This window comes from Spermophilus citellus (assembly GCF_964194105.1).
Source record: "Spermophilus citellus genome assembly, chromosome: 1".
NCBI lineage: Eukaryota > Metazoa > Chordata > Mammalia > Rodentia > Sciuridae > Spermophilus > Spermophilus citellus.
Window position 1 is genome coordinate 195,471,564 of NC_138182.1, and position 288,358 is coordinate 195,759,921.

At 36.4% G+C, this 288,358-nt stretch overlaps 1 protein-coding gene across 2 annotated transcripts; it reads right to left on the minus strand.

Annotated features, from left to right (window-relative positions):
• Window positions 1–43,888: 43,888 nt before the first annotated feature.
• Window positions 43,889–219,804, minus strand: MAN2A1 (mannosidase alpha class 2A member 1). 2 transcript variants are annotated; one of them, XM_081291425.1, is made up of 23 exons: window positions 219,590–219,722; window positions 198,251–198,408; window positions 193,439–193,693; window positions 192,076–192,220; window positions 177,094–177,265; window positions 157,733–157,860; window positions 150,397–150,570; window positions 147,370–147,556; window positions 143,618–143,795; window positions 137,733–137,935; window positions 133,486–133,668; window positions 129,404–129,518; window positions 127,785–127,855; window positions 94,963–95,128; window positions 93,267–93,482; window positions 92,414–92,536; window positions 89,418–89,532; window positions 73,203–73,336; window positions 70,412–70,553; window positions 66,013–66,146; window positions 58,867–59,061; window positions 48,178–48,288; window positions 43,889–46,656 (listed from the first exon to the last, which is right to left on the minus strand). In XM_081291425.1, the coding sequence occupies exons 2-23, from the start codon at window positions 198,308–198,310 to the stop codon at window positions 46,504–46,506; spliced, it is 3,360 nt and encodes a 1,119-aa protein (XP_081147551.1). In that variant the 5' UTR covers window positions 198,311–198,408; window positions 219,590–219,722; the 3' UTR covers window positions 43,889–46,503. The 2 variants fall into 2 exon arrangements, with proteins under 2 accessions (XP_081147551.1, XP_081147550.1); XM_081291424.1 differs by lacking the exon at window positions 198,251–198,408 and having other exon boundaries at window positions 219,590–219,804.
• Window positions 219,805–288,358: the final 68,554 nt, after the last annotated feature.

Genomic DNA, 288,358 nt, shown 5'->3' on the forward strand with positions numbered 1-288,358 from the left:
CTGGATCACACTAATTTGCCCAAGCTGGTTTCAAACTTGCAATCCTCCTGTCTCAGACTCCTGAGCCATTGTGATTTTAGGCATATCATACTGTGCCAGGCTATAAAGAATCTTTAGAAAAGATGGATATATATCAGTAACCATAATCAAGGATAAAAAGTGTAAGTATCTTAAGAGATTTGTAGATAAAATGCTGTAAGAATTCTAAAGAGGAGGTTATTGATGACTTCTGATTCAGGGGTCCATTTGTCACTTGAGCTGTGCTGTAAATGGTGGATATAATTTGGACCTACCTGGAAGGCATTCTGGAGGCATTGAAATTTGCAAGCTTTCTATTTATTAAACAGATTCTAAAATAAAGAAATACTTTTTTTTTCAAATAAATATTTTCTGTGATAAGAATGACCTGCAACCAGCAAGTACTTCAGGCACCACATCAAATACTACAAAGAAGAGAGCATCCAATGGTGGGAAACACATGCTACATCGGTAAGTGGATTTACCTTTGTGTTTGCATCAGGTGAAACTTTTTGACTGCCTCAGTTATAAATAATAAAAACTGAAGTTTTTCGGTAAGTCTTCTGGAGGATCTAAGAGCATTGGAGATACATTGAACTCTCTGCTGCCAAACAGCAAGAGATCCAAAGCTCTGTCTGGGTGTCGGAGGGCTGAGTGGGGGTACTGCTATGCAGACTGTAAATACAGGTATAAGAAGCAGCATCTGGGTGTGGAGGTTGGATATACCACAGACTAGAGGTGACAATCTAAAGACAGAAGGCATGAGGCCACATAGAACCTCAGGCACAAGGTCAAGTCTGGCAGTTCCCTAAGGCACTGAGGCTGACTAGAGGGACTTGTTATGTTGTGCCCAATGGACAAGCCTGCAGGTGTGGAGAAGAACCTGTTAGATGTGAGAGTCGGTGTCGTTTCAGTCACCTTATATAATGATGGCCTCCTCAGCAAGCCTGCAAAATAAGAAAGAAGGGAGATGGTACAAGGAAGCGGTGTCCAGCTGGTTCAGGAACACTGTGATGATGCTCCAATGCCTGAGATAGTCATGTGTCACCAGAAGTCTGAAGCTGGTGTCCTGCCGCTCAGAGTAAATGCTTTAACAGCAAGGCCCACATTTGGCAGCATGATGGAAGGGGGTTGGCTATGTTGCCCAAAGAAGCATTATCAGGAGGTGAAGGACAAAGGTCTGAATCATCCTCTGAGGCCAGAAATCAGAACAAAGGACAGTGCTGCTGGCATCGTCAAAGACATTTTAAAGAATGGGAAGCAATGCAAGACACTGAAAAGTTCAGCACACCCTATCCCAAGCCTGGAACCATCTATAGATCATAGAACCTAAACTTTCTTGGTAACCTAGGGTAATAAGGTTAATCCATTAGATTACACTAAGAATACTTGGTAGAGGATGGCCACTAACTATTATGCAGGACATTGGTAGGAGTACTGTTGAAGTGAACAAGTTAATATTAAAATGTTTGGCTGCCCCATTTATAAAAAGAAAAATCCTGAGGATTCTGAGTAGAAATTTCAGCCAAAAGAAACAGGACTCCTTTGAGTGTAGCTGAGCTCCTTTTCAGCTGGCATCTCTAACCTGCAGATTGCACTGACAATTTCCCCCAAGTGTCACTGTTGCGTTAAATAGCCTCCGTGTCCCAGCCAACTCTGAACTCTGTCTCCCCCGTGGCCATAATGTCCAGATGCTGGGCTCCATCAGTGCAATCTGAAAACATAGGCATCCGTGCTATTCTTCCCCTGGTTCATAATGATATTTTGGGATACAATCTGCTATTTAAAACAGCTGCTGTTGATTTACTTGGGACACATGCTGGTTTCACGTCAAACAGAATGCCATGCAAACTTTTCCAAGGAGTTCGGGAGGGTGGGGTAGGAGGAAAAGAAGAGCATAGAAGATAAGAATGTCATTTATAAATACTTTCCTATGTTAGAAATCCCCCGTATAAAAATGTTTAAACACTCTGGGAAATAATGGGCCTATTTAACTGACTTCAGATTTTTTCTACTTTACCATCTTATGTGCTTGCACTGATGTGAGGCGAAGAAAAACAGGGGGAAAAAATCCCCCTACTGACAGTGAAGCCCTAGTTACACTGACGAAGACTTGGATAGTTACTGAAATAATAATTGGTTTAAGAAGAGATGACAATTCCTTATTTTCAAGGAGGCCCCTTGCCTCTTTAAGTCTTCTCCTGTCTGTTCCATCTTCCCTTTGTCCCCTAACCTCAGCCAGTTTCCATCACCTTTACCTTCCTGGAAGTTATGGGCACCCAGAGCCATTGAGGACCAATTTCTATATGGCTATTCTGACATCCCACTGGGTCACTATCATCTTTCACTGAGACTAGTGCAGAGGCTCCTGATGTGCTTTTGGGCTTCCACTCTAGACTTTCCCAAATCCAGACTCTGTACAAAACATACAATGATTTTAAAGCCTGAGTCAGTTACTGTCACTTCTTATTCAATATCTTCTAATCTGTCTCTGTCCCATCTATGACAAAATTCAAATTCTTAATCATGGACAAACAAGTACCCTTAGGGTCTAATATAATTTCCTATTTTTGTCCCCATTACACATCTTGTTCTAGTCATCTGGGCTTTCTTGGGTTTCTTGAATGTGCTGGTCTTATTTTCTACCCAGGTTCTTTGGAATTACTGCTCCCTTTGCCTAAAGTGTCTCTTTTGGATCTTTGAAAGAAGTCGCATGAAGAGCCTTACCTTTACCATCTTATTTGCAATAATTCTTGGTTTTTAATATCTTACTACAATCCTTCAACCTGATTTTTTTTTCACCAGAGCATTTATTAGTATCTGGAATTACGATATTTATTTATTTATTTATTTATTTATTTTTCTTGTTTTTCTCTATCTTTCCAAGCAAAAGTAATCTCCCTGAAGGAGGGAGGGACTTTTTAGGCTAGGGTGTTTTAAGATAACTATTATATTATCCGTACCTAAAATAAGCCTAGCAAATCGTAGGTGCTCCATAGTTATATTCCGTACCTTTTAAATTTGCCACACATCTAAATTTCTTTTTAAATTATTTTGTCATCTTTAGCTTTTGATACATAAGGAGAATGGGTCTTTCTTGAGTCAGAAGACACCTATGTGTTGACTCACTCCAGTGTACTGTAATTTATTTATAATTTCTTCATTGTGGTGTTTGACCCAACATTTAGATATACAATTGGAATTGACTTTTTGTAGAAATGATAGAAAACCTGGGTTCTTTTGACACTCCCTTTCTTAAAACACACTAGTGTCAGGGTGGAGACTGGATGGGCTAGGAATGGAGTTGGCAAAAAAAAGTAAGCCTGTTGGGGTTTGGCCTCAGTGCAATGAAAAAGCAGAACCAAAAGCCTGGTGCACAGAACAACACGTCAAGGCAGAGCAAAGAGGGCCCGTGGCTGGATTGTGGGGACTGCTGATGGCCAATGGCAAGGTGAGAGAGGTGATCACAGTGGCTGCAGGCAGGAGTAGATGGTCATCAGCAGGAAGGTGGGGAAAGGAGTTGGAGATACTCCACTGAAAGAGTCCTTAGGTAATTCCTTCTGTGGCACTGATCACAATCTTCATTCAATTAATTATTTATGAATTGATTAAACAAGCACATCTGCCAGGCTCTAGGCTAGGCACTAGAGTTAGGAAGATAAAGGAACTTGAGATCATTCTGCCTCATTCTCCCAAGTCACTGAGATTACAGTCCTGCGCTACTGTGCCTGGCGGGACTTGCCGAGTTAAGAAATTTATTAGACATTGGAGAGGCCAATGAGGCATGTTAATGTGAGTTTGAAGTTCAGAGAAGAGGTTGCAGTTGGAGATAATATTGAAAGACTTGAGAGTGGACGGAACCACGTAAAGATACAGAGAAGACAAAGATCTGAAAAGTGAGCCCCAGCTGATCCCAGAGTCGTGGTCAAAAAGAAAGGGAGGAAGCAGCAGAAAAGCCTGAGTCGTTGAGGGTAGAGAATGATTATCAGAAAGATGTGGTTTCCTAGGTGCCAAGTAAAGAGCACCTTCACATGTCAATGCTCCAAGAAAAAGAAGTGAAAATCTGTGTTGAATGGTACTAAGAGTTCACAAAAGATGAGGGCTATCAGGTGATTTGGCAATATGGAAGTAATTGGTGACTTTCCCCAGTGGCTTTCAAGGACAAGTGAGGACAGAGCCTGATGGGTTGAGTTAAAAAGAGATTTGAAGATGAGCAAGAGCAGAGACAACTTTATTGGAGTATGGGCATCACAAGAATTGGGATCAAGGAATTTTTTTGTCGTAGTTTTTGTTCTTTTGACCCATAATCTCACCATGTTGCCCGGGCTGTCCTTGAACTCCTGGGCTCCATGATCTTCCAGCCTCAGCTTCCTGATGTTTGTTTTGTGAAGGAAAATACCGTGAATATTTGTAGACCTATGGGAACAATCTGGTTAAAGGAGAAAATACCAATCAGAAAGGGAAGAATTGCTACAATTGAGTAAAAGGGGATGGACTCCTGTTCTTAAGTGGATAGAGGAGCTGGGATTTAATAGAGCAAATTTTTCTAATCTAAATATTTTTATTTAAGGTTGTAATATAACAATTCTTCCCTTTTTTTCTCCTTTTATGAGTACAATCCTTCGGGCTATATACAAAAGACAGGCATTATTGTTTTCACCCTTTCACATGTCAGGAAACGGAGACGATGTGGTTAACTGTTTTGTTAAAAGTCACACAACTAATATGAGTATCAGAGCCAGGACTTGAACCCTGACCTTTCCAACAGTCTATGCACAGTTCTTTCTGCTTTTCTACACAACACATGTGTCAGCTACAATTGACTAAAACAGCACTCCCAGGGGGTCAGTTCAAAGCCACTGGTTTAGTATCTTGTGCAAATTAAGTAAGGCAAACTTTGACAAGCTCAGTCAAAAAGAGTGTTTTCGACTTCAATCTGCACCTGTCTTTTCTTCAATTAGCCAAGCCTAGAGATTTAGGCTGACAGATGGCAGTTACGACTTACCAAGGGAGCATTTCTATCCCTTCTATTCTGCCAGTCCTTCCAGATGCATTTCTTCTCAAATGGCAGACTTATCAAGGATAGCGCTTATTCTGCTAGCAAATAGCCCGGGAACAGGTGAAAAACAGAGAGACAGCAAAGGAAGATGGTCTGGATATCCATTTGCAGGACCTAAGGCTCAGATGCCTAATAAACAATCGACAATTGTTCTGGTTGGGCACGATTTTTTTTCTTTTAAAAGATTTTTATTATTGGGCTGGGGATGTGGCTCAGCGGTAGCGCGCTCGCCTGGCATGCGTGCGACCCGGGTTCGATCCTCAGCACCACATACCAACAAAGATGTTGTGTCCGCCGAGAACTAAAAATAAATAAATAAATAAATAAATATTAAAAATTCTCTCTCTCTCTCTCTCTCTCTCTCTCCTCTCTCACTCTCTCTTTAAAAAAAAGATTTTTATTGATAAATTATAATTTTACATAATAGTCACATTCATTATGCCATATTTAACAGTTAGATCAAGGCATAGTCGACAAGTACTTAAATCTGGGCACTTACAGTTCTTCTGCCCTTAATATAAATTAGGAAGTGGAAAGCTTTCTCTTTTGAACAGATTTTCTTTCTTTCATTTCAACTTACCACCACCGAACTTGCCCTTTAAAAATATGTTCAGATTCTTCCAAGGATAAAACCAGAGTGAGAGACAAGAGGATATGATTCCAAAAGGTGGTTTCTGCTGTTTTGCCACATCTGCTCAAAATTCCACAGCTGGCACTGAAACCCAGAGATTACCAGAATGACTAATGAGTCACACAGCTCCTAGTCTTAAATGTGCTTGTAAAAATGTTCAGGGATTTGACCACAACTTTTCAACATCAAGAATGAGAGGTGTGAGAGCCCCCAGACATCAGCGTCCTCATCTCTTGCCAGGTCTGAATTTTCCCCTTCTGGGTAAGATTCTAGCAGATGCTTCAGCTAGTCTTATTTTAAATATCTTAAATGATGGTGCGCTCTCCATTTTCCATTGAAAGGCTATTTTACAGCCCAGTGGATCTTATCACCAGACTGTGTTTTCCAGAAAGTTGCCTGAAATTCATCTTCTGTTAATTTCTTAACATAACTCACTTTTACTCACTTTGGCAATTCACCTGCCTGTCTCCCTCACTGGCAATTAAGCAAGTAAGTCTAAAAATGAGAGATCATGAGCCAATTGCTTTCTTCTATTCCTTTTACTTGCAGGATCAACCCATCATGCCAAGAAGCTTGGGCACTGAACGTCCAGAGGTTTTCTGCTCTTCTTGTTATGTCTCTTCAATTATCACCTTATCACTCAGCCACTCCAGTGCACTGTTCCCATGGACCAGACCTGGCAGGAGACTCCGTCATCAGCACCATGTGTTTCTTCTCACTGATCCCTCTGCCCCTGGTCCTGAGCCCCCAAGTATTCTTTTTTTTTTTTTTTTAAGAGAGAGTGAGAGAGAGGGGGACAGAGAGAGAGAGAATTTTAACATTTATTTTATTTTTTCTTAGTTCTCCGCGGACACAACATCTTCGTTGGTATGTGGTGCTGAGGATCGAACCTCGGGCCGCACGCATGCCAGGCGAGCGCGCTACCGCTTGAGCCACATCCCCAGCCCCCCCCCCCCAAGTATTCTTAACCAAGTCTACCCTGTCGATGACTGCAAAGAAGGAGCAGTTATTAGCAGGTGTGCACTGAAACAAAGGTCAAGGTAGAAGACTCCACCCATCTCCAAGAGGCCCCACGTGTCCTGTCACATGCTATCTTGTCCATCCTTGACCATCAAACCCACAAATGCTTTTCTTTCAGCCCTTTCTTCTCAGCCCAGATACTACTTTTGGGCCCCTTCGATTTTCACTTCCAAATTTTCACTTCCATACCTTCTCTTCTTCTACCTCACAGCTCTCCTTGAGAACCTTGCTGCATATGTCCCCACCTGACATCATCTTTTCCTCCTCAGATAAAGATACCCTGTGGGGTATAGAAGTAAGACATATTAATTCCCTTACCATTTCACATACCAAGAAACCAAGTTAACAAGGTCAAGTGACTTGTCCAAGTCACACAGCCAGTATCAGTATCAGAACCAAGGCCCCTACCCTGACCTTCTGATGCCCCACCTCTGGTTCTTCCTGATTTTCTACACGACACATATGCAGCAATAGACAATGGAAATAGGCTTTGCTGGGGGCTCCTTTATTTGTCTAGGAAAGTGCTTCACACCAAAAGTATATTTATTTTACCTCCTTTAAAGAATCAACCTTCTAACTTTCCTTTTTTATAAAAATCGTATCTTGAGTGTTGTTTTCAATGATGAAAAACAAAGGAATGGTTCCATACAAAGTACGATTATCTCTTGTTTTACTTTGTATTCAGGCCACATGTGTTTTTTAAGCAGAAACACTGAAGTAAACTATATGATAACTGAAAAGTAGTGTAACAGAATTTACATTGTGGCTTTAAAAAAAAAATACATTAGGCTAAAGATGTATAAAAACAATTTTTCTTTTTCTTGACTCTTGCTTGAACTCAACACCCACCCAACAATAATCAAGCAAAAGCCTCTTTTGTCTCCATGCACCAATGTCACTTGAGTTGTTCTGCTTTAGAATCCACAGGACTACAGAGAAAAACACACATACCTGGAAAGTGAGCGACATCAGGGATTGTGACTGACGTACCTGCGTGCTGGCCATTAAAACTCTTTGAATTTCCCACACGATGTGAACTATGTCATGCTTCAATTTCCACCCTGTATTTTATGAGTTTTTGCTTCACTACTCTGGTTTAATTTCTAAAAAACACAGGGTTTCACAGTTAGGGCCAACTGCTTATCCCAGGCAAATTAAATTAAGCCCCTGGCATTCAACTAAAAGTTTGTTTCACCTAATTGAGCAGCTAATGAGTATGGATGAATTTGAGGTACAGATAAAAATATTGTTTTCAAAGAGTCTTTCTGATTAGCATGCTCTGAAATGGGCAAGGAAAAATATTTATTTTTTTCCCTTTTTTTATTGGTTGTTCACAACATTAGAAAGCTCTTGACATATCATATTTCATACATTAGAATCAAGTGGGTTATGAGCTCCCATTTTTACCCCAAATACAGATTGCAGAATCACATCGGTTACACATCACATTTTTACATACTGCCATATTAGTGACTGTTGTATTCTGCTACCTTTCCTATCCTCTACTATCCCCCCTCCCCTCCCCTCCCATCGTCTCTCTCTACCCTATCTACTGTAATTCATTTCCCTCCATGTTTATTATCCCATTCCCCTCATAACCTCTTATATGTAATTTTGTATAACAATGAGGGTCTCCCTCCATTTCCATGTGATTTCCCTTTTTTTCTCCCTTTCCCTCCCACCTCATGTCTCTGTTTAATGTTAATCTTTTCTTCCTGCTCTTCCTCCCTGCTCTGTTCATAGTTGCTCTCATTATATCAAAGAAGACATTTGGTATTTGTTTTTTAGGGATTGGCTAGCTTCACTAAGCATAATCTGCTCTAGTGCCATCCATTTCCCTGCAAATTCTGTGATTTTGTCATTTTTTAGTGCTGTGTAATACTCCATGGTATATAAATGCCACATTTTTTTTTTATCCATTCATCTATTGAAGGGCATCTGGGTTGATTCCACAGTCTAGCAATTGTGAATTGTGCTACTATGAACATCGATGTGGCAGTATCCCTTTAGTGTGCTCTTTTAAGGTCTTCAGGAAATAGTCCGAGAAGGGCAATAGCTGGGTCAAATGGTGGTTCCATTCCCATCTTTCCCAGGAATCTCCAAACTGCTTTCCAAATTGGCCGCACCAATTTGCAGTCCCACCAGCAATGTACAAGTGAACCCTTTTCTCCACATCCTCGCCAGCACTTGTTGTTGTTTGACTTCATAGTGGCTGCCAATCTTACTGGAGTGAGATGGTATCTTAGGGTGGTTTTGATTTGCATTTCTCTGACTGCTAGAGATGGTGAGCATTTTTTCATGTACTTGTTGATTGATTGTATGTCCTCCTCTGTGAAGTGTTTGTTCATGTCCTTGGCCCATTTGTTGATTGGGTTATTTGTTTTCTTATTGTCTAATTTTTTGAGTTCTTTGTATACTCTGGATATTAGGGCTCTATCTGAAGTGTGAGGAGTAAAAATTTGTTCCCATGATGTACGCTCCCTATTTACCTCTCTTATTGTTTCTCTTGCTGAGAAAAAACTTTTCAGTTTAAGAAAGTCCCATTTGTTGATTCTTGTTATTAACTCTTGTGCTATGGGTGTCCTATTAAGGAATTTGGAGCCCGACCCCACAATCTGTAGATCGGAGCCAACTTTTTCTTCTATTAGACGGAGAGTCTCTGATTTGATATCTAGCTCCTTGATCCACTTTGAGTTGACTTTTTTGCATGGCGAGAGGAGGAGATTCAGTTTCATTTTGTTGCATATGGATTTCCAGTTTTCCCAACACCATTTGTTGAAGATGCTATCCTTTCTCCATTGCATGTTTTTAGCTCCTTTATCAAATATAAGATAGTTGTAACTTTGTGGATTAGTCTCTGTGTCCTCTATTCTGTACCATTGGTCCACCCGCCTGTTCTGGTACCAGTACCATGCTGTTTTTGTCACTATTGCTCTGTAATATAGTTTGAAATCTGGTATCGCTATACCGCCTGATTCACTCTTTCTGCTTAGAATTGCTTTTGCTATTCTGGGTCTTTTATTTTTCCATATGAATTTCACGATTGCTTTATCTATTTCTACAAGAAATGCCATTGGGATTTTGATTGGCATTGCATTAAACCTTTAGAGAACTTTTGGTAATATTGCCATTTTGATGATGTTAGTTCTGCCTATCCATGAACAGGGTATATTTTTCCATCTTCTAAGATCCTCTTCTATTTCTCACTTTAGGGTTCTGTAGTTTTCATTGTATAGGTCTTTCACCTCTTTTGTTAGGTTGATTCCCAAGTATTTTATTTTATTTGAGGATATTGTGAATGGAGTGTTTTTCCTTATTTCCGTTTCAGAAGTTTTGTCGCTGATATACAGAAATGCCTTTGATTTATGTGTGTTGATTTTATATCCTGCCACTTTGCTGAATTCATTTATTAGTTCTAGTAGTTTTTTTGTAGACCCTTTTGGGTCTTCTAGGTATAGAATCATGTCATCCGCAAATAGTGATAATTTAAGTTCTTCTTTTCCTATTTTTATGCCTTTAATTTCTTTCGTCTAATTGCTCTGGCCAGTGTTTTGAGAACTATATTGAACAGAAGTGGTGATAGGGGGCATCCCTGGCTTGTTCCAGATTTTAGAGGGAATGCCTTCAATTTTTCTCCATTCAGAATGATGCTAGCCTGAGGCTTAGCATAGATAGCTTTTACAATGTCGAGGTAAGTTCTTGTTATCCCTAGTTTTTCTAATGTTTTGAACATAAAGGGATGCTGTACTTTGTCAAATGCTTTTTCTGCGTCTATCGAGATGATCATATGGTTCTTATCTTTAAGTCTATTGATGTGGTGAATAACATTTATTGATTTCCGTATATTGAACCATCCTTGCATCCCAGGGATGAATCCTACTTGATCATGGTGCACAATTTTTTTGATGTGCCTTTGTATCCGATTCGCCAGAATTTTATTGAGGGTTTTTGCATCTAGGTTCATCAGAGATATTGGTCTGTAGTTTTCTTTCTTTGAGGTGTCTTTGTCTGGTTTCGGAATCAGGGTGATGTTGGCCTCATAGAATGAATTTGGCAGAGCTCCCTCTTTTTCTATTTCCTGAAATAACTTGAAAAGTATTGGTATTAATTCTTCTTTAAAGGTTTTGTAAAACTCCGCTGTATACCCAGCCAGTCCTGGGCTTTTCTTGGTTGGAAGTCTTTTGATTGCTTCTTCTATTTCATCTATTGATATTGGTCTGTTTAAGTTGTGAGTATCCTCCTGACTCAGTCTGGGCAAATCATATGACTTAAAGAATTTATCAATGTCTTCACTATCTTCTATTTTATTGGAATATAGGTTTTCAAAATAATTTCTAATTGTCTTCTGTATTTTTGAAGCGTCTGTTGTAATATTGCCTTTTTCATCCCGTATGTTAGTAATTTGAGTTCTCTCTCTTCTTCTCTTCGTTAGTATGGCTAGGGGTCTGTCGATCTTATTTACTTTTTCAAAGAACCAACTTTTTGTTTTGTTAATTTTTTCAATAGTTTCTTTTGTTTCAATTTCATTGATTTCTGCTCTGATTTTAATTAATTCTTGCCTTCTGCTACATTTGCTGTTGTTTTGCTCTTCCTTTTCTAGGGCTTTGAGATGAAGTGTGAGCTCATTTATTTGTTGGTTTTTCCTTTTTTTGAGGAATAACCTCCAGGCGATGAATTTCCCTCTTAAAACTGCTTTCATTGTGTCTCATAGATTCCGATATGTTGTGTCTGTATTTTCATTTATCTCTAAGAATTTTTTGATTTCCTCCTTTATGTCTTCTGTAACCCATTGATCATTCAGTAACGTATTGTTTATTGTCCATGTGATGTAGGATTTTTCCTTCCTTCTTTTATCATTGATTTCCAGTTTCATTCCATTATGATCTGATAAAGTGCATGGTATTATCTCTACCCCTTTATATTTATTGAGGGTTGCCCTATGGCATAATATATGATCTATTTTTGAGAAGGATCCATGTGCTGCTGAGAAAAAAGTATATCCACTTGATGATGGTTGATATATTCTATATATGTCACTTAAGTCTAGGTTATTGATTGTGATATTGAGGTCAATAGTTTCTTTATTCAACTTTTGTTTGGAGGATCTCTCCAATGGTGAGAGAGGTGTGTTGAAGTCCCCCATGATTATTGTGTTGTGTTCTATTTGATTCTTGAACTTGAGGAGAGTTTGTTTTATGAATGCCGCAGCGCCATTATTTGGTGCATAAATATTGTTAATTGTTATGTCTTGTTGGTGAATCGTTCCTTTTAACAGTATATAATGTCCTTCCTTATCCCTTTTGATTAACTTAGTCTTGAAGTCGATTTTATTCCATATGAGAATGGCCACCCCTGCTTGCTTACGAGGACCGTGTGCGTGGTATATATTTTCCCAACCTTTTACCTTGAGCCTGTGTATGTCTTTTCCAATCAGATGTGTCTCCTGGAGGCAGCATATTGTTGGATTTGTTTTTTTAATCCATGTTACCAGCCTATGTCGCTTTATTGGAGAGTTTAAGCCATTAACGTTTAGAGTTACTATTGATATATGGTTTGTACTTCCTGCCATGTTTGATTATTTATCTCTTTTTTTTCTAATTTAGTTTGTTTCTCCATGATTAGCTTTCCCCCCGTCCTCTGTCTTTACCGAGGCACTTCCCGCTGATGGTTTTGGTTATTGTTTTTCATTTCTTCCTCGTGTAGAGTTTTGCTCAAAACGCTTTGCAATGCTTGTTTTCTGGCTACAAATTCTTTTAGCTTTTGTTTATCATGAAAGATTTTTATTTCGTTGTCGTATCTGAAGCTTAATTTTGCTGGATACAGAATTCTTGGTTGGCATCCATTGTCTTTCAGTGTTTGAAATATGTTGTTCCAGGATCTTCTCACTTTCAGCGTCTGTGATGAAAAATCCGGTGTTAACCTTATTGGTTTACCCCTAAATGTAATCTGCCTCTTTTCTCTTGTAGCTTTTAATATTTTCTCTTTGTTCTGTATATTGGATATCTTCATAACAATGTGTCTTGGCGTTGGTCTACTGTGATTTTGTGTGCTCGGTGTCCTGTATGCATCTACAATTCGTATATCTGTTTCCTTTTTTATTTCTGGAAAGTTTTCTGTAATTATTTCATTCAGGAAGTTACTCATTCCCTTGGCATGAATCTCTGTGCCTTCCTCTATCCCGATGACTCGTAAGTTTGGTTTTTTTAAGTTATCCCAAATCTCTTGGATGTTTTTCTCGTGATTTTTTTAGCAGCCTATCTGAGTTGGCTAGACTCTTTTCAAGATGATATATTTTGTCTTCATTATCTGACGTTCTGGCTTCTACTTGCTCCACTCTGTTAGTGATACTCTCGATTGAGTTTTTAATTTGGTTTATCGTTTCCTTCATTTCTAGAGTTATTGTTTGATTTTTTTTATAATCTCTATCTCCTGATAAAGATGCTTAACTACTTCTTTTATATATTTATGTAATTCATTTTCAGTGTGATCTTTAAGGTTCCTTTCCATCTGTCTAAGGTGTTCCTTGAGTTTTTTATATGGCCATTTTTCTGATATCTCCAGGTCCTCCTGAATATTTAGGCTGTCCTTCATTGTTTGTACTCCTCTTCTTCCTTGCTTTTTTATGCTCATGATACTTCTTGTTCTGTTTGACTGCTGAGTTACTGTTACTCTTATAAATTTATTTGATGCTTGGGAGGAGAGGTATTAGAAGGGAAGGGAAGAAGTCACTAAAGAGAGTGAGTGTAGTTAGGTAGAATTCAAGAAATGGGGAATAAGAAAATTGAAAAGAAATGAAAAGACAAAAGAAAAAAAGTGAAAAGAAAGAAAGAAAAACCGAAAAAATAAAAATTTAAAACCAAAAAAAAAATTATAATGATAATAAACAAATGGAAATTAAAGTTTAAAAGATAATAGTAATAATAATAGAATAAAAGGAATTAAAAAAAATGAAACCATTAATAAGAAAGTTGAAGAGCAACAACAACATCAACAACAAAAAGTGAAAATAAAATTTAAAAAAAATACCAATAATAATCATTAAAAAATAATAATAATAATAAATGCAGTCATAGAGCTCGATTAACTTCTCTTCCAGTAGGTGGAGCTATGCCCACTGGGCCAGGCTTCTCTTCTTGATGGGTGGGAACCAATAACTGTTCCTCAGCTCTTCTTCCCAGACTGTGCGGGTCTCCAATTCTGAGTGCCTAGGGCCTTCTCTTGTGTCTCCTCAAGCCAGGCGCCACTCACCTGTGAAGCTCGCCACAATACTGGCTACACGCCGGGTCTGCTGCTCCTGGGAGCCCTGTTTCCATGGATGCTGCTCCTGGGAGCCCTGTTTCCATGGATGCCTGGGCACACCCTTTCTGTTTGCCTCCCTCAGACCCTAAGTTTGTAGGGCTTGGGGCTGAGGACCCCCAGCAAATTTGTTTGCCCTCAGGTAGCAACTCCCCTGGTAGCTGGTGCAAGGGACCTCTGTTGTCAGCAGAGGGATACCCTGGGTCTGACTATCGTGCTCAGTTGGCTTTTACCTCTGTGAGTTCAGGTGGGCCGACTAGTTATTTCAGCGGGATCATTAGTGCTGAGTCACTAGAAGCAGGCGAACCAGAACTAGAATGCAGCCCAATCCGGGCTCGGTGTGTTCTGAGAGGGGCAGACTGTGCGCCCGGGATCCCCTTCAGCTCAACAGTGCCTAGCGGTCCTGAGCGAACAGTATTTTGACAGTTTACTTCTCCCTATGCTCGTGCAGCTGAAGAGGTTAGAGACTTGTTCTCTCCGCATCCGCCGCCATGTTGGATCACTTAGATTTTAAATAGTCACTCATCTTATCAGCTGTTCCATTTAACTCAGCAGCTCACTCGCGCGGTGAAGAGTCTGCTCTATGGTGCTCCGCAGGAAGCGGCGGTGGCGGCAGCGGCGGTGGCGGCGGCGCGGTGGCGGCCTAGCTGTGGCCTTCAGGACCCCCAGGGAGGGGGTGCAGGCTGGGGGAGGGGAGGCAGCGCCTCGGGGCCGCGCGGGCCAGGTACTGGACACGCTGGAGAGCGGGCGGGGTGGGGAAAGAAATTGAGATCTAGATTTAGGGACTGAGCGTGGGAGGAGAGACGGCACGGGAGAAGCAAAGCGGAATGGCGGAGAGGAGAAGGAGAAGGGGCCGAGGGAGCCGGGCAGCTCGGGCTGCAGCCTTACTGCTCGCGCTGAAGTCGTGATGGACTCTCTCCACCTTGGCTGGAGTCGTGGCGGATTCACTCCACCTAGGCCCCTTTCTTGAAACGGTGCTGAGTCTTTGTCGACAGATCTCCTTTAATGATCTTTACTTCATCTTTTAAGACGCGGCAACATATGCTGCGGGCGCGGCAGAGCACGGAGCGGCTTACTCACTTCCCGCCGCCATCTTCTCCTCCACCCCACAGGAAAAATATTTATGCAGCCATTTTATAAGCATGCTCAAATCCATTTTCAAAGCTTCAGGGAAGATTTTAGAGCATTCTGTCCTGTATTTACATGAGGTGATCTGCTCATTGCTAAAAAAAGGTTAAAGCCTTTCTCAGAGCCATTCTGTGCTACATCCACACCCAGTCATTCCCCATATGCCTGTGGCAAAATGACTTCCTCTGGTTATCAACATGTGTTTTCTCTCGATGACTGTGTGGGTCTCCACTCCAGTGAAACTCCATTGCTTCATATAACAAACTGCCTCAACTAACAAATGGCCCTGGTGCCTCTATGCCACCAAAGCAACTAGTAGTTGGATGGAGGAGAGAAATGACAAATAAATAGTTGGGGAGGATTCTCTGAAATCCTAATGTTCTAGAACTTGTTGCATTAGTTTCCTATCATTTTGCTGTGTTTGCCTTTATGGTATTGAATGTCAGGCAAGACAATCATTTCCCCCTTCCTCTTTTTTTTATTGTGTCCATCTAAAATAAGCTTTAATTAACAGCAAAGCAGATATGTATATTATTTTCCATAACTCGCAGTCATAAAAGAAACCAAAAAAGCACAATGTTTAGCCAATTCACGTGTCATATTAAAGTTAGTTAAACAAAACTTTAAAGACTGCTATTTTAAATGACAGCTATCATTGTGACAGGATTATCTCAAATGCCATCTGTTATCATCCTATATATGGGAACTTGTAAGGGTTTGTTGGCTTAAGTTTTGTTTTTCTTCTTAGGTCTCCTGCCCTTTTATAATGGAAGAATGAAGAGATCATGGATATAGATTGGAAAAAAAACAAGGACCACAGATGTTCCAAGAGCTACTCTTCCCCCAAAACCAAAGTCAGGCTATTATAGGAACAATGGATGCCTTGGTGGCCCTACGAGCATTATTTCTTTGGTCTGCAGGTGAACATACCAGGTCATATTTATAAGGACAAGGTTTATACCTTTGTGTTTCAGGTGCTTCAATAAGTTCCTATTAGATGTGTTCTGTCTCCAGGTAATCTCTTCTCCATACCTGTGTCAAGCAACTGACAGGAAAAAAAAAATGGTCATCTTAATGTAATTTGGCTCCTCATTTGCTGGGCTGAGGGTATGGTGTTTGATGGATGCTTTCAAGTTTCAGATACTAATTTATTCATCCATTTTCCAAGTTCTTTTAATAAATAGTGGAGAATGGCCTGGACAGGCTTCCAGATCTACCAATGGAAGCCTTTCACCTTGACTATAGAACAACTTTTTAAAAAGAAATTCTGACTTTTCTGATGTTACCCTTCAGTTGCCTTAGATTAAACACATTCCCATTCCTGGATTAAGAAGATTTCACTTTGTTTGCCCTTTAAGGCTGGAGGACTTTTCTTCCCACAAACGCACATTGGTTCAGCAAGTCAATTCTGTTCACATTGAGGTCAAGGTTCCAATTGCATTTTCTTGGGGGTGTAACATATATTAGTTGCATATAATTTCATTATTCACTTACTACATCAAAATGTATAGTAACAAGTACAAGCTTCCCTTCATATAACACACATGTATACACGAGCCGTATGCACACAAGTGTATTCACAAAATATTCACGCTTTTTCCCTTTCCAAAAATTCAAATTATGTCCCCTGACGTGGTCCATCCTGGAGATCAGGTGGTACAGCTCTCACCTGAAATGGAAGGGAAGAAAGGAGGGAACTTAACATGTTTTTAACACTTACCATGTTTATGAAAAGACATGTTTTATCTTATTCAGCCTGTACAAAAACCCTGCCAGATGTGTATTATTATTATTGTTGCAGATGAAACAAAATGAACTCATGGTAGTATTGGTCAGAATACTTTCCCAAAGTAATTCTGGAAGTCTTCATTGCAATCCTACCTAAGCACAGATATCCAGGTTTCCTTCTTGAATGGAGGAAACTTCCAAACAGTCCAGGAAAAGGAGCATTGTCCAGTTCCCAGGCCCACAGCACTTTCTCCTTAAAAGTTTCCATGGCAGGGCCATTAATTGGGGGCAGAAGCATTAGAGGAGCACTTGGAGGCGGAGGGACTTCCCGCTGGCTGTCAGCACTCTACTCACATGCCATCCATCTCCTAGACCCACAGAGTGTTTAATGAAGCCGATTTGGATCAGTGGAGATCCGGTGTTCAGGCTGTTCTCCAAGACCGCTAAAATGGCTGGGAAAGGTGCCCACTTTTGGCAAGGAGTTCAGTGCTTGTTGTGGTATTATTTTAAAATAAACCGCTTTAACAATTTTTTAGTTGTGATTCCTTTGAAAGCTGTTTCAATTATTCAAATCTAATCGATCAGAATTATTGAGCACCTATTTTGTGCCAGGCATGGCTAAAGAGTATGAAAATCTGTAAGATACTTTTCTAGGAACTTAAGGAAGTAGAAGGATACAATAAACCCACATATAATGCAAAGAGGCAGACTACAAGAGCTATAAAGGAGGTTCAGAGGAAGAGCCACAGGAATTCAGACAAGAGACATGGCTTTTGCCCTCTGGGAAATCAGAAGACACATCATGGATACAGTGCAAGCATTTGATTGAGATTCAAGAGGGACATAATCCCCCCTTTAAGGCATCTGCACTTTATCCATGAGTAAGGCAGTGAGGAAATAAGCAATTAGTTACATCTTGTACCAATACTAAGAAGTAAAGGACCAGGATGCACTGAGAGCATTTACTGGGTAGTATAGGTGGTGGGGTACCTATCTCAGAAAAGTGGTAAAGGAAGGTCCAGCTAGAGAAGTAATTTTTTAATGGAGACCTAAAGGATATAGAAGAACTAGTCCTTGAAAAGCAGGAATTAATTTTAAAAAAGAAAAAGAAAGAAAGAAAAAACAAATTTGGGGTTATCCAGAAAGACTCAAAAAGATCACTGTGGCCAGAAGATAGAAGCAATGAGACAAGGCTAGAGAAGTAGGTAGGGTTCCAGCTTTGCAAAGCATTTGGTCATGACAAGAGGTCTGGATTTTCTCCTAAGTGCAGCAGGACTTCTGAGAGGTTTTGAAAAGAAAAGTCAAATCAGAGAGCCAAGTAGATAGAGAATGGGCTGAAGCAGGGAGGTGAATTAAGAAACTATAGCAATGTTTCATTTTTGCCAACATATTTTACATAAGGGTGAAGTTGGAGAAATAAAAGGTTGATAAATTCAAGATACATTTTGGAGAAAGAAACAAGAATTTACTAGATTGACAGGACAAGACAACATAAACATAAGCTCAGAGGAAGCCAAAGGTGAGTCTATATGGATTTCAGTGACTAGACCAGTGTCAGTCTTTCTTGGAACAGAGCCCTGGGTCATGGAATGACATTATGCACCTTTGTGGGTGAAATGTGACTCTGTTTATTCTGTGCAGTTCTTGTTATGTGAGAATGCTTTTTTGAAAAAAAAAAAAAAGGTGTGTGTGGGAGTGGGGTGCCTTGAGGTCAAATAAGTTTTGAAAATGATTTTAATATCTCCTTCCTGGGGAGTTATAAAGTACATTGACAATAAAGACTCTAACATGTCCTGTAATAAAGAAATGTATTTGTTTAAAAGTTAACCCCTTTTAACTTTAACCTTAGTGTCCTTATTCTATAAAAGAACCCCATGGGTACTGTAGAATCAGTTACATAATATTCAGGGTCCAATGCAAAATGAAAATTTAGGACCTCGAGTCATTAAGAATCTTAAGTCAGTGACAGAAAAGCACTAACCCAGGTGTGAGGCTGTTTGAGTGTGGGGGCCTGTGGGACTGCGCATTGCCCACACAACATCAAGTCAGCATTATGGTTTCATGACTTCACATTACAGAGGAGGAAACAAAACCAGAGAACTGAAGTGACCTTGGTGATCCCCGACAAGGTCAGTGTTAGTGCCAGAGTTGCACTGAGGGCCTTCTGGTCATTTCTATTATGCTAGATAGATTTCTACAAAGTGAACCTGTCATTGGGGAGATGGGTCCTACCGCCATTAGTATGTAATTGATGTCATGCCCTAGTCAGGTGAAACAGCATATCTTTGGTCTTGGGTCTTGACCTTACTACACCAGACTCCAACTCTAAGGGGGCACCTCTGGTTCCACCCACCTCTTACTGGCTACTCAAGTTAATTTCACCTTTCTTTCCAGTCATCACTGTGGTATAGTCAGCCACAGGACTAAATTACTACCTTAACAGTCGTTCTGGGGACAAACTCTTAAGAAATATTATGTACTAGAATACTATGATTAGAGATCATATGGGAATACTGTGACTAGAGATGGATCAGAGAGCAAGGCTAGGGGAGGGGTGAATACCATAAGCATCTGACTGTCACCCAGTTTGACAGCCCAGTATATCCTATCTACAGGACATTCACATAGTGCTGCATACATAGTAAGTGCACAAAAAAAGAAAGTCTCTTTTCTCCCTCAAAGGTAGGAAAGCTGTGAAAAGCTATATAGAAGTAAAATGAGAACACTGAGGAGAAATTTTTGTGCCCTGAAAAATTACACTATATGTGATGTCCAGTTTTCCAAGAGTCAAATAAGGGTGGGCTTCAAACAAGAGGAAAAGAGTGAGCTCTGGAATTGGCTGTCCACAGGATAAGAGGAGGAGGCATGTAGGTAGAAAGCTGGTACTAAAAAGGATTAGAGAGGCACAGAGACAGGAAATGGAGAGTGCAGAGGCTTTCTATCATTTGGCATTCTGTATTAGTCAAGGTTCTGCAAAGATGGAGAACCAACAAGAGAGAGAGGCTGATCCTGAGGAACTAGTCCATGCAATTACAGAGACTGACAAGCCCCAAGACCTCAGAGTGAGTCACCAGGCTCAGAATCAGGAGAGTCTACTGTATGTACCATCATGAGAACTGGGAGAAACAATGGTGTCAATTCCATTTCTGATGCTGGCAGCCTCCAGACCCAGGAGGAGCCCATGTTTCAGTTTGAGTTCAAATGCAGAAAAGAGCTGATGTCCCAGCTCTAAAGCAGCCAGGCAGAAAGAATTCTCCCTTTTACAGATGAGGGTCACCTTTGGTTCTATTTGAGCCCTCAGCTGATTGGAAGGGTCCCCTCCATTTTATGGAGGGCCATCTGCTTTACTCAGTCTACCAATTTTAAATGTTAATTTCAGTTAAAAAAATACCCTCACAGAAATACCCAGAGTAATATTTGATCAAATATTTGTGCAAAGTTGACAAGTAACATTAACCATCATGTGTACAACACTCCTCCCTTCTTATTTTGGCTCCATGACTTGATTTTCCTTCAGAAAATTAACACCTGCCCATACAGTCTATATGATTGGAGCTGACCCCAACCCTGGACTTTCTAGAAATGAGACATGCCCTGGATAGATGATGCAGATATGAGCCTGAGTTCCGAGGACTTTGGCTGGAAATTGTTAAATAAAAGGAAAATAAAATGAAAAGAGGAACTTCTGTTGGGTTTACTTTGCTAGGAAGATGTAGGGCAGGAACTTCGGAGACCACTGTGTATATAGAGGACCTACTTAAGAATAGCCCTGACGTCCAGGGACACAGGTAAGAGACGAGTTGCAGAGGTGCTAATGACATGGTTTGGCTCGACTCAACATTGCCAGAAATTTTCAGCTGCATGGGTTCCACGAGTTAGTGATGGGTTTCATTTCATACATAAGCTGGCTTAGGAAAAGTCCTTGTCTTTGTAAGCCATGAGTCTTGACAGATGCTGTGAGCAGAAAATAAGCCAAGGGAACGGGCTTGCCTTATCTAAGGAGCACTGAGCCAGAGGCAGGCAGCTCTGCTTTCTGAGTGGTCCTTTCAAACTAAGTTACAGCATCGCTGAAGCCAGATGATTGAGCTGGACTCACTCCTGAGGCTGAAGCTAAATCTATCAACTACTAATGTCACATCATTAACCGGAAATGATTCTAGCCCTGAAATCCCATTACTTTGACAATAAAAAGTCAGGCTGTGCTACGAAATATGAGAACATATGTCAGGGCCAGGATTGGGATGGTGAGAAGAGAGTTTGAAATCCCATTCCTGTTGCTCTGAATTTGGGCTCCTGGACAGTTCCATGTTAGCCACAAAGGATGGGACGCTCAAGGCACTACACCTTAGTATTAACTTCAAACAAATCCATGTGGATCCTTCCATACCTTCCCTTCCCTCCTCTTCTGTCTCTATTACCTCCCCCTGCCCTGCCAATTATTGAGCCCTATCCTATTTCAAGCACTGGGCCAGACACAATGGCTGTCAAAATGGGCACTAAAAAAAAAAATGCATAGACTGGGCTGGGAAGGTTGTGGTGTGTGGGGCAGGGAGGGGATGAAGCATGTGTGGCTCTCATAGTGCAGTACAGAGAGTGCTGTGCAGTGGCAGAAAAACTTTGGGGCACTGAAGTTGCTTAAAGTTTTGTTCTTTCTACCATCAGTGTTACAGTGAATTGCCTTATACGTAGACTTTTGCCAAAGTTACATATAAATTAAAAAAATCAGGAAAAACTTACATGTACAACACTAAGGGGTTATTTAATTAAGTTTTGATAGTCCATGTAATAAAATACCATGCATCCTTTTAAAATCATTTTACACATGACCACTAAATGACAGAGACTGCAGAACATCCAGCCATTTAAACAATATCATCATATACATCATGCACACACACCATCAGAGAGGCGGGTGGAGAGAGAGAGGGAGAGGAAAATTAGACATTGCATACACAGACTCAATGGTGATTGACTCAGGGTAGCTGGATATTTATTGGTTTCTCTGGATGTCTGCTCTTTTTCCAATGAACTTATACTATTTTGTAATCAGAGGGAAGAGTGAATGTTAAAAACATGTTGCTCAATTGAATTATAAAGCAGAGCAGCAGAGCAGAGAGGTTGAGAGAAGCAGCCTGGGGAGTGACTGGGAGCAAGCCTGACACTGGGACCTATTACAAGTGTACTCTAAGGCCAGAGACTCATTCTCAGCCTCAAGTCTTCATCCATAGAATAGAAACAATAATTATTCTATTGGCTCTAATTTGTGTTGATGGAGATATGAAGTGTAAAATACTAAGCCCCATATCTAGCAATAGTTTAATGCTTAAAAATATGAACTATTACTTTCTTTAAAAGATACTATTTTTATTTTTCAGTTTGGAAAGATCTTTTTAAATCACTAGTGCTGGCAAGAATGAGATGAAACAGGTACTTTAATATACTGTGGTAGAAGTGGAAGTTGGCACTGTCTTTCTGAAAAGTAATGGTACAATATATTAATACTCTGGTCTCTGTGATCTCATTTTTTAGGATATTACCTCGGGAAATAGTTCATGGTGAGTCAGAGATTCATGTTATCAGGATTTGAATGGTGCATTATATATAATGGTGAGAAATTGGAAATGTCCTAAGTGTCCAGTGATAGAGGAATAATTATATTTCAAAGCTAATGTAATAAAATAAGGGTGAAACTCACAAAACTATTTCAAAAACTAAATTTATTTTATTTTTATTTCAAAAACTAACTTGAAAAACAGGTAACTTTAAAATTCTATAAAGCCTGATTCCATATATATATATATATATATATATATATATATATATATATATAATAACAGATATTGAAAATATAATTTTTAATGCAGTTTCTTTTTTGCTTCAATTATCTACTATGAGTATATGCTAATTTACAGGAAAAATTGAAAAATGTTTAAATGTAGAGGAATTTTTAGAAGGAAAAATTCACTTCTTTTCCTTTCCACTGATGTTTGGAGAGAAAATGATACAGGATAAAATATTCTTTGAAGAGTGCATTTCAGCTTCTAGTTCCCAAAGAAACCTCAGAAAAGATAACCCAGCAGACTTCTTCCTCTGATTCAGGAAAGCAGCCATTGAACAGGGTCTACTGAGAATAGCCAGGGGTTGAAGAGTTGGGGATGAGGGAGCTTCCCAAGGATGTCCACTTCCCTTTTCCAGCCAGGCAGCCTTACAGAATGGCAATGGGTTGGAGGTTATTTCTACTGGTTTAACAGCCCAAATGCTGAGCAGCCCAGTAACATGGGTCTGGCTAACAGAAATGCTGCACAGAGCAGGGAAGGAGTCTGTGGAATCTTACAAGACTGGCTTGCTTTCCAGGTTTCCCTTCCGGACTGTCTCCATCTGAATAATAACCCCAGCAAAATGATTCAACCTCCCTGAGCCTCAGATTCTGCAACAATAAAATAGAGATTATAATCTCCACATTACAGTGTTGTACCAGGGCTTCTTTCTGGGCAGCACCTGCTGGTCTTGCTATACTAATCACTGAAATATTGAAGTACTTCAGTCCAAGCAGGTGAAGAACCGATCCCCCACACCTGTCGAGTTCCCACAGTTCCCTCTCCTCTCCTCTCCATAATCCTCCAGCCATAGACACAGAGACACCTTCAGATCCCTGCTCCAGCACAGTAGCAGGGTGCCCTTTGAATCACCCATGAAGGAGCCCCATTAGCTGATCGATGTTTCAATTATCATTTCAGGTTGTGGGAATAAAACACAAATGAGGTAATTCACATGGCTGAGTTTATAGACTAGAGATTCGGAGCCTTTTTTCAGGAAGTATACACTTGCAGAACTTCTCATGGATATATATATTCCCCCTTGGAACCAAGGTAAGAAAGACTTGAGGAAAGAGTTAATGAGTGGTTGAGTAGTGTGACCCCAAGGCGGCTCTCTTAGCCTTTAAGTACAGCACCGTCCAAATTCAGAGGAATGGACAAGGCCAGCCATTCATTAAGCCTCATTATTAAGTCTCCACAAGTGGCCTTCCTTAGCCTCATACTTGCAAATGAAGAACAGAATTGGGTTTTTCACAATAAAAATCGTTTTTCAGGAGGAAAAAGGACATGGGTTTAGATTTTAACAGATCATCTGAGAGTTTTTGGCACTGATGAAGTTTAGGAACTGAACTTTCAGCCTATCTTGCTTCGGGGCCAGGCTGCCAACTCCTTAGAAAACGGAGGCTCTGAGAAACTTGTTAATTTATGATTTGGTCTTTTCTCAAGGATATTTTCTCCATTCCTTAGAAAAGACAGGGCTAGGACAATCTACTCAGAGACTTGTCATGGGAATGATCGCTAACCTTGGTAGACACTCCCATAATAGTCAACACTCTTACTTTTCACCTCCAAAATAATTTTTGAGGAGTCTTGTGTGATATAATATTAAGAAATCTTTTGGACACTATGAATCTCACACACTTTGTTAAGGAAAAGCATCAAGTCTGACATTTTGAGAAATTTGTACATTAATGATACCTCTGAAAACACAGCTTACACAAAAATAACTTCTTTCTTGTTCTTGATTAAATGTGCTACAAAGACTAGCTGATGACATTAAACTGGAGTGGCTTCCAGGAACATTGCTATTTGGTCAGAGTGAGGGTTCTAATAATCTGAGTACATTTAAATTGGAAAAAAATTAGGTACATTTTTAATGTGCTGAATTTCCTGTTAAAAATGTGACCATCCTAAGAGTTTTAAATGTTCTACTCATTTCTACTCCTTCTGAAGTCCTGGGGAGAAAGAAGGCAACAATCCAAAATCTTGTGCCTGTCTTTTTCTGGCTCTTAGTTTGCGTATCTGTTATTTCACTTTGGAAGTCTGTTACTCAAAAGGCTCTAGAACCCCTAAAACAATTTCATGCACTTTTGTTATTTGGGTGTTTTTTTTTTTCTTTTTTTCTCCTTCAGGCATCAGGAAACCTTTTGAACCCATAACCATATTTTGCATGAGGGCAACATGCACTTTTCACAGGTGTTCTGTCTGTGACAAAGGACAAAATAAGTCTCCAAAAAGACTCATCTGCTAGCTTTTTCTGATGACTTCTATTTCAAGGTCCTCTCTCTCTAATTAGCCTCCCCAAATGGACTGTTTAATGCATAACTAATCTTGAACTTGCTCTTTTCTCTGACAGAAGAGAAAATTGCACTTCATTTTGTTGAGCTGTGGTGCTTATGTTGCACATTTATCAACGAGTGATATTTTAGAATTCTAGATGGCAGCTGTTCAGAGTTTCCTCATTGGCAATATTAGATTGGGAATTACTAATGGTGAATATATAAACCCTCCTTAATATGCAGTCTAATCAAAATTGTTCTAAATATTTAGCTTCCTAAATTCAAATTATTTTCCAAAGTATATTACTCTAATGAAACATTTTTTTAGCATCTAGAGAAAAGTTGAAAGCATTTATAACATTCATCATATAGCCAAATGTTATTATTGATAACGGTATAATTCAATGTATTGATCTGAACATCTTCCTAGTTCTGCATCTACCTAATTTTAATTTATTTATATTATTTTCTTTCAAAAGTAAATAAAACATTTCAAAAACTTTTAGTCTGAAAAAAATGGTCATGTTTGTTCTGTGTTGTTTGTTCAAAGGCATTTTTAAAATTCACCTTTATCTGTTTTTCTACTGCAAGTAAACATGTGAAACAAAATAAATATGCAAGTTAAAATACAAGTGGCAAACAGAACTCAAAAAAAAATCCTTTTACTGATGGATACCATAATTTTACAGGCACAAGCACCAGGGTCTCCTCTGTCTGTACACACAGAGGGAAGGCTGAATGATGAAGTACCAAGGAACCAAGAACCCAGGGTATTGGAAAAATTTTCCCTAGTATCCCATGTAAGACTTTCAGCCCTTACCTTTTTATAGGAGTCTTGAATTGATCAGACAGCAGGAACAAAAGCTAAAAATCCTTGGGTTTGGGGATGGAAAGATATAAAGCAAAAAATATTAAATTGGAAAGCGCCACAAAATTAAAGAATAAGTAATGGTATGAAAAGGTGCTGTGGTGATGACTTCCCAGAAAGAGGAGGCACTTACCCAGCTGAAGAAGAGAAAGTCCTGGACAAGGAAATTACAAAGGTGAATAACAAGTTGGAGGTTAGGTGCACACCACCTCTTCACTCAGCTGTGCAGATCTGCCTCCTACTGAAGACCACAAGAGGACAAAGGGGCTTAGTCTCAGTTTAGGCTAAGGCCTCAAGACACCAGGTAGAAACTGCTACTACATTCCATGTGCACTTTGGGACTTGCAAGGATGTACAATGTAAATCCAGTTTTACAATCTTTATCCTAGCTCAAAAGAAGAACATAAAACAGTTGAAATTAAATGCCTAAAAATAGCTATTGGAGAAGAAGAATTTTTTAAATTTATTTTATCTTGTTCTAATTAGTTATATATGACAGAATGTATTTTGATACATTCTACATAAATAGAGTATACCTTCTCATTCTTCTGGTAAGAATTTTTTTCTTTAAAGCTATTTATTATGATAATTCTTTCTGCACCCTCCATCCAAAGTTTGGAAAGAGATTGATATTTCTTTCTCCTGAGGGGGTTTCAAGTAAACCACAAGGACAGTCTGTGACATGATCTCTGATACCAGACTGGTATATGATTCATGCCTGAGAAATCTAAAAGGTTTGTATGGCTGGGACTGGGTGCCTACCAGGTGGCTAAAAAAAAAAAAAAAAAAATTCAGACTTTCTTTTGAGAAGACATTGCATTCAAAGAGGAAGGTGGCATCACAGGATATCCAAGAGGCTGTGAAAAGAAGCCAAAGGGACTAGCAAAAGCTTGGGCTCACATCAAGGGAGATTCTCAGATATGGGCATCCCCAGAGAACCCAGGAAATTGCTCCAAGACAAAGTCAACTCAAAATGTCCATCATAGATAGATGACAACCAGTTAAGTCCTCCTTTTCCTCCCTTGCCTCTCCCCACTTCCTCTTGTCTTGTCGGGGGGTTGAGGAGAAGGGTAGACAAGAAGTGGCAGAGTAATGAAGCCAGTTACATCCTGCTCGGCTTCCTAACAGGCTCTGGCAGGCCAGTGCTGGAGGTGAGACACTTGAATTTTGAATGAAATTTGGAGTTTTTTGTTTATTTATTTTTTTTGGGGGGGGTGTTATAGGGGGTTGAACTAAGGATCACTTGACCTGAGCCACATCCACAGCCCCTCTTTTGTATTTTACTTAGAGACCAGGTCTCACTAAGTTGCTTAACGCCTCACTTTTGCTGAGGCTGCCTTTGAACTCTCAATCCTCCTGCCTCAGCCTCCTGAGCTGCTGGGGTTACAGGTGTGTGCCACTGAGCTAGGCTAACATTTAGAATTTTGATTGATTGAACATCCAGGTGACTAACTGACTACTGTGGGTTTGGGGATGGAAAGATATAAAGCAAAGTTAACTAAAGGATATTTAGGGCACTAAAGTTACCTAAAGGATATTTGACTTTTTAAGAATTACCAGGAGGGGCTGGGGATGTGGCTCAAGCGGTAGCGCGCTCGCCTGGCATGCATGCGGCCGGGGTTCGATCCTCAGCACCACATACCAACAAAGATGTTGTGTCCGCTGAGAACTAAAATAAATAAATAAATAAATTCTCTCTCTCTCTCTCTCTCTCTCTCTCTCTCTCTCTCTCTCTCTCTCTCTCTCTCTGTCTCTCCCCCACTCCTCTCTCTTAAAAAAAAAAAAAAAAGGATTACCAGGAAAGTCAATGGCACCTACCACCAATTTCATCTGAGACAGAGAAGAAACGCCCTTGGAGTGGATGTGCTTGCAGCAGTTATCAGAAAATAAAATTCAGTGACTCTACGATTGTCCCTTAAAAGTCCTGTTTGTTCAATGTTATGGTAACATAAAAATGAACATAAACATATAAACAGGTAGGTCAAATCAGGCCATAGAATGCCTCTAGAAATGAGAAAGCTTTCCACTGAGGAGAAGTGAAATTAGCAAATTTTGAAAATCTGCTAGAGATACAAAGGCAAGATTCTGCACTGCATTTAGGAAAATGGATGAGTGGAACTAAAGGGGCCTCTAGTAACACTGTCTTCTTCCAACTGTGTCTTTTAAAAGAAATTGCATCAAAATGAAAACCAACCGAACTCCTTTTTCTTGGGGAAAACAGAAGAAGCAATCAATATATAGGAGTAGGATAAGCATTCCTCAGTCAACTCATCAAATTAAAAAAGAGGGACATTTGTGGATGGTCTTGGTTCTGACACATATCTCACATCATCAAGAAGTTAGTGTTCAGTGGGAATTAGTCTGATGTATGAGTTTGTGTAACAATCGAGATCTTCCAGAATTTCATCCCTGACACCAAAATTCCTGTGTCACTGCACTGGACATGAAAATCCTCTGCTAAAAGTGTTTACCAACCTAGCCATGTCCATTTGAACAGTGACATTTGACAGTCGTGGAGTACGGAGTACAAGAGGGAAATGAGCAATGTGTGTCTAAATGACAAGGTCAGCCAGCCTGGTGTATCTCATACAATCATTGTCACCACCTCTCCACCCTCTTTCTCCATCCTGTGTTCAGAAATTGCCTCCTTCCATTAGCAAGCTACCAATGACCATTGTTAGATTTAACCTTGGCTTTCTTCCACTCACTAGTGAAGTTACCAAGACCAAGTTATTTGCTCATTTAGACTTTAGTTTTTGCATGCACTAAGGGAGGGGTTTGACTAGATCAGTAGTCCAGGTAGCATAAAATAAATCTGCTACTTAAAGGTACATCCCAAGTCCATCACCAGAGATATATAAAGGTCCCAGGAATCTCCATTCTAACACTTCTAAAGCAAAGGACTCAAATAATACATAGCAATTTTAATCCTCTCTTCTGTTCTTTTCCACCATACCTGTGGTACTTTACAAAATCTAGTGTGCTTAATTTAGTATATTTTTATTTGCAATCCATACTCACTGGGTGCTGGGATCAGGTAACCAGGACTCCAAGCCTCACGTCACATCCAGTCCTTCTGCTGACTGCACATAGTAGACCTGCTTTTTCACTGACATAGGTGAGCTGGATGATTGGATTAAAAAATCCTCACTAACCATGAGACAATGCAATTCCGCTTCTGTTACATCATCAGGTCTACCATTAGGAGTTAACAGATATTCTGTTATTTGGCAAAACATACCTTTACTCCCTGAAGAGGCATCTGAGAAGTTCTTTTTTGGGGGTGGGGAAGTACCAGGAATTAAACTCAGGGACACTCAACCACTAAGCCACATCCTCAGCCCTACTTTGTATTTTATGTAGAGACAGGATCTCACTGAGTTGCTTAGTGCCTCACTAAATTGCTGAAGCTGGCTTTGAACTTGCAATCCTCCTGCCTCAGCCTCTGGAGCTGCTGGGATTACAGGTGTACACCACCAGGCCCTGCTTAAGAAATTCTCTGTGTGATTAAGAATGCTGGCCTAGGGGGATCAAAAGTTATATACTCTAAGATAAAGCTTTATTTATCCTTTATGCCCTACAAAGATGTCTCTGTCTTAGATAGATCAAAGTTTATTCTCCTTCTATGTATTATTCTGCCCTCTTCCCATTATCTCATCCTTTCCCAGTTGGTACCTGAACATAAAGATAATCATATCTGTGACATATTCAATAAATGAATGTCCCTCTCGTCCTTGCTGGCCTCTGATATGTTGTAGCTTGTTCGTTCCAGTGCCTGGGAAATGGTGGTGGCACTCCCTGAGGTCTGTCTTCTTTCAAGGGCCATGTTGGCACCCTCTGCTGAAGTCCTGGCTCGAGAGGTAAGGCCACACTCCTATCTCTCCTTTCTAACCCTTGGCCTCTTCTGGTTCCATCCTGCTGCTCTTTCACTCCCCATCCCTGAGAAGGGTACAGCATATTGTAAGATGTGAAGAAATGGGATGATAGCTAACATCCAGTCCCCTAGATCTCCCTTAGCTATTTCTAAAACCCGGTCTGGCACCATGTTAGATGCAGTGTCATCCCAGCCGTGGGAGTGCTAGGACAAGCCTGCTGTTCTGGATCAGGCTTCCACTGCATCTTCCAACAACGTGCAAGCCCAGGGGGCCCAGAGAGCTGGAATATTAAGGCCTGCTGACTTGTCTTTCTTCTCCTTGCTCCTCCTAGCTGTCTCTTCTCAGAAATATGAAGGGCTTTCTCACCAGTGAAGTTGTTCTTTACAGCACGTGTCAGTCCTCTCTACACTATGCTTATCAAATTCATTGATCCAGATTCTCTATGCTTAACATTTGATTTGTAAAAGGGATTTTGGCAAATTTAAACACTTTTCCCCTCTCGACAAAGTCTGCATTCCAACACCATGGTCTCACTGTGATTCTTTTTTTTTTTTTTTTAATATGGTTTTCTACTGACAGCCAAGAAACGACTTCTCATTTCTAACTTCCCCCAAAATGATAAAGTCCATTGATTTAAAAAGTGCAGAGCCACACAGGGACATCATTTCCGCAAATGAAAAATGTCAGCTTAATGTTTGCAAAGATATTAATCCTGTAACATAATGATCTAGACTACTCTGCCTTTGGGAAATTGGAAGCTAGGAAAATAATTTATGCAAGTGAGTGTTGCATCTCGGGCTATGAATGGTCAATGGTTTAAGATCAAGTATGTTGAGTTTTGCTACCTTGGGGATCACAAAAATATGGGGAGTACAGGGCCTTAGAGATTATTACAGAGAAACTTGGTACAATGAGGGAAGACGATTTCTCTTAGAAAACAGAAGGGATTCGTACTAGAAAGTCTTTCACAGCCTGGCCTCAATCTAGCCCTCCAAGTTTCCCACTCCTCACTCTTCCAACGGAACAGCAACTCGGGGACCTTCAGATGCGCTGGTTGCATGGCTACAGCTATGTCTCACAGGCCCCTCAATGGAAACACCCCAGGAATTAGGGTACTAAAGAGTAATGAGCAAACTCACAGCTACTGAGTGTCAAAAATCTTGCCTCTTGCATTTATTCCACCACACAAGGAATATCATGTTGTTAGAAGTATGAAAGTACCATATTTAGTTAGGTTCCTTTTACAAGGGGAAAAAAAAAGTGGATCATAGTGGTATCTTACTTTGAAGGAAAAGAGATTATGTATAATTACCATTGGCTACAATTTGTCTCTTCTTAAAAAAAAAAAATTGAGTAGGAGCCACAAAGCTGAGTCTGGCTCTGAGGAAAGGGAGAAAATGGGAGAATAAACACTGAGCAGGAAGCAGAGAAACCACAGTTGTTACCATAGTGATGAACATTCAGTCCGGATGGTGCTGCTGCCGGCTTGTGCTAGTGAGTGGGAGAAAACCACTCTCCTTCTGGACTGTGTGACTGAGGACAAAAAAATCTGAGATGACCAATTTAACTCTTTCCTCGACAGCCTAAATTGTATCTCTGTAGGTAGAAGCAATTTTTTTAAAATTTATTGTTTTCAGATATGGGGATTGAACCCAGGGTTGCTTTACCACTGAGCTACATCTCCAGATCTTTTATTTTTTGATTGTGAGACAGGATGTCACTAAGTTGCTGAGGCTGGTCTCAAACTTGTAATCCTCCTGCCTCAGCCTCCCAAGTCACTGGGCATACAGGTGATGCTTATAAATGTGTACCACCACATCCAGCTGCAACTAACATTTATTAAACACCTGCTAAGTAGATGACAAAGTGCTGGATGCATCAGAAAATTAAAGACAAAATCTCCATTTTAAGTATTAAGATTTCAAGAAGGTAAATAATTTGTAATTTAATGACTAGCTAATAAAATGACAGAGCCAAGCTTTATACCCAGATCTTTATTTTAATACAGTCTAAATGTATTTTCAGTGCAAACCTATTTCTACCAGGCCACAACTATTCCTGTCAAATGACATGGCAAAAATTCATATCCCCTTGAATAATGCAAATGTAAGATATTTATGGTGGTCAAAATCCCAGGTTTTGATAGTTTATAATTTTCCCTGTCTTGCAAGTTTTCTGGAAAAATAATTGATTTTAAGCTTTCTCTTTTTCATTTATAAACTGAATAGGTTTTCTGATAACAGCTTAATTAAATGATTAGGAAATTATCCTAAATGACAGGTTTCAATGCATTTTGCATAAATGTGACAGTATCATGATTTACTGACTATAAATGCTGCCTTGGAGACAGGCAAGGGTTATGGAATTATCACTTACATTATATTTCTTCCAAAATGGAAATACCTTTGAATTTTTAACAACAATCACGTACTACAAGTAGACACAATAAATAATATTGAGAAATTCAAGGGCCCTATAATTCTATTCCCATTCCCTTTTCTACTCCCCAAAATAATAACTGTTGCCAATCATTCTTTGGAACTGCCCTAAAATAATAACTATTGGTGCTTGTCCTTTTTGAACATTTATGTAGATGATAGTGGTTAAAAGTGTGGATTCGTAATTCATCTTTGCCACTTACTGTGTAACTGGACAAATTAGCCTCTTAACCCTCAATTTCTTACATGTAAAATAAGGATAATAATATCATCTAACACAAATATTCAAATACTTAAAATGCTATATGGAATAAATTAGATAATAAGATAAAGTACCTTGCACAGTATGTCAATGTCTTGTAAGTGGTACCATACATGAGTCTGTATCTCTATTTATATACCTCATTTACATACATGAATCATGCTATAAATCTGCAGCTATAAATCTCATTTATCAAAATACCTTAACAAGTATTTCCATGCTGGGATTGTGGCTCAGTGGTAGAGTGCTTGTCCAGCACGTGTGGGGCCCTGGGTTTGATCCTCAGCACCACATAAAAATAAATAAATAAAATAAAGGTATTGTGTCCAACTACTTCTAAAATACACACACACACACACACACACACACACACACAGTATTTCCATGTATTTATTCTTTATGTTATAATTTACTTTATCAATTGCTGGAGAACATCCCAAATTATGGATACATAATAATTTAGTTAAATATAATTAATAAAATTGCTTGCAATTTTAATCTGTAGAGGTAGGGTTGGCAAATTTTCTATAAAGGACAAGGTAATAAATATATTTTAGTCTTTTCAGGCCATACCATCTCTGTTGCAACTTTTCAATTCTATTGTTGTAGCACTAAAACAGCTAGATATGATATATAAATAAGTATAACTAGGTTACAGTAATACTTTATTTTCAAAAATAGGCAATGGGTTGGATTTTTCCATAGCCTGTAACTTGCCAATCCCTGATGTAATATGCTAATTAGCATTGATACATTTACATCTTTTCTTACTTCTCCTAGTAATTGCTTTTAAATACAGGGTCCCTGGGGAATCTGAACAGTAACAGAACACCATAGACTGGTGGCTTAAACAACAGAAATGTATTTCTGCAGTTCTGAGAGCGAGAGATTTAAGATCAAGGAGCATGCTAATTAGTTTTTGGTGAGACTGATTTCTCCATGGTCCTTACAAGGTGGGGTTGGAGGCATGGGGACAGAGTGTCTTTGATGTCTGATTTTAAATGACCTATGTTGATATGTAACATCAAATTTTCTGCAACTTACACTCCTACCAAATTATGTGAGAGTGCCCAGTATTCTACATCTCATCATTGGTACTTTTTAATCATAACTTACTTTATCCTCTGATAATGTGATAAACCATTATATGCAGCTTTAATTTTCGTATCTGATTATTCATGAAAACATCTTTTCATATGCTTGTTGGCGAAATACATTTCTTCATTAGGGAATTTCCATCTTTCATCAACTTTTCTATGTTATTATTTTTCTCCTTTTTTATATGTTAGAGATATTGAAGTCTTGTTTACTCAGGACATCCAGGTTTGACCTTTATTATATTCAAAAGCACTTGTTCAATGTGGGTCCCTCACTTACTAGATCCATGAGTTCTACGAAGTCCCATATTTTGTTCCTATCCCTGAGTACAGTGTACTAGGTACTAGTACAGTGTACTAGCTCATAACTGGTGCTACAAAATTGTTTGTTGAATTAATTAATAAAGGATATATATATTGTAAATACCGTTATATATTGCTTTGGACTTCTTTTAACTTTATTTATGGCATCTTTGATAACACTATTTTTAATTTGTATAATCAAATTCATCTATTTTTCTTTAGAGCTGTCAAGTTCATACCATGCACAAAAGGGCCTTCTTCTCTCCCAAACAATGTCTTATACTTTTAGTATTGAATTTACAGTCTTATTTTTTGCAATTTGATCTTTAATGTACAAATTAATTTTCATCTGTTTGAAGAAGATATACAATTCTATCTTCCTCCTAATTAAGATTGTGTTTATTGAACAATCACCTCGTTACCACCAATGTGAAATGCAATTTTATCATATTCTATGAAGGATGTGAGTGAGTGTGTGTGTTTGTGTGTATACACACGCATAAGTGCATATATGAATATTTCAATAAGTGATAAAGCATATCTCTGTTTTTCTTCATTATTTTTTATATTTCATTTTTACTTTTTGCTGTTCTTATGTAAAGGCATTTTCCAGGTAAATATAGTTTCAATTTGTCAACACTCTGTTGATTCCAGTCAATCATTCCCTACAGAATAAGCCAATAAGAGGAGCACTGGATCAGGAAAAATTATCTTTCAATCTGACTTTCTTCATTAGCTGCTTGGCTTTAAGCTGCACAGCTTTAAAGACCCATAATCATACCTGTCTGACCTGCTTCACAGAGTTATTGTGAGACTAGGGAGTGAAAATTGATCTGCATATTTAAAGTGCTCTAAAAATTAAAAGTTCTGGACAAGTGAAAATTATTCATATTCCCTATTAGTGACAAGTATCCTGTGGTTTCATCTTGAGAAGACTTTACTCAAATTGACTGGAAATAGGCGAGTAGCATTCTGTGTAAGTAGAAGCAAATCACTGAGAACATCTTCCTCTTGTTATTACAAGTTGTGTTCCAAACCACTGTGCGTCAGTCCTCCCACAAAATAAATCAAGTACTGAAGGAGTTCTTGTCTGTTTTGTGCCTCTATCATCCTGGCACACTCCTGTCTGTGGAGAACCAGGGTAATCCCTCAGCCTCCAGTTCTCTATCAGGAGCACAGGGAGGCAGAGGAAAGCCCCGGTGTGCCTCTCCAGAGTGGCAGAGGGTGGATCAAGGGAATCTATTTTGTGTACTATATTAGTTTCCTGAGGCTATTGTAATGAATCATCCTACAGTGCACATCTTAAAACAACAGAAGTGTATTATCTCACACTTTAGGATACCAGAGGTCTGAAATCCTGCTGTCTGCAAAGCCACACTCCCTCTAGAGAATTTAGGGGAGAAACTTTCCTGGCCTCTTTCATTTCTGGTAGCTACAGGCATCCTTGACTTGTAGCCACATCACAGCAATCTAAGTCCCTGTGGTCTCATTGCCTCCTCTTCTCTGGTCTTCTCTGATTCTGTCCCTTTAAAGGATATTTGTCAGTGAATTTGGATCCTTGCACAGATAGATAATCCAGGATGACATCATCTCTAGGTCTTTGACTTCATTACATTTGCAAAGGCCCTTTTTCCAAATAGGGTAACATTCACAATTTTCAGAGATTAGAACATGGATCAGTCGTTTTGTGAGCCACCAATCATGTCAAGTGCCCCATACCACCGGAGGCAGTAAATGTAACCAGGACTCAGTTCACACAGTACTTTATCAACCTGAGCCCCAACTGGCCACAGCAGGCATCAGCCAAATGGGAGCTTGTGCTTAAATGATGGGCTTGAAGTTCTGATGCTTTGCTCTTCCTAAAATATACATATAGCTTTTCTCAGACTCAAACTTGACTGAGGTTAAATTCCAGAAAAGATAACATATTTAAGTACCTCCTTCCTGCTCCCACTCCAGATCCTCATGCTCCCATAGAAGAGTCAAGAGAGGATCACCAAACTAATATACGCCTCTTCTTCAAACCACTGTGATTCCTCGTGGAACAGGGTAATTTCCATAACCAGCCTAGCTACCAGGTCCACTGCTGTGTAAGGTACTGCTCAGCCACTCCTTCCAATGCGGCCTTTGTCTCCTCCCACCTCTTCTTAAAATTTTTTTCCTTTTTAGTTATATGTGACAGTATATTTTGACATACTTATACAAACATGGAGTACATCTTATTCTAATTAGGATCCCAATCTTGTGGTTGTACATGATGTGGAGATTCCCTATGGTAATCAGTCCTTTCCTTAGTTTTTCAGAGCGAAGCTATAAAAACTAAGGAATGATTTTTTTTTCCTTTTTTTTTTTTTTAGTTGTAGATGGACACAATGTTTATTTGTTTTTCTGTGGTGCTGAGGATGGAACCCAGTGCCTCACACATGATAGGCAAGTGCTCTACCACTGAGCCACAACCCTAGCCCTAAGGACTGATTTTTAACCACAGATAACATATTTAATGTATCTTAAGCTCTAACCTAATTTCTCATCTTGGTTGCTCAAAGAGAATTTTCTGTTTCGAAGGTCCCTGTGGCCATCCAGAACCTGTGGCATTCACAAGCTTCCAGTGCTGAGTCACAGGTTGAAACTCAGCTGTTTTCACATAGTCCTCTCAGGATTTTTCACATCACCCTTCAAATTTGGTCTTTCAACCTCCTCAGAGAAAGCTTCAAGTACATTTTTTTTCAGCCTTAGGTTGTTTCAGGGAAAGGAAACACTGGCATTTACAAAAATAAAGCAAAATATAATAAGTTTTTGCATTAAAGAGATCATTCTATTCTCATCTCCAAACACCCAAAGGTGCCACAACCAAAACACAGAGAAGTAGGACTTCAAAAGGTTATTTGGAAATAACTTAAGTGTTGCCATGGAGAATCAGTTAAAATACATTTTATTTCATCTGCTAAAGCAACTTTTTGCAAAGCAGAAAAAAGTGTTTAGGAAAACTTCTAATTTGGAATCTTGGCAGCATGGCTTTAATTAGTAGAAAAGAAAAAGATTTCTTAGGAGGTGTGGTGACTCGTCCAAGGTCCCATAGCAACTTTTGGCAGAATTAAGACGAGAAGCCAGATTGCCAGACGCCAATCTAGTGCTCTTTCCATTACTATTGCCACATTTCTCATTCTCTTTTATAATTAAAATATTCCTGGAAGTGACAGCTGCAGAGCTTCCACCTGAAGTTGGAGATTAGTGGTTTTTTTTTTTTTTTTTTTTTTGGAGATTAGTGTTAAAAGCTCTGATTTCTACAAATCAGATACAAGGTTAGCAAACTTTTTTCTGTAAAAGGCCATTAGGAAATATTTTTAGCTTTGCAAGCCATATAGTCTGTGTTAAAACTACTTCACTCTGCTATAGGGTAGCCATAGAAAATATGTAAACAAATGGTTTTACTGTGTTCTAAAATAAAACTTTATCAAAACAAGCAGTGGACTAACTTTGACCTGCTATAAACGATAGTGTATAGATTTCTGGATTAACCAAGGTGGGTATTCAGTTTCATCAAACTTTATTTTCATGTTCTGTAAAATGAGTATAACAATATTTTACACTTTACAGGGATATGAGAATTAAATGATAGAAAACATGTCATGTATTCACAGTGCCTGACACATGACACAAAAAATTTTGCCTGTTTATTATTATTATTGTTACTACCATTATTTTACTTCTGACCATTCCTTCTGGAAAAGGAGGAGAAACAAGGAAATCAACATTTAGTGACCTTTCTTTTTCCCTGACCCTAGGCAGACACATTCAACCATGGTCATGAGCTCTCTGCTGTTGTTCAAGCTTCATCAGATAGCTGACTATTACAATCTAAACAGAGGGCAACTCGGACTCTGCTCCCATACACAAGACAGAGTTTGCCTTCCCCTTGGATCCCAGGCAAATTCTAAATTCCTACAGCATCATGGTTCCTTGACACCAGGTAGTTTTCTTTTTAAATATTGAATAGCTCTCATTTTCATTGTTTATTTCTAGAGATTATAATGCAGCCAGGTGCAGCATTTCAAAGACCAAACATTTTTACCAGTGCCACCTTGCCTGTAGCCTTTCCTTGTAATTTGAAATTTTGTATTACAAAGAGCTTCACTTTCCCTGAACTTGTCAAAGCTACAGAGTGGGGGGCCTGTGTCTCTGGGTTACAGCTCTGTGGAAACCTCACACATTTCCATCATGTAAATGGGATGGGATTCAGGAGAAGGTGGCCCCGTCTTTCACCTCTTGTAGTTTTACTGAATTATGAAACCTCATCATTATTACACTTCAATGACACAGGTCCAAGAGATTGTTTTATGACAAGGTTTTGCTAAACTTTAAAATAATATAGAACCCTTTTAAAGCTAAAAGTGTTTTAATAATGTGTCTCATTAATTCTTTAACCTCTTATCTGTATGACAAATATTCCTGAGTTTATGGCTGACAAATTAAACCCCAGAGACAGCTCTGAAATAGATTGACTGTGGACTAATGAAAGAAGCTACTTTAATGCCCTGTAAAATTGTTCTGTCCAATCTTAGATTCTACTCTTTATTTCACTTATAAGGTTTCATCATATTACTGTAGAGCTTTGTAGTCAACAGTTTCATCTGTAAGAAATTTACATTTCACAATTGCCTGAATGAAATATAATATGGTTATAAAGGGAAAAAAATCACAAATTCAGATATACATGTCCTTTCCTTCACAATTATTAAATGATTGTGTGTAGTTCTATCAAGGTTTCCTAAAAACTACACACCTGTCATTTCTTGCCAAGAGGGAAGGCAAGGGTGTGGGAAGGTGTGAGCTGAGCCTGGAAGGGTAAGAAGAGTGGCTGGACACTAGCCACACAAAACCATGAAATCTCGCGTGTGGTAGAAGTTTGTGAAGGGCGATTGTTGGAAATTAGACTGAAAATGTTTTATCTAAACCTGGCACTCTAGAGAAAAGGAGGGTCTCTCTCTGTATTCCCAGACCAACTATCATTTGTGTAATTCACATGACCCTCTTGCCCTCTTATCTTAAGTCATCTGAACTCCACCAGGAGGACTTCTCTCCCTTCCTAGAGAAAGGGGTAGGATTAAGATCCTGCTCTCCTGAGCCCAGGAAAGGTAACTTGTCCCAGTGACAAACTGAGTTGATGTTTATTGATTGAAAGTGTGACACAAAATCTGAAACTGCTTTCAGTTTCTATTAATGGTGCCCCATTAATTTTAGATGAGGATGAATTTGTAGATTTTACTTAATAGATTTTTTCCATCATATATACTTAATTAGAACAAATAAATTTAAAAAATAGATTTTTAGCTTAAAAATAATCATATTAACTGCACTTGAAAATCCATTTAAGTGACAAAAAATAATAATAGTGAGTCAAATTATTTTTCTTGTAAAGTCACTTCCACACAGCCAGTCTGAAATGATTCCATCCTACCCGAAGCAAGGAAATCCGCCCCACAAAGAGCAAGTGCTGTGAGTCTCCTGCTGCCTGGGGGAGTTTCAGACCAAAACAAAGACCAAGTCTAACTTCAAACCATGCTATAAGGCTAGCTAACCAATGAGGACTCCCTTTGATTTAGTGAAAAGAGTTTCCAGCATCCAGACCCAAGAGACACATTGCTTAACATTGTCATGTAGACCTGGAACTCGAAAATGAGCTCCAAGGCTGTGAATTAAAAAAAAAAAAAATTGGAAAGCAATGTAGAGAAAATTGGAAGCCAAGAACACTAGACCACGTGTAAAGCCCTCAGAATTTTTCCTTTTAAGTAGCACTATTCCGATTTTCCTCCTTTATAGATTTGGAAATTCATGTAAGGTTCTTTCATGAAATAAATTTGTTCTGAAAATTTTCAAAATATTAAAAAGTTGCCATACTTCAAAGAAGCTAGCCATCACTGACTCCCATCTCCACCCCTGCCTCTTCCTTGGACATTCAGAAGATTCATCTTGCTTGACAGGAGCTAGCCTTGGCTCCATATTTGAATTAAAATAACTATCTGCCAAAGGAATTGTGCAATCTTCAGGCATTTTGCTAGTACTCACATCTTTGATGACTCTTGTTTTCAAAATCCTGTCTTCCCTCCCCATATTCAGAAAAAAAACCCCTCTTTGTAATGTAATGAATTAAGCAGTTTTAATAAAAACTTGAAGAAAAATGTGCAAGGTAGTAGGGATAAAGTGAAAGGGCATGTTTGGAGGGATTGACTTCACAACCAGGCATTAGTCACTGAGCACACCAGTCAGCAGAACCTATGTAAGAGCATCGTTTGGGGCAGTGGTGACACCCAACGGCATCAGTTTAAATGTCTCTAGATCTTTGTGACATAGTAGTAAACTCAAAATGGTAAAAAGTAAAATAGTTTATCATTTCTATAACAAGAAGGTTGGTGTGGGTTCATCTGGCAGCTCAACTCCATCAGAAACCTCTTCTCAGGTTTTACTGAGAGTTCATTCAATCGACTTTTGTGCTCAGGCTGGTTCTTGCAGAGGCACAAATGGCTGCAGCAGTTTCAGCATCAATATTGACCCAGCATTGGCTTAGAATATTGACACATGTGGGTAACTTGCTCTCCCCTCTTAAGGAGAGAGGAATGAGGCCTCTCCCAGTAACCCCCAACTAATTTCCCATAATGGCCTATTGGCCAGAATAGTATCTTATGTTAATTTTTAAACCAATCACCTAGGCAGGAAAAGGAAATTATTATGACCAATTTAAACCAACTATGACTCACTCCCTTCTGAGGCTCATGGCTACCTAGTACCTAAATTAAATCAGGGTTTTATTAGGAAGGTAGATGGTGGAGGACCTGTTGTTGGTTGGTAGGTGCAGTACCTACCTTATCTTCCATGAGGTCACATATCCTATGGGAGGATTAGCTTGAAACAGGTCTATGTTCACTTCTGAGGGTTTTGAGCAGGGAAATAATGAACAAATAAATATAATTAGGATGCAAAAATTTTGCAGCCTTTTATTCTGAAATCATAGTTTTTGTTTCTCAATATTTACATTATTAAACGTATTATCTTTTACTGAATCAATATCTACTGAACCCTGCTGTTCCACATGTAAGGATAGGAGCTGAGCAAGATGGCCAGGCTTCTTGTCTTCCAAGGAGCTTACATTCTACTGGGGAAATCCGACGTACAAAATTTCTGGTTTGGCTCTATTAATAAGGGAAAAAAACAGAGTAGGGTGGGGGGGGAGGGACTTTGGAAAGGCAGCAGAGGTGGAGGTATGCAAATTGGCTGGCCAAGGAGATTCTTGAGATGATACTTGAGCCATAACCAGAAGGAAAAGAGGGAACCTGCCATGGGGAAATGAAAGTGGAGACTCCAAAGCCGAGAAAGCAAGTGCAAAGCTCCCAAGAGGAGTAATGTTGGCATGTTCGAGCCATAAAAACCTGGACTACAGTAAGACTGGGCTGAAGACAAGGCTGGCCTGGGTCAGGAAAAAATTTCTTAAACAAACACACACACACACACACATACACACACACACACACACATACACACACACACACACTAAAATTCAGGCAGGGAAAGGACGGGGACCAGGTCAAGGAGGGCTTTTCAGCCATGACACAAGTTTATATGTCATTTCAAATGAAATGGGAAACAGATTTTCAGCAGGAAGAAGCCTTCTAAATTTCAGTTTTTAGAAGCTCTCTTAGGCTTGTGTGTCATAAAAGAGGCAGGACAGGAAGCAGGCAGCTGTTCCAAGGCAAAGGCAGCAGTTTAGGTATAATATGGTCCTCAGAGTTGGGTGATTTCACAGGATGCTTCCGGCAGTGGAGATTACAGGGTTTGGGACTTAATTGTCAAGGGTTTAGAAAAATTCAACAGCAAGACAGATTCTCTACTTGGAAAGTCTGCTAGGCCAGTGCTTCAGTGAGCACATGGATTCTCTGGGGAGCTTGTTAGATTGTAGATTGATTCAGTCTGTCTGGGCTAGGGTCTGAGAGTCTGCAGTTCTAACAAGTTTCCAGGTAATGCCAAAGCTTCTGGTCTGGCCACCACACTTGGAATAACAGGATGCTAGCAAAATATGACCTCAATTTGCATTTTCAGTTGTACTTTTTACTGTCTGTACATACCACATGCTCCAGACTGGTGCTCCAGTATGGCAATCTTGTGGTACTACTTGAATTGAACTAAAATGAGATAGTCAACTCCTCATTTGCACTAACTATGTTTCATGTTCATGAGCAACTTGTACCTAGTAGCTAACACACCAGACAGCACATATATAGAGAACTTTTTATCAAATAAGTTTTATTGTTCAGTGCTGCTTCAGAGGGAACTATTTCTAGTTTCCTAGGTTGTGCTAGACATGTTACCATGTTTTCCTCATCCTCATCTTTAATGGGGAACATTCCACTATCTTTCCTGAAACTCAAATGAGGTGTGTCCTCTACTTCCTTTAAATCTGCCAGCCACATTTGGTTTCCTTCTGTGATGTATATCAACTGCACTATCTTATCATCCACAGAATATTGGTACCTAAATCCCATTTCTCTAGCTGTAGAACACCGTTTTACTTGGATTGGGGGTAGGGCATTACTACTCACCTATTTGTCCATGTGATTCAGTTCAACCTAACTCTACAGGTTAGCATAATCATGAGCACATGAGCCAGCTGAGCGCCCAGGTCACAGAACATTAGATTAAACTATTAAATGCTTTCCCTACTAGGATCTCTAAGATGGCTGGATGTGAGTCTGGATCTTCTGGTAGCCATCCTGTCATCAAATGGACAGACCTCGCCAGAGGATGAGCACAACTTGGGAAAGCAAAACCAAGAAATAAAGACAGATCCTGGATAACATCATACACTTGGCTAGATAGGTGAATTTTGGGAACACTAGTTACTAGATACTGGGGACAAGTTCCTTTTCTTTTTTTTTTTTTTTTTTTTTTTTTTTTTGGTATCAGGGATTGCTTAGGGGTGCTAAGCCACTGAGCCACATTTGCAGCTTCCCAGCCTTTTTATTTTAAAACAGAGTCTCACTGAGTTACTTAGGGCCTTGCTAAGTTGCTGAGGCTGGCTTTCAACTTGTGATCCTCCTGCCTCAGCCTCTGCAGTTGCTGGGATTACAGGCATGCAACAAATTCCTGTTTTTTCTTTAGTTGTACCAATGAACTCTTGTCCATTCTACTTTGACATATAGTACTACCAACATGATACTTGATAACATACTCATCCAACCATTTACAATCACAATTGCCCTTGGTTGCTTTCATATCACAGGTCTGTATGATGCATTGTGAATGAACATAAGCCCATCTAAACTAAAACAATGTTCACCAATTTTAATATTATAATTATATTGATACTGAAATTTTTTGGAGCTAAACTTAGTTTTCATTGTTTCCCAATAAAATCTAGTTTTATTAATTTCTCTAGAATTTCTGTATATGCATATTTAAATTGATTAATCTCTACTGCCCAAGTCACCCAAGATAAGTCCAAACTTCCTAGGTAGCATGTATCATTTATCTGGTTAATCCACAGGATTATTTGCTATTTACCCTCACCTACCTCCTAGCTTTGAAGGAACCCCCTTATATAGCTGTGCTCTAGCCTGGGCCAGTGGGCTGGGGCTGGGGCTGGGGGTGCCTCCCAGATCTCACTCCTCCTGCCTGCTCTACACTCTGAATCAACCCACGCGGACCATTTTAGCTTTATCTTTGGCTCACAGACTCATCATCTTTGTCTTGCTCATACTGCATGTAGAATCTTGACCACAATCTCTCCACCTCCTAAGTGGCTCAAGAGTGGTCTATGGGCATAGCCGCTGGGACAGTTCCTAGACTCCAACCCAAAGATGCCCCCAAACCCGACACAAAACTCATCACCACCCATCTGTTCTCTATAACTGCCTTTTCTAACCAGAACTGGGCTGATGAAGGGGTAATTATTTCATGAAAGAACAAAGAATGGGCTTTCACTACCTTATCCCCTAATCCTGTCACATTTTAACATTTGATTAAACATTTTAATATATAGGTTTACAAACTAGGATTAAGAACCACTCTAGAGGACCATGCACAGGATAAGATTATCTTTTATTAGAGATCTTATATTACATATTCCCAAAAAGATATAAAATCTTTCAAGAGAAAATATCAAAACCTGTTGATTCCAAGGTGAACAAAATAATCAAAATGAAAGTAAACATTTTCTTCTGGACAGAGGAATGTGGAAACATTTCAGCACAAGTACAACAAAGACATGGGAAGAGAATTATGATGTTTTACAGCATTTTGTTTTAATCAGTATTTGTAGAAAAGAAAGATGCTGAGTTCTCCATCAGTGCAGTTATAACCCCAAATTAAACTTTCAAAGAAAGGGGAGGGTGGGGAGAAAGCAGTGAATACTTGGTCAACTGAACAACTGTGATAATGAATGTTAAAAAACCCAATCAAGCAAATATTCCACCAAGAACACAACTGAAGGGTATGGTTTGAAGTGTGTGCTGAAGACACTAAAATTATTCAGTCAGTTCTTGACCACAACCCAAAGCAAAAGCATCCTCTCATTTCCCTGATGATGTATTCTAAAAAGAACGTTAAAAAGCAGAAACTTGCTGGTTAGAGAGAATTTCTGCTTCACCTGTGAAGAGCTGGTGGCAACACACACTGAATAAAACCCCGACTAACATGGGACAGATCCCTCTCAACACCCAAAAGTGGCAATGCCACTGTTATTGCATCAGATTTTTTATTTCATCTGATCAGAAATTCCAGAGTGATAAAGCACACCCACTTAACCACAGAACACAGTGAACTCCCATAGGAAGATATACATTAAAGATGCAATAAAAATACTGATCTCTCCTGGGATGTGCTTCTGGCAATCCTGACGTCTATAGATGTCCACAAAACTAAGTGGTTTTTGTTGTTGTTTTCCAGTTGTTTGTTCCTCCCCCAAACTAGGAAGAAAACTTATAGTACATGTTTATTGCATGAAATTACCCTCTTGTAACATCTTAGTCAATATGGTATTGTAGGAGTTTATGAATGAACACAACAGGTATCTTAGAAGCTGCATCTTGAGTGAAAATCCAGAGAGTAATTTGTAAACTACATGGTGAAACAGAAATAGTTCTAATAAGATAAAGGTTTTTGGAATGACGAGAGGTAAATGGAAGTTTAAAGTCAGATAATACTAAGTTTATTACGTTAACACAAAGAGAGTTTTCAAAACTACATATTCAAGAATCTTTTCTGTGCTGAAAACGAATATTTGAAATGTTGCTAATGTGCCAGTTTATTTTTACATTAAGGAAACAATGCTCCTCAATGAATTTTATTAAAAGTACTGTAATGGCACATGGGCTTAGAACTATACGCTGAGGTTAGCACACACAAGTTTGGAATTGGCTGAACAAACACAGTCTTTAGTAAGATTCATTATGATGAGCTACATATAAGTGGATTTCAAAACAGGGTCTATTTTAAAGCATTCTCTTTTTCAGTATGGTTAACTACTGTGAATGGAAACAGTATTTGGATTTTGCATGTTGCAAAACCCTTGCTTCAAGTTGCAGTTTCCTTGGCAGCAGCATATTTTAATTAACAATATTTTTCTTCCTTGTTTTGTTTTCTGACATCTCAGTACATTCAAATAGTCAAAATGTTTAGAGTAACACCACCACAAATTTAATGAAACAGATCAGAATGTGGCCAGCATTGTCAGGCAAAAATTACACAATTTATGTGTCATAGAAAGGCCCCCCTCCAGCCTCCCAATACCTCCCCCCTTTCCCAGACAGGAATATGGACACCAAAAAATTTAACAAGACTTATAAAAAAATAAGGCACATTTATTTTGATATGGTAATTTAAAAATAGAAAACCCCATTCTCAGAACACCTGTATTCAAATGAGCTGTGTAAAAAGACACCTTGTGGTACCTAAAATAGGTTCATGGTACCTATGGAATTGCTTTTTCTATTTTAGTGACAATGGAATAAATTGCACCTATCCCACATTGTCAAGTAATGAAAATATGCCTCTTTTTCTACTGTTGAATGATTCCAAATCAAGTATTTAGGGAAATACAAAGGGTAGGAAAGGAAGAATCAAGAGATTCATTAGAAAAAGGTGTGACTATCAACTATGTTTATCATAAGGGTTGAGGGATTGCACTTTTCCACATATTTCAACACACAACATTTTTTCTAGCTTGTATGAATGATTGCAACCATTTTGGCCTTTAGCTATTATCCACAAACTTTTTATTCCATTTTGGTAAAATGGGCATTTTTATAAAATTAATGAAGAATCAGCAATGCAAATACTTTGAAGAATCTCTTCACAACCCCCAACACAAACATAATTAGTCAGCATTTAACCTGAGATACAATCTGTTGAGAGGTTTTCTTTAAACATTTCTTCATTTGTTGCATCAATTCACACTGATAGTGGCAGCTCATGGGAGGAACAATAAAAAAAAAATAAGAAAGAAAAAGAAAAACCTGGTTGACGGCATGGCTTTTCCCCCCTTTGCAGATCTGATTTAAAAAAGAAAAAAAAAAATCACAGAATTCATGTTCTCACAGTAGCCAGAAACTAAAATAATGTGCTTCCCTTATTGCACGTCAAACCAAAAAAGTTATAAAAGCCAATGCTTTCCACTCCAAATGTGAAAGTCGGATGTTCACCTCAACCGGATTCGGAATGTGCTGATTTCCATGGGACTCAAGTAGATCACACTTATATTTTGGGCAACTGGAGGTGTATGCATCAAGGATAATGATGAAGGAACGAAATCTTCAATAGTAAACATGTCAAAAAGTTTATATACTGATATCTAAAAAGTAAAGGGACAAAAAAATTAGCATATTTAGATCAACTCTTAAGATTAGTAGTATATCTATATATTCAGTAAAAACAACCTATGGAAGGGAGTAAAACAGTATGTTGGAAAAAAAAAACAGAGGGAGGGATTAAGTATATGTATACATGTATAAACATGCTTAAACCTATAGACCATTCCTGGAGGGAAATAGGAAGCTGTTATAATAGTCAGGGGCAATCTGCTCTGCATTCCTTTCTGTAGTTCTTGACAATTTTATCCCGCACAGGAGTTACTTTTTCAATAAGAGAAAGGACACCTATGAACCAAGTTTTAAAAATCCTTAGACTCTTTCTGACAATACTTACACCTTACAATGATGGTTCACAACCATTTTTTTCTGTTTCAACAGAACTGGAAAGGATGGAAAGGTCATTTGGAAAGTGCATTCTTCATACCTGCTAGGCTATTCTAACATCTCTCTGGATCATATAACCCCCTCAGGGACTCAATGTCTCAACGCTAGAATGCTTACAACCAAATATACTCAATCAAGTTGATTGCAAATATAATGAAAAAAAAAAGCCCCAAAACGCCAATGCTTTTTGGCACCAATTCCATGGAAGTTTTGGTAAAAATAATATAAAAGTAAGTCTATCCAAGCAGATACAGGACTTCTACCAGATTTCCTATTCTTTTCAGATCTTACACATGTGCTAGTGTGTAGAGTTGGAAATGAGCTGCCTGGGTCTGGTCTGTGGTATATTTATGGGGTTTAGGAGGAAAGCTGGTCAGCTGAGTTGCCTCATGAGGCAGACCTGCCTACGCGCTGGAACCAGCTCCATTTGCCTTCTCTTAGTCACAGCTCAGAGACAGAGAGGCAGGAGACTGGAGGCTCATTTCCTTCCTGATGAAACTGCCAGCAAGATCAATGAAGAGAAATAAAAAGTAGGTAGGTGCCCTTCAGTGCTCAGGCTGAAGATCTTTTGGCCTGCAGAGTGCTGACTCATATGCAAATCTGGATTAATCAGAAGACTTAGATGTACATTTACTTCCCAAAAGGAATCAACTGATTGGAAGACTGTACAGCTGCCACTGGGGTTGTGGTCAATTAATTCAATGTTCATGCTGATGCATCTTATTGCTATGCCGGTCAGCTTCAGTCATAAAACTTGCCTTGGCCTGTGTAGGACATGGGCTTAGCACAACTGAACTGGATGGTATGTGAGCATGTGCAGTCTAGGGGAGGAAATTAAAAGGGGGAGAAGATATTATGTCATCATCTAGAAATGGAAGCCAGAAGAAATGACATGAGACTAGCCTTCAAATGTGCACAGGTTCCAGTCATATTTGACAAAAATCAAATACTTTTTTAAGCTTTAAGCTAACTTGCAGGCTGAGGAAAAGAAGTCAGTGAGGAGGCAATGAAAGATTATCTTATTGTAAGGGCTATTTTCAGAAAGTGAGAATTTTTGTCAAGGCAAATTAGCTTGACCAGCAAAAAAAAAAAAAAAAAAAAAAAGCCTTTCAACTTACCTTTCCCTGAGTCGTAGAACAAAGCAGCCCCATGCCACTGGTAGAGAACTGGCAACCAAAGCCTTTCCTGTGGAGGATTAAGGCTGCATCACTGGAATACCCCTTGCCTTCCTGCAAATGAGCACAACACCAACACACCACAGAAATATTAAAGCAAGTATTTATAGCACTGTACATCATTATCTTGATGTCAGCACCCTCAAACTACATTTAGAAACTTAATTAGACATATTCATTTCTTCTCAGGCTCCACACTGACTGGGCCCATCCATCTGCTACACTCACCCCCATCCTCACTGAGCCAGGTGACAATATGCTGTAAGGTTACTGGTTAAGTAACTTCATGCCTTGGTTCCCCCACAGTCCTTGAGGACTCAGGCTTCCTTTGTACACAAATTATGCACTGTTTTATCAACAATTCTTCAAGTAAGGCTTTCTTTCTTTCTTTCTTTTTTTTTTTTTTTTGTACCAGGGATTGAACCCAGGGGCACTTCACCCTGAGCCACATCCCCAGTCCTTTTTATTTTGAGACAGGGCCTTGCTAAATTGCTTAGATCCTCAGTATATTGCTGAAGCTGGCTTTGAACTTGTGATATTTCTGCCTCAGCCTCCTAAGTCACTGGCACTGCAGGTTGTGCCATACCCAGCTTCTCTCTCTTTCTCTCTCTCTCTCTCTCTCTCTCTCTCTCTCTCTCTCTCTCTCACACACACACACACACACACACACACATTTTATATACAGTTCTATTGAACAAAATGTACATGAATGTAGTCCTTATCTAGTCACTGAATGATTTATATCCATCTTAAAACTGAAACATGAATTTCCTTATGAAATACTAATTTTTGCTAATTGTATTAACATTCTTAATCTTTAATGTATTGGTTCATTATTTTTATACAAGAGACATTTAAATTGAATTAGTTATGCTTATCACTTGCAAGGACAGCCAACATTTATTAGCTTGATGTATTATTTAAATTCACATAACACAAACCATTCTTTCTGGGCAGACAAACAGAAAAATACTAAGGATAAACCAGTCAGTTACAGGTATAAGCTCAAACTTTCTTGCAGCCAAATTTCTTGAGTTCATTTAAATAATTATGTCATGAATGGTTCAGGTTCTTTAATATTTTAAATTACAATTATCTTAATAAATGTTATATTTTCCCAAGTGGCAAGATGTTTATAATAAACAAACTGAATGAAAAATTCATGGAAATTTTAAGAAATGTACACTTATTCAAAGTAGACTCATATGCTGCTTGGCACTGACATAGTGAGGAAAATGATCTCTTTCTCTCTTCTCAGGCCATGGATGTGAACATGTCCAAGCTCTTGATCATCCTCTCTAGGGGACAAGAATAGTTAATGTGCTATAGAGACATCTTTTCTGAATAGCTGCCAGCATTTCCACCACGGACTTGATTTTAATGTGCCTGAACAGTTTAAAGCTGTCCTCACCTCAGATTCTTGGCTGGAATAACCTATGTTATGATGTTTCACACCATTATTTAAAGTGGTATTACTAAGATTTTCTTTGAAGCGAGAGAAAAGAGAGTCATTTAAGGAGTTGTGAGTCACCATAGAACCACATGATACACACAACAAGTGTAAATCATATGAAATTTCACCTCCCCACACACATAGCATAAAAATACTTCATTTATATACCTAAGATTTCCAGAAGAATGACAAAGGGAACTCGATCATGTGCCAATAGTGTAGCTGGGAGTTTTTACAAGTATCAGTTTCTTTGTCTGTAAAATGGAGCTAAAGCTTGTCTCTTCAAGCTTGAGGGAACTGCCTGAATTAATCTAATGAAAATACAATGTGCAGTGGCCTCACAAAGCCTGGTAGGACAGAGTGTGTGTGGAGAAGCTGTAGAGATGAGCAAGAGCCTGGGCTGGGAGTCAGAAACCTGCAATATGACTCCTGCTCTGCAATTTACTAGCTGCTGAGTTTAGCAACACCAGGTTTTCCTTTTCTGTAATAGGTAGATGAAATAAAATAAAATAGCATAAAAAAGACTTGTTCCAGTGTCTGGCACATAGGACGTCCTTTGGCTATTAGTATTTTTTATCAATGTAATCCATCAAATAAATATTGATGATAATTTTCGAAACCTTACAAATTAACCATACTCTCATTTAAACTCCCCCCTCCGTTTTTTGATATTGGGAATTGAACCCAGGGGCACTTTATCATTGAGCCACATCCCTAGCCATGCTTACTTTTTCTTTTGAGACAGGTTCTTACTTGGGCCTTGCTAAATTGCTGAGACTGGCTTTAAACTTGTGATCCTCCTGCCTCAGCCTCCCAAACTGTTGGGATTACAGGCATGCACCCTGCTCCTAGCTCATTTAAATTCTTATTCATGAATTTCCTTTATTGACATTATAACTTTATAGCTAGAAAAACAGAGAACCCTCAAATTATATGTCTACAGTTGTGTATCAAAATCATTACAAGTCCTTGTGTGGATTCACAGGTTAGATGGCCTTTTAATTAGACTCCTTTGGAAGCACTGTTAACCTAAAGCATTTGACCATTTTAACTCATTGCACCATCCTTAAAATCCACTTGATAGCAGAAATTGTTAAAATATCTGAAACACATTTGCTCTTAGAATGAAAAATTCCTAACTCTGTTACCAAAGGGGTCAAAAAAATGGAAAGGAAAATATAATATCTTTGAAATTCTATTTCTGAATTTCATAAGAGATTTAAAAAAACAATACAAAAGTAGAGATGAAGCCATAAAACTTACTTTTCATTGAGATAAAAAGTTCTACTTTCTCTAAAAACTAAAATTAAATCATTTTGTAAGGACTAACTGAAATAGTAATCATCTTGTCCAAGTTTTTAAAAAATCAAATATTCATGAAAGTATCAGTTTTCAAGCAAAAAATACCTGAGGCAAACCAGAAGTTTTTCAGTTTCAAAGTCTGTCTAGACATTTTATTTCCAAGAAAACTGTTTTTCAAAGTAGTGAAACTGTGAATTTAACTTGAATATGGATGCAGGAAAACAGATATCCCCCAGCAATCACACTGTATGCTTTAGGAGAGTAAATAGATATCGAAAGAACTCTTCTTATATACACTAAAACACTGTAATATCTGGACCCCAGAAAAGAGGAAGGTGTAGGGAAGAAAATTTGTGATCTTTGAAAATGCACATAGTACAGTTGGGTACCTGTCTTTGTAAAACAGGTTAGGTCACAATTGAGACTGAATCACTGAAGGCAGGCTGTGGTGTTCAAAAATCAGAGAGAAAATCCATCCCAAAACTCCTTTCTGGGGATCAAACCAACACCCAGCTCACAGGGCCTGCAAGGCTCTTCTTGTAATGTGGTAGAAGATAGCAGAAAATGACTGGGTTTGTAGAATGAAGCCATCAGATAAAGCTGGGCTTAGAGAAAGTGGGATCAGAGCAAGATTTAGTTTTACCATGAACCAAGCCATGTGACTCTGGTTCATGGTGAAATGTCTCAACCCCCAAAAGTAGCTGCAAGGCCTCCATGCCAAACAGGTACTTTACCTTTAGCTACATTCCCAGTTCTTTTTGATATTTTTTACTTTGAGGCAGGGTCTCACACTAAGTTGCTCAGACTGGCCTTGAACTTGCAATCTTCCTGCCTCAGCCTCCCAAGGAACTGAGATTATATGGTACACCTGGCTTGTTGCCATGCAAGAGGCAGCATAAGGCTATAAACAGGAACCCGGAGTCAGTTTTTTGAGGGTGCCTTGCAGCTACCTTGCCCTGCTGTGTGACCTGGAATGTTATTTGCCATCTCTCGGTCAGTTAGTTTGCTCTTCTGTAAGATGGGATAAAAATATCACCTACCTTCTTTGTAGTATGGGAACTTTAAGGAAGGTTCATGTAAAGAACCTAGCATGATGCCAGGTATATAGACAATTTAAAAAAAAAAACCCGAGGAATCATTAATTAAATATATCAGGAATACGTTAAAGTGACATCAAGATTTACTTTGGCAATAAATGTCAACTTTCTCCATTTTTTTTTAAAGGTGCCAACATGTATTTTTTGGGGGGGCAGAGGGTTCAGGAGATTGAACTCAGGGACATTTGACCACTGAGCCACATCCACAGCCCTATTTTGTATTTTATTAGAGACAGGGTCTCACTGAGTTGCTTAGGGCCTCACTAAATTTCTGAGGCTGGCTTCCGCTTCCCAAGCCACTGGGATTACTAGTGTGCGCCACTGCACCCAGCAAGCACCAACATTTTTACTTCATTGTTAATCATGACTGCTCATGCCCGAATGATCACAGCTGGAAACTTAAACTTGTCCAGCACTCAACAGGGCTCACCATGTGTACACTTGTTCAAAACACCTCAGACATTTCCTTTAAGCCTGACAACATTTCTGAGCTGGGTACTATTATCATCCCTGAGCTACCAATAAGGAAACTGAACTCAGAGTTAAGTGACTTGCTCTAAGTCACAGGTTAGCAAGAAGATGAGTCATGTTCAAAATTCAGGTGGTCTGACACCAAAGTCTGTGCTTTTAACAGCTTTCTTTTCCTGCTTTGCTCTAGTTCTGGATTGGTGCCCATAGCTACCTAGTCAGGAAGGGAAAGATAGGGATTCTGTTTGATGTAATGTCATAAAACACATAAACTAAAGGAGATAACCCTTCTAGTTTAAGACTGGAAAGAGGGAATATATTTGGTCAATGGTCCCAGTAGAGCTAAAAACATGACTTATCAAAACATAAATGAATTAAGAAAGCAAGGTTTGGAAATTATAATTTCTTACATATCTGCCACCTACCCACCTATCCACTCATCTCATTTCAAACAGGATTAAAGGCCATTCTGAAAATTATAACTGCTCATGAAGTCTCTCCTAAGGAAGGAAAGATAAAAATGAATATTCCTCTACTGAAGCAGATAAGAACTTAAGATGTGAGAATTGTGCTATTTATCTTTCACTCCAAAAGAAACTTGATTTGCCTATCAATTACCCAATGGTCACAAATCAGTTAACTTTTGGAAACTGTAATAAACATTAGAAATAGTGTAAACCCACTGTTTTTGGTGATGAGAATAGTCTTAACTCTGACCAGATATTCTAAGAGTAATGTGATCCATACCTTTTCATAAGATTTCCAAGGTGCACATAAATCAAGAAATAGCTAAACCCCAGGGAGAAATTTTCCCCAACACACTCAGATTCTTTGAAAATGCCTAACAACTCATCTGTAGTGCATTTTGGCAGCTAGACAGGTTAGAAAACTGCAAACTTTGCTGTAAATTCTGAGACAGGAAATAACCAGTAGAAATTCATTTTTCAGGGTACTCATTAAAATGTCTAATGATAGCTATTTTGTTTTGATCAACAAGATAAAATGACAGAAAGAAAAGGAAGGTGAGTGGTTGTTCTTAGATACGTACAACAAAGGAAAATTTCCCCCCACAATTTTCACCTTTCCAGAAGCTAGGGAGATCAATAGAGCACCAATCAATTCTTATAAAGAAACACAAAACAAAGTAAAAACCTTAAAATGCCTTTTATGAGAAAAGACAGGTGGTATAAACAAGTGCAAAGAGAAAATATTTGAAAAGCAATGGTGATGTTGAAATGACTGGTCCATGCCAACCATCAGTTAACTATAAATCAAAATCAATCTCAGAGAAAATAAAGAGTTAAAAGTATTATGTAGATATAAATTAAACAAAAACATCTGAACATAAAAGCAATCTGAAAAACCAACAACAAACAAAAAGCTGAACTAAATTTCACTTTTGAAAACATCAAGGTAGGGGCTGGGGATGTGGCTCAAGCGGTAGCGTGCTCGCCTGGCATGTGTGCGGCCCGGGTTGGATCCTCAGCACCACATACCAACAAAGATGTTGTGTCCGCCGAGAACTAAAAAATAAATATTAAAAATTCTCTCTCTCTCTCTCTCCTGTCTCACTCTCTCTTTTAAAAGAAAAAAAAAGAAAACATCAAGGTAGAATGGCACCATGAAACCTAGCTGAATTCTTTTTTTTTTTTTAGAGTGAAAGAGGAGAGAGAGAGAGAGAGAGAGAGAGAGAGAGAGAATTTTAATATTTTTTTTTTTTTTTAGTTCTCGGCGGACACAACATCTTTGTTGGTATGTGGTGCTGAGGATCGAACCCGGGTCGCACGCATGCCAGGCGAGCGCGCTACCGCTTGAGCCACATCCCCAGCCCCTAGCTGAATTCTTAATCAGGTTCCTCTCTGTCCTTCTGTTCCAGCCTGACCCTGCATGCAGTTCTATCCTTCAGAACCATGACTCATGTCTCTGTTCTCCCATGGGATTTTCCCAGCATCATCTCTGCCAAGATTCCCTTTATCCTCAAATAAACTGCCCTTTCCCGGTGACATGGCTTGCCTATTTAGGGTACTTGAGTGGTGCTCCTGTTCCCAGTTTTCAAACCTTCATAGAAGCTTCTTTGTAATATCTGAAGCTCTTAATAGTGGAGGGAAAGGAAGTGATCAAGAGAAGGATGACAAGCAGAAGGAGGAGGCGGCCAGCAGGGAAACTCCCAGACAGTGGCTGGAATGGGCTAAGCCACCACAGCACACTGTGTGCGGGCAGAGCTTCAGAGAGGTCTCTTCCCTTTGTTCATCTGAGTAAAAAAAATCATAATTTTCTAAAAATGGATATAAAGTACAAATCCCAAAGATACCTATATAAAAACAAATTCATCTACTAATATAGATAATTTTGGAACAACCAGACCTTTAGAAATAAATTTGGTTTCTTCAACAAGTCACACATTGCCCTTTGAGACTACATACAGCACTCGAATTCAGAAGTCCTGCTGGATGATTTTACTTTAATAATTTAATCTCTAGCCCTTATTCCCCAATTTAGGAAATGAAGATAACTTAGCAATTTCTAGAATTTTTTTAAAGGAGAGTTTTTTTTTAAAAAAAAAACTTACTAATTATTAGGCTAGCAATTTCTAGAATTTTTTTAAAGGAGAGATTTTTAAAAACTTACTAATTATTAGGCTCTCTTCTTCAGACTACAGAATTAGGATCTCAGAGTTAGGATGTGAAAGGCTCCATTTTAAAAAATCTCCCTGGTGAGATGTGCACCTAGTGAGTCTGAGGCTGATGCAGAACCACCTCAGTGGGTTATCGCACTTCCAGCCTGCACCCGACCTTTCTCACTGTTCTTTAAACCATAAAACCTTTATCCCTGGGGAGGAGCAAGGAAGACCAAGTAAGGTTTAGACACTTTAGGTTTAGAACCTTCAGACAGTAGCCTGGGGATGGGCAATCGGTGTCCTGATTGAGCTGCTGATGGAGGTCAGGCAGGAAGAGACCTCCCACTGCTTGTATCATGCCAAGGCAGTCCCCAGACACACTGGTCACGAAAATGTTGCAGTGGTTAGAAGAAGACCAACATAGACATGGGCCAATGAGACCTCTGGTCTTGTTTGGAACCCAGTCTATGTCAAAATTACTTCAGGGGGAAGTAATCACCAAATGAATACCTAATATTGTACCCTGAAAACTGCCAGCATACAAAAAACAGGAACACAATTTGGGTCTAGCTTCTAGATCTATGATTGAGTCATTTTTGCCTTTCTTTTAGTATAATCACAGGATTACAGTGGATATCTTTTAAATAACAGCTTTCTTTAAACCGATACTCACAATAGCTTCATTCAATGATTATTTTTCTTTTATCAAAGGTTACAAGACAGAGAAACTCTTCAAAGTAGTGGTCCTGAATGGCCCAATGATCCTCTAGGATTACCAATGGTTTTTTAAGTAATTGTTTCAAATATGTGCTGAGTCAAAGGCTAATCTAGGAATTGGCACTGATCGATATGATAATATACAACATCGATGAATATTTAGTTCTGATTATGTGCCAGCATGGTAGTGATTGATGGGCATTGACATTTCAGTCTTTATTCTGCCTGGTGAAATCTGTTATTAAACTGCTCTCTGTTTGCTCTGCTAAAACCTCAATTTGCACCCAAATTGGCATATACTTGCATTCAACTTGGCTCTAAGAAGATAACAACATTTATTTACAGTGTTTGTTTTCAAAGGGCTCTTGTAGCATCATTTAACCTGTTTCTCACAATAGGCGTAACACAGACATTTCTGATATGGCCCTGTTTTATAAAGGTTAAGGTCAACAGCCACTCTTCGGTCCATGGATGGTTCACTTGTCCACCTGTGCAAAGATGAGAAGAGTAATGCGAAGCAAGGTGGCAGCAGTGTCTACAGAGAACAGGAATGCTCGAGGGTGTCAACCAATTTGGTAGGCAATGGGATTTTCAATCTGGAAGGTGATTAGACTATGAAGTTAGCCAATAGCAGGAAAAATGTAAACAAGTTACCATTAAAAAGAAATGACCAGGAAAACAAATGTTAGTTTGGATTACTGAGGGTAAAATAATACCCAACTTTCACTGATTCTAGTCAGCTCAAGCTGTGCCCAGAAAAAAAAATTACATTTCCTCATGCTCTGAGGAAAAGACTACAGTAAACAAAGACGAATGGGGGGAGAGAAACGGAGAGAGAAGGGAAAGCACATGGAAATAGTAGGAGACCTTCAATGATACATATAAAATTATAAGAGGTTATGAGGGGCAAGGGGGAGGGAAAAAAAGAGAGAGAATTGAACAACAGCAGGGGAGGTAGAGAGGGAAGATGGGAGGGGAGGGGAGGGGAGGGGGGATAGTAGGGGATAGGAAAGGTAGCAGAATACAACAGTCACTAATATGGCATTATGTAAAAATGTGAATATGTAACAGATGTGATTCTGCAATCTGTATTTGGGGTGAAAATGGGAGTTCAAAACACAATTTGAGTCAAATGTATGAAAGATGATATATCATGAGCTATGTAATGCTTTAAATAATCAATAAAAAAAGAAAAAAAAAATTACATTTGAAACAATTACAGGGGAGGAGTCGTCTATAAGTGATGCTAAGGGACAGTGGTGCTATTATCCCCAGAAGCTCTTGGGAGATTCTGTTCATGTCTTTTACCATGGGTGCCTGGAGGTGGTAATCTGAGGCCCAGAGTCTCTGGTGCTCTCTACTTTGTTTGTTTATTCCAGTGTGGCTCATAAATTAATAACATGTTACATCAGGGAGTTATCTATCCTTCAGTTAGTTTTCTTTCCATGAGCCATCCTAGTCTCCATGGGCCAAAAAGTAGGCCTACAAGAGACCATAGGAAAATCCTAGAGAGAACATCACATTAATTAATTCATTCAACAATTACTGAGCTCTATTACTATGTATAGGCTCTATTATGGGCCGAAGGATATAGAGATGGATTAAAAAAAAAAAAAAAAAACCTCTCACAGAACTTACATTCTGACCACAATTGCACCTCAGGGCTTTCACACTTGCTCTGAACTCTGCCTGGAGCACTCCAGCCCAGAAATCTGCATAAGTCTCTTATTTCGTGATCTCTTTCGTATCTCTGTTGCATTATTACCTTCTCTGTGGGTTGCTCACTAACTACCCCAATCTGGTTTCACCTTTTTTGAATCTCAATTCCCTCCTCCTTCTCTCTGCGTAACACTTGAAATCATTTAACATATTATATGCTTCTCTTAGTTTTTTCTTCTCCCACTAAGAGCTAAGCTCAGAAGACAAGGTCTTTTGTCTCTTATATCATAACTGCATCCCTAATGCCTATGGTAGTAACTAGCAGGTAATAAGCATAATATACACCTTCCAAGTTTACTTACATGGCAAAAAAAAAAAAAAAAGAGGCATTTCAACATAGATATATAGAGGGTCACTCTAGCATTCACTGAACACATTATTACAAAACACACATGTTTTCTTGCATAGAAAAGCATACTTCCTTATTTTGGACACAAAGTTTGGAAATCCCTAAATGCCCAAAGTATAGCCATTTGTTCTTACTTTATTTAAGTTTCCTTTAGTTCACCCTTCTTAAACGTCTCTCTCCTCTTAGATTGAGCATCCTCTTCTTTTAATACTGAAGCCATTTCCCATAGAATCTTCTACCACTTACTATATCCAGCTAATTGCATGTCTATTCACAATATAAAAACAGCTCTAACACAAGAGGGATGTCAAATGTCTAATCCTTATTCTTTTTGAATGTAATAGTTTTGATGTTAAAAATGGACATATATGTAAGTCATATATGTAACTCAAAGTCTAACAATTAAATTTCATACCTAATGAAACCTTCCCATGTTCTTTCTCTAATATTTACCCTAAATAGTTGGTTTGCTAATACATAGGTTGTAGTTGCAATGCTTTTCAAGAAAAAAAATATGAAAAAACAAAGCCTGTGTTACAAAAATAATTAAGCACTATATTTTCTATTTTTCTAAGTCCTGAAAAACAATGGCTAACAAGGATAAAGGGTAGGAAAAATCCTGGAGTTGACCTGCCTGGTTCTCCCACCGAATTATGTGACCAGCTTCCTCATTGGTAGAAAGAAGTTGATATCTGTGATTTGCTTGGCATACAGATCTTTTCTGAGTCAAATAAATTAGTATTGGGATATGCTCTAAACTACAGATCAATCACTGAATGAAAGGGATAATGATTTTGGCTAAAGGAAAAATACTTGCTATTGTTTCTCAAACCACAGTGAAGTTAACAGTACTTTTCCCTCCACCTTAAACAAAAGAAGTAACTTTTTATAGTATATCTTGGGGATATACCTTTGCCTGTATTGTCCGCAGATTAACCAGATGAATGTCACAAGGCAAAGATGACACTAAGGGACTGAATTCACTCAGCAGTTCGGAGGAGAGCTTTACTTTTGCTGTCATTAGAAAGACTGGATGGTTCAGAAAAGAAGAAGTTATGTGGCTGAGGAGGGAAGGAAAACTGACTGGACTCTTCTTTTCTTCTTCCTATCAAGATAAAACAAAAATGCTTAATAATTAAATTTGCAGTTCCCATTATACTAATTAACAAAGTTTAAATTTTAAAAATATGTTAATATTTTGATTTTATTACATTTTATAAATATTATTAGAGCATACACACAATGGATTATAAAATTCATTGCAAGCAACATAACAAATAGTGTCCATTTAACTCATCTTCAAAAAGTTTCCTCCATTCATTTAATATTAAAAATAACAAAAACTTTTTCCATGAACATTTTTGGATAAGGTTCAACTTTTTATGAAAACTTCCAACCTACCACAAAATTCTGAAAGTATAAGAATTGTGATGTTCCTATACTTTGCACATCCCTTCTCTCTCAGGATTCACCCATTCTAGTTCATGGTTTCATTTATACATTTAAAAGACCAGAAGGCTTGTTTGAATCTAAAGCTATGTTGTGGTGAATCGTACCAAATTATAGGAGCTAACTGTTACTCAATGACAGGATTTTAAAAAATACAGAGCTTTCAACTCTGGATTTTAAATACAGGTAACAGAAGCAACATATCTAGATCATCTGTTTCTTTAAATTTGGTAAACCATTCATAGTTGTTTCACTATATTTTATCTGAAAAATATGAATTGTTATATATGTTACTGAATGATTATTCCACATGATAAAAAATACATTAGTCTTTGCTATGATATATGCTTATTAGGCAAGATTTCTGTATGTTCAAACATCAAATAAATCCACCAGGGTTAGAGGTATGATAGATGACATACAAAATTAATTAAATCAATGGTTAGTAGAACCTTAACTGACAATGCCTAAGGAGTAAAAACAGATGTAGGAAGAACTGAGAAGAGAAAATAATTTATGTAGAAAGGCCCTTTGATCATCAACTACATTTGAATTGAATTTAATTTTTTAAAAATGACTACTTTCACTGATACCTTCTGACTTTGCATCCTTTTTGTAATATAGGACTCAAAAGGCTTGGGCACTTATCTGTGTGAAAAGACAGAATTTATAAAGATATGGAGCTTAAAATTCAGAATGTCAGATTAGCATTGGACAGAAGGGTGCTAGCAGAAAGTGAGTAGCATTGTGCCAGGAGCTGAACGGTAGATGTCATTACAATTCAGACCATGGAGAGAGAAAAAAACTTAAAGGCAGCAAAGGGACATTGCAAAATTAAGATACTGACAAAAAAATTAGGTCTGAAAATTATGTGAAAATGTATCCATTCCACATTCTTTTTAAAAGAAAGATTAAGTAAAGCATATAAAATAATATTCTCCAACAATTCTGCCATTTAATGCAGCTTGTAGAATAACATGAATAGAAAAGGAACATTTCAACAAGACACTTAAATGTGCTGCCAGATCAAAAGGCTTCATAATCTAGGTCAGGATTGCTGACAAAATCACCTTCTGAGTAATAAAAGATAAAAGATTCAAAAAGAAAGGAAAACACCCGCCTTATCAGATTTGAGAGGCCTTACGTTCATTCCAGGTCATTCAGAAAAACCTCTCTGGCTTTTTTCTCTATTCCTGGAGGAATTGTTGGACACTTCATTAAGTAGACGAGATACTTCTTGGCAGAGTGTTTATACCTTAGAAGCAATCATAAGCACATATACTAATCCTCCAAACCATATCTCCTGACTCTTGGTATTTCCGTGAATTAACCACATGACAGAATAACTTGGGGAGCCTTACAAAACATAGATTCTTGGGTCCTATGGAATCAGAATCTCTAAGGGTGAGGGCTTGGGAATACAAAGCTTAAAAAGCCTCAGCAAAGTTCATGGAGCCAGCCACACACTGCTCTGTGAATCTGTACTGGAGCTGCCAGCCCAGACGATCTCCCTATCTACTAGAGGAAATAGAACTCTTTTGGAATAAAAATTATTAGCCTTGCCCTTTAGTAGTTTTGGGTTAAAGGAACAAGGTTCAGACTCAAAGACGTTTTGACAAAAGTTATTATAAAAGGAAACAAGGCTATGAATGCATATACTTTGGGAATTAAAGAACTATGTAGTTGATTACCCTTAAAAAGATAAGAAATGTTTAAAAGTTGTTGTAGTTTCCTATCAGAAACTACAATAAACAAATGAGACAGCTGGAGTCTGGCTGGGCCAGTGGGGCAAAGTCTCACCCAGGGGAGTGTTCCACCATCCACATGCTTTCTTAGATTCATAGCAATAATGAGCTCAATAAGATATCTAAGTGTCCAACTACCAATATCTGATTAACTTCCTAGAAAGTTCCCCCTAAAAGCTCAAGTGTTATCAAATGTAGCAATTTACAGAGTTGAAATAATTAGATTATGAGAGCTATAACCTAATCACTGGATTAATGGACTAACTGGGTGGTAACTAGGCAGATGGGGAGTATGGCTGAAGGAAGTAGTCTTTAGGGGCATGACTTGGGGACTATATATTTTGTCCCAGGATCCTCCTGGTCTCTCTGATTCCTGGCTGCCACTGAGGTGAGCAACATTGCTCCACCACACCCTTCCACATGATTTCTGCCTCATCTGGAGTCCACAGCAATGGAGTCAACCATCGACTGAACTGCTGAAAACATGAGCCCAAATAAATTTTCCTCCTCTGAGTTGTTCTTGTCAGGTATTTTGATTACAGTGACAAAAACCTGACTAAAACAAAAGGTAACCTCCTAACTCTTAGAATAAATCCAGAAAACATGTTTGCTATAGAAAATATACATGTTTGTTTTAAGCTATAAACGGATCCCCAGATTTGTAGTGATTGGTATTGCTACTATAACATTATTTGGTTTTGTTTTGGAAGGTGTTGGTCCATATAAATCTGGCATTCTCTCTGCAGCTTGCATTAAAATCTTTCACTACATTTTGATCCAAACCACTCAAAGACTATTCCTCACTGGGTTGCAACCTTATTTCAGAAGTCAGAACTTCTTACCAGGCTTTTGGCAGCTTTTATCAAGCTCACATAAAAAGCTAAACAGACTTGTTAAATTATGGAAGATTTTTTTTTAGTCATTTGTTTACTGTTTGCCCTAGTACATGGTGAGAGCTTTTTAAATGTCTGTTAAGGTAAATCTATTAATTTAACACAAATGCATGTAGTAGAAATACATGAGAATACTATGGAAGGGAAGGGTGGGACAAAAAGAAGATAAAGAGGGAGAGAGAAAATAAATGAACATATATTGACTATAATATTTAAAGACAAACACTGCCATCATGTTCCTGAGCCCTATAACCATTTGAGTTTCTAATATGAGTTCTCCCAATTTTCTCTCCTTACATGTGTAGAACTGGCATCTAGAGGTGAAAGGATATAATTCTAACACCTGAACACTTCTAGAGCTCCTAAATCCTCAACACCTCCCTTACTATACCAACAATCAGCAGGAAAGGGGTAGGGAGTAAAAATCAAAGAAATAAATCCCAAAGTGGACAATGTCAGAGACCCTTCCCACGTCCCATTTCTGTTGACTCTTGTTGGTTATTAGCATGGATGATGGTCAGCCTTATGCAGCCAGTCCTCCACTGGGCATATGCACATCTCAGTGATTATCACTCCAAGTCTTTGTTCTCACTGCCTCTTTGCAGAACATTCTGAGAACAAGACTCATTTGTGTTTAATCAGCCCAGGATTACACCCAGGATTACTTCCTTGAAGCTCTGGCAGGCTCAAGGCCTCCCATTAAAACCCCTACCTATATGGGTGTGATAAGGACTGGAGACGCTGAGGCAGGAGGGTTGCAAGATAGAGGCCAGTTTGAGCAACTTAGTGAGACCCTGTGTTAAATAAATACATAGGACTGGGGATGTAGCTCAATGGTAGAGTGCTGCTGGGTTCAATCCCAGCACCAAAATAACAACAACACCATCATCATCAACCACCACCACCAAAATCCCTACCTTTCTAGGGAGTATGTTCCCCATTTGTTTTCCACCATCAATATTTTAGATATTAATTGTGAGAGTTGAAATTAAAAATACTTTTTAGAAAATTGAAGTTACATGATATATAAAATTTCTTAATGGTCTTTTTAATCAATTTTCTAGTAACTAAAATGTATTTTCTCCTCTCTAGTTCATTTTTTACTTAAAATAAGCCATTGATTTAAGCCCCAGAATACATAGATGATTTAAAGAAAAATTTAACCAACATAGGATTATACAAATGTTGGAGCAAATTTAAATCAATTACTATCCAAGGAGTTTTGAATGGGAATCAACAAATTATTTTAGTTGTAAGTGAAGCTTTGTAGATCTGACATGAACATTTTTACTGCCATAGTTAACAGAAGTTTTGTAGATTAATGTCAATATATAGAGAAAAATGTAAAAGCCAGAAACATTTTCAGGGGGAGAAAAAGACAGTAGCTGCCAAAACTCAGACAATGAGTTTTCTATGCAGTTTTAGCTCTTAAAACTAAGCTATCTTTTCAGAAATTGATTTAAGCCAAAAGTCTCAAGAACTGGTGTAAACCTTGACATCTAAAATGGATATTATTTTTTTTCTAAAAGATTCTAAATACTGTAATAGTGGCTGGAAAATTAGTTATTTCCATTTTACTTAATCAATTAGTATTTTATAGAATGTTTATCACAGCTAAGGTGACCATGAAAATGAAGTGGACAAGTCTCTGGAATCTAGTAGAGATAAAGCAGGTGCTTCCTCTGATAGGAACAATCCTAGAAGAAAAAGTCATAGTCCCTACTCTCAACAGTTTATGGTCCAAAAGAGGAGAAAAGACAACGATCAAATAATCATACACACACATGAAGGTGAAATGCACAGTTTGGAGGGAGCATAAGAGAAGAAGTAAGATATGGTCAAGAGGCAGTTGATTAAGTGAGCTCTGATGTGAACTATTACTAAGAGCCCTGGGTAGAGAGGATAAAAGGACATACCATGGGAGAAGAGGGTGGGAAGAACTTGGAACTGAAAGAAAACCAGTGCATCTAAAGCAGAAAGAGTGAGAAGCACGCAAGATGCCTATGGAATGGCCAGGGCCCGCATCATGAGTAGCTCTTCAGGCCAGGATAAGAATTTTCCCTTTTATACAGACAACAATAAAACGGACTAAGCAGGGGGTAACAAAGCTGGATTTGGTTTAGAAGAAAATCAAAAACAAAAAAAATTACTCTATCTACTGGGTTAATGACAGCTCTATTAGAAAGAAGAAAGCAGGGTGGATACACCTAGGCCAGATCCAAGAAATACTTTGTGTCAGTTTAGATCAGGGTGGTGAAAGTAAAAAAGTTTACACATTGAAATACTCAGGGCATGAGACACTGTCCTGATGAGGGAGAAATAACCTTTGTGATTCACTCCTAGGTGTCTGGTTCAGCACTGGTGGATGGTGTGCTTGCCGCTGAGAGAGGTGGGTAGCAAGATCATGAGAGTGATGTTAGATATGCCAAGCTAAGGTGAGATCAAGCTAGGATAAGGTGATTTGTGGGTTCTATCTTTGTAGAGGTAGCAACTAAAACCCACAGAATAGAAGAGATTGTCAAAGAATGATGTCTAAATTGAGAAAAGGAGAAGGCCAGGGCCAAGCCTGGGGGGCTCCAGTATTTAATGATTGAGTAAAGAATTATCAGAGAGATTAAAAACTGCCAGAGAAGTAGGAGGAAAATCAAGTAAACATGACACTGTGGAAACCCTGGCCAGACAGCATTTTAAGACATGATAAAGGTCAGTGTCAAATGCTGCTGAAAGGTAGACTTAGTTAAACTCGCAAAAGTTCTGTGTACGATGGAGGCTAGAGCCAGACTGAAGTGCACTTTGAGAAGGGAATCATAAAATGATCTCAACGCATAACTCTGGCTCACTTGGGTAGGAAACAGTAGCACAGGGGAAATGAGAGTGTGAGTTTGAGTGAGGGCTATTTTCTATTATTTTTATCAGAAGAACAAAGATTGTTTGAAAGACAACAGAAAGAATCTCTGAGGTAAGTGCTGGCCTCTGAGGGGCAGGGGAGAGAGAAGGAAAGAAGATGGACAGTAAAAGGATCCCGAGGAGGGTGAGGGGGAAAGTACCAAGAATAACTGGAAAGGCTGCCTATGCAAAGGCTGGGAGGAGACTTGGTATCTAGAACAGGGAACTCTGTGTAGTGACTGATTTCCCTATAAAGTGGAAGGCGATGACACTGGCTGAAAAGATTGGAAAAGTATAGAAAAGAGAATGGAGTAAGAGGAAAAGGGTCATGTCCAGGGCCACCTGAGGGTGTGTACAGTAGTTTATGGAGAGCTCTGAGGCTCACTCTTGCTGTTGCCTGAGTAACTATTATATGGTCTCTAAGGTCCAGTACCACTTTTGCCAGACTTTTGTGGAAAGATAAAGAAGTGAATACATTTTCCATTGATGAATCAAATGCTAAAATAAGACCACTAAGGTTTCAAATAAATTTTATCACACAAACTTAGTCTCCTAAGTATGTGACTAAACTCTAGTCTTTAATTTTTATCTAGGTCAATTTATTTTTATTTTTTTGGATACTGGAGACTGAACCCAGAGGTGTTCTACCACTGAGCCACACCAACCAACCATTTTTTCAAAATTTAAGAGAGTGTCTTGCTAAGTTGCCCAGGCTGGCCTTGAACCTGAGATCCTCCTGACTCAGCCTCCTGAGTTGCTGTGATTATAGGCATGGACCATTATGGCTGGCTTAGCTCAAATTTTAAACTCTTATTTCTTTCAAAATAATTTAAGCCAAATTACTTACTTGATATTGTTTTTTAATCAATATAATAAGCAAAAAGAAAAAATAAAATTACCTAAATACAAATCTTACACAATGCTTATAACTAAAGATTTTCTGTGAATGTGGGCTGAATCTGTTACAGAGACATCTCAACACTGCAAATTGTGAAATGAATTTAAAAAATAGAAAGTCATTATTTCAAATTTTGGGTGACAAAGAACAACCAACATCATTACAGTCTAGTTATTTTTTCCTACCATATCTACACCACTTCTTTCTTCTAATAGTATTCGAAATAAATTAGCTGTAATCTTGTTATCAGTGACACCTTGCCCAAGGCCACGATTATCATCTTGCATCAATCTTCGATCCATGATGACTTCAATATCACCTAACAAACAAAGAAACTGACCAGGATTATTTAATACAGATATTTGTTAAAGATCATTTAAGTAGAAGGCATGATGTCTTGTTTTAAATTTCTGGGCCAATTCAGGAGGTGAATCTTGATAGCCCATATGCCATGGACTTTCTCTTGGTAACAGTTCAAAGCAGCTACAATAAATTCATAAAACAAGAGAGCATTTCTCGTTCTCTTCATTAATGTTTAGCAATACCTGATAAGAAATTTTAAAATAGGATAATCAGATCAAAACTTAAATGAAACATTTTTCAAAAAAAAAAAATAATTAACCTAAAAAATTGATTTTTAGTGCCAGCACTTGGAAAAAAATGTTTATGAGGTTTCTTATGAAATGTACTACAAACATGTAGTAATAAGATACATACCCATGCATGGGATCTAACAAAGATTCACAAGTAAAATTTAGGTAGCTTGATATGTGGTGATTCTCTGAAGAAGTCCTAGAATTTGAAGACATCCAACCATGTGCTCCCTTCTCTGATACTGTGTTAGCAGGATCACCATTGTCCTGCCAGTGCTCTGGCTTTAAAGGGGTCATATCTGATTCCTTTATTTGCCATGTGATAATTCCATATTTCCTCTAGTTTAAGTTATAAACTAATGATTAGGTTATGAAATTACAAAGTGAAAAAATTAAAATCAGAATCATAGGTATAAAATATTCAAGATTACACTCAAACAGGACTTTAAAAGCTAAAGTTATACTTAAAAAATACATGTATATTTTTTCATATCTATTACTACACTAAGTGATCATTTGGCTTTAAAGGGAAATAGCTAACCTAGAAAATTTTTAATAACTAATAACCTTTTTAGTTTCTTTCTTGGTAACAGTTCAAAGCAGCTACAATAAATTCATAAAACAAGAGAGCATTTTTCTTTCTCTTCATTAATGTTTAGCAAACTGATAAGAAATTTTAAAATAGGATAAGACAGATCAAAACTTAAATGAAACATTTTTCAAAAAAAATTAATTAACCTAAAAAATAGATTTTTAGTGCCAGCACTTGGAAAAAAATAGTTTAGATATCCAATACAAAAATTACAGTAGAATTATCACTGTTACTCTCTCCATGTTTTAGGAGACCTTTATCTAGGACTTACTTCCAGGAGTTAACTGTTCTCAAAATATATCCAGAGCCTATCACTTCACACCTAAGTCAGCAAATCAATTTCCTGGCAATTTCTAATTCTTCTCCTGCTTCCAAATCTTAGATCATGCAACATGTGACACTTAATGATTTTCTGGACTGTACTCAAATTGTTTTAATTCAAATACTGGGGCTATTTGACTGTTTCTAACAGAAGCAGAAGAGCTTGATTTTTCAGCCTGTCTTCACTGGGAAGTAAGAGAACACTCTCAATTTGTCACTGAGTCTAATGTCTAGTCCCCTATTTAGACCACATCTTTGAAAATTTAAGGCAGGGTTTAAAATGGGTGGCTCAAGAGTTACATGACACAAAAAGATGTTTTGTCTACACATTTTTATTTAAATTATGTTATTTATAGGTTCTATGACTTCAAGTAAAATCCCAGACTTGTGAATTCTTTCACAAAGACTGAAATATTTAGCAACCAAAGGGCCTTTATCCTTGTGGCAAACATCAAAGTGCACTAAGTAGTGGATGCCCCATTGTAAATGGGGAAAACACTCTCCAGTGTTTCTGTGCCCCCATCATTCCCCATTGGTCACTGACATGAAGTCATTATTTTTGTAATTGAAGTTATGTCTTCACAGCATAACTTCATGTGACTTTATCTAATGAGTGTCACGAGAAAAATGAAATGAGAAGTAGTAATTTATTTGTTTGTGGAAGCCCAGAATGCATGTAGATGCCTATGTAAAAGTTGGGTTTGTGTCAAAAGACACATCAGGTGTCTGTACTTAATTTATTACCTGTATGGCTCCTTCAGATATTTATTATTTGCAACTCTTGGTAGATTAAAAAAAAAGAGCAATTGATGATATATACAATAACTAATTTAAAATTATGCACTATAAGAGATAAAAGTCTTTCTATAGAAAGTTTTATAAAAACTTTTTTTTTTTAATTTTTTATTGATTATTTAAAGCATTACATAGCTCATGATATATCATCTTTCATACATTAGACTCAAATTGTGTTTTGAACTCCCATTTTCACCCCAAATATAGATTGCAGAATCACATCTGTTACATATTCACATTTTTACATAATGCCATATTAGTGTCTGTTGTATTCTGCTACCTTTCCTACCCCCTACTATCACCCCTCCCCTCCCCTCCCCTCCCATCTTCCCTCTCTATCTCCCCTGCTGTTGTTCAATTCTCTCCCTTTTTTTTCCCTCCCCCTTGCCCCTCATAGCCTCTTGTAATTTTATGTATCCTTGAAGGTCTCCTACCATTTCCATATGCTTTCCCTTCTCTCTCCGTTTCTCTCCCCCCATTCGTCTTTGTTATCTGTAGTCTTTTCCACATGCTCTTCCTTCCTGTTCTGTTCTTAGTTGTTCTCTTTATATCAAAGCAGACATTTGGCATTTGTTTTTTAGGGCTTGGCTAGCTTCACTTAGCATAATCTGCTCTAATGCCATCCATTTCCCTGCAAATTCTATGATTTTGTCATTTCTTAGTGCTGCATAATATTCCATTGTGTATAGATGCCACATTTTCTTTATCCATTCATCTATTGAAGGGCATCTAGGTTGGTTCCACAGTCTAGCTATTGTGAATTGTGCCGCTATAATCATTGATGCAGCCGTATCCCTATAGTGCGCTCTTTTAAGATCCTCAGGGAATAGTCCGAGAAGTGCAATAGCTGGGTCAAATGGTGGTTCCATTCCCAGCTTTCCCAGGAATCTCCATACTGCTTTCCAAATTGGCCTCACCATTTTGCAGCCCCACCAGCAGTGTACAAGTGTACCTTTTTCCCCACATCCCCGCCAACACTTGTTGTTGTTTGACTTCATAATGGCTGCCAATCTTACTGGAGTGAGATGGTATCTTAGGGTGGTTTTGATTTGCATTTCTCTGATTGCTAGAGATGGTGAGCATTTTTTCATGAACTTGTTGATTGATTGTATGTCCTCCTCTGAGAAGTGTCTGTTGAGGTCCTTGGCCCATTTGTTAATTGGGTTATTTGTTATCTTATTATTTAATTTTTTGAGTTCTTTGTACATTCTGGATATTAGGGCTCTATCAGAGGTGTGGGGGGTAAAGATTTGTTCCCAGGATGTAGGCTCTCTATTTACCTCTTTTATTGTTTCTCTTGCTGAGAAAAAACTTTTTAGTTTAAGTAAGTCCCATTTGTTTATTCTGGTTGTTAACTCTTGGGCTATGGGTGTCCTATTAAGGAATTTGGAGCCCGACCCCACAATTTGTAGATCGTAGCCAACTTTTTCTTCTATCAGACGCAGTGTCTCTGATTTGATATCTAGCTCCCTGATCCATTTTGAGTTAATTTTTGTGGATGGCGAGAGAAAGGGATTCAATTTCATTTTGTTGCATATGGATTTCCAATTTTCCCAGCACCATTTGTTGAAGATGCTATCCTTCCTCCATTGCATGCTTTTAGCCCCTTTATCAAATATAAGATAGTTGTAACTTTGTGGATTAGTCTCTGTGTCTTCTATTCTGTACCATTGGTCCACCCGCCTGTTTTGGTACCAGTACCATGCTGTTTTTGTTACTATTGCTTTGTAGTACAGTTTGACCTCTGGTATCGCTAAAAACTAATCAGTTTCTACTGCCTATTTCATCTTTCTTTTCATTGCTTTCTCTTCTTTGGAATCCATGAAGTTGTACTTCTTCATGCCCATAACTCCATCATCTACTCATCTTCTTTTGGAAGTTGTGGGGTAGAAAGACCAGGACCCAGAAAAAATCCTAACTTTGAACTAAACTTCACATCTTTGCAAACTTAGGTAAGTTTTCTAAACCTGTAGAGTCTGAGTTTCCACATCTAGCAAATCAAGGTGGTGACAGGGATCTCATCTATACAAAGAACAGACTATCAGAAGAAGTAAGTTATCTTAAAAAAAAATGGTGACATGTAGGCCCCTGTTCTTTACCTGATGATTGAGAAAATTCATCACTTTATTCTCTTCTTACAAAACCTAAAATTAATAGGCTGGTTTTTGAAAGAAAACAGGCTGGTTTTAATGGAACAGGATAATTTATACATTTGTACACAGAAAAATTGTACAATTAGAACTGAAACCTTTCAGAGCAAAAAAATAATTCAGCAACACATACCACTTTTCAAACTGGAAACCCCGGAAGACTGAGCAGAGAGCAATGTCAACCTATTCTTAGCATCCTGGATATATGCCATTGTAGTCATTGGGTAGACATTTGCTTGAAGAGGCAATTTGCTCAATGTCATTCTAGGTTGAATCTATAAAACCAAACAATTCTCTTTTAAAAATTGTGATATTTACATATATACTTTTACAAATCATTATTAAATATTGAGCTTTCTTCTAAAAAGACTTGAGTTTCCTTTCTTGTTTAAGCTAAGAAATAATCTAAAAATTAAAATATTTCTTAAAACATAATGAAGACAAATCACAAGGATCTTAGAAAACAATTTTTAAGTGGGAAAGGTAGAACTTGTCCTGATTTTAAAAGTAGGCATTTCTATTTAAATTCAGAATAAAAATGGCTAAAAAAATCTTCTAGCTATTCCATATTTGCATAAAACAAATTATAAAGGTATTAAGTATTCATTTCTCATCTAAATCTAACATACTGCTTTTGTAATGAATGTTAAGCATAATAGCTCTCTATCCCTTTCAAGACACATCTCCCATTATTCTTGAATCACTTTTAATAAATACCACAGATCTCCCCACCAAATCCTCTAACATATTAGATTATAATCAAATGCATATTTATATTTGAAAGCCATTCAACATTTACTCTTCTTGTTTAGCTTCAATGTAGATAGTTCTAAATTTTGGTTTCTCACAGACTAGATTTAAATGCATGAAATAGGAATTTATCTTTTGAGAGAGACTGTCAGAACTTAAAGCAGTCTGGGTAACAGTAACTAATTCTAACTTCAGAACCCTGTTACCAGTGAGTCGTACACCACTTAAAACTGTCATCTCCTCCTTTTAACTTAAGAAAGTTTGACCTGAAACTCAAGAAAATGAGAGATACAAAGTTAGCCTAACAGTTAACATGCACTGAGTGCCCATTAATGGAAGGATGGTCCTTAGTACTTCATAGATCTGATCTTTAATATTTCTACAACCCTAGGAATGTGTGTTCCTCAACTTACTGATTATATTGGGGTGAATAGTATCCCCTCAATGTTCATGTCTACCTATAAACTGTGAATGTGATTTTATTTTTAAATAGAGCTTTTGCAGAAATAGATGAGCCTAAACTAAAGAAGGGTGGATCTTAACCGAATGCCTGGTATCTTATAAACAGGAAAATGTGGACAGAGAGAGAGATAGAGGCACAGGGAGAACACCAGTTGTGAACAGGTGAGGAGACTAGAGCGATATATCCACAAACCCAGGAATGCCAGAGACTGTTGATAAGCACCTGAAAACAGGGAGAGGCAAATAAAGCTTTTTCCCTAGATCTTTTCAAGGGAATATATTCTGCCCACACCTTAATTTCAGATGTCTGACCTCCAGAATTGCGGAAGAACAAAGCTCTGTTGTTTTAAGCCACCCAGTTATTGGTAATCTGTATGGAAACTCTAGGAAATTAATATACTGATAAAGAAGTGACTGAATTGTTACAAAAAAGGAAAGCTAACTTGAAAGAATTCTCTTATTTCTTCTTTCCAATCCTGATCTTCTCATCCCAATTAACATGTACTCTTAAACTTATAAAAAGAAATGTTCAAAACTGCTCCTCCCATCTGGTACCTGCAGGTCTTAATTTCTAGTTTTATCCAGATACTATATTTCTAAAGCTAAAAGATAATTTATTTTTAAGAAATACTTAAATTGTAGACAAATATAATATTTTTCTTTTTACTCACAAGTTTAATCCCTGAAAAGAAAATTCCCATTTTTGGCTATTCATTTTTACTAAGTTTTCTCATTCATGTATACACCTATGCATATAAATAATTGCTTCTGTGAGATTTTAAGAAAAGACTCTTTTGTGTACAAAGAAAATGAATCACTATAAAGTCAGGGTTTCGTCTGAAAACTAAACAGCTATAGTTGAATTAATATGTTAATCGTAATGTATGTTGCAATTTCTGTGCTTTGGAAAGGTTTAAATTTAACTTTTGGAAGAAATCTTAGAAGAGAATATTATCACAACCCTTTCCATTTATCCCAGTTGAAAATCAAAGCAAAAAGCATATGTTGTGAAATTATTTCTATTTATAGTTGGAAATTTCTAAAATGCTAATGTTTCAAAAACATGTTCACATTTTAAATATTAGTATTTCAAAGATATGGTGTCACACTCATATATTCATATAGAGATTAAGGTAACAATCAAAAATTCTATTAAATTCTGTTAAAGAGAATTGACAATCTGAAAAAAAATACAATTTTTCTTACTACTATTTAAAACTATTTCATGGAAAGTTTTATTAATTATGTCCCTGCCCACATTTATAAACAGATATATATTTGTCTATGTATGAATGTAAACACACATTGATAAAGAGAGGGAATTTAAAAATACACAAGGAAAATGAAATATGAACAAACTAATTTCTGAGGAGGGTAAAAAAGCCATCAATTTTTAACTATAATTCCTTTCTAGCAAATAAATTCATATATATTTTAGCATCAAGGTATCTAAATGCATAATGGTCACCAATATCCCTTTAAAAAAATAAATCCTTGCAAACAGATGTTCTAGAAAAAAACTGGTCTCTCAAATATTTGTTCTAATTTTGGAAATCTGACTGAATATAGAACTTAAAATTGTTTGTTAAAATTCAGTTTTATTTGAGAAGTAAATATATATACGCATATTTTTCAAAGGATCCAAAATTAATAGCCCATTATGATACACAAACATTATATACTAATAGAACTTAGATTTTTAAGAAAATTACCTGATAGCCATTTAGGTCAGTATAAAATCTATTTTGGCTGTTTATTTCAGAAGAAATTCTCATTGCAATCTCACGGTTATATACATTTCGGATGTTCACAATATTAGAAATTTCCACAGAGCGCCCTTCTATTCCTATATTTAAAAGAAGAAAAAAAGGTACACATTAAAAAAAAGACAATTATTGCCCAGCTTTTCTTAAATATAGTGTAGAGAAAGCCTTCCAAAGTTACATACTGTTAGGGTTTGAATATAAGGTATCCCTGTCAAAGCTTTTGTGTTAATGAAGTAATGTTCAGAGGTAAAAGGATTAAATTATGAGAGCTGTGAACTAACTGGTGGATTAATCCACCTAATGGATTAATAATTTGAATAGACTGGGTGGTAACTGTAGGCAGGTGGGTTGTGGCTGGAGGAAGTAGGTCACTGGGGGTACACCTCTGAGGTTTATATTTCCCTGTCACCTAGCTGGTGCAAAGGTGTGAGCTCTGGCTCACTCACACTCTCTTTCTCTCTCAACCTCTCTCTTGCCCTCCCTCTTTCTTGTTCTCGCCCTCTTGAGCTCACTCTGCTTCCTTGCCTGACCCTTCTGCCATGTTTCACCTCACCTTGGACCCAGAGCAATGGAGCTGGTCAACAATGCCTGAACCTCTGAAACCGTGAGCCAAAACAAACTTTTCCTCTTCTAAGTTTCTCTTATCAGGTACTTTGGTTATAGTGATGAAAAGCTGACTAACACACATACAACTATCTGTTTTCTATTTCATATCTTTACATACTAAATGGTGTCACTATTTATTTTTTTTCTTCTTTAATGTTAGATTATAGATAGCATTTATTCAGGGGCACATGTAATTCAACAAAAGTATAAGGAAGTTGTAATAATATAAATGCAGATGACATATAACATATCACTGATACTCCAAGGAGTTCTGAGGGGAAGGAGGACACTAAATGAGAAAAGGTTGACCCTACTCCAGGCCAATCCACCTCTCACCTGTACCCCTATTTCCATGAGACACATTGTAGCTCATTTCTCCACCTTCCTCTACTTACACATGAGAAATATGACTTAGTGAAATTTACACTCTGGTTTGGTTCAAGAGACAGTGTATTTATTATTGCCTACAATCTGTTTCTAGGAAAAGAGACAGCAGATCCAATGAGCTGATTTATGAAACCAATATTAACATATTAGTATTTGTGGACTACAATCAGCAGAGCTCCCTAGAAGTCAAATCAATTTTAATTGAGTTTGATATCTCTTAGGACCCAATGTTATGGGGTGATCCATTCTACCTTTTGCCACAAAAAGCAGAGGACAGCTTGAAAAAGTCCCAAATAAATCAAACTTAACGTGTTTGCTAGTATCATTCTACGCAAACTGTGTTATGAGGTCCTCAGGGAAGCCTCAGGTCAATTTCAGTGATAGAGGAGTTGTAAGGAAATCTAACATGCTCAACACAGATGGTGAATACATCACAAGATCTTCTGAAGAGCAGTTAGGAAAGGGGTTGTAAGGAGAGAGACTGCCCTATCTTACTTCATAAAACTGAATTTTTGAAATTCTAAGAATCCTGGAAACTTACCCATAGCTTTACTTCTCCCTACTACTCCTCACACACTGTTACTCTGTGCTGATAAGCAGCAAACTTTTTAAACAAAGAAAGCTGTAAAAAGAAAAACAGGGAGAGGAAGAACAGCATAAGGAAGACTTCTTAAGAGCTAAGAATTCCCATCGCTTATAGAAAGTGACAGCAAACAATTAAGGAAAGTGAGCTTGACTCTATGGAATCTATGGAAACAAATGTAAATCTAGCTAATCCAAGTACTACAGGTGTCTGTGGAAAAATACACTGGAAATTCTAAAATATAAATAATAATATATGGTGATAAGTAGTGCTCAATGGGCTGAAGCCTCTATTTATTGAATCTGCAGAATGCTCACAGAATTGCTGTTCCAACTTAGCTACCTCACTGGGCCTAGCTTAGGTTTCCTATTACACATTCATAAAATTACTGGGAGCTAGGCACAGTGGTGCACATCTGTAATGACAGCAAATGGGAAGGCGGGGGCCCTAAGCAAATTATCAAGCCCCTGTCTCAAAACAAAATATAAAAATAAAAAAAAAGTTGGGGATGAAACTCAGAGGGAAAGTGCTTCCTGGGTTAAATCCCTAGTACCCCAAACAAAACTATTTTGAATGGAAAAAAAGGGATGCCCCCCCACACTTTAATGGCCACAGAACGAACCACTAATCTGCAAGTTAAATATATACATATATTTTCTTCTGAGAGTTATTAAAGGAACCTGTAAAGACAGATGATCCAAACATCTCCACCATTACTGGAAAGTTTAAAAAATCACATAATACAATAGAATTTTCTTTGAACTAGGAAATATTGCTCTAAATACAAACTTTGCTTTTATTATGTTTACATTAATTAGACCAATTTTAAAAGTTTAAATAAAATGTATATGGAATTTTAATAGATAAGTATTTACAAGGAGTCAGGTTGTAGCTCAATGGCAGAGATCATGCTTAGGCTGCACAAGGCCTTGGCACCAGAAATGATAGCACTCATGTATTACTAAAGACCATAGAAGATGACAAGAAGTTAACTTTAATCTAGCGGAAGCCATTTATAGGTTTTAGCATTGTGTTTTCTTTTCTCTAGAGAGAATATTCTCTCAGGGGTCAACAGAATACATGAAATGAAGGAAGTCTTAACAAGGGAGAACATCGTTAATTTAAATTCACATAACTCCAGAAAACATTTACAAAGAACGTGCTTCAAGGAAAAATTAATAATTTCACGTTACCTCTGGCAGTAACAAATTATTTCCATTGAGAAAGTCATCTTTCTCAAGCTCAATATTACACTCAGATCCTGCTATGGCAACAAATTCTTTAAGCTGTTTAAAAGGAGCTTTATGTCCATTCACAACTCGACAAGACATTAAATTCTGAGTCAGGACAGACTTTTAAAATAAGATCAAACTTAATATGCCTATTATGAACAAAACAAAACCTAAAATAGCAGTAAAAGCAAGAAGGTATCCCTGAGTTCTCAAAGAGAATTGATTATATTTTAAAAGACAGTATGTGTTTGAGAGACTTCCAATTTTTGCCTTTCTGTGTTCACATTCCCCTAAGGCGTGCCTTTGCTAAAGAAGCCTGTGGGATGGAAGGGAGAACTTCCCTGGGAGCAGGGATACACACCATGGGACCCAGTGGTCACTGGATCTCTGCAGCATGTGACAGCAAAAGTACTGAGTTATGGTTTAGATACAAGGTTTCCGCTCAAAACTCTAATATTCATGTAGGAATGTTCAGAAGTGAAATTATTAGATTATGGGAGCTGTAACCTAATTGGTGAATTAATTGATTTGATGGATTAATAATTTGAAAAAACTACTGTACTGGGTGAAAAGTTCAGGCAGGGGTGGGCATGGCTGAAGGAGGTACATCACAGGGGAGTGCCCTTGGAAACTGTATCTTGTCTCTGTTGCCTGCATGCCACAGTGGAGCAGCTTTCCTCTGCCACACTCTTCCACCATGATGCCCTACCTCAACTCCAACCCAAAGCAATGGAGTCAGCCCAAAGCAATAGAGTCAGCCCAGCATAGACTGAGCCCTTTGAAACTATGAGCCAAAATGAACTTCTCATTCTCTAAGTTGCTGGTTGTGTATTTTGATAATGGTGACAAAAAGCTGACTAACAGATGTTGCTTTTACCAAAATAGTTCACTCTGGGCCTGGGTACCCAGGACTGCCTACACCCTTCTGGATTTTCTGCAATCCTGGGAAAGGAAGTGACTCCTACTTTATAAGATTAGTCCACTGAGGGGAGAGAAGAATGAAGCCATTACATTGATTTATACATGAGAAGTAAGTGCCCTTCTTGCTGTTAATACCTTCCCTTCTGGAGAAGAGAGAATGAAGGTAGTTTATTCTTGCTAATATAGACAACAAAGGGCCAGAGACAGTCCACAGTTGGAAAGTTGCAAAAAAGAGGCCAAGAAAATACCATTCCACTAAATTCTTCTATATATGCTGTAGATTCTAGTCTCAACTCTGGAACTGGGGCTATTGTTTTTACTTCCTAGAGCCTGTTAAGTTCTCATACACAGAGACTTTCCTACACACCATCTTTACATTCTAGGTCTTAACATTCTGGCCACATGATAGGTGCTAAATCACCATTAAACACAAATAGCTAAGATGCAAGAGAGCCTGTCCTTCATCACATAGAAATTTGCTGACACGAAAGGAAAGCAAACTGCTATGAGTAAAGTTTAAGTAGCTGGGAAGATGAAGTAATAGAATTTTCATTGTGAGCAAATGCATGCAGATTAGAACACAAGCTCCTCAAACACAGGGATCATGTCTTATTTAGCTCCCAGCACACAGAAGGTATACAAGTGTCTGCGAAGCGAAGGGTGGCAGCTAAGATGCAATGAGAGTAGCTCTCCATTGCTGATGCTTACTATGTACCATATGCTAACCAGATGCTTTATATACTTAATCCTGGTCCTAAGCCTAGGAGGAAATCACTTGCCCAAGCTCATGAGGCCAGCAGCAGCAGCACCTAAATGTTTCAGGCATTATGCCTCACACTTTGAGACCAAGTACTGGGAAAGGCTTGCAGCAACTCTTGAGTAGAAAGATGTCCAAATTTAATGAGAGAGAAAGACAGAAAGGGTGTTGAACTGGAATCTTATATACTATATCAGCTGTTTAATTGAGTAAAATATAATTAAGGTGTTACATGGCTTGCCCAAACATCTCTGAAAGAGCCCCAAACTCTTATCAAAAATTAAGAACACATGCTCTATTACACAGCAGTTCCTCCTCACTGTTTCTGAGGTGAGCACAGTTGTGCACACAGGAAGCAAGTTACCAGCATGCTTGCTGTGTACTAGTGCTAAGAGGAAAAACTGGGAAAATATTCTAGATATCTATCAAGAAGGAAATGAAAAAATAAGATCAGGTATAACCATGCTATGGAATGCTGTGTAGCAAATGAAAACAAGGAGGTAGATGTCTGTTCTGGCAGAGAAAGAGATCTGATGAAAAAGTTAAATGTAGTACTTGTGTAGTATGATAAACTTTATGCTGAAAACAGACACAAACACAATGCTATACATTTCTAGAGGGGTAGGGGCGTTTGTTACAACCTCCCCTGAGGAGAGGAGAGGGACAGGCATAGATTCTAGAAGGGGTTATAAAATATGACTTTTGTCAAAAAGGGTATGCCTATATGGTATTTGTATTTAAAAACAATTATCAACATTCTGAAAGGAAAAACATTTTCTTAAGAGGCCAGAAGGAAATGAAACCAAGTAGGTCAGCAGACTGGGTCATGTCACAGCTTCAGGAGGAAAATGATGCTGGTCTCTTTAGAGCCTTTGCCCACAGGATGGATCAGTAAAGCAGGGACAGAAAAGAAAGAGCATTATCACCTTCTTGACAGTTGCTTAGCACCAACCTCAGAACCCCAAACAAGCACTCCTTGGATCAGAGAAAAAATTGGAGGGTATCCTCAACACCTCCCATGCGGGGAAGAAACAGGGAAGGTATAAAGACTTTAAGAAATGCCGATGGAAAGCCTGGGGTCTCATCTGTGAGCAGTAAAGATGATGATGGCCTGTGGCAAAATCTCAGCATCCATCCTTTCCTATGTACTAGCTGCATTCTCCCACTCAGATCTTTGTCATATGTATCTGGAACAGGCCAATTCAACTCTGAACTGCAGAATCTCATTTAGTCCAGCCCTCTCCACCTCTCCAAATCATCCCTTCTAGAAATTTTCAAATGCAAAGTATCCTTTTCCAAGGAATATACAGATAAATTAGATATTACTCTCGACAAACTCAATATGTTAAAGGAGTGATAGGCTACAGTTTTGGGAAAAGACCAAGAGAGCCTCACTCCACACCCAGATTCTAGTGTCTTATCAGTATACTTAACATGTGATTAAGACAAATCATTAGTTCAAGATGAGATAACAGCAATTGGTCCATGCCCATCTAGAAAAATAAAAAGTGACAGGTAGAACCTTAAGCAGCTGCCATGGAAAACAAAGAATTCTGATTTTGAATATTTTCCTCTCCACATTTGGGAGTATTTTGTATTTAAATCATCAAAAATATAAAATTTTTCCCATTACATACTCACTTTTCTGGCACTGTTTTTGTGAAATTAATCCAGCTACTCTTGGAGGTGACACACATGGCTACTGATTAGCACAATGTTTAGTTCAACATGTACATTGAAATGACAATTCTCATAACAATGAGGAACTAAAGTCAACGCGTAAATGTTGTTTGTAAAAAGCAAATACTGTCATGGCTATATATACTTTTAAATTGTCCTCATATCTGAATGTACCAAAATAAGAAATGGTAGTAATTCCCACAAGTGGACGACCTTTTCTCCATGTTGACTTTCTCAACTCATCATCCATTATAAGATCTAATTTATCCTCTGAGGCACTGCTGATTTCTGGGTCTGTAAATGTTCACATTGATTATTTCTCCAAAAGTGAAAATTTTAACATCTGCTTTCATGAATACAAATTCTAATAAATTTCCCTCCATGTTTCAAATTAAAGAAAATGAAGATACATCACATTGTTCTAGTTGTAAAACACTAAATTAATAACTATTACTATGTATTGATCACTTATGAGTTTGGCACTAGTCTGCATGCTTTTTTCTTTTCACTTCAATAATTCTCAAAACAATGTCAAAAAGTAAATGCATAATAGAAGTATAGCCTTTGATCATAGGATTTTAAACTATGGGTAAAGATTATACTGATTTAGTATGATATACCTGAAAAAGGCCTAAAAACTGAAAAATACACAATGAAACTGGAAAGCTGCCTTTTTAAAAAAAAAATCATTTTATGAAACAAGAGTTTTTTTGGGAAGCTTTGTTTTGGAGGGAACAAACACCTACACCAAGCAGTTCTAACCTCAAAATAGATAATGAACACAAGATAAGGTCTAACTAAAGTACTTCCCTAGGAGGTAAATAGAAGAGCTCACAACACCAGAGTTTTCTTGGTGCTTTCTTCATGATGCAGGCTTGGACTGGTCTAGGACAGGGGAGGGAAGAATGCTGAAATGATCAGGCTAGTTGGTCTTCACCCACTTGGCACTGACAGTTTCTCTGAACCAATCTACTTTCAGTTCTCCAAACAGCTCCTTCCCCAGGTGCCTTTTGATGGGAGCCTTGAATTCCAAATATCATTCCTCATACTGATCTGCCAGAAAACAGTCCTGCCCTGGAGGCATGTCTGCTGCTTCCTTTTCTACCACTCTTTCAGAATTTCTAAGCAGCAGGAGGAGGAGGCAGTGGCAGCAGAGCAGCATACCTCTCTTCAACCTTAACTCCAATGGGTGTTGAACAAAGAGAATTTAAAATACTGGTGTCTGATTGGACCTGGATGAATAACATATTTTTGCAAAATGTGGTATCCAATTGTTTGCTTTGAACAAAATTGAAGGGAGACCTAAAATAGTACCATCAAGGGGCTGGGGTTGTGGCTCAGCGGTAGAGTGCTCGCCTGGCACATGCAAGGCCCTAGGTTCAATCCTCAGCACCACATAATAAAGAAATAAAATAAAGGTATTGTGTCCAACCACAACCAAAAAATAAATATTTAAAAAAAAATAGTCCATCAAGCCAGGCAGGATGACACATGATTGTAATCCCAGCCACTTAGGAGGCTGAGGCAGGAGGGTCACAAGTTTGAAGCTAGCCTCAGAAACTTAGTAACCCTTTGATCATATGGATTGCAAGGTTGTAAACAATCTATTGAGATCCTGTCTCAAAATAAAAAATAAAAAGGGCTGGGAATGTGGCTCAGTGGTAAAGACCCCCTGGACTCAATCACTAGTACCAAAAAAAAAAAAAAAAGAGAGAGAGTTCATCAAAAATTGATGTTTGAGGGCTGGGGCTGTAGCTCAGTAGCAGAGTGCTTGCCTACACATTACACACGTAAGGCACTGGGCTCCATCCTCAGCACTGCATAAAAAATAAACAAATAAAATAAAGGCATTCTGTCCATCTACAACTATAATTTTTTTTTAAATTGATGTTTGATAGTTACTCTGATTTATGACATCTAATTCAGAAGGAGTTTAAAGTTTTGAATGGTAGTCCTATAACAAAAACTCCTTTGTTATCAATTATTTATATGATATTCCTTTGCATCAACACTTATAAAAACAAAAAAGGTGCAATTCATTAAATATTTCCATTGAAATTTATAAAATAAATTATCAAAAATAGTAACACGTTTATATTGTTTTGACCAACTGCATATTATTAGTAATTTTTATAACTCAATCTAGAAAATACTTGATACTTAGAAACCTTAGTATAAACTTTAATACACATAGATAAACACAAGTGATTTTTATTTCAGTGAAATAATGAAAGGTTGATCAATAACAAGACTCTTAAGCATAAAAATAGTAAGATAAAATTCTGAGTGGGAAGTAGAATGCAAATAAGAAGAAAATGTAAGTTCAAGAAGAGCTGGTGCAGGCTTTTTAAAAATGCATAACTTGGTATCAAACCTCTGCTCATGGATATGCTTATCTCTAAATGTCATTATTTACAATATCAAAAATAACATTCTTTGCAATTATTTAAATGTATAGATGTCAATTTAAGAATATATAAGGGACACAGATTTCTTAATATTCATACAGGAACCAGGGAGTTGGACCTAATCAACCCCATTTCAGGCCTTACGGTACTCTTCCTCTCCTCTGTCCATTTAAATAACATTTCTGCAAGATCTAGCCTCTCAACAACTTGCTTTTTTCATCAAATCTTCTCCAACTCCCTTGTCATTTGATGACCATTCTTTCTCTTCTGATAGTTACTAACTCATTGGGGCCACTTTCTTCTCAAGTAGATCCAATGCTTAATCATGGGCCAGGCATCAAGTATATTAATGTAGTTATTCCCAGCTCCTCTGTAAGGTAGGCTCTGTTACTGTACCCCTTTAAGATGATGAAATCAAGTCTAGTAACCTGCACAAGGCCAAGTAGTTGGTAAGCAGCAGAGATGGGGTGAGGGATGGGAACAGGATGCAGAGGCTGACTCTGGGCCATCATGCTTCCACTGTGTTTCCCATCCTGGAGCCCTCATCACAGTTCAGCACAACACACATTTGTAAGGATGATGTTTCTCTGAGAAGAAGCTTTGCCTTCAATACAGTAGCTGCTGTCACACAGCCCTCAAGATAACCTCTGAGTCTGAATTTCTATCACCAGAATGTACTTTCCAGAGCCTTAAAATAACCTCCTCTTCCTTGCCTGTAGGGAATAATCAGGTTCGACACATTGCTACTTATTTCAATTTTTTAAAGTTCCAATTAACAGAAAAAAAATTCTGAGCATATTATGATATCCCAAAAATGTTTTAATTACCTAAGTCTGCCTAGTCATACCTTACTTAATGCTTTTCACTCTTAAATCAAACTAACTATGGAATGCAGCCCTAGGGGGAAAATGAGGATTGATAGCAAACAATTTTAATATTCTCACGAATCTTTTTGTGGAAATAAAAACAACATCAGTGAAACTCTGGGATCTTATTTACAAGTGGGATAGACTCCAGGAATGGAAGTGCCAAATTCAAGCATCTGTAGAAGATGATTCAGAACCAAGAAGTCAAGCACAAGAGACTATATGATTCTAGGTTTTATGAAGACTCTCTGATAGTTACTCATAATGAAGCATCTACTTTTTTTAATAGATTAATTTCCTAGTTCCTAAGAAATGACAAACTCAAAAGGTGACTCTAGTTTGCTTACCCAGACACCAAGAATTCAGGTCTCTAATTCTCAATCTGATTACTTTATGTGATTAACTAGATGAGGCTCATTTTGACTCTAACAAGTCAAGAGTCATGCAATAAATCCAATTAGATTTATATTCAAACTGCTCAGGCAAAAACTAAGAAACTCTCTTTGATTGCTAACTATACCTATGAAAGAAAATTATTCAGTCATTTCAGTCAAAGGAAAATTTTTCCTTCCATACTTTTTGATAGCAATTCATTACATTTTACCTCCAGGCTACTTGCTTTCTTTTAGCAAGATTCACTACTTATAGGACTTTTATAATATGTTGGTAAATAATGGGCAAAAATATTATTGCATTCAAGATATTTCTCCTAAGAACTGAAACTTGGTTTACACACACATACTCAATCACATCACCTGCCTAGGAAAACACAGTCCTGTGGGCCAGGAGACCTTGAAGATATGTTTTGTAACAGATTTGGGACCTCAACCTTATGCCAGAGTAAATGTACATGACACAGTGGTAACCCATAGCAACCTAGTTTTTCAAAGTAGTTGTTGATGTCAGGGAACTAGGGCACTAAAGTATAATAAATAGAGCTCTGAAGAAAAATGAAGTCCCAGTTAGCAATGTTACTCACTGATCATTATGTTACTACAAGGTATATACACTCTTGGTGATGGTGGAATATCAAATGTATTACAAGAGAATACGAGGGCTTTTGCTTGTATTATATTCTATCTTTTAATCCAAGTTTAACAAAAAAGGAAAGTAGGCTATTTAGTGATGCTTGAAGCTTTAATTTAATAAAAGATGATTATACAAGAAAAAATAACTCCCACCTCCTCAATGTTCCTCCCCTCAGAAAATGTTATTTTTCTACAAACAATATTTTAGAAGTTATAAAATTATTCCAAAAGAGTATTTCACTAAATTGTGTGTGCTATAAAATGGATTTCTTATCTAACCTGACATAAGGCAAAGAATTCTATTCCATTAGAAATCTATGAAATTTCTCTGATCTTGTTGAGCTCTTAAAGCTAGTGAATACAAGATTTCCTCTAATTTAATATTTCTAGAAATCTTTTGAATGTGATGTTTGAACAATAATGAAATGAAACTTAGAGTGTTTTTTTAATAGTTTATATAATGCTAAGGAGGAGAGACTTTCAACTGTTCTTATAATCATTTTCCAAATCTGGAGAGAGTGCAAACAGATAAACTAAAGTTAAGTACCAAACCAATATCAAAAGTAGGGTTGAACTGAGGCCTCTCAACAGAGTTTGTTTCAAAATCAATAATGACCAAATAGTTTACGTAATTTAGGAAGTGTTTGTGTTCTTAATCTTGTTTTCTCCCAAAGCTTAATTTGAGAAAAATTCCTTTTTTTTTTAAGAGAGAGAGAGAGAGAGAGAGAGAGAGAGAGAGAGAGAGAATTTTTTAATATTTATTTTTTAGTTCTCGGCGGACACAACATCTTTGTTTGTATGTGGTGCTGAGGATCGAACCCAGGCCGCATGCATGCCAGGCGAGCGCACTACCGCTTGAGCCACATCCCCAGCCCGGGCAAAATTCCTTTAGGAGATAAAAAGGCCAAAGAGCAAGAAAAATAAGAGGCTGAGAACTATATGTATATTTAGTGAAGTTTTCATTACTTCAGTTTTATGAAAGAATATTTCAATAAACTAAATTTCAAAGGTTTAACATAGAGAACTCAATAAAGACAGATATCTATAATATTAACAACTCATTTTCATTGATGAGAAATAAAATCTTTTATATAATTAGCTGGTTTACTAACCTAATACAATTACATAAAATTACATAAAATATTAATTTCCTTTCACCAACTCCCATTTCTTCCTGGATCAGAAATTTGGTCTTAAAAAGAAGCAGGCTCTGTTCATTAATATTTATTTAATAACTATATCTGGCCAACTTAGGGGGACAAAATTAGCATATCTAAAAATAGGTTAAATTTGACAACCAACATTTTGGTTATTTTAAGAAATACTAGCTAAAAGTCTATCTACAAACCATGGAAGTTAACTGACATTTCCTTTGGATCTAAAATGAAAAGCCACCTTCTGTCTGCTTATTTTGGTCAGTCATGCAGACTCTTGGTTTACAGGAGGCTGGTTCAAGATGTTAAAGAGCTTTCAGGTGTTTCTTAATACAGAGGCCTTGGCACTGCCTACCAGCCCTGAAGAACATTCTTCTAGGAGATGGAATGGCTATGATGAAACATCCTGAAGACTTTACATCACTAAACAGTGATTTCATTAAAACTTCAATGAATCAGGCTGAATCCTCAGTCAATGGGGAAAGAGAAGGACAGACAGAGGTGAATCACCAAGACTACGGAGAAAAGGCAACACTGCCATAATGGGGATAATAAGGAAATCTTGGAAGAGCTCTGTCAGACACAAACACAGGAAGGGATACAGCTTGGAAGAAAACCTTCCAGGTGATTCTGGTATCTTATCTCCCACTACCTTCCATGTTGAAAAAAAAAAAAATACAGAGGGCTATAGAGGAAAAAAGATACAGATGTCACTTCAAGTTGATACATGCTGATTTCCAATTTAATCCAGGCAACTAGAGTAAAACTCTCCCAGAAAAGCACTCTAAGTTAACTTCTCATTACACTTATTTATCTGTCATTTCTCACAAACTTCTAAAGCTTTTTGCTTTCAAGCTATAAAAATCTAATATTAGAAGGAAAAAAAAAAAAAAGCTCCAGTCCAAGTTTATTGTGCCCACTAACAAATTCAGAAGCAACATGAAGACCACATTTATGTTTTCATTAGTGCTTTTTTTTTTTCTGAACTAATCAAATCTCATTTTTAAAATACCTCCATTACCGACAGGTCAGATTTATGGAAATTTTGAGACCTGGCATAAAATTATACTTCAACATTTGAAAATATTTTTCTAGCAACTAATGAATAGACCACAAGTACTGAGAAAAAGTGAAAATAGGTAAGAACCAAGACCTTAATAGATGTTCAAAGTATCAATACTGGTCAATTTGGTGATAAAATGAGGTACCTGCCAAACAGGCAATGCCCTTTTAAAAGCCTCTCTGCACCACACCACCAAGGAAGAGAGAGGAGAAAGGATCTAGAAAGGAAACACATGGAAAAGAAAAATGAAACAATAAAGCATAAAAAAAAAAAGGCAGAAGCCAAGCCAGCAAATAGTAATGAGCCAAACTGACAGCCCAAGAAGTGTTTAGAGTACTAAACAGACAGTAATTTGGAAGGGCCAGAGCCAGTCAAATCTCAGTGGCTCTTGCTCCTGCTGAGCAGCTGTTAGTCAGCCATTGACAGTTCACTACCCAGTGGGGGACAGGAAGAGAGGAAAGAAGACAACCATTCAGTTCTGATCAGCACAGTTTGTTGGAATAAGCAAGCAGGCACGTCAAACTCTATTAATTTCCAATCAGCCATTAAGGAAAAATGGAGGCTGAGCTAGAGACACCTGCAGAAGAAGGGGATTATGTACCTTATGCAAACTACCCCATGAGTTCCAGAATCCCACAAAAACCCAATGAAAACTCAAGGGATACAGTGACATTGATAGACACAATTAAATAAAAACAAAAGCAATTAAGCAAATACTTTTGATTAAGAGGTTGAAATTTTAGAATGAATTGCTTTGGCTTTTATTCTAGGACACAGCTGATCTCTAAATACAATTGATGAAAAATAAAGGTAAATCGATCTTGATGACATAGGCATGTGCTATGCTGCACTTGAGGAAGAACATCCTCATTAAACAAACTAGTTTTAAGTAAAATTAAAAATAGATGAACACATCTTCCATGTGATGTTATTCCCATAAAATGAAACATTCGGTGATAGCTGAAAATGTTAGGCTCTCAGGGGAGGCTTATGCAATCAGATGATCCAAAACATTGTTTCTGGCTTGCCAGAAGTTTGGGAAACTCAATAGGAGAGTATTTCAAAACTACAGGCTTACTATGAATTCAAACAACAACAAGTGCTGGCGAGGATGTGGAGAAAAGGGTACACTTGTACATTGCTGGTGGGACTGCAAATTGGTGCAGCCAATTTGGAAAGCAGTTTGGAGATTCCTGGGAAAGCTGGGAATGGAACCACCATTTGACCCTGCTATTGCCCTTCTCGGACTATTCCCTGAAGACCTTAAAAGAGCATGCTACAGGGACACTGCCACATCGATGTTCATAGCAGCACAATTCACAATAGCTAGACTGTGGAACCAACCCAGATGCCCTTCAATAGACGAATGGATAAAAAAAATGTGGCATCTATACACAATGGAGTACTATGCAGCAATAAAAAATGACAAAATCATAGAATTTTCAGGGAAATGGATGGCATTAGAGCAGATTATGCTTAGTGAAGCTAGCCAAACCCTAAAAAACAGATACCAAATGTCTTCTTTGATATAATGAGAGCAAGTATGAACAGAGCAGGGAGGAAGAGTAGGAAGAAAAGAGTAACATTAAACAGAGACTTGAGATGGGAGGGAAAGGGAGAGAAAAGGGAAATTGCATGGAAATGAAGGGAGACACTCATTGCTAAACATAATTACATATAAGAGGTTGTGAGGGGAATGGGAAAATAAACAAAGAGAGAAATGAATTACAGTAGATGGGGTAGAGAGAGAAGATGGGAGGGGAGGGGAGGGGGGATAGTAGGGGATAGGAAAGGTAGCAGAATACAACAGTCACTAATATGGCATTATGTAAAATTGTGGATGTGTAACTGACGTGATTCTGCAATCTGCATTTGGGGTAAAATTGGGAGTTCATAACCCATGTCAATCTAATGTATGAAATATAATATGTCAAGAGCTTTGTAATGTTGTGAACAACCAATAAAAAAAAAAAAAAAAAAAAAAAAACTACAGGCTTTCCTATATGTAGAAAGGAATTGCAGAGTAGTTACAATTATGACACAAAGTTAGTGCCCAGTACTACTTTTCCCACTTCCAGAAGACCTTTTAGTTCTTGATTCAACCTAGGAATCATGGATTATTTTTAAAATATATCCAATTATTATTTAAGAGGTTACTTGAGAAAAAGGTTTGTCTATACCTAATAGTCTATGGAAAGGCAAGGCATAAAAATTTCTATATACAATCCCTATATTGTCCATATAATTATTTATTGAAAAACAGTAATCATAGAAATTTTAAGTTAAAAACCCTAAATCAAAGCAAAAATAAATTTAGAGTTTGAAAATCAGAAAATTATATTTTTTGCTTCCCCATAAAGCCCAAAAAGGAATTAGTGCCTATTAACACAATTTATCATTAGTTTATGGGATTTTCATGTTCTTCCTATGTGAAAATTCAGGAAAATAATAGTTTCCAGTTGTAAATTTTTTTTCAGCTTAGCTAAGAGCAAAGATAAAAATGGCATTTTTATAAGTTTCACTTCTAAGAGCACTGATAACCCAGTAAATGGCCTGGCTATTAGAAGTACCCTATTCTAAAATCACTGAATTCAAAAATAGCCAATGTAGCTGAAAGTGTATTTGTAATCTAAAGCTCCACCTAGATCCCATGAACGATCAGTTGAATGCCCAGGGTTAAGTTCCAAAAAATGATCAAAAGCCTGTTTCTTATCATTTTAGCTAATAAAGATGCTGCTCAATACGTTTAAAAACTAAATGGGTGATGTCATACCCTACATTATAAAGAGCTATAAACAAACAGAACTACTTGGAAACATTTTTCTTTTAAAGTTATGTCTTTAATACATGTGAATGTAATACATTGTATATTTAAGAAGACAGATCTGTGTGTGTGTGTGTGTGTGTTCCATTAATTTAAAGTCATTTATGACAATTGAAACAAAAATATTATTGTTTTCAAGTCTTAACAATTAGGCTTCTAGTTAATAAACTCATGACTTAAGCAACAATTGCCAAATGAAGGAGAAGACCCAGAGGAGAAAAAACGTGTATGCGGAGGAATGAAATGTTTATCATTTTTTATTATCAAAAGGTAAATATTGCGAGGCCTGTTGGCGAATGCCTGTAATCCCAGCGGCTAGGAAGGCTGAGGTGGGAGGATCACAAGTTCAAAGCCAGCCTTAGCAAAAGCAAGGTTCTAATAAACAAATCAGTGAAAACTTGTCTCTAAATAAAATACAAAATAGGGCTGGGGATGTGGCTCGGTGGCCAAGTGTCCCTGAGTTCAATCCCTGGTACCAAAAAAAAAAAAAAAAAAAAAAAAGTAAATATTACATTTGGTACACCGAAGATATGAAGTTAATTTTAAGAAGATTAAATTCTCTCTAAATAAGCTGATTGCTAATTTATTTAAAATGACAAGAAAAGCAAAATTCCAAGAAACCGGTATACAAATTTCACAACTGTTTTCTTACCCCGTAGGTTGTACAGTCGAACTGTATGAGAAACATGTTCAAAGTAGCTAGTCACTTCGGAATAAATCTTTCCATGTACCACTCTGACAAAGGGTGCTTTTTTATAAACATAAGGCTGAGGAGGAAATGACACAAATTTTAGTAAACATATTTTGGTTTCTAAATCTTTCCAAGAAATGTTTATATAGTTTCCAAATAGGCAAACACATATCGCCTAATATTTGCAATTTTAAATGAAAACCAGACCTTAAATATATCAAAATATGCAACATCTTAAGAATTGAATATCACATTTTAGTTATTAAAAACTGCCAGATTCTATATTTACAAATGTTTACAATTTGATTGGCTCAGATGATCTACAAACATTTCTCCCAGGCATAAAAATTTCTATATACAATCCCTATACTGCCATATAGTTATTTATTGAAAAACAGTAATCATTCTACAGCCATGACATCTTCCCAGGCTAACATTTATTATAATAACTAGGCCCCCTATAATGTTTAGAGTGTGGGGCAGGTGATAAGGATGTCAACAGATTCATATAAGGTAATAGAAAGCAGGATCTAGAAACAGCTTAATCATAGTCAGGTTTACTAACTATAAAACATTTTGCCTGTTATGTGAAAGAACTATTTAAATATAAAGCAAATTCACAAACTTGAAAAAAATTATGTGGAAACTAGTGGTTTAGTTTTCATTATTTGAAATATAAGTTCAAGAAAATAAGAGAAAAAGCACTTAGGTGACCTGGAAACAAACTTAAAGCATTTATTAAGAATTATATTTTAAATATTATTTTAAAAATTATATATTCATATATTTTATAGCATATACTTTAAGAATTATATTTCAAGTATTAGAGACCTTAGCTTGATAATAGCATGACAAACTAGGCTTCCAGTGTGAACTACTTGAGCAACGTAAGATTCAAAGAATTGTGTAATTGTATTCCAAATCTATATCTCTGGCTAGAGAAAAAGTATTCAGAAGTTAATAAAATATTTAATAATCTACAACATCCTTATACCTGATTACTGCACAAAGTTGGTGGGAGATGAGAACCTGGGATGGTGATGTGTGGGCTCCTACTGTTTTCTGAGACATTCAGCTGACTCTCTCCCTGCTATTATTTTATTTTGCCTTTATAAAAAATATCCCAATTCTCTTTAACCTTCTATCTGACATTACACATAGTTAAAGAAAAAATAATGCAATTACTTTTATCTATGCTCAATATTTCATAGTACAACTATCTTTAAAATCTTAATAAAAGCCCCACACAGTGGGAGCAACTTTGGAGGCTGAGGCAAGATGACTCCAAGTTTGAGGCCAGCCTCAGCAATTTAGTGAGGCCCTTAGCAACTCAGTGAAACCCTGTCTCAACATAAAAACTAAAACAAAGGCTGGAGATGTCACTCGGTGCTAAAGCACCTCTCCCCTTGGTAAAATCTGAAGATCCACTGTCAATTCCAGAACACCTACTATAAGCTGTAATTTACCTTTAATTCTTCACTGACTTAAAAAAAAATACAAAAAGCTAAAGCCCTTAATGTGGCCTACACAATTCCTAAAAATCAAATATTTGATTTTGGTTAGTAGGTGTCCCAAAATTTCAGAACAAAAGTAACTTTCTCAGAAGATAAGTCCCGCAGTCAACGAAACATTAAGGAGGATAGCTAACTGATCTCTAGGTGGGGAAAAAACCTATAAAGTTTATAAGCAAAAAAGGGAACTCTAAAGAAAAAATACAGAAATAACTAAACAAACATTACAAACTATTATAAAAGAAAAATAATGAAAAAATTAAATGACATATTGAAAGAAAATTTTGCAACATAGGGAAAACATCAATTTTACCACATACAAAAAGAGTAATTAAAGATCTACAGGACCCAATTTGATTCAAATGTATGATATGTCAAGATCATCGTATTGTCATGTGCAACTAATAAAAAAAAAAGAAAGAAAAAAAAGATCTACAGGACACAACAATATACCATTTGATCTAAAAATGTACATAGGAAACTCACAGAACAAATATGAAAGATAAATGAATGGAGAAAAAGAGTTCCACCTGACTAGTAATCACAAAGTTTTAACAGGAAAATATATTTCAATTAACCTATTATCATGGGCAAACCTTTTAGTATGGCTAATTCTCAGTGCATAGAATAGTACATTTGAGAGTTCCTTAAAAAAAAAAAAACTGTTGGGAATGAACACTTAAAAATGCTTCATACATCAATGCAAAATTACTAAGTTATTGTCAGGAAAAAAAAAATCAGAGACGCATCGAAAGAATGGAACAAAGATTATTGCAATGTCCCGGCAGTGAAGAATTGGAACAAAGTACATGTGCAATATTAGGAAATTTGTACACATCCAGTGTATATTAAAATTGTGCCATCAGACTGTGAGTACTGCTACAAATGAGAAAATATGAAAGTCCCGTGAGACAAAACTGAGAATACTGGGAAGGGATATGCATAAAATAAAAGACAATAAAAAATAATACATCAAAGTGTTGGCAGTGGTTTTCACAGGATTCTGGTCTAGTTGGTAAATCTTATTGTTTTCTTTATTGTTTTATATATAGCAGGGAAAATTTGTTTTATTGAAGTGCTAAAAGTTAAGGAAAATATGGTCGATTGCATAGACTATTTGTCCCACAGAACTAGGTGTTTTGTGTCTGCATATATGCTGTGCTGCACACATGTTAAACACCACAACAGTATCCTAACCTTAAGTTAAATCTAGCTTCCTTTTATGCAAAAAATTCATTCACTATAGCATTCTAACTGAATTACACTTCTGAAACACTGTTTATCTAACTTTCAGCTGCAAATTGATAGGCATTAATAAGGGTAAACATAGTACTGGAGCCAAAAGTTTATCCATAATAGATGAACATATCAATGATAAACTGATGAAACACACCCCCTCCCAATACTTTCAATAAGTTTATTTCATTTGTCATCAGCGCCACTCACCTGGGCAAAACCATCAGGCAGGAAGAGGTAGGCGCCGCTTTTGTCTTTTTTACTTGTGGTTCCATACCAGGTAAATTGCACTTTTATTTCATGGATTTGCTTGTCTTCTCTTGTCATCATTGTCTAAAGGTAAAAATTTAAGCAACTCACTATTGAAATGTTTATCACATTGCATCTGATTCTGTGCACATGTCCATTAAAAAAATGGTTACAGAATAGATTGAAAAAGTGCTAATTTAAGCTTCTAATGTTCAAAATTCTTGGTTGAATACCAAAATTTTATACTTAGCCTCACAATTTAAAACCTTCACAATAGGAACAAAAAGTGAGAACACACTTCATCAAGATCAAAGAGCTATACGTATTAGGAATTCTAGACCACTGCTTCTCAAACTTTCTGTAGAAGGAGAACATCTATTATTTATTTCCAATATGCATGGGCCAAAATTTTTGAGAAGTACAATAAAAGCGAGTTGAAAACTGGAGCTGAATTTAAAAATTATTTTTAAAATGACATGCCATGAATATTCAATTTTTTACTATTAGTAATTTTACTCTATCAAATTGTTTTCAGAGTTTTGTAAACATTCCTAAACATTGACATTTTCAAAACTTATCTAATGAACTATTAACAGTCCATCGCATAGCACCACCTCACACTAACTAGTACCACCCACAGACCACAGCTGTGAATAATGAGGGCCACTGAAGGTATGTACAGCTGCTCATCCAAAAGAAACCCGGAGTATTTGGTACAGCTCTTAGAAAGACTTTATTCCCTTTGCAAAGTAATCTGCACATGTAATTAAAAGTGACAAGCCTTCTTTGAATTTCATAACTATTTAGAACTTACCTCCATAAGCCCAGTTTTATCAAATGAAAGAATAAGGTGGGGGTTCTCTAGAATTATAGGTTCGCTGTCACTCATCATAGTCTTTATGTTGAAAATTTCACTTGTTGCTTCACCATTATAGACAACATACTCAGCCAAATCTGAATCTGATTTTCCTGTTTCTAAAAGTGTATACACTTTCAGGCCCAAGGGTGGTGTTTGTGCTATAAAAGAAATCTTTAAAAGATATGGGAGGGAATTAATTACAGAAAATATAATCCACTGAAAAGCATACAATTTATATTTTCAGAAAAACAACAAACTACCATATTTTTTAAAAGAGAGGATATAATACTATTCTACAGATGATTTGATAACTTATGGGTATGGTATCTACATCTTGGTTAATCCAGGGAATCCAATGGCCTTAAGTTGGTAGGCCTATCAAAGCATCAATAATTTTACTCCATATATGAAATTATAAACCATCCTCAATTGTTTTACAGTGTTTTTATTGGATGTTCAAAGGAGGAACTTCTCCATAAAGGAGAGTAATGGTTTATTGTAAACAATACTTTTTCTAATTAATAGAAATCTTTTTGTAATATTGTAATATTTCAATATATTGAAATAGTAAATAAAATTATATGAATATTAAACATGACAGTTTAGTCAGCAGTAGCCCACAAAATTCCTGAGGCTTAGCACACACTTTACAAAGCATGGAGGATGCACACATCATAAGACTCCTGCCTTACAGAGGCAATTCCAATTCCTAGACAGGATGTTTTTTATAAAATCTGACTAAAACTTACATTATACTTTTGTTTTTCTTTAATTTTTTTTTTTTTTAGTTATAAATGGACACAATCTATTAATTCTATGCGGTACTGAGGATTGAATCCAGTGCCTCACACATACAAGGCCAAGCTCTCTACCACTGAGCTACAAAACTGCAGCCCATTTTTCTTTTTTATCTATAGTATTAGGCATATACAAAAGTGAAGCCAGCAATGGCTTTTGACAAGCAGAAGTAATTCCATTTAAAGAGTTCTTAGTTTATGTGTCTCTAAAAATACAGTTTGAATTATACTCCAGATTCCAAACATTTAACCTTTCTAGTGATGTGGGATTCAGTTTAATATTGCTTATTTTAAGAAATTTTCACACACACAAAAGCACACATACTTCAGTTATTTGAGCCCAAATTTTCTGTAATTACATCTTAGGGGAAAAAAAAAGCATCTTAATTATCTTAAAAAGTCTCTCTTCCATGATGTGTTATATCACCTTTGCAATGAAAAGTTGAAACTATTCAAAATTAAGAAGCATGGTATTTATTTCAATTTCAATATGCATAATTATCATTAAATTGAGCCAGACCAAAGAATTCAAAATTTTATGAGTAATAATTACTTCATTATTCAGAATCTAATTAATGACATTCATACTTAAAAAGATATGCAATGCACATACCATACTAACAACATGTTACTTACTAACAATGTACCATATACCTAACTAATAATGATGTTAACATTTGGGGAAACACAGGATCTATGTGTCATTTAACTGGCCAGTTATACTGTCTGGTATTTATGATTTTTGCCACTTCACAATGGGCCTAACATGAGGCTGTTATACAGATATAAACCATACACTGGCTATGCTTTTCTTTTCTAACAATGCCCCTTTAAATTCTATGGTCACAACATACCTTATAGACCTCTTGTGAAATAGTATCTTCTTTAATCCATACTGCACTGACTTGAATATCCAGAAGTCTTCCTGCATCCGTGAGCACTTGCACATAGGGGTTATTCACATAGGTTGTAACTACTGAGTCTCGGTGCTGTTCTAAAGGATTATAGATCACAAGGTACCTGCAAAAACATCTGTGTCACTATTGGGATCTCAAAATATTTTTTTACTTCTTTCACACTCTTCCTAAGACCCCAGTTTATATCCAGTCATAGAGTCCACACATGGAGAAGAGATTCAAAGGAACACTCTGGTAAAACTTTCAGAGAACAAGCAATTTCATCACAACAAATACCACATAGTACAAAGGATAATGAAATTACGATTCAAAAGCACTTTCTCAGAATAAAGTGTTTAACTAATGGAAGACATTAATAGACTTGTAATAAAGCATTTTTTTTACATCCCAGAAAATGACAGAAAAGTATGGGGTTAGTCATCTAAAATAATCAGCTCTATATAATAAATACCCTGATTCCTGCTCAAGTTCACTGAATAAAAATATCCATGACTTGTCTGTTTACAGCTTAGCCACAATTAATTCTCATAAAAAATATGACATTCATTTTAGACCACTAAAACACAGCCAATTATATGGCTATAAATGCAGAATCTCATAATTCACACATATATTTTATATATAGGGGGCCCTCATTGCTCAAGACAGGTTTGAAAAAAAAGATTACTTGAAGTGAACCCACTTGTAATAAGAACCAAAATTTTATAAATATTGGTAAAAAGAAATTTGATGGGAACTTAGAGAGGAAAAGGAAAAATCAAAACAATTAAAATAAGTTCAGCAATATCTGCCACTATGTGTAAATTCTTAGTAGGAACAACAACAATGATAAAAATAAATAAACTGAAATTTTTGGCAGAATTTTTCCAATATTCTATACTAGCACATTATGATGACATTTAATTTTTAAATGATTTTAAACATAACTATATTTGTAAAAAAATAAAGACTTTGTAACTTTTCCTATAGTCCTTTCTCAATTCTGATATTCAAATAATTCAGTGTTGAAGGATCCAACCACCTTAGGTTTTCACTGGCACGACTCTGCCAGTTCCTGGCTGTTTCATAATTTTGCCTGTGAATAAAGTCTATACCATCCTGTGAGAGATTTCATGTAATCTGAATCCTTGGCATGATTTATGATTTTACTTTATAGTCAATTTGAATTATATTATCTTCAAATAAATCAAGAGTATTCTGAAGAGGATATTTGAGTAATAATGTTACTCACTGCTTCACTAGAGAATATTTTCAAGATCTGAGATATTTTGTTTTCCTAGAAAAACCTGTAACTACAGAAACATAGACTGAACAGTTAGATAAAAACCACATTTCCAATATATAGTAGCTATAGCTAGGAGAAGCTAGCATCTGTTCGTTGTAATACATCAGAAAGTCTACAGTATTCTTTCATCCTGCATGTCTCCTTTTTTATTTTTTATTTATTTTTTGCTTTTGATTTCATTACAAACCTCTCATAAAGAAACAAAATTAATGTCTACAGTGACCATAGTAAAGAAAAGGACAAAGAGAAGAACAAAGGGAAAAAGCACAAGAATGCCTCTAATCCTATTAGGCTTCTAGACCTAGGCATCAGGACAAGACCTAACTTGTATCACCTGTCTTCACTGAAATTCCATATGTAAACAACAGATCAAGGAAGTCACCTGGCCATAAACATACTCACAAAAAGCACTGAAACCTTTACCACTAGATAAAACCCATTTTATCCACAAAAGCAATTCTCAAGGAGTGTGATGGTGGTGTCCCTTGAGAGGTGTGCTCTGAGGGACTTGTTAACCTATTTTGCACACTCTCACAGCCCCCTACCAAAGTTTACATTTCACCTGACTATTCTCCCATTATAAACACACCTGGAGAGTCTCCCATTATAAACACACCCTTGGTCACAAGTTCAGTGTTATCAACAGGACTGTCCCATATACCTAAGGTGCACTGGAAAAGAAAAACTTAGGTGATGGACGCTCACTCTTTGCACCAAAGATGTTTAAACCAGAGCTCTGAAAATGAGTGATTTACTACTGAAACTCATGTTCCCAGAGGCTTATGAAGCCAGTATGTGAGGAACTCTAGAAAACCATGGCTTGAAAACAAGTCAATCTTCTAATTCTTCAGAAGCCCAGAGGCAGACCCAGGCACTTGTAATACATGAAACCTAGAGTAACTGCTGAAATGTTTCTTGGATGCTCCATTACACAGTGCTGGTCATGAAGACAGTGATAAAATACAACATGTTCAAGTAATCAATTAGATCAGAAGTATCCAGAATACTAGTTGCCTTCCATGGAAAATTTAAATAATGACTCGCACTTAATGCAAATAATAGTTTCAAACATATATTTGGTTTTGTAACATATTAAATTGCTTTTAGGTTCTGTTTTGTTTCATTTGAGTAGCTAATTAGTATTTGACTATAATGATGTTTCTACTGTACTGAATGATTATGTAATTATCATTCCAAGTATCTATTTAAACACTAAGTATATACATAACGTGTATAATGCTGCAGTAAAAAAAATAATTTTTAACATAATTAAAGATTCACAGCATGTTCTTCAAGTGCATCACAGTACAAATTTATCTGACACACATTCAAAGTCCTATTTCTGTATAGAGAAAGTATAATTATAAATTATATCTCCTTTAGAAATAAGAACACCATCACAAATCAACTAAATTTTATGGTCATTATCATGTCTCCTAGTCGTCAAACATTTGTTATACTTATAATATCCAAACATGAGTTTTGCTAAAACCTTCAGTTTTAAATAAAACTCACAGGTTTCAATATAATTTCATAATCTCATTTATTTACTGAAAATTCACAATACTTGATCCACACTAAGAAAAAGAAAGGGTTAATAGCTCAGAATTTTCTTTTTGTTTGTTTTTATTTTTCTCCTATTTCCTCCACATTATCATTAGCTACTTAGATATCATCTGGCATCAAATTATGTCCAACCTCCTAGTTCTCCCAACAACTTGGTATATGGGAAACTATTGAAATTCTCTATATGCAAAGAACAACTGTCATCTCATGAAGAAAAATCACTCATGTATTAGTTGCCAACCAAATTAGTAGACAGAAGATGATGTGCTTTGGTTGGGAGAAAAAGGAACAGGAAAAAAAAAAAGGACATCTGTATGCTCACGTCAAACAAGTAATCACTTTATGGAAGAAATGGAATTCCAGTGTAAATGTGGCTCTATCTTTCAAAATTCTACTGAGGATAAGTATATTCAGAATTCCTTCCCTCCCTTTACAGCAGTAATTCACATCATGTTAAGAAAGAATGGAAATCCTTGAGTCCACTATTTTGGGCAAATCAAGTCAGTGCCCACCAAGATGTGAGCAATACAACAGACCATGCAGGTTTCCTTCTAGGACTGGATGAAGGATGGAATATGCCTCTTGGTCAGTGGAACCTTGAAATTACCATTCAGAATGCTTCTTGTATGTCTGAGGCAGCCCTGATGACTGTATTTGGGCAATCTACATGGCATCCTTTACATTCTTACTATAAGGAAATTTGAGGTTTGGTTTGTTGCCAAGGCCCACCCAGCTAAAAAGCAAAATGTGGCTTAGCATTCACTCTTCACCCCAGAGCCATCCTCTTAATCACCTAGAATATAAGAATCTTTGAGAGACGTGGTTTCCCCAGGAGATTCCCTTAGTTACAAATTCCTGTGAAGAACTTCCTCATCAGCTACACCAAAGATCCCCACAGAGCTTCTCTTCTGAGGAAACTCAGGATGAACAAAAAGCTATTTATATTTTAAGCATATTACATTTGTGCATTTGTGAAAGAAAACTTAAAATGGAGAACACCAGAACAGAAAAGATCCGCAATATATACTAAGGAGTTTGTCTTAGGACCTCACTGCATGTGGCAAGAAAACCAATATCTGATGAAATATTTTTAAAATACTATGTATTTTTTTAACTGTGTAAGAAGATAAAAATGAAAAATATTTTCAAGACTTCTGTAAGCCCAGTTTAAAATCAGTTAAGCAAACACTAGATTATATGAAAAATAATTTTAACTTTATTTGCCTACCATAGCATCTAGCACAGAATAATGTTCAAGAAATAGTTGCTGCATGAGTAATCCAGAAAAATCCCACTAAGATAATTTATCATTTATAAACACTACCTAATTGTGTGGAGCTTTATACTTTTATCAGGGTGTTTTCATTTTTATTATTTTGATTCCTCAAAAAATACAAAATAGGTAATTAGCCCCTTTGTAAAGATGTAGGAAATGACAGACTCAAGGTCACAGAGAATGTGAAGAACATAGCAAAGACTATAGTTCATTTTGTTTGATTTGTTTGATTCTTAATCAATGACAGCATTGATTTCAAATGAGAATATAGTCATCTTCTCTAAGTAACCTCATTATGGAACATAATCTAAAGAAGAGAGTTCAGGATTCTGAATCTGGAAATATATGGATTTACATATTAACAAACATGTCAATTTCTAGATTTGAGGTCCTTTCTATATTCTACCTCATTTTCTAAATTTAGAATATAATCTTTTTTTTCAGTTGTAGATGGATGCAATACCTTTATTTTATGTAATTATTTTTATGTGATGCTGAGGATCTAACCAATACTTTATACGTGCAAGGCACATGCTCCACACTGAGCTACAACCCTAGACCCTAGAATACAATCTTGACATATTAGTTAACAGGGAAAAAAATTACGATATTGAAAACAAAGGGTGTTGAGAGCCACACCCGAAGGGGCCCCAGCAAACTTCCAGCTGCCAGCTGATGATTGGCTCACAGCAGCCCCAGCAAACTTCTAGCTGCCAACTGATTGGCTCCTCTGAGGTGATGCTCATTGGGCTGTTTCCCTGCCCTTTCGGACCATGGAGCTGCTCATTGGGGGACTTTTTTTGGCTCTGCCCACACGACCCAGCCAATCAGCCTCAAGAGCAGGAGGAGGCGGGGAGGTGGAAAGGCTTGTGGGAAGCCGGTGGTGGCAGTTGGGCTCTGAGGGTTTTCCTGAGGAGCTGTGTGGTTTGGTGTGTGTGTTCTAAAAATAAAGTTCGTTTCTTTTGACAAGTGGCTCCTGAATTGTGCCCAGCCAGACTGCAGCAAAAGGGAATCTTTCTGAGATATTAGTTCTTTAAAAATTGCAGTTTGGGGCTGGGGTTGTAGCTAAGTAGTAGAGTGCTTGCCTTGCATGTGTGAGGCTCTGGGTTTGATCCCCAGCACCACATAAAAATAAACAAATAAAAATAAAGATATTATGGTCTATATACAGCTAAAAAAATACTTTAAAAATAGCAGTTTTGTAATTCCTGGACTTTGGACTTAAAGACATTCAAAATCAAATCCCCTATTATAATGCTTAGAATTTGAGAGGTTTTGGATAGGCCCAAAACCCAGCATCTGTATGTACAAAATCAGGAAATAAGATTAACGTTAAAGGTAAATGAGAAAATGCTTGGAAAACCACCTAACTTATACCAGGTACAAAGTAGAATCTCAATAATAATCCATTTCTATTTTTCCCTAATGAGATCCTCACAGAATTCCAACCAAGGACTCTGTATATTATCACACCAGATGGTCAAATCAATGAACCCAGTTAATGGCACAGCTCTAAATCCTAATTTTGTGTAAAGCATATATAAATCTAAATAAAATAAATTAACAAAATTGCATATAGGATAACACAAATAGCTAAACCAAGAATTCTGATAACATGATAGCGGCAGGTGTAAGGGAATACATACACCAAGGCAGAGAATATATATACACAGCAACCACATGGCTTATAAATAAATTAAGAAGAAAGGAGAGAACTCCTTCTGGTACATGTGGCTGTAAAATTAAGAATGTGCATACATACACTATACCAAATGGGGAAAGAAAGAAACAAATTGGTAAATCCAATATGATGGGATAGACAATAAGACAAAGGTATGACATGTGTGGGGCAGTTAGGACCATTAAGAATTAAAAAAAAGTTTGTCACATTAGATTGGGTAGAGAGAAGTAATGGGAGGGGAGGAGAGGGGTAGGGGGAATAGGAAGGGCAGAAGAATAAAATAGACATTATTGCTGTATGCATATAGGTGACTGTATGACCAATGTGATTCTGCAACCTGTACAATCAGAAAAATGAGAAATTATACCCCATTTGATTCAAATGTATGAATTGTCAAGATCATTGTACTGTCATGTGTAGCTTAAAAAAAGAATTAATCAGAAAACAAATTATTTTATAAATTAATTTTATGCCAAATGAGTCAAATGTACATACACAAAATGACAAAACTTGACAGAGAAACAAACAAACAAATAAATATATATAAATAAATACAGACAAAATGACCCAACTTGCCTCAAAACAAATATATAATTTACGGTAGAAAAGGTCTTTCTAACCATAACAGGAAAATACAATATTGTATAAGGCTGACAGATTTGTGTGTGTGGGGGGGAATACTAAAACTTTTTCTGTCTTAAAAATAAGATTAAAGAATAACAAATTTTTTAAAAGAGAAAAACTTCTATTTTTACAAATCAATAGATATCCAAACACTCAAATAGAAGAAAAAATATGAATATTTAAAAAATCAAACAGAAGTTGAAAAGTAAATGTTTCTACTTCCAGAAGAATTGGAGTAAGCTAGTGATAGACAAAAGTTCTCACTTCTGCTAGCCTACGACAAGAGCCAAAGAACAAACTAATCGTTTGCTTGAAAGCTAAAAAAAAGAAAAAAAAAAAGAACTGAGAAGAAGGAACCTTAGAGATATGAACTGCCTGTAGTCATCTTCACCTGACAATATGCCCATTCTCAGCAAGTCAGGGGATGAGAGCTCCTGTGCAGATTCCAGTGCAGAGCCTGGAGGAAATCGATGGTGCAAGGAAGCCACAAGAGCACTGGAGTGGGAGCTGGAGGGTTCATGTTAGAGAGATGATTTTCTCATCATGTTCTCACTACCAGGGCTTCACAGAGAGGGAAGCTTAAAATCTAAACAGAAAGCCTCTGAAAAGCAAAGCTGAGACATCTTATCATATTCTAGGGTCTACTTGGGAGTATAGCCTACAAAGCATATCAGGCTCTTAGCTTAAAACTTAATAGTATCTACATTAATAAGAGATTATGTGAACCAGTCTCAGTTCAGCATAGTCCTTGTTTAGAGTAATATCTTCTAGAAGATATTTTCTGGGCCTCTATAAATTTTATATACAATGCTTAGCACACACTACAAAATTATAAGGCATCATAAACATTCTGGTTTCAATATGAATTGTCCTCCAAAGACTTACATTTTGAAGGCCTGGTCCCCGTTGTAGCACTGTTCAGAGGTGGGGATTTTGGGAAGTGAATTGATTTTGAAAGCTCTGACGTTATTAGTGGATTAATCCATCGATAGCTTAACGGACTTCTGGGAGGTGGTGAAACTGTAGGCAGGTGAGGCATGGCTGGAAGAAGTAGGTCACTGTGGGTTCCCTTGGGGACTATTATCTTGTCCTTGGTCCTTTCTCTCCCTTATCCTTCTTTCTCTCTCTCCCCTGCCCTCCCAGTTGCCATGAACTGAGGAAATTCTGCTATGCCCTTCTCCATGATGTTTTGCAGCACCTAAGGCCCAAAGCAATAAAGCCAGCTGCTGTGGTCTAAAATCTTAAACCTTAAATCTCAGACTTAAAGTTTTCTCCTTTAAGTGGTTTGTGTCAGTTATCTTGGTCACGTTAATTATAAGCTGATTAACATACTAGAAGACACAGGCACATGACTACTAAGGAGAAGGGATGAGACTAGAACTACATGTGACCCAGATATTGAAGTTAGCTGTTAAGACCTTAAAACAGTATTTCTAGAGAAAGAGAAAAACATGAATGAAGTGATGAGGATAAATACTTGAAATTAGCAACTCTGCAAATTCTTTAACACTAGAATACAATCAGAAGAAGATCAATTAAAAATATCCAAGTTGAAGTAGAGACCAAAAAAACGGTCAACTCAGTGAAAAGATTCAATATGTGAAATAAGATGTGTATAGACGGAAGCAAGAAAGAAAGACAAATACTTGAACATCTAAGAATTTTCCAAAACTAATTAAAGTGATCAATCCACATATACAAAAACCATGAGCCCTGAACAAGGAAAAATACACTATAATATATCATGTTATATCCCTTCCTCAAATCCTCAAAAAAGGCAAAATCTTAGAAGCAACCAGTAAAAATAAGACACTAATGTGAAAGAACCAAAACAAATATAATCACAAGAAAGTGCAGGCGCCGGGGAGAGGGGGTTGTGGGGGGGGGGTGCCAATCTCAAAATCTATACTGAGCAAAAATCTCTTTAGAAAATGAAAAGATGGCTTTAGACAAATAAAAATGGAGCATACTGGTTCCCCGGAGACTTGTACTAAATAAAATATTAAGTCCCTAACACACAGGGAAAATCGCCAAGGGAAACATGGAACTGTAGGGAAAAAAAATGAAGAGCACACAAATAGTGGGAATATACGTGAATATTGACCATACAATATAACACAAAAGTAATAATGTGAATTATTAATAGCAATAATGTGAGTATACAAAATCATGCATGCTTCTCTATGGTAAGCACTCAAAAGTAAAATAACAGTAAAATCATCTGTAACCAACAAGTTAGGATAGAAAAAATGTAGTAGTAAAAATTTTGACATATAAGAGGGCAAGAAAAGAGAGTAAAAGGACTTGAAAGAAACTTACCAAAATACTATTAGCAATAGCTATTCTTAGGTGGCATTATAACTCAATATTTTTTATATTTTTCAAATTTGTTATATTTAATATTTGTAATTCTAAATTATAACTTAAAAATAGTCTCTGCTTTTAACCCAATAATTCCCACCTTTATTAATATAAGGACCTAAACAAATATAGATTAATAAACAAAAATATTCAAAATATTATATTTCATATCTAAACAATCTAAATATTTTTTAAAACTATATAAAACATTATATTCATTAGTTAATCAAAATAACAATTAAATTGAGGAAATGTCTTAATAAAGTAAAGGTTTACTATGGGTTAGAATGTTAATAGCCATAAATCTATGAAGAATTCTACAAAATACTAGAAAATATATTATTATATATAAAAGAATACTCTGGGTTATACGTAAAGAATGACCAGTAAAGTATAAAAATAAATAAAATTTTAAAAGAGAAAAATTATACCTTAGATTTTGGGATTACTAGGGAGTATTTTGCATTCTTTCATACTTCCATATGTAAAACATTCTATAAAACATACCTATTTTTAAAATAATGGGATAAATAATGAAAACAAACAACTTCATAAAAGAAGTGGAGGGGGGAAGTTGGGCAGGCAAAAGAAATCATAGATATTGGCTCCAGGTAGAGTGATTATAAGAATAAAGGCACAATATGTGAAAAAGGTTGTTGTTTTCAGGATAAAAGCCTCTAGAATCTACACAGTAAAGTGGACCTCTAAAATGCCAATCTACTACAAAAATAGAGAAATTCCAAGCCATAGTAAGTAAAGGGCTATCTTTAAATTTCTGCAAGGAGCTTAGATCTTATGTAGGTAATGGGAAGTGACTATAAAGTTTAACATGGTCAAATCTTCGTTTTAAATACATATTTCTGGTTGCTAGGTGGAGGATTTGAGAGGAAAAGACTCAGAGAAGAACAGCTTCAATAACACCTCAATAGCCCAGGTAGGAAAGGTGAATACTTAAGTTAGAGGAACAAATTAGAAACACATAACATGTCTTATCAGTATGATTATTTGGGGGATTTCTTCGACAAGATTAAATGCCAAAAGAGAAGGAATTGTCTCTTGTAACTCCTTGTTTACAGTTAGGATAAGGTAGCTATAGCAGTACCATCAACCATGATTGAACATTATGGTTGATAGGTGCTGGGAGGAAGTTTCAAGATGAAGATAATAAACCCAGGTTTAAATTTCTTGTAGTACAATATCAGTATGCCTGAGAATATCCAAAAAAATTCATCCCAATGCTCCTAAATTAATCTACTTTTCCATAGAAAATATAAAAATTAGGCTTCCATGTCTAATGGGCAGCATAATGGTCCTCAAGTAGAATCTGTTACCTGTTGTAGCAGAAGCAGCATTCTGTAGATACAGTTAAATTAAAGATTTGGGGATGCGGAGATTATCTTGGATTATCTAGAATTTTTTTTTAAGAGACTAAATTGTTGGTAATTTGTTAGAGCAGCAACAGGATATGAATATATCACATTACACTTTCCTATTAAAAATGGAGGCTGTTTCAGTTTCATACCTCAGACTAAAGCCTTTTTTTTTTCTTTTTTGCCACTGAGCACAAAAGGAAAATCTTGAGTCCTAAAATGGGGGTGGGTGTGGGTAAAAAGAGCAACAAGAGCTTGGGGTTCTTGGAACCAGACTCAAACAATGACTGAAATGAAATGTGTCTAGTCCTCTGACCCACAGGGGCCTCCCCTATTCTATTTCTGCATCCACTGGCTAACAGGCCTGATGTGCCCAAGATCCCACCATTCCAAAGCAGGTATCACAACTAACAATAAGGAGAAACAAATAAAAACCCAAACCTATACTTCCTAAAAAGCAAATGACTTACAGTCCCTTACACTGGTCTTTTAAAAATTCTATTAATTTTAACATTATGTATATATATATACATACATATATATGTATATATATATATATTTATTTATTTATTTTAACATTACATATATATATGCAATATTATACATATATAAATTACATATATATATATTACATAAATCTATTTCTTTTTTAAGAGGGGGGAAAAAGTGTGAGAGAGAGAGAGAGAGAGAGAGAGAGAGAGAGAGAGAGACAGAGAAAGAGAGAGAATTTTTTAATATTTATTTTATAGTTTTTGGCAGACACAACATCTTTGTTTGTATGTGGTGCTAAGGATCGAACCCAGGCTGTAGGCATGCCAGGCAAGCGTGCTACCGCTTGAGCCACATCCCCAGCCCCAATTTCTTTTTAATCTTTGAATATTTTATCTAGGACCCCATTCACTGGAGAGATGCATATATGCACAAAGTTTTTCACAATTCCAAGATCTTCAAGTTTAAAATTTTTCTATTCCTATAAAATATGCCTTCTTTAACAGGAAATGTTTGTTTCCCCCCCCCCCAAAAAAAAACCCTTCTAGAAACTATACATCAATAATCATACTTTTCTTCATTTGCTAGATATTAAAATTTATATGTTCAAGAGGAAAAACTAAAAATGATGGTTTCTGGAAGTCTCCAGTTGACACAGAAATAAATATGGCCTGATATAATAAGAATAAAGTTCAATCTTACAGTACAGAATACGTTTTTTATTAGGAGTGAAAACTAGGAATTTGCCTCATTTAGTGTATAAATGTTATGTGATCTTCCTAATACATGAAAGTTGATTTCATCATTTTTCTATATATTTAGGAGAAATAACTCCTAAAAGTTGATATTATGAATTTATCATCCTGTGGAGTCATGTCTAAGGATAAGATTCAAAAGGAAGGTAAATGAGCACACTGCATGTGTGACCCAATGCAAATATAAAGCTGCCCCTTCACAAGACAATAACATGATACCTTCTAAAACTACCATGCTGTCAACTAAATGATTCCTGCAAATACTTTGCTCTTCTCAAATCCATTAAATAGTACTAATAAAAGTTCCAGTTTAAGTAATGAATGAATAATATGAAATACTGAGTATTCCAGAAATCTCTATTTTAAAATATTACTTAGGTAAAGAATTCTGTTTATTCAGGATCTTACCTTGACATTGTAAAAGCTATCTATGCCAAGCCTCAGGCTAGCATCATTCTGAATGGACAAAAGTTGAAGGCATTCCCTCTAAAATCCGGAACAAGACAGGGATGCCCTCTATCTCCACTTCTATTCAATATAGTTCTCGAAACACTGGCCAGAGCAATTAGACAGACGAAAGAAATTAAAGGCATAAAAATAGGAAAAGAAGAACTTAAATTATCACTATTTGCAGATGACATGATTCTATACCTAGAAGACCCAAAAGGGTCTACAAAGAAACTACTAGAACTAATAAATGAATTCAGCAAAGTGGCAGGATATAAAATCAACACGCATAAATCAAAGGCATTTCTGTATATCAGCGACAAAACTTCTGAAATGGAAATGAGGAAAAACACTCCATTCACAATATCCTCAAAAAAAATAAAATACTTGGGAATCAACCTAACAAAAGAGGTGAAAGATCTATACAATGAAAACTACAGAACCCTAAAGAGAGAAGTAGAAGAAGATCTTAGAAGATGGAAAAATATACCCTGTTCATGGATAGGCAGAACTAACATCATCAAAATGGCGATATTACCAAAAGTTCTCTATGGATTTAATGCAATGCCAATCAAAATCCCAACGGCATTTCTTGTAGAAATAGATAAAGCAATCATGAAATTCATATGGAAAAATAAAAGACCCAGAATAGCAAAAGCAATTCTAAGCAGAAAGTGTGAATCAGGCGGTATAGTGATACCAGATTTCAAACTATATTACAGAGCAATAGTGACAAAAACAGCATGGTACTGGTACCAAAACAGGCGGGTGGATCAATGGTATAAAATAGAGGACACAGAGACTAATCCACAAAGCTACAACTATCTTATATTTGATAAAGGGGCTATAAGCATGCAATGGAGGAAGGATAGCATCTTCAACAAATGGTGTTGGGAAAACTGGAAATCCATATGCAACAAAATGAAACTGAATCCCTTTCTCTCGCCATGCACAAAAGTTAACTCAAAATGGATCAAGGAGCTTGATATCAAATCAGAAACTCTGCGCCTGATAGAAGAAAAAGTTGGCTCCGATCTACATATTGTGGGGTCGGGCTCCAAATTCCTTAACAGGACACCCATAGCACAAGAGTTAACAACTAGAATCAACAAATGGGACTTAATTAAACTTAAAAGTTTTTTCTCAGCAAAAGAAACAATAAGAGAGGTAAATAGGGAGCCTACATCCTGGGAACAAATTTTTACGCCTCACACTTCAGATAGAGCCCTAATATCCAGAGTATACAAAGAACTCAAAAAATTAGACAAGAAGATAACAAATAACCCAATCAACAAATGGGCCAAGGACCTGAACAGACACTTCTCAGAGGAGGATATACAATCAATCAACAAGTACATGAAAAAATGCTCACCATCTCTAGCAGTCAGAGAAATGCAAATCAAAACCACCCTAAGATACCATCTCACTCCAGTAAGATTGGCAGCAACTATGAAGTCAAACAACAACAAGTGCTGGCGAGGATGTGGAGAAAAGGGTACACTTGTACATTGCTGGTGGGACTGCAAATTGGTGCGGCCAATTTGGAAAGCAGTTTGGAGATTCCTGGGAAAGATGGGAATGGAACCACCATTTGACGCTGCTATTGCCCTTCTCGGACTATTCCCTGAAGACCTTAAAAGAGCATGCTACAGGGACACTGCCACATCGATGTTCATAGCAGCACAATTCACAATAGCTAGACTGTGGAACCAACCCAGATGCCCTTCAATAGATGAATGGATAAAAAAAATGTGGCATCTATACACAATGGAGTACTATGCAGCAATAAAAAATGACAAAATCATAGAATTTTCAGGGAAATGGATGGCACTAGAGCAGATTATGCTTAGTGAAGCTAGCCAAACCCTAAAAAACAAATACCAAATGTCTTCTTTGATATAATGAGAGCAACTATAAACAGAGCAGGGAGGAAGAGTAGGAAGAAAAGATTAACATTAAACAGAGACTTGAGATGGGAGGGAAAGGGAGAGAAAAGGGAAATTGCATGGAAATGAAGGGAGACCCTCATTGCTAAACAAAATTACGTATAAGAGGTGTGAGGGGAATGGGAAAATAAACAAAGAGAGAAATGAATTACAGTAGATGGGGTAGAGAGAGAAGTTGGGAGGGGAGGGAGGGGAGGGGGGATAGTAGGGGATAGGAAAGGTAGCAGAATACAAAAATTACTATTAGGGCATTATGTAAAATTGTGGATGTGTAACTGACGTGATTCTGCAATCTGCATTTGGGGTAAAATTGGGGGTTCATAACCCACTTCAATCTAATGTATGAAATATAATATGTCAAGAACTTTGTAATGTTGTGAACAACCAATAAAAAAATAATAAAAGCAATCCTCCCACAAAAAAAAAAGAATTCTGTTTATTCATATCACTAATATAAACAAAGCAATAAATCAAACACAGTGTATTAAAGGAACATTTTTTGTTACTTTTAACGATAAATAAATTTCACAGTAGAATTTTTCAGATGTTACAGTAATAACAATACCACCACCAACAGTTAGCACTTACTGAGCCTTCAGTACAATGCTAAGAATACAGTAAGAGCTTTACTTGAATTAACTTGTTTTGAGTCTGTAATTACCCTATGAAGTTCTAAAATCATGGGCATTTTATAGATATGAAGGGTAGTTCTTCACCCTTCAGATTATCTCAGTTGTATAATCATTCAAGTGGTAAATCCAAGATTCAAACTCCAGTAAAGCTCCAAGGTAGCTTGGTGGCAGAGAAGGTGGCCTGCTGTCCCACAGTAGGTGAACTTCTCAGGATGTATGTGCCAGAGGAGATGTACCATCTGCACACTCAGAATCCTCTCACCTCTCCACATCCCTCTTCAGATTGCTCTACACCTACCCCAGCAGCATTCACTAAAGCAGTGACAAGACTGGACCAAAAGGGGTTCTATAAAGGGATGAAGATTATGCTATTTCTCCTGGTTTCTGGGATGAAACACAAGCAGTTCCTTCAGTAAATTCCTATTTTTTTTTAAGAGAGAGTGAGAGGGAGAGAGAGAGAGAGAGAGAGAGAGAGAGAGAGAGAGAGAGAGAGAGAGAGAGAATTTTTTTAATATTTATTTTTCAGTTCTCGGCGGACACAACATCTTTGTTGGTATGTGGTGCTGAGGATCGAACCCGGGCCGCACGCATGCGAGGCAAGCGCACTACCGCTTGAGCCACATCCCCAGCCCCAAATTCCTGTTTTTTATAAGAGGTGGTAAGAGAAAAATTATTATATAACAGGTCTTCATTTTGTAATACTCACTAATGATACTCACTAATAATTTCTTGGTTCCATGAACCAACTTTTGGATGTACTAAGTTATTTTTAAGAGTTGAGCTTTCTATTCAATGAATGCTTTAAAAAATGCTACATACTTTAACAGGACATGGTTGTGGAGATCACCTATCTCAACCTCCACCTTTCCTAAGACCTACTGCAAGTGAACTGAAGTTTTAAAAACATGATGCTGGTTAGTGATAGCAATAGGGCTAGAATCAGTCCCCTAATTCTCAATGCAGGGGTCCCTTTACAATATTGTGTTCCTTTTAGGCATCTGACAGAGATGTGAGATCTGCCCCAAAGCTCAATGGCAAAAAAAATGAGTTAGTATTATAAATGTCATCGCAATCTGTAACAAAAAAATAACAACTCAATACTATAAACTTTTAACCATGAAAAGTACACCAAATTTCAGGGTTTCTCCACATTGTAAAAAGTGTTTCTAAAACCCGAAATGTGACCAAAGTAGAATCAACATGTAGTCTAACAACTTCTGTAAAAAGAAATGGACTGAAAAATCTTTCAACTACATCCAGTGCACAACAGAAAATACTAAATCAATTAAAAGTACAAATATTCCTTTCAAAAGAAGTATTTCTTTCTATGTATTCTAAAACTTGATACTAAAGCAATAAAAAAGAAAATAGACAGAAAAATTGTACATAATTTGGCTGACCCCAGGAGTCTTATCAACAATTAAGTTACTTTCACTAAAAGAGTTTCTCCTAAAACAAAAATACCATCTGTTTTACCTAAAACATTAAGATGTTCTATTTTCTTTTCAATTCAGAAATCACATCTGTAGCTATTTTCTGAAAAGACAGTGAAAGACATTATATTTATGGGTGACTGCATAAGGAATGATTTTCAATCAAAATGTAATTTTCATCTACTGGAAGAAAATTTCATTTCTCCAATGAATAAAATGCTTTAACTTAGGAGAACATATAGTACATAAACAGAATGATTTTCAGAAATAAAAAAGACCTTAAAAGTTAACACAGTAAAATAAGGTTGTTTTGTTGTAAAACACAGAAATGGCAAATACATTCATTTCCACTGGGTATATTTCTGTTGACAAATGAAATCTATTTTGAGCAAGGTTTCCAGGTGAATAGAGGAGAACACAACAACTTTTATTGGTACCACATCTCTTCATGTTAGTGAGCCATCATGCAAGTGGTAAAAATATGATAACAAAACACCAACCACTTTCTATTTTCAAAAACTCTTAGAAACAACATTGGTCCAAGAAAAGATTCCCTACTACACAACCTAATGAACCGAATGAAGATAGAGAACACTAGAGAAGACATCACTCACAGTGAATGTAAACAGAACGTCACAAGGGATAAAGAGCACATTTCGAAGAAAAACACACAAGCCAACCAACCACCTATATGACTTTGGGTAAAAATTAAATATCTAAAACAAATCTGAAATCCAGGTATGTCTTACTTTGAAAAGCAGCCCAATGTTGTATATGATTTTCTTGCCTAAACAAAATAAAATAAAATAAAGCTACTCTCCAAATAAGGATGAAATAAGTAAGGCCAAAGGCCCTATTTAAAATTTTTCTTTTACCACAAAGTTGTGAAGTGCTCTGAAGTCCAAGATGGGCTTGAAGCCCTTCCTGACTTTTTCAGGATCAGGATACCTTCACTAAAATCCTTTTCCTTGTTCCTCTTGTAGTGCACGCTTTATTAATCTGCATTTAGAAGGAAAAAAAATCTGGTTCAGAAGAAGAGAAGACTTTGAAATATGCCACATCACTTTAGTCTATGCTCTGAACTGCTTTCCGTTAATTAGTTTTGTGTTAGCAATTTCAGGAGACATGATGGACATTAGGAGAAGAAGTTCCAAAGAAGGTAGAAACTGGATAGAGAACTAAGTTTTCAAGAGATTGGGAAAAAAAAAAAATGACTGGAGAATTCCTCTCATATAATCATCAATAATCTCCCGCCCCAATAAAAAGCACTTTAAAAATCACTCATATTCCAGATATTTAATTAACTGGAACACTTTCATAGTGCATGATATAACTTTAACTAGTGGTGAAAAAATTGGCACTACAGCTAAAACTGAAGAAACATTCAAAATTTATAATATCTGGCAGACGATACTATCTCATCTCCTTCTCAAAAGTTTTTCTTAGGTTCAATGAAGTCATGAATTTCCAAATATTTTAACTAAAAATTACAATTCTCTTTCCTGGATTACAGGTGGTAGTCCTCATGCTAATTCTGCCTTCATAGTGTAAAGTATCAAAACATCTTATACAATTCTACATATAGAGATAGACACAATTTTCCCCCTCCTTCTGCACTTCCCTGATGATGGTCACTGAATTTCAAGAGGTTGTAAGTTCCATACAAAAGCACTTTAATTCATCAGACAAATCATACAACTAAAAATGTAAAAATTTAACTCACTGTATAATACTAATGATACTAATCATAAACTAGATCTACACAGCTAGTTAAGGAAAGCTTGATTAAAATATGCAAAATAAAAAGACAATTAAAACATAAACTAACCAGGCAATTTAGCAGGTGTTCTCTACTTTGCCACTGTTTTTCAAGAAATAAAACTTAAAACAATCATTTTAAGTGCAATCTGTTTAATCACTTCCACTAAAAAAATCTATAATAATTTTGTACCTAGGAACAAAATCACAGCCGACTAACAATAAGACTGAGGAAAGAAGATTCTTTTAAATTTCACGTGAACTTGATGAAAAGGATGAACACCATGCCTTGAAAGCATTAAGAAGGCAAACCCCAAACTGTACCTCACTTAAAAATCAATGGGTGGTTCTGAGTAGACTATTGACAAACATTTTCTTCAAACTTTTAAATGACAATAAAAATGTACTTAATATGCAATTATATTGTTTAAAGCAAACTACAATAAACTTTAAACTTTCTAATAAAAGAATTGTAAAAAATATCATTCCAGGAGGTGCAAAAATGGGATCAGAAATTTAAAATAAACTAAACAATAGATTGTAACAATCAAAAAGTTTAAAGTTCAGCCAAGAAGCCAGGTATATACTAGTAGAGTCAAGAAAAGGACCTCTTTCAAGTTTTAAAGTCAACTCCTAAATCTCCGTGTTTTAGGGTATATGGTGCAAAGGGTGAAGAGTGAGTACTGCTTAAGCAGCAATTCTTGAGACTCAGATACTTTCCAACAGACTTTGTAAAGGGATAGGGATCCAGACAAGAAGAAAACCAGAAGGCTCAAACATGGATAGCAATTACAATTCAATGCCATTCAAAAGAGTCAGGTTGGTTTCTGCTGTATTTTATCTTTTTTAGGGAATTTGCTAATTGTTTTATGCAATTTCACAATTCTCCTAAACCATTACTTTACAGATCTACAGTCTCTATTCTGTGAAATATAAAAAGCTCTGAAAAAAACAAAAGATTTTTCATAACTCAATTAATGGTAATACCTAAACCAAAATGAACCAAAGCTATACAGAATCTTTATTTTCCCACTGGATTTGGAGACTTTCTCAGCATATCTAACAGTGCATTGATAGTAAATGATGGCAATGGAGTAGGAAGTTATCACTCTCACCAGAAGCTGGCATCTATTCAAAATTCCTAGAGCAACACAATTATTGAGGATCTTCTACATGCTCCTGCCTCTTCATCTCCTTTAGGTGTTAACACAATCTGAAGCTACAGACTTTATAAAAATACTGTGAACAAACTACTTCTACATTTTAAAGACTATCAAAACTAGATGGACATTTTTACCTTCAAGTTGGTGATAAAATTTACAACACCACTTTGGATCTCTTTCAATTAAATGGCTTCCAATGTCCTTTTTTAAAAAATATATATATTTTTTATACCTTTATTTATATATTTTCATGTGGTACTGAGGATCAAACCCAGTTCTTCACATGCACTAGGCAAGTGCTCTACCACTGAGCTACAACCTCAGTCCTCCAATGCCCTTTAAATTCATTTTTAAATTCTAAATTTTGATTCATCCTCAGTTAGCTAGCTAAGTTGATTTTATCAAGAAATATTTTTAAAATTATTTTTAAAAAGGAAGAAAGGGCACATTGTCTAAGTGTTTTGATACTTGAAAATATCTTTTTGTGGTCTTCACATAGGTAAGATAACTTGGAGGTGCTGGGGATGTAGCTCAGTGGTTGAGTTTGCCTAACATGCATAAAACCCTGGGTTCAATCCTCAGCACTACAAAAAAAAAAAAAAAAAAAAAAAGGAAACTTGAATATAAAATGATTCAAATTTTAGTATTATCATAGAAAAGCCTTAAACATCTTTGTTCCATATTGTACACTACTCATCTTCACCTGGACACCTTTGAACTGAACTAAGTTACTAAGTGCTTTAGGACGTGACTCTTCATTTATACTCTCTGTAACGTGGCCCTTTCCATGAGGTAAGTGAGGCCTCTGCTTGGAAAAGTGTTCATCAATTATACCTTTACTCATTGCCTTTACTGTATTTTTTCCCTAAAATAAATGTAACTCTTTTGTTGGAATCTTATATTCCACATCTATCATTGTCTTCCTCATTGTATCCATTCACCTTCCTTTTTTCTCCATTTTTAAAACAGCATTTCATAGGCTCTTTTTCATGTCATGGACATACCCTGTCACAACACCAGCTTCAATCATCCATATCCCTAGTGAAGATATTGTTATTGATTGCCCAACTATCTTTCCTTATCTCACTTCTCTTTTTCCCACTTCATCTTGCCAACTTTTCAGCTTTATGTTCTCTGATGTGTACTTCTTAGAGATAAAGAATTCAAACTAGATTTTTTCTCTTTTTTTTTCCTTTTTCTGGCCTCAGTAATACTAATAGATCATTTTTAAAAGAAAGTTGTTTTTCTGAGTCTTCACATTACCCCTGTTTTCTTGTCATTCTGTAGAGCTTTCACAAAGTTTCCTACAATTACTTTCCATTCATTTGTCCTCATAGAAGTAGACACCCACCCAGGCCCTGTGTTTACTAAAGGTACGCTTGGGTTATTAATTTTGGCATTAGTTGAAGTCCCTTTCTTATCTAGAGTTAGTTTATTTGACAAATAATTTGTTGAGCATCACCAGCGTGCCAAATACTTGCCAGGGAATTCAAAAGCAAACAAGTCCACTGTCCTCATGGAGCTAATATTTTAGCAAGATGGACAACAAGGAATAAATAAAATAACCAGTTTGTTTAATAACACCATTAAGGATATAAAGAAGATGCAGTGATAGAGAAAAGAGTAATAATAATCTCACATAAATAGTTCAGACTGACTGCAAATTCCCAGAAGGCTCACATCCAAGATGGCTGTGCCTGACTGGTATTCAATCCTCGACATCAGCTCTGATGGTTTTGAACACAAGGAAAGTTTCTCTCTTCAACAATAATATCACAGTAGTATGGCCCATGATGCCACCATCAACTGAAATTTCCTTGAGCAAATACTTCTCTAGATTGGTGATCTACCATCATTTCTCACTTGTTTCTAACTACTTTATATCTGGTAGATTCAGTCTCCAAATTCATTGCAAAATATGCAGTGAAAGCCCTCTTGTCAATGTAATCAAGGCTGGCAACAGATCTGTTCAATGAGAGTTAAAACTGACCTGGAAATAAAAGTTAAAGTAGGAAATCATTATGACAAGTACCAATTACTGTCAACACTGTACAAATGTACATGATACTCTAATCTACTGATGTAAGAACAATTCTTATGGGATAACTTAGACAATGGAACAACTAATTGGAGTTTTTGTCCTATTTTTTGCATAACCAAAAACATGATGAATCATCTGTGGTTTTAAGCTTAGGTTTCTCTACATATAGAGTGAGAACTTAAACTTGTGAATATTAAGCAATCTGAGGATTGTTTCTACATTTTTATGATTTTATTCCACATCTTTTTGCAGTTGTCTCACCAATATTGATCAGTGACTCACCTTTGTTGAATCTTTCCAAAGCAGTCAACTTTGTAAAAGAGGTCTTTTTATATAACTCATTAGTTTAATTAAAAAAATTATAAGGGGAAAATAACAATAAAAATCTGATTCAGAGATAAATAACTGATATGATAATCACAACTGTGGTATGTTGACTGTCAATCCAAGGTTTTGGAGTTCCCATGATTGTTCATCATCTTCTGTTTTCATATATGCTTTAATGGGAAATTAAGTCAGTCTTAGGGTTCCTAGTCAGTCATCATGTAAACTGGAAGTCCGTTTTTTTTTTTAATAAAATAGGTATTATTTCACATAAGTCAATGCAAGGTTGAAACAGTGTTTTAGGAATTAATGTTCATGATTCCTGATGACACAAAATATACAGAAATTATAAGCGTGGAGAGGACACAGTGAAAGAGATATAGTCTTTCCTGTTCATTTCATCCTCCAAAGAATTTTATATTTCTCTAAAAATTAGGTCAAGTGAAAAACCTGTGAATGATTAATTTAAAATGGAAAACACCAGGTAAGGTCACTTTATGTTGCCTACCCAGACATGATTGCTAAACCACATCAAAAGACTAGTCAATGCAAAGAACTTTAAATATAAAATCAACTTATCATGTTGAAGGTACTTTCAATTTTCTTAGAAACTTCTTAGACTTAAACAATATACTATGTTCTATTTGGTCCTTTTTATTTTTTGGTTTTTATTTATTTATATATTCAGCTATTATTTATTTATTTATTTATGGTCCTGAGGATTGAACCCAGTTATTGTACAACTGAGCTATACCCACAGTGCTTTTTATGTTTTATATTGAGACATAGTTTTGCTAAGTTGCCCAGGGTGTCCTTGAACTTGCAATTTTCCTTCTCAGTCTCCTCAGTAGCTAGAATTACAGGTATATGCCACCGTGCCTGGCTAGGATAGGTCTTAATCTAATATAACTGGCATCCTCAAAAAAATTCCAGAAACTAAACAGAGCACAGAGCAAAGAGGATGTCAAGTCACAGGGAGAATAGCATCTACAGCTAAGGCATGCCTGAGGCTACTAGAAGCTAGTAGAGAAGCATTGAACAGATTCTCCCTCGAAGTCACAGAGGAACCCATCCTGATGCCACCTTAATTTCCACCTTCTGAACTCCAGAGCTGTGAGACAATACATTTCTCTGGTTTAAGCCACCTAGTTTATGGTACATTTTTGTTGTTGTTTATTATCTGACCCTCATCTACCCTTGCCCCAGAACAGAGGGTTGAACTCAGGTTTGCTCTAACACTGAGCTACATCTCTAGCTTTTTTTTTTTTTAATTATTTATCAAATTTTTTTCTAAATTTTGAGACAGGGTCTTGATAAGTTGCCCATGCTTGCCTCAAACTTGCAACCTTCTGCCTCATCCTTTCTACTAGCTGGGATTCATAGGCATGTGCCACTGAGTCCAGCTATTCTATTCAGTCTTTTAGGAAAAAATATTTCTAAAAATATTCCAATAGATTACAAACAGGATGAAATATGCCTCTAGATCATCAGAGAATTAATCAAACTGTATCTTGAAAAAGTTAAAGTTAACAAAATATAATAGAGATATAATGTAAAATAATATAGACATAAATACATTTTGTAATCAAATTATGATTAAACAGAAAAGCATCTCACAAAAGAGTTTATGAGCACTCCCCCTAAATTCAATATAAATTCATAAACTCATTATACCATTACTGCCAACATAGACGTAGACTAGATTAGCTCAGATTTTATGTTTTTAAGGGTCTTTAGCATTAACAATTAGCAATTCTCCAACAAATAAAAATTTTTACAGCAGATTTAAAGGTAAGAAGTTTCAGGAGTTCAGAAAAATAGAACCTGTTGAGGATCTAGGGTATCAATTCCTAGTCAAATCATGTTTTTTATTATCACCTTAAATTTGCTTGGGATAATTTTTAAATGCAGCCCATCATTTCTGGGTTTGTTTGTGGTGCTGGGTATTGAACCCACAGCCTTGTCCAAGCTAGGCAAGTAGCTCTAACACTGAGCCACAACCCCAGCCCTCCAGATCATCATTTTCAAGAAAGAAAACCCTTTATCTTCCTGACTTTATACACTTATTTTTCAGCTAATCAATGTGAAGCCATTTCCATAATAGTTTCTAGTAAATGGTAAGATTTCAGGGCAAACCATTATAATCCAGGAGCAACAGCGCAGTTCTTAAACTAATTATCACTGCTAGCACTCTTTCACCTACCTACAGCCAAGCACTAGGTAAGCTCCTTCTGCATATTTACAACTCTTGTTATCAGACTCCTTTGTCAGATCAGAGCTGCCTTGGTTCAAGTCGTGGAATTTCAGTTTCATTCTTAGGCTACAAATGCTTCTACCAAATGTATGTTATAATAAAGTTGCCAGAATCTGAGTGGTTATAATTCTGTTTTCCTAAAAATTCCATTTCCAAACAACAAAAATAAAGTTTTGAGCTTGGTTTCTTCATTTAAAACTTACACTTAAGCAACTGTTTCGATACAGTATAGATACCTTCTCAGATACATTTTTACTTGATTTACAAATGCAGTGATGACAATGACAACAAAGGAAAACAGAATCATCTGAAACCTTGAATCTCATTATACTAATAGATAATTATTGCCAGGACAATTATTAATAATAACACTAAAAATAAAAAAAAATGCAGGATTGTACAAATACTCCACATGTCAATAACAACAACAAAAGTCATGAAGTCAACTCAATCAGCTATTTGGGAGTACCTTTTGCAGCCCTCATGATTAAGAAACCCTAAACATGATATCTTGATGATGTTAATTCTATAAGAATGTGATGATGTTTAGATGAAACCTAAACATTTTAAATCTCAAATATGTACCTCTACAAATTCAAAGCTCTACTGATTTGCAATTTATTTTATTTGAAGGTAGCATTAATAAGTTCATTCACTAGGAAGCACTTTTGGCACCCAACCTCCAAATATCATCTAGGGAGAACATACACCAGATGCCACATTTTCACACACACTATGAGCCACATACTATGCATATCTGGTGTCTAAAACTTCATATTCTCTTCAATCAATAATTAAATGTATTCCAAAAAATCTTTATATTGAATTCTTACTATGTTGAATGTAATACACAGGCATACTGGTAGAAATAAATGAAAGAAATAGTTTCCACCCTCAAGGAGTTTACAATCTAGTGGGATTAACTTCAAATAATTACACTGGCAGAATTAAGCCAGCATCAAGGGCTAGTGCTAATTTAGATGAAAATTTGGGGCTACCATCATAATGGGATGGGCATCTTGGAAGGAGACTGAGTTTATTTTGCACATGGGAAAAATGGGAATCATGGTAGCCAGTGGTTCACCTGTGACAGTCTCCAAGGATGATGGCCATCAGTCCCTCTGCTTTTTATACGTGTTCCGCATACCAAGAAATAGAGAATAATTCCCTTCCCCTTGTATCTTGGCTAACCTTAGTGACTTCCTTGACCAAAAGAAGTAGTAGAAATGACCTTTAGGACTTCCATGTGAGGTCCTAAGAAGCCTTGAAGTTTCTACCCAGAAAACTCTCAGGTATCTAACTCTTGGACCTCATTCTCAGAAAGTGCCACCACAGTTAAGGAAGCCACATCATATGAAGAGGCCACATGTGAGCACAGGCAGTTGACAGCTCAACTCAACTCAGCCAAAGAGCAGCAGCAACATTCGGCAATGGGAGAGAGTCCTCTTGGACCCAGCCCTGTTAAGCATTTGGGGAATTCCATTCCCAATCTGTAATTGCCTATAACAGTATGAGAGACCCTAAGCAAGAACTGGCCAGCAATTCTACAGAATCCCAGGAGAGACAGTAAACTGTATTGAAGGCATTAAGTTTTAGGATAGTCTGCTTAGGCAATAGACTACTAAAACATTTGATTATCAGGTCACACTTTCTTCAATAGGCAATAAGTCCCTGGAGAATACTGAGACAAAAAATAACTTTCTCAGAGCTCTGCTTTGGGGTAGATTCCTCTAATAATTACACGTAATAATGAGGGTCATAGAGAAACTGAACACAAAAAGGGCAAGAAGCCACTACAATAGTCCAAGCAAAGCCAAAGAGTAATAGGAAAAAGAGTATGGATATCAGAGATGAATAGGGGTAAAATCCAAAGACTCCAATTGGTGAAATTTAAGAACAGAAGGCAGAGGTCAAAGTGAGTTCTAGGGTTACAGAACTGAGACAACCAAAAACACAGTAATTCTATTAATCAAGATTAGTCAAAAGGCATATATGAAGAAAATCAGAGGAAATTAAGTTTTAAGTGCTGGGAGGTCAATAAGGTAGAATCATTCAATAAGCAAATGGCATTGGGGAACAGAGTGCCTTTTATGAAATTAAATACTTTTTATATCTGGTTGATATCTGAAGTCACCCAAAGCCCAGAAAACATTGACTTTCATTGTGTCTTCACAGTGTAACAGGTTTCTTTTCAAGTTAATCTCTTTTCTTGGCAGGACAGATGGAGGGAGAGAGGACGGAAAGAGGGAAGGAGGGAGAAAAAGATAGATGCATAGAATAGTTTTCCAACAAATACATTACTAAAAATTAAAAGCACTTAAAAGCAAATTTATAATAGTAGTTTGAACAAATTAATCTCAAACTGAAACAGCTTGCTATGTTTTAAACGTGCCCCTACCCCCAACCCCCTGCAATGTTCATGTATTGGAAACTTAATCCCCAATGCAACAACATTGAGAGGTGAGACCTTTAAAAGGTGATTAGGTCCGAGGCCTCTGCCCACCATCATAAATGAATTAATGGTTATCACAAGAGCGGGTTAGTTAGCTTGTCAGTGAGTTCCTGATAAAATGATGGGTTTAGACCTTCCCCCACCCTCTTTCTTTGGCAGGCTCTCCTGCCATTTCACCTTCCACCTAGGAATGATACAGCCAGAAAGCCATTGCCAGATGCAGCAGCTCCATCTCAACTTTTCGGGCTTCAATACGATAAGCCAAATGCATTTCTGAACACTATAAATTACTTAGCCTGGTATTTTGTTACAGTAGCAAATCAAACCAAGACAAATTTTCTACTTAAAAGTTAAATTCTTCCAAGTCCCCAATCTTGCAAGTCTTTCTATTAAGTTGTTTGTAAACAGTGTCTGTAGAAAATTATGAATGTAAAGAAACAAAAACATCTACTATGTTTAAGAATTCTTTATGGCTAGACAATTTATGACTTGATCAAGGGGCCCTAACTTTAACTCTTAATAGTAACTGTGTATTCTACACAAAAACTATAAAATTCACACATTACATAGCTCACATAACCTAGTGAACTAAATACAAAGATGTATATTATACTAGGTTATAGCTATAATTAATGTTCCCAATGCCATGATAAAATAATTTATACCTATGGGTTTAAATTAGTGTTTCTCAATATTTTTTACATTATCACTAAGGACTTGTTTCAAACTGTATGCTTTCTAATCAATCACCATATAGTTTTAATACCTCACATAACCTATTTATCTGTTTTATACTATATTTGTGCTTTATATTAACAAAAATAAGATATTTTACAAATCCCTCCAAATTTTCACCCTCCTGGGAAGAATATCTCTGTCATTGTGAATACATGGTTTATTTAGGTTAATAATTTGATGCTTAAATAGAAACTATATTTATAATTAAAATAAAGCTAACTAAGCCCTTGAGCATTATGGAAGAATAAGAGAAAGACTCATAGCCATACTTCTAAAATCTCTAAATAATAACTGAGATCAGTAATTATTTAATGTGCAGCACACATTCATTTGAAAGGTCACTATCATTATTCTTCACTGATTTTCCTAAACAATCAGTAATGAAAGTAATTTGTGGCTAATAAGTTAAATGTAGATTTTATAACCAAAAATAAAAACTTCTATTAATAAAGTTCTCAAGTACAAAATGGACAAAATACATAAAAATAAGAATCTGACAATCAGAAGGATTCCCAATTTACCTAATTGTGAAAATGGCACTGACATTTGATAGAAAAGTACTAGAAAAAAAATAATAAGAGGAAGAACATTATTTAAACACCAACTGTTTTACAAAAAAAATATTAAAAAGCAATCATTTTACTAATAACCTTTAGAACTCTATTTGTTTATCTATAATTAAAACTCCTCAATACGAAGGTTCAAAGATAATGTTTCCTTAATTATACCATAATTTTCTGAATTTCTACCTGTAACATAACTAAGGATAAATTATCAATTATTGCTGGCGAAGGTTAGAACATTAAAGGAAGGAAAAAATTACAGGAATGTATTTCTTTCTTTGACCCATTTTGACCCCAGCCCACCTCATCCCACCCATACCAATATGTATCTAGAACAAAAATAAGAGATAGAGATAGAGTGTAAATTACTTAGAGTAAGTATTTATTATTCTTTCAGGAAGCAAATCAAAAGATCTTTCCCCCAACAAAACATAAAAAAAGAAAAAGTTAATAGGAGGATTATGTCTAAAGCCAAATAGGCTACCAACACTCTAGATTATTAGGGATATAATACAGACATACAACCTCAAATGTATTACAACCTCAAATGTATTAAACATTGCTTAGTTAAAAATTAAGGATATGTTCAATAACTTAGACTTAACTGACATATATAGAATATATCAACCATCATCAAGTGGATATACTTTTTTCTCAGCAGCACATGGAACCTTCTCAAAAATAGATCATATATTATGCCATAGGGCAACCCTCAGTAAATATAAAGGGGTTGAGATAATACCATGCACTTTATCAGATCATAATGGAATGAAACTGGAAATCAATGATAAAAGAAGGAAGGAAAAATCCTACATCACATGGACAATGAACAATACGTTACTAAATGATCAATGGGTTATAGAAGACATAAAGGAGGAAATCAAAAAATTCTTAGAGATAAATGAAAATACAGACACAACATATCGGAATCTATGGGACACAATGAAAGCAGTTTTAAGAGGGAAATTCATCGCCTGGAGGTCATTCCTCAAAAAAAGGAAAAACCAACAAATAAATGAGCTCACACTTCATCTCAAAGCCCTAGAAAAGGAAGAGCAAAACAATAGCAAATGTAGCAGAAGGCAAGAACTAATTAAAATCAGAGCAGAAATCAATGAAATTGAAACAAAAGAAACTATTGAAAAAATTAACAAAACAAAAAGTTGGTTCTTTGAAAAAATAAATAAGATCCACAGACCCCTAGCCATACTAACGAAGAGAAGAAGAGAGAGAACTCAAATCACTAACATACGGGATGAAAAAGGCAATGTTACAACAGACGCTTCAGAAATACAGAAAACAATTAGAAATTATTTTGAAAACCTATATTCCAATAAAATAGAAGAAAGTGAAGACATCGATAAATTCCTTAAGTCATATGATTTGCCCAGACTGAGTCAGGAGGAAACTCACAACCTAAACAGACCAATATCAATAGATGAAATAGAAGAAGCAATTAAAAAACTTCCAACCAAGAAAAGCCCAGGACCGGATGGGTATACAGCGGAGTTCTACAAAACCTTTAAAGAAGAATTAATACCAGTACTTTTCAAGTTATTTCAGGAAATAGAAAAGGAGGGAGCTCTTCCAAATTCATTCTATGAGGCCAACATCACCCTGATTCCGAAACCAGACAAAGACGCCTCAAAGAAAGAAAACTACAGACCAATATCTCTAATGAACCTAGATGCAAAAATCCTCAATAAAATTCTGGCGAATCGGATACAAAAGCATATCAAAAAAATTGTGCACCATGATCAAGTAGGATTCATCCCTGGGATGCAAGGATGGTTCAATATACGGAAATCAATAAATGTTATTCACCACATCAATAGGCTTAAAGAGAAGAACCATATGATCATCTCAATAGACGCAGAAAAAGCATTTGACAAAGTACAGCATCCCTTTATGTTCAAAACGTTAGAAAAAATAGGGATAACAGGAACTTACCTCGACATTGTAAAAGCTATCTATGCCAAGCCTCAGGCTAGCATCATTCTGAATGGAGAAAAATTGAAGGCATTCCCTCTAAAATCTGGAACACGACAGGGATGCCCCCTATCACCACTTCTATTCAATATAGTTCTCGAAACACTGGCCAGAGCAATTAGACAAACGAAAGAAATTAAAGGCATAAAAATAGGAAAAGAAGAACTTAAATTATCACTATTTGCGGATGACATGATTCTATACCTAGAAGACCCAAAAGGGTCTACAAAAAAACTACTAGAACTAATAAATGAATTCAGTAATGTGGCAGGATATAAAATCAACACACATAAATCAAAGGCATTTCTGTATATCAGCGACAAAACTTCTGAAATGGAAATGAGGAAAAACACTCCATTCACAATATCCTCAAAAAAAATAAAGTACTTGGGAATCAACCTAACAAAAGAGGTGAAGGATCTATACAATGAAAACTAGAGAACCCTAAAGAAAGAAATAGAAGAGGATCTTAGAAGATGGAAAAATATACCCTGTTCATGGATAGGCAGAACTAACATCATCAAAATGGCGATATTACCAAAAGTTCTCTATAGGTTCAATGCAATGCCAATCAAAATCCCAATGGCATTTCTTGTAGAAATAGATAAAGCAATCATGAAATTCATATGGAAAAACAAAAGACCCAGAATAGCAAAAACAATTCTAAGCAGGAAGTGTGAATCAGGTGGTATAGCGATACCAGACTTCAAACTATACTACAGAGCAATAGTAATAAAAACAGCATGGTACTGGTACCAGAACAGGCAGGTGGACCAATGGTACAGGATAGAGGACACAGAGACTAATCCACAAAGCTACAACTATCTTATATTTGATAAAGGAGCTAAAAACATGCAATGGAGAAAGGATAGTATCTTCAACAAATGGTGTTGGGAAAATTGGAAATCCATATGCAACAAAATGAAACTAAATCCCCTCCTCTCGCCACGCACAAAAGTCAACTCAAAGTGGATAAAGGAGCTAGATATCAAACCAGAGACTCTACGTCTGATAGAAGAAAAAGTTGGTTCCGATCTACAGATTGTGGGGACAGGCTTCAAATTCCTTAATAGGACACCCATAGCACAAGAGTTAATAACAAGAATCAACAAATGGGACTTTCTTAAACTGAAAAGTTTTTTCTCAGCAAGAGAAACAATAAGAGAGGTAAATAGGGAGCCTACATCCTGGGAACAAATTTTTACTCCTCACACTTCAGATAGAGCCCTAATATCCAGAGTATACAAAGAACTCAAAAAATTAGACAATAAGAAAACAAACAACCCAATCAACAAATGGGCCAAGGACCTGAACAGACACTTCTCAGAGGAGGACATACAATCAATCAACAAGTACATGAAAAAATGCTCACCATCTCTAGCAGTCAAGGAAATGCAAATCAAAACCACCCTAAGATACCACCTCACCCCAGTAAGATTGGCAGCCATGATGAAGTCAAACAACAACGAGTGCTGGCGAGGATGTGGGGAAAAGGGTACTCTTGTACACTGCTGGTGGGACTGCAAACGGGTGCGGCCAATTTGGAAAGCAGTATGGAGATTCCTGGGAAAGCTGGGAATGGAACCACCATTTGACCCAGCTATTGCCCTACTCGGACTATTTCCTGAAGACCTTAAAAGAGCACACTACAGGGATACTGCCACATCGATGTTCATAGCAGCACAATTCACAATTGCTAGACTGTGGAATCAACCCAGATGCCCTTCAATAGATGAATGGATAAAAAAAAAATGTGGCATTTATATACCATGGAATATTACGCAGCACTAAAAAATGACAAAATCACGGAATTTGCAGGGAAATGGATGGCACTAGAGCAGATTATGCTTAGTGAAGCTAGCCAATCCCTAAAAAACAAATACCAAATGTCTTCTTTGATATAATGAGAGCAACTAAGAGCAGAACAGTGAGGCTGAGCAGGAAGAAAAGACTAGCATTAAACAGAGACATGAGGCGGGAGGGAAAGGGAGAAAAAAAAAAGGGAAATCACATGGAAATGGAGGGAGACCCTCATTGTAATACAAAATTATATATAAGAGTTTACGAGGGGAATGGGATAACAAACATGGAGGGAAATGAATTTCAATAGATGGGGTAGAGAGAGAAGATGGGAGGGAAGGGGAGGGGGGATTTTAGAGGATAGTAAAGGTAGCAGAATACAACAGTCACTAATATGGCAGTATGTAAAAATGTGATGTGTAGCCGATGTGATTCTGCAATCTGTATTTGGGGTAAAAATGGGAGTTCATAACCCAATTGATTCTAATCTATGAAATATGATTTGTCATGAGTTTTGTAATGTTGTGAACATCCAATAAAAAAAAAATAATAATAATAATAAAAGATTGGGAATATGGCTCAAAAAAAAAAAAGTTTGTCCTGATATTGTCACTCAAGTCATTAAAAACCAGAAAACAAAAAATAAAAAAATAAAAAAAAAAAATTAAGGATATGTTTTAAAATTTTATTATTGGTCTTTCTTTCAGTGTCATTATTTTTTCATCCTATGACCTTGCAGCCTGAAAGCTTTAAGACTTCAGTAACGTTGGTGATAATGTTAGAATTAATAAAAATTACTTCTCTTGTTCTAAGGTCTAAGCTGTATAAGTCTTAAGTCTCTACTGAAAAAAATTAGACCACTAAGGCATTAGTCTATTCTTAACCAAACCCCCAACTTTACTAGCAGTTGCAAATATAATCTAATACTTTCATTCCACTTATTTTTAATAAAGCATAGTTAATTAAAATCATGAACTCTTCAAAATTATTTTTTTATTCTTCGATTTTTAAAGAAGTGACAATTCCTCAATTAAGATGGTAAAGAGTTACACTACAAAACATGCTACATGTCCGGATGCACTGCATGACAGAATAATATTTAGCCATTAAAAATAGGTACCTTGGTGGTGAAAGAATGACTAATAAAAACAGAGCACACTTCTCTATAAATCAGAGGTAGCCACCAATTAAATGCCCTAGTTTTTGTTAATAAACAAATTTACCATAAGTTAATATTGCTAAAAACAAAGCAGTCTGACTAACAAAATGACAATTTTCTAGTGAACAATTTATAGAAGGAAAACTGACAGCATTTTAATATATACAATAATAATAATATGTAATATTAACACATATAACAATAATATTATATATATATATATATATATATATATATATATATATATATATATACATGTCTATGTATAGATATAAAAACAAAAGTAGGATTAGGGATTAATAGAAACCAGTAAACGACATGAAAGGTTAATCATGAAAGGATATAATCGTAAGTAATCAAAATTACAAAGGGCATTTTTTAATCACAAGCTACACACCATACTTTATAGTTTAGAAAAATATTCTTCTAGTAGTTTATTTAGCAATGTATCAACCACTGTGTTAGCTACTAGTATTAAACATGAAAGAGTCAAAGAAGAAAATATATTTCTTCAAACAGAAATTTGGAAATTAATGAATTGATTAAATTGAATATTAACCCAAAATATATGCTGTCTAAAAACCAAAGTATGAAAGCCAAAAAAAAAGTCAGTCAGAAAAACGGTAAAAATGTATAAGAAATTACAAATTTACCTTGGCTCCTGTATACTCGGTTTTATTACATGGTTTTGTGGCAGAGAATCTTGTGATTTTTGTATTGAACTCTATAAAAGTGAAAAATAATTTATTTTATTTTTAAAACAAAATCAGCTATGCAATAGTACTATGCAAACATCTTTAAAAGGGTACAACAGGAAAAGAAATTTTTCTCAAGCTACATAATGTACATCAAAATTCAAAGTAAATAATCTGTGAATATGTATGTGCATTTGCACACAAATATGTTCAGACTTCAAGCACAACATACATGATCACAGCTAGAGTACATAATGAGTCATTCCACTTAGGAACCAAATCAGAATTCTAGACAAAATTCTGCAAAAAGATTTACTATTTTACTTCTTTATCATATGTTTCATATCTGTAAGAAATATATGTCCATTTCTTATAACTTTTACTTTAAAATGAAAATGTATGATCATTGCTTGATTACAAGTAGCAGTCTATAAAAATATTACAGCTGCATCTCTGATTCCAGATGTGTAAACTCAAATTACATATAAAATTCAAAAACCCAATATTCATCATAGAGTCTAATGATAAACAAATTTTAATTTAAAAATATCTGATGTGAGATGCAGTGGTACATGCCTATAATCCCAGCACCTAGGGGGGATGGCAAGTTTGACATCAGCCTGGGCAACTTAACAAGACACTATCTCAAAATAAAAAAGACTTGGGATGTAGCTCAGTAGTAGAGTGCCCCAGGTTCAATTCTAGTACTTCAAAAATAAATAAGTGATTAAAATAAAAATATCTGAGTTAAGTGAAGTTAAAAGAGGATTATACTCAATCATATTCTGTCTTTCCTGATGCAGAACAGCATGTTCTACCTTTCAGAACACTTTGTTATAATAGTTTTTCTGATCCTAATGACAGACAAGGCAAGACATACATTATATACATAGGATAAATGAATGAGGGCCCATAAAAGGTAAGTAACTTTTTCAGGGACCATACAACCAGGGCTGAGGCTAATAGCTCATAATCCCTTTAACACTGCTCTACTGCTAATATACTTAAGCATTGTACATAGCATTCAATGGACTTATCTAGAAACCAGAATACCATTCAAAACCTCAAGTTTATCAAGAACAGTTAAAGGGGGTGGTGTTGTAGCTCAGTGGTAGAGCATTTGCCTAGCTTGTGTGAGGCGATGGGTTTGATTCTCAGCATTACATAAAAATAAATAAATAAATAAATGTGTTATGTCCAACTACAACTAGAAGAAGAAGAAGAAAAGAGGAAGAGGAAGAAGGGGAGGAAGAGGAGGAAGAAGAGAAGGAAGAAGAAGAAGAGGTTCAGGTTCTTCAAATATGAAGAGGTTTCTAATTTAGCCAAACAGAAAAACTAATTACATTATACAACTGCCAGAACAAAATATATATTAGAAACAAAGTGCAGATACACTTATAGAAAAGAAGAATATGCAGTTAAATTGTATCAAGTGATAAATTCTTTTAAATAATGTGCAAAGTAATCATTTGAGTTCAATATCATTTTTCATTCAATATAATTTCTCATTCCATTTTCTAATCCAAGAACTAAAGAAAAATAAATTCTTATGATGACAATAAAAGAGATCAACTAACCATCTCTAGGAGGGGATCAGATGAGTAAGACTCAAATGTGGGTTTGTTTTTCAAAATAAGAAGAAATGCAGAATCTCCAATAATCTTCTCCAAAGCAAGTAATGAATGAAAGAGTCTGTAAACCAAAAATTTTATTAGTCTGAGAATTAAAAACCATGCAGACATTGTTTTCAGTTTCTTTACTAATGGTCATACCACCAATACCATCATCTTTGTGTTCACAAAAGGAAATCTATAATAAATATATAACAAAGTGTCTCTTTGTTCCCCAAAACTGAGACTTAGGGGAAAAATAGTTAATCAGAAACTATCACTCTAAGCATTCATTTAAAATAAAAAACATTTTGTTTATACCTGAAACATATTACCTTATTCAAACCTTTTATACTTTCTTTGACTACCATTTCAAATAGTAAGAATACCCAGTATGATCACCCCAAAAAATATAAGGTAGTCTACCAAAAAGCAATAATTTTCTCTTTTACTTTAAACTTCAACAAAGTTAAAACAGTGATGAAATAAAACATTAATCAGTATAAAACCATTTCCCAAGAATTAAAGGTGATATTTTGTCGACCTTAGTCTCATGTTATTGTACAAGAGAACTGTGAAGAAGAGTTTCTCATTAATCTGGATAATGAAATTGTCTTCATTTTTGGTATTTTTCTTGGCCCTTGAAATTAATGTCTTCAAGTTGTTAATTTTATATCTGATGAACTAAAGGATTTTAAGAGTCTATTGATCTATGATCAGTTCTGAAATATAACCTCAGTACATCACCAGCCATTGCTGAAGAAATATATATTGGGAAAAAATCTTGCTCAAAGTTCTGTTTTTTGTTTCAAAATCAATCACACTTCTTGAAGGCTTCACACATCGGGCATCCTTAAGTAAATGCACAATAGAGAAATCTATGGAGAAGCCTCATTGTGTACCAATCAATCATCACAATGCATTTATTATCCTTATAGAGTCATTGTCTCATTTTCTCCAATACAGGAATCCATTCTTTCAAGTATTTCTGTTGTCATGCAACAACAACAAAGTTAATAAAATAATTAGAAGTACCTTTTGTTTTGTAGAACAAGATCAATAAGTTATTAATTAAATACATTTCCACAGCAAATCTATAACTGTAATATGAAAATTTTATGGTTTTGAATTCATTCCATTATCTAGTTAAATTTTTCATTATATTCAAATACACTATGTGAATAATACTTCCAATACTATTAAGTGTTTTCACCAGACGAAACAACCACATAAATGAATACAGATCAGTGATGGAAACAACTCCCTCAGCCTAAGTTTGTTTCTATTATCTACATAGTTATCTTCATTACGCAGCATGAACTTACAGAACAAAAGTCACATCCTCTTACAGCTAAAATCACACACATATAACAATATATTACAGAGTCCTAATTAAACTGAGGAAAGCCACAAATCAACATGGCACACATGCCACCTTCTAATGCAATGAGCACTAAAAACTATAGCAGAAAATGTCCCAAATGCTTTCTCAGGACGCATAAAACTGTTTTGTTTAAAACCAAAGAAAATGGAACAGTAAATAAGTTTGAGAAACACTGGATGAAAGAAAATTTTAAATGTTAAATCATTTTATTAATATATGGAATTTCTCAGAGATTCTAACTTTCAAACATGCACTTACCCTATTAATATGGAACACTATTAAGGGAAAATCACTTAGGAATCACAGCTTTCTAGTTTGCTGTCACTGCTGTTGTTTAAACAGATGGCATCATATCTGTCATTCAACAGTTTGATCTATATGTTTAGGACCCTCATGCTCAGCTGTTGTTCAGTTTTTCCAACCTACATTATTTACAACTTAGGAATAAAAAAGGGGAAGAATTCTAAAACCTTTTGTAACTGGTCTCATTACCATTTCTTCTCTCCTTTCAGCTAAGCCTCACTCTCTACCTTTAAGCTGAACATCCATTACAAACACTGTCTGTAATTTATATATTCATGCCACAATTTAGAATTAACCTCAAAATATGCCATGATGTAGTCTTGTAGTTTATAGTTATATAAACATTGTAATACTACTGTTGAGAACATGATTCTGAGTTATTCTGGAATGGCAGAGGAAAGATAGAAGGAGCCTGGATCCCCTCTGACATTAAGAAGCCGTCATACATAACCCAGTTACCTGCTAACTTCTTTCACATAACATACTAACAATCAGGACAAGATTTATTCTGTTTGGGCTTGCTATTACTAGCAGTCAAATGTAATCCCTAACTCATATACTTGTACCCAATCTTTAGCCAATGTTTGAATGAACAGTACTCAACAGTCCATGTACAGAGAAAATGCTAGCTGCCTCTCAGTAATTCTCTAACTTGTGTTTTGAATTTCCTCTTTAAAATGTGCTAATGATCTGATAATTGTTTATGACTTTTCAATTGAAGTGTGAAGTACTTGCAAAGCAAATTTACAAATGTCAAGTACAATTTGAGAATTACTATGTCTTTTTTTTTTTCCTCTAACATACAATTCTCTATGGGGCTGTTTGTGTTTTGTTTTTTTAAAAGCTAGGAGCAATATAAAACATATTTAGGAACTAATGACATGCTCTGTAACAAAACTCAGGGACCTGTACTTAAATGTCTAATATGGCAGCCAGAGAGAGCAAGTAGCAATGTAGTAGAGTGACTTCTCCATGTCTTCTTAGGAGCTCTGCCCTAGTCTTATTCCAAGCCTGACTTTTAACTCTCAATACCAAGGAGGCAGAAGCCAGTGAATAGGAAAAATGAAGGATATGACACTGCTTTCAAAAATGCTTTCTATAGCAGGAATACCAATATCACTATCATCTAATGAGTTGTCTACCTTAAGACCAGCTCAACCTCAACGTAAACAATACGCTGAAGAAAGTATATTTATCAAAAAAATGAAGATATTCAAGATATTACCATGAATTTACTTTTGATTAACTTAAGTGAGAAAATGAAGCCTCAAGAATCTTTTTCCCCCGATTCCTAGAAAACTAGTAAAATACTGTAACTAAAAACTTAAACACTTAATTATGATTAATAATATCAGTTGTAGATCAATTTTTAATGTTGATTTTATGAGCTCTGTATATTTTTCACAAAAGCAATCACTTTTAAAATCTATAACAAAATCACAGCACATTTTAATGATTTTAATATATTATCAAAGCATAGCACTGTTGAAGAAAAAAAATCTGGAAGAAGTAACAGTCTATGCTATGGCGGAACAACAGTCATAATTCCTTTTCAATATGGGAATCCTCTCTGCAGTGTTTTAATAAACAGTGATCCAATCTCTAGCATAACAGAGATCTAACTATCACCTTTTCCACTATTGGGAAGCATTGTTCACTAAATCCTCAGCCTTTCCAAGTCAAAGTCTGTCCTCTTTGTTTCTAATTCTTTAACACAGATACAACTGAGCTTCTAATCCCTTACTTTTCTTCGCTCTTCAGTGAGTGGACAATGGCTTTGATTTGGCATCAAATCAAAAAACCCAAGCCACCCTTCTGATTCCCAATTGATTACATCATCCATACAGGACATACTTTCTAGATCCTCTTTCCTGATCATGTTCTTCATTTCTTTTTTTTTTTTTTTTTGGTCAGTGTGCCTTTAAAAACAAGTCAAATATCCAAAAACAACAGAATATGAAATAGGATGAGATTAATTAAACTGCTCTATATACAATGAAGGGGAGGGTCTTTATATCCTTGGATTTTAATGATGATTTATTTGATGCCGAATCCTTGATAAAGAAGATAACCCCAATTATCATGCTGTACTTAGGAGAAAACAGGATCAGTTTTATAATAACATTTTACTACTCTATTTAGAGAAATGCACTGTAGTCAAAAACTGGAGTAGCCAGGATGCCTCACTAGATTTTGTGAAAAAAATGCCTTGAAAATTTTGCAATAGCAATACTTAGAAGGAATATTATTATTATGTTCTGATATGCATTCTGATATGCATTAATAGCTCCATCTCAAGTCATAATTTTAAACTGAAATTTTAAAAAGATTTTTAAAGACCATTTTTCTATAATTACATTACCTGGTACCATAATCCACAACTACCCAATCTTTAGCAGTTCCTGTGATAGCATCATGATGTTGAAACAGTCCCAAATTCCTTCTGGCTTCTGTCAGTGCCGTGTAATATGTTGATAAAAGAAATTTATTTATCTTGTATTTCTGAGCTTGTGTCTGGGCGAAATAGTAAATAATTTCAGCAGCCCTAATTGCATAAAAAAATCATTAGTTTTTATTTAAAAAAACATTTTAGTGTATAATATAAAATATATTACATTTTTTTTCTTCTTTTTTTTATTTTTATTTTTTTGTTTGGTTGGTTGGTAGGTCGGGTTTTTTGTTTGTTTGTTTGTTTTTGTTTTTTGATACCAGGGACTGAACTCATGGGTTCTTAAATACTAAGCCACATCCACAGCCTTTTTTCTTTCTTTTTTTTAGTATTTTATTTTGACACAGAGTCTTGCTAAATTGCTTAGAGCCTTTCTAAATTGCGGAGGCTGGCTTTGAATTTGTAATCCTCCTGCTTCAGCATCCTGAGGTGTTGGGATTACAGATGTGTGCCACCATGCCTGGCCTACACTGATACTTTTTAATGTGTTTTTAAAAAATTCCACAATCTCAGTACAAAGAATTTATACAAAAGATACCAATGATAAAAATTTTTACAAAACCACCAATTATTCAAATTTTCAATCATCAAAGACCAACATGTCATACTGATTTTGGAGGTCCTTGTTCTAGAGAATCTTAGAAAGAAGTCAGCCCCTGTTGGTAGCTGACAATATAAATTGGGCAAGTTTATATATATATATAAAGTTTTATATAGCAGAAAGAATTGAAAAATATCTCTTCCCTTCTGTTCTCCAAGATATAGACCAGGAACATCATCAGAACACATTTATTCTTAATCCTGTACAATAAAAAGAGAAGCAATGTCCCAGAGGTTTGGGAGGCAGAGGTAAGAGGATCATGAGTTCAAAGCCAGACTCCGCAAAAGCAAGATGCTAAGCAACTCAGTGAGACCTTGTCTGTAAATAAAATATAAAAATCGGGCTGGGGATGTGGCTCAGTGTTTTGAGTTGAGTGCTTCTGAGTTCAATCCTCCTTACCAAAACAAAGAGAGAAGCGATGGTAGGAAAAACTGCATGGTACTGAGAGTCAGATGCTGAGAGGTGCAGGAAGTGATACTCAATAGCAGCTCAGGGACAATGGCAAGTTTCAGTTTTAAATAACATAAAACAAATGAGAAATGAAAATAGGATGTTTTTCTCATTTACCCTACAGAAGAAATTAAAAAAAAAAAACTTTCAGAATAGATTGGGGGCAAGAATATAAAGTTCATGATTTCCACCTTTATTTTTTACATCAGAAGAGACAGTTCAAGATAGGTTTCTTTTAAGATAATGCTAAGTGAAATTAGCCAACCCCCCAAAAACAAATACCAAATGTTTTCTCTGATATAAGGAGGCTGACTCATAATGAGGTAGAGAGAGGAAGCATGGAGGAATTGACAAATTCTAGATAGGGCAGAGGGGTGGGAGGGAAAGGAGGGGGAAGGGGATTAACAAGGATGGTGGAATGTGATAGACATCATCATCCAAAATGAAGACATGAATTGGTGTCAACATACTTTATATACAATCAGAGATTATACTTTATATACAATCAGAGATATGTGCTATATACATGTAGTAAGAATTGTAATGCATTCTGCTGTCATTTATTTTTTTAATCAAAAAAGATATGATTCTTTAAAAGTGTTTTAAAAGGAGATATGGCTTAATGGAGAGAAAAAAAGAAGGTACTATGGGTTAAACAGGTTAAGCTCAATGGAGAGAAAATCAAGGCAAGTTTAAAAAATGTATCAAGATTCAGGGAAAAAAATATTAGAGATGGTTTATAAAAAGTGATGATGGATTTCTCGAAATTATAGAAATAAATAAAAGACAGTAAATAATCTCCATTTTAAAATTCTAACGCTTACAAAAATCAAAGTATGAGAATCAACAGGTGGAATGAAGTAAAGGTTGTATGTATGTCCATATAAATCCATGGCAAATATTCTTGGTTTTGAAAAGAGTACATACAAATATATAAACCAAAATATTAAACAGATTTTCAAATATTCTTTATACTCTCCTATTTTTACTTAATTTTATAAATGATGATGAAATATTTTCAGGCAATAAATTTATTTGCAAATAAATTAATACATTTGGAAATTCAAAACTAGAGTATACCTTTTTGCTTTGTTTTGTTTTAAAGCAGAATTTTCAAAATAAATTTGTAGCTTTGAATATATTTAATAAATCTATTTATAACTCTTTTCCACTAAAAAAATGCTTCAAATTTAAAAATCACTAATTCAGTGGGCTGAAAGAATCTATATTACTTAGTACTTATTCTATTTCATTATAGAAAATTTAGAGTTATATGACAGATAACTGTTCATTCCAAGTCTCTAAAATTTATGAGCTCTATTTTATTATAAATATAGGATATATTCCTCTCTTATATCCCAAATACTAGTGAAATGTTGGGATTTTGAAATACTGTTAAGAGAAGCATGACAAAAACAGACACTGATATACCAAAGCAAATTCTTGAAGAAATTCACAATTTTTATTAAAAGACTTTTTAAAAACAGAACCCACAAGTATATGAAAGAGGATAGGTAAAATTTAACTTGCTGTTTTTTTGTTTTTGTTTGCTATGCTGGGACTAAAAACAGAGCCTCATGCACACTAGGCAAGTGCTCAGCCACTAAGCTATACCTTTCTTTGTCTCTTTCTCTCTCTCTCTCTCTTTTTCTTTCTTTCTTTCTTTCTTTCTTTTTTTTTTTTTTTTTTTTTTTTTTTTTTTTTTTTTTTTTTTTTTTTGAGGCAGGGTCTCTCTAAATTGCCTAGGCTAGCCTTTGTTATTTTTAAATTTTAAATTGCCCAGGCTGGCCTCAAACTTGCAATCCTCTTGACTTAGCCTCCTGAGTTGCTGGGATTACAGGAATACACTACCGAGCTGTAGTAATTTGTTTTTTGTTGTTTCGTTTGTTTGTTTGTTTTTGTGGTGCTAGGGGTTGAACACAGGACTTTGTGCATGCAAGGCAAGCATGCTTAACTGAGCTATATCCTCAGCCCCCAAATTTATTTTTTTAATACTAAGATTCATCATAAAAATTAATTACTCTACTGGGTTATAGGCAATGACAAAATCTTGGGAGCCTCTGGTATAATTTAATTTTACCAAAAAAAAAAAATGTCAGAATCAATTACTCAGAATTATACTCCCTAATATGGTAGACATCTAGCTATAGACATTTAATAAGCAACTTAGAGAGACCCTGTCTCAAAATAAAAACTAAAAAGGACTGGGAATATGGCTCAGTGATTAAGCACCCCTGGATTCAATCCCTGGTAGCAGAAAATAAAAAAGATGAAATTAAGAATTCACATAATTCTTAATAATCCTCTATCACACTGATCACATTTCCAGTGCTCAGTAGTTACAGCTACCATAGTGCACAATGGAGACTAGAACCTGTCATTAGAGACATGTCATACTACTAAACAGTAATTCAAATTTCTACTGGATGGTACTGTTTCAATGTTTTTATATTTTCTATTGACTTTTTAAATCTTCTCTTGAATCAGTTTACTTTTTCAACAAATTCCTCTGCCTCTCCTATTGATTCTCACCCCTTTCAAATTGTGTTCTTCTAAGCTGAAAATAATGCCTACAGAAATGTGTTTCTATAAGGCTGGGGTTGTGGCTCAGTGGTAGAGCACTTGCCTAGAAATGTGTTTCTATAAATAAACTAAAATAGAGCCTCTACAATTCTCCCATATATGAAATAAATCAGTTTTAGACTATGCACATGGAAACCCACTTTGGGCTGCTGGGTGGCCCATTTGCTTATCTGAAGCTTATCTATGTTTCCAACAATTGGGTCTGCCAGATCATTGGTCTGAAGACACACATGGTGGTGTCATGAATACTAATATGGTATGCAAACAATACAAGAAAATTAATTAGAAAAATACAAAACACAGAACTCAAAAAAATTCAACTTAGAACAATATAAGCCACTTTTCCTTCCAGAACAAAAACCCGTAGTAATATGATCACACTTTGGAGATATATTTCTGATTGCATTAAAATGTTTTAATTAGATTAAATGCACCATATAGCACTATATAAACAATATATATTATACAAAACTCTTTAAAAAAGGCTACAATAATGGGAAAGAAATGAAGTTAAAGGTAAATATACCTTAAATGGGATTCCACAATTCTATCCATTCGCTTGTAAAAGGGTCTGGATGTAAAATAGCCACTCCAGTAATGATCATCCCGGTCTGCATAAGTGAAAAAATCTCCACTTAGAACAGGGAACATTGATCGGCCTTTCTTTTTCATAGCTTCATCTGCTTTATCCACAGCATCAAAATAATCTGATAACGTTCCAAATTGTATCTAGTAAAAACAAAAAGTTATAATTTAATTATTGATACCTTAAAATTGTTTACTTCTTATATTGAAATGAAAAGTTAATAATAACTATGCAAGCTATAATTCCAAAATGAACATACAGTTCAGATTTTTAAAAATCAAAAATGGGGAAAAATACTAGTGGCTGTTTCTTTTACTTGCATCAAGTCCTAAATTTATCTAAGAGAAAACTTGAACATCTAAGTAGTTAGGAAATTAGGAGAACTATTTAGATCTAAAAATTTGTGGAAATGAAAACTCCTTACATATCTTCAAGGTTTTGAAGTGTTCAAGGATTTAGGAAAATTCCTTACATATTTTTAAGATTTTGAAGTGCTCAAAGATCCAGGCATGGAGTAATTCAGATGAATGAAAGATGGATCACAAAAAATAAAAGATACATATTTTAAGCAAAATGTTCCAGAAGTCTGGAAGAATAGTTTTGTTAGCCACAAGGTATTTCATATATCATAGCCTCTTCTTGACACCTAGGCCCCCACTATGAGTTCTTATAAGGAAAAAGGGACAGACTTTAAAAACAGGAGGTCATTTTAAAAGTTCATTTTCTCTGCACTGAGTGAAACATTACATGATAAGAATTGCAAGGTTGACTGCTCAAATGAACAGGTGATTCTAACTAATGATATAAATCACCAGTACATAAATCCATTTTTATGAGTCCAAACTATTGTACAAATCAAAGAAAGAAACATTATACCAGACCTTGTAAACAGATATTTAAAAGGTACTCATGTTAAAATACATTATAAAACAGATAATGTGTTTTTAAGTAATAAGATACTGATTATTATTTCTTACACAAACACACACACACTATGAAGTATTATGACTGAATATACAATGGCAAGATTTTAAGTCCTATCTCTACCACTTATCTTAATATGGCTTTAAGGATACTACATAATGCCTCTGTGTTATGGAAAATACAGTTCTAAGTAAAAAGCTTAGAATTATGACTGGAAAATAATGGTGTAGGTTTTAGCTATTATTTCTCTATTGCTAAGACAAAATTCCAACTGGAAACATTTACAACATGATAATAGTAAGGGAAATACAAGTTGTTACAGTCAAATTGTGTCATAATAAATTTCATTATAGCAAAATAGATGATTGCTACTAAATCCCTATGTTTTTATTAAAGATAAGCATTTTTCACTTATATCATCTATTCTTATTTTGGTTTCACCAAATACAGTGTTATCTTAGGCAAGTTAATCAATTAGTGCGCTTCAATCTCTTTATCCTATAATGGGAATAATCATGGTACCTACCAAAATGTTCAGAGAATAAAGTTAAGTGAAAATTAATGTCAAATAATAAAAGCATTCAATATATTTTAACTCATAAGTATTACTGCTCACTCAACAAAATTACTAAGAAGCAGAATATAAGTATGTATGCTTAACCATACAAGAATGAGATCACAAATACAAGGAATGATAGCATTCATTTCCTACCTTATAGGTACAGACAAGCTCAGAGATGTATATATAATAATAGTGGTAAAATATCCAATTATCAAATATATATCTAATAAAAAAAATTTTTTAGACAATAAAAATCCCTTTGAGTTTCAAACTTTAGGAATTCATGGCATGACAAACCTGATAGTCACATTGAACTGTATCCTTTTAAATTTCTCAATTAATATTGGAATGAGCCAGGATGAAACATTTCCTACTTGACAATTTCCCAAAGTAATGTTCAAAAGTCTAGATAAGTAGTCAATAGCTTTCTCACAAACTTCATTCAATTTTTAAGGACTGAAAAATATCCTCTGCCTATGCTAGAATAGTTTCAAAAGTAAAATTTTCCATAATGTTTTCTGGTAGCTCATAAAAGTAAATATATAGGACACCTAAAAATAATCAAAGAAAAATATTTAAATGATTTTTACACTAAAAGGTGAAACAAATTCAATATTAAACATAAAACACCTCTATCAGAACACTACACAGAAAAAATTACATAGTTGTTAAATGATGATCCATGGCAAACCAGCTGTCTTGGCTAGCCCCAATGTCATTTTTTTTTTTTTTTTTTTAGCCATCTAAACTCAATTATGTGCTTCTTCCTTTCCTTTCATTAAAATAGTAAGTGTACATTCTCAGTTTGGAAAAAAAATATCTGCAAAACATTCCAGAAATATAACTACATAAACTGTGTGGACAAAGAAAAAAGTCAAAAATTTCAAAGACAACCAAACTAGTCAGGATAAAAATTCTGGAGAAAGTCAAAATGCATCAAATGAATCCTACACTCTCCCAAATTTTCATCTTAGGGCACTTATCCAGTCATTACACAAGACATAAAAGTCTAATAGAAAACATTCCCTAACAGATGCAATTGATAATATTCAGCAACTAATTATTTTTTAAAAATTCTGTATATGAGAAAAATATAAATTCCTCAATCTGATAAGGGAGTCTATAAAGTCTTACAGCACACATCATGATTGATGATGAAATACTGAATGTTTTTTCCCTTAGAAAAGTATGTCTACTCTCACCTTTGTAAATTCGGTATTTGCAAAGGCAAGAAGACAGAATGAAAGTTACAAAGTTTTGGAAAAGAATAAAAAAATATACCATTATTCACACATAGATAATTCAAAAAGAATCCATACACTATTAAAACTTAAAAATAAATCTTAAAAATAAATAAAAATAAACAAATTTACTGGATAACAAGTTAAATTGCAAAAGTCAATTATATTATTATACATAGAATATACCATGCTCTTGAAGGCCCAATATTTGTAAAGTTAATTATACTCAAATTGAACCACAGATCCAATGTAATGCCAACTAAAATGCCACCATTTTTGTTTTTTTAGTAGAAATTAAAACATTGAGCTCAACTTATACAGACTACAAAGAATTAAGAATAACCAACAGAATTTTGAGGAGAACTAAGTTGAAAAATTAATACTATCAGATACTAAGACCTTTTATAAAGCTAGAGTAATAAAGACAGCATGAGATTAGTCAAAAGAAAGAATAGAGATTAGCAAAAGAAAGACTAGAAATAGACCCACACAAACAGTCTCGCTTACGATTAATGTCGTTGATGTTGCAGTACAATGCAGGAAACTATGGACTTTTCAAAAAAAGTATATCCTTATATGAGCAAACATGCATCTTGAGTCCCACCTCCCATGATGAACAGCATTACATTTCAGACAAACTACTGAATGAAATGTTAAAAGCAAAATAATAGTTTGTAGGAATAACTTCATACAAAAAGTATTTTTATGATCTTGGAGTAAATAAAATTTTCTTAAATAAGACATAACAATCACTAACCATAAAACAAAATATTGTTAAATTAAATTAATTAAAATTAAGAATTTCTGTTGATTGAAAGACAACACAAGAGAGTTAAAAACATAGGCTACTTAACAGGAGACAATATTTGTGTAACTTGTTATTTGAAAAAAAAAAGACTCAATCCAAAACAGATAAAAGAATTATAAACAGAAAAAAAAACAGATAACCCAATTTAATTTTAAAATTTACTGAAAGAATAAAATAGGAACTTCTCAAAAGAGGATCACAAATGGCAATAATCATGAAAAGAGGGTCAAACTTCATTAATCTCCAGGGAAACACAAAATAAAACCATCACATCTGCCAAAAGCACATAAATGAAAAGAAAAATACTGTGACAATACAAAGTGTGTCACACAATAAAACAACTGATATGCTGGCATATTACTTGGCATTATCCACTAAACTTAAACAAGCATACACAATATGATAAAAAAATCCTAATCCATTTTACACCCACATAAACTCATACACAGGTGACTAAAACATGCTAGATATGTTCAAGCAGCTTTATTTGTAATAGACAAAAAAAAAAAAAGAGGGGCGTATACCTAAATGTCCAAAAATAGCAGAAAGAATAAAACTTGGTATACTCATCAAACAAATTAGAGAGTGTATAAAGTGTTAAAAACAAGTAAACAGACAGAAGCAGAAAAGTACACACTTATGATTCCCTTCCAATACAATTTAGGAACAAGTGGTATCTTTGACAATAGTGGCTCCTATTATAGAAGGAGTCAGTGGTGACCAAGAGGGGACCTGAGGAACTGCTCCAGGTGCTATGACTGTCCTAGGCCTTGTTATGGTGGTGGTTATAAAGGGGTTTTGTAGTTGGAAAAATTATCTACACACTTAGGGTTTGCACACTTCTTCTATGTGTGTGATACTTTAATTCTCAAAATTACTTTAATAAGTTGTTATAGTGGGCATACAAAGGAAGAAATAGTGAAATAATAAAATTAGGATCTAACTCTTCAGAGTCAGACAGAAGACCAGACCTTTCTATGGACTCCAAATCATTCTCCAGTGCGATACATGGAGAAGATAAACAACTCACATACATACCTCCCTCTCTGATCAGATATTCATGTTTCAACTTTGCCTTTGAGAAGAATACACAGATGATTTAAACAGAGTCCCTATGTTCAGATCTCCCAAACTGGTAGAAATTTAGTTATAAATATCTTGAATAGGCTTAGTATTTGACTTAAGTTTATCTATGTGATATTACATAAGTTTATTTAATAAATTAAATTATTACTACATAAACTGTGGTCTACCTCTAGCTTTCTAATTTTCTACATAATAATGTTGATTCCTTTCTATAGTATTTTCATAGATCTTCTGTCTTATAGGTAAATATGCAAATATAATAAACATGTTGAATAATTAATTTTCTCCCATAGGATCTTAAAATTAAAAAAATAAAATAAAATATAAAGACTTGTTGACCAAATGTAAATATATGTCTTCTATGAATTTTGACTCAACACATTTTTAATGAGATAAGGAAAATGCAAATCTATCCAGATATATTATATTATCAAATTACTACTAAATTTTTAAGATTTCATAATGGTATTATGATTATAATCTTTAAAAGTATCCATTAAGAGATACATACTCAAGTAGTTACAGATGAAAAGTACATAACAACTGAGATTTGTTCCAACATGATCTTGGGAGAAGGCTGAGACAACAGTGGGGCAGAGGTAACAAAAGAGTGGTCTCAGTTGATACATATTGAAGTCGAGCCAGGATATGAAGAGAAGGGAGCTGTCTGTGCTATTCTCAAAACTTAAGGGTGCATTTCAAATTTTCCACAAGGTTAAAAAAAAAAAGTAAGAACCACAGGCAAGCTATTAATTTTAGAAATCTTCTCACTTAAGAAAAAAGGTTGTGTATTTTCTGGATATGAGACATTTGCAAAATTCATGATCTATTCATCTACAAATGCTAGTCACACTACTAAATCAGAAGGAAGCAACTATCATAGAGGAGCAATAAACTTTCAATGCTGGTAGAAAAATAGGGCATTTCTGCAAAATGGAAACTGCAACTTAGTAGGTACAGACTTTCAGTCACATAAAAGCAATGCCTCTATAATTCCCAAGGAGTGTTAAGAGTCATCTTTAGAAATTGAACTATGGTATATGATAATTTTTTTCTTAATGAATTGTACTTTTACATAAGAATTATATAGTCTAAGAAATGCCAAGATGCAGTACAAAGAAACTAAGAATACGGTGTTATAGCTTCAATTAACACTGAGGGTTCAACTTTGAAAACAGTATTATAAATAAATATCTTCCATTACCTTTACTCCCAACTGAGGTTGAGAATTCATATATTTAAAAAGATACTCATAATTCTTGAACTGTAAGTCCCATTCTGAGTAGTCAGTGTAGCGAAAATCATCTCCAAGTGGGGCCAAGAGAACTTTAGTACGGAAAAGTTTTGACTTCTTTCGATACTGATCTAGAATCAAAAGAGCCCTATAAAAGAATAGAAGAAAACATGAATTATATTAAGAGGTCAACAGAAAAAGTTAATAAGAAAGTATCAAAATTCAAATGTATAATACATTAAAGCAAATTATTGTATATATTATCTGTATATTTAATATTTATATAATTTACAAGGCAGATTTTTTTATAAATCACACATTATCCACTTAAGAAATTATCCAATTAAGAAACCCATACTTTTCCAATGAACTATCTTTAGAGAAATATGGTCACAACCAGATTTGGCATGTTAATTACTAGGGCAGCAATGTCTTCCTGAAGCCTAGTCACAGCAATTGGCTCCCAGATAGTCCATGTTTTAAAATAATTTAGTCCAAGAAGACATAGAGTTCTCATCCAATCAACATTGAAGTTTGCTTTGTTTTAATATCTCTTCTCTAATTTAATGTAAAATCTTTATAGTCTAATTAAACAGAAAAATGCATTTCAAAAAAGACTAATTGGCATAAATCTTAACCGATAACATTCTACAGAAAGTATATCCTCTTCTGAAGAAAGAATAACAATTGGACACCTGCCATAAATAATCTGATTATCTGTTACAGTGTCCTTTTCAATACTGTTCACCATATAATGTTTGGGAGTTGAATAAGCTATTTTAGTTTCTATCTCTTCTGGCTTTAACCCAGGACTCAAGAAGTCAGTATAACACACTGTGCTAATATGATCAGCTTTTATACTTCATATTCTAGTATTCTGAAGAAAACTGGGAAATGCTGAATTGGGGAACTGTTTGAGGAAGTCTGGGAATTCAAAGTAAGAGGAAGACTTATAAAAATGAAATTCAAAAAGCAGATAACAGTGTAATTCATGGTGTTTATAAAACCAAATTTTAAAAAATTAGTGCTTAAATAACAAGTTGGTTTTTTTTTTTTTACTTAAATAACAAGTTTTCACTTCAAGGATTATTCAAAAGTTAATTGCAATTCACAATATAAAAACCTATGAAAGCAACTCAAATAATATCAGTAATAAGATTCATCCTATAATAATTATTAAAAAATTAAATTTAGAATCCCATATGGTCTTTTGAAAAAAATGTACAGTCTCTGAAACGACTTTGTATATGTTAAATTTTAGCAATACTTTAGGGCTTGGCCAGTAAAGTATAACCATAATGCCCTTATGTAACATATAATGTTTAGTTTTCTAAGATTAGCATTTGGCATCATACTTAATCTTTACTATTAATTTACTCAGATTTCACACTTTTCAAAACCAATTTTAGATTATTACTTACAATTTTTAAAAAGACACATGAATGATGAGATTAGCCACACAGAAATAAGACCAAAAGTAACAAGAGTAAAAAAATCAAATATATCAACAACAGATAAAAGATACTATGATTGGGCATGCAACTAGATTCTTAAGGCAGTCAGCATAAACAAGTTTACTATTATATTTACCACAATTTCTATATATTGGTGCTTTGCACATATACAGAAAAAAAGAGTACAAACATTAATGGTGTCCTTTTTACATCTGGTATCCATCCTAACTCTCAAGCTTCTGCCCAGAAAATATCAACAGTAGGAAAGACAAACAACCATTCTATACCATTTGGCATGTAGTATGTGCTCACTAACTGTATGACAAACAAATGGTGAATGCATTGACCAATACTATATGTGAAGGCATAAAGATACGATTTGCTCTTGACTTTTTCTACTAAATAAGAAATGTCAGCTTAACTCCAATCATCAATCCCCCAAAAAAGTTCCTTGAAACATCAAATTATCTGACATTCAATGGAAAAAAGCCAACTTAAAATATGACACCATACAAAAAACTAATGAAGAAATGTATTTCCTTATTTGCAAAGTAGAGGAATCTGTTGCACTTAACATATCAAAAGATGTTACTTATATATTACAGTTAAATCTCATTTTACTTAGGGTATTAAAAAGTGTCACTGAGCTGGAATGCATGTGTTATCTTCACTCATCACCAGGTCAAAAAGATATGTCTGTATATGAAGTAAATAGAAGAATTATGTTAGAACTTTTAAGAAGTTAAAAAAAAAAAAAAAAAAAAAAAGAAACCACCAACTCATCCATATGTCCCCTGGTGCATGGAAACTACCTTCAAAACCACTGGAACTGACTGAGCATAGACATGCTCCTAGGAAGCAATTTGTGGAGGGTTAGATAAGACAGTCAAAGGATTACACAAAGTGGCTTCTTTTCTAGCAATGTACCAAACACAGCACTCTCAACAGCACCCAAGAAAGAGAAAGGGGGCTCACGATACTTGTGGATACACTGGAACTCCCCAACTGAAACATCTGGCTAATCTTAAAATTAGCTCCTGATCCCTGACCACCTGAGCTGGAAGGAGTGATGTAAATACGGGCAAATATAGAGGGCTATGTACTTAGTTAGGTCAGGGCTCCTCTTACCCCAGGCCTTCAGATTACTGCACTGTCTGCACAGACTAGCTTATTCTCTTATGCCTGACCAGCTTAACCCTAGAAAGCAGGATGCTCATAGTTCTTGGTTTCATTGCTGTTGGAGCCAAGAAAATGAAAACCAGATCAGCCCAGTCTTGGAGAATTTTTCAAAAGAACTTTGAAGTCATATTTTGATAAAAGGACTTCTTAGCTTCAAGAAGACTCCCATGCTAAAACACCTTCAGTTCTGCCACAATGAAGGGCTCACACCGGAAAATTTTCTTTATGACCAAGAGCTCAGTCAAGATTAAACCACCTGATCTCATTTGATTCCTTATGTGTATTTTTTAAAGTAATTTAATGCATAGATTTGACAGTACAAAGATCTTAATGTATTTAAGAGGCCATTATTTTCTTAGCAGAGTTTTGTATTTTTATATTATGATACAATGTTTTATTCAATTCATTATACTAATTTTTAAGTAAAGAAATTAAACTTTAAAAGCACCGAAGTTAGAAACTATAGGTACCTTGCTCTAATGAGATGAGTCCTTCATTAGCACAATTGTATTCTAAAGAAATGTTTCATTTCTTTGATTATTTTACTTAAATAATGTCTAAGTATAAATATTCCTAATTAAAGTTTTCTATAAGTCAAAAATATCAGAAAGATGCAAAGCTGTATATTCATCAGAGCTGGGTGATATTCACTATTATTGAAGTTGTTACTATGGGAAGACAATTACACTCTTTATGTGTTCCATTTCAACAAATGTGTTTTTGCAGTTGAGTTGCTTTTCTTACCAATTTATACAATGGAGACCAGAAGTTTTATTATCAACAAAAGTATATGAAATCAATCAAACACGGTAGAAAGCTTTTATAAGGAGGGCAAAGGAGGTGGTAATAATAGTACATTGTGGGTTAGCCACTGTATATTGATCTTCTATTGTTCCATTTCCATTAAACTATAACACATAAAAGGCATAGTCAAATCTGGCATTTTTAAGTTGCCTTAGATCTTGTTTGAATGAATACTTAAGATAAGGATAATGCTGGCTACTGAAGCTATTTATTCAACCTCAGCAACTCACAGCTAAGTAGCTACTTTATTCATGATGTTGTCTTACGAAATACATGTTTTCATACCTTCTCTGGACATTTTCAGAAGATATTTCTTCTGAGGGGCGTCCCCAGGGACAATCATAGCTGCCTCCAGGAAGCCGTTTAAAGTCAAACTGGCAGCATATTTTAGGATCAGGTCCACAAGTGTGAGGGATGTCATAGCTGTAGAAAGGCATCATGTGGCAAAAAATATCTGTGGCAGATCCCAGATCTAAAATAAAAAGCCAACAAACAAACTTGCATTTACAAAATATGTTTTCCCCTAAACTGCTCAATGATGCCATTACTTCATACGTATACAATGCAAGCTCTATCTTAAATCAACAGCCCTTTACCTACCACTATATATACCCCAGAAGTGTTTAATAGCTTTAATCTGAAGGAAAATATATATCTCAGCCTCTCTTTACCTTATGTAAATATAGTATGGGCAAAAAGCCCCATAAAGAACCAGCATCTGCTGACCTGGAAGGATACCAACTGACTTGAAGTTAAAATTACAACTGGTTCATCCAAATTCATGAGGCTGTCTACCCCTGTCTCATAATACCTGCCATATCTGTCCCTTGCCAGGCAATAGTACATACTGGGGGACCAAGATATTTAGCTAGAGGGCCTGAGTGAAAGAGAAAACAAAGGAACTGAAAGAACAAAAGAAGGGTGGGGCAGGGGATCATGAAAACACTAGTCAAATGCCTATTCACCTCTTGTACTGAGGAGAGAAAGCACAACACAGGAAAGTTCCCAGAGTCTATCCTGATATTCACCAAAAGTTAGCCAAGGGGACTTTTTTTTTTCTGGGGGGGGGGGGGTAAATTTCAAAAACAAAGCAAACAAAAAAAAAAATGTAGAAAAAGAGCACTGATTACTGATGGAGGATAATTTTTAATTAAAACCTCAAGAGCAGCATGTGTTAAGATCTTGCCCTAGAAAGAGCTGATGCCCACCACCAAGTAAGACTTGACCACTTAAAACAGAGGTTAAAAGTGGTTATCCTCAGAAGTGTGATCCTGAGCTTTAAACAACTTCTCCTACCTTTATTTATGTATGGATTTCCAATTTCCAGAAATGGGTATTTACTGCTTTATAATAAAAACAAAAGAAAAACAAAAAAAAAGCAACATTTACATTTCTAAAAAATAAAAATAACTGCTTTATGAGAACCAGAGCCAGTAATTCCAGGTGTAATGCAAGTTTCTCAGGAGGCTGAGGTAGAAGGATAACTAAGGCCAGCCTCAACAATTTAGCGAGAACTTGTCTCAAAAAATAAAAAGGGATGGGGATGTAGTCCACTGGCAGAGCTCTTGCCTAGCATACCCTTTAAGGATTGGCCCTGAGTCTGATCCCCAGTGCTACAAAAGAAAGGGGGGGGGGACAATACAAGCTCAATTTATTGATATCTTTCAAAAAGCAACATGTTCAAATGTATCTTATGTTCTAAAATATTCCAATTTTAGCTATTTAGTTAAGATAATTATCACTTTTGTAAATTTTTAAAACTATTAAAACTTTTATGTTTCTGTGTTATCAGTGGTTTCAATGAAGCCCATTCAAAGGTGTGGCACCAGGGATATTGTTCACCAATACTTGCTATGTGTACACAGGTTACTACAAGTCCCAGAACTGACAGAAACTTCCTCTTCCTTTCTCCTACAGATGAAAACATACTCATCATCCACCTACCTTGCCTTATACCTCACTACTTAGCAGTTCACATATACATTTAATTTTATTCACTGCCTTTAATTGGGCCTGCATTTTATCAAATTAGACAATAACTTCCTTACAGGAAAGGATGTTTTCTGCATTCCTTCCTTGCACAGTATTAAATACATCAAAGTATTCAATAATTTCTTACTGATATTTATGGGCAAATTAACAATCCTTTGTTTTTCAAATGTTCCTTTGCATTCAATGAAACTACACAGGATATAACCCCTTACAAATTCTTGTCCTCCTTACAGGTTTAATTTTCCAGAATAAAAAATTACATAGCTAGTTGCTTTCCTTATTGAAAAAAAAACAACAGCAGTTATGTGTAATAAAGTTATTGGCTAGATATACAAATGATTTTTCTGAAACACCTAAGGAATATAGATTATATAGGAAAGAAAGTATGATGTAATGTAGAAATTTCCTAACATCATTTTAGCAACAAAATCTTGTTTTCAAGATGAAATCTTACTGAGAAGTTAATGCCAGGGAGTTAGGAGCTTGGGCTTCAGGATTGCACATAACTAGATCTAAACCTCTGTTACCCATAACCTGTCTGGTGTTAGCAAATGGTTCCACATAGTTAAACCTCCATTTCTTCACCATCAAAAAGGGATAGTAATGAATGTAACTTAAAGGATGGTAATAAAGGCTAAATAAGAGAGCAGATATAAAAAGCATAGAATAAAGTATGGCCTACAGTTAAAAAAAAAAGCCAATAAATAAAAATAAATGAACAAATGATAATTGGGGTTTGGGAGAGGGAAAGCCTCCCACTAGGCCATGGTTCTGTCTCCACTGCCTCAACAAAGGCCAGCAGAAGCATGTCCTTGAAACATCTGCATGCCTATAGAACAGAATGAAAACAGAAACTACAGACAACATGAAGCCTCTTCCAGGAGGACAGGATTAAGGTTTTCAAGGGCAATTCCTACAAGGTACAGAGACAAGAAAGGCAAAAGGAAGGACACAGGCTGAATATGAGACAAAAGACCAAATAGCAGTTCTCATGCATGTTCAATTTTGTGATAAAGCATGTGCTTTTTAAACCAGAAGCAAATGATAGCATTATTGGCACAATACTACTCTTTGTATTCCATACTTCCTTTAGACATAATAAAGATTCAATGATCTATGAATAAACATAAACATCACTACTTAAAAGAATCTTGACACAAACATCCTGGAAAGTAACTGTAGTAAGAGAATGACCATCTTTAGTCAATATGAATTTTAATAATGACACTAAATAAAACCAACAATATCATGAGTTTATAACCCTTGTGAAACAACATCTAGGTCAAGTGTGATCTTCTTCTTTCATCAAATCCTACATACCCCAATTCTGTCTCCAAAAAAACTCCAGTGTTTTATGCTGTGCAAAATGTTTTTTAACTGCATAATGAACTCTCTGGATAAGCATATGTGAAAATCCAGCACGTTTTAGAAGATAAGCCATTGTTGGTGAATGTCCAAAAGGGTCAATGGCCCAACCAGAACGAGGTTTCACGCCTGTTAAATAAAGAAAATAAGTGTTATATTTTGAAATTGATAAGTGAAATGAAATAAGAACAAGTCACAACACATTCAGACACATCAGAATTCTATGGACTCCTGGGTTATGAGTTAGAGGATCTACTTGACATCACCCTTTGCAAAGTACTCCCAGTAAGACTCCCCACAGGGAGGAAGCTGCCACTCATGTCCACCAAGGCAGGGAGATGGTCACTGAAATTCATTAGATGGAATTGAAATAAGCCCTCCGCCATCTCATAGCTATTATAAAGCCACTGCCATTCATCTGAGTTGGACAGACAAAAAGGACCAAAGCTCTACCCTCAAGGATCTCAGAGTGCTGTTATCTGTGGAGGGGGACAGCCCAAAAGCACACTGATCTGTCATTTCAATTTATACTTCCCAATCTCCACATTTAGAACTTTTCGGTCTATCATTTATACTTTACACAGCTACAAATTATCTTAGTATATAGTGGTAGAACTGATCAGAATAATTATTTATCATATTTCACATTTTGAAGCTGTTGCTTTTTCTCTAACTTAAGAGGGGGATCAATAGAAATTTTTACACCTGGATCATATCAATTATAAGAAACTTCAAATAAAGCTATATAGTTCACAGATAAAAAGTAAAATAAATAAATAAACAGGTTATAGTTGAGATATTTATTCATTGACCATTATACAAATCTGATCTTTCACTTATGTAGGATTCTCAAATGAGACTTCTACTCATATAAATTAGATGCAAATTAGATAGTACAAATAACTGTAGAGAAATTTTTAGCATTATCAAAAAATTACCTAAAACAAAAGGCCCTGTAGGCATGGAATTTTACTGGTAAATCCTTTCAAATGTCCATAAACTTCATGGAATACAAAGAAAAATGCAATACTACCTAATTATTATATTAAGTATCATTAAACCAATAAATAATTCATATAAATGTAGCACATTAAGAAAGAAAACTAATCTCACTTATGAAAACAGATATAAAAATCACAAACAAAAAACACTAAACAGATTGAACTCAATAGCACCAAGACCAAAAGGGATTTATCCCAGGAAGTCAATGACTTTTTAATTGAGCAAACAGCTATCATATTCATAGAACAAATTAGACAAACCATATAATGTTAATAGATGTCTGAAAGAAATCCAGTAACATTCAATATGCACTGCTACTTGAAAAATACTAAAAAGAGAAGAAATTTCTCAATGCTATAAAAAATACCCACCATAAAATAATAGATAATATACTTAGTAAAGCTAAGCAATTTCCTTTAAAAATCTAAAACAAGAAAAGGCAAATACCACCATTGTCATATGTCACTATTACACCTGATTTGAACAATGTAAAGAGATATATGGTCTAATCCTAGCAATATTAATAGGGGCCACATTTTTCATTTTTAAGATATACTTATAACAATCAATAATAAATTATTAGTAATGAGAAAATATTAGTAATGATAAAAAGTAAACTTTCTAGAAGATTTACACACATAAATACAAATCCAAACTTTCCTATAATGGTATTAAATGGTTTTAAAAAAATGAGAAACTAAAAACTAAGAACTCATATTCAGAACATACAAAGAACATCTACAACACACAAAAAACAACTCACTTGAAAAGATAAATGGTAGAAGACTTAGAAACTTCTAAATAAGACAAACCACTGGTCAATAAGCATAAGAAACAGTACCTGACATCATTATTCACCAAAGAAATGCAAATTAAAACATTAAAATATCACTGTATTTCCACTAGAATGGTTAAAACAAACAAACAAAAAAAGATTAACAATGTCAGTAAGAAAATAAAATGGCTGAAATTCTAATTCATTGATGGTGGAATATAAAATAGTAAAACCACTTTGAAAAACTCTTCCATAGTTACCAATAAGTTAACACATATCTACCCTAGAACTCAGAAATTCTATACCTATTATTTATCCATGACAATGAAACATATACCCACAAAAAGATGTGTACCCAAAATGTTTACTGCATCATAGGTCATAATAACTAAAACCTAGAAGCACCCCAAATGTTTGACAGGAAACTGAATAAACAATACTACTACTAGTCATCAAAAAGAATGAATTACTACCCAGTCATCAAAAAGAATGAATTACTGAGATAGACAACAAAACAACTATTATGGCTTAGATATGAGGTTTTCCCCCAAAGCCATGTGTGAAGCAACACAAGAAGGTTTAAAGGCTAAATGACTGGTGAAATGATTGAGAGCCTTAACTCAGTGAATTAATCCCCAGGTAGGCTGGTAGGGTGTAGCTGAAGAAGGTAGGCCATTAGGGGCATGCCTTTGGGGAATGTATTTGTTGAGCTGAGCATAGTTTCTTTCTGTTTTCTGATCATCATGTGAGCAATCTTCTACCATGATCTTCTGCCTCACCTCAGGCCCTGAAGAATGGAGCCATCTCTATAAACCGAGACCTCTGAAACTATGAGCCCCCAAACAAACTTTTCTTCCTCTAAAATTATTCTTGTTAGGTCTTTTAGTCATAGCAGCAAAAAAAGCTAACTAAAACAAAGATGAATCTCAAAAACCAATGCTGGTAGCAGTATATACGATCATATATGCACCAGGCATGATGGCACACACCTGTAATATAGCCATTTGGGAGGCTAAGGAAAAAAGATAGCAAGTTTAACGTCAACCTCAGCAACATAGTGATACTATCTCAAACATTTTTATTTAAGGGCTGGGATGTAGTTCTGTGGTAGAGGACCCTGGGCTCAATCCCTACTATGACAAAAATAAAAGATCACTATATATAAATCAACTGTGTCTCTATATTCTAGCAATGAATATTTCTAAATAAAAAAAATTTAAAAGCATCCCATTCATAATGGGAGCAAAAAGAATAAAATATGCAGGAACAAACTTCACAAAAGGTTCAAGACTTTTATACTAAAAGCTATTTAAAAAAAAAAAAACACTGAGAGAAATTAAAGATCTACATAAATGGAAAGACATTCCATCTTCATGTATCCTCAGATTAAACTGACAAATTCAACACAATAACTACCAAAATCTCGAGATGGCATTATGCAGAAATTAATAAACTTATCCGAAAATCCAAATTGGAAAAACATATCAAAAGACCCTTAATAGACAAAATAAGCTTAAAAATAGAACAAAGTTGGAGGACTCATGCTTTCCAATCTCAAAACTCACATACACAAAGCTACAAAAATCAAGACAGAGTGGTATTGGAATAAAAACAGACAGAAAATCAAAGGACAGCTTTATAAGCCCAAAATAAGCCTTCACATTATGGTAAACTGATTGTCAACAAGAGCGCCAGGACAATTCAATGAAGACCAAGCAACAGGAATGTTGGGACAATGGCTATCAACATGCAAAGGAATGAATGTGCAATCCTACTGGCTACAATACACAAAAATTAACTCAGAATAGATCACAGACCTGATAACTAAAACCATAAAGTTATTTAAAAATGATTTCTAACTATGACAACAAAAGCACAGGTGACAAAGGAAAAAATAGGTAAACGGAACTCCAGAATTAAAAATTTTGCCAGGTGTGGTGGTGCACACCTGTAATCCCAATGTCTTAGGGGGTTGAGGCAAGAGGATTGCAAGTTCAAGGACAGCATCAGCAATTTAGCAAGGCTCTAAGCAACTTAGTAAGACCCTGACCCAAAATAAAAAATAAAGAAAGGGCTGGGGATGAGGCTCAGTAGTAAAGCTCCTCTGGATTTAACCCCAATATCCCCCACCAATTCCCCCCCCCCCAGGCATAGTAGTGCCTGCCTACAATTCCAACTACTCAGGAGGCTGAGGCAGGAGGATCATTTGTGCCAAGGGGTTTGAGATTAGCCTGAGCAACATAGCAAGACCCCATCTCAAAACAAAACAAAACAAAACAAAACACACTAGGATGACTACAGTTTTTAAAAAGGCAGTAACTGATGCGTTGGAGAAAGGAGAACCTTCTATTATTGGTGGAAAAGTAAAATGATGCAGCCATTTTTGAAAGAGTGTCACTACCTTAAAATGCTAAACATAGAGTTCCCATATGTCTACTTCCATTTATATATCCAAGAGATATGAAAACACATGTATACTTTTACACAAATGTGTATTGCAGTATTAATCATAGTGATCAATAAGGAGAAACAGACCAAGTATCCATCAACTGAAGAATGGATAAACTAAAGTGGTAACACAACAAAGTATTATAGAGCCATATAAAAGAAAGAAGAACTGATACAGGCTACAACATGAGGGAGCTTTCAAAACATGCCAATAAGCCAGACACAAAAAGTCACGTATTGTATGCTTCTATTTATGTGAAATGTCCAGAACAGTCAAATCCACAGTCAGCCCTCTGTATCCATGGGTTACACATCTGTGGACTCTACCCATCATGGATCAAAAATATTTTAGAAAAAAAAAAAATTATCTATACTGAACATGTATAAACTTTTTTCTAGTCATTATTCCTATAAAAATTATTGACATAGCATTTACATTGTATTGAGAATTAGAAGTTAATTCAGAGATAGTTTAAAGTATAGGGGAAGAAACTCATGCAAAGGTTATATGCCATTTTATTTAAGAGACTTGTGTTTTTGTATCTGTGAGGAGTTCTAGAACCAGTCTCCCACAGACATTAAAGGGGGACTATCTTCAAAAGAGTGGATTACTGGTAACTTGGGCAGGAAAAAAAAAGAAACTAGAAAGATGATGGGTATAATGTTTCATCCAGGGATACTGAAAAGTTCTAAAAATAAGGATCAGGGTCATGGTTACATAACTCTCTGAACATACCAAAAATCACTGAACTGTGTACTTTAAATAGGTGAGTTTTATGGCCTATAAAACATATCTCAATAAAGTTGTAGGGAAAGAACTAAACTCAACAAAAGAAACTAGATCCAAAAGAGTATACACTGTTTGAGTTCAAAAATGGGTTATTTAACAAGCAAAACTCTGCAGTGATAGAAATCAAAGAGCAGGTAAATGCAGGAGAAAGATGAAGACATGAGAGAACTTTGCTGGGATAATTTTTGAAAAGTGTATCAAATGGGTATATACACTTGTCAAAATTCACTGAAGGTCATATTTAATATTTATATATTATACTTCATACAAATTATACTTCAATAAAAGCTAAATATAAAGAAAAAATCTGCAACTGAGGTTTATAAAGTGAATATTCTTTTTTTTTAAAGAGAGAGTGAGAGAGGGAAAGAGAGAAAGAGAGAGAGAGAATTTTAATATTTATTTTTTTTTTTTAGTTATTGGCGGACACAACATCTTTGTTTGTATGTGGTGCTGAGAATCGAACCCGGGCCGCACGCATGCCAGGCGAGCGCGCTACCGCTTGAGCCACATCCCCAGCCCTAAAGTGAATATTCTTGGCTTATGACATAGTTCAGTATTTAAGTAAAGAGACCATTGGGTATAGAGGATCTCTAAGACCACCCCTAGGTTTAGAGATTTGTTAAGAAAACTTACTGGTCTCAGCATACTGTCCTACTCAGAACTATGATTTACTACAGAGAAAGAATAAAGAATAAAACCAACAGAAGGAAAAGGCACATGGAGCAGAATCCAGAGAAAACCTGACACGGCTTCCAACAGTCCTCTCCCACGTGGATGCACATAGGATGTGTTTAAATCTTCCAGCACCAAATTGTGACAAAATGTTATCAACCAAGAAAACTCATTAGACACTTAGTATCCATTTCCATCAGGAGATGGTCACTTAAGCACCCTCTGCCTAGGACAGTAAGATTCCAGACACCCAGAAGGAAATAATGCTTAGCATACAGTGCATAGTTTGCAGTTTAAAACCAGTGAGCCACTCTTACCATTCAGGAAATCCATGTCCCCAGTGAAGGACCAACCAGTCAAACAAGGTCTAAACTACTAGATATTAGTCTTAGAACTGCTATTTTAACTGTTTTTTCATGGGTATACCATCTGCAATTTATTCTCAAAGGTTCATATGATAATAACCACAATAATACTGAGAATAATCATATGAAGGAAAAACAAAACAAAGGTGTCAAAATGATAATCTCTGAATCTGCATGAAGAAGCAGTTCTTTGCAACATTTTCACAACTTTTGTTTAAATGTGAAAATGTCAAGATACAAAGTCAAAAATAGTTACTAGGGCGAAGGATTTTATACCTTGTAGGGGGAAAAAATTTCTAAATAACAAAAATAGAAATAATTTCAGTAAAAAACATCTATGCTTACTATAAATAAAACTATAAAATTACACTGAACAATAGAAATATTTGAAGAGTCACATATCATGTTACAAAATGGAAATATTAGATTTCAAAAAGATTTTAATTAATCCTAAATTTTTATGAGATATAGTGGACATCTGACATTATCCGTCCAGTATCCTCCGTCTCACTTCTTGTGGTAGATTTTTTTCCTAACTAGAACTATTCCATGGGGTCATTCACATGAAGGACCTCTGCCCCCAGGTCCTCACCATAAAATGACTATGCCTCAGGGATTCTAGCTCCTATACTTCTAGACACAGTAACTGGTTCAGGACTAAGCCCCTGATCCAAGTTGGACCAATCAGATAAAAGTTGAAAAGAAAATTACTTTTCCTAGTTACTAGCTTGAAAAATGAGTCTCAGGTACCTAGGGTCATCTTACATACCATGCAGTAAAAGTCAGGAGAAGACCAATGCACAAACAGGCAGTCCCAAAGAGATGGTACACAGACAAAATAATTTTTGAATTCCCAGATCCAGTCTTACCTGAAGCTACTATTTCTCAAATTCTGATTGACATTATTAATATCTTTATTGCTTTGGTGTAAGATAATAATAGGTTTTCGCCTCTTATGATCAAATCTTAATAAACAAAAAATCTAAAAATAACAAAATTAATACATAAAATAACAGATATACAAAGTAGAGCACACTAAACAATTATATAGTATGGTATAGGTATAGACCTGTATACAATATAACTATACCAAGAAATATTATAAATTAATGAAGGATAAATCATTCAACAATTATCATTACTATTAAAAAAAAATAAAATGAAGCTTCATCTCACATTACCCCAATCTCATTGCTCCAAATAGCCCAAATGAAAGCAGAAAACACTAACACATACCTAGATGTTTTTCCAGCCATTGATGTCCTTCAATTAGCTGGTCAATTAAGGCAAAATAATGTGAAGTAGCTTCATCAGGCATAACCCAGCCACCTGTTACAACTTCAAACTGACCTGTTTGCAGAAACCTAGGGAGATGATAAGACATTAACAAATATAAGTTCAAATAAAAAAATAAAAGTAAAATAAACATTGTAAAACAGGCTTCAAGTGTAGCCAGAATTTATTCTGTGAAAAAAAAAATTTACACCAATGAATGAATTCAACTTTAGGGTTCTAGTGATAAAGCTTCCCTAGTAAAATGTCTTAGCTAACCATCCTTTCCCTAGGCAAGGTCATGCAGGTCACGTTGGAGGCTCCTTTCCCAAAGGGTATAATTTTCCACACAGTTGCAAAGACTCTTAATCTCAGGAGCCACATATAATTTATTTCTGAATCCTACAAAGCATCTAGCAAGGTGCTTTACTCAGAGTACATGCTTGATGAGTATTTACTGGAGGGCTATTTTAAGGATAGAATTTATTTCCATATACCTATATCAAAAAAATAATATTTACCATAGTACTTATGACACTGAGAAGTTAATGAAGCAAACTTCTCAAAAATAAGAATTAGCCAGGTGTGGTGGCACATGCCTGTAATCCCAGCAGACAGGGAGGCTGAGACAGGAGGATCAAAAATTCAAATCCAGCTGCAGCAATGGCAAGACACTTAAGCAACTCAGTGAGGCCCTGTCTCTAAATAAAATACAAAATGGAGCTGAGGATGTGGCTCAGTGGTTGACTGCCTCTGAGTTCAATCCCCAGTACCACCACCCCCCAAAATATGAATTAAAGCACTTTGCTCTAGATTTAGTCTGAATATAAATGATATCATTTATTTTTCCTTATTGAATGTAAAGCTCAAACATTATCATTATTTGTCTACTGACCTTTGCCATAATACCATACAGGTTAAAGATCCCTAGCCTTTGTAAAATTGAATTGTTATAAGAAAATAAGTTTTTCTGAGAAGGAAAAAAAAAACTATTAAAAAATTTTTGAAAAGTGCCAAAGCATAAAATTAATAATTTAAGCAAATATCTTAAGTGTCACAGACAGTTTGCAATAAGGTGGTTTGGACAATGGTAAAATTTCAGGATGAAGCAAGTATATATCTCCACTGGATGCACACACCTGACAGTGAAATACCAAGCCAAATTTATTCAAAGCACACCAAAAGCACAAAAAATATGTATCAGAAGCCCAACATTAACACAACATTTGATTTCTAAACATATGCAGGATCACTTAACCAGTGACAGAGTGGATAACGGATACAGTTTCTAGAAGTATAAAAATAAGTTATATCTAAAAATTCCTTGCATAAAATACAAAGAAGTGAGTTAAATTTACATTGTCATGGGGATCATTAACTAATTATTTCACTTGAAGAATATAATGACTCATTATAGCATCTAAAGGAACCCAAATGTCCGACAACATTCAGAATCTGAGACAAACATCAAAAACTTAGAAAAAAAAGCTGGAAAATTCTATAAATTACATTTCTTTAAGAACACAACTAAATACAAGACTACTGTGTCTCACCCACCCTTACTGCCTTTGCTCATAATTCATTCTTTTATGTATCATAATGGTGATTGCCTGATTTAACCACACTCTAGAGGCCATGGACCTAACTAAACCTTTATACCTTATGAGAACACTGGTAACCTGAGATGTCAGGACAGTTTAGGATTTAATATGACCATGAAATGTGGAAACTCAACTTCATTATTTTATAAGTTTATCAAAAATAAATTATTTGCTGATCTAGAAGAGAAAATAACTATAGATTAAGAAAATTATTTAAAAATGGGAAAAAAATCACCCAAAGATGGAATTTTTTTTTACCTATATCAACTTTGCTACCTAGCTCCTGTCCTATAGTCACAAATGGTTTCCTAAGAACAGTCAGTTGAATACAGAATAAAATTATATTCTGCAACTAATTTTCCCAGCTTTGCTTGTGAACACTCCATCCCTTCTCCTTCCCCATGATGCCTGAGATGCTTTGATGGTATGTCATGTGGTTAAAGACAAAATATCTAAGATATTTTCCATTACTTTCTTCTCTATCCTTCCTCAGCTAGCTGGTTCCAACTGCCTTCAGGTCTCAACTCAAATATATATACTCAGAGAAGTCTCTGTAAGCACCCAGGCTAAATCAATACTTCTATAGTATCCCCAAATCACTATCATTACATCATGGCTTATATCACAAATCAAAGTTACCTGTTCATTTACATGCCTTCTCTCTTCTTCTTCACTCCTATTCTCCATTAAAACATAAGTCTAAAGAACAAGGACCACACATGCTGTTTGGTTCACATCTGCATGCCCCCTAAGCAATCAATGAATGAGACTCTCAGTTTAATACTGGTAGCTACATAGCATTTATGTATATATATAGGCCAAGCTCACAGATACATGAAACATAAATTAGAAAAGGAAGTGTCAGTTAGCATGAACTTTCAATAATCTAGGCATGAGGTGAGATGCTCTAGAATTCGATAGTGGTAAGAAATATGGAAGAGAAAGAAGACAACGGAGTCATTTTATGAAAAAGTATCAAGAGAAATTAGGGAAGGATTGGAGCTAAAGAAAAGGAGGATTACAACAAATATGACTTTGGGTTCCAATGACAAGTGTCTACGGGAGCAGTGGTATTAATAAATAAGACAGTGAAGTAGAGTTGACAAGGGGACTCACTTTGGAATGATGAATATAAATTTGGTCAAGATTACTGATAATAGGGAGACATCCAAAAGGAACTACTCCAATAGAAAACCAAGCTTATGGGAATAGGAAGCACAGTAAAACAAAGCGAACGTCACTTTCCTACATTCACATATGAATACACCACCCATGAAACAACACATCATGTACAACCACAAGAATGGGATCCTAATTAGAATAAGTTATATTCCATGCATGTATAATATGTCAAAAAAAAATTTAAAAAGAAAAAAGAAAAGTAAGCTTAGGAAAAGGGGCCATATAAATTTAAGTTAGGGGGCAGGGGTTGTGGTTCAGTAGTAAGTAGAGCACTTGCCTAGCAGGTGTGAGACACTGTCTTCGATTCTCAGCACCACTTATAAATAAATAATAAATAAATAAATAAATGTCCATTAACAACAACAAAAATTTTTTTTTAATTTAAGTTAGGGAACTGGGTGTGGTGGAATATGCCTGTAATTCCATCAACTCAGAAGGCTGAGACGGAAGGATTGCAAGGTAGAGGCTAGTCTTATCAACTTAGAGAGACCCTGTCTCAAAATAAAAAGGACAGGGTATGTAGCACAGTGGCAAAGCACCCTGGGTTCAATGCACAGTATACAAAATAATAAGGAGGAAATAGGGAAGCATGGGAAGTCTTAAAAAGAAAATCAAAAGGAAAGTCAAAGATCAAGTAGAAAGATAATATATGAGGAAAAGGAAGTGATAAATGTTAAAATGAATAAATTTGTGAAAAATTCTAGAAAAGAATAATAAGGAGAAACTATTCCTACAGTTGGCAAAAGATGTTTAAAGTTACCAAAATTGTGCCATAGATTAGTCACATCTATGGGTCAGACTTAAAAGTTGAGAAAAATCTTCTCAATATAGCCATCAAATTTGTGGGGGAAAAATGGATTATTATAGGTTCTCTGATGTTGTTTTTTTTTTTCCAAACATGCTCATAAGAAAAAGTTAATATATTATGTCATGGAATCCAGTGGACTTTCCTTTTAGAATAGCTTGCCACTACATGTTTTTAAGAAAAATTGCATGAGTAGGTCAAAATAGGTAGAAATAAGGTCACAATAAGAGGCCAAAAGAGCATAGCTTTTAGTGTTTTCTCAGCACAGACTCTCCCTAATCAGAAAAAAAACAACCAATGGAAAGCAAAACAACATAATTTTAAATATGAAGCAACAGCCTATGTAATGCGACACAGGAATAATAAGGTTATTGAGTAATACCTCTTTAACTGAACTGCCTATTTTTCCCACTGTATGACCCTCTAAACCATCCATAAGCATGGTTTAAAAAAGAAAAAAAAGAAAGATTATAAACCAGAAGATTCTTACAGGCAGTGAAGTTTGGTTTGGTATAAAATATTTATTGTGTAAGACAAAAACACTTGCCATGTGATCATTCAATATCAAAGACAAAAGCAGAAATCTGTAAGCACACAAATTTGCCCTGTACTCCAGACCCTATATGATAAGCACGTCAGCATCTGAAGGATAAAAGAACAACAAATGGTACCCGCCCCCCCCCAAGAAAGGAAAGTTATTGACCTAATTATTGAGAAACATAGCAATGACCATCATCATTTAATAATAGCCACAAAAATTAGAACAGAATATCTTGTAGAAACAACATATAAGGAAATACTTCTAAAAATAAAAGCAATAACAGAAAAGTTATGTAAGCATATTAAAAAATACCACTTAAAATCACTACTGTTAGTGATAAGACAAAAATTAAGACAGATTATAACTGCATTTTCAAGACTTTAATAAGTTAAATAAAAGTAATGGGAAATAGCTATATCCAACATTAAAAAAAATGGCAGGGGCTGGGATTACTGGGGATTTAACCCAGGGACAATTTAACACTGAGCTACATTCCCAGCCCTATTTATTTTTTGTATGTTATGACAAGGTCTGAATAAGTTATTTAGGGCCTTGTTAAATTGCAGAGACTGGCCTCAAATTTGCCATTTTCTTGTCTTAGCCTCCTGGGCACACCACCATCCCCAGCCAGAAAATTTTACTTAGAACAAATATAGGCATTTCAAAATATTTTTATTCACTTGATGTTCAAAAATCAAATAAATGAACCAATTCTAAAAAAGGCAGAGGAAAATATATCCAAAACCTCATGCCCCTCCCATAAGGTCTATTGCTCTGTTTCTATCAACACACTAATTTCTGGCAAACAATTTTTACATATACACTTCAAGATATTTCCTAATAAATAGGAGATTCAGAGGCAAAGGTGGAAAAGGAAACGAAGGAAACACAGCCCATGGATGTAGCAAAATTCAGAAACTTAGGCATTCTGAAAGTTAACAATACTGGTGTTTCACTTTTTTAAGGTACTGACTTGATTTGTAACTAATTAATGTATTTCTGTGTTTCTATTTCAATGCTAGGGGATTTGATATAAAAAGCTTAAGGAAGGAAGTAACTGATCAAAATTAAGCTGAGCATTTCTGTCACTGCTCATTTTGCCTAGGATGCAGAATTTACACTTAAGAATACTGGAGAACACAAGAAGCAGTAAATCATTTTCTGAAAATGTCACTTCTCCCCCTATGTAGACTCATCAGCCATTTGGATTGTGGTGACACACAGGAGGACACACTCAAAGAGCCTTTCTCCCTAATGATGAAATAGTTACAGACAACTTAGTAGCAAACAATGCATCACCTAATAAGCTTCAAAGAATCACAAATTAATTTCAAATGAGACAATGAGTTGAATCTGTAATCACACATTTGGGGAAATATGAAATAATACAAGATGACAAACAGAGTTTTATTCATAAATTTAAAAATTAATTAAAAACTCAAAAAGATAGAGGCTCTCAAAGAGTCAATGCATACCCTAAAGACAGTTGCTAATCAGATTTTCTTTTTTGAGGTACCAGGAATTGAACTTTGAGGCACTTGGCCACTGAGCCACATCCCCACCCTTATTTTGTATTTAATTTAGAGAGAGAGTCTCACTGAGTTGCTGAGCACCTCACTTATTTCTGCTAATCAGATTATGGAGATTATCTGTAAGAGAGTAAAAATAAGATTTTTATTTTAAAACTCCTCATAATTGTAGAAACTTGTATTTTTGAATATTGATGCCTATTAAAGGTTTCGTGTATGAGGAAAAGAAGACAATGAGTTACATCTCATTATTTCTTCCTAATTTCACTTCAGATCTAGCCATTCTTTCAGCTCTCAGTGCATGCTCTCAATCTGCCTAAAACATTTTCCCTTCTAGTACTTGCTTATTTGCACTTAGGAATCCACTGCTGACTACCACATCCCACCCAAACGTCACGTAATTTCATAGCATTCATAACAAAAGTGAATTATACATTTGTATTTTGTACTTTTTCCTCCAACAGACTATAAGCTCCATGAGCACAGCAATCACATCTGTTTCAAGCACCATTTACTCAGTGTTCATATTTATATAAAAGTGTAAGAAAAGGGTACCAAAAATGCAAAAGAAAAACAAAGTATATGAAGCAGATATTTCAGAAATAAGTGGCTCCTAAAAACGAAAAGAAATTTAACCTCACTAAGGAAATGAAAGTTGAAAACTCAATAAGATGCCACTTTTCACCTATCAGATTAGAAAGATGAAAAAGTTGTATAACATACTGTAATGCCGAGGTTGAACAGAAATAGATATTCTTAAGTATTGCTAACAAATTTAAATTGTAAACTGCAAAGATACTTTTCCAGGTTCTCTCAAAAAAAGTCAGAAAATATTTAAAAGTTTTAAAAAATGAAAGTACTATATATACTAAAGATAAAAGATACACTCTATGCATGAGCAAGAGATCAGAAATAAAACTACATGGTAATCAATTGGAAGTAAATAAATTAAGTCCCATTCATTAAATAGACTTTATAAAAGGTTCTCCAAGAAATATGTTTAAAATTCATGGTACAATACCCATTAGGATAGCTATTATTTAAAAAACAGCAAACAAGTAGAAATAAAGAAAGAAATCTGCACATTGCTTGTGAGAACATAAAATGGTACAGCCACTGTGGAAAACAGTACAGGGCTTCCTCAAAAATTTAAATGTAGAATCACCATATGATCTAGCAATCCTACTCTGAAGTACATACACAAAAGGACTAAAATAAAAGACTCGGATATTTGTACATCAATTGTTCATAGCAGCATTATAAAAAACAGACAAAAAAGTGGAAACAACCCAAATATCCATCAAAGGACAAAGGAATAGACAAAATGTGGTCCCTACATACCATGAAATGTCATGTAGCCTTAGGGAAGAAAGAAGTTCTGATGCATGCTGTAACAGATGAACCTTGAAGACATTGTGCAAGTAAACCAGGCAAACATGGAAGGACAAAAATTGCATAATACCTATTTATGAGATACCTAGAATAATCATATACAGAGAAACAGAAAGTAGAATGGCGGTTGTCAGCAACTGGCAATGTGAGCAGAGAGAAATGGGAATTACTATATAATGGATACAAACTTGGTTTGAGACTATGAAAAATTACTAGAAATGGAGAGTGGTGATGGGTAGACAACAGAATTGTAGACTTAAAAATCTTAAAAGGGTACCTTTTATATTATGCATTTTTGCCACAATAAAAAACAAAGACCCACTCAAAAAAGCACAGTGCAATGTGCCTTATCATCTGTATAATATATGTATGCATATGTATGTCTATAAACATATGTGCATATTCAACTCTTTACCTGTACACAAAATAAATGCATCTAGTCAACTAGCTCCAGTAAGAAGAGATAAAGGACAAGGAGACAGAAATGGTTGAGTACTTTATCTTTCATTGTATACTCTTCCTATATATTTGGGCTTATATTTTAAAAAAATTTAAAATGTTTCTAAACTTTAAAAGCTATATCCTGATTTATCCTAAGTACTGGAAACAAAACTGTAGCTTGAAAATGGCCATAATATTTAAGAATATTCCTCAGATGGTTCAATGAATAATTTCTGCAAAGTTTTAATAGGATAGCAGTCTAATTTAAATACCTCAATGTATAATAAATATGAATTCATTCAAAAAATGTTCATTCATGCCCTTCAGTAGAGGAGTGGATAAACAAAATGTGGTATATATACACAATGGAATATTATCTGGCTATAAAAGAGAATAAAATTATGGCATGTTCAGGTAAATGGATGGAGTTAGAGAATATAATGCTAAGTTAAGTTGGCCAATCCCAAAAAAAAACAAATGCCAAATGTTTTCTCTGACATAAGGAGACTGATTCATAATGGGGTTTGGGGGCAGGGTAGGAGGATTAAATGAACTCTAGATAGGGCAAAGGGGTGGGAGAAGAAGGGAGGGGACATGAGGGTAGAAAAGATGGTGGAATGAGAAAGACTTCATTATCCTAAGTACATGTATAAAGAAATAAATGGTGTGACAATATTTTGTGTACAATAAGAGATATGTAAAATTGTGTTCCATATGTGTAATATGAATTGTAATGTATTCTGCTGTCACATATAAGAAATTAGAATAAAAATGAATAAATTTAAAAAATGTTCACTCAAAATAAATTGGGGAAACATGTAAGAAGCTAAAGAATAAAATTTTAAAACTCATTCTTAACAACTCACTAAACATGCACACAGGGTTATGGTTGGCACAGTTTACCATGAATGGGGACATATATCATGTTCATGGGTGTACTATATTTTCTGAGGTATTTTAAAATGAGATCTAACAACATGTAATATGAATGTTCACTCATGAATTTTGACAACTATAATCACTACTCAAAATAATACACAGAATATTTCCATTAACTCATGAGTTTTCCTTTGCCTCTTTCCAAACTATGTCCACCTACTGCTCCCCCAAAACATACAATTCTGACATTGTTATTTCTATCACAATAGACAGTTTAGTCTGCTCTCAGATTTCATTAAGTGGAATCATGCAACATTTACTCTTCTGTGTCTGGCTTTTTTTTTTTTCATTTAATATGTTTGTAAGATTCATCCATATTTCAATATATTTGAGTAATTCATTATCTTTCATTGCTACGTAGTATTCCATTGTATGCCACATTTTTTTAACCCATCATTTTGTTGATGGACATTTGAATTATTTCCAGTTTTGAACTTCTATGAAAAATTATTCTACAAAAATATCTATTCATGGCTGGGTTGTGGCTCAGTGATAGAGCACTTGCCTAGCACATGTGAGGCACCGGGTTTGATCCTCAGCACTACATAAAATATATATATATATAAAATAAAGAGATTGTATTCATCTACAACTAAAAATAAAAAATACATAAAAAAGAAAGTCATCCATTATATGTTCCCATGAGCAGTAAGAGTGTATAGTCTTTGCTATCATCAGTAGATTTTTTATTTCAACCATTCTAAAGGGGTCAAAGACAGTACCTCATAGAAGTTTTCATTTGTATCTTTGTATCTCCCTAATGGCCACACATTACCCAGTCTCTACACACACATCTGGGTCCTGCTGTTGCAGACTAATAAACTTCAGGGCTTTGGGTATGTAATGCCTCTGGGCTAATCCCTGGCCGGTAAACACAACTCTCTTCAGGTAACCTGGAATTTCTTCCCTCCCTCTGACACCCCTTTCTTTGTCATCCTTCAGGTTTCTACTTGAATACCACTTGCTTCCAAAACCCCCTTCTTGCTCCATAGAAGAAAACATTCTATTGTAATTCTGTGCTTAATTACATATCTTGCCTGTTCTTCCCTGAGGAATGGGATCAGGTCAGTCTTGCTCACCTGTTATTGCTGAATGCATGGTGGAGCAAATGAGAGAAGGCTTTGGAGATAAAGTAGTATTTCAGCTGAGTCTCTGGAAATTAAAAGGACTAACATTATGCAGTTCATAAAAAGGTAAAAAAAAAAAAAAACTCCAAAAGAACACATGGGCAAATTCCTAAACAGCATAAAACAGCATGTGTACAAGGAACCCACATGGGTGGCTCAATATTCATCCTATGGAACAGGAGGCAGGAAGTGACTGGAAACAAAGGTGGATAAGTGGAGGGCTCTGAATAAAAAAGTCAGTTTGTGTCAGGCAGAGAAGATTAGTCTGCAACTTTTGACACCAAAGTATAATCGCAACTTAAGTGCATAGAAAAAACATCATCAAACTCAAATATATTGAAAAACCCAATGGTGAAATGAATGGAGGATACTCCGAAATGGCACACCTAGATTCAGGGAGATCATCTGGTAGTCTTCACAACAGAAAGAACAAGAAGGCTGGGGTTGTGGCTCAGTGGTAGAATGCTTACCTAGCATGTGTGAGGCACTGGGTTCGATGCACATAAAAATAAACAAATAAATAAAGGTATTGTGTACATCTACAACAAAAAAGAAAAAAAAAACAAGAGCAACAGGGTGAAAATGAGGGGTCAGGGCCCAGAGTTACTATAGAGGTGAAACTGGCAAGGTTCAAGTACTGACTGGATGTGGAAAAAATTGCAGGTCAAAAGGCAGAGGATCATAAGAGTTAGGAGCACCAATCCTGCAGCAAGGGTACCTGGCTCTGGTTCTAATTCCATGTCAGCTGGGTAACTTTTAGTTTTGTTCTTTAACTTCAATGCCTCAGTTTTCCCAACAGGAGAATAAGGATAATAAAGGAACTTAAAGTGAATGCTAGGGGATTGACTAAATAAATATATAAGTGCTTGGAACATGTCTTGGGTTCATAGCACACACTCAAATGTTAGCTCCTACCAGTACATTAACCAGGGAAAAAGAAAGAAGTCTAGGTTGGAGTTTTAGATCTGGAAGTAGCCTGAATGCTAAGTAATTTAAATAATAATGTGGACAAGCATGCAAAATGAAGAGAATGGGGAGGGGGGTTACCCCACAGGCAAGAGCAGGACACTTAACAAATGAGGAGAGAAGAAAATCAGAGCAAGATATTTTAGACCATGGTACATTGCTATGATCCCTCTGATGAAATGTTAAGTACCTTTAGGCTGTAAACTCAATCCAACTCTGTATTGAGTCTGAACTTCACAAGACACACTAACTTCTCATTGCTTTGTAAATTTTATAACAGCCTTTGGTTAAATACCATAAAATATGACCTGTATAAAACATATAATAAATTAGTCTGTATATGAACATTAACAGTCCATTTTTTTCAGGAAAATACAAAATATACGTAGGAGAAGTTAACTCAAGTATTTCCCTGATTCCAAAAAATAAAGATAGTTGAGAGGACTGAGTGAAAAGTTCACTTACATATGAACCTGGCTTAAAAAGACACAAGAGGATGGTTAGAGATTAGATGAATAAAAAGTCTGCATTCTTAGAAACAAAATGAAAGGCAGAAATGTGGTGAAGATACAAAGTCTACTAAGTAATGGATACAACTGGAGCTTATTTCACATCAAAATGTGACAGAAAAAAGCTGGTCAAGATTTCTGAGAACATGCAAAGTGTTCTAGGTTCCAACCATTCGGTGGGTTTCTGCAACAACTACTGGCATCAAGGGCAGAAGCAAATGTAATGTAAAAACTGTTTCAGTATCTCAGAGCCCAGATGCTAGTCAAAGGAAATGCTAAGGGTAATGTTGTAGCAGCTTGACTCTGAGGTCACATTTTGATGTATTATGAACATTATGCAGTATTTAACTGCATTTAGCCAAAAATATCCAAATATGAAGTCTAAAAAGTAAATAAAACAAGCATACACAGAAAATGTGATGATTACTTCATGAAAGGCAGTTTCTTTTAAATCCACCGCAATGTGTTACAAACAGGGGCCATGACTATAATTGATTAAATTATTTTGAGCCACCATGGATCTCTCTTTAGTTAACTAGATTTTCATTTTTAAAGGCTTATAAAGCTAAATACTGCTGCCACATGAGGGAAGAATCAAACAAGTCATTGCTAGAATAGATTATGGAGATCACTTGAGTTATGTTTTTGTTATGTTCCCACAATCAATTGGTATTCTTCAGGGACAGCGAAAGCTTAGGTGGAACTCTGCTAGAATTACAAATTCAGCTCTGCAATAGCTAGTTTGCAAATTCAGGTACAGATATTTAATCCATAGCTCATCTTCAAAAAGGGAAAAACAAGCCATTGTATAAGCAATACACTAGTTGTCAAAAAAAAAAAATTCTATTGGTAATGCCCCTTAGAACAAGCTAAGAACTTTAATTAAGGGGAGCAAATACAAAATACAAACATCTAATAAGTTTTCCCCAGTATTTATACATGTTGCCTACATTTAGGTAACTAACTCTAAGAATGTTTTGTTCAAGTAAGAAAAACAACTGCTATTATCCTAGTTGCACAGATAAAAGTAATAAATGAACAAAAGTGAATGATTATATCTAGAACAGAGAGAACTTTAAGCGAATCTTAACAACAACAAAAAAAGCTCAATGTCCTAGTGTAGCTATAAAATAAACTTTTATTCAAGAAAAATGGTGCACACCCTACCCCTCTACCCCCCACAAATCTTACCATCCTCTATCCTTAGCATTGTATTGAATCATATGAGGAACTGCCATTTTTGTGCATCAAAAGTGGTCAAACATTGGCAATTGTATACAGTTGTAAGTATACATTTTACCTAAGTAAAATGGACAACAAAAACAGAAGAATAAAAAGAGAGAAACCTGCACTCAGGTAGAATCAAGAGAAGTGAAATAGGACAGAGGAGGCTGGACACCAAGGAATAGCAGAAAGCGGGTTTATTGGCGGCAGCTGGGTTCAAAAGGGGGGCTTTTTGCCTCCATTAAATCACCCCTATAAACCCTGAGTTCTGAAAGTTTGAGAACTTTATACCCAGTATGTAAGGGGAGGGGGCTCAGAGCCTCACAATCTGAGGAAGTTTACATAAAAGCAACTTTTTTCACTGTTCTGGGCACCCAATTCAGGCCAAGGACACTCTCTGTGAAAATCAGTATCTGGGAAAGGGAGTGTTCCCCTCTCCTTTCTTTTTTTTAGTTGTAGATGGACACAGTATCTTTGTTTATTTTTATGCAGTGCTAAGGATTGAACCCAGTGCCCCACAAATGTGAGATGGGCATCCTACCACTGAGCTATAGCCCCAATCCATCCCCCTCCTCTTTTTCCCCACCACCTGGCTCCAAAGGACATGACTATAGTCAATCCTTTGAGATGCAAAAGCCTCTGTGTAGGTTCCAGACCAAGGTTGGAGGCCTTGAGTCCCTCACTCTGTCTCTGCAAAGGTATCCTCCACCTGAAAACTCTGTTGTAAAAATTCTTGTTGATAGTCTTAAGAACAACTATGCTAAACAGAATTTCTGAGGGTCTCTGGGGAAGTTTATTTATGGCAGGGGTCTTCTGGGTGGGGGTTTCTGGCCTCCCTCAGAAGGAGATCATCCACATGTCCTAAAATTGGCAGCATTTCTGACAATGCAGGTGGAACTGTACAGAATTCAGCAAGAACTGACCCATAGCTGCCCAGTATGAAAATCAGTATGGAGTCTCAAGTCATAAATGGAAAAGATTCTGAGATTTTGGCTACAGCCCCTGGTTTGGAGAACCAACTGCAGAGGCAAAGCTCACTAACCATAGTTCTTACCAGGCAGCTCCCTGATGCAGCCTTACTGGAAGAAAGCCAAGCATAGCCTAGCCTCCTCCTATCAAACATAGCAGGCAGAAAGCCTAGTTTCCTGACTGGACTTGTTGGCCTCTGTGAAGAACAATCTTCACACTTCCTACCTAACGTACAGGCCAAATCAAAAGAGAACTAGATGCAGAAAGTCAGCACCAGGCACAGCAGTTTCACCAAAGAAAGATATTAATGGATGGGACATTCCTTCTCCAGATCTTCTCACAGCTCCAGTTCATCTCTTTCCCTCCCCCAATCCTATTTAATAACCTTGGGCACCTTCCCGAACTGCTAGATGCAGGAAGTTCATGTACTCCTCCAGGAACTAGTTCTCCAACAAGGGAACTAAGGAGGAATGTATCAGCTAATTGTTTCATTTGCAAGAAACACTAACTGGAAAGAAAATGTACTGGGGGATGTTACTGGGCACCAAGAATTGAGGGAAAGGCTAAAAGTCCAGGATCAACAAAGGGCTGGAGGAAAGTGAGATCATATGGCAGGGGCAAAAGGAACCAGGTCAAAGAACAAGAGTCTTATAAATGCCAGGTGCTATGAGAAAGGGCCTGCAAACTTCTCTTCATGCCTGCTCCCCTCCTTTCCATCTGTCAGCCCTCACTTCACTCTGTACAGATGAAAATCCTGGGAATTAATATGCAGATTAACTGTGTGTAGGTCACAGCTGACTTGTCTGATTTCAGGGCAGGAAGATGGAGGATCTGACCTCTCTGCATGAAAAACCATTTTCAAAAGGAAACTAGTGGAGTGAATGCCAATCTACCAGTAATAACAAATTCAGCAAGAAAAGGGCATATATTTGGTTAGAAAAGGAAAGGCTTTCAAGCAAGATACATTAGGTATGAGTTAAGTTGTTTTGCTCAATAATGAAAAGGGAAAAATACTTGGACTTATGGACAATAATACAAAGAATACAGAACTAAAGTTAAAACAAAGCATTTAAAGCCAGGAAAGAATAGACTCACTACCAGGGAGTGAATTAGGAGGGAGATGGGGAATCCTTGAGAAGAATCTCCCAAAAGATAGCAAACATAAGAAATTAAAAAAAAAAAAACTACATATGTAAAAGAGGCTAAACCCAATAAATAGATAATTGACTTCTAAAACAAATGAAAAGAAAGCAGGAGTCAGGGAGTGCAGAAAGTATGTTGAGGAAATTTTAAACTGATAGATGGAAAACTGAATAAAAAGTTATACATACCTAAATATATAACTTGGTGAAATTTTATTTATTGATTTTTTATGTGGTGCTGAGGATTGAACCCAGTGCCTCACACGTGCTAGGGGAGTACTCTACCACTGAGCCACAACCCCAGCCCATAACTTGGTGAAAAGTTAGCGCCTCATGGATAAACGTTTTTTAATCTTAAATGCACATGAGCAGAGGCTACAAAAAGTTATCTTCAATTGAGCATTATATAAGACTCCTTAAAGATAAAACACAAACATAAATCTTATATAATTATTAAAAAATAAAATTCTTGAGATAACTTCAGAAATAAAAATTCCATACGGGCCCCCAAAAAATATTCCAAATGAAAAATAAAAGCTAAAATAATAAAAGGCTATGGTTGTGGCTCAGAGGTAGAGCATGCACCTAGCACATGCAAAGCACTGAGTTCGATACTCAGCCCCACATAAAAAATAAAGAAAATAAAGTTATTGTGTCCAAATACACATAATAATAATAATAATATCCAATAATATGTACTGGGGGTTTTAAAATGTGCCATGCATGTGTTGAGGATCTTATTTGTTTTAATTCAATCCTCAATAAAAGACCAAATAAAACGAACTCCAATATTATCTTCATTTGACAAATAAAGGAACTGTGGCACAGAGGTTAAGAAACTTACCCAAAATTACAGGGTCACTGAGAGTTGCCAGGGTTTGAACCCAGCAGTCTGGATCCCATCACCAGCCTTTTGAACTACCATTCAAAATTGGCTGTCCTTACAGTAAAAAGAGTAGCACAGAACAGGCAAACTAAAACAAATGAACAACAACAAAAAAGAGCAGTTGTGATAGCAATGTTGACCATTAAAAGGAGAAGACTGTAGTTTGTCAATAGGGATAGATAAAACTTACGATGAAGAACAGAAATACCAGAGTGCCCAGAACCTTGCAATTCCTGCTCCATAGTTTACATACAGGAAATGTCAGTTGAATGAATAAACAAATGAGCTAGTAAAGATGCAAACAGATCAGGCACGAAAGGAGAAAACAAAAAACAAGAGGAAGCTGACAAGAGAATGTTAGCAGAATCTGTATACGGGGTAAAAATGGGAGTTCATAACCCACTTGAATCGATCTGTGAAATATGGTATATTAAGAACTATGTAATGTTTTGAACAACCAACAATAAAATAATTTAAAAAAAAAAAAAGTAAATACAGCCAGTTCTGCTATAGACACTTGTTTTAGAAATGGGAATTTGTTCCAAAGTGATTGATTTTATTAGGAAAAAAAATTTTTGCATTTTTGATGTGCAATTTAGTCCCTGAGAAATACCAGGTGAAGGCAGATAACTACCCAAATGAACTGAGCCCTGGGAATACACACATGTGCATGCTGCAAACATCAACCATCTCCTTCAGTTCATCATGTGTTATGAGTCACACTCCTCCACACCTGCTGTGCAACTTTCCATCAGATTTTAAGAAACAGCACTTACACCACCATTTCACAGTAACACACAATCTATACTTTTTCCAACACCCACTTCCACAAACAAATATCATATCTTTTTCAAGGTAAACGGATACATTTATTGTAGCATTTATACATGTCTTAGTTTAATACATGTAAAACTGGACAAGCACTTTTATTAGGTTTCCTTTTTTAGGTTCTTTGTGAGCACAAGTCACTGATGAAGTTCTACAGTGCTATGCACCCTAACCCCATTTTTTCCACAAGCACTGTGGTTTTATTGCATGACTATGCATATACAGTGATTTTTTTAAAGAATGAATATGTTGCATGATAGCAGAATTAACTATACACAGATGAAAACAGTAATTTTAAAATACTGAATTAGCAGATACCCATCAAAATGCACATTCTACCAACACCTCCTCTTTAAGTACCATTAGAAGGTTCATCAATATCGTTCACATATTAAGTCACAAAGAAAAACTCAAAATATTCTAAAGAATAAAAATCACACAGTTCATACTCTCTGACCATAAGACATTAAAGCAAGTTTTTAATAAAGTATAGCAGGAAAAAAGAACATTTTAAAAATAAAATTATTTTTCTAGTCAAAGAGAAAATGGTAAGTACAGCTGCAGAATTCTTACGAAAAAATACAATAATGACAAAATTACATGTAAAATGTAAAAGCTAGTTATAACAGTGCTAAAAAGTAAACACACAGATAGAGGTACATTTCTTATTAAAATAAATGGATTGGCCCATTTAACACTAGTGAAAGCAGGCAGAAGAAATTAGGAAAGATGAAAGCAGAAAGGTCAAAGTTAAAAACCACAAAAATACAAATAGATTCTGAGGGAAGTGAGAGCAGGTGAAAACCAATAAAATAAGTGAAAGCTTTAGCCAGTCTATTAAAGATGAAGGAAAAAAATCAGAAAATAAGTAATAAAAAAAGCAAAAAATAAGCACAGATGAAATAAATCCTTAAAATCTAAAAAAAATCAATAGAATTTCTATAAAATTATCTTTTTTTAGAAAATATAAAATGTTATTTATATATAAGGAGTAATGTAAGATCTAAACAAACAAAAGCATTTTTATATCTTAAAATTTAGTCAAACCAAAAAAAGTTCCATGTAGTTTTTTAAATATTTTTTTAGATGTTGATGGACCTTTATTTTATTCATTTATTTATATGTGGTGCTGAGAATTGAACCCAGTGTCTTAAAAATGCTAGGCCAGTACTCTATGACTGAGCCACAACGCCAGACCTTCATGTAGTTTTATAAGATAGTTCTTAATTTTTAAAAGCTTGCCAACTAGTAGGTAGCTAGAGCTAAACTAAAGATTTAGAAACCAGGTGCTCTGGCACAAGTCTGGAATCCAGTGACTCTGGGAAGCTGAGGCAGGAGAATCACAAGTTTGATGCCAGCCTCAATAACTTAGGCCCTAAGCAAAATAGCAAGACCTTATCTCAAAATAAAAGATAAAAAGGGCTGGGGATGTGACTCAGTGGTTAAGCACCCCTAGATTCAATACCCAGTATTGAAAAATAAAAATAAGGCTTCAGAAATGTTATGATTGGCTGTGTATTTGTGCATTTGTGTGTATGTACATGTGTATACACCTATGTATGTTAATCTAAATTAGCTGCTAACATTTCAATTTAAAAAGTAATACACAACACTTTGGAATTCTAGTTTATCTTGAGTAACTGGAGGAAATGTCCAGATAACACATATCTGGAGTAGAAGAGTAACTAGCCACTTTGGCTATGGTGGATACTCAGCTTATCCTGGTACCTCCAGAGTCTACATGCTCCAATTAATGATAGAAGTCATAGAAGTCAGTTCTCCCCAAAATTGTCATTGGATGTTTATGCCAATTTCCATCAAAATCCAAAGACTTTTTTTTTATGGAGTAGGATGAACTTAATAAATTAATTATAAAGCTGTTTGAGAAAAATAAATGGTCATTCATTAAAATAATCTTTCAATATAGAAAGATAAGAGAAGACTGAAAGTGTCTAAGGAAATATATCATAAAGCCATAACACTTAAGAGTCAAACAGAGGGGCTGGGTGGTGGTTCAATGGCAGAGAGTTTGCCTAGCACATGTGAGGCACTGGGTTCAATCCTCAGCACCACATAAAAATAAAAAAATAAAATAAATGTATTGTGTCCATCTACAACTAAAAAAGTATACATACATATTAAAAAAAAAGTTAAACAGTAAAGTCTATGAAACAGGTCAAGATGTCCAGAAATCAGCACATATTTAAACAGTATAAAGATGGCACTTCAAATCAGTAGAAAAGGATGGATTATTTAAATCTTAGGCAACACAGCATGTGAAGGCACAATGTTTGGAGGTAGAAAGCCCAGGCTAGATGGAATACTAGTGCTGCCATGTTTAGCAGAGTGACATCAATGAATCAATGTCTTTATCTGTAAAATGAGGATAATGATCATACCTACTTCACAAAACAGTTGAAAGGATTGTTAGTTACAATTTGTAAAGTGCTTAGAACACAGTGACAAATGCAGTCATTGCTATATAAATGTTAAATAGATAAAATACTCCATAATTGGTGATCAGAGAACCACCTGTCACTATATAGAAGGGCATAAATTTGGAGTTTTTTTAAAAAAATGAAACTAGAGAAAAAAAGAACTATTTATCTAAACCGTAGACTGGGGAAGATCTTCCTAATTACAAAAGCAAAAGCAATATCACAAGAAAACAGATTAACAGACTTGACTACATGAAAATTTTAAGTCTGTTAAAGATTAATAATTAATAAAAACTTCAGAAGAAATATATATCTAAAAGTGAATAAGAAAAAGTATAATCAAGCAAGTCACAAAAAATTTAGTTTCTAAGAGAAATATGCAACATTGATAGCAATCAAAAATGCAAATTAAAATATTTTTCAACAAATTGACCAAGTTTTTAAAAAATTATATTGTTGACCAATAAGCTGAGGAGTTTGTACATTTCTACACAGAAGATTGAAAGATTAATTGAAACAACTTTTCTAGAAATCACTCTGATGATATGCTATTTAAAAAATTTAAATATTAAGCCCCTTTGACCTAGAAATTCCATTTCTAGGAAAAAGTTGGAATAAGAATTTCAATGGAAATGTTTCAATTCTTTTTTTTAAAGATGAATCAAAACCAATTTAAAAAAAGGATATAAAGAAATAAAAGTTTCAGAAATAAGGCTAAAAATTCACCTCCTAAAAATTTAACACTTTTTTCACTATACAATTAATCATTAATACTACCAAATTTTAAAAAAAGCTTTAAAACAAACCTTTTAACAGCTTCCTTCTTCTGAGTATCTACAATATCCCACCATTTTGAAAGGTAAGAGATTTCAGACCACATAAATTTCCGACTTGAGTCTTCTTTCAGCTTTATGACCATGTTATTAAAAATATAATGAGTCTTTTCTCTAAAGTATTCATTGAAAGTCTTCAACCAACCTAAACCAAGACACAAATATACCACAAAGGTCTGATTCACATGTCTGATTACAACTCATTCACATTCCACTGCATTACCTTTGGACATCTTTAGATGTTTCATTCATAAAAGGATATATTTAAAATTTTAACCAGTGTTTTCAATTAATTAAATTCCATTTTATTTGACATAAAACTCAAAAACACCATGAATACTGAAACAATAAAAACTCCCTAAAAACTACACAAAAATTCAGGAAGAAAAATGAAAAATAAGATGACTTGGAACCAAAAAGCAGTTATTTATGCCTAAACAATTAATTTAATTACTTATCTCTAGTTTAATAAATTTTTTAATCTTAAAAATCTAAATAAACAGTGTTAACAAATTGACACTCCCTTCCTATAATATATATCAAAACTGTATCCTCTCATGCCACATCTAAAATTTCCCACCCATCAAACAAGTTAAAATAAGACAAACAAAATCACAAGTATAAACTAAATCTAAAAGTTAGCAGCAGAGCAATAAGTTAAATACATACAGTACTGACATGGATACTAGGATTAAGAATTCTCCCCCAAACAGGCATTTGTTCCCAAAGACTGTCCATTATTCTTTTTTTTTTAATGAAGCACAAAACGTCACTAATCAAACACCAAACTGTATACATCTATGCATATTTTTTTTCTAAATAAAAGAAAATCACAGATATTGAAAATCTGATTCTCTGAATTTTTTTTTACTACTTTTCAAATATCATAGAAATTTAGACTGAAAACATTAGCAATTTCATTATAAGAAACATTTTTAACAAGACCCACAGGTCCAAGCATAGCATATAATCAAAATGGTCATGGCAAAAATATAACACTGCCACAGATTTCACCTGTAAGCAAAGTGGACCCCCTGGAAAATGACGTATTTTCATCTATAAAATATTTTTTCCCAAGTCTAAGTTCTAAGATTTTTATTTAATGAGTTTCTTACTTTAAAAATTTATATTTAAACTGTGGAAAAAGCATGTAGCATAAATCATCTATGAAATCTTACAGGAAGGAAAGTTTCTATACATCCAAGCTGAACTACCACTCATTTGCTTCCAAACATCATACATGTAAGGGAACTAAAAGATAAGGTGTCCAAATGATTGTCTATGATTAACAGTCAGTGTATATTGAATCTGCTAGAAAGCAAAATGAGTACAATGAATAAAAACCTACTAGGGCAAAAAAAGATAACACAAATGTTTTAACAATGTGCACTTTTGAAAGGGCACTGCAGCTGTGATTGTATTTATCCTTCTTGCTTTAACTCATTCACTCTACAATTATTTACTGAGCACCTACAATATGACAGGTATGATGCTTCATAAGCCAAACAGGAATAGTGTAAATTATCCTTTATAGGACCCCTTCTTGATCTTGAGCCATTTTTAAACTGGTTTTGTCACCAAAACAAGGTTCCTGGATAATTTAAGTTTTCCATGTTTAATTAAAAAGCCTATACCTTTAGAAAAACTCTAATTTGTCTCACAAAATAATGATTTGGAAAGAATTCCATCTTGCTTCATGAAGGTACTAACCTAGAGCTCTGCCCCATAACAACCATGCCCAAATCCACATCTGGATTCCCAGAGATGGGCAAAGAAAATCCAAACTACCCGTAAGTGGGGATTCCCTAAATTCCCACTGTCCATGCCAACACCACTGAGTTTAGAAACATCAAGTAAATAGAACTAAGCTTTGGATATAACATGTGACAAACATTAGCTGCTATTATTTTGACTATCAGCATTATCATCATCAATGTTCAACTGTGCTTTTCCCACTGGTACAATTAAACCAGGTAAAGGGGAAATAAAAAAGACATTTCTAACACCTAATTTTTAAAAGTATATAATTAAAATATTTAAATTGTCCTTATCTTATTAGTTGCCACAAATTTAGTTTACATCAAATTCAATCCTTACCCTTGTAATGGGCTAAACTGTGTCATATGTTGAAGACCTACTACCACCTCAGAATGTAACTATATTTGGAGATTAAGTCTTTAAAGAGGTAAATCCCCAAATGACTGGTACCCTTATAAAAAGAGGAGATTAGGACACAGACACACAGAAGGAAGACCATGAGAAGACAAAGAGAAGATGGACATTTACAAGCCAGGGAGAGAGAAGCCCCCAAAGAAACCAATCCTGACACCTTGATCTTGGACTTCTATCCTCCAGAACTATAAGAAAATAAACTTCAGCTATTTAAACTCCCTCATAGCTCAGGGTAGTTTGTTACAGTAGCCATGGTAAACTAATGCAGTTCTAGAAGAAATTAGTGTTATTACCAACCCCACAAAAAAATATTGCAATGCAGAGACAATTTATCAGGCACCATCTTCACATTTAATATTCTATATCTACCTACTTATTACAAGCTGAATTCCAATGTAGATAAACAAATTTATTTCTGTGCCATACTCTTATTACATATGTGTAACAAGAACCATGTAAATCACTTAAATGGCTTTGTTAGAATTATCTTTAAGATGACATGTATGTCTTTTATCTAAACTTTAGTAACGGTCAAAACTAATTCCTAATTATTTTTCTATTAACCAAATTAAAGAACTATGAGCAGTGGAATGCCTCTATACATTATCTAATAGAAAAACTCCAAAAATCTAGCATAAAAGGCAAATTTAAAAGGACGAATCTTTATAAAGATAAATAAGTAAAAGGTTTTCTTAAAATATAACTATTTAATTTCAACAATTATAATTTCTTATGAACTAAGATCATTTCAAAGACTCATAAACTCATAAGGGTTTTCATAGAGGAATCACAGTAACTGATTAATCCATTTTGCCTTCAACACTTCATTTGCCCTTCAACAATCATGTAGAAAATATGTCAAAGATATTTACTTGAACCAAAATACAAGCTCAGAGATGTCAACTTAAAAGCCTTCCATAAAACTCATCTATAATAGATACTAATACCACCACAATACAGCACAATTAATGAAGAATGAACTGAAAGATAGCCTCTTGCAAGCTTCCAATATTGAGTAATATAACAGTAAATTAGTTTTTATTGCTGTTATACAATAGAGTAATCAAGTATTCCCTTTTACACTGAATTGGTTCTTTCTTTTTCTAAATCACTGTAAAGACTACAATTGTATATTAACATGAGACCAATCAGATAGTATTTTATGAAAAGTTGTATGGGATGAATTCTTGTGACATAAAATTATATTCCTATCTCTAGATTTAATAATCTTAGGACACTGAGTTGCAAGCTGATTTACTTAAGTGGACAATTCAGTTTCTTTTTTTTTTTCTTTCCCTTGAATACACTTAGAAATTGAACCAGGGTTACAACAGCATTAAAAATACCTTTCAATTTATTCTTTTTCATTCTAACCACCCTACAACCCACAAAAGAGCTAATAGATGTTTTAAACAAGTGGAGAAATGTCTAAAATAATAAATGAATAATTAGAAATTCCACAAAGCAGGTATAAATCCAAATTCAGCACACTGTTTTTTAAATTTAAGTTCTAAAGTAAAATACTTACAAAGTTGAAAATTCTATTGCCTATTTTAAATGTGCAAAAACAATTAGTACCTATAATCATTCATTGATAAATCACTATTTTTAAATTTTGGACTCTTGATTATAGCCTAGAATCTGTGGAGTCTGATCTTCTTATGGAACACTTTTTGTGTGTGTGTGTGTGTGTGGGGGGGGGGTACATGAGCATAAACAATATTATCCTGAGTACCTAGACAAGAAGTATCTGGCCCTGATTTAGAAGGATCTCCCCATTTGTCCTCCAACCACACCACTTTACACAGGATAAATCCATAGGCTAAAGAACTTGCCCACCCAGAGCCTGTCATGCTCTCCAAGTACCAAGGCTCAGACATTTGTATCCAAATAGCACCAAACTGGCTTCTTCAGCCTACATTGAACCTGCAACTGGAACCTCCCTACCCAAGCAGGGCCAAGAGGCTGCAGTTTGTTGGGATGTGGACAGAACACTGTGGTGTCTGCAAGCAAAGCTCCTCCTGGTTTGGGACAAGGCCAGGTCTGGGAGGAAAGGGTACTGGACTACTCCCAAGGTAGACTCTTCCCACATATACCATCACACTCCAGTGGGAATGTGGAGCCTAAGCAGTCTAAAGAGTAAAGCTACACTTGGTCTTCCAGATCACAAAGGGATTTCTATTTTTCTTTTTTTGTTTTAAACCATCTATTGTTTTGATTTTTGACTTTTAAATATTGAGAAGCAGGGTATGTGAGTCTCTTTGTACTTCTGCCCCAGATACTACAAATTTTTGAAGCAGGCCTGGGCATACTACAACCCAAAGTTCAACTCAGTCATTCTCATGAATCTAGCACCTACTGCAAACGTACACAAGAGTTCAGCAAATAAAGTAAATGAGAGATGAATGAAATATATGACCAAAAAGATTGGGGGAAGGGGGGGGGGGCATGGAGGAATAGAAATGCAAATTTAGTACTTCAACTAGAAAAGAAACCAAAGGTAAAAGATATTATACTATAGCTTGAGTATATTCACTCTATTCTGAGGCCAACCTAATTATCTTTGTCCTTTAGGTTTCTACAATATTAATAATTAAAAAGGCCCTGTCAGTCCTAAGATGATTTAAAACACTGATCCCTGAAGAGGCACACTCCCACCAAAAACGGCACTGCTATATCATTGTGATTTTGGCTGCATCAATGTTTAATGAGAACATTAATTCCACTCAAAAGTTAAATTGGTGCCAACTTCCGAGAAGGCATGAAAAAATTTTAGTAAAAAAATAATTATATTCAGTTAAGTAACAAACTGATAACAAATATTTAAAACATCAAAAGTAAGCTTTAAGCTATTTCAATTTCAATTTGAGAGTATTCTCAAATTTAAAAATAAACACAAATAGGCTTATAAAGCAAGCTTCCTTATTACAGTCATTGCTATTCTCTAGAAGCAAATTATCAACAAGTTTCTTCCATCACTGATGGATCCTTCAATATTCAACCACAACATCCAGTCTTACACTTAAGGGGTGACCTATAATCTTAATTGGTATTACTATTACTCAAATATGCTCCTTATTAATTTTAATTCCAAGGTTTCTCTTGTAAGTTAGTTTGCTTCTCCACCCTGATAAACTGTGAAAGAGTTTTAATTAACATTCTAGTTTATTCATTCAAAGATGTACTGCGCATCTAATAAGGGCAAGTAATAAAACAAAGCTAAATGAACATAGATTCTACAGTGAAAATATGAACAAACTGCTGTGGAAATAAATAAATACATACATACATATAAATAACCAGAAGAGTATAAGAGAGATTTCAGTCTTAGATTACAGCTGGATACAGAGAATAACATAATCTTTAAAGTATATATTAATTTCAGGTGCAGGAGGCAGTTGGGTACAACTGCACTGTAGGATACATGGTAGAAATAGGAAGATAATAAAATGAAAAATAGAAGTGGGAACATATATTAAAAATATTTGAAACCATTCTTGTTCTTACAGAAAATCAGGAGGAAGCTAAGGTTTTCAGTTCTGTTCTTTAAAAAATATCTGTACCAAGAGTATAAAGCATACAGTTTAAAGGTAAAATAGAAACAGATACAGGAAATGAGACAATTGCAACAATTCAGTAAAAAAAAAAAAAAATGGTTTCAAACTGCAGTGGAAATAGACCAAGGGAAATAAGAGACCAATGAAGCAAAAAAAAAAAAAAAAAAAAAAAAAAAAGAACTAAGTAACTGACTTAAGTCTGGAGAGATGAGGAGAGAGTTAAAGACAGAGCTGATGCTTCTAAAGACCCATTAAATCTCTGGAAACCCATAATCTGCTGATTCCTCTAAATGCTTTTGAACTCAGGTTTCCAAAATAAGACCACCATTTTCTTCTTCCAGGTGACTCGGTGTTATCTGATAGTTTTCTAGATCTATTAGCTTCACTTCCATCAGTTGTTTGAGACACAGCACTTCTTAATTTCACATAAGGTGTTGTCACTGAAAACTTTACACCACAAGAATCTATTTGCATTACCATTGGGACAGCTGGGATTTGGTTCATCTCGCAGCTGTGTGTGTATGTCATCCAGCTGTGACCCCTTACTGTATTGCTTTTTAAAGTGTCCTTTAAAAGACCTGCATACACCTTGATATATGAAACCCCCAATTGTGAGATCAGCCTCCAAAATAATTTCTAAAAGTATTCAAAATTCATCTGGTTTCTTTTTACAGACCCCATTTATGAGTATCTAGTAACACCAACTAAGGATACTTCAGGCCTACTATGTCTTTCCCAAGCAGAGCTTATTTGCTTGAAATAATGAAAAAAGTGTCTATGAGAGACATCGTTAGAAGTAAAACAAAAGAGTGACTTCCGTTGATGAGTTATTCTCAGAGTACATGAGGGAGACAAGCCTGTGGTCAGATAGGTGGCACAAATTACCAGGCTTTAGAGAAGAACCCACTTTTAAAAGCTGGAAAACACTGATTCAAAATCGCTTCCTCATTGTAAAAAACGTTGCAATGAGGAAAACCATTAACTCTCTCACACACTAATGTAGTATTTTAAGGGAAGAGACATCCATTTCAATAAGAAAAAATTACAAAAATCACGAGGCAAAAAGGATATGAAATGGTGCAGTGAAGTGTCCACTTTCACAAGTCAGTTAAAAAAAATCACTTTTATGACTAATAATACTAATGGAGATGATGTTTGGCATGGCGATAAAAGACTTTCCTCCTAGATGCTCTGCCTGTGGTTTCACAAGAGTTACCCACAAATGGCACTATCATATTTATAGAACAGTTACAAGTCCTGGTTCTGGAGCCAAAATCACCTAGGTTCAAATCCAGTTCTGTCACAGACAAATTATTCATCCTCTCTCCTGTCTCTTTTCTTATCTATGAAATAAGAATAATAATAAAACTCTGTCAAAAGTTGCTGAAAGAAGTAATGGATTTAACATATGTAAAATGCCGGACTGGGTTGTGGCTCAGTGGTAGAGTGCTTCCCTAGCCCAGGTGAAGCACTGGGTTCGATCCCCAGCACCCCATAAAGATAAATAAATAAATAAACAAAATAAAGTTATTTAAAAAATGACTCCATGTTTAAAATATGTGTGTGTGTGTGTGTGTGTGTGTGTGTGTGTGTGTGTAAAATGCCTAGAACAGTGCACGGAACATTGTAACTTCTGTAAAGCATCAGCAATTATTTTTTTTTATTACTGGGGCACAGGTGAGCTGTGAAGCACCCAGGCTTAATAGAGTTAACTGAAATGAAGGGAATGAGAAAATGTTTAATGACCACCTTCATCTCTAGGAGTCACTAAACCTAAGTGCTACTCAAGGAAAAAAGTCTAAAGACAGTCCAAACCATCTGCATTTTCTTCCTCTAAAAGGAACCTCACAAGTTCTAAGGGATATCTATTAAAAGCAAAATTCTAGAGAATCATGTAATTCTTAAATGCTATCATTCTCTTAACAATTAAGGTTGCCAGATAAAATACAGAATGCCAAGTTAGACTTGAATTTTATATGAACAAACATACTTTTTAGCATAAGTATGATCCATATGATATTTGGAACACATATATTCACATAATAAAATACTATCCACCTTTTATTGAAAATTCAAGTTTAACTGAATACCCTGTGTTTTTATTCACTAAATCTGACAATCCTATTAACATTACAAAGTCCACATAAATGTGCTAAATTAGTCAGGCACAGTGGCACACATTTAGAAGGCTGAGACAAGAGGACAGCAAGTTCCAGACCAGCCTCACCAACTTAAAGATATCCTGTCTCAAAAAAAAAATATAAAGGACTAGAGTTATAACTCTGTGGCAAAGTGCCCCTGAATTCAATCCCCAGTACCAAAAAGAAGGTGGGGGGCGGGAGTGCTAAGTTTGCTAATACCCATAAAGCAAGAAGAAAAGAAACAGAATCATCTGAATTAAAATTTCTTAAGCCACAGTATGGTTAATGGAAAGAACATGGATTTTAGAATCAGACAAACCCGGGCTTCAATTCACAAGCTCAGAGAATTTATCACTGACTGACTTTGGAACAAATTACTACATCCTCCTCAGCATCATTGCCCTCACCTGTTAAATGAGGCTTAGTTAACCACTTTCCACTCCCCTCCATGCCAAACAGGCAACAAATGCTAGTACCTCTCAGCTCTTCTTCATACTATGTGAGCTCCAGGAAATCAAATTTCCCAGGGTGGTTGTCAAAACCAAAGAACCTACTTTATTCTGCAGCAGCTAAACCAAAGATTGTACTCCCCAGACTGTCCACACACAAACCTTTCTGGCTACTAACCATCTTATTCCAATCAGTAGCTTCCTTTGATAGCCAGACTTCTGTCTCAAAGGCCTTCCATCTATGTAGACATTAACCAGTGATGGCTGACCAGAACCGTTTTCATTGTCTACACTTGACAGTATTCAAACAGAAATGTTTGACTGTAATATCATACTGTGATTTGCTCACATTTTCATTCTGTTTTACAAACATTTTTAGAGTAAGAATTCATAAACAAATTCATTTCAAATGATTATATAATAATAGGAAAATCATTCTTCTTAGTTAAGAAAACTAAAAATCTCACTGCTTCAATAAGAAATTCTTCAAAAGGACTGCAAATGCACAAAAGAAAATTATTTCCCAGTATCACTTGTGAAGCTAAGTCTTCCTACTATTTTTAGAGTCATACCACATGGGGAATTATTTTCTAATGTTCATTTTACAAATTGCTTAACTAACAATATGCTGTTCAACCTTCCATTTAGCGTACCTTATCTTTTCTCTACACACTGTGATTTCTTTGAAGGAAAATTAACTAAATATTTCAGCAGTTTAACTAGTGGGAAGCAAAGAATTAAGATTGTAGATACAAAGGTGCTGTAATTCTGTTTTAATCAGCTTATTAAATACAACATGAACATGTATCAATCAACTAGCATTTAATTTCATGGTCTATGATTCAAAACTTTTCAAAAGCATAACAGTACAAAGTTATCAGCATTTACCTAACAATTCCTTTCCAATTTTATTTTAACTCATGTAAACTATTTAAATATTGTATGACAGTTGTAACCTGTCCTTACAGACTGGAAGAAGACATAATTAGGAATTTTATTATGATACAAATCTATTTTGAAATTTATCTTTTCTCACAGGATATTACTAACTCAGCCCAAAATGAAAAATACCCACATATATTACACAGATACAGCAACATAAATTCTTAGGAGACTAAATACTGAAATCTTCTAAATATTTATTTCAAATATTTTGATCCCCCAAAGACATAAATCCACTTTTAAAAAAAAAACTATTAAAGTTTTAAATTGTTGCTATAGAAAATACAAACAAATCTCTAAGAATCTCATTTAAAGTAAACTGCCTAACTGCATATGCATTTAGGAGTATCCAACAAAGATTTCCTTTTAAGAAGCCTCATTTTGACTTGAAATTGTATGTGCACATACTTTTTCTTTTCGCCTACTGAAAAAGTTATTTTCGTGATACTTCAAAATAATTTAGTTTATCAATATTCTATGTTGTTAAGGAATAGTGAAAATTATTAAGAAAAGTCAGTGAGTTCTTTCTTCTAGAATTTTGCTAGATAGATAAAACCGCTTTAGTTTTAAAAAGTCTGTTTCTGACCATTATTTTCAAGTCAAGTGGAGAAGGGCCTGAGGGTAAGGGTCATTAACATTTTTTTTTTACTAAGACAAAAAGATTCAACTCTAGTTGCTAGGACACTAACAGACAGATTCATTTATTGTAGTCAGAAACACTTATTGGGGCTGTCCTCTCACAAAACAACTTAGATTATGGTAGGAAACATAATGCAAACAAGCAAAAAGTCTACAATGGAAGAGGAATGACTCCCCTCAGAGAGCTATCTGTTGTTAGTAAACAAAAGTACAGAGTACATTTTAAGTAAGATTTTTAAAAAGAATAGAAATAAACAGACATCAGGAAAGGAGTTAAAGAAAAACAGAGAAAAAGAAGCAAGTCCAATGTTTCAACCTACTCTGGAAAGTTAGATTCATTCCTCCTTTGATTTATTCAACCTAATCACAATGATTCCATACTCTGTGCCAGTTATTATCCTAGGCATTCCACACATGGCAACGAATAAGACTGAGTTCCAGGCCTTATTGAGTTTACATTCTAGAAGCAGACCAAGTAAAAGTGCTGTAAATATCTACATCTTTGTGTATGTGCAAGCTAAGGTGTGTGTGTTCAGTGTGAACATGTGGTAGAGGTACATGTAGACAGAGTATCGATATTTAGCAATAACTATATGCAAATATTGCACTAAGTATGAGATCACATTTTAATAGGACACATGTTCTCTGCCATTCAAGTTTACCCTAGTAGGACACACAAGTAAACTGACAGGAGGCAATGTGATGCCCCTTACTACCTGCATAATCTTGGCAAGTTGATTAACACCTTTACCATGAATAGGGGCACCAACCTTCAAGGGTTATTATAAGCATTAGATACTTAGAACATTTGGCACCCTGCCTGGTAAACCACAGATTTTATTATTCCATTTAAGTGCCCATGTTAAAAAATAACAAGAAATGGTATTCATAAAAATTAAGGATGGCAAAAAATTAGCAAAGGTCTTAAAAACTTGTCAAAAAGGGAGTCAAAGTGGACTTGTGTTGTGTCCAGACTTAAAGCTGTAAGTTATATTATCACAGAAAAGAACACATGCCAATAAACTAGTGGGAAAGAATGTTGGTGGAAGATAAATGTAAGTTGTGTGTAAACCAAAAAAAAAAAAAAAAAAACCTTCAAAGTACCAAGGGAATAATGGTGCTCTGATAGAAAACAAAATTGAGATATTCAGAAAATTAACAAAATAGAAGCATACTAAGAGGATAGTTTATTGCATTGAGCACATTCAATTAAAAGAATAAAAACTCAACAAATAAGTGTCTAAACACTACATTCTCAAAGCCCTAGAAAAAGAAGAACAAATCAACACCAAAAGCAGAAGATGGGAAATAATTAATCAGAGCTCAAGTCAATGGAATTGAAACAAAAGAAAAAACTGACAAAACAAAAAGTTGGTTCTTTGAAAAAATAAATAAAATAGATAACCCTTGGCCATGCTAATGAAGAGAAAACTCAAATTACTAAAATACAAGATGAAGAAGGAAATATCACAATGGACATGTCTGAAATACAAAAGATAATTAGACACTATTTTAAAAATTTATGTTCCAATAAAATAGAAAATATCAAACACATCAACAAATTTCTAGAGACATATGACCAACTGAAATTGAATGAGGAGTTCATACACGATTTAAATAGATCAATTTCAAGTAAAGAAATAGAAAATGCCATCGAAGGCCTACCAACCAAGAAAAGCCAGATGGATTCTTAGCTGAGTTCTACAAGACTTTCAAAGAAGAATTAACACCAATATCCTCAAAGTATTCCACGAAAGAGAAAAGGAAGGAACCCTTCCAAACTCATTCTATGAGGTTAATATCACACTGATACCAAAACCAGACAAAGACACATCAAGGAAAGAAAACTTCAGACCAATATCCCTGAAGAACATAGATGCAAAAATTCTCAATAAAATTCTGGCATATCACATACAAAAACATATTAAAAAGATAGTGCACCACAATCAAGTGGAGTTCATCCCAGGGATACAGGGTTGGTTCAATATACGGAAATCAATAAACATAATTCATCATATTAATAAACTTAAAAACAAGAATCACATGATTATCTCAATAGATGCAGCAAAAGCATTTGACAAAATACAGCACACATTCATGTTCAGAAAAACTAGGAATAGTAGGAACATACCTCAACTTTGTAAACACTATATATGCCAAACCCAAGGCCAGAATCATTCTAAATGGAGAAAAATTGGAAGGATCCCCTCTAAAAACTGGAACAAACAAGTTATGTCCACTTTCACCACTTCTATTCAACATCTTCCTTGAAACTTAGCCAGAGCAATTAAACAAAAGGAAGAAATTAAAGGGATACAAACAGGTAAAGAAGAACTCAAATTATCACTATTTGCTGATAACAGGATTCTATACCTAGAAGATCCAAAAAATTCCACCAGAAAATTTCTAGAATTACTAAATGAATTCAGCAAAGTAGCAGGATATAAAGTCAACACCCATATATCAAGCACATTCCTATACATCACCGATGAATCCACTGAAAGAGAAATTAGGAAAACTACCCCATTCACAATAGCCTCAAAAAAACATTAAATACCTGGGAATCAATCGAACAAAAGAGGTTAAAAGACTTCTACAATGAAAATTACAGAATACTAAAGAAAAAAATTGAAGAAAACCTCAGAAGATGCAAAGATCTCCCCATGCTCCTGGATAGGGAGAATTAATATTGTCAAAATGGCCATATTATCAAATGCGTTATACAGATTTAATGCAATTCCTATTAAAATCCCAATGACATTCTTCATAGAGCAATCATGAAATTTATTTGGAAAAAAATAAGAGACCCAGAATAGCTAAAGCAATCCTTAGCAACAAAAGTGAACCAGGAAGCAGCACAATAGACCTTGAGCTATACTTCAGAGCTACAGTAACAAAAATGGCATGGTATTGGCACCAAAATACACACGTAGACCAATGGTACAGAATAGAGGACACAGAGACAAACCCACATAAATATGGTTATCTCATACTAGACAAAGGTCCAAAAACATTCAATGGAGAAAATATAGCCTACTCAACAAAGGGTGCTGGCAAAACTGGAAATCCACATGTAGCAAAATGAAATTAAACTTTTATCTCTCACCCAGCATAAAATTCAAATCAAAGTGGACCAAAGACTCAGGCACTAGAATAGAGACCCTGAGCCCAACAGAAGAAAAAACAGGCCCGAATCTTCACCATGTCGGCCTAGGATCTGACTTCCTTAACAAAAGACTCCTAAAGCATAAGAAGTAAAATCACGAATCAATAAATGGGATGAATTTAAATTAAAAAGCTTCTTCTCAGCAAAAAAAAACAAAAAACCAAAAAACAATAATCAATAACATAAGGAGACAGCATACAGACTGTACCTCCAATAAAGCATTAATCTCTAGGATATATAAAGAACTCAAAAAACTTAACACCCCAAAAAAACAAATAACCCAATCAATAAATGGACTAAGGAGCTGAACAGACACTTCACAGAAAAAGAAATACAACTGATCAACAAATATATGAAAAAAGTGTTCAACATCTCTAGCAATTAGAGAAATGCAAATTAAAACTACTTGAAGATTTCATCTCACTCCTGTCAGAATAGCAATAATCAAGAATACAGGCAACAATAAATGTTGGCGAGGATGTGGTGAAAAGGTACACTCATACATTGCTGGTGGGACTGCAAATTGGTGCTACCACTATGTAAAGCAGTACGGAGATTCCTCAGAAAACTTGAAATCATCATTTGACCCAGTTATCCCACTCCTCGGTTTATACCCAATTGACCTAAAATCAGCATACTACATTAATACAGCCACATCAATGTTTATCCTAGGTGTCCTTCAAGAGATGAATGGATAAAGAAAATGTGGTATATATACTCAATGAAATATTACTCAGCTTTAAAGTAAAGAGTGAAATTATGGCATTTGCCAATAAATGAATGGAGTTGGAGAATATCATGCTAAGTGAAATAAGCCAATCCCAAAAAAAACAAAGGCTGAATGTTTTCTCTAATATGCAGATGCTAACTCACAAGAAGGCAGAGAGAATAGTGTACCTTAGATTAGGTAGAGGGAAGTGAAGGGCGGGGAGGAAGGGGATGTGGGGATAGGAAAGATAGAATGAAACAGATATTATTAGTTTATGTATATATGTGACTACATGACCAATATGATTCTACAACATGTACACTCAGAAAAATGAGAAATCATATTCCATCTATGTATATCAAAGTGCATAATTGCATTCTACTGTCATTTATAACTAATTAAAACAAATTTTTAAAATTACTAAAAAAAAAAAGAAGTCCTTTTATAGAAGTCTTCAGAAATGAATTACAATAAAATGCTTCAACTAAATTCACTGGGTTTTCACTCTTACTGTATATTCAAATATACATATCAAAGCATAAGCTCCACTAGAATTATAGTAATTTCCCCTTACCTTGAAGAAAAAAATCTATGGCACCAATAAATAAAACCCATCACATGATATAACAATAATTGATAAGACAGCAGCTACTCGTGTGCCATACACAATTCCCTTATATTTCGCCTTGTGAAGGAGATACTATTATCCTGGTTATACCAGAAAACAAAACAAAACAAAACAAACAAACAAACAAACAAAAACTTATCCTCAGAGGGATTAAGTAACTTATATGAAATCATCTAACTCTGACAGACAGGGCTAGGATTTATCCCATGTCGGCCTGATTTATACCAGTGACCACTCTTCACACTGCTTCTCCAAGTTAAAAATTCAAATTTTCCCATGAGCACCTTGCCTTAGTACCCTTAAGTGTGTACAACTTTCACCTCCAAAAACTAAGATTTTTTTCACACTGCACATGTATTATCCTTGAGTGGCACATAAATTGATAAAATGAGAACACTAGAACACAATGACATAAAAGAAATACATTACTGTTAAAAGTCAGAGGATAATGTCTCAAGAATGTGAGATGTAGGCTCTACCATAATGTCATTAAAGGACTCTGGATCTAAAGAAATTTGATAACTTTTTTTTTTTTTGAAGTACAAATTTTACCTGGGTCATTATGGGAATGAGGCACCACAAAGACTTGAAGGCTCTCATCGTCCCATTCATGATCTTCATACTTAATGTCAAACCCTTGCTTCCAAACTCCACCATCTGGATTATCAAAAGGAATTAGATTGTAAACATCCAACATCTAAAAATATAAAAGAACAAAAGTTAAAGTTTAACCATTAATTTCACATGCACAGAAAAAAATAGCTTTACTGTTCCTTCAGCATGGCTGACCAAGCTAGGTACTTATATAGTACTCAATAAAAACCAAAATGAAGCCAAGTCTCACAGAAAGTGATTTCCCTGTCATGTACAGGATTCTGATCCTATCTGACTGTGTCCACACATTAGCTGGTGAGGTTGCAGATGCAAGGCCTGGCTAGCCGCACTTCCAGCTTGGCTTATGAGCCATGGCCTCGAGATGGTATCATGTTCTGTGCCTAAAGAAATTAGTGGGAAATGTCAGTCTAAAGCCAGGATAGAGGCCAACTAATTTTGTCTAACTTTAAAATATTCACCCTTTAGGGTCCCCCCCAGAGTTCCAGTTTCTAGTCTAAAGCACAAGGTTAAACATAGCCCTCTGCTAATTTGCAGAGCAGGGCCAGTAGGAGTGACGCCCAGCATTTAAGAAACCAGTCCTTTCTGAAGAAGTCCTAGTTTTCGATTCCAGTACCCTCTAGAACAATATTGTCCAAGTGAAATAGAATAAAAGCCAAATATGTAATTTTTAATTTTCTACTAAAAGGAAACAGAAGAAATTAATAATATATTTTATTTAAATTTACGTATACAAAAGATTATCAACTCAAATGTGTAATCAAATTATATAAATGAATTAAGATATTTCACATAGTTAAGTCTGAAACACTCTGTGTTTATATTACTTTTAGAGCACACCTCAAGTCAAATTAGCCATATAGGAAGTGCTCAGCAGTCACATGTGATGACAGCTTCCATACTGGAAAGCACAGCTCTAGAATGCTCTTCCACTGTAAAAATACCTAATCCTACACTGTATGAAAACAGACATACAGTAAAGGCTGGGCTTCTATTATGTTTTCTAAAGGAATGAAGAAAATCTCTTTGGGTAAAATTAAATCTCCAATGGTTTCAACCATTATAAGAAATAAGAATAGAAAAATAAACAAATAGGCCATTTTCACAAGAAAACAGGAGTGACACAAAATTCCAAAATTTTATCACTAAAAAAAAAATAGTGATATGACAAATCAAATCCTTCTGCAAAATATAGAAACTGGAATCCAGAGTTTAAACAACTTACCAGTAAGAACAGACACCAGAGAAAACCTAAAAGCAAAACAAAAAATGTTTCATGATTATTAATGAATGTCTATATTACCTGCACATCTGGTTGCAGACTTCCAGTTTGTGACAGAGACAGACAGTCACTAGGGTCAACCTGAATGTACAACTCTGATTGCTGAAGTTGTGATCCAGCACCTTGGCTGAAATTGCCTTGAGAATCTTTCGAATCATCATCCACAGATTCACTCAAATTGATGACCGAGTCTCTAATATTTGAGATGATCTCATTATTCTCAGCCAGCAAACGTTCCAAATGGTCTATTTTTTCTTGTAACACCGAGAGCTGGGCCTAAAATATAAAAGAGAAAGGCATCTATATAAAACACTAATATAGCTCTGCTTAGGCACATTATTTCTTTAAAAAAAAATATTTGGCTGCCCTTTGGGGTAGCCACTCACCACTCACCCTTTACTTTCCACTTTTATAAGTGGAATCACAGAAAGCATGAAAAGCTGGCATGAATAAAACAACAATTTACAGCAAAATTTTTTTTCATAGCTAAAATCTTTGTTTAATCATATTTTAATGCAACAGAGGGTCCAAAAATACTTTGAGGTATATTTTCTACTCTCCCAAAACTCAGTCCTAAAAGATCCCTGGGTCTCTGGAATCACTAAGTAAAACAGCATATCATATTCAGGTATAAAATTTTAAATTTCAGTGTAACTAATATGAGTTATTTACAAAGTTTACAAAATATGAACCTGAAAGATATTTCATCTCAACTAGTTAATACTAGTGGACAATGAAATCAGTTCATCAGCTCTCAATTAACCACAAACAAGAACATCCTCCAAGGAACCATACTGTCAGTAACTCAGACTGCTTTTTAGTAATACCTCAGCTTATAAAAGCAAGGACAATCTTTGTCCTATTCAACCCTATATCCTAGATTCCAAATATACAGTAGATACTCATTTATTTGTTAAATGGCCCTCATATTTCTGGAATGCAACAATTCTTTAGCAAACACCCACTATGTCAGGCATAATGCAACATTCTGGGAAGACAGATAAGCTTAAGATTCATGCCCTAGTCTATAAATACACAGTGACACTGTAAGCAAGATCCAAACCCCATATCCCAAAAAGCTCAAATTTAGGTTTAAAAAAGTAACATCATCATGGTGACCAAACAACTCCAGACATCCATCACCAGGAAATAATGGCAGTAGAAAGAAAAGAAGGAGGAAAAAAAAAAAAAAGAAAACACCTAAATATTCAAAACAAGGGGACTTGTCAAATGGTAGATCTATATCATAGAACAGTCTTGCAGCCACTAAAATTTAGATATACAAATTTTTAAAAATAGAAATAGAAGGAGAGGTATTTTCAGAAAATGAAGTATAGAGAAAGTTTTTTTTAAATAGTATGTATGAAAAAATTGTGTGTATGACATGCTATACTTCTGGGAAAACATGGAAAAATAAATCAAGAGAGTTAAAAACTAGATATATTTATATTCTTTTTTAACCTGCTATGAGTATTTGTTGATTTTGTAATGCTAAGGTGGGATGAGAAATATCAGAGTTATACTCACAGGTTACTGGTCAGTTCAAAAAGCAGAAGAGAAGGCAACACACTGAGATCTACCAAGAGAAGGCCAGTTATTTCAGCAAACTATGCTAGAATGGTCGGAAATCTGAAGAAACTAGAACAGAAATTTTGGAATAAGAAAAAATAGCCAAGAGGCAGAAAATTACCTTAGGAAGAGGGGACATGACGTAGAGGATGAATGACCAAAGCCCTGTTTATAGACAGGTATAGGACACAAGACTGCACAGTGCTCCCACAGACCCAAAAGACATTCTCACAGATCTCTCCACAGAAACAGCCCCCTACACAATCAAAACTCATCCTTGAAAGCAGCTGTCATTCTGGAGTGAAGTAGCATGTCAACACAGAGTAGAACTCTGAAGCCTCTTCACTGGCATATACAGAGACATGAGGGAAGTACAAGGTTTTAGCACAGATCTCTTCCTGCAAAACAAGGCCCATTTCCCTTAGTGACAAGCAAGAAAGAGAATACACATCAGTTTACATCTAGAAATGGCATAGCAAAGGCAACGAGTGATCAGTGCAACACCAGTTCAGCCATCAAACAGAAAAGCTAGCTGAACCATGTGGATTCCAGGTAAGCAAAGTTGTTAAGCAGTATCATACTCAAAACCTTCTCCAGGAGCACACATCACTGTTGCTTATGAATGGTTCTCCATGAAAAGACCAAAAGATGTTCTCTGGCATAACCTAAAGTTCAACCAAAGCAAAAATATTTAGGAGTAAAGTACACAGTCAACTAACCTGTACATCTCTTTCTAAACAGACAGGTTACAAAGGGTGACAAAAACAAAGGGAAAACTTTTCTTCACTCTACCACAATATCATGAACTGTGGCCTTTTTAAGTCACTTCTGATAGATTCTGTTGAATACTTCCAATGCTGAAGACAAATACATTTCAGTGTTACAATTTCGAGTGTAGCAGATAATAGAAAATCAAGTTCTTTTTATTCAAAGTAGAATTACAACTTGTTGATTTGTCTCACCTTCAATAAAGCTATTGACTTCTATAAAATAAGACTTTAGCTTAATCTAGAGCATATTTAATTTTCTCTGCTATTGGTGAAAAATTGTCATATGACTAAAATGCCATGATCTCAGAGCTTTTAAAGATGCCATGTTTATCTTATGCTTATGGTATTACATTATTAAAATTTTAATACATGGGCAGAACTTTCTGTGCTTTAACAAAAAGATCACTTGGGGCCCATTTATACAGCAAAGCTGTCTATAGTTCAACAAATACACACTGAAAAAGAAGAGAGCCCTTCCCAGGAATGGCCTTGGTCCCATAATCAATAAATAAAAGTATCATTCAAAATAAACATTATAAGAGATGCTTCATGAGGAAAGATCCTTCATGCATTAAAGACAACTTTCAATCTCATTGTAGCTCTAAAAACACAATTAATGATCAGTACCTAGGATTATATGGTAAATTAAATGCAGGGAGAAAACTGTAGCCTGAGGATATATAAGCATAATGGTCTAATAAAAATTATTTTTAAAACTATTATTACAGTGGAATAAAGTCTCCCTTCAAACAGCCAAAATTCTTGACATACACATCAAGCAAACTGCATATATGTAAGAGAGGAGTGGTGACCTAAAAAAGATACGTATACAGTCTGCATTAAAGAAATAGAAATCATAATGTTTCAATTATGCTAATAAGTCAAAGAATACTGATAGTAATATTGAATAAAAAAACAATTTTCTGTAGGGTAAGAAAGTCACTTAAAAAAAAAAACACTTTATTCTTTGATTTGCTAATCAGTTCTATAGGGAGGCCACCAGGGCTGCACTGCTGAGGAGTGGAGAAGGAGGTCATATTTGATTTTCTCTGCTGCTGATGAAAGAGAAAAAAACGCAGCAAAAAAAAAAAATCAGATATCAAAGACATTTGAGAGAGCAAATTTAGAGACTACTATGAAGTAGAATAGGAACAGCACCCACTCAGTCCTATGAACAAAACCAATGACTGTTATCAACAGCTAAATCTAAGCTTATTACGTAATTATTTGCCCCAGGGAGGACACTAGCTGCTGGGAACTGAAGTGACCTTGATCACTCAAGCACTGCTGAATGTTCACAGCTTCCCCTCCTCCTTACTACTGAAAAAAATGTGTGTCTTCCTCTCTCCCCAGCTTCTGCTGACTTCCAATCCCATCCCTCTCAACTGCTCAAAGACTTTGTTCTTTTAGTTAAACCCCCTCAATACAGCTCCATCAAAACTCTCCTTTTAAAAGCAATTCATTCTCAGTAGTTTAACATGTTCTATTATATGAAACTACATGAAACTGACATTCTCTTAAGCCAAAAATAGTCAAATATCTCCAATTCTGTATTCTTATATTCTTAATGTCTATAGTTTATATTCTAAATATTCTTATATTCCATGTATCTATATACCTCTATATTCTTAATATTCTTGTATAATATTAGAGCCTATTTAAATTTTGAAAAGTCAATCAAACTCCTCTGCTTCCTTAACTCATGGGATTTTTGGTGTCAACTTGACTGAACTAAAGAATCCAGATAGCTGCTAAAGCATTAATTTTTCTCAATGCTTCAGCAAGGAGACCCCCCCTCTCTCCTGCTAAAAGGGAAACCCAGTTTCTTAGCACTAATTGGAATGATTGGGCTGCCCCAAGGGGATCTGGAGGAGGACCAGGGAAGGTTGATATGTGAGCCATTAGACTGAGTGTCAGCCCTCAATGTGGGCAGATACCTCCTTATCAGCTGGGAGCTTGGACAGAACAAACACATAAAGGGCACCCCTTCCAGCCGGTCCTCTGGCCTTGGAATGCTAGAACTCCAGGTTCTCCTTTGGAATCTAAGATTCACACAAGCAACCCCCCCAGACTCTGAGCCTTGGGTCTCAGTCTGAGAGTTACACCCAGCTTCCCAAGGATCAGAGCTCATGGACAGGGAATGAGCCACACTACCAGGTTGTCTAGTTCTCAAATTTGCAGAAAGCCTATCATGGGACTTGTTAGCCTCCATAACTAAATGAACAAATTCTCTCAATAAATCCTCTCTTTCACCTTCTCTCGGTATATACATATGCAAGCACATGCGTATGTTTGTGTGTATATATAAATACCCTATCCTTCACAATGTACAGGGATTATCAAGAATCTCTACAAGTAATCCCTTCTTCCAATAAACACCCATGCATTCTACGTGCCCAGTTCAATCTGTGCCTGTCTATCTACCAAAAAAGCCCTCATAAAGTCCCCAAAGCCTCCCACATTTCAAGCCTGGTGAAGAATACTGTGCGCTGACCTTACTTATCATCTCAAGGAGCACGCAGCACAGTAAAACACTCCTTCTTCCTGGAAACATTTTCTTCACTCACTCCCAGGACAACATGTTCTTAGTTTCCATCTGGGTCACAATTTATCAGTCTCCTTAGTTGGCTCCTTCTCTCCCTCCAGGGGTATCTGGAGGAGGATTCCAGGGAAGGTGGATGTTAGAGAACTCAAGGTTAGCTCCTAAGCCCTGTTACCTCTCCACACTGCCTGACATGATCTCATCCGTTCCATGATTTAAATTTCCTGGTTGTAATGATGTCTCCCATATTTATATCTCCTGCTGAAATCTCTTCTCTAAAAACAGATTCATATATTCAAACGCCTACCTGACATCTCTATTTGGGCTTCAAAGTGAAATCCAAAACACCTTCACCACAAGCCACTTCAGACCTCAAGTCTCCTTAAGTGCCTTTAATCTTCACTTGGTTGGACACCCTCAAAATCTTGGTGTGATAATTGTTTTCCTCCTCCTTCCTTATAATGCTCACACACTCAAACTACCTATAAGCTCTTTCTATCCTGCCTCTAAAATAACTCATTGAGTCAGTCAACCTCTTTCCTTCTGGACTCCTATCAGCCTGCTTTCAAGTCGCCAATAGTCTCCCCTGGCCTAGTGCAGAAGCCTCCCACCTGATTTCCCATTTACATGCTATATCCTTCATCCATGCCCTTATTCAACTTGCAATACCTTTCTTAGCAGGCAGTGCTTGTTTCTTGTTGTACTTAGAACAGTAAAACACCTACAGGCAAACACATACACTCATTCTGGTATACCACATTCAATAAGAAGGTGCAACCACTTCCTTTCTCATCTTCTCGCTGATAGTGTCCCAGTTCCAAGTCAGCTCCTCCCCACATCTCTGTACCTTGAACATGTCTTTTGTATATACAATGCTTCAGCTCTCACCCAGTTCACTTCTGTATAGCCTTCTCAGCCATCCTCAAGTTATTCTCTATCTCAACTTGATACTATTTTCCTCCACAGAATATTACAATTATCCACTTAATTCATGTATTGCTTCCACTTTTTCATTACTACGTGGACCTGTATATTGAGAAAAGACACCATAGCGATTTTGCTCTTCCTGGCACTCTGATTCCCAGCACAATGCCTGGTACATAGAAGGATCTCAAATATTTGCATGAGGAGAAAGAAAAAGAAAGAGGAAGAAGATGAGACAAAAACAGTGTGCAAAGGACTAAATGTTAACCTCACGCCCAAAAAAATTCAAATAAAAAAACAACACTTAATTTAAAAAAAAAAAAAATTTTTTGAAAAAAATCTTCATTGTATCACATTCATTTCTTACCCAAAAAGATAAGAAGAACACAGGAAGGAAAGTCCTAAGAAACAGGATGGCCTTCATGGATTGTCTGGGAAATGACACAGAACCTGACCTACGTTTGGTCACAGCATGATAATTATGACCTCGTGAGCAGGGTAGAATGTATGGCTCCCTTTCTAGGGCAAAGATTATGAATTCTTTATGGTCCAACCAAAAATTATTTTCACTAACCACAGTTTAAGAAGTTATGGTTTTTCAACTGATGTGGGCAGCACAGGCACTTTGGAAAAAGAATATCAAAATAATTTTAGAATGTTTATTACCATGGTAATAAGATCTGTACTCAATCAAATCAAATTTCTAGTTTAGAGAACTTTAGATAAAATATTATTGTTTATAATGTCATCAATGGTAGCAAAAGACGCAAAACTTTTCCCCAATGTATATGTATCTGAAATTCCTGATCAATCTCACCTTTCATTCATGCATTTTTCCCCTTCAATCTAATTCTGTTAGACTCAGGATATCACTCTATCCCATCAAGATGTGATTCTGTCTTAACTCTTGATTCTGTCATCAAATGTTCCTAATAATGTAACAGCAAATAATGATTACTTTTATATTTAATGCCCTTCTTCACCAGATAAAGATAAAGGGAGGTTAGTTCAATAGTTAAGTATATTCAGTTATTTGAATTCCAATCCTTTGGCACTTACTACCTTAAGGAAGTAACTTTTCTGGGCCTCGGTTTCCTTATAGACAAAATGCAGATTCTATGCCTTGGAATGATTGTGAAAGAAGTTAGTTCAGAAACTGCCATCAACTAATCACTGCAAAAGGTATGATTATGGCTGCTGCTACTATAATAAAAGTATGGCTTTCTAAAAATTACTTTGACAGATACAGCATGCGACTATAGAAATAAAATTAAAACCAAACTTTAAAGTCAAGCTACATTTGAATTCTGGCTCCATATCAAATGGCCATGCAACATTGGGCAGGTTTCGTAACTTCTCCATACCTCAATTTCCTCATCTATAAAATGGAGATAATTAATAACACCTAACTCATAGTTGTTATGAGGATTAAGTCAGCATATGAACATTAGTTTGAATAGTGTCTGCTAAAGTAAGCAGAATAATGATTAATCAAAAATGTCTGAGTCCTGGGGGTTGGGGCTATAGCTCAGGGTAGAGCTCGTGCTTAGCACATATGAGGCACTGGGTTTGATCCTTAGCACCACACAAAAATAAACAAAATAAAGACATGCTGTCTGACTACAACTAAAAAAATAAAGGTCCTAATCCCTGAAGTCTACAAATACATTATCCTACATGATAAAAGAAATTTTGCTAATGTAATTAAGATTTTGAGATGGTGAGATCATTCTAGAATACTCAGTTAGACCAATATTAATCACAAGGGTCCTTATAAAGGGGAATAAAAAGAGAGAGGACAGTCAGGCCAACGAAGGAGAAGTAAGGACAGTAGAGGTCTGAGTGATTCTATTGTTGGGAGGGGGCCTTGAGCCAAAGAATACATTTAGCTTCTAGAAGCTGGGAAAGGCAAAGAACAGATTCTCCCCTAGAGCCTCCAGAAAGGAACACAGCTTGGCAGACATCCTGATTGGTCCAGTAGGGCCTATCAGACTTCTGTCCACTAGACCTGTAAGATAATACATTTTTCTTGTTTTAAGCCACTAAGTTTGTGGTGGCTACCAAAGCAATATAACGCTGGTAAAAATTTGGCCCTACATAAATAAAGCTTAGAAAGGATCCTTACACTTGCAGTCTGTTAGAGAAAGTCTACCCAAATCCCCATCAAAAGAACTGAAGTTTTGATTTGCATTTCTCTAATTGCTAGAGATGATGGACATCTTTTCATTTTACTGATTGATTGTATTTCTTCTTCTGTGAAGAGTCTGTTTAGTTCCTTAGCCTATTTATTGATTAGTTTTTTTTTTGTTTGTTTTGTTTTGTTTTTGGTTTTTTTTTTTTTTTTTTTTTTTTGGTGTTAAGTTTTTTGAGTTCTTTACATATCCTGGAGATTAGTGCTCTATCTGAGGTGCATGTGGTAAAGATTTTCTAGCATTCTGTAGGCTCTCTCATCATAGTATTGATTGTTTCCTTTGCTGAGAAGAAGCTTTTTAGTTTGAATCCATCTCATTTATTGATTCTTGATTTTACTTCTTGCACTTTAAGAGTTTTGTTAAGGAAATCAGATACTAAGCCAACATGATTAAGATTTGTGCCTACTTTTTTTTTTTAATTAGGCAAAGAGTCTCTGTTCTAGTCCTAAGTCTTTGATCTACCTTGAGCTTTTTATGCAAGGTGAGAGATAAAGATTTAATTTCATTTTGCTACATATGGATTTCCAGTTTTCTCAGCACCATTAGTTGAATAGGCTATCTTTTCTACAATGTACATTTTTGGCTCCTTTGTCTAGTATGAGATCAATGTATTATGTGGGTTTGTCTCTGTGTCTTCTATTCTTTACCATTGGTCTACATGTGTATTTTGATGCCAATACCATGCCATTTCTGTTACTATTGCTCTGTAGTATAGTTTAAGGGCCTGGTACTGTGATGCCTCCTGCTTCACTCTTCTTGCTAAGAACTGCTTTGGGTCTCTTATTTTTCCAAATGAATTTCATGATTGATTTTTCTATTTCTATGAATAATGTCATTTGGATTTTAATAGGAATTGCAAAAACACAAGCAATAATAAGTGTTAGCAAGGATGTGGGGGGAAAGGTACATCCATACATTGCTCATGGCACTGCAAGTTGGTACCACCACTATGGAAAGCAGTATGGAGATTCCTCAGCAAACCTGGAATGGAACCACCATTTGACTTAGTTATCCCACTCCTCGGTTTAAACATAAAGGACTTAAAATCAGCATAATATGGTAACATAGCCATATCAGTGTTTACAGAAGCTCAATTCACAATAGCTAAACTATGGAACCAACCTAGATGCCCTTCAACAGATTAATGGATAAAGAAAATGTGGTACATATACAAAATGAAATATTACTCAGCCTTAAAGAAGAATGAAACTATGGCATTCGCAGGTAAATGGATAGAGCTGGAGAAAATCATGCTAAGCAAAAAATAAGCAAACCCACCCCAAAAAAACAAAGGCTGACTGTTTTCTCTGATAAGCAAATGCTGCTCATCCATAAAGAAGTGTGGGGAAGGCATAGGGAAGAATGAAGTAACTTTGAATTGTGCTGAGGGGAGGAGAGGGGGTAAGGGTGAGAAGGACAGTGGAATGAGATGGACATTATTACCCTATATACATGTATGATTACACTACTGGTGTGACTCTGCACCATGTACAGCCAGAGGAAGGAGAAGTTGTGTTCCATTTGTGTACAATGCATCAAAATGCATTCTCCTGGGATTGGGGATACAGCTCACTTGGTAGAGTGCCTGCCTCAAATGCACAAGGCTCTGGGTTCGATTCCCAGCATCACCAAAAAAAATGCATTCTATTTTCATGAATAACTAATTAGAACAAATTAAAGAAGAAGGAGGAGGAGGAGGAGGAGGAGGAGAAGGAGGAGAAATAAAGAAAAAAGAAAGGGAATTGTGAGCCTGAGTAGCTACAAACCCTACAAACCCCCACAATGGAGAAATGGAAGGAAAGACCATAAACTTCATAAGCTGTTTCCCAGAGGCATAACTTGGTCAAAGAAACATCAACTCTTTCATCTGAAACAGAGTTTTAAAGTCAATGAATAAAGTGTTTTAAAGCCACTCTCGGACTTTGGTAGGGCAAAGAAGAGATAAAGAAATGACAGTCATTTTCCAGGAAAAAGCCATGGTGACTTGGACCAGGGCAATGGAGGTAGAGGAACAGGACAGGATGTGACAAGATGAATAGACTAGCAAAAGGGGCAAGAAAGAAAGAAATTGGCCTTAGTTTTTTGCTGTGGCAACTGGGATGAAAATGAGTGGCATTTTAGAGAAACAGGGAATACTGGGGAAGGAACAGATAGAGGGGAAAATATGTTCTGAGCTATCAGATATCTGAATGGTGGTGTCAATTTTAGACATGTAAGTCTGGAACTTAAGCGAGAAATCAAAGCTGAAAATACGAACTTGAGTGATCAGTGCCAATACAAATTTCAAGCAATGGGAACAAATGGGATTACTAACAATGCTTCCATAGATCTGCTTTGTATAATTTTAAATGGCTCACCAGATAATTCTCACACATCCCCAGTTAAGAACCAGCGTATTCAAACTAAATATATAAATATAAGAACTTTGATTTTATATTTCCAATAGGGTACTGTTGTTATTTGCAGAATTCTCTGGTCAGTCAGCCACAATTCCGCCCATATATAAAAATTCTCCTTCCAGTCAGATCTCAGGCATTTAATATGAAGGCTTTTGGGTTTGACAGAATGATAACCCCTCAAGCACTAATTCCACCAGTTAAAGACACATAGTGTTAAACTCAAAAGGAGAAAAAATGAACCAGGGCTGGGACCACAGATATGTATGTATCCCTAACTCTCTATCAGCAAGCCACAGTTACAAATAGTTTTCTAATACTGTTTTTTCCAGATCTGGGAGCTTAACATGCCCAAATTTCTTCCAAGGTATTGTCTTTGTGCAGCCACGTCTATATTCAACAAAATAAAAGCCCTTAACAGGTGAGCATGAAGAACAGTGAATTATAAAATACCCTACCAAAACACAGAAGCAATACATACTTTGTTCTGGCAAATCATTATTCATGTCACACCTGACAAGGTACGGTGGTAACAGAGTATACTTAAATACAGGTAGATGACAAGAATGCCAAATGAGGATTAGAAGAACAACTAGGACTTCCAGTGTGCCCAGGTAGGATATTCAAGGGCCTTGTCACTGCACCTGGGCAACCACTGGGAAGCTGCCAGAATCACTATGGAGGATCCCAGCCCTGACCTGGAATATTAGCACTCCATCCTCTCAACACCCTCCTCCAAAAATGTGGTTAGAATTCCAGTTGTTAGCACTTTCTTCAGGCTCCAGTAGACAACTCCATTTCCACACTGTGAGTTTCCAGATGCATGTTTATTTTAAAACCGTATGGCCCCCACCTGCACCAGCCCAATAAGGTTGCATAGAAATTACCTCCTATTGAGGCAACACTTTAGGCACCAAGTTATTACAGCAAGTGAGACTCTAAAAAACAGACACCCTTTTAAAAACAATTACTAGAAGGGTTTGTAAGTAGGGCAAAATGTCTGGATTATAAAATATTTTAATAAAATGCAGTTTTATTACTTACAAATCCATTTAATAACTACAATTAAGTGGCACTAAGCAAATTAACTATTGAATTCTTTAACTCAGCACTTCCCAAACTATTTTATGGAACACTGTTTTTTTCTTTTTGAAAAACTTTTAAGAACCACATTGGGAGAAGTCTTGGGGATTCCAACATGGCGGAGGGCGCAGAGAGATCAAGTCTCTGACCTCTTCAGCGTTGCACGAACAGCTGTGACTCAGCACTAATCCATCCTGCTGAAACAACTGGTCAGCCCTTCTCATCCTACGGAGGTAAATGCCTACCGAGCCTTCATAGGTAGTGGCCACAGGTTTGAAACGGGACTTGGGAGAGACAGTAAGGACCCACCGGTAGCATTGGTTGCCCGGCAAAGGGAAACGAACTGTCGCCATTTGCAAGAGATACCACCATGGCAGAGAACTGACGTCATCAGACTGCGGCGGAGGAGATAACTTCATTGAAACCTGCGGCTACAGGTGTGTAATTCCCTAGCCTTCCCTCTCCACACATCGGGGAAACCTTAAGGGCCCCTCCCAGCTCTGCCGTAAGGGCCCCTCCCAGCTCTCCCGTGAGCACGATAGCCAGACCGAGGGAATCTGATCATATATTATGCCATAGGGCAACCCTCAGTAAATATAAAGGGGTAGAGATAATACCATGCACTTTATCAGATCATAATAGAATGAAACTGGAAATGAATGATAAAAGAAGGAAGGAAAAATCCTACATCACATGGACAATGAACAATATGTTACTGAATGATCAATGGGTTACAGAAGACATAAGGAGGAAATCAAAAAATTCTTAGAGATAAATGAAAATACAAACACAACATATCGGAATCTATGGGACACAATGAAAGCAGTTTTAAGAGGAAAATTCATCGCCTGGTGGTCATTCCTCAAAAAAAGAAAAAAAACCAACAAATAAATGAGCTCACACTTCATCTCAAAGCCCTAGAAAAGGAAGAGCAAAACAACAGCAAATGTAGCAGAAGGCAAGAATTAATTAAAATCAGAGCGGAAATCAATGAAATTGAAACAAAAGAAACTATTGAAAAAATTAACAAAACTAAAAGTTGGTTCTTTGAAAAAATAAATAAGATCGACAGACCTTTAGCCATGCTAACGAAGAGAAGAAGAGAGAGAACTCAAATTACTAACATACAGGATGAAAAAGGCAATATCACAACAGATGCTACAGAAATACAGAAGACAATTAGAAATTATTTTGAAAACCTATATTCCAATAAAATAGAAGATAGTGAAGACATCGATAAATTTCTTAAGTCATATGATTTGCCCAGACTGAGTCGGGAGGATACACACAATTTGAACAGACCAATATCAATGGATGAAATTGAAGAAGCCATCAAAAGACTACCAACCAAGAAAAGCCCAGGACCGGATGGGTATACAGCGGAGTTTTACAAAACCTTTAAAGAAGAATTAATACCAATACTTTTCAAGTTATTTCAGGAAATAGAAAAAGAGGGAGATCTTCCAAATTCATTCTATAAGGCCAACATCACCCTGATTCCGAAACCAGACAAAGACACCTCAAAGAAAGAAAACTACAGACCAATATCTCTAATGAACCTAGATGCAAAAATCCTCAATAAAATTCTGGCAAATCGAATACAAAAACACATCAAAAAAATTGTGCACCATGATCAAGTAGGATTCATCCCTGGGATGCAAGGATGGTTCAATATACGGAAATCAATAAATGTTATTCACCACATCAATAGACTTAAAGATAAGAACCATATGATCATCTCGATAGACGCAGAGAAAGCATTCGACAAAGTACAGCATCCCTTTATGTTCAAAACATTAGAAAAACTAGGGATAACAGAAACTTACCTTGACATTGTAAAAGCTATCTATGCTAAGCCTCAGGCTAGCATCATTCTGAATGGACAAAAGTTAAAGGCATTCCCTCTAAAATCTGGAACAAGACAGGGATGCCCTCTATCACCACTTCTATTCAATATAGTTCTCGAAACACTGGCCAGAGCAATTAGACAGACAAAAGAAATTAAAGGCATAAAAATTGGAAAAGAAGAACTTAAATTATCACTATTTGCAGATGACATGATTCTATACCTAGCAGACCCAAAAGGGTCTACAAAGAAACTACTAGAACTAATAAATGAATTCAGCAAAGTGGCAGGATATAAAATCAACACACATAAATCAAAGGCATTTCTGTATATCAGCGACAAAACTTCTGAAACGGAAATGAGGAAAAACACTCCATTCACAATATCCTCAAAAAAAAATAAAATACTTGGGAATCAACCTAACAAAAGAGGTGAAAGATTTATACAATGAAAACTACAGAACCCTAAAGAGAGAAATTGAAGAAGATCTTAGAAGATGGAAAAATATACCCTGTTCATGGATAGGCAGAACTAACATCATCAAAATGGCGATATTACCAAAAGTTCTCTATAGGTTTAATGCAATGCCAATCAAAATCCCAAAGGCATTTCTTGTAGAAATAGATAAAGCAATCATGAAATTCATATGGAAAAATAAAAGACCCAGAATAGCAAAAGCAATTCTAAACAGGAAGTGTGAATCAGGCGGTATAGTGATACCAGATTTCAAACTATATTACAGAGCAATAGTGACAAAAACAGCATGGTACTGGTACCAAAACAGGCGGGTGGACCAATGGTATAGAATAGAGGACACAGAGACTAATCCACAAAGTTACAACTATCTTATATTTGATAAAGGGGCTAAAAGCATGCAATGGAGGAAGGATAGCATCTTCAACAAATGGTGTTGGGAAAACTGGAAATCCATATGCAACAAAATGAAACTGAATCCCTTTCTCTCGCCATGCACAAAAGTTAACTCAAAATGGATCAAGGAGCTTGATATCAAATCAGAGACTCTGCGTCTGATAGAAGAAAAAGTTGGCTCCGATCTACAGATTGTGGGGTCGGGCTCAAAATTCCTTAATAGGACACCTATAGCCCAAGAGTTAATAACAAGAATCAACAAATGGGACTTACTTAAACTAAAAAGTTTTTTCTCAGCAAGAGAAACAATAAGAGAGGTAAATAGGGAGCCTGCATCCTGGGAACAAATTTTTACTCCTCACACTTCAGATAGAGCCCTAATATCCAGAGTATACAAAGAACTCAAAAAAATTAGACAATAAGATAACAAATAACCCAATCAACAAATGGGCCAAGGACCTGAACAGACACTTCTCAGAGGAGGATATACAATCAATCAACAAGTACATGAAAAAATGCTCACCATCTCTAGCAGTCAGAGAAATGCAAATCAAAACCACCCTAAGATACCATCTCACTCCAGTAAGATTGGCAGCCACTATGAAGTCAAACAACAACAAGTGCTGGCGAGGATGTGGAGAAAAGGGTACACTTGTACATTGCTGGTGGGACTGCAAATTGGTGCGGCCAATTTGGAAAGCAGTTTGGAGATTCCTGGGAAAGATGGGAATGGAACCACCATTTGACCCTGCTATTGCCCTTCTCGGACTATTCCCTGAACACCTTAAAAGAGCATGCTACGGGGATACTGCCACATCGATGTTCATAGCAGCACAATTCACAATAGCTAGACTGTGGAACCAACCCAGATGCCCTTCAATAGATGAATGGATAAAAAAAATGTGGCATCTATACACAATGGAGTACTATGCAGCAATAAAAAATGACAAAATCATAGAATTTGCAGGGAAATGGATGGCACTAGAGAAGATTATGCTTAGTGAAGCTAGCCAATCCCTAAAAAACAAATACCAAATGTCTTCTTTGATATAATGAGAGCAACTATGAACAGAGCAGGGAGGAAGAGCAGGAAGAAAAGATTAACATTAAACAGAGACATGAGATGGGAGGGAAAGGGAGAGAAAAGGGAAATTGCATGGAAATGAAGGGAGACCCTCATTGCTATGCAAAATTACATATAAGAGGTTGTGAGGGGAATGGGAAAATAAACAAGGAGAGAAATGAATTACAGTAGATGGGGTAGAGAGAGAAGATGGGAGGGGAGGGGAGGGGGGATAGTAGGGGATAGGAAAGGTAGCAGAATACAACAATTACTAACAGGGCATTATGTAAAATTGTGGATGTGTAACTGACGTGATTCTGCAATCTGCATTTTGGGTAAAATTGGGGGTTCATAACCCACTTCGATCTAATGTATGAAATATGATATGTCAAGAGCTTTGTAGTGTTGTGAACAACCAATAAAAAAAAAAGAGCCAGAAGTCTTGAAACAAACAAACAAAAAAAAGAACCACATTGGTTTTCCATATAAAACTTATTGTTAGTATATTTATATTCTTATACTTAGGACTTTGAGATAATCTGTCAACAGTGTATCCCATCCAAGAACTGTACCAAATTTCCTGTGATATACTTTTGCACAGCAACAATCCCCAGGTAACCAAGGTCATGTTGTTATACATCATCTAGTCAGTGACTCTGGTCTGTGTTGATAATCTTCTATTTTTTTTAGGACATATAATTGTCTCTGTACCTAGAATAATTATGGACTATCTATTTATACTACCTAAACTCATTCCCCATAGATAAAGGATATATATTGTATCTTAGGACCTGCTGACAGAAGTTATCTCAACATAATATAATGTATTTTACACAAGTAATTTTGGAAAACAGAATTTCAATGTAAAAAGAGAATAACTGTCAGTAAAGGAAAAAAGCCAATCAACCTAAACAGTATTAGCCTATTAAAATAAATGCAACTGACATGCCTGAGATCATTTTTTTACACAGAAATAGTCTGGGGGAGCCTCTGAAAGCAGAATTGTATTAAGTAGTATAATCCACCTCCCTTTTAATCTTATTTATACTAATAATTTCATAAATAAGGCCCTTCAACTTCTTACTAACAAGACAGGTATTTAGGCAAGCCCCAACTGAATTAATATAAATGGTGAATTTCCTGACTATGCTTTATGAGCACCAAGGATTCTAAAGTTTTACATATTTTTTACCTACATCTTCCTGTATAAAAATCCATCTGAACCAGCTGGTCTACGTGGGATAGTAAGGAACAGCAAGGCATGACTTAATATATGAGAACATAACAGCAATTTCTAAACATCATACTATCAGCTATAAAAGAAGAGTTAACATTAGAAATTTCTGAGGATCTCAAATCTCATTTTTTAAAACAATTATTGGATCTTCTTCCCTTAAAGTTACAAAAAATATTGTGCATCTCAAGTTTTGTCATCATTTGGCCATACGTGTGTTCCAGAGATGGCCCTGGGTCACAGACAGTTCTTACTTTATCAGTTGCCAACCAAGCAAAAGGGGATCTTCTTTATTCAAAAAATAAGAGACAATTCTCAGAAATCTCCCTGACCTTTGAAACAACCTTGAGCTATGAACCCTGCCATTTGGGGTACTGTCTTTTGATTGTTAGTATCTCTCTCCCTCTTCACCACCTCATCTTCACTCCCCATCCACACAATCTATGTTCTTAGAACTTAGAAAAACTAATCTAATACCAATAAATTGTACTAAGGATGACAAGGGTCTTTTTAAGTCTCCTACTGAAATGAATCTTTGAAATTATTCCTTATGATAATCTTATCTTTTCTTAGGTATGCTGTTCTATGAGCTGGTTTCTGACAAATTGAATACAAGCTGCTTTATTTTATTAACATCTGCTGCACAATAATCTTAATATAAGAAGTGCAGCTTCTGGCTATAAGAAATGTACTTGGCTCTCTGCTCTCCTTATTGAGCACAGTCCCGGAGTGAGCTCATTCTTTCTCGACTCTGATGACGCCCAGATCAACATCTCCTTTCCTTGCTCTCTGGTCCCAGCACTCAGCCCATTTGGCTATTTCCACTAACATCCACTTCATTATAATGAAACTGAACTTGGTTTCCAAACCAGCTTGTCTTTCAACCCACCCGTTTGTTTGCAAACAATATAACCCAGTCTCCAATGCCCCAAAGGAAAAAGGTGAAAGAAAATTTTTGACTCAAGCCGCACATCATCATTAGCCTTTTTCATATCTGTTAGAAAGCCCTGGTGCTTCTCTTCACAAAATGTCTCCATACTTTTCTCTCTTTCTACTCTAGCCAATTCAATACTGGTACAGAGATTTACTGCCTTATGTCTGTATTACCTCAAACAGATTCTCAGCTGCCTTCCTGCTTCTGAGTCTTCCTACACACTGCTACCAGAATAATCTAGATTGAATATTCTCTTAGCTTCCAGATCTAAAATTTTCTACAAAATTAATTCTCTTAACACTGCTTTTCTCAAGCAGCTGCCTGGCATGCTCAATAATTCTGAGTGGTTTGCTACCATCTAACACATAACTCTTCAGACTGACTCTTGTGGCAATTAATTATCTGGTCCCAAACTATCATGTTTTCCCAACTAGTCTTTACACACACCAGACTGATTCCAAAGCAAGCCATTCTCCTCCTGTCTTCCCAAGATACCAGGTCCTTCATGATGCCAAAGCTTTGGAAGCATTGCCCTTTACACTAGCAAAGATCTTCCTTCCATCAAAGTCCAATCAGAAAACCTTAGTTTCTTTCCCCTCTCCTTTGGTCAACTTCAACTTGGCCATCACCCAAACTTACTTGAGTTTCAGAACTCCTTTTAAGGTCTTTGTCCTTCTATTAAAAACACAAAATAAGATTTTGGACTATAGTTTTTGACTCAGTTCCTGAATCCCTGGACTCTAAAACAGTGCCTGGTATACAACAGGTACACCATAAACTTCTATCTATTGATAATAATTGACATTTACTGAGTACTTAATATGTGCCCAGCACCATTCTAAGCTCTTTAAATTAATTCATTTAATGAATAATTAAGTAGCTCTTTACTGTATATTATTGTTTCACATATGGTAGTTTTATTTCCCCAAATAAGTAGGAAGTTCTTTCAAGACAAGAAACATAGTTAACATGTCTACCACAATTTTCAAAGTACCTAAAACATAGTAAGTTCTCAAATACACATTTGGTATGATATATCAAGACTGAATTATAGGTCAGGATGTATATTCCAGGTAAGCAATGACTGGGCAAACTGCTGAGATCTAGTTTATGTGGCTCTGTGCCCTTATGTGAAAAATCAAAAACTAAATTAACTGACCTGGAAGGACTCTTCCTACTCTAAAATTCTACAACAACGTTTTCATATGTAAGACTTCTCTGGAATGCTGATGACTCTTAAAAAGAATGACTATTTTACTGGATTCTAAAATGCAAGTTCAGGATTTTTTTAATGGAGAAAATAATTCTGAGAATAATTCACAATCTTAGGCTTCCATTCTCTTGTGCTGCTCATAATGTTACTGCCAGGGCCTAGACTCATGAACTCCATATTCCTCCACACCTGTGGCACAAAGGAAAATGAAAGGACTCCTGCAAAGGATGTCTTCAGCCCTGTCCTCCTAACCCTGAAAGGAAATAAAATATCACCAGATCTGAATTTTTACTTAGATATAGATCTATTCTTTCATAAATGCCTAAGTGTTTAAAAGACAAAAATCAATGCCAAAGTCCCCAGCTCTTCATGCTCCTGATTCAGGACAATATGGCTCACTAGCAAGAATACAGCATAAAGTCAGATTTGGGGTATGCTCCGCTCTTCAAAAAAGCATTTAATTTTTCTGGGCCTGCTAAGAAAATCAGTGGGAAATTCATTTATTTGCAGGAAAATACACACAAATCTTTATTTACACAAATACATACATTTAACAATTAAAAAAACTAAAAACTTAGCATTAACCTTAAACACCCCTCAATGAGATGAATTTTGGTTCAAACTAAGTATACTGCAATTTAAACATGGTACTATAATCTCTACAAATGCAAGAAGATGATGATAATATTTAAAAAGACTGAAGAAAATGGATAAAAATTAGCAGGAATTACTTACTCCTTAAGTAACAGAATAGCAGTCTAGTAACCCTGCTGACAATCTGGTGGTTCTCTACCTCCACACTAGGCAACCCTCAGGATCTCAGAGAGAACTGCCAAGTCCTGTTCTATTTTTATGATTTACTAAGAAGATACCTACACCTGGGATCTACTTCTACAGTACTAACCCACTCAGATTAGACTTGGAATGCAGGTCATCTGTGAATTACAGCAGATTCAAACCACTATAAAGTCATGGTTTTCAATCTTGAAGTCAATGAATTTTTCATAGCTCATGATCCAGAACACTCCTTCCCAAAGCAGTTCTATAGTGAGAAACCTTCCAGTGATAGAAGGGAAAAAAATTTAATGCATTAAGCATGCCTGTCCTCTAGCATAGATGTTGCCCAAGGATATGGAAATCTAAGAAACATATATATTACACAAGTTTTAAGCCACACTCAAAAAAAAAAAAATTTTTACCAATGCTTACTTAATAACCAGTTTATGAGAATTTTCATTTTTTATTTAGTCTAAGTTTGCTTCAACAGCCCTAAACATATTATTTGCCTCCAATGTTAATGATTGATAGAGAAATATACTTTAAGCCATGAATTGGCAAACTTCTTCTGAAAAGGGCAAGACAGTAAATATTTTACTTTTTGTGAGCCAGAGAGTTTTTGTTCCAACTATTCAATTCTACCACTATAATGTGAAAGCACCAGAGACAATCTGGAGAAGAATCACCATGAAGCATTATTTAACCATTTAAAAATTTCCAGCTCACACAAAAAAAAACAGGTAGTAGTCCAATTTGGCTTATGGTTAGCTGACTCAGGCAGATTTTAAGACCTTAGGGACAAAAGAGAAGATATTTACTAAAAACTTCATTCTCTTCCTGCACTCACCTCCATCCTCCTTTCTTAAAACTTGCTACTGAGAAGACAAAATGAACATAAGGAAAGCCTCTTCCCACTTTATTTCCCAGTTTCTTTTCCTGCCTTCCCTCATCTCAGAAAGGCACATAAAATATGATAACCAGAATCGTCAGAATTAAAACAAAGGATTACACTGAAAAAAGTACACAGTCTGCCTGAGAAATTTTTGGAATCTCAAATTAATTATGCATATGATTTTATAACACTTTATAATTAATCAATACATTTTATCTTCCTATGATAAAAGGCAAGGGAGTAAACCAAGACTACTGCGACCTCTAATTCCACCTGTACAAAGTAAAAGATGATCTCTTTACCAAGATCTGACCGTTATGTTTTTCTCAGAATATATATGTCCAGGTGGTAAAGATTAGAAAAAAATTAAGTTTCATTATAATAAACTTACATTTTTTTCTTCAACTTGTATATGAACATAATCTAGCCTTATGTTTTCTGTAACATGTTACAATTTAGAATTTTAAATATATAAGTGAATTTTAGGCCCAGAGAAAAATACAGTTCATACATCAAAAAATGCTAGTTATCCTTTTGAGTATTGAAATTATACCTTTAACCACTCTTTCCTAAAATGCAAAATGCTAACAAAGTGCACTGGGTATAAAGAAAAGGCCTTTGGCTTGACTGTAGCAAAAGTGATTTTCAATGGGAACAATTCCCCCACCACCCCCACAGTAGATATTAAGCAATATCTGGAGACATTGATTGCTACAACTGGGAAGAGAAAGAAAACAGTGCTGTTGCCATATATTGGAGTAGACAGCAGGGATGATGCTAGACATCCTACAAAGCACAGGACAGTCCCTAACACCAAAGATCCTCATATCCAAAATGCCAATAGCAAAGAGGTTGCAAAACCCCAGGACAGAGGCAGAAAAAGGTAGAATATGTGCAGTTTTAAACTAAAGTGCTCCAAGAGCAATCTTTTCCTTAGAAAACAATATGTTAGATTTAGAAGTTTAACACTAAAATATTTATAAGATTCTTAACTATGCATTTATCTGCTTTTAGAATACAAATAGCATTATCTTAAATGCATTCTCAGATAACACCAAGAGATTCAGAGTTTAATCAAATGATTTACTTCCTTCCTATCATAAGGCAAATTTAGCAATACTTACTAAAGCACAGGTGTGAGCTCCACTACAATACCATCAACCCTCCAAACCTGTTTGAACCTCAACATGGTTTCAACCTTAAAATTAGCAGCTTGTCTTAATAACTAAAACCAAAACCCATTTTAGCTCAAATGTTCTACTTCCTCTCCTGATCAAACTACTAACAGCAATTATAAGAATCAGCAAACTCTTGATAAAAATCGCTGCTACCAGGAACCTGACTACCAATTCAGAACTGGCCAAAAATGCAATGAGGCCTTTATCATCCAGCAACCACAGATAACCAAAGCTGTTAGGTATCCTCCCACCTTCTTAAAAGTCTCTCTATGGACCTGGGAAACAACAAGGGAAAACTTAATGCTACAGAGTAAAAACAGATAAGAGTAGAGCAGGTGATCAGCACCAGCCACTGAACTACTACTTCAAGAAATGTCTCAACACTTCTGTCTTTCAAAAAATATACAAGGTTTTATAGCTCTCATAAAAAGCAACAGTTGACTGAGATTAAAAACAACAACAAAAGTGGTCATTTTCAATGTTCTGTCCATAGTCCAAATATCCCATAATGCTAATTAATGAGTAACAGAAAATACCCTTTCAATAAACAGTCATTACATCTTTGTGACTAAAGTGTTTGTCCAAACCCTGAACACAGTGTTGATCTGGGAACAATACATTCAGATCAATTAAAATAATAAAATGAAACCTCATACCAAAGGCAGTCACCAGCATCTAGCACAGTTGGTTCATAGAAGTTTAGGTCTCAGAGTCCCACAAGACTGTTGGACTCAAGAGGGAAACCGCAAAGGGATTTAAAGTTCTGAATTCCTAACTGCTACCTCTGTCAAAGTTCCATCACTTTCCAAAAGCTCTCAAGCCTTGTATCACCTAAAAGGAGACAAATGATCAGACACAAATCTGATCAACTCAGGGCAATAAGTGCTACCATTTATAAATACAGTGCACTGGAAAGAGGGGAGAAAATCATATTTTTCCTATATGTCATTCATAAGATTTACAGATTCGTGAAAACAACAAAGGAAAAAAAAACTGAGAATCAAGGTCCTAGTTATACTTATTGTCATAGGTCAACTTTTTTTAAAAAAGTTATTTATTTTTTTAGTTTTTTGGTGGATACAATACCTTTATGTGGTGTTGGGGATCAAACCCAGCGCACCACGCATGCCAGGGGAGCATGCTACCGCTTGAGCCACATCCCCAGCCATAGGTCAACTTTTATTAAGGTCTATTGTGTTGGACTCAAAAAATACTAGTGTTATATAGCACTGAAGCACTTTTTTAAATGTGTATTATAATGCCATTATAGAAGTTAAAGGGAATAAAAGGCATAAACGTCCCTACCTTCTAAGGACTTGTAATCAAATACTTATGGAAACTAGAGTGTTCCATACTTGATAAATATTATAAGGTTTGAACTTGATTTTCACATTTTCCACCAGAATCTCAACTTCTGTAGAGACTTACAGAAGCTAACATTAATCTTGATGGTCATACGATATTCCTGTTATTTAAAAATTGATTATTTGTGATACAAAAACCTAACTTACTATTTTAATTCTCCAGATCCAAACATAAGACATTAATAAGACTTGTTATTACTCATGCTGAAGATAGTAAGCAACTTATGAAATCTTCCTGGGAGAATGATGAAGACTTTCAGGGAGACCTTAACAATGTTTCCTCTTTTCATCTGTTCAAATTATTACAACTGACCATAAAGAATTTTCAGGGGATTACTGTTCTGGCCAGCCTCTGATCCAGAGTGGAATTTTTACTATTAATCTTGAAACACACACACAAGCTAAAAGAATAAGCCACCTGTTGCTGCCAGCCTTCAAAGGAATTCTCCCTGGAAGCACAAGGGGAAAGCCCTCCAAAGAATTGGAGAAGGCAGTTCCCAAGATGAAAGTGGAATACTCTGAGTGGGCCCATTCCTTCCCTAGAAGTCTGGTCAAGTGGTAGAAAACACAAAGTCAGGGAAGGAGGGAAAAGAACAAAAACCCAAAATACAGCAAAGAGATTTCTCTCAATTTTGGATGGTCTTTAAGTAAAAATACCTTGCTTACAAAATGGAATTTATACCTTACTGAAGGTTCCATATCAACTGAAAGAAAACTAAATGGACAATACAGAGAAAACTCATACTTTCTAGATACATTATTCTACTAGACACCAAAAATGACATGCAATGGCAGACTACCTTGGTTCTACTAAAATTCAGGAATTCGGTATGCAAACTCATCAGAGAAATATACAGCAACCCACTTTCGCTGTGTTTGGTGTTATTTATCAATTAAGAGCAACATACAGAGGTCATGAAAAAAATTAAAGAATCAATTCACATGCTGTATGCTATGCTGCATAATGATTTTCACTACACTGTTTAGTTGTGAAATAAGCAGGGAGATTCTGGGAAGATAGAAATCTCAAGCACTAAATGTTTCAGGAAAAGAACCACATTCATTGTGGCTTTACAATAAAAGTTCCTTTAGAAAAGGAAAAAAAAAGGCATAAGCTAAGATTCCACAGAGCAACATGCCGCTCCACTAGGTCTTTCCACAAGCAAGCAGAGGCCTAAACTATAGGCAAAGGATTCTCAAATGTCAGGACAGCAGAGTGGCCAAGAGGCTACACTCCAAAAGCTGCCTGTTCAAGTCCTAGCTTTTAGCTGTGTGACCCTGGGCAAGATAATCTCTTCTGTGCCTTCTTTTCCATACCTACTAGGTGGTGGTTGTACCAGTCAAGTTTATTATGAAATACGCACAGGCTAATGTCAGATAGGAAAAAGTGAAGCTCATAAAGTCTACCTACTTGGGGATTCAGTGGCCTGCCAACACTCAACCAACAAAGAGTACCTTCCTCCTACAGTGAAAATTCAACAGTAAAAACTTGAGAAAGACAACCTTAACTACAAAAAACACCTTCCAAACCCTCCCCCTCTTACCCACAAAGCACTACACACACACTGTGCCCTTCTGTCCTAGCAGCCACTATCCCTTTCCACCAAATGCTTTAACTTTAAGCAGAACCTAAGCCCATTACTGAGTACTAGAGATAAATATTAAAATACTGGAATTAACTTTGCTTAAGATTTCCTAGTAAATGAATGAGTCAATCATTCTTTAGAAACAAAGTAAAATGTCAAAGTTGCCAGAGAACCCCAATGCAGATGTTTGCATAAATCGTTTTCAAGTGATCACCAAGCCAAAAGTCAATGTACATTACTCAAGACAACACTTTAAGTAAATCAGTTTTTATGTTTTTTTTTTCCTGTAATGGAGAAAATTCTGAAAATAAGGGGGAAGTAGGAACACAGTAAGTTTAACCCCCAAATTACACAACATATCAAACAAAGCTTAGAACTCCTTTTTCTCTCTAGCTTCAGAGGGTTTACTTTTTGTCACACTGTTTTCTCCAACCTTATCAACAAGCACTGGGTAAACTGTAAACTTGAAAGTTAAAATCAGCCCACAGTGTTTGTTAAATATTTTCTCTATCATACAATCTAGGGGAAACGGAAGCTTGTAAAAATTCAAAACATCTGCCTACGGGATATTTAATGTGGCTCACCTGCAAAATATTTTGAGTGCTCTGAAAAGATGACAGAATCAATCCATAAGAGAGTCTTTTCTCACCTTCACAATAATTCAAGTAAAGTTTGTATATTAATTTCAATGAAATCCAGGCCATTTGCCCTAGCATGTCAGAAGAAAGGGCAAGGATACTTTTGGTCATTTAAGCTGTCACACACACACACACACACACACAAAAAAAAAAAAAAAAAAAAAAAAAAAAAACTAAAACAGCCACGCACTCGCGGCCTAAATTTCTCTGTGCCTAAGGAGTCAAGTAGTTTCTAGATTAGCCTGTCAGCATGAGTTCTTCAGATTCATTCATTACAGGTCACACAATATTTACTTGTACTGAAATTTCCTAAGTGTTACAGGTCATTGGAAAAGAGCTACAAACTGAACTTTCAATGTCGTAGGGTACCCTTCCAAATAGAACCGGTTGCGTCGTTTTACTTATTTTTGGTAACTTTACATAAAACACTTTAGTCGCATCGTTTTTCTAACTCATTTGCCAATCTGACCACCGGGAGCAGGACTGAGCGCCCCACAGCTTCCGGCTGGAGTATAACACACGCTTCCTCACTCGGCTCCCCACGCCTGCTCAAAACCAACCCTATGTAACAGCTGAAGAATGACGACACTAAACTCTACCCTGCGATCCACATGAAGAGGGCTACAAAATGAAATAAACTTTTGTCTCTTAAACGACCATGAAGGAAAAATGTTAAAAAAAAAAAAAGGCCAAGTGTGGTTTGTTTGATCAATTTCCACGACTGGTGCGCTCAGGGGTCTGGGCTGGCGCGGCGGCTTAACCCTGGGTGATCCCAGGGGCTATCACAGCGATGCTGCTGCTGAAGGGGTGCCTCTCGGTACACCGGTTGCCCCAACCAGCAGGTGCTCAGGCCGGGGTGCGAGGGCCAGAACATGCCCACTTCCCTCGAGCGCTATACTGCCACCGCACGCCGCCAGACACTTTGTTAACTCAGCGTGCCTGGGAGGTGGAGGTTCCCGGGTCGTGGTCACCGCGGTCCAAGCTTCGGAGCCCTGGCTGAAGGAGGCTCGGCCTCACCCTGCCCTGGCGCTGAGCAGCCAGTAACCACAGGCCCTCAGCTTACCCACTTAGAGCCAAGCGTCGCGGCTGCCTGGTGCTTACCTGCGGATAGGAGCCCTCGCGGCGCGGGCTGCTAGGGTAGTCTAAGTGACCCCTGTCCAGCATCAGGTAGAGCGAGAAGATGACCACACAAAAGATTGCGCTGCCGAACACGGTGAACTGGCGGCTTAACTTCATTTTCCTCATAGACTCAGGACCCGGACACCGTCCTCACTCGGAGAAGGTGGAGGGCTGTGGACTCTAGAAAAGGCCGCCGGAGGCTCCCTGCTCCCAGGTTGCGCGCTCTCGGGTACTGGTGTGGGTCCGGACAGCCCTCCGCACCTCGTCTCCGGCGCCACCAAGCGCGCTGGGCCTTCGCCCTGGCCCACTGCCCTCCCCGGGGCAGGCGTTCCCCTCGAGGCGGAACTCTCCTACAGTGGGGATAGGGGCTCCCACAAACTTAATCTCCAGCTCAGCGCCGACACCCGGCAGGGCGCGCCTAGCAGGCGGAGAGAGGTCGTTGTCCGGACTTCCTGCCACCACCGCCCCAACTGAGTCGGCAGGAAAAGTTTTCTCGACGAGGGCAGGCGTGTCCTCCTCACCCAGAAAACGCGCGGGTTCCGCGGCTCCGAGGCCGGCAGCGCACAGCCAGGTCCGAAGAGACCAGAGAAAAGGAACTAGATCAGGAGGAGCCGAGCCACACAACTTAGCTCCGGGACGGCCGGACCCGCCCCCGCGGCACCGCCCCCGCCTCCCCCGACCGAGCCCCTTCCTACTGCTGCCTCTGCCTCCGCTGCCACCGCTGCCGGGGCCGGACCGGGGTGCACCCTGGATGCCGGGGCTTATGGATCGGACAGGAGTTTCCTCAGGGTGCGCGTCCGCTCACCGGCCTCTCCCGCCCCGCGCCCCTACCTCCCCGCTCCCGGACCCGGGCTGCACTGGGAGGGTGCAGGGGACGGGCGGCGGCGGCGCGGGGAGGAGAAAAAGGAGAGCAAGCAGGAGAGGACCGTCCCCGGAGAGAAGCCCGCTCCAGCTGCAGCCCTGAAACACCCCTTCCTTCCCGCCCGCAAACGCGGAGATGGCGGCGGCAGCAGCGTGAGGAAGCACCGGTTTTCCAGTGCCACTGGGCGCTCGAGCACCGCCAGCCACAAGCAGAAGACCGCGGCGGCGCGGCAGCGGCTGGGTCAATAGGCGCCCGCAGCCCCGGAGCAGAGCGGGCGGCTAGCCCCGCCCCCTCCCGACGCGCCGGGATGAGGGGGCGGGCCCCCCGGCGCCCAATCACGGCGCGCCGCCCGCCGGGCCCGCCCAGGCAGTAGGAAGACCTCAGGAGGCTTCTATGACCTGGGAGGCGGATTTGCAGGAGTTAAGGGTAGCAATAAACTGCATTCAGGTTTGCTCCAGCAGACCTTGTTCCACAGGGTATAGCCTTACTCCCAGTGTCTCTTTTGCTGCTCAGGTTTTCTGTGCTGGAACACCCAGATTCAGCACGACTTAGAAGGGTATTCCATGAAGGGCTGTAAGAAAAGAAGAAATCTCAAAATTCTGTTTGACTTATCTTTTCCTCTTTTGTTTTTGGTGTCATCCTTGTGAAACCTGGGGAAAAAGGGCATGCCAAAGGCCCTTCCAGACAGAAGTAGGCATCTGCCAACGAAATCTATAAGAACAATCTGAGAAGTGATGCTTGTGCCGATTATTGATTTTTTGCCTTTCAGCTTCAAATTCACCCTTTTTTACTGCACTGTGAAAATGGATCTGGGCCTTTTAAACAGGTTTTTCTTTGCCTTCTGGGACTGAAGCTTTGTCAGTAGAGGGCGCTGAAGAGATATTACAGGAAGAAAAGAACTCTGTGCTTCCTGATTTTGGTGAATTGGTAGACAGGTTCTTGCAGCATACCTAGGTTTCTTCAGCTCTGAACTCCTGTATGGCTTGGTGGCCAGAACAGTTTTATAGTGTGAGACACTACTTCATAAACAGCTTCCCTGGCACCTGGGAGGAAATTTGCATCAAGTCCCAGAAGGCATATTTTCAAAAAGTTTTGCAGACTTAGCACCGTAGTGACTTCTCTACTATTCAATTAGCCAGCCTTTGACTCTCCAAATAAAGTCTAGATCTTAGTTGTAGGAGGGACAGGGGATCTTCCTTAGCCCCTCTATCACTCAGCCCAAGGATTAGTTATGAGGTTAGCTCCCTGGTAGCTACTTATGTCTATATTTTCCAGGTTTCTTTTTTTTATATGTGTATACATATTTTTAGTTGTAGATGGACATAATGCCTTTATTTTATCTTTGTGTGGTGCTGAGGATGGAACCCAGTGCCTTCCACATGCAAGGCAAGCACTCTACAACTGAGCCACAATCCCAGCCCCTCTCTAAGGCTCTTTTTACTAGTGAATCCCTCATTACTCAAATCTCCTATTATAGTTAATAATTATTTTTATCAAGACTTTCCTGTCTAGGAAATAGGCCACATGAGATAGACCTGCAAAGATGAACTTGAGCTCCTTGCTAAAGAGAGGTGGAATCTAGTCATTCATGGCATGCAGAGCATCTCAATTAATTAATCACCTATGGTTTATTCTGATGAAGTGCCAACTAAAGCAAGAAGCTTGGGGACCAAGCACCAGCTACATTTGACAGCTGGGGCTATAAAGGTGATTATCAGGACTATGGTACAGAAAGATTCTTTTTAGTGCTTCTGAATACTTATAAACAGAAATGACAAGCACAGATGCATTATTAACACTTGGAGTTATGGTATAAGAACCAAAAAGATTTTATAAAAATTCTGAAATATGGGGCTGGGGATGTGGCTCAAGTGGTAGCGTGCACGCCTGGCATGTGCGGGGCGCTGGGTTCGATCCTCAGCACCACATAAAAATAAAATAAAGATGTTATGTCCACTGAAAACTGAAAAATAAATATTAAAAATTTCTCTCTCTTCTCTCTCTCTCTTTAAAAAATTTCTGAAATAATCTCTTACTTATTGTAACAATGAGAATAATATTGCTGAAAATAAAACACAAGATTTTAATTTTCAGGTTACTGAGTTATAATTACTATTGAATTCACAAGCATGACAAGTTTTTCTATAAAAGTTAAGAGATTAGTTGGTAAATAATAGGATCCAAAGATTGGAATGAGTTGGATGCAAATGAAACTGACAATCTGATATCCATCCACCCAAGTCATTCAGCCTCTCCTACCAATAGAAGTAGATTGCCCTCCAGTGTCTGAGGAGACTAGTATTCCTCTGCTTGAAAATGTGATAATCCCCACATGTATTTCTCTAAAATATTCATCTTTTCCATTAAAGCCATCAGAAACATCTTGCCTTGAGAGGGAATTCTCATTCTCCTCAAAACCCAACACAGGGCTGGGGATGTGGCTCAAGTGGTAGCGTGCACGCCTGGCATGTGCGGGGCGCTGGGTTCAATCCTCAGCACCACATAAAAATAAAATAAAAATGTTGTGTCCACTGAAAACTGAAAAATAAATATTAAAAAAAATTCTCTCTCTTCTCTCTCTCTCTCTACCATTACAATCACCCTCTAAAGCCATAATACTCATACCTATGGTCAGTTCTCAACATGCTCCTGGGGAATAAATTCACACTCTTATGTGGGGAGAGATAATTTATACACCAGAATAACTATAATGCTTTGCTAATATTTATTGGCAGAAACTTGGAGACCATATTAAGAATTGGATTTTAAGGGTGTCAAATCACAGAGGATGGAATATAATACTAAATTGAACCAAATTTATTGTGTGAAGTTAGCTGATGCAGCTAGGGGTGGCTCTAACAACTTGATTGGTGAAAATGTGGACTCAGTGGTGACAGACAACTTATGAGACTGAGATGCCAGAACTTGATGACATGAAATAGAACAAGGAATCCAGTAGTTTAGGAAAATAAAGACATCTACTGGATTTATTATATGTAACTTGCACATCCATTCCCCAGATGTGTTCCATGCAAAGACCCAAAAGACATGCCCTTCACTGAAGCATTGAAACATATATTAGTGAGGAGAACACCTGCATCTTTGAAAATCTCTTTGGATGCTTCCCTCCATAGGTCAAGTATGACTATAGAAAGTACCTGTCGAGATTAGCTCCCTGGTTTCAAACAGGGATGACAGGATCCAAGGACATCAGAGGACTTGAAGCATTTAATTAACAAAGACAATTGGTCACATCTACCTTAAAAGAGAGCAGGCAGTCAGACTTCATTGGCACACAGAGATGTACTGGGAACAAAATAGATAGGAAACATAGGGTATTGCTTAATATTTCTAACAGGTAAAGCACTAGGTCAGGTAGCCAAAATCTGACTTGAATTGCTATAATGGACCGTCACAGCCTCTCATGCAGTTTTCAGACCTAAATCAATTCACAAACCCAGAATCCTTTGTTTGAGTCTGTATCCCCTTTAGGAAGGACCTTGCTCGGTTGCCACCATACACACAATATAACATAACATGAGCCTTCCCCCAAAAGACATGTGGTTATTTACTAGAATGACTGTACATTAATGAAAAGGATATATACAGATCTTTTCAGGTTCATCAGATATGCTCTCGATCAGTTCTAAGTCCTGGGCACACACACACAAAATAAAATCACTATGACCCTCCAACCGAAGTTGAAGTTTATCTTTCTCAGGTGATGGGTGAAGTTTCAGCTCATGCCCAACTCATAGTTGGTTCTGGTTAGTTCAGCTGGCCAGCACATCAACTGTGTGGTTACTTTTTCAAGTCTTGAATGCATATTTAGAATAGACATACAAAGCTACAGACAGAATTCCCACATTGGTTTGCTTACCCATGGAATGAGGGTCTTTATAGTAGGAAGAGCTAAGTGAAAGCTCCTGAAGTTTTCACTCTCACTAGGAAGATTGTGGGGATTCATGCCAACACATACCAAAAAAAGAAAGAAAGAAAAAAGAACAGGAGAAGTGATGCCTATCATATTCCCATTCAACTCACCAGTTTGGCCAGTGAAGAATTGATTTAGGAGAATGATGTAGATTTTTATAAACTTAATCAGGAGGTGATTTCAATTACAGCAGCTGTCCCACATATAGTGTCTCTTTTGAAACAAATCAACACAGCACCTGGCATTATGTGTACAGCTATTGATTTGTTTAATACCAATTTCTCTATACCTATTTGTAAAAACCACCAGAAGAAGTTTTACCTGGCAGAGACAAAAGTATGCCTTCTTAGTGTTGTCTTAGGTGTATAGTATTCTCCTTAATATAATACACCGAGATATTGGTCATCTTGACATTCCATAAAATATCATTCTTGTTCACTATATTGACAACATTATGCTGATTGGATCTGATGAGCAGAGAAAAGGCAAGTAGCTTACATGGCTTAGTAATATATATTTGAACTAGAGAGAACATGATGATCAGAAAGGAGTATGTATGAGGTGACAATTCTAAAATGCTCATCTGAGGCTTAGGATATGTTCTAAGATGGTACAAACTATACAGGAAGAAACCACTGAGCCACTGTGACATGATTCACAACAGATGGTGTAGTTTAGAGATGGTGATTTGTGGGGAAAAGGTGAGGAAATTGCAGCAGGACTGGTCATACCAATTGCATGACTACAGAAGAAAAGTGTTATGAATTGCATTGCATCTCAATAAAATGCATACTTTTACCTCTCAACCCCCAATACCTGAGAATGTAATGGTATTTGGAGAAAAAATCTTTAGAAAGGTGAGTTAAATGCGGCCATTAAGCTAGAGCCCTAGGCCACTCTGACTGGTATACTTATAAGAAGAGAAACATGCACATGGAGAAAAGACCATATGACAACAGAGTGAGAAGGTAGCCATCCTCAAGCCAGCCAAAGTTTGGTTCCTTAACAGGACACTTCAGTCTTGAACTTCTAGCTGTGAAAAACTAAGTTTTGTTATAACAGTCCTAAATACATATATTAATACAGAAAAATTTTACAACTCATATATCTGATAGGGGGTTGATATTCAAAATATTCAAGGAACACATACAATTCAATAGAAAATTTAAAAACCCAAACAATACAGTTAAGAAATAGGCAAAGGACTTAAATAGACATTTTCCAAAGAAGACATACAAATAGCCAACAGGTATATCAGAGATCTACATATCAAAACTACAAAAAGATTGCAGCAGGACTCACACCTCACCCCTGTTATGATAGCTTTTAGAAACATAAAATTGGTGAAGATGTACAGTATAGAAAAGAGAACCCTTTTATGCTATTGGTGAGATTAGGAATTGGTACATCCATCATGTTTCTTATCCCATCTTATTATGGAAAACAGTATGGAGATTCTTCCTAAAATTTAAAAATAGAGCTACCATATGATCCAGCAATCCTACTACTCTAAGAGTATGTAACCAAAGAAAATTATCTTTTTTCAGAAAACGATTTTGGATCATTTTGATTGTTTCTTACACCATTAAAATAAGATTTTACTACCTATTTATATAAAAAAGTATTTTTCCTATTGTTACTAATATATGTTAGATATTTGCTCTCCAGTGTTCATTCCAACATTATTCACAAGAGCCAAAATTCCACTTAGGAATCATCCTAAGTATCCATCAATGGATGAATGTATAATGAAAATATGGTACACAATGTAATGCTATCCCACCTCCAAAAAAAAATGAAATACTGTCATGTATGACAATATAGATGAACCTGGAGGACATTATGCTAGGTGAAATAAGAAGACAAATACTGTATGACTTCAATTATATGTGAAATCTAAAGAAATCAAATTTATAGAAACAGTAGAATAATGGTTGCCAGAGGTTGATGAGATGGAGGAAATGGGGACAGATTTTTGTGTATAGTCTTTCAGTTATAAAATATATTCTGGATATCTAATATATAACTGGGAAATTATAATTCATAAAAAAATGTATTGTATAATTGAAGTTTATGAAGAGGGCAGACTTAAGTGTTCTCAAAACACACAGAAAAATGATAAACGTGAGGTAATAGATATGTTAATGGGATGAATCATAATTACTTTATAATGCTTACGTATATCAAAATATCATGTTATATCCTTAAATATACATAATTTTTATTTGTCAATTATGCCTCAGTAAAGCTGGAAAATATAGATGGATTGATTGATAGATAGACAGACATATAACATTCTGATTTCCCCACACTAATTTCAGAACTAATATGGGACCATCCTGGGCTATAATCTTTTGCTTTGAGGAAGAAAAGTGAGGTAACAAGTGACGTGTTAGAAGAGCATTCTCCAGATGCCCTCCAGTTTTTCTGGGGAAGGGGAAGAGGAGTGTGATTGATAGGTGAGTCAAGGAGAGAACATTTGAAATAGCTGCCATGGGACATAAAGAATGGATCCATATGGATAACTAGACAGCATTGTCTTGTGGTGGAGCAACTTTATAGCCTTGTCATCAACCTGTGACTTGAGAACTCAAGAAATAAGCACTGTGAGAATGATCCTGAAAGTGGTCTTTCTATCAGGATACAAGAGCAATGGCTGCCAAAGGAAAATTAGTGCTGGGAGCATGTTACATATGTATATCTCTGTCCTCTTCTCTACTTTTGAGTGGAGATTTTGTTAAGATGAGTACTCATTAAGATATTTTGAGTTCTTTTGCAAGATTATTACCTCTAACAAAAGTGATTGACTTCAGTTAAATTGTCAATGCTATTAGTGAGTCATGGACACGAACCAGTCAGAGTTACATGTAACTTCAACATTGTAAGATTTGTATGAATTAGAGAAGGAATCAGATGTGAAATGATATGGGCCTTGCCCTCATGTAACTTATAGATATGGGGAAATAAATATCTGTATTTTCCAGTGTTCCTATAAAAAGCTCTAGCCTCCTGGGCCACAGAAATATAAAAACTATAGAAAATGATTACTTTCACTTTTCCTAGATACATCTTCTCATAAAATAAGGCTTAGATCTGTAGCTATTTGTTTCACTGATGACAGAGCTAACTACTCTTAACCAGAGGGAAAATAAAACCTCTCATTTTCCCCAAAGCAAAAGATCACAACCCAGGATGGCCACTATGTTAGTTCTCCAAGGAGTGCCTAGAGTAAAGTTTCTAGAAAGTTTAGGTCTACCCCCATACTTCTGGTGATGAGAGGGTCTATATCTATACAACAGCTTCAGATTACATATGGTCACACCTGAAAAATCTGTCTCCCCCTTCAACTGCTACTGTATGTCTACCTGAGTTTCTCAATTGCCTAAATAGATCCTATGTAAGATAAAAGATTAGAAGAGGGTAGGAGCAAAGTTAGAAGAATTTGAGAATATTTTATAATTGTGATTGTATAAACTTAAAAAGAATGAAGGGTTCAATCTTTTTATCCCCTCTACCTGTTGGGAAAATCAATCTTCCAAGGCCCCTGAGCATTCTTATGCATTCTTTCTGGATGTGCATTCTTACCCCTAACCATTCTTTATTTTTATGACTTTTTTATTTTAAAAATTTGTTCTAATTAGTTATACATGACAGCAGAATGCACTTTGATTCATTGTACACAAATGGAGCACAACTTTTCATTTCTCTGGTTGTACACAATGTATTGTCACACCATTTGTGCAAATCACACATATATCTAGTGTAATGATGTCAGTCTAATTCCACCATCTTTTCTATCCCCATGCCCCCTGCCCTCCCCTCACTTCCCCACCCCTCCCTCCCCTTTCTAAACTGTGGAAGCAACCTAGATGCCCTTCAATAGATGAATGGATAAAGAAACTGTGGTATATATACACAATGGAATATTACTCAGCATTAAAAGAAAATAAAATTATGGAATTTGCAGGTAAATGGATGGAGTTAGAGAATTTCATGCTAAGCAAATTAAGCCAATCCTGCAAAACCAAAGGCCAAATGTTTTCTCTGATAAGTGGGTGCTGATCCACAAGAGGTGTGGGGCATGGGAAGAATGGAGGAATCCTAACCACTCTTAACTTGAGTTGCTTCTCAGTTTTGTCTTTGCCATGAGTGACCTTGAGCAACCAAGTATTATTTCCTTCCAAAGAGCAAACTAGCTTACCATTTACTATGGAAGCAGTAGAGTTCCCAAGTTCTATCTTCTTTGGATGTGATACAAATCCATTCTGTATGTGGCATCCACCTGGACCTCAGACCTTGTGGGATTTGGAGAGCATGAAAAATTAGCACTAACATCATACACCACTTTTACATGTCCCTTTGTCTCTTATTCAAGTGTCTCATGTTTTCTGCTGGCATCTATTAAACAGTAATAGGCTACAAATGCTTCACAGATCCTGGAACTACCACCTACCTAAGAGAATCTTGATATTGTAGGCATAATCTCTATCTCTCTCTGCCTTTCTTCCCATGAAAGGAAGCTGGGAGAGGGATGAGGTCAAGTAGCATAATCAACTGCTGAGAGGGAGGTGGGGGAAGGGATGTCTTTTCTTTGTAATCCTTCTCACTATTTGAATTTATTTGTGGACTTATTTTATGTTTCTCTCTCTCTCTCTCTCTCTCTCTCTCTCTCTCTCTCTCTCTCTCTCTCTCTCTCTTTCTGTAGAACAACAATCTCTTGGAAGTCAAAGACCTTGTGATTTACCACTATATCTTAATGAGTAAAGTAGTGCCTAAAAATATTGAGGGTTAATAAATATTCGTTGAATGAATTAATAATTATCTGGGCCCTGAGCCATCAGTTGGGGGTGGACTGATGGTTCTCCTAATGGGTTGCCCTGGCTCATAATAGAAGTCTGTTTGCTCTTGTACTGTATCTAGAGATATTCTTTTTATCTTTGTGAATCAACACTAAATCTTTTATTTCTGTAAGATGCTTAAAGAAAAAACAACTCTTTAACGAGAATTTCTGAAAAAAAAGTATTTTACTAATTAATCTTCTCAATCACTAAAGGCACTCCAATGTGAGAATAGAAAGAAATAAAGTGAATATCTACTCTATGCTAGGTGCTTTATTGGGTTGGCTTATTTGATCATCACAATTATATAATATTCATTTATTAACACCTATTTTACATATAAGGAAACAGATATGGAGAGGTTCAATAACTAGTGTTAGAATACAGTTACTAAAAACAGCTTGGTTTTTCTGGTTTCAAAACTCCTTTTCTTTGTTCCAGCATGGTTTACAGTTATGATACTTTATACCTTGTGTTACAGTGAATATATTTTCAAAAATAGTATTTAAGAATTAAGATTTAAGATTGTATAGTCAGTCTCAGTGTAAAAATATAGGAACTATCCTAGGTGTTTCAAACAGGAAGTCACTTAATGGTGGATGCTTAAATAAACCTTTTCTGGATTGGAGAAAGGGGCTCCAGATGAGCCTTCAAGAGTGGTCCCCAGTACAATACAGAGTCAACCTATCACTAGAACTCATACCTCTGATGTCTCCTGGGCAAGATCCTTACCCCACAAGTTCAAGAACATAACTCTATGAAACAAGGTGGTGTAAAAAAAAAAAAAAAAAAAAAAAAAAAAAAAAAAAAAAGCTACCCTAGTACAATTGCCACAACTGTTTATTGTCTTCCAGGAGACTGAATAATGGACCATGGAACACCGCTGCAAATAAAAAAAAAATGCTTCTGTGATCTTAATTATAAGAGAAATACAGTCAAAATTGGTAAGGAGGATGTTTCTACTCCTTTTTTTATTTTCCAAATTTTGCATGAGTTTATCTAATTAACAGGCCTAAGTCATATCCACAGCTCTAGGGACAAAGAAGTCTGGGGAATATTGTAATCTTTCAGTCTCTACAGTACAAAAACCACCACAAAAGGAGGGTAGAATGGACATTGTGTGAGGCAACATTTGTAGAAATACAAATACTTCTACAGAGAGAATGGGATAAAGTGTTTAAAAATGCCTCTGTCCAGGAAAATCTACAACCTACAATATATGATAGCTTGTTCAAACTCCTAGTATTACAATCTTTACAGCTATAATTTGTCATGGGGAAAATATCCTCTATGCATGTGATAATTAAAGCCAATAATATATCTAAGTATACATATCAGGGATGAGAAAACTATTTGTGATTGGATTATCACTTTCATCTTTCTATAGCCCTCTGTTTGCTGTCACTACTATTGGCATCATTTGGGAAAAGGACACATTTCCAGTAGGCCCTAGGCTTCGCTCCAGATTGTCTTTGGCTGTGATTTCTTATATGCCACACAATACTCAAATAGGAAAGGTGTAACAATTTAGTACTCTAAAGCTTCAAACACATTTAGTATATCCAAACATTTTACACAAAGACCACACAGAGACAAAAGATTGCCTGAGAACTCAGGTAGACTAGAATAGAAGCTGAGTTTTCTAGTTCCCTCTCCAAAGCTCTTTTCAACACAATAAAATCAACTCTTATATTGTATCCTATCCTGAGCTATTGGGTATGTGTGTGTATGTGCACATAATTTCATTTATATCAATTTCAATTACAGTCAAAACAAAGCTATATCTTATTTATTTATTTATTTATTTATTTATTTAAATTTTTGTTTGTTATATATGACAGTGGAATGCATTAAAATTCATATTACACATATACAGCACAATTTTTCATATCTCTTGTTGTATGCAAAGTATATTCACACCAATTCATGTCTTCCTACATGTACTTAGGGTAATGATGTCCATCTCATTCCACCATCTATTCTACCTACATGCTTCCTCCCTTCCCCTCCCACCCCTTTTCCCTATCTAGAGTTCGTCTAATCCTCCCATACTCCCCTCCCAACCCCACTATGCTATATCTTTAGAGAAACATACTTACCTGTAAAGGATAGAACAAGGCAAGGAAGTGTGTAGCATCAAGTTTGGGCTTGTAGTAGAGGAAGGGTGTTGTGACTGGGAAAAAGCACATGGGGATTTCAAGAATAATAGCAGTGTCCCAGGAAACTCATAGTTTTGTAGGACTTTTTTTTCTCTCTTATTTTTTTGAAGCCCATTGGAGTGTAGTTAACTTTTTTGTCTGTATTAATACTTAATTTTAGTATTTACTATATGACAAATCCAGGTTAGGTGCTTTCCACAGATTATTTCCTTAAACTCCAACATGAACATTCTAAAAGAGACATAATTATTATTCCCATTTTGTAGATAAGGAAACTGAGACAGAGCTTACTTGACCAAATTCATAGTGTTTAGTAGCAGACCTAGGATTTGACACATTTAGTTTTACCACTCTGCTCTACTAGCCACAAGAAATTTATTGGGTCAATAAATTATAGACCCCTTGTTTTATTATTATTTTATAATCATTAAAGTTATAGTTAAGAAAAACATTGATAATAGAAAAAAACAGAATATACAATTACATACTATACAACACATATTTAAACACATGTTTAAATCTATGTTAAAAATATATGTGTATAAGTATAAAAGACCAAAATATAAAACACTTTTAAGTTAGGATGATGAAAATGCGGGTGCTTTATCCCCTCTTGTCTGTTTTTCCAAATTTGTTGCAAAGTGGCCATATTAAGTTACAATGGGAAAATATGTTCTAAAATAAACTTCAAATTTGCTTGAAACATAAAATTTCATTTCTCTTCTTTCCTACGGCTTTGTATAATCTTTAGAAACCTCTTCTGCTCAATGAATGACTTCATTACTAAATTGATGGCACCAGATCATTCTAGCTACGTAAATCACAAACCCACAGCCAGCTGAGGAAAAGACAGATAAAAGATTACATTAAAAATTAAAGCAACGTGTGGAGATATGGAGATAATGTGCTTACAATTATTTCTACATATTGAATACTTATGCAATTGCAAAGTCATAAAAATATTAAATCTTGAGTCACATTCCTGTTGCCCTCTGATATTTTTGACCTTGAACTGAGACTGTCAAATATTACATTTTAAAAAATGGCTGTGCGAAAAACATTTCCTTTGGCCTATGAATGATAGATGCTTTTTTTCTTAGAAAGTGATCTCATTTCTTCCTAGCTTTTGTTTATTTTCAATGCCTTGTATCTTTTTACTCTGGTATATTCTGATCACCCTTGAAAGGCTGGGTTTTCAGTCTTCCACAGTTTGGCTGTGTTGTTTGCTGCTGCTGCTTCTGCTGCTGCTGTGATGTGTTTTCTGTCAGAGGAAATTTACAGGCACATTAGCCTACTTGACAGGCAAAATGAGCCACAAGGCTCTCCTAAGGAGAAACTTCCACGTGCTGGAGTTTTCTCTCCCTCCATCACATCCTCCCTCTTAAACCTTAATGCACCACCATGATTCAGATACAAACCCAGCCATTTTTGCTTCTGAGTATTTCCTTGGATCCTGGTTTTAACTCTCTGGTTCCCAGTGACAATATTAAACTGGTTCTGCAGGAGTTAATCATATTTCTTAAATGGTCTGTCTAAAGCAGTTTGTAGATAGAGAGCATGTCTTTACTTAGAGCCACATAAATACCAAGTAAAAAATGGGTTGAGAACTTTTTGTTTTCCTGTGATGAGTCAGTGACACAAAGTGGGAAAGTAGCATCCAAGAACTATACAAATGAAAAGCAATATAATCAGCTTTTATGGAGAGTGTTTAGAGAGAAAATTCGAAAACACTTAATTTGCTTTTCTCAGTGTGTCACAGAAAAATAGTCAGCAAGAATCAATAAAACTTATTAAAAATTCAAAAACATAAAATGAGACATAACAGAAAAGGTAAACTATTTCCTTGGCAGATTCCAAATAAATTAAAATGTTTCCCCCCAAGGCCTTTGGGGAACCAAAGACCTGTGCATTTTCAGTTTCATGTATATTGTTTTGCCCACTGGGGAGTAAATTTGCTAAGACAAGGCATTTCTGGCTCATTCATATCCTGACTTGACGCTAAGGCTTTTCTTCTATGAAAAATTTTCCTTTCCATACTTTTTAATTAATTTTGAGGGGTGATTTTTACTTTGAAAGCATCCCCTTTGTCCTATGTTTGAACCATCATCATGTACCTACAGAACCCACAAAAGTTATACTTTTCTTCTTTGATTCTCTGCTAAGAAGCAGAGATGTTTACCAAGCCAGTCCATAATATTTGTCTGGGCTACTCCTTTTGCTGAATGAATGAATAAATGAAGGAACCTTACACGATCTGGAAGCTACAAATGGGTGGTTTTATGGAGGGACCTTCTTTGTCCCCCTTATCATTTTTCTTCTTCTCGGGCCATGCTCTCAAAATGTTTTCAGAGAAGTCAACTGCAGCTGTGTTCTCACCTGAGTCCTCTGTCCCTTCCATCCTTCAGAGCTCAGATAAGACATTTTTTTTTTCACTAGTTCTGGCAGCCTCAGAGGGCTCAACTCATTCCTCAGGCTCTCCTGAGGTCTCCAAGTGAGAAAGCAGACCAGAGATTGATCTTTAGAGTGGTTCTTCCCTGTTGGGTACTTGGCTCTGCAGGGAATCCCCTGTACTTTTTGTTCCTCTGTAAAGGCTATGAGGATATAGGAAAGGGTAGAGTTTTCCAGTCAGCCAGAAGGACAAAAGATGACCCCAACTAGTACAAAGCAATGACAATAGGCCCAATTAGTCCTGCACAACATGGAGAAAACTGAAGAACAAGGATTGTTTACTTGGTACAAAGACACCAATCACTGGAATTGTTTTCTGTGTGTCTGTGTGTGTGTGTTTGTGTGTGCACTGGCACTACTGGGGTTTGAACCCAGGGGCACTAAACCACTGAGCTACATCTTTAACTATATATATATATATATATAGTTAAAGATGTATTACATATATATATATAATATTATATACATATTATATATAATATGTATATATGTATATACATATATACACATATATATAAATTTAATGTATATTAATATAAGTTATATATAATTTATATACTTTTTAAATATTTTTAGGCAGGGGCTAATCTCAAATTTGGGATTCTCCTGTCTCAGCCTGCAGGGTAACTGGGATTGCAGCCACCACACCCAGATAATCACTGGCTTTTTAAATACAGCTATTCTTATAGGGCATGGTGGCACATGCCTATAATCCCAGTGGCTGGGGAGGCTGAGGAAAGAGGATCACAATTTCAAAAGCAGCCCCAGCAACTGAGCAAGACCTTGTCTCAAAATAAAAATAAAAACTGGGCTGGGGTTGTGGCTTAGTAGTTGAGCACCCCTGGGTTCAATCCCTGGTATGCACCCTCATCAAAAAATCATATATACACACACACACACACACACACACACACACACACACACGTGGTGTGTGTGTGTGTGTGTGTGTGTGTATCTGTCTGTTCTCCACAGAGGTCTTTAGAAATAGGATTCATTTATCTAGGGTGATTTGAGTAAGATTCTTTTTGAAATAGGTCAATTTAGATAATACCTCAGTGTCTTCAATTTCATTTTTTGTTTTGCTTTTTAAATTCAAGGTTCATAACACAATGGCTAAAAGTTACATAAACAATGTGCATGTATATCCATAACTAGACCTGTGAAAAGAGTTTGTCTAATTTCAACACTGAATTATTGTAGCAAATATCAAATGCTAACCATGTGCTAAGCAGGTCCTGCTAGATGCTGGAAATATGTCCCAGTGTGCATTTTGAACCTTTAGTGTGCAGACTGCATCTCAGTACTTAGAATGCCTGGGGCCCTCTTATTAATCCATTCACAATTCCTCTACCCATTCATGTCCTCAACTGCACTGAGCTAAGCTCTCCAAGTCATGGATTTCACTCGTCTCCCAGCTCCTCTGAGGATAACCCAGCTGGTGGATACATTTTCACTGGGATGAGAATCTCCAATCTCCTTGTAATCTTGAGGACTTTCTGCTTTTGGTATCAAGAACTCTTTACTGAAACTCAGTGCCCAGACAGATAAACTGCTAGAATAGAACCTAAAACACAAAAGCATTTGCCAGTTTGTATGTCTACACTCATAGCTATCTGGGGAGCTGTATAAGATGGATAGAGAGCGAGAATTACTCGCCTGGAAGCCTGGCTGTCAAGAGAAAAATCCAAACCCAGGAGCTTTTCTCCTAAGAACCCTTATGACATTTTATTCTTTAAATAAATCTTTTCTTCCTCTCTTTAGTTGAGAGATTGACATTTTAAGATCAATCATCCTCTGCTTTGCAGGGTTGGTAGACTAAGAACAAGATAAATGGAAATTAAGCAAAATTTCCATTTTTTGAATAAAAGTGCTCAAAATAACTATATTCTAACTCAGTACAAAAGAAGGGATGCTCTTTCCCCAGTGGTCATTCTTATTGCTATGGTTATCTCAAGACCTTCTGATGTCAAAATTTCACCCTGTTTTCTCAAAAAGAATCATTCTGAACATACACCTGCTGTTTGACTAGCAGCAGAAAGCAAGGGAATCTCACGCTATTTTTCTCTATGATGGCCAAGATGGTTTAGCCCTTCAGACATAGTCACAGGTTACCCACTTTTTAAGCCCCTCTTCATCAGGAGATGAGTTTGAAGTTTTTTTTTTTTTTTTTTTTTTTTTTTTTTTTTTTTTTTTAACTATAGGCTACCACTGAATTCTTTGCTCCTGTTTGTTATTCAGTAGTCCCTTTTCTGCACTTAATGACCCCATTAGCAATTGGCTAGTTTTTCTAACAACCAGATTTTTATGGTGCTTTTAGCTCATTTAAAATCACTTTTAAAAATATTAAGGCTTTCAGGGCATTTAGTTAGTCAGTAGATATTTACCATGAGGCTACTGTGTGCCAGGCAGTGAGCTAGGTTCTGGGTACCAGAATTCCAGGAACATGCTATAATGAGACTCACTGGATGAGGATGGTGTGGAGCTGATCTAGGATTAGCCTTTCCTCTGACTGGTGTCTTTGGTCTAAGAAAGATGATCAGCATCTGGGACTCCTGGGTTTTTAAAAAAAAAAAAAATATATATATATATATATATATATATATATATATATATATATATTTAGTATTTGGCGGACACAGCATCTTTGTTTGTATGTGGTGCTGAGGATCGAACCTGGGCCGCATGCATGCCAGGCGAGCGTGCTACCACTTGAGCCACATCCCCAGCCCCATCCTGGTTTTTTTTTTTAAACCTGCAAAATAAAGCATGGAGAGAGCTGATTTCCTTTCTCAAATTGCTGCTGGTTGGTGAACTCACTGCCATGGAAATTCACTGGCCTCAGAAAGGTAAACGTTTCGGAAGAACCCCTGAAGGCCCCTAGTATTAGTTCAAGGGGTAGTTTTAGTGCTAAGACTTATGCCTTTCAAAGGCCCATGAAGAATATTTTTAAAAAGAGAATATATAGATGTATTTTTCACTTACTGGTTATTTAGCATATTCTTCCACAAAACTGCTTGTCCTATTTCTCCAATGTGAGTAGTACCAGGAGTAATCTCCAAGCTTGGCAGGTCAATTAGAATTCCAAGCATCATGGCCTCATCTCCCCCAGGACAATAATAAACCAGAGTTCACAAAACAAACAGGTAAGACTGGATGTACCCTAATGACAGTTCATTAGGGCATGTTAAAACTCCCCAAATCTGTGGCATTTCAATATTTTCTACAGTTCTCAAGCATCTATGACTTACTGTTATTACTATTTCTTTATTTGTGGGCATTAATAAAGTGAATGCTTTCTGTTTGTACAATATCTTACTGTTCCTAATTTGAAGCCACTAGATATCCTAGTAATATTGTGAAAGAATTGCTCTTTTTTTTCCCTTGTCTCTTCTCACTATACAAAAAGTATTTTATTAAATAAAAATGACATTTAAAGTTTATGTAGGGCTTGGATGTAGCTCAGTGGTAAAGCACTTGCCTCACATGTGCAAAGCCCTGGGTTCGACCTCCAGCTCCAAAAGAGAAAAGGCAAAACAAAACAAAACAATAAATAAAATAAAATTAATATGAACTTGCAAAATATGCAACAGTTTGGTACCCAGACCAAGCCTATTATTTGAGATTCAGTATGATTCTCCAATTTCTGACATAAAAAGAAAAAAGAAAAAGAAGCAAAAGAAAAGAAAACCCCATATTGCTATTGCTTTTTAGATCTCATCTGCCTACATTTCTGTTTAGCTCATTTCAATTTCAATTTCTTATATCAAAAGAATACAGTAACTTACCATATACCATTGATCAGAGAAAGGACAGTTTCTTGTTTCCATTGCTAAAAGCAGATCCCACATATATATCATACATTATAAAAAAAGAAAAAGAACAGGTTGTAAGGTATGAGTTATATTGAGTAGCTCTCTCTATTTCCCCGACTTCCTAATAACATTTCATGGCTTTCTCTTCCTTCTTTCTTCCATCTCACTATAAATATCAGAGCTGATGACTGACTTTTACTGCTGCTTTTCATGCAAACTCCTCAGCCTTGCAAATAAGCTACTGAGAACCATCTCCCAGTCTCCTGCCCTCACTCACACAGTTTCCTGATGGGGCTTCAGGACAACAGAGAATAGAAAAAACATTGTGTGGCTCATTAATTCAAATAGTAAAATTTGATGGCTGAATTTCAGATTCCCTGGTAGATCCCAGGTCAGCCTCCTTGGTTCTTGGCATAGGATAGCTGTTCCCTAAACATCTTGCCTATTGAGGGGACAGTGAAAGGGTGGCCTAGACAAGTAACACACATAGAAAAAGAGAATAGTAAAATAGAATAGCAAAATAGATGAATAGAAATAGAACAGGCAAGCCTTCTTGCACACAGGAATTCTACTTTCTATTCAAAGCAATGTTGCTCTTTAAAAATAACATGTCAAAGCACTTTATCTTGTTAAAATGAGCTTCCTTCCCTAACAATGGTCTGATTTAATATGCTATTACTCCCTTCTTCTGACCTCTTAATACAGTATACTCACACTTATCCCTAATTCTGCCTGACCTAAAAGTATGAAGCAAATTCTGTGGGTATATTGGTATGTATGTATTCATAGGTGCAAATACCATGTTGATGGAGAAACATGGAAGAATGGAGTAATTATTCATAGTGATTAGCATTTTTGAAGCCTTTCTGTGCTCTAGGCACAGTCTAAAGTACTTTATCACAAGTGCACACATGTGCATACATGTACACACATTCTTATTAAACACAATTAGGTGAGGCGCAAACTAATATCAGCTCCATTCTACAGATAAGAAAATCAAGACACAAAATTCTAGGTCTTCTAGCCACAGGCTATATGATGTCAGAGCAGACAGGTTGACCCAGGCACTACACTCTACTGCCTAGAACACAGATGTTCTGCATCATCCAGCAAGTGACCTGATGTTCCTAGCATTAACTAAACATGGGTGTTACTGTGAAGCTTCTGGTTTCTGTGTTAATTCTACCCCACCCTGAAAAGGTGAAAGTTTCTAGAGTTAATGGCTCCTGGAAGCAGATTTTAATCCTTAGACTCTTGGATAGAACAAACCAATACAACATCCACTAGACACATCTGGATATTAAAATTAAGTAATTAAATTAATATAAGCTCTCAGTTGTGCTGGCACATTCCAAGTGCTCAATAGTAGCATGTGGCTAGTGGCTGGCCACACTACTGGCCAGCCCAGCTAAGGTACATTTTCACCACAACAGCACTGCTGCTCTAAGAGACAGATAATTTAGTAGATGTGACAGAGTAAATGGTGCTGGATCTTCTTCAGAAAAGGAACTGACATATATTTCTAAGGAAGGACATTTACTGAGTGTCTGCTCTTGGCCAGGCATGATCAACAATCATTAATAAGAATCAATGAGAATCTGTAGCTCAGTGGTAAAGCACTTGCCTGGCATGTGCAAGGCATTGGGTTGGATCCTCAGCACCACATAAAAATTAATAAATAAAATAAAGATGGTGTGTCCATCTACAACTAAAAAAAAAAAAAGAATCAATGAGGCAGATGTGATTCCCATCCCTTTTGGAGCTTACAGTCTCTGCCAGACAGTCTGCTAAGAACACAGGTATGATCAGGAAGATCCAACAAGCAGGACAAGAAGGAGCTCAGAAAACCTAGACAATAGGACATCTAACCCCAGCTTCAGGGCAGGGTCAGGCAAAGCTTTTTAGAGAAGAGGAAATCTTAAGTAAGGCCTTTTTTGTGAGATGCTATTAACTACAAGAGGAAGAATGTTCCTAACTAAAGAAACAGCTGGTGTGAAGGCTCAGGAGAAGGAAAAGGACATGCCACACTTGGAGGAATTTGAAAGTTCAGCAAAAGCTGAGTAGGGTAGTGCACACCTATAATTCAGCTACTTGGGAAGCTGAGGCAGGAGGATCTCATATTCAAGGCCAGTCTGGAAAACTTAATGAGATCCTGTCTCAAAATCTTTTTAAAAAGTCAGTAAAATTACATTCTCCTTCCATTCTGTCTCCTAGGATTAGAGGTTGCATAATTTTTTGAAATATTTACTGGTATTGGTCAGTACAGAAGAGAAGGCCATAGGGAGGGGAAAAGCCCAGGGTCAGTCAGAATCCAGAAGCCAGATGTGGCTAATAACTACATATTCCCCCACATCTCACACACTCCAATATGGAAACTCTGCACGGACAGCAGGCTTGGGCTGATAATACAGCAGAGCACCTTGTCTGAATCAGATGTGCCAGACAGCAGGCTGAGTCGTTTACTAGAATTATTGTACTCAGTCCTCACCACCAGCCTGGCTATTTTCCTTACATTCACATTTACATAATTGGAAATTGCTAGAGCTACCTAAACTTATAAGCTTTGTCTATTCGCTTAAACACCAGGTTATACAAGTTCCCTAGTGACTCCTACTCCCTTGTCCCTGGGTAGTATTATCTAACATGACCAGCTAGAAAACAGGGAAGGTAAGCCAAAGCCAGGAAACCAGAAAACTTGTGCTGCAGAAAAATTAGTTTGCACCAGTTAAATATAACCCCAGAAAGAAACACATGATTAGAGGGAAATGCCCTCTCTATCAGAAATCACCTGTACAAGCCAGGAGCAGCTGCACACGCCTGTAATCCCAATGGCTCAAGAGGCTGAGACAAGAGGATAGTGAGTTCAAAGTCAGCCTCAGCAAAAGCTAGGCACTAAGCCACTCATTGATACTCTGTCTCTAAATGAAACAAAAAATAGGGCTGGGGATGTGGTTCAGTGGCCAAGTGCTCCTGAGTTCAATTCCCAGTAAACCACCCCCCCCCAAAACAAAGAATAAGTCACCTGTACATTGCTCAACCAATTGTCAATATTGATGAATCCCAATGGAAGAATGTTGTCTTTAACCCTAGAATTTTCCAGAAAATTATTAAACTAGGAACACTTGTGCTTGTTGCCTTACCCAGTAATGATCAATGGGACAAAAACAGTTATGACCTACAGCAAGATGCTTCAAGAAAACTTTCTTCACAAACTTCTCGCTAAGATTGCCTCAATCTGTTGAAAACTGTTTTATGACTCAACCCAGGTAAAATTGCAGGGGCTCATATCTTCAGATAAAATGCTTCATTCACATCAAATAGTAATTAAATATGCAGGGCATGAAATAAGCAGCAAGTTTGGCTTCAGAGCCATCTTGCAATCTGTAAGCAATCCAAGACAGACCATATGCCTTTAAATCTAGATGATTGTGTACATATCCAAGAGAAACCTAACCGCCACTTCTGCACAGTGAAAAATCTTCAATAGAGGAAAAAAGACCGATTTATGTACCTTATTGATAAATGTATGTTAATATATATGTCCACTGAGACTTGGTAAACTACTCTTCATTTTCCCTTTTGGCTTCTAGATTCAATTCTACCAGAGAGAACATTCAAACTGGTGGCTCAAAACGACGTTATTCCTGAGTAGTTCATTGTGACAGACTGTGGTAGGACCTTTGTCTGTCAAGGAAGGGCCGCCACTCTCTTCTGTTGGCTCCTTGAAGTAACTCCTCCCCTACTCTGCACTGGGCTGCCCACTATGGTGCCTCCTGAGCAGCCTAGCCATGCCTTGCTAGAGGGTGATTTGGTCATAAACATGTGACCCAGTCAGGCCAGTCTGCCTCTTCCTTGGGATTGCTATACAGATAGAAGAAGTCTTTCATTCAGAGGTTTACTACACTAGGAGAATGTGAGAGATGGGCAGAATCTTTGTGAGAACAAAGGCAGGAGAAAAGAAAACTGACAGAAAATCAGAATTTTGAGAATTCAAGGTCCCTGGATTCTGTTATGCCTGCAGTAATCTCAAGAGCATGGAATGAGTTAACCCATGCCTGACAACACAGGAGGTCCTTGATAAATGTTACTGTCCATTTGTTTTCCTCTTTCTTTGACTTTGACAACTGGCCGACAAGGATTGAAACCATCTTTAGCAGCACTTCCTTTGGCTTTCAGAGGAAAGCCAATAAGAGAACAGAAAGTGAGGAGGACAAAGTTTGACCCCACAGCAGTGTGCACTCCCCCTGCATCTGTAAGATGGCCCTTTGGTGACAGCCATGCTTTGCTCCCTGCACAGTCTCATCTCAGGCAGCAGTCTGGCTATTATCAAGCTGAGACCAAAAATGACACTTTATTTCCTGGGGGAGGAAGGAGATGAATTGGTTAAACCCTAAAGGGGAACCTACTGCAGGAAGCAAGTTACATAAGCACCTCAACAGGCATGCAATTTTCTAAGGGCCTATAGCATAAAGGCTGTGATCTGTGTGCTTATTTGGCTATTTGCCAGTGGCACCATCCTAGAGAACAGGCAATCCAGAGTGTTAAAAATATAGAATTTATCAACTTGACACAGCATTTAACCTCATGAAAACAAGACAGCATGGTGGTAATTAGTGTTAAATATTAATGGTGATTTAAAATTCAATTACTATGGGGCAAGTAAAACTACCATTTCTGAATGGTGTTTGCAAAATGTGCATCTTCTCACCCCTACACAGTTGTTCAGGTAAACCATTTGCTTGCACAATAAATGCTAGTGGTTGCTGATCAAATTGGGTTGTTTTATGTGATACAATCTGTGTAGTACGAAAATCTTAAAGGTAATTTCTGAGGCCTTATGTTTGTGATATTTTCAGACTCAATAAGCAACATCATAAAATCATGGATTTTAGAAGTGAAATGGAACTTACAGATTAAAGAAACCAGGGCTTAGAGAAGATTAATGAGTTGGCAAATGGCTAGGCAGTGACCTCAAGTTCTGTCTTCTTGATTTCAGTTGGACATCTCTCCATCCTACCCCATCTCATAAACAATAGCACAGCACATTAGAGTTCTAGGGGGAAAAGATTCTCTAAATTAGCTGGTCTAGTCTGCTCACTTACAGGGGGACTCGGAGGGAAGAAGTTCTTGCCAAAGTTCAGAAAGGAAGTAAGCTAACATATTAATCCCTAGACCTGAGCTCATTTCTTATTGTCGTGGACAAACATGCCTCATCAAATTTAGTCACCAGGAATCCCGCCATTTAACTTCTGTCTAAGAGTGAACAAACACCCATTCTCAGGGAAACACTGGACACGTGTAAGATGTGGTCATAAAATTTTCGAGAATAATGACGTGCCTTAGTCAAGTACGTACATGGTCAAATACAAGTAAACTGCTGAGCTGAAAAACTGTCATCTGCTGTGTTTGTTATGGTATTTCATTTTTTATCCCCACAGTTACTGAAATCTAGAGGTCGAGGCTATTTCTGACGGTGAAACTTCATTGGCTTCAGCACAAGACCCTTAAATAGCCTAAAGCACCAAGTTTCTTTTCAGGTCTTGGTTCCTAATTTATTCTGCTATGGTAGATGGGATTAAGTACAGAATATTTGTGTTGCTGTTGTAGTTTAAAAGTTCACTGCTTTCTACATTTCTATAGAATGAGTATGTGTTACACAGGGTAGTGCCTGCCTTTCTCATTCTCTGCCCCCATCTTCAACCCCCCCTCCTCTCTCTTTTCTGTCTCTCTCGTTCTCTGAAAATTAGAGGAGTTAAAGTCATTCTATCTAAGGAAGAGGGGGAAGGTGAGAAGCAAGCCTCTGAGTTAGTTGCCTGTCCGCCTACAGAAGAACATTAACATTGTTAATCAGTATTACAGGCTTGGCTTGGCTTCCCAGGCAAATGGTTGATAGAGATACAAAATTTTTGATTCTTTCCTAGCAATGTTGTCCTTGGCAATAGCCAGAGAAGTGGGTTTTCTTTTCTTTTTTTTTTTCTTTTTTTCTTTTTTTCATTTGCACCTTTTTGCAAACTAGTGGTTTTGTGTTACTAACAATAAGAACCAAACTAATCAGGTTAAAGAAGAATCACCAACTGCTTGCTCTATGCCCAACACTGTGCTAAGCTCTACCAGCTGTTCCAAAAGATAATATGGTCCTTGCCCTTGAAGAGTTCACCACCATCTTGGAACAATAATATTTAATAACAAAAACAATAAGAGGTGGCTGTCCCATGGGGATAGTGAGTTCTAATAGAACTGATGCTTATACTCTGGCCATGTCTCAGGGAAGTAGTCAGAAGGCCAGAAAGGGGGTGAAAGTAGCTCTGAACAGCAGCAGGGCAGCCAGAGGGTGAATGCTGGAGCAGTCACCATCTCACTTGAACTCTTGAACTGAGTCTTTACTCACCCTGTGACTTCAAACATACTTCAACCAATTTTTGTTTTCCTTATTTGCTTTGGCTTCCTATGACCAACACTCTTGAGGCAGCACTGGAAAGAATTCCTCTACTTGTATTTTGCCCCCTTGGTCCACATGATCTTTTAAGTGACTCCATAAGCAGTGTTCTCAAAGGCTCAGAAAGATAGTAAGAAGGAGCCCTTTCATTTCTTGCTCATAACACCATCTGCCTTGGATTTAGGGATCATAATAAGTCTGTAGAGACCTTTCGTTTGATGCTGATTGATTAGACCAAACCTGAAGTTGTCATTACTGAGAATGAGTTTTTTTGTTTATTATTTTCCTAATTTTTTTTAATGTACCCAACCTGTACCTTAGTCTGTTTTGCAAATAATTCCCCTGATCAGGCTGGGGTTATAGCTCAGTGGTAGAGCGCTTACCTAGCACATTCGAGGCCTTAGATTCAATTCTCAGCACCACATGAAAATAAATAAATAAAATAAAGGTATTGTGTCCAGCTACAACTAAAAAATAAAATATCAAATAATAATAATAATAATAATAATAATTCCCCAGATTGGTTCACCCTATTGTTCTTCAGTTATATTCTGATTTGTCTGAATCTTGGGTAAACAAAGCTGAAGCTGCAGCCACCACCCTTAAACAAAGAATAGTCAATCAGCCCATTAATCCCTGCTGGAGCAAAGCAGATATGTCTGTCAGCTCTCAGTTGAACAATGTTCGTCTCAGGCTTTGTTACAGTTAGTACCAAGGACTTTGGAGACAGACCCAAAATACTGTGTGTTTCCAAATAAGTTAACTGGCCTCTCAGAGTGTGTCCTTCCTCATCTCTAAAACAGAAACAGTAGTAATCCTACCTTCTATTGATGATGTGAGGATTAAATGAAATAATGAAAGGAAGGTGCTAAATATTGCACTTGGCCCATGGGTGAACATGAAGTGTTAGCTTTTATTATTATCATTGTCCTTAACATTGATCTTGATGCTCAATTTTAGTTCAATTTCATAGTATTAAAAGATGTTAGGAGTCAGAAGGAGTCCACAATGTGATCTACCATTAGTGAACGAAAAGGGAATGATGCATTCAGACATTGATAGGCATGGGCATGTAACAGAAGAGCTCTATAAGAGATTTATTGTTCAATTATCGGTATAACAATACCAGAGGAAAGAAAAATAACAGCAAATGACTACTTTTCTACCTAAGAAATCAACTATTATTTCTCTATGTTCTTTTTTGTTGTTATCTATATCTGACCATAATCTTGCAGTTACACCTATTGCAGATTGGATTAATTCGAAAAGCAAATTTTCCCCTAATAGGTAATCATTGACTATCCACTAAAAACCATGCACTACCTAAAAAAACACATTAAAAAAGTATTGTCATTTTAAATAAAATATTGGTTTTGTTTTGTTGATACACTTTTACAGTGTAAATATTCTTATGTACTGCTATGGAATTAGATGAAGAGTTAAGAAACAGAAAGTAGTTTATTTTTCAGAGCTGGTTATAAAAGAGAGAAGTTACTGAAGAATGCTGGACCAGTCCATATGTAATAGCTTGGCCTATTCTCAGAAGCCTTAGAAAATCCTCTGTTAGGAATCTGGACATTCAGATTACAGAAAATGTAAAGATAAGAATAATAATTTTTTAAAAGAATGAAGGTGATTTGTGTAATATATTTTGAGATTTGGTGCATCATGGGATATTTGCAATAGTGTTGTCTTAGGAAATAAATAAAATAATGGAGCAATAAAAATATGAAAGAGATGGTACTATTTGTGAAATTCAAGTCATTAAGGAAATAAAAGAGGAAAAAAAAACAAACTTGGAAACTTTAAAAATCATTTGCATTCATCATTAGCCTAATATTGATAGGTACCACAAAATATAAGTCTCAACCAAAAAGGAAAAATCTATTCTTTAACAGAAAAGTAAAAATACGATTTTTAAAAATGTGGACTACTCAAACAACAATTACAATGACAACATCTCCATAAAAACAAATTAAATACATGGAAAGTACTCTGTGCAATCTTTAGGGGAATTTTTAAATCCTCTTTCTCACTTTGAATTATCCTGTTACTATTATTGCATTTCTTGTGAGAATTACATGAACAATTTGGCAATATACACAGGCTAAGTTAAGATCTTACCGATCCATGGTCTTTTTGGCAAGTTTTCATTGCCACCAAAAAGTATAATTGACCATCAAAGTAATCAACCTTCCTAAATCTTAGCAAGTACCTACCCAGAAATGAGAGAGTATGTATATTTTATTTTGCAGTTAACTGGATTCCAGAACATTGCAAGAAAAGCAGAATATGAATCATTGTTGAGATGGAGGGTGGATGGGTTTGTTACTGGTAAATTTCAAGTCTTTTCTCTGGTTGGTTGATGTCCAATATTCACTAATAGTATGGACAATTTAATTGATATCAATCACTCCTATTAAGCGCAAAAGAACTCAAAATACCATAAATGCTCATAATTGAATACTAAAAGTTATGATTCCAATGCAAAGGAACACAAAATAGCTGTTAAAATAACATACATGCATACATATGTATTTAAGTTGTGGAAATCACACGAGGAATTATGATACACATATTTGTGCATATACATGTATATTTCACAGATGTGGAAAGATATTCAAGATAGGTATTAAGTGAAAAAAAGACTAGTTATATGATGGTATAATATGCATAGTTTGATATCATTTCTTAAATGAAAAAAAAAAAAAAATATATATATATATATATATATATATATATATATATATATATCTTTCTGGAACAGGTAATGAACAGCCACTATCTCTAGGAGTAACACTGTAATAAGAGGTTTATTTTTGCTTCTCAGTTTATACATTCTCATATTCTTTGAATTTTTTTACCATGAGCACAAATTACCATAACATAAACTAGTTTAAAACTGAAAACATATTTAATAAAAATAACTATAAGTGCAGTTCATAGAATATAGCAAATATGTCAAAGGAAAATTGAAAGCATAATAAAGAGAAATCATTACTTAGTCCAAAAACTGAGATAAATAATTTGCAATCAAAATAAATTATATCTCATGACTCTAAAATAAAACAACCAGAAAATAAATGCTAAACAATACATTAAACACATTAGTTGCCATGTGTTAACAGCATTAAACTACAAAGAAAACTGTGAAGCTAATGGTTCCTTTTCACTCGATTTGCTTTAATTATCAAGCATCAAATACATAAATGAAACTTTTCTCAAAGAACTTTATGAGTTTCCCCATGAATATGCATCTAACAGACAGAAGGCCTCTTTTCCTTCTTCCTAACCACACTCACACACACACACAGCTCTGCCATGCACTGTCAACATATGCTCACTCCTGAAGAGAAAGTTAATTTCATGACCCACCTAAAATATCAACATCTAAATGTAGACATCCTTTTCATTGGAATAGCTGCGGCAACTATATCCTTACAAGGGAAGGAAAAACTTCAAAGGAATATAAACACTCTGTGGTACTTCAAATGGTAATTAAACATGCCACACATGCAGAGGACAGGCTTTGGGGTAAGAGGAGCTGTTCCATTGCTTTACCCATGCTGGGCCAATCCATGCCTGCTGTCTGCAGATGTGTCTGCTATCTCATTCCTTTCAGCATCCATGTTCATGAAACATCAGATTCTGCAAGCTTTATAAATACAATGGAAAGGGCAAAATAAGAATGCCCTAATCCACACTGAGGAATGAAAATACAGAACATAAACAGATAAATAGATACTCAAATACTACATGGTATGGTTTACACCATAACCTCCAAATCCTTTAGCTTGAGCTAGTCCAATTGGGATCCTCTTCTATGTTCATTTCTGTTCCATGTTTCATGCTGCCATAAGGAAGGTCTTTTTCTTATCTAAAGAATCCTGTGCTATTATTGGTAACTATGATTATTTACAATGATTCTTATTACCTGTAAATATCAAGCACTATAACAACCAATGTGCATATAGTTTCTAAAGTATCATAACTCTAAAAAGAAATAAGAGCTCAGAGAAGTCACATGGTTAATAGTTGTCAAGATAAGGATGAGGCTGGATGTGGTGGTGCATGCTTATAATCCCAGTAACTCTGGAGGCTGAGGTAGGAGGATTACAAATTTGAGGTCAATCTCAGCAACTTGGCAAGACCCTAAACAACTAAATGATACTCTGTCTCAAAATAAAGAATAAAAAGGGTTTGGGGTGTAGCTCAGTGGCAAAGCACCCCTAGCATCCATCCCCAATACAAAAAAAAAAAAAAAAAAAAAAGATTAAGATGAGAACCCTGCTATACCAGTTAGGGCTTTGGGTTTGGGTTGCAAATAAGACTCTAATTCTAGTTAACATAGTCAGAATAGTAATTTTTTGGAAAGGCACTGGAGATCTCAAAACCTCTAAGAATCCTTCCATAAAATATATACTTATATGCATACTATATATATGTACGCACACACACATATATAGCCCCCTCTTTGAAAGGGTATCAAATGGTGCTGCAGAAGTAGAATCAAAGCTGAGCAGAGGAACAGAAAAGAAGTGCCAAAAACATATTTTGGAGAAAAGACAGCCTCCTCAACAAATGGTGCTGGGAAAACTGGAAATCCATATGCAACAAAATGAAATTAAACCTCTATCTCTCACCATGCACAAAACTCAACTCAAAGAGGATCAAGGACCCAGGAATTAAACCAGAGACCCTGCACCTAATAGAATAAAAAGTAGGATTCGGCCCCAACTTCCTAAATAAGACTTCTATAACACAAGAATTAAAATCAAGAATCAATAAATGGGATGGATTCAAACTAAAAAGCTTCTTCTTGACAAAAGAAACACCATCTCTAGGGTATATAAAGAACTCAAATATCTTAACACCAAAAAAAAAAAAAAAACCAATTAGCCCAATCAATAAATGTGCCAAGGAACTGAACAGACACCTCTCAGAAGATGATATACAATCAATCAACAAATATATGAAAAAATGTTCAACATCTCTAGCAATTAGAGAAATGCAAAATCAAAACTACTCTATGATTTTATCTCACTCCAGTCAGAATTGCAGCTGTTATGAAGACAAACAACAATAAGTATTGGCAAGGACGTGGGGGAAAAGGCACACTCATACACTGCTGGTGGGACTGCAAATTGGTGCACCCAATATGGAGAGCAGTATGGAGATTCCTTGGAAAGCTAGAAATGAAACCACAATTTAACCCAGCTAACCCACTCCTTAGTCTATACCCAAAGGACTTTAAAACAGCATACTCTAGGGACACATCCACATCAATGTTTATAGCAGCACAATTTACAATAGCTAAACTGTGAAACCGACCTACATGCCCCTCAGTAGATGAATGGATAAAGAAACTGTAGTATATATACACAGTGGAATATTACTCAGCATTAAAAGAAAATAAAATTATGGCATTTATATGTAAATGGATGGAGTTGGACAATATAATGCTAAATGGAGTAAGCCAATCCCAGAAAAACAAATGCTGAATGTCTTCTCTAATATGTGAATGCTGATCTACAATCAGGATGTGGGGGGACCATGGGAGGAATGGAGAAACTTTAGATATTACAAAGGGGAGAGAGGGGAAGGGAAGGGGCATGCTAGTGAAAAGATTGTGGAATGAGATGGACATCATCACCCTAAGTACATGTATGAAGACACTAATGGTGTGACTCTGTATATAACCAGAGACATGAAAAATTATGCTTTATATGTGTACTGTGAATTGAAATGCATCCTGCAGTCATGTAAAACAAATTAGAATAAATAAACAAATTACAAAAAAAAAAAGAGAAATAGAGCTCATCAGGACTGAACTAAAGATTTCTACAAGGAATAACCAAGAAAAGCAAGATACAGAAAAATATCTACAATATTATCCCATTTGTATAAGTGATAATACAAAAATGCTTATATGTACATCTATGAGTATATATGAATTTGCCTAGGGTGAGAGTGGGGTCAGGGTAAAGGTTGATGGAGTCAAGTATAAAAAGAAAAGAAGGGGCTGGATTGTAGCTCAGTGGTAGAGTGCTTGCGTAGCATGTGTGAGGCACTGCGTTCAATCCTCAGCACCACATACATACATACATACATATATACATAAAGGTATTTTTTAAAAAGGAAAAGAAAAAAGAATGCATATTGTCTACATACAATCTTATTTCTGCATTTGTGTGAAACTGTATTTATGTTTGGTTCATTAAACAAATCATAATGTTTTAAGTGCTGGAAAAGAATCTTTATAGGATGCTGCCACCATCAACATGAGCTCTCTGCATCTGTGTCCTCTCTGCTTCCTGTCCTCCAAAGGAAGCATCTAAGGGCAATAATTCTGCCTGGGTCCAGGTGAGTGTCTTTATCAATGCAGGTTTCCATAACAAGACAGCATGGGCTGGGAGGCTTAAGCAACAGAAATTTATTTCCTCACAGTTCTGGAGGCTGGAAATCCCATATCAAGAGTTGACCAAGCAGTTTCTGGTAAGAGCTCTCTTCTGCCACCATCTATTGTATGCTCACAAGAACTCTTTGTGTGCTCTTGAGAGAGAGAGATCTCTCCCACTCTGTGTTTAAATATACCAGATTTATAAGATTAAGATCCCATACCTAGGACCTCACTTAACCTTAATTACCTCCTAAAGATTCTAACTCCAAATACAGTCCCAGTGGGGTTAGGGCTTCAGCACATGCATTTTGAGTGGACACGGTTCAGACCGTAATAGTGAACCGACTTCTTTAGTTTTTGTTCCATCATGGGAGTCTACTTTTGCTAGACTCACACACATAATGACAGACTCCTCAAATACCTACCTGTGTTAGGACAGTGGCCAAAGACCCCTAAAAAATGTGTGTGTGTATGTGTGTGTGTGTGTGACTCTAAAACCCATTCTCACGTTTTATTATTTCAGTAAATTTTTCCTCAAAGAGGACTCTGTTTCAATGACATACATTCATACTTTAAATATGGTCTTTAGCACATATATTTTCACTGTGTTACCTACCATGGTTTCTAATTTGCTATTATACAGATCTAAACTTAATCTATTGTATAGATGCTTGTAGATGGGCTTTGAGAGGGTGGGTCTTGGAGGATATCTTATCTTCCATGTTTCTTTTTTTTTTCTCTCTTTCTCTTCTGCTGTGCTGTGATAGTGAAATTATGTAGATTATACAGTCCCCCTCCTCCTTGACTTTTGAAAAGAAAATAATACTTCATACCTGAAAAAAATTTCTTTTCTGAGAAAGATCGACTATAATGTTACTACCAAGTATCATACTATCAACTATCCCCTGGCTGCAGGTATCTGAAGTTTTATTGTTTATTACTTCATATGCACATTAATGGATTACGCTACCATGCTTATTATTAAATTATTGTTTTTCAAGATTACTATTCAACACTTCAAAATGACTACTCACTTTCTAGTCCACACACAACTTCTATGAGGCTAAGACTAATATGGTCATTACAAATGCATAAAGATTCTTGAATCTTGGAATCTATGGAACATATGCAACAAATGTTACATAATGTATACTAAAATGCAAACCATGTTTAACAAAAATGTCTCCGAAAAATACAAAATACAAGCCAGAAAAGTGCAAAAGAATATAAATACTATGGATTCATTTGTAAAAGAAATAAGGGGAATAAGAATACATTCATATTAGCTTATCTTCAAACAACACACACACACACATACACACACACACACACACACACATACACACACACACACACACGCACACACACAGAGGATGGTCTTAGAGATTATATTGTAACCCCTACATATTGAAGCCCTAACCCTCAGTATATCAGTATGTGACCATATGTAGGGAAAGGGCCTTCACAGAATTAAAATGAAACTGCTAGAGTAGATCCTTATCCAACCTGACATAACTGGTATTCCTACAAGGAGAGGTTAGGTCACACAGACACCAGAGGAGTATGTGCTTGGAATGACAGCCACATGAACAGGCAGCAAGAGGGTGGCCATCTGCAAGACAAGGGGCCTCAGAGGAAAACAATATTTTGTTATGACCACACTAGCCATCTAAATTAGAAGGATAAACTTGAAAACAATGAAGTTAGTTACCTACAAAAGGATCAAGAAATAAGGTGGAAGGGATATCAGAGAGAGTTTCATTTCTGTCTTTTATGCCCTTTACGTAGTTCTGACTTTTGGAAGCATGTTAATGTTCTATACGTTTAAAATAAATTCAAACAGGATGAGATAAGAGGGGGTGGGGAGAAGCTAAAACAGAAAACAAACCACAAAAAGCCAACCAAATTATATTTCAAATGTAATGTATGCAATAAATACACTGAAATAGAGGGGAGAATTAACCCAAATAGGTTTTTGTGTTTGTTTTTTTGTTTGTTTGTTTGTTTTGTTTTGTTTTTTGTTTTTGATACCAGGGATTGAACCCAAAGATGCTTCCACATCCCAAGCCCCTTTGTTAATTTCATTAGATATAGAGCCTTGCTGAGTTGCCGAGGCTGGGTTTGAACTTGCCATCCTCCTGCCTCATCCTCCCAAGTCACTAGGATTATACGTATATGTCATTGCACTCAACTTTAATCCAATGAATTTTTAATTGTGGTATTTATTTTCCTATATATCAGCAGTCTTGGTTGGGCAAACAATGGAATGAGGATAAATGGGTTGATATTGTTGAGAGCAAAGGTGCTCAGTAGAGGAAAAGACTCAGAAATACAGCACTGAGAAAGATAAGAAAGAACCCCACGGGGATGATTTGGAATGGGAGGCATAACTGTGAATTTATGATTTCTAAAATCTTTGTGTGTGTAGTCATACTTAAGTGCACATCCATACACACACATATATGTACAGATATGCATGATATGTGTATATACTTGCATGTATTTCCTAATTCTGACCAGTTAAAACACTTAAAATAAAAAATGACATAATAACAATGAGCACACTTAGCATGCACATTTTGGTGTCTACTATTTCTAAGAGGAACAAAAGTGTGTCAGAAAAAATGGCTGAATACCAGACTGGAGCAGAATAGGTACATACTATTTTGTACTTATTCATAAAAAGTTATTTGGCAGAATAAGTCTATATTATTTTGTTGTGTCAAAAATAAAATACTTTAAAAAATGCAGACCAACTTGAAGGAACTTACACTGGCCAAATCTAGAATAATTTTAGTGCCAAAGAAACTGAGTAGAGTAGTGGACTATAAAACAAATTATAAAATAAGAGTCAATGTGTTCAAACTAAATCCACAGACAAAAAGACAGGGTTCTTGGTTACAATGGTACACTGTGTCAAGGGGAATGGTAGAGGAAGGACTGGAGTTGGGTAATTACCGATTTGTAAAATCAGTTCAGGCAAGAGTCAACAGTTGATGGTAAAAGCAGGTGAAATTTTTATGGGAACCACAATATTCTTCAAGCAATACCCAGATTACTTATTAGTCACAAGGGAGCAAAAGTCATAACTATATAGTGAACAAATAATGACACCTTCACCATGTTATTAAAATTAACATCAAATAAAGGGCAAAGAGACATCATTGGTTTCCAGATGTGATGCATTGAAAAGGACACAACATTGCTTGTAAGGTGTTCTGGCCTGTAATACACAATTTGAGTTAAATCATGAGGAAATATTAAACAACTCTACATAAGGAATATTGTACATTTTCATATATTTCAAATATCAATATCATGAAAGACTAATTCTTTGAAAATATTCCAACAAAAGGTTGATAACTAGATGCAATTATTGGGGAGGGTACCAAGGATTGAACTCAGGGGCACTTGACCACTGAGCCACATCCCCATCCCTATTTATATTTTTATTTTGAGACAGGGTCTCACTGAGTTGTGTAGCACCTCACCATTGTAGAGGCTGGCTTTGAACTCACTATCCTCCTATCTTAGCCTCTCAAGCCACTGGGATTACAGGTTTCCACCCCCACGTTGGGCTAAATGAGATTTGTGCTCTTAGACTGAACCCCATATTGGAAAGACAATGCTATAAAGATGCCATTTTGTTAATGGATAAAATCGACATAAGGTTGGTAGACTAGGTAATGTGGCTATTTTCACTAAAGTATCTTTAGTATGAAATATGCATTCAAGTATTTAGTAGTAAAAAACATGATAAATACACCACATTCTCAAATTGCTCACAGACACTCACAAACTTAGGATAGAGATAGATGAAAGTTGGATAGATAGGTGGCATGCACAAATAGTAGAAAAAATGGGGTAAAATAGTAACTATAGGTGAATCTTGTTAAAAAACAATACTGGTATTCATATTCTTGCATTTTGTGTAAGCTTGAAGTTGTTTCCAAATAAAAAGCTTTTTAAAGGGCTTTTCAAGCTTTGTGCCTGTGTTGTACATATCTGGAAAAATGCTCTAAAGAAAGGGCTTTCTCCTCTGAAAGGTTTCCTGATTGGGAATCAGTTCTTTTTGAGTGAACTCCTTTTCTTTCTTCTAAAGGATACTGGTCTTGTAAGATAAGTGACAGTAATTAGGAAAGCAGCTCAGGATCTGGTTCTCAGATTATTTTGATTGGGGAAAAGATATTTTTTTTTTCTTATATTGAGGAGTTGTTAGCTCAAGAATGAACAAAAGTTTAACAGGAAGAATATAAGATTGCAAGTTGTAGCACATTTATATGTAGCTTTAACATTTTATGTTGAATAAGAGACGCTATGTAAGAGGCAACAAATGACTTCACTTTCCAACCGAAAAGGTATAAAATCTGAGAAGACAAAAAGCAAAATTTATAATGTGTCTTTGGAAACACTCATTGTCCTCTTGTGTTTTCCCTTGTGAATCACCTAAAGATCTGATTCTGTTTGCGGTTCCATTTTGATTGTGCAGTCTGCTTTGCCAGTGTCTCCTCTCCTCACTGTGTGTCAGTAGAATGAAGAGATTCTCCTCATGCCCTGACCAGCAAACAACCCCATCTGCTCATCCACCTAGATTTCTTTCATTTCAGTTGAGAGACTATTTGATTGTAACTATTTTAACCCACTAATTTGTAATTAGACAAGTTCCACCTGAAGGGCTAATCTCTAAGTTCTCTTAGAATTTTTTACAAATAGTCATATACAGGTATATAAAATTAATTGGAATGACATAAATTTATATTGGCTATAGTATACTCAGAAAGTATTTAAAGGACACATTCTGTCCCTTTGTACTTTAGAATTTATTTTATTCTTAAAACATTATTATTTTGGAAGTGTTCAAATATATACAAAGGAGAGAGCATCATCTACTGAACTCCATGTACTTATCCCACAGCAACACATAGGCAGTCTGATTTCAAGAATAACCTTGAATTTTCACACTTATCCCCCAGTGAATTATTTTTGAAGCAAATCTCAGGCATTAATATTATATCATTTCATTTATAAATTTAGTGTTTATTTGGAAAAAGTGCTACATCATTATTATACAAAGTAATTTGATACTAATTTAAAGGCCATTCTAATTAACGGCAATTAAAACTTCACCTTCAAATAATGTTGGACTTTTCCTTCTATTTATGGTATTTCTTCTTGATCTTTCCCTTTGATCTCTAACCCTCTCTGTACATTATTGGAACATAAAAAGGCTGAGGCATATCTTAAAGTCTAAGAAATCTCCAGATTATATATAACCTTCAGTGTTATGCTCATAATTTGAACTTTTAACATTTACAAAAATACTTCATTGTAAAATAAAAGGTAGACACAGGAAGCTAAATGAATGTATAGCTTAATGAATTATTATAAAATGAACACCCTTTAAATCACCTCCCAGATGGTCTCAATAGCTTCTCCTTGTGAATTCAACCAAAGCAGCTCCCTCCCCCAGAGGGATAATTATACCCCCCACCCTGCTCTGCTTTAGTGATTTAACACCCAAGAGTGTAAACCAGGATGCTATATTCAGTGTTGCACATTTGTTTTTGTCTAGGTATGTTATTGAAGCTGCTTGTCCTTTGAAACAGACTCTATACCCACCCCGATGAATGCTCACTACCTTCCCCATCCACGAAAAGTAATTAGGTTTTGTTGCTTTAAACATTCTTTCCTTCAATGTACCATTACTATAACTAAAATATATTCAACTAAGCCCACACAAAGATTAAAAGCAAACACTTTTTCCTGATGTAAGCAGACAAATTAGTCCAAAATACTTTGATCTAGATTGAGGTGGGAGGCACAAAGCACATTTTTATAATCTCAGCCAACACTGGAAAGCCCAACAGTAAGTATTAGATTGTATTTTGAATAACTTCTGGTGGCAAAGTTTCCTCTTAGTTGTCATGACAATATTCACATTCTTTACAATGTGGAAGCAATTAGAGAGTACCCTGGAGATTAAAAGGAAAAAAAAAAAAAAGAATGAAAACTTCTAGACAAAAGTGTTGATTTAGGATAATTAGGGTGAAATAAAGATTAATGCATTTTGATCAGTTCTTGATATAACATTCTTTGAAAATCTTTCCACCTACACTTTTATTGATTAAGGAAACAATATGGCTCAAAATGACAGTTATGTGATTGATGAAAAAGAGCACATATTAAAATATGAAGTCCCATTTTGTATTCTTTGTCTTTCTACTAGGTCTCTTATGCTTGCATATCATGATGCACAAGTCCAGAGGTAGCTTATGCTGCAAAATGTATCCATTTCAGAAAGGTTGTCAGCAAGAGCTTTCTGCCAATAAAATAGCAAAATAATTTAAGATATTTTTCTTCATTCATGTTTCAAATTCAGGTTTAGTTTAGAAAGAAACTGGAAACTATCTCTAGCATTAACATCCATCTTCAATGGGGATGATAACAATAACATTACTGCTTACTGCTTGACTTTTGTTAAATCTTTTGTTTCTTGGTGAGAATGATAGGTGGTCAAATGTCATTTTTTTTTTGTTTGTTTCCCTTCAAATTTCCTTCTTACTATAGTAGGAAAAAAAAGTATATAATGTAGATTATTCACTATTTGTAACATCATAATATTAATATGAAATATGATTTTTGCCTCTTTTTGAATGTCTTTATGAGGTTATAAGACCTGAATGAATAATACAGATAAAAACAAAAGTTCTGTGGGTGCTATTAAAATATAGCATTATTTAATTTTGGTCATATTTATTGCCCCAAAGAGTATTAGTTGGGGAAATAATTATGATACTATTATCATGCATTTAACTATTTTTACCTTAACTTATATTTTTTCATTAATACTATCTATAACGCCAGGAAGGTTCAGCTGAATAAATACATTTTCTGGTGAAATTGTGAGCCATTTGTTAAACCATATCACTTATTTTTTCTTAAAAATTTGATGATTAGAAATGATTGCTTATCCATACGATTTTGATATTTTTTTTGGCAATTTAAAATAAATTTATTTCTTCTGTTTGTGAGCATTTATGGCCCCATTACTTGGTATGCTTTATATGTTCAAATTTATTTGCTCTATTATTGTCTAGGATTCTAATTTTTAAAGCTCATCAGCATTGACTAAAGAGGGAGAATTAATTGCACCAAGTTATAGACACAAGATTCTCTTTTTGTGACTGTAATTTGATGCTTGAGCATTTGAATTGCCTTCACTATTATCTCTCATGCCTGTAGCTGGCAAACAGGAGGCAATTTATTTATTTTTTATTTTTTTATTTTTTTTAATTTTTTATTGGTTGTTCACAACATTACAAAGCTCTTGACATATCATATTTCATATATTAGATTGAAGTGGGTTATGAACCCCCAATTTTACCCCCAATGCAGATTGCAGAATCACGTCGGTTACACATCCACAATTTTACATAATGCCCTATTAGTAATTGTTGTATTCTGCTACCTTTCCTATCCCCTACTATCCCCCTCCCCTCCCCTCCCAACTTCTCTCTCTACCCCATCTACTGTAGTTCATTTCTCTCCTTGTTTATTTTCCCATTCCCCTCACAACCTCTTATATGTAATTTTGTATAGCAATGAGGGTCTCCCTCCATTTCCATGCAATTTCCCTTATCTCTCCCTTCCCCTCCCACCTCATGTCTCTGTTTAAAGTTATTCTTTTCTTCCTGCTCTTCCTCCCTACTCTGTTCATAGTTGCTCTCATTATATCAAAGAAGACATTTGGTATTTGTTTTTTAGGGATTGGCTAGCTTCACTAAGCATAATCTGCTCTAGTGCCATCAATTTCCCTGAAAATTCTATGATTTTGTCATTTTTTATTGCTGCATAGTACTCCATTGTGTATAGATGCCACATTTTTTTTATCCATTCATCTATTGAAGGGCATCTGGGTTGGTTCCACAGTCTAGCTATTGTGAATTGTGCTGCTATGAACATCGATGTGGCAGTATCCCCGTAGCATGCTCTTTTAAGGTGTTCAGGGAATAGTCCGAGAAGGACAATAGCAGGGTCAAATGGTGGTTCCATTCCCATCTTTCCCAGGAATCTCCAAACTGCTTTCCAAATTGGCCGCACCAATTTGCAGTCCCACCAGCAATGTACAAGTGTACCCTTTTCTCCACATCCTCGCCAGCACTTGTTGTTGTTTGACTTCATAGTGGCTGCCAATCTTACTGGAGTGAGATGGTATCTTAGTGTGGTTTTGATTTGCATTTCTCTGACTGCTAGAGATGGAGAGCATTTTTTCATGTACTTGTTGATTGATTGTATATCCTCCTCTGAGAAGTGTCTGTTCAGGTCCTTGGCCCATTTGTTGATTGGGTTATTTGTTATCTTATTGTCTAATTTTTTGAGTTCTTTGTATACTCTGGATATTAGGGCTCTATCTGAGGTGTGAGGAGTAAAAATTTGTTCCCAGGATGTAGGCTCCCTATTTACCTCTCTTATTGTTTCTTTTGCTGAGAAAAAACTTTTAAGTTTAATTAAGTCCCATTTGTTGATTCTAGTTGTTAACTCTTGTGCTATGGGTGTCCTATTAAGGAATTTGGAGCCCGACCCCACAATCTGTAGATCGGAGCCAACTTTTTCTTCTATCAGACGCAGAGTTTCTGATTTGATATCAAGCTCCTTGATCCATTTTGAGTTAACTTTTGTGCATGGCGAGAGAAAGGGATTCAGTTTCATTTTGTTGCATATGGATTTCCAGTTTTCCCAACACCAATTGTTGAAGATGCTATCCTTCCTCCATTGCATGCTTATAGCCCCTTTATCAAATATAAGATAATTGTAGCTTTGTGGATTAGTCTCTGTGTCCTCTATTTTATACCATTGGTCCACCCATCTGTTTTGGTACCAGTACCATGCTGTTTTTGTCACTATTGCTCTGTAATATAGTTTGAAATCTGGTATTGCTATACCGCCTGATTCACACTTTCTGCTTAGCATAGATAGCTTTTACAATGTCAAGGTAAGTTCCTGTTATCCCTAGTTTTTCTAATGTTTTGAACATAAAGGGATGCTGTACTTCGTCAAATGCTTTCTCTGCATCAATCGAGATGATCATATGGTTCTTATCTTTAAGTCTATTGATGTGGTGAATCACATTTATTGATTTCCGTATGTTGAACCATCCTTGCATCCCAGGGATGAATCCTACTTGATCATGGTGCACAATTTTTTTGATGTGTTTTTGTATTCGATTCGCCAGAATTTTATTGAGGATTTTTGCATCTAGGTTCATTAGAGATATTGGTCTGTAGTTTTCTTTCTTTGAGGTGTCTTTGTCTGGTTTCGGAATCAGGGTGATGTTGGCCTCATAGAATGAATTTGGAAGAGCTCCCTCTTTTTCTATTTCCTGAAATAACTTGAAAAGTATTGGTTTTAATTCTTCTTTGAAGGTTTTGTAAAACTCCGCTGTATACCCATCCGGTCCTGGACTTTTCTTGGTTGGTAGTCTTTTGATGGTTTCTTCAATTTCATCCATTGATATTGGTCTGTTCAGATTGTGTGTATCCTCCTGACTCAGTCTGGGCAAATCATATGACTTAAGAAATTTATCGATGTCTTCACTATCCTCTATTTTATTGGAATATAGGTTTTCAAAATAATTTCTAATTGTCTTCTGTATTTCTGTAGCATCTGTTGTGATATTGCCTTTTTCATCCCGTATGTTAGTAATTTGAGTTCTCTCTCTTCTTCTCTTCGTTAGCATGGCTAAAGGTCTGTCGATCTTATTTATTTTTTCAAAGAACCAACTTTTAGTTTTGTTAATTTTTTCAATAGTTTCTTTTGTTTCAATTTCATTGATTTCCACTCTGATTTTAATTATTTCTTGCCTTCTGCTACATTTGCTGTTGTTTTGCTCTTCCTTTTCTAGGGCTTTGAGTTGGAGTGTGAGCTCATTTATTTGTTGGTTTCTTCTTTTTTTGAGGAATGACCACCAGGCAATGAATTTTCCTCTTAAAACTGCTTTCATTGTGTCCCATAGATTCCGATATGTTGTGTCTGTATTTTCGTTTATCTCTAAGAATTTTTTGATTTCCTCCTTTATGTCTTCTGTAACCCATTGATCATTCAGTAATATATTGTTCATTTTCCATGTGATGTAGGATTTTTCCTTCCTTCTTTTATCATTGATTTCCAGTTTCATTCCATTATGATCAGATAAAATGCATGGTATTATCTCCACCCCTTTATATTTACTGAGGGTTGCCCTATGGCATAATATATGGTCTATTTTTGAGAAGGATCCATGTGCTGCTGAGAAAAAAGTATAGCCATTTGATGATGGTTGATATATTCTATATAAGTCAGTTAAGTCTAGGTTATTGATTGTGTTATTGAGATCTATAGTTTCTTTATTCAACTTTTGTTTGGAGGATCTGTCCAATGGTGAGAGAGGTGTGTTGAAGTCTCCCATAATTATTGTGTTGTGGTCTATTTGATTCTTGAATTTGAGAAGAGTTTGTTTTATGAATGTCGCAGCACCATTATTTGGTGCGTAAATATTGATAATTGTTATGTCTTGTTGGTGAATGGTTCCTTTTAACAGTATATAATGACCTTCTTTATCCCTTTTGATTAACTTAGTCTTGAAGTCGATTTTATTTGATATGAGGATGGCCACCCCTGCTTGCTTGCGAGGACCGTGTGCGTGGTATATTTTTTCCCATCCTTTCACCTTTAGCCTGTGTATGTCTTTTCCAATCAGATGTGTCTCCTGGAGGCAGCATATTGTTGGATTTGTTTTTTTAATCCATGATACCAGCCTCTGTCGCTTTATTGGAGAGTTTAAGCCATTAACATTCAGAGTTACTATTGATATATGGTTTGAACTTCCATCCATGATTGATTGTTTATCCTTTTTTTAAAAAAAAAAAAAATTTTAGTTTGTTTCACCATGATTGTCTTTCCCCTCACCCTCTGTCTTTACTGAGGCACTTCCCACTGATGGTTTTGGTTATTGTTTTTCATTTCTTCTTCGTGTAGTGTTTTGCTCAAAATGCTTTGCAATGCTGGTTTTCTGGCTGCAAATTCTTTTAACTTTTGTTTATCATGAAAGATTTTTATTTCGTTGTCATACCTGAAGCTTAATTTTGCTGGATACAGGATTCTTGGTTGGCATCCATTGTCTTTCAGTGTTTGAAATACATTGTTCCATGACCTTTTTGCTTTCAGTGTCTGTGATGAAAAATCCATTGTTAACCGTATTGGTTTACCCCTAAATGTAATCTGTCTCCTTTCTCTTGTAGCTTTTAATATTTTCTCTTTGTTCTGTATATTGGATATCTTCATAACAATGTGTCTTGGCGTTGGTCTACTGTGATTTTGTGTGCTTGGTGTCCTGTATGCATCTTCAATTTGTATATCTGTTTCCTTTTTTATTTCTGGATAGTTTTCTGTAATTATTTCATCCAGCAGGTTACTCATTCCCTTGGTTTGAATCTCTGTACCTTCTTCTATCCCGATGACTCGTAAGTTTGGTTTCTTCATGTTATCCCATAACTCTTGGATGTTTGTCTCGTGATTTTTTACCAGCCTTTCTGAGTTGGCTAGACTCTTTTCAAGATGGTATATTTTGTCTTCATTATCTGACGTTCTGGTTTCTACTTGCTCCACTCTGTTAGTGATACTCTCAATTGAGTTTTTAATTTGGTTTATCATTTCCTTCATTTCTAGAATTATTGTTTGATTATTTTTTATAATCTCTATCTCCTGATAGAGATGCTTAACTTCTTCTTTTATCTGTTTATGAAATTCATTCTCAATGTGTTCTTTCACTGCTTGAATTTGCTGTCTTGTATCCTCCTTAAGGTTCCATTCCATCTGTCTAAGGTGTTCCTTGAGTTCTTTATATGACCATTTTTCTGATGACTCTAGGTCCTCCTGAATATTTAGGCTGTCCTGCATTGTTTGTAGTCCTTTTCTTCCTTGTTTTTTGAGGCTGCTCATGTTACTTCTTGTTCTGTTTGACTGCTGGGTTACTGTTTACTCCTATAAATTAATTTGATGTTTGGGAGGAAAGGTATTTGAAGGGAAGGGGTGAAGTCACTAAAGAGAATGAGAGTAGGCAGGTAGAATTCAAGGAAAGGGGGGATAAGAGAAATGAAAAGACTAAAGAAGGAAAAAATGGGAACTAAAAAAGAAAAAAAATTTAAAAAAAAATAATAATAATTAAAAAAAATAATAATAATTAAAAAAATACCAATAATAATTAAAAGAAATTTAAATTAAAATTAGTAGAAAAAAAATTTAAAAAAAATATTTTGTAAAAAAAAATTAATTAAACAACAGGAAAGAAAAAAATGCAACTGAAAGAAAAACCCAAATCAAAAAAAAAAAAAAAAGAGAGAGAGAAAAGAAAAAGGAAAAAAAAAAAAAAAACCTAATAAATGCCGTCTTATAGTTTGATTAACTTCTCTTCCAGTAGGTGGCACTTTGTCCACCAGGCCAAGTTTCTCCTGTCAATACGCGGGAATCAATCACTGTGCAGCAGCTCCTCCCAGACTGGGCGAGTCTCCAATCCTGAGTGTCTAGGGCCTCCTCTTGTGTCTAGTCACTTCCCACTTTTTCTCTAGCCAGGCCCCTCTCACCACAATACTGGCTACAAGCCAGGTCTGCTGCTCCCGGGAGCCCTGTTTTCATGAACGACTGGGCACACTCTTCCAGTTTGCCATTCCCTCAGACCCTTAGTTTGTAGAGCTTGGGGCTGAGAATCCTCAGCGGATTTTACTTGCCCTCCGGTATCCACTTCCCTGTAGCTGGTGCAAGAGACCTCAGCAGTCAGCCCTGGTGGGAGCGGTAGATCCGCGCCGCGGGGCCCACACCACCTCTGATTCCCTCGGGCTGGCTGTAGCACTCGTGGGAGAGCTGGGAGGGGCCCTTACGGGAGAGCTGGGAGTGGCCCTTAAGGTTTTCCCGATGTGTGGAGAGGGAAGGCTGTGGGATCACACACCTGTAGCTATTGGTTTCAACGAAGTTATCTCCTCCACAGCAGTCTGATGACGTTGTTTCCCTTTGCTGGGCTACCAATGCAACGGGTGGGTCCTTCTCTCCCAAGCCCCGTTTCAAACCTGTGGCCACTACTTATGAAGACTCGGTAGGCATTTACCTTCGTATGATGAGAAGGGCTGACCAGTTGTTTCAGCCGGATGGATTAATGCCGAGTCATCGCTGTTTGTCTGCGGGAAGCAGGTGACCGGGAGTTTGAATTCAGCGGATCAGGGCTCAGTGCGTGTTCTTGGTTCACTTGGATTTTAAATTGTCTCTCATCTTATCAGCTGTTTCATTTAATTCGGCAGCTCATTCGCGCGGTGAAGAGTCTGTTCTATGGTGCTCTGTGGGAGGCGGCGGCAACAGCGGCGGCGGCAGCGGCCTTCAGGACCCGGAGAGGGGGTGCGGGTTGGGGGAGGGGAGGTGGCGCCTCGGGTACCGGACACGCGGGAGAGCGGGCGGGGTGGGGGAAAGAAATTGAAATCTAGATTTAGAGACTGAGCTTGGGAGGAGAGAAGCAAGGCGGAGAGGCGGAGAGGAGAAGGAGATGGGGCCGATAGAGCCGTGCACCTGGGGCTGCAGCCTTACTGCTCCCGCTGAAGTCGTGATGGATTCCCTCCACCTTGGCTCATGACTTGATGTTTTCAATCACAGGCCTGGGCTCCATCCCAGGCAGCGGCTCCGCGGGGCTCCGGCGGTGCGGCCCTGGCGGCGGCGAAACCACACTCAGCCGCCCAGGGACCTCGGGGCCGCTCGAGCGGCGGGGGCCACTCGGCGCGGGCGCCGCGGACTCCTCGGTGCGGGCGCCGCGGACGACTTGGCGCCGCGTCCCGGCAGGCCCAGGTCCCACGCTGGCGACGCGCCCTCCTCCTCGCGCGGCTTTGGCGCGGCCCGGTCCGAGGCGCCGGCGGCGGCGGTCGGGGTGCGGGGCCGTTCCGCTCCCTCCGGCTCTGGCTCCGGCGGGCCTGTGGCGGCAGTGGTGGGAGCGCGGAGGCGCGGGGCGGCCTGTTACCGGGCGGCGGGGAGGGACCGGTGGCGCTCAGGGGAGCGTGGCGGCACGGCCGGCGGCAGCGGCTGTGGCTCCTCTTCCACGATTTTGATATTACCTTACATTCTTGAAGAGCTTATCAAAGGTGTAACCTGTGTGCCAAGTTTTACACTCCAAATTCCTCTAAGAGGAAAAAAAAATACTTCAAGATCTCGTCACTAGTTCTCAACTGTCAAAAATGTCTTTTCTTTCTGGTGGTAAAGAAATATCATATTATATTTTTTTTTTTTTTTGGTTTCAAGGTCATCTGTCAACAGTCTCAATTTACCTGCAAGTCTTGATCGATCTTAAACATCAATAAGTGACTCATTCCTACTTTGCAATATAAAACTGAGTCTGTTCTCGTGTCAACTAATAAGACTATGAATGCTTTTTTAGCAATGTTGGCAGTAAACACTCAGAAGCATCTCTCTTTCTTAGAGGAAGGAGGGAGAAGAGACACAGAGATCTCCTCCTAAGGGATACTCTCTGGCTTCATCTCTTTGTCAAACAGTTCAGCCCCAAAAGAAGCAATAACCTTTCTATATACAGAATCTTTTTTAAAAAATGTTTTTTTGTTCCTATTGTAAAAGAGGCACTATCTCTGTCTGGACTGTCCATAAAGCATCCCTTTTGTATGCTTCCTCCCTATTTTCATGGAATTTAAAGCATCCTTTTACATTGATATACCAAATAACCATCTGGACTACACAGGAGTGGGCAGTTTATTATAGGGAAGTTTTTTAAAAAAGGAACATTGTTCTCTTTGCATTGCAAGTGTAAGGACACCAAATGTCAAAGAATTAATTTTTATGTGATTCTGAGCACCTCTTTGCAATTGTATGGAATATAAGCTCAGTAATAATTTGTGAAGTTAAAATCCTCATGTCCATATCAGGAAGCCTAAATGGGCTAGTGGATGACTGACTAACCTATTTAATGTATTTCCCCTAATTATCAATAATGCTAATTGTTATAATACTTTGTTGGGCCATTCTATTGTAAATAGACTGACTTATCTTCATACTTCCCTCCTTGCCATTACCTTCCATCCAACAGAGAATCAGGAAACACATTTATTTATTTATTCAGCCATCAAAAATATTTACAGAGAACTTTCTATTTGCAAGGCATTCTTCTTAGTATTAAAGAATATTATAATAAGGTTAAGAAAAACCTCTTGCTTTCAAGGACCCTGGTTTTTATAGAGTGCTGAGGGCCATTGCCAAGTAGGAATGACACATCGAAATTTCCTTGCCAGCGTACCCCATGTTAAATGGACTTGCCTTGGAAATTCGCTGTGACATTGCATGTGTGTTTGAGAAAGGTGACCCTGCTCAAGGACGAGGGTGGATCCAGGTTTAGGGTGTATCCTGCAGGTTTTAGGAAGTATCCTGGTTTAGGATAATTTGGGTTTAAGGCGTTCCTGGTTTAAGACTTGGGTTTAGGGAAGTTCCAGGTTTAAGGTGTACCCTGCGGGGGAATAGGGCATATCCTGCTGCCTCAGGCACGCCGGATCCTTGAGTTCCCGTTGAGTTCTCGGGAGATTCAGAAAGAATTGGAAAAGAAAGCCTCTTGGAGTAGGTGAATTGGGCGGCGGCAGAACTTGGATTTCCCCAGAACGTGTGTAGAGGCCGGTGTGAGTTCGGGAATAAAGAATTGCTGTTTGAATCTACAAGGTGTGTGGTGGCTCGTGATCTTGTGCCCAGCCAGACTGCGGCAATAGAGAAAGTAAGATGTGGTCTAAAAACCACAATAGAAAGCAAGGCTATTTGAGTAGAAATATGAGGAAAGGGAGATATGTATTGATCATCTAAGTGCATTCACATGTGATTTCACATGATTCTTACAAGCAACCCTCCCCAGGAGTCCAGGAGTACTGTCTCACATTTTTTTCCTTCTTCTTCTTCTTCTTTTTTTTTTTTTAGATAAAAAGATGAAGGAACTTGCTGAAGGTCATGGGGGTTTTAAAGTGGATTTGTCTGAGTCTGCAGTCCATGCTCAGTCTAGTAGAATTGCAGTCTTCAACTTCCAGAGAAGGAAAAGGCCACAACATGCTGAGATGATCAGAGACTCCAAGAGAAAGAGAAATAAGGTTTGGAGAAAAGGTGTTCCGGGAATGGGAAAGGAAAGAACTCGCTTGGGGAACAGCACAGAGTAGTGCAGATACATAGTGGAAAATGAAGCTAGAATTAGCAGCTATGAGCCTGAGAAATTAGACCATTTAGTGGAGAATGGAGGCTGTGCTTTATCCTGCAACCAACTGAAGCACTGGAAACTTCTGACCAAGGGCAAGCAATGCCATTGGGGGAGAAAATGTTTGCCATTAGAGTACAAAGTGCATGACAGAGGGAAGAGATACTAGCTATTTCATCATTCCTAGTGCAGGCCACACTTCTTGTGTGTTTCTGCCTTTGCCTGGGAAGCTGTCAGTCATACTTTCTGTGATCTGTAGTGGACATGTTCATTCCTTCCTTTGAGAGACTCACAGTTCCTTCTTAATTCTAAGTATGTCATGGAGAAGTGTTTCTATGGTTAATGAGTAAAGACAAGCAAACAAAAAAAAAAGTGGGGGGACTCAAACTCATGAAACTATAATTAAAATCATAATTGTACTCCTTAAGTAAGCTCAATTTTTCTGCACATTGTATCTTACAATAAGGCAAATGCCCATTCTAGGGGTGGGAGAGGAATAAGAGTAAAACAGAGTCTGGGGTCATTGCTATTTTATACAAACTCATGTTTCATAGAAATTCTAGAAGGTCTACATGGGAAAGGATAAAGGGGTTGTAAATGGCTTAGAAAGGGATGGCATTATTGAAGATATTTTGCAGTACCCAGTTATAGGTTGAGTGTAGGAGTTCATGCTAAGAGATGTAGATATACCCACATGTTGCAGGAGTGCCCAGATTCTTGGCCTAAATTGCTCTCATTTTTCCTGATTTCTCCTCCATTCAGTACACATTTGAATCACCTGAAGAATTTGGGGGAAAAGTACCCCCCTCCCAAATCCAGACCCTATCCTCCTAAATAAAGAGATTATGAATCAATTCATCGAATACATTTTCTGCTCTATTTCAAAAATAGAGTTTTATTTACAGAGGCTAAAACACATAGGCTTTGGGTCTACAATTTGATAAATGGATCCATTTTTAAAACAAAGATACCATAAATTTCAGATACACACATTTTTTGATCTTTAAGCAGTAAGTTGAAGTGTTTGTAAGGTTAGAGGAAATTCACCAGCCTATCAGAAATAGGAATGATTATTAAATTTATGTTCAAGATATATTATAAACTATATATACTCAGAAGTAAATGTATTTTAGAAAGGGTTTCAATATCAAATGTGTTTCTTTGCTTTTTAGGTTATATATGTTGAAATATTGAATTTACAATGTATGTGAGTGAACTCTGGGGAAACTATGCACCATGAGACTCTTTCCCTATGTGAATCACCTCATTGATAAACCTTCAGACCTGTTAGTGGAGACCTCAGACTGAGTCCAGAGGGCTGCCCTTGGTCCTGTAATCATGTACAGAGGAGGTGGGAGAGGAACAGACAGGGAATTATGCCAACTCCAGCCAGTCTTAAGGCAAGAACCTGGCTTTGTGTCATGTTTCTAAATGAAGGATGCTCTGCCCAGAAAACTGCTCAAGAATGCCAAGGAGTCAAGCCCAGAAGAGCACTAAGATAGGGGAGGTTGAACCAGGAATTTAAGACTTGGTTTAATTTTTCTTATCATGATTAAAACCACTACCGAAACATTGATAAGAGAGGGGATCAGGAATTTTATTGATATGAAAAGAGTGATTTTGGTAAACATGTAAGCAATTAAACATGCAAGATATAACTTTATTGTTGATGTTCATTTCTAGCACTCTTTCTGGGAGAACTGATGACACACTAAAACCTAATTTCTGGAACCAGCTTTTGGAAGCTCAGATTTTAAATTCTTATTGGTTATTGGAAGTAAGCAAACAAACTCTTAACAACGCAGTGAAACCATGCATGATCTCCATTTCAACTAGCATTAGGGCTAGAAAAATATTGTCATAATTTTAACATTCTATTTTCAGAGGAATGTTAAAAGTGAGTGAATAAATTCTGTATGTAAATTTAGTTAGCTAAAAAAAAAAAGACTTTAGTGTTTGGAAATGTAGGCATATGAATCAAACATCGCAGAGTCACCATTTCTCCTCAGAGCCTATATATAGAGAGGGGAAGTGAACTACTTCAAGTTTACCATGTGCCGGGCCAGGCTCTAAGAAAAATTTATGACATAGATTATCTTATGTAATACGACACTCTAATGGTGTTGGTCCCATTATTATTATTTTTCCTATTTCATAGATGAAGGACCTGAGAAATTAATTTGCCCCAAATCACCCACCTAACAAGGGTGGATGCAGGACTAAGCCTAGGCAGTGTGATTTCAGAGCAGAGAGAAACACAGAACTGATGTCAAATCCCCTCAAGAATGTTCATGTGCTGCATCAGAAATACACCCTGCAGCACCTGGAACCTGTTCAGAGGCAAATCAGGGAAAGCAGGAGCCCAAGCCCAACCCTGGCTGCCTCTGGCCTCACCCTCTCTGCCTCCCTCAGTCCTCACAAGAAGTATCCAACAATCAGGCAGTTGTTTTCTTTTCTTCTCCAATCTTTCTCCTCCCTTTGAACAGCAGCTTCAAAGTGACCAAATGGACAGTCCCAGTTGCCGACAAGGACAAGAGTTGAGGCAGCTCTCCTCTGCCAATCACCTTGGGAAGTGCAGTCAGCAGCAGGTGCTGGGTAGGCAGGCAGCTGTGCCTGGGCTTGCTGCAGAGCCCTCTGTGTCTGTATCTCTGTTGCAGTTTTCCCCTGTGCTCTGTGTCATTATCCAATTTCACACTATAAGAATGTTTCTGGAGACATAATAGTGACAATTAAGACCTGCATGATGCTTCCTAAGGGCAGGTGCTATTCGAAGCACTTCACACACACGCTCCTTTCCTTCTCATTTCCATCCTTTGAGCTAGGTATGGCCACCAGCTTGTCCCATTTGCATAGAATTTTCCTGGCTTTAGTACTACAAGTCCTATATCCCAGGCAACATGGGAAGATTGGTCTGCACGGGTAGGTACAATTATAGAGAAAAGTTAATGGAGGCCCAGAGAAGTTAGGTGACTTGCTCAAAATCACAGTTACCAAGTACAGAGCCAGGATTTGAAGCCAGCATTCTGGCTCCAGAACTTCCTCTCTTAATCAATAAGACTAGGGGAACATTGATGATGGACTAATAACAATGATAATAATATCTCAGACTGGGAAATTAGAAAAGGGAAAAGGTTTTTGGAAACTGTGCTAGGAAGGCCCTTCCTTTATAAGCCTTTCATTGAACTTGCACCTGAGTGTTAGGTGTTATTATTCCCATTCTCTAAATGAAGAAACAGCATCTCATGAAAGTTAAAAGTGCTGCTTAAGTCCTTAGAGGTAGATTTCAAACCTCACTCTTATTGTCTCTAAAATCAATGATTACTTCAATGTAGTCTGGCTACTTCTAACAAGAACTTACATTTATAGGGCACGTTAACAATTTTCAAAGCCCTGTCACATGCTTTTACTCCTTTGATCCTGTGAGCTCACTGGGTCAGGCACATCGGTGAAAACATCCTCATTTACATATCAAGACACTGAAAATCTAAGAGGTTGTGTGTTCTCTGAGGTCACACAGAAATCATGTGGCTGAACCAGAAGCCGAGTTTTCTCCAAAGTTCATTTTATTCTTTCTCCCTAACTTTATTAGGGTGTGTTCTGTAGGATATCTGTGACCTTTGTGACAGAGAGAAATAAGTGAGGCAGTGTAAAACCCAGCTCTAGGGCTGGGGCTGTGGCTTGGTGGTAGAATGCTTGCCTGGCATGTGCTAAGGCCCCAACCTCAATCCCTGGCAACACCAAATTAAAAAACAAACAAAATCCTGAACTTCACTTTCAACAATATAAGAGTGATATAATGAGTAGGCAATTGAGCATACAAACTTCTAAACAGGCTAACAGGGGCCTCAAGGAAATAGGCCTAGACTTTTTATATTTCAGAGAAGACCAGAACAAATAATATATATGGTGCAAAAGATCTCTTCTGTCTCAAACTCATTCATTCACTCATCAGATACTTAATATTTTAACATGTGCCAAGCAGGGTTGGGGCAGGTGGATAAGACTTAGCAATATAGATATAGGACAGTTACACTACTAAGCTTATGGTGCAGTAGACAGCCACTACCATTGCTTATTAATCATACCAATCCTAAGTCTTCCCACACTAGCTGTGGATGGGGGTGAGGGAGAGACAGCTAGTTTGCACAGTGTTTGTCAATTTATGGTGTAAATAACTCCCACCTGTGGTTGATTACAAGCTACTAAGGTGATGTCAATTGCCTCCACAATATTCCTGAAAATTTAACAATCAGTTCTCCAGGCTCAGCAATCCCCTGGAACCATCTGCCACATACTCACCCAACCCCCACATAGTTTGCACTCTAAATTTCCCTTGCAAATACTTAAGGGTTTCAGGAATTGTTTCCAAAATTAGCACAGCAGTATCAAAAGTTGGGAAATTATATACAAATTTGGGTTTAGCCCTACAGCGACAGAAGTGAGGGCAGGGGAATCCAAAGTACACCTACTAAAATCTATAGGAAATGTTAAAAGGAAAATTCCTTAGATCAATGAAATTTAGTAGAGATTATTTTAGCAAAGCAGAACAAAAATGATTTAAGAATCAGGCATATCTGAAAATTCTCACCAATATGGCAGTATTTACTTATTTATTTAATTTTGGGGGGGAATCATAGATTGACTGCATGCCTTTATTTTGTTTATTTATTCATTTATTTTTTAATGCAGTGCTGAGGATCGGACTCAGTGCCTCACACATGCTAGGCAAGAGCTCTGCCACTGAGCTACAGCCCCAGTCCCGGCAGTATTTATTTAATAATATTTTTTTAAAGGAGGTAAAAACATCAAAACAACTTAATTGGCTACAGCTAGTCAATCAACCAGTCAATTGGCTTAACTAGTTAATATTTTACAGCTGAGTTAATTGGCTACAGGACTTTCTGCAACCAACCAAATTTCAGTTACTATGATTAAACTGTATTAGTTTGGTTCATTAGGCCCTGTGCAGGTGTCCAACCCAAATCCAGAACTTCCCATATTTTTATTTAGCCGAAGAAGGGCTGGAGCATAATTTAGAGGCTGCTAACGACCTAGACATGTGCTTCCTGACTGCAGGAGATGGACAGTTTTAATAAGTTTAATTCTCCCAGCCTCTTGGCCGTATTCTTTCAGGCCCATTTTGTCACATGAGTTCTTACCTGAGAGACGACACAGTGATCCATAAACGTGGATCTGTGGACCACATTCATGGGAATGTCACTGAGACTATATACTTGAATTGTTTGTAAGTGGTTTGGACAGAGAGCAGGAGCTGGGTTCAGGAGGTGAGAAACTTGCTGGGAGAGAATGTTGACAAGAGCTCATAAGGAAGAGTGGGGAACATCAAAGCCTCATGAATGCTGCTTCATCATTTTGCCTGGTGTTCATGAAATATGCACATTTTGAGCTATCAACAGATATAAAGTGATAATGATAATAAAAGCAGGTCAAAAATAAAGCAAGGCAACTTTGAAGGATTTCTTGCCTCCTATCTTTTTCTAATAACCTGGCAAAAGACATTTGACAGCAAATAAGAGTTTACAGCTGTTATGACTTCCCATAGAGATTAAAGGCTAGTCTTGGCAATACTCTGCAATACTTAGCAGCATGTGTGATATTACTCATGGAAATGCTTCTCACTTTGTGCATTTTACTTAGTTTTTATTTTTTTCTAACCCCAGTATGAGACTGAATTCTTTGTAGATGGAGTAAAGTGAACCACCAGATTGCTTTTCAGTGATAGTACAAAAAATTCTGCCTACCAAAGGAAGAAAAAAAAAAAAACATTACAAGTAATCTTTGGTACTACACACAAGTTTCTGAAGGCCCCCTAAATTGTAAATTACTTATGTGATGCTTGAAAGCATTTGATAATTAGAAAATGCTGCAAATTCATAATGAGAAATTGTTCAAATGAGGTGGTGGGAACAATATATTTAATGATCCCATTAATATGGGTTGTATAAATAAGACTCACTACAGTATTTTGCAACCTTTACTTGATAAACAAATGATGAACAAACAAATATAAAAATCCTGTTAAGTGATTGAATTTAGCCTGGTCAGCCCAGGATGATCCTATATCTATAATAGTTTATCATCATATATTTTCCAATAATGTCCTGTGTTTGACTGATTAAATATTAAACCTAACATATACACAAAGACTTTTCTGAATTGACACATTGTAGGAAATTTGGGGTAATCTACAATGGCTTCTAAAACAATGTTTTTAGTAATAAATTCATTTGGACAGTAGTATATGAGAACATAATTTAATGCATGGCCTTATTTTATAATTCTTGCTTATAGTACCTACTTCTTTTTCCTTCCTCCTATTATTACAATTTCACAACATAACAAATAGATATCAAGATTTATCATGCTTGCTAGGTGTGGTGGCACACACTTGTAATCGCAGCAGCCCGTATGCTGAGGCAAATAGGATCCGGTACAGGTTTGAAACAAGCCTCAGCACCTTAGTGAGGCTCTGTCTCAAAATAAAAACTAAAAAGGGCTCAGTAGTTAAGCACTCTTGAGCTCAATCCCTAGTACCAAAAAGAAAAAAAAATATTCAGTAGGTACTACTTTTAAAAGCTGGATTTTTCTTTTATAGATTTTTTAACACATATCTCCCAATTCTTATCTTAAATGACACAGAATTCCAATACTCAGGAAATCTAAGTTCCTAATTAAAATTAGGGAGGAAAAAACTAACATGAAAGAATCAGAGACCCTCCCCCCAATATATTACCTTTGGAACTTAATTTGAATATTTTTTTTCTTTAAATTGTAAAATGAATATATATTCTACATTAAAGAAATTTGGAAAAATGAAAAAAAAAGTGTTCTGGACACCAATATAATGATTTTCAGTTCATCAGTTGCAACTGCAGCATGTACTAGGATTTGTATTATTTATTTTCATGAATGTCTTTTAGTAGTTATTCACTTTTTTCATCTTTGAATATATAGTTAGTGCCTAAAACAGTGCCTGGTACATAGTAGATGATAGAAATACTTCCATAAAGGACAAAATGTTTTTTTATGCTAACCTGGGTCCCCTAGGTTCCAGTTAGAGCAGAACCACAGTTGTTCCTGAGAGAGAACATGTGAACAAATCACTCCATCCTTTTCACTTTGTTCTGAGTCTCTCTCAAAACAGGATGTGGCAACCTTAAGTCTGGCAAGAACTTCACGTTCCACCAGAATAGTCTTTAGCTTGTTATCGAAGACTGTGCTTGCCATTAATTACCACAAGTCCAAGGGGACAAGCAGGATAAGGTCTTTCTTTGTGACTAGTGTCTGCTTTCTTTTGATAGTGAGATCAAGCAGCCCATGCTTTAGACAGCAGATAGGAGTGATAGTAAACAGGGACAGTTGAAATGAGTGGCAGGTGATGGAGAGCACTACCATGCCAATTTCCATAGTATAACATGGAAAATGAAGTTAGTCTTCACCTGACTTACATTTTACCTTTACGAAGGTCCATATGTAAAGCCTTGGTCTCCATAGTGATTAGGAAGTGCTATGGACCTTCAGAGGTGAGGCCTAGTAGGAGGATCATAGGTCATTTGGGACATGTCCTTGAAAGGGATTATGGGACTCCTGCCTCCCATTCCCTCCCTCTCCTTTCTGGCTCATTGCCATCTGCCACCCTCATCAGAGACTTGACAAATGTTGCCTAATGTTGTATTTGAACCTCTAAACTGTGAACCCAATCAACTTTTTCCCTTTATCAGTTAGTTGGCGCAGGTTACCGAATGGGCTGCATTTCCCCAGTGCCAGTGTAACACTCTGCTTTTTGGTAGTCTTCTACGAAAACTGTCTGAATTACAGCCTACTAGATTGCAAGGTATCTGAGTGTCACAGAAACAATCTAACACACTTTGACCTCTTGCTAGACCTCCATCAGAGTTGTGCATAATAATAAAGTTGATAGATTTTTCTGATCACTTTGTATGAACAGAGTAGCTCAACAGCATGTCAAATAACATCTTATTGGACTGACAAAATTAATGTAATCTTTCTTGGTTATTTAGTGCAAAGATCTAGACTTTGGATTTGCATATGGATGTGGGTTCAATTCTGTCTCTGACACATATTACTTTGGATGTATGACTTACGTCTTACAACTGAATTTCTTAGTACTGAGTGTCCCATCTTGGAAAAGGGGAAGAAGAATATCAACATTGCAGAGGTTTATGAGTATTAAATAAGATAAAAATGTGACAATTTAAAGTGGCATTAATAGCACAAAATAGGCACTCACTGTTGGCACTCAATCAATGTGAGTTTTCCCCTCCTTTCCATAGACTGGATAAAGCGCCAAGAATAATATCATTCCTTATGTACCATTTTTCCTCTGTTAGAGACAGTGGTTTTCTAGATGCCCTGTCACTTGTTAATTATATGGGATCAGTTTGGAGACCTGACCGTCCTTGCCACCATGTGTGCAGCTAACCTAATGGAACATTGGGTTCCTCCAGAAGACAGATCCTGGGCCTTAAGCGGTAACTTACACAGAGAGCAGCCTGACAGCAAATCGTGCAGAGCTCAGATTTCCACTGATAGAATTCAACCGTAGACATAAATTACACAGTGCTTACAAGGCAAATGAAACACAATCTATGAGGATGAAGCACCAAGCTTGCACCTCACAGCCAAAATGGATGTGACTGAAACAAGTTTCTTGCAGATTCTTATTTCTGATTCTGACATTTTCTCACAGTTTGTTTAAAAGTTTTCTGAAGTAACTGAAAAGTAATTGTATTTTTTGGCAACATAGAATCCTTAGGAAAGTACTTAAAATGCAGCAGCTGATGGCATAGGAAGAGGAGACTTTGCTTGATTATAGATATTCTGCCAGAGATTTAAAAGTATTTTTGTACACTGAAAAATTGCAACTGAATTATCTTATTTTACGCAAATAACACCCTTCTTTGCCTCAACATGAGATGCAGATAATTTACCAGTCTACCAAAAGTTCTTGACCAGCTGACTCTTCTCAGAATAAATAGAGTGAGGGTTTAAGAAAATAAGTAATGAATAATAAAAACTGAGAAATGTTTAAAAAAATAAGGGGAAAGATAGAATTTAAAGGATCTCCTTTATGTGTATCAGGCAGGTCCCCAAATCATGGCAACAGAAAGCCAAGCTCAACTGATCTGTTTGTATTTTCCCCTTTGTTTATTTGGTTTGTTTTGGTTTTAATTTTCCTGATGAGCTTTTTAATTTTCTTTCTTTTTTTTTTAGCTTTTATGGGTTTTTAATTATACCAGGAAGACATAAGTATATTCTACTTAAAAATAAATAGAGCATTAATTTTTTAAATAATTTTTAGATGTTGATGAACCTTTATTTTATTCATTTATTTATATTTGGTATTGAGAATTGAACCCAGTGTCTCACACATTCTAGGCAAGTGCTCTACCACTGAGCCACAACCCCAGCCTATAGAGTATTAATTTTTAAACCTAATCTCTATGACCAATACTCTCCATTTTAGTGTATTCTAACTTACTGACAAGATTGGTATATCTCTAGGGCTGAGGTTGTAGCTCAATCAATGATAGAATGCTTGCCTATTACATGTGAGGCACAGGGTTCGATCCTTAGCACCGCGTAAAATAAACAAATAAAATAAAGGTATTCTGTACATCTACAACTACAAAAAAAAAAAAAAAAAAAAAAGATTGGTATAGCTCCTTCTACTCATACACAATATATATTACTTTTGCTGGGTCAGATTTTATATAAATGGAACCATGCAATACACATCATTTTTCAAATTGCTTTATTTACTCAACAATATTTTTAGATCATTCATGTATTTCATATATATTTAAGTCTCATGAATTCATTATGATACCTTTTACACAAATATAGTAACTTTTAATTAGCCATTCCCTTATAGATAAGTTTTTGGGTTATTTCCAACTTGTTGATATAAATAATGCTACAATTAAAATCCTTATATTCTCCCTTATATATATTTCTATATTTTCAAGTGGTACAAGCATTGGAAAATTTAAAATTTGCAGAATGCTCCCCAAAGAAATTTACCACATCTTAGTTTGTGACTTGAGAGAGTCACTTCCCTTTTTTTGTGCCTCAGTTTCCATATCTCTAAAATGGGGATAGTAATAGTACCTATTCACTGGGTTGTTCTGGAGATAAGAGTGTAAATGTATGTAAAGTGCTTAAAATGGTGTTCAGTACAACATAAACTGATGTGTTGGCTTATTACCATAGTATGCTTCTATTAACAATGCTTGAGAGTGCCTGGAGACAGCAGAGTTGGTTTTTCAACTGTTTGATCTCCCAAGAGATAGGTGAAAATTTCATCTTCTGTGTCAACTCCCCTGCCAGGTATGAACAGGTCCTCTGCTCTCCTCTCCAGCATCTCTGGAAGTCTCCATAGGAGGTAGGTGCTAGGCTAGGCAACTGGCATCCTGGCAGCTGATGTGGAATTCCTTAACATGCCTGCAGTGACGCTGTGGGGCACTAATTATCCACACTGCTGGAAAGCAGTGATCCAGATGGCCTCCAAACTGCTGGTAGGGAAGGAGGGAAAGGCCGAGACAGGGGTAGCAGAGGCTGGGTATGTGCTGCAGGCCCTGTGGTGTGTCAGGGCCATAAAAAGAAGGCTTGGGTGAGGAAATGTTCTTCCTCCAGGCTATTCCATCTCCTCCCACCAGCATCTAGGGCAATCAAGCTTGCAGAACTTGATCAACTTTCTTCTGTGCTCCAGGCGAAATAAGAGAAGCCAAGCGAATACCCTGCCTTGAGGCATGTGGGCCTTCAGCTCATCCCATCATGGGAGTAAAGTGATATTCTACAGAATTCATTTGTAAAACATTAGTTATTGAATTTTATATAATAAAATAATGTTTCTATTCTACTCTATATTTGCCTGACTATATTCTTGTTTCCTGATATATCAAGTGCTTTTCTCATTTTTGAGTTATCTTAAATTTTACTATGAGGCTGATTATGTTCTTCATCTGTTCATACATCTTAGTATCCACTCCTTTGGCCTGGTAAGAAACTCTTTACTCCCCCACATTACATAAGTGTTTATTGATAAATTTGAGGAAATACCTTAGTATTCATTCAACAAACATTAGTGAATACCTACTTCATGCCAGGCATTGTGCTAGAGTCTAGGAGTAATAAAGAAAAATGTTGTCCCTGTCCTCAGGTTGCTTACAGTCTGGGACTGCATTTCCAAAAATGAATTGCAGAGAAATCATATTCCTACAATTGTTGCACACACAATCATACAACCACACACATACACATACTTTATGATCAAACACATTTAGGAAATGCTTTACATGTTACACATCAACATATTAAAAACTCCAGCACCTGGAGATAGTCATATTTAATTTTGCTTCCCCCAGATAAGTTTAGACATACCTTTTGTGCAACACATGTTGACAATTGCAGAAATTAGCATTTTTCAAATAAACAATGGACAATGCTTTTCTGGATACTTTTGCCATTTTCATGGAGAAAGAATTAGAGGAAAATCTCAAGATCTTGGATTTCTCAAGCAGGTTATTAAATTTAGAACATTTTAAAGAGAGAATATGTGTTATATATTTGAAAAGGTCATATGTTATTTCAAGTTATGCATTATCATTACTTTTTACATAATTTCATTCAAGATTTCTGAACTCCCATAAGGAAGGTTTAAAGGATTTAACCATCTTTTCTGGAAACTTTATCACTGTGATCCAGTGTAGGTCTCTAAGCACTGTAAAGTATCTGATTTTTGTCCTTCATTATTTTCGCTGCTGTAATTAACGCCATCTCAGGAAGATCATATGGTTAGTTGCCTGGCATGTGTTGGAATCAGGAGTCCCCATTTTTTTTGGAGGAGCAAAGCTTAGTGTTTTCTAATGTCCTGACTTCATTGAGGGATTCCTGATAGCATCTGGCTCTGTCACTTTCCTGCTTGAAATACTCTTGAGCAGCTGCCCTTCACAGCAGGGTGACTGCAAGCAACTGGCTTGGGATCCTGTTGTAAATGACAGCTGCAGGGTGATTTTGGTCATGGCTGCCAAGAGGCAAAAGTTGAGTGAAAACATTATAGAATTTTCATTATTCACTGTGGCAGTGTGTGCATAGCCAAAGAGGGCACCCGTTGAATACAGAAAAGAAAGTTGGGTTTGTTTCTTTCTTGAAAGCCTCACTAATGCCCTTTCATTGCCAGAGAGTAGAACAAACATAATGAAATTGAAGAAGCTATAGCCAGAGCTAAATTATTGAATATTTTTCAACCCAGTATTTCCTGCCTTTTCTGCCTATTTTATACATACTTGGCCTGAGAAACTAAATAATAATAATACTATCTCTAATAATAACATATACCATCTAAGAAGTACCTACCAGATACCAGCCACCATTGCTTATAACTATTACCAAAATTTTGCCTCCCAATACTTTTATGAAGTAGCTGGTATTTTACAGATGAAAATATTAAGCTTTAGAGAAATTTATAACTTGCCCAAAGTTGTCTACCTAGTAGTTTATAAGATACACTTGAACTGAGACCAACTTGAACAGGGACACACTCAGAGGTTCATGTCCTTGACTCACTACTGGGTGAGTTTCTCAAGTTCCCATGGTGGTGACTGTCATTCAAATAGTCCTGGTTTTTCCCAGTGCTCTGGTCAGATTACAGCATTAAGACAAGGTGGTAATTTCTAAGCAGAGGTAAGCAATAGGACATTTCAATGATTGAATTTCACTTTGGGCTGCTAAATTTCAGTGTCAGCTGTGCCTGCTATCCTCTTCAGTAAAAAAAGTTATAGATATTAAGCAACCATCTTGCACATGAAAATGACCACCCAGCATATCCCAAACTTCCTAGGTTCCCTTCAGATTAAGGTGGACTGATTATTGTTTGTTTTTGTACCTTGAGCATCAACTTGTCCCCTGATTTCACTGACTGAAATGAGGATCAATCAGTCCCTTGTCTCCTGCTGAGGTGACAGGATGGAACATGGAATACATATGTGTGAATCAGGCCTGAAGTTATACAGTCATTACAGGAGGCAAAGTTTGGAAATTTTTTGATTCCTGTGAAAATGAAAAACACTGAAGGAAATGCGACTCAGGTTTTCATCTAACCTGAGGGTGTTGTAAGAGAATGCATGTGGGGTATGTTTCCCAAGAGTGCTTCTGTCTCTGAACACCTCTTAGGATTTTGTTTTCTTTTTCTTTTTTTAAATGGCAGCTCAAAGATTTTCTTTTCTTTCCCTTTCTTTCAGAGATTAAGAAAGGATTTTATTTTTAAAGAAGTTAGTTCCAGTGCAAGAAATACAGTGGTGTTCTGTTTTTTTTTTGTTTTTTTTTTTTTTTTTCACATGAATCTCAGAGGAAAGTCAGATTGGGGGTCACTTTTTTCATTTTCCAGTCACTGCAGATGGTTTGGCAGAGGTATTGAAGTGTCTTCAGATAACCTTTTGAGTTAGAGCAGATACTACTTCTCTGAAACTGTTAGGTGTCAGGCTCAGCGCAGATGCCATTGTGTTTCCTTCATCCTCCTCCTCCTCCTCACCATTCATCCTGATTTCTTCATCACCAAAACAAAGCCTCTTCTTTGATAAGGCTGAATGCATGGGGCTGTTGCTCACCATTCTTGCTATAGCCAGGGCTAAATTATTGGTCAGTATTTACGATAAACTTTTATTAGAGTGTTTCCATTAAGATGCTTCAAGGCCATGACCATTACATCAAGGAATGAAATACATCCATCTTGTTCTAGTTTAATTGCAGAAAGGAAGGTTGCTTTTATATGCTATAAAGCTACTTTCAGGGAAGACAGAGCTTCATATCTATAATTACAGGGTTTCGTTTTGTTGAGAGCTTCAGTTTCTCTTAACACAATTGAAATTATAATGCATTTTCACTTTATGAGGCTCCTGAAATGGTCACTGCCTGTTTCACCAAATGACAGGTACAATATGAAGTGGTAGAAGCCAGGCCAAACAGATTCAGAGTAGTAGTTCACAGGATTTGTACTCTGTCTTAGCAGAACACTAAGAGGAAAGGGTTCATGAAGCTGCCTAGGAGATTTCCCTCTCACTCCTTGACCATGTTGCTTTTCTGCTTAATGACAACTCCATAGAGCCCACCCCCTCTCCTCCTTACACATCAATTGAAGTTGTGCTCTAATTAACTAATTTCCTCTGCTTTACTTGCTCAGGTCAGTTTCAAGTTGACTGCCTGGTAAAGTATAAACCCATGTAGAGAAACCAGTGTCCTCACCTTCTAGCCTGCCAGGTTAGCTATTTTGCCTCTGGATCTTCCCAAGCCATGTGGATCCTAGAGAAAGTCTGAGTCAAGGCAGCTGCCTTGACTACATGTAACTCCTGGAGTACCATCTTGTTCGTTAATTGCACTGATGGAAATGAGGATCAATCAATCCCTCAGCCACTGTATTCACTGAAACAGAATTACCACTTGTATTTTTCTTTAATTTTTTTAGTTGTAGATGGACACAATATCTTTATTTATTTTTATGTGATGCTGAGGATTGAACCCAGTGCCTCACTCATGGGAGGCAAGTGCTATACCACTGAGCTACAACCCCAATCTTACCACTTGTATTTTTCTAAAAGGAATCTTTCACTTGAAAATCAAGTACCAAAGCATAGAACCTGACTAGTTTAAAACCTTTGTGTTGGTCCTTTCCACTTCAGAGTCAGTGTTTTCTAGTGGACTGGTTGCAGAGTTTTGCTTCCTTGAACTATGATAAGAGATGATTGACATATGGGCTGGGATATAGCTCAGTTGGTAGAGTGCTTGGCTTGCATGCACAAGGCCCTAGGTTTGATTCCCCAGCACTAAAAGAGAGAGAGAGAGAGAGAGAGAGAGAGAGAGAGAGAGAGAGAGAGACGGTAGTCAGTTCCACTCATTTCCCAAGTTTATCCTAGTGTGCCGGAAGCCACCCAATATGAAATATGTGTGAACCCAATTGGCATGGAAGCTATTGGGTAGGAATGTCTAGTATCTGGAAACTCCCAGTAGCACTCCTGCTGGTTTGAGGCTGTCCAGTACATGTGATATCCTACCTAGCTCTGCCAAGTTCATCACTGCACTGGAATTGGAGGGACCGGCTACTGCACTGGCATTGGGGTGATCTGCTGGAGCTATACATAGCCACACAGCCTCATCAGAGATGGGAGTGGCTAGCCAAGGTGCCAATCAACCTGTCGACTGCAAGACACCATGAAGCAAGACTCCACTTGCTGTAACCTTATCCCTGCCTTTGATGTAGTTTCCCTTAAATAAAGGACTAGAGCCATTTTCTAGTCCTTTGGTTCCAGCTCCTATGTGGACTAGAGAACCTATCAGGAGCTCCCCTTTTGTGAATCTAATTTCTGTCTCTGTCTCTTGTTTCTTCACTAATTATTTCAGACTTTCATTTTCTCAGGAGGCTTATCACCTTCTGAGCAGGAAATTACTGTGGTGGGGTGCTGGCCATTCTGTGATACTAGTGCATTCTAAGATGTATCCCAAGAAACTCTTTCCAAATCCATCATAAAATAGTGAAATTGTACATTCAACAAATATATCAGATGTCATTTCAATCTACATTTTAAAGAGGAGTCCTTCTGTCCCACCCTCATTCAAACATGAACCCACACAACTTATTTAATTAGTCCTAACCTTAAAGTGTCAGAGACCCCATAAAATAACTCTTTGAAATTAGTTTTATTCCATCTTTTGCATCAGTTGAAACCCTAGTTCTTTCATAAGATTTTCCTTGGTGTCAAGTTTGACTCTATCTCTTCTTTATAATCTTCCAGTTAATTAGCTCCAGTAAATGGAAAAACTTTAAAGATGTCAATGACAATTTTTACTCCGTTTCTAAAAATAATCAGGGGACTCCATCATGCAAAGCATGTGTATGTTCATGTATCATTTAACATCCTATTAAGATTTTCAAATCCTTAAAGACAAAGGCTACTCTCATTTAGAGCTATAACACATATATCTGGCCACATGTAAAATAACATTTAATGATAATGATATAGAATTCAAGAATTGGGAGTTACTTTGGCCAAAATCTGGAGTTCATATGTCATTATAATGAGATATTTCCTTTTGTGCACAATAAATCGACTCTGGGAAGTTATTTAGAGATAATACCATTTTGAAAAGGCATCATCCAAAGGGCCACTATGTAAGAAATCAGTGTAAGCAAAAATCTATCCCTCTTACAAAGGTTCCATAATAAGCCTTTTATTGCAAATATTACTTGCTTTTGCGATTTTAATAGTTGAAGGTATAGACATTAAGATCCCTGAAGGCTGGATGCTTGTTCCAATCATCTTAATATATTTCTCATATTCACGTAAGCACCATATCTTGCATAAGAACTCAATGAACTTTTACTAAATTGGTGGATGGGGCAGACTGTAGGGTCACAAAGGAAAGGGTGCTGGTAGCTCGAGCTTTAATGAATGATACACCATGTATGTGGTTAGTTTGGGTAGTCTTTCTACAGTTCACTTTACTACACTTTCTTCCTCGTTCACCCATTTCTTGATCTCTACCTAAAGGGTCAATCCATGAGTATTATTATTGACTTTTTAACTAGGAAAGGCACATAGTATAGAACTAATTTCTACTTTGCCCTTTTGTTCCTCTTTATTCTCTCCCTTTGCTTTTTCTTTCTCCCATCTTTTCTATTCCCATCTCTTCCTAAAACTCTTCTTCCCACACTGATTCATTTTTTTTAACAGAAATGAACATCAAAGAGATAAGGAGATAAATTAGGTAAATCCAATATATGAGGTGGGATGGACTATGTAACAGTTACTGAGCCTGCCTTTTCTTTATAAATACTTTAATGCACACCTCATAAGATATTTATTAGGGTGTTCTGACTTTAAAGAGATGTTCATTTTCATAACAGGCTTTCCAGTGGTGCAATTAAATTCAGTATACCATAACAAAACAGTTATGGAATGTTCAATATATTCTGGAGTGGCAGACAACAATCTTAAACTTAATTCCTTCTTTCCAATCACAAATGTTTATTGGGTAAAAAATATATGTCCAACAACATATAGAAAACGGGGCAAAGTTGTCTTCAACAAGGTCCACCAAGTGAGAGGGTAATGAAATTACATGATTCTTCTTCAGAAAAACCCAGGACAATATTATTTATTTAGTAAAATTTTCTAGGAATGGATCTTGTTTTTTGGGCAAGTAATGCATGGATCTCCATCTCTAGCACTGCAGAGTGAACGAGAGGGGCAGAGGGAAAAAAAGAGACAGAGAGAGATCAGCCGCCTACATCAAATGTCATTTCAAAGTTACAAATGTTAATATACTATCAACTTATTGTTAATAACTGCACAGAGAATAGAAATAATCGTGTCATTGGGCAGTTTCTACTCTGCTGCTACAATCACCTAATTTTAGTTAGTTTACTGATTCTCGATCCTCACAGAGCATCAGAATCACCTGGGCAGTCATTAAATATTCCATTTAATGAGAAATTAAATTAGTTATTAGATCACCCCACCAAAAGTCAATTTATCCAACGTAACCATAACAATAATAAAAGGAATTTAAGTAGAAGGGAGTGGGCTGATAGAATTCACACTTTCCTTCTCTAAAAGCAGAACACAAACTAGGGCTTTAGGAAACAGTTTTCCTTGCATAAATTTCAAGAGAATTCCCAATCTTGATGGCAAAAGGCAGTTCTCTAAGAGATTGCAGAGCTCTGGTTTTAATAGTAGCCCCGAGGTTGTCAAATGACACCTAAACAGAATTTAGAATACATGCTGGACTAGACAGGTAACACTGTTTCCCCTTCCTCACCCTGCAGCACATTGCCTTCCAGCAGCTCCAGATGGTATTAGGTCCAAGGAAACTCTTTTTCCCTAAAGAGGTGGTGGAAATGAAATGATCCAGTCACCGTTAATTCCTTGGCTTTGGAAACAATGTAGATGAGTAAGGGGCAAGGATATTTAATGATGAAAATAAACCATTTTTTTTCTTTTATGTGAAAAGTCAGGAGTATTTGAAATCCAAGCAACATATTTCTTTGGAAGCGATTATGAATTCCCAGTGCTACTTGAACCAGTATTCAAGACCTCACTTCACACTAGAGAGCAAACTAAAGTAAGTTTAGGCTTCAGAGGTATTTAGGCCCACACTCAAAGCATAAGAAGATTATTTGCCATATATATCATACTTTCTCTATAATGAGCTTCTCCAAATTAACAGGGGGAAAAAGGCAAAATACAATAGAAACTGAGTCAGTTTCTACATGCACAGTTCACACACACACACACACACACACACACATACAGCACACAAAAAAGGGCATACAAATAGCACTTTTGTTATAAAGAACTCTATTAAAAAGGTAGAAAGCACTTAAATTCATTGGTAATAAGGTAAATGAAAATTAAAATAATCTGATTTATCATTTTTCATCTATTAGACTGGTAAATATCCAAATATATCAACTGGGGAAACATATACTCATACTTTACTAATGGAAGTGTCAATTGACATAATCTTTATGGAAGAAAATTCATCAATATCCCACAAAGTTGCAATACACATTACATTTGATCTAGCCATTCACCTCTAAAAATTTAACCTATGAGAATGGACAAGGTTACTGCTGCAGAATTACTTGTAAGATAAAGAAAAATGTGTCTTTTAAAATATTACCATTATATCCTATATCCCTCCACAAAATAACATAATGAAGCATCCCAAAACATAGGGGGCTGTTTAACCTACTGATTTTGAGATGATTTTCAAGACACACTGTTAAAGAAGTAAAGCAAGATATGTTTAATGGGTTGTCTTTGGCTATTTAAAAATTTGTAACCGCACGAATGATATAATCTATTTAAAAATAAATTTAAGAATAATGTCCTAGACTATTGTTTTCATTTGTAAACAGCAATCATAGGAACAATTGGTAATATCAGTGCATGAAATCTCATCTTAAAGCAATATGACCCTCTGATGTTCCTCTTTCCATGGGTGGAAAAGCAGTACCGGGTCATTTTGCATATTCATTCACCTGTTACTATTAATGTTAACCACTGACCATTCCTCATCAGAGAATACAAGCAAAGACAATGATTAAAGTTTGGCTGCTCAAGTCAATGGGAAAATGCAACCCTCCTCCATCACCAATAACAGAAGGACTGAACACATTGCCTTCCTGAAAATCTCTCCCGCATACCCTAACTTCCCACTCCTTCTCTTAACTCCTGATTCTTCTGGTCTAAGCTGACACATGCATGCCTCCAGAGAGGAACCACATTTCTCTATATAAAGAGCTTTTTCAAATTAAGGGAGGGATGACAGAAATACATTTTTGTATGTGTGGTTCACAAAAAAAGGGCAAGCAAATTTTCTCTGACCCCTTCTCCATACAAAACTGGGTTGGAATTCCCTCCAATGTGCTTCCAAGTCCCTGTCCCTTATTAACAGCCAGTGTGTCCCTTATCCTTCTTTGTTGCAGTTACTTGTTAATGTTTTTCTCCCCTCAAGACTCAGTTCCATAAGGGACAAGAACCATGTCCTACAGATCCTTAGCATCTGTCACAGAAACTGCCTGGTAATTTGTGCTCACTAAATATTTTTTAATATAAGAATGAAGAATGGTTTTACCAAGGATTACTCCTGATTTGGGATGAAAAAACCATGCTTGCAGAATAAGCTGTTATTCATTTTTGGACAGCAGGGAGGATGGATGGGGAAACATTGAATTTCACAACAAAGCAAAAAAAAAATTCCTCAAATCCATTATGTAGTGTACACTTATCAAAGACTAAACATATCTTTTTTCATTTTAATGGACTTTTTTAAAAAGGAGTTTTAGATTCACAGAAAAATTGAGAAGATACAGAGATTTCCCACGTGTTCCCTGCACATTATCAACATCGACCACCAAGATGATTCATTTATTGTAATTGTGTAGTCACATCAGCACATCATCATCACTCACATTCCTTAGTTTACATTAAGGTTCACTCCTGGCATTAAACATTCCTTGAATCTGGACAAATGCATTCACCATTATAGCATCATATGAAGTAGTTTCATTGCTCTAAATATTCTCTGTGCTCCACCTATTCATCCTTCTCTGCTCCTAATCCCTAGCAATCACTCAATCACTGGCTCTTTTTATGTTTTAAAAAGTGTAGTCACACGTCTTGCTCACATATTTGTATTTCTCTGCCTCTGAGGAGAGGAACACTGACAGTGACTTCTGTTTGCATCTTTCTCCCTTCCAGGATACATTAGAAAGGTAGCCAGGAGCCTTGACTCTGAGCTGAGAGTTGGGAGTATTGTGCACATTTTTGCATCCCTTCTGTTCAAACAAATGGACCATTAATTTGAAGCATGGTATTTTCGGAAGTTAAATAAATCTATGGGAGAGCGCTTAAAATTAACGTTCAGAATTATTGTCAGAGGACCTATTTTCCTCCAACAAAAGTTTATGCATCAACAGACCAACTGCTAGTCATGACAGGGCATGGAGCCAGTTTCTCATCCTTTCAAACTTTAGTGCTGACAATAATACTTGAATTTTATATTTATATATACATGCATATTGCCCAGTTTGGCTTCTTTTGCCTAAAAAGCAAGTGAATATATATATATGACCAATGTCTTCACACATAACCAAAAAAGAAGAGGCCTGGGCAGATAGAAGCCATGGCAACCAGAGCAAAAAATTAATATTCAAAAATTCTTTTGATTCCTTTTTATAATTAAACCAAATATATTAGGGAGGGAAGGGACATTTGGGGCCCTTTGCTACAGTGAGAACATTTTGCTTTCCTAAAGGGACTTTATAAACTATCTTTTCTTGGATGAAATGAAAATGCAGTGGAAAAGATTTGGAAAAGTTTTATTATTATTATTAAATTTAAAAAAAAAAACTACCTCCCTCCTGTTTACTTTCAACCAGCTTTTGATATCAACTTCAGCTATAGCCAGAGAGTAGTTCAGGGATTAAAAGGGAAATGCCCAGCTCTCTCCTATCTGCCCTAACATATCCTGCAAGAGAAGTTGGCTCATGCCCTCTGAACTGCAGTAAGCAGGATTGTGCCTTCTTTTCCCACAACTCCCTACAGGAATTTGTACATTCTCTAGTAGTTGAATAAGTGTTTTAAACAGGCAGTGTGATGGCTAAAGCTTGGAGTAGAGCCCATTATGAGTTGAAAAGAATTCCCAGCTGCGTTTCACTAGTCCCTGATCCCAGCTGCAGCAATGCACAGAGGACTCTATTTCTTTAGACCCTGGATGTATATGTATATATTCACATGGATGTATATGAATGCATAGCTTTGAAGCAGTTGGAGAGCCCCAAACCTTAAAGATAAATTAATTTTCTTTGTGGGACAGACCTGAGTATCTTTAGGTACTGGGCAAATATATCATACTTCTCTGTTTATTGAATTACAAAGATTCTTAGCATGATTTCAAACATTTGGGATATCAGAAAAATCAAAAGCATGGATGTCTATGTCCAAGCAGACAAGGGCATGGAAACAAAAAATAATAATAATTTGAGAGAGGTCAGGATTACCAGCATAAATTGAAAACAAAA

What these genes read in the sequence shown, in the direction of transcription:
- MAN2A1 (XM_081291424.1), bottom strand. Translation starts at nt 219,733, where the DNA reads ATGAGGAAAATGAAGTTAAGCCGCCAGTTCACCGTGTTCGGCAGCGCA. An exon ending in GTCTGCAACCAGATGTGCAG is followed by an intron (nt 192,221 to 193,438) that starts GTAATATAGACA and finishes TTATATTTTTAG; the next exon opens with ATGTTGGATGTTTACAATCT. An exon ending in TTTTTGGAGACAGAATTGGG is followed by an intron (nt 147,557 to 150,396) that starts GTATGTAGGATT and finishes TTTTTATTTTAG; the next exon opens with ATCTGGGATCTGCCACAGAT.